The sequence below is a fragment of the Hyperolius riggenbachi genome, chromosome 3 (assembly GCF_040937935.1).
Source record: "Hyperolius riggenbachi isolate aHypRig1 chromosome 3, aHypRig1.pri, whole genome shotgun sequence".
In the NCBI taxonomy this organism is placed as follows: Eukaryota; Metazoa; Chordata; class Amphibia; order Anura; family Hyperoliidae; genus Hyperolius; species Hyperolius riggenbachi.
In genome coordinates, this window is record NC_090648.1 from 2,882,706 (window position 1) to 3,168,221 (window position 285,516).

A 285,516-nucleotide genomic window follows, 5' to 3' on the forward strand; every position below is an offset into this window, starting at 1 on the left:
ACTGCTCCCTGGTAACTGTTCCCTGGTAACTGCTCCCTGGTAACTGCTCGCTGGTAACTGCTCGCTGGTAACTGCTCGCTGCCGCCTGGTAACTGTTCGCTGCTCCCTGGTAACTGCTCGCTGCTGCCTGGTAACTGCTCGCTGCTGCCTGGTAACTGCACACTGCCGCCTGGTAACTGCTCCCTGGTAACTGCTCCTTGGTAACAGGTCGCTGCTGCCTGGTAACTGCTCGCTGCTCCCTGGTAACTGCTCGCTGCCGCCTGGTAACTGCACACTGCCGCCTGGTAACTGCTCCCTGGTAACTGCTCGCTGCTGCCTGGTAACTGCTCGCTACTCCCTGGTAACTGCTCGCTGCCGCCTGGTAACTGCTCGCTGCCGCCTGGTATCTGCTCGCTGCCGCCTGGTAACTGCTCGCTGCTCCCTGGTAACTGCTCGCTGCTGCCTGGTAACTGCTCGCTGCCGCCTGGTAACTGCTCCCTGGTAACAGCTCGCTGCTCCCTGGTAACTGCTCCTTGGTAACAGCTCGCTGCTGCCTGGTAACTGCTCGCTGCTGCCTGGTAACTGCTCACTGCCGCCTGGTAACTGCTCACTGCTCCTTTGTAACTGCTCGCTGCCGCCTGGTAACAGCTCGCTGCTCCCTGGTAACTGCTCGCTGCCCCCTGGTAACTGCTCGCTGCTCCCTGGTAACTGCTCCTTGGTAACAGCTCGCTGCTGCCTGGTAACAGCTCGCTGCTCCCTGGTAACAGCTCGCTGCTCCCTGGAAACTGCTCGCTGCTCCCTGGAAACTGCTCGCTGCTCCCTGGAAACTGCTCGCTGCTGCCTGGTAACTGCTCGCTGCTCCCTGGTAACTGCTCCCTGGTAACTGCTCGCTGCTGCCTGGTAACTGCTCCCTGGTAACTGCTCGCTGCTGCCTGGTAACTGCTTGCTGCTGCCTGGTAACTGCTCGCTGCTCCCTGGTAACTGCTCGCTGCCGCCTGGTAACTGCTCCCTGGTAACTGCTCGCTTCCGCCTGGTAACTGCTCGCTGCTCCCTGGTAACTGCTCCTTGGTAACAGCTCGCTGCTCCCTGGTAACTGCTCGCTGCTGCCTGGTAACTGCTCGCTGCTGCCTGGTAACTGCTCGCTGCTGCCTGGTAACTGCTCGCTGCTCCCTGGTAACTGCTCGCTGCTGCCTGGTAACTGCTCGCTGCTGCCTGGTAACCGCTCGCTGCCGCCTGGTAACCGCTCGCTGCCGCCTGGTAACTGCTCGCTGCTGCCTGGTAACTGCTCGCTGCTGCCTGATCGCTGCTCACTGGTAACTGCTCGCTGCTGCCTGATCGCTGCTCACTGGTAACTGCTCGCTGCTCCCTGGTAACTGCTCGCTGCTGCCTGGTAACTGCTCGCTGCTGCCTGATAACTGCTCGCTAATGCCTGATCGCTGCTGCCTGATAACTGCTCGCTGCTGCCTGGTAACTGCTCCCTGCTGCCTGGTAACTGATCGCTGCTGCCTGATAACTGCTCGCTGCTCTCTGGTAACTGCTCGCTGCTGCCTGGTAACTGCTGCCTGGTAACTGCTCGCTGCTGCCTGGTAACTGCTCGCTGCTCCCTGGTAACTGCTCGCTGCTGCCTGGTAACTGCTCGCTGCTCCCTGGTAACTGCTCGCTGCTCCCTGGTAACTGCTCGCTGCCCCCTGGTAACTGCTCGCTGCCCCCTGGTAACTGCTCGCTGCTCCCTGGTAACTGCTCGCTGCTGCCTGGTAACTGCACACTGCCGCCTGGTAACTGCTCCTTGGTAACTGCTCGCTGCCGCCTGGTAACTGCTCCCTGGTAACAGCTCCTTGGTAACACCTCGCTGCTGCCTGGTAACAGCTCGCTGATCCCTGGTAACAGCTCGCTGCTGCCTGGTAACTGCTCGCTGCTGCCTGCTAACTGCTCGCTGCTGCCTGCTAACTGCTCGCTGCTGCCTGCTAACTGCTCGCTGCTGCCTGCTAACTGCTCGCTGCTGCCTGCTAACTGCTCGCTGCTCCCTGGTAACTGCTCACTGCTCCCTGGTAACTGCTCACTGCTCCCTGGTAACTGCTCCTTGGTAACAGCTCGCTGCTCCATGGTAACAGCTCGCTGCTGCCTGGTAACTGTTTGCTGCTGCCTGGTAACTGCTACCTGTTAACTGCTCGCTGCTGCCTGGTAACTGCTCGCTGCTGCCTGGTAACTGCTCGCTGCTGCCTGGTAACTGCTCCCTGGTAACAGCTCGCTGCCGCCTGGTAACTGCTCCCTGGTAACAGCTCGCTGCTCCCTGGTAACTGTTTGCTGCTGCCTGGTAACTGCTCCCTGTTAACTGCTTGCTGCTGCCTGGTAACTGCTCGCTGCTGCCTGGTAACTGCTCCCTGGTAACAGCTCGCTGCTGCCTGGTAACTGCTCCCTGGTAACAGCTCGCTGCCGCCTGGTAACTGCTCCCTGGTAACAGCTCGCTGCTGCCTGGAAACTGCTCGCTGGAGCCTGGTAACTGCTCTCTGGTAACTGCTCGCTACTCCCTGGTAACTGCTCGCTGGAGCCTGGTAACTGTTCGCTGCTCCCTGGTAACTGCTCACTGCTCCCTGGTAACTGTTCGCTGCTCCCTGGCAACTGCTCCCTGCCGCCTGGTAACTGCTCCCTGGTAACTGCTCCCTGCTGCCTGGTAACTGCTCGCTGCTGCCTGGTAACTGCTCGCTGCTGCCTGGTAACTGCTCGCTGCTGCCTGGTAACTGCTCCCTGGTAACTGTTCGCTGCTCCCTGGCAACTGCTCCCTGCCGCCTGGTAACTGCTCCCTGCCGCCTGGTAAATGCTCCCTGCCGCCTGGTAACTGCTCGCTGCTCCCTGGTAAATGCTCGCTGCTGCCTGGTAAATGCTCGCTGCTGCCTGGTAACTGCTCGCTGCTGCCTGATAACTGCTCGCTGATGCCTGATCGCTGCCGCCTGATAACTGCTCGCTGCCGCCTGATAACTGCTCGCTGCCGCCTGATAACTGCTCGCTGCCGCCTGATAACTGATCGCTGCTGCCTGGTAACTGCTCGCTGCTGCCTGATAACTGCTCGCTGATGCCTGATCGCTGCCGCCTGATAACTGCTCGCTGCCGCCTGATAACTGCTCGCTGCCGCCTGATAACTGCTCGCTGCCGCCTGATAACTGATCGCTGCTGCCTGGTAACTGCTCGCTGCTGCCTGGTAACTGCTCGCTGCTGCCTGGTAACTGCTCGCTGCTGCCTGATCGCTGCTCACTGGTAACTGCTCGCTGCCGCCTGGTAACTGCTCGCTGCCGCCTGGTAACTGCTCGCTGCTCCCTGGTAACTGCTCGCTGCTCCCTGGTAACTGCTCGCTGATCCCTGGTAACTGCTCGCTGCTCCCTGGTAACTGCTCGCTGCTCCCTGGTAACTGCTCGCTGCTCTCTGGCAACTGCTCGCTGCTGCCTGGTAACTGCTCGCTGCTGCCTGGTAACTGCTCGCTGCTGCCTGGTAACTGCTCGCTGCTGCCTGGTAACTGCTCGCTGCTCCCTGGTAACTGCTCGCTGCTCCCTGGTAACTGCTCGCTGCTCCCTGGTAACTACTCGCTGCTCCCTGGTAACTGCTCGCTGCTCCCTGGTAACTGCTCGCTGCTCCCTGGTAACTGCTCGCTGCTCCCTGGTAACTGCTCGCTGCGTAACTGCTCGCTGCTGCCCGGTAACTGCTCGCTGCTGCCCGGTAACTGCTCGCTGCTGCCCGGTAACTGCTCGCTGCTGCCCGGTAACTGCTCCCTGGTAACTGCTCCTTGGTAACATCTCGCTGCTGCCTGGTAACTGCTCGTTGCTCCCTGGTAACTGCTCCATGCCGCCTGGTAACTGCTCGCTGCCCCCTGGTAACTGCTCGCTGCCCCCTGGTAACTGCTCGCTGCCCCCTGGTAACTGCTCGCTGCTCCCTGGTAACTGCTCGCTGCCTCCTGGTAACTGCTCGCTGCCCCCTGGTAACTGTTCGCTGCTCCTTGGTAACAGCTTGCTGCTGCCTGGTAACAGCTCGCTGCTCCCTGGTAACAGCTCGCTGCTCCCTGGTAACAGCTCGCTGCTCCCTGGTAACAGCTCCCTGGTAACAGCTCCCTGCTCCCTGGTAACAGCTCGCTGCTCCCTGGTAACTGCTCGCTGCTGCCTGGTAACTGCTCGCTGCTCCCTGGTAACTGCTCCCTGTTAACTGCTCGCTGCCGCCTGGTAACTGCTCGCTGCTGCCTGGCAACTGCTCCCTGGTAACAGCTCGCTGCTGCCTGGAAACTGCTCGCTGCTGCCTGGTAACTGCTCCCTGGTAACTGCTCGCTACTCCCTGGTAACTGCTCGCTGGAGCCTGGTAACTGCTCCCTGCTAACTGCTCCCTGCTAACTGCTCCCTGGTAACTGCTCCCTGCTCCCTGGTAACTGCTGCCTGGTAACTGCTCGCTGCTGCCTGGTAACTGCTCCCTGCTAACTGCTCCCTGGTAACTGCTCCCTGGTAACTGCTGCCTGGTAACTGCTCGCTGCTGCCTGGTAACTGCTGCCTGGTAACTGCTCGCTGCTGCCTGGTAACTGCTCCCTGGTAACTGCTCCCTGCAGCCTGGTAACTGCTCCCTGCCGCCTGGTAACTGCTCGCTGCTGCCTGGTAACTGCTGCCTGGTAACTGCTGCCTGGTAACTGCTCGCTGCTGCCAGATAACTGCTCCCTGCTGCCAGATAACTGCTCCCTGCTGCCTGGTAACTGCTCCCTGCTGCCTGGTAACTGCTCCCTGCTGCCTGGTAACTGCTCCCTGCTGCCTGGTAACTGCTCCCTGCTGCCTGGTAACTGCTTGCTGCTGCCTGGTAACTGCTCGCTGCTGCCTGGTAACTGCTCCCTGCTGCCTGGTAACTGCTCCCTGCTGCCTGGTAACTGCTCGCTGCTGCCTGGTAACTGCTCGCTGCTCCCTGGTAACTGCTCCCTGCTGCCTGGTAACTGCTCGCTGCCGCCTGGTAACTGCTCGCTGCTGCCTGGTAACTGCTCGCTGCTGCCTGGTAACTGATCGCTGCTCCCTAGTAACTGCTCGCTGCCGCCTGGTAACTGCTCGCTGCCGCCTGAAAACTGCTCGCTGCCGCCTGAAAACTGCTCGCTGCCGCCTGAAAACTGCTCGCTGCCGCCTGAAAACTGCTCGCTGCTCCCTGGTAACTGCTCGCTGCTCCCTGGTAACTGCTCGCTGCTAACTGCTCGCTGCTCCCTGGTAACTGCTCGCTGCTCCCTGGTAACTGCTCGCTGCTCCCTGGTAACTGCTCGCTGCTCCCTGGTAACTGCTCGCTGCTCCCTGGTAACTGCTCGCTGCTCCCTGGTAACTGCTCGCTGCTCCCTGGTAACTGCTCGCTGCTCCCTGGTAACTGCTCGCTGCTCCCTGGTAACTGCTTGCTGCTCCCTGGTAACTGCTTGCTGCTCCCTGGTAACTGCTCCCTGGTAACTGCTCGCTGCTCCCTGGTAACTGCTCGCTGCTGCCTGGTAACTGCTCGCTGCTGCCTGATCGCTGCTGCCTGGTAACTGCTCGCTGCCGCCTGGTAACTGCTCGCTGCCGCCTGGTAACTGCTCGCTGCCGCCTGGTAACTGCTCGCTGCCGCCTGGTAACTGCTCGCTGCCGCCTGGTAACTGCTCGCTGTCGCCTGGTAACTGCTCGCTGTCGCCTGGTAACTGCTCGCTGCTGCCCGGTAACTGCTCGCTGCTGCCCGGTAACTGCTCGCTGCTGCCCGGTAACTGCTGCCTGGTAACTGATCGCTGCTGCCTGATAACTGCTCGCTGCTGCCTGGTAACTGCTCGCTGCTGCCTGATAACTGCTCACTGCCGCCTGATAACTGCTCGCTGCTGCCCGGTAACTGCTCGCTGCTGCCTGGTAACTGCTCGCTGCTGCCCGGTAACTGCTGCCTGGTAACTGCTCGCTGCTGCCTGGTAACTGATCGCTGCTGCCCGATAAATGCTCGCTGCTGCCCGGTAACTGCTCGCTGCTGCCCGGTAACTGCTCGCTGCTGCCCGGTAACTGCTCGCTGCTGCCTGGTAACTGCTCGCTGCTGCCTGGTAACTGCTCGCTGCTGCCTGGTAACTGCTCGCTGCTCCCTGGTAACTGCTCGCTGCTCCCTGGTAACTGCTCGCTGCCCCCTGGTAACTGCTCGCTGCCCCCTGGTAACTGCTCGCTGCCCCCTGGTAACTGCTCCCTGGTAACTGCTCCCTGGTAACTGCTCGCTGCCCCCTGGTAACTGCTCGCTGCCCCCTGGTAACTGCTCGCTGCTGCCTGGTAACTGCTCGCTGCTGCCTGGTAACTGCTCGCTGCTGCCTGGTAACTGCTCGCTGCTCCCTGGTAACTGCTCCCTGCTGCCTGGTAACTGCTCGCTGCTCCCTGGTAACTGCTCGCTGCTCCCTGGTAACTGCTCCCTGGTAACTGCTCGCTGCTGCCTGGTAACTGCTCGCTGCTGCCTGGTAACTGCTCGCTGCTGCCTGGTAACTGCTCGCTGCTCCCTGGTAACTGCTCGCCGCTGCCTGGTAACTGCTTGCTGCTGCCTGGTAACTGCTTGCTGCTGCCTGGTAACTGCTTACTGCTGCCTGGTAACTGCTTGCTGCTGCCTGGTAACTGCTTGCTGCCCCCTGGTAACTGCTCCCTGGTAACTGCTCGCTGCCCCCTGGTAAATGCTCGCCGCTGCCCGGTAACTGCTCGCCGCTCCCTGGTAACTGCTCGCCGCTGCCTGGTAACTGCTCGCCGCTGCCTGGTAACTGCTCGCCGCTGCCTGGTAACTGCTCGCCGCTGCCTGGTAACTGCTCGCTGCAGCCTGGTAACTGCTCGCTGCTGCCTGGTAACTGCTCGCTGCTGCCTGGTAACTGCTCGCTGCTGCCTGGTAACTGCTCGCTGCTGCCTGGTAACTGCTCGCTGCTGCCTGGTAACTGCTTGCTGCTGCCTGCTAACAGCTCGCTGCTGCCTGGTAACTGCTCGCTGCTGCCTGGTAACTGCTCGCTGCTGCCTGGTAACTGCTCGCTGCTCCCTGGTAACTGCTCGCTGCTCCCTGGTAACTGCTCGCTGCTGCCTGGTAACTGCTCGCTGCTGCCTGGTAACTGCTCCCTGGTAACTGCTCCCTGCTCCCTGGTAACTGCTCGCTGCCCCCTGGTAACTGCTCGCTGCCCCCTGGTAACTGCTCGCTGCCCCCTGGTAACTGCTCGCTGCCGCCTGGTAACTGCTCGCTGCCGCCTAGTAACTGCTCGCCGCTGCCCGGTAACTGCTCGCCGCTCCCTGGTAACTGCTCGCTGCTGCCTGGTAACTGCTCGCTGCTGCCTGGTAACTGCTCGCTGCCGCCTGGTAACTGCTCCCTGCCGCCTGGTAACTGCTCGCTGCCCCCTGGTAACTGCTCTCTGCTGCCTGGTAACTGCTCTCTGCTGCCTGGTAACTGCTCGCTGCTGCCCGGTAACTGCTCGCTGCTGCCCGGTAACTGCTCGCTGCTCCCTGGTAACTGCTCTCTGCTGCCCGGTAACTGCTCGCTGCTGCCCGGTAACTGCTTGCTGCTGCCTGGTAACAGCTCGCTGCTGCTTGGTAACTGCTCGCTGCTGCCCGGTAACTGCTCGCTGCTGCCTGGTAACTGCTCGCTGCTCCCTGGTAACTGCTCTCTGCTGCCCGGCAACTGCTCGCTGCTGCCCGGTAACTGCTCGCTGCTGCCTGGTAACTGCTCGCTGCTGCCCGGTAACTGCTCGCTGCTGCCTGGTAACTGCTTGCTGCTGCCTGGTAACAGCTTGCTGCTGCTTGTTAACTGCTCGCTGCTGCCCGGTAACTGCTTGCTGCTGCCTGGTAACTGCTCGCTGCTGCCTGGTAACTGCTCGCTGACTCCTGGTATCTGCTCCCTGGTAACTGCTCGCTGCTGCCTGGTAACTGCTCGCTGCTGCCTGGTAACTGCTTGCTGCTGCCTGGTAACAGCTCGCTGCTGCTTGGTAACAGCTCGCTGCTGCCTGGTAACTGCTCGCTGCTGCCTGGTAACCGCTCGCTGCTGCCTGGTAACCGCTCGCTGCTGCCTGGTAACTGCTCCCTGGTAACTGCTCGCTGCTGCCTGGTAACTGCTCGCTGCTGCCTGGTAACTGCTCGCTGCTGCCTGGTAACTGCTCGCTGCTGCCTGGTAACTGCTCGCTGCTGCCTGGTAACTGCTTGCTGCTGCCTGGTAACAGCTTGCTGCTGCTTGGTAACTGCTTGCTGCTGCCTGGTAACTGCTCGCTGCTGCCTGGTAACTGCTCGCTGGTAATTGCTTGCTGTTACCTGGTAACTGCTCGCTGCTGCCTGGTAACTGCTCGCTGCTGCCTGGTAACTGCTCGCTGCTGCCTGGTAACTGCTCGCTGGTAATTGCTCGCTGCTCCCTGGTAACTGCTCGCTGCTGCCTGGTAACTGCTCGCTGCTGCCTGGTAACTGCTCGCTGCTGCCTGGTAACTGCTCGCTGGTAATTGCTTGCTGCTGCCTGGTAACGGCTTGCTGCTGCCTGGTAACTGCTCGCTGCTGCCTGGTAACTGCTCGCTGCTGCCTGGTAACTGCTCGCTGCTGCCTGGTAACTGCTCGCTGCTGCCTGGTAACTGCTCGCTGCTGCCTGGTAACTGCTTGCTGCTGCCTGGTAACTGCTTGCTGCTGCCTGGTAACTGCTCGCTGCTGCCTGGTAACTGCTCGCTGCTGCCTGGTAACTGCTCCCTGGTAACTGCTCGCTGCTGCCTGGTAACTGCTCGCTGCTGCCTGGTAACTGCTCGCTGCTGCCTGGTAACTGCTCGCTGCTGCCTGGTAACTGCTCGCTGGTAATTGCTTGCTGCTCCCTGGTAACTGCTTGCTGCTCCCTGGTATCTGCTCGCTGCTGCCTGGTAACTGCTCGCTGCTGCCTGGTAACTGCTCCCTGCTGCCTGGTAACTGCTCGCTGGTAATTGCTTGCTGCTGCCTGGTAACGGCTTGCTGCTGCCTGGTAACTGCTCGCTGCTGCCTGGTAACTGCTCGCTGACTCCTGGTATCTGCTCCCTGGTAACTGCTCGCTGCTGCCTGGTAACTGCTCGCTGACTCCTGGTATCTGCTCCCTGGTAACTGCTCGCTGCTGCCTGGTAACTGCTCGCTGGTAATTGCTTGCTGCTGCCTGGTAACGGCTTGCTGCTGCCTGGTAACTGCTCGCTGCTGCCTGGTAACTGCTCGCTGACTCCTGGTATCTGCTCCCTGGTAACTGCTCGCTACTGCCTGGTAACTGCTCGCTGACTCCTGGTATCTGCTGCCTGGTAACTGCTCGCTGGTAATTGCTTGCTGCTGCCTGGTAACTGCTCGCTGACTCCTGGTATCTGCTCCCTGGTAACTGCTCGCTGCTGCCTGGTAACTGCTCGCTGACTCCTGGTATCTGCTGCCTGGTAACTGCTCGCTGGTAATTGCTTGCTGCTGCCTGGTAACGGCTCGCTGCTGCCTGGTAACTGCTCGCTGCTGCCTGGTAACTGCTCGCTGACTCCTGGTATCTGCTGCCTGGTAACTGCTCGCTGGTAATTGCTTGCTGCTGCCTGGTAACGGCTCGCTGCTCCCTGGTAACTGCTCGCTGCTGCCTGGTAACTGCTCGCTGCTGCCTGGTAACTGCTCGCTGCTGCCTGGTAACTGCTCGCTGCTGCCTGGTAACTGCTCGCTGACTCCTGGTATCTGCTGCCTGGTAACTGCTCGCTGGTAATTGCTTGCTGCTCCCTGGTAACGGCTCGCTGCTCCCTGGTAACTGCTCGCTGCTGCCTGGTAACTGCTCGCTGACTCCTGGTATCTGCTGCCTGGTAACTGCTCGCTGGTAATTGCTTGCTGCTCCCTGGTAACTGCTCGCTGCTGCCTGGTAACTGCTCGCTGCTGCCTGGTAACTGCTCGCTGCTGCCTGGTAACTGCTCGCTGGTAATTGCTTGCTGCTCCCTGGTAACTGCTTGCTGCTCCCTGGTATCTGCTCGCTGCTGCCTGGTAACTGCTCGCTGCTGCCTGGTAACTGCTCCCTGCTGCCTGGTAACTGCTCGCTGGTAATTGCTTGCTGCTGCCTGGTAACGGCTTGCTGCTGCCTGGTAACTGCTCGCTGCTGCCTGGTAACTGCTCGCTGACTCCTGGTATCTGCTCCCTGGTAACTGCTCGCTGCTGCCTGGTAACTGCTCGCTGACTCCTGGTATCTGCTCCCTGGTAACTGCTCGCTGCTGCCTGGTAACTGCTCGCTGGTAATTGCTTGCTGCTGCCTGGTAACGGCTTGCTGCTGCCTGGTAACTGCTCGCTGCTGCCTGGTAACTGCTCGCTGACTCCTGGTATCTGCTCCCTGGTAACTGCTCGCTGCTGCCTGGTAACTGCTCGCAGACTCCTGGTATCTGCTGCCTGGTAACGGCTCGCTGCTGCCTGGTAACTGCTCGCTGACTCCTGGTATCTGCTCCCTGGTAACTGCTCGCTGCTGCCTGGTAACTGCTCGCTGACTCCTGGTATCTGCTGCCTGGTAACTGCTCGCTGGTAATTGCTTGCTGCTGCCTGGTAACGGCTCGCTGCTGCCTGGTAACTGCTCGCTGACTCCTGGTATCTGCTCCCTGGTAACTGCTCGCTGCTGCCTGGTAACTGCTCGCTGACTCCTGGTATCTGCTGCCTGGTAACTGCTCGCTGGTAATTGCTTGCTGCTGCCTGGTAACGGCTCGCTGCTCCCTGGTAACTGCTCGCTGCTGCCTGGTAACTGCTCGCTGCTGCCTGGTAACTGCTCGCTGACTCCTGGTATCTGCTGCCTGGTAACTGCTCGCTGGTAATTGCTTGCTGCTCCCTGGTAACGGCTCGCTGCTGCCTGGTAACTGCTCGCTGCTGCCTGGTAACTGCTCGCTGACTCCTGGTATCTGCTGCCTGGTAACTGCTCGCTGGTAATTGCTTGCTGCTGCCTGGTAACGGCTCGCTGCTCCCTGGTAACTGCTCGCTGCTGCCTGGTAACTGCTCGCTGCTGCCTGGTAACTGCTCGCTGACTCCTGGTATCTGCTCCCTGGTAACTGCTCGCTGCTGCTTGGTAACTGCTTGCTGCTCCCTGGTAACTGCTCGCTGCTGCCTGGTAACTGCTCGCTGCTGCTTGGTAACTGCTCGCTGCTGCCTGGTAACTGCTCGCTGCTGCCTGCTAACTGCTTGCTGACTCCTGGTAACTGCTCGCTGCTGCCTGGTAACTGCTCGCTGCTGCCTGGTAACTGCTCGCTGCTGCCCGGTAACTGCTCGCTGCTGCCTGGTAACTGCTCGCTGCTGCCTGGTAACTGCTCGCTGCTGCCCGGTAACTGCTTGCTGCTGCCCGGTAACTGCTCGCTGCTGCCTGGTAACTGCTCGCTGCTGCCTGGTAACAGCTTGCTGCTGCCTGGTAACTGCTCCCTGCTGCCTGGTAACTGCTCGCTGCTGCCTGGTAACTGCTTGCTGCTGCCTGGTAACTGCTCGCTGCTGCCCGGTAACTGCTTGCTGCTGCCCGGTAACTGCTCGCTGCTGCCTGGTATCTGCTCACTGCTGCCTGGTAACTGCTTGCTGCTGCCTGGTAACTGCTCGCTGCTGCCCGGTAACTGCTTGCTGCTGCCCGGTAACTGCTCGCTGCTGCCTGGTAACAGCTTGCTGCTGCCTGGTAACTGCTCCCTGCTGCCTGGTAACTGCTCGCTGCTGCCTGGTAACTGCTTGCTGCTGCCTGGTAACAGCTCGCTGCTGCCCGGTAACTGCTCGCTGCTGCCTGGTAACTGCTTGCTGCTGCCTGGTAACTGCTTGCTGCTGCCCGGTAACTGCTCGCTGCTGCCTGGTAACTGCTCGCTGCTGCCTGGTAACTGCTCGCTGCTGCCTGGTAACTGCTCGCTGGTAATTGCTTGCTGCTCCCTGGTAACTGCTTGCTGCTCCCTGGTATCTGCTCGCTGCTGCCTGGTAACTGCTCGCTGCTGCCTGGTAACTGCTCCCTGCTGCCTGGTAACTGCTCGCTGGTAATTGCTTGCTGCTGCCTGGTAACGGCTTGCTGCTGCCTGGTAACTGCTCGCTGCTGCCTGGTAACTGCTCGCTGACTCCTGGTATCTGCTCCCTGGTAACTGCTCGCTGCTGCCTGGTAACTGCTCGCTGACTCCTGGTATCTGCTCCCTGGTAACTGCTCGCTGCTGCCTGGTAACTGCTCGCTGGTAATTGCTTGCTGCTGCCTGGTAACGGCTTGCTGCTGCCTGGTAACTGCTCGCTGCTGCCTGGTAACTGCTCGCTGACTCCTGGTATCTGCTCCCTGGTAACTGCTCGCTGCTGCCTGGTAACTGCTCGCAGACTCCTGGTATCTGCTGCCTGGTAACGGCTCGCTGCTGCCTGGTAACTGCTCGCTGACTCCTGGTATCTGCTCCCTGGTAACTGCTCGCTGCTGCCTGGTAACTGCTCGCTGACTCCTGGTATCTGCTGCCTGGTAACTGCTCGCTGGTAATTGCTTGCTGCTGCCTGGTAACGGCTCGCTGCTGCCTGGTAACTGCTCGCTGACTCCTGGTATCTGCTCCCTGGTAACTGCTCGCTGCTGCCTGGTAACTGCTCGCTGACTCCTGGTATCTGCTGCCTGGTAACTGCTCGCTGGTAATTGCTTGCTGCTGCCTGGTAACGGCTCGCTGCTCCCTGGTAACTGCTCGCTGCTGCCTGGTAACTGCTCGCTGACTCCTGGTATCTGCTGCCTGGTAACTGCTCGCTGGTAATTGCTTGCTGCTCCCTGGTAACGGCTCGCTGCTGCCTGGTAACTGCTCGCTGCTGCCTGGTAACTGCTCGCTGACTCCTGGTATCTGCTGCCTGGTAACTGCTCGCTGGTAATTGCTTGCTGCTGCCTGGTAACGGCTCGCTGCTCCCTGGTAACTGCTCGCTGCTGCCTGGTAACTGCTCGCTGCTGCCTGGTAACTGCTCGCTGGTAACTGCTCGCTGCTGCTTGGTAACTGCTTGCTGCTCCCTGGTAACTGCTCGCTGCTGCCTGGTAACTGCTCGCTGCTGCTTGGTAACTGCTCGCTGCTGCCTGGTAACTGCTCGCTGCTGCCTGCTAACTGCTTGCTGACTCCTGGTAACTGCTCGCTGCTGCCTGGTAACTGCTCGCTGCTGCCTGGTAACTGCTTGCTGCTGCCCGGTAACTGCTCGCTGCTGCCTGGTAACTGCTCGCTGCTGCCTGGTAACTGCTCGCTGCTGCCCGGTAACTGCTCGCTGCTGCCTGGTAACTGCTCGCTGCTGCCTGGTAACAGCTTGCTGCTGCCTGGTAACTGCTCCCTGCTGCCTGGTAACTGCTCGCTGCTGCCTGGTAACTGCTTGCTGCTGCCTGGTAACTGCTCGCTGCTGCCCGGTAACTGCTTGCTGCTGCCCGGTAACTGCTCGCTGCTGCCTGGTAACAGCTTGCTGCTGCCTGGTATCTGCTCACTGCTGCCTGGTAACTGCTTGCTGCTGCCTGGTAACTGCTCGCTGCTGCCCGGTAACTGCTTGCTGCTGCCCGGTAACTGCTCGCTGCTGCCTGGTAACAGCTTGCTGCTGCCTGGTATCTGCTCGCTGCTGCCTGGTAACTGCTTGCTGCTGCCTGGTAACTGCTCGCTGCTGCCCGGTAACTGCTTGCTGCTGCCCGGTAACTGCTCGCTGCTGCCTGGTAACTGCTCGCTGCTGCCTGGTAACAGCTTGCTGCTGCCTGGTAACTGCTCCCTGCTGCCTGGTAACTGCTCGCTGCTGCCTGGTAACTGCTTGCTGCTGCCTGGTAACAGCTTGCTGCTGCTTGGTAACTGCTCGCTGCTGCCCGGTAACTGCTCGCTGCTGCCTGGTAACTGCTTGCTGCTGCCTGGTAACTGCTCGCTGCTGCCCGGTAACTGCTTGCTGCTGCCCGGTAACTGCTCGCTGCTGCCTGGTAACTGCTCGCTGCTGCCTGGTAACAGCTTGCTGCTGCCTGGTAACTGCTCCCTGCTGCCTGGTAACTGCTCGCTGCTGCCCGGTAACTGCTCGCTGCTGCCCGGTAACTGCTCGCTGCTGCCTGGTAACTGCTCGCTGCTGCCTGGTAACTGCTCGCTGCTGCCCGGTAACTGCTCGCTGCTGCCTGGTAACTGCTTGCTGCTGCCTGGTAACTGCTCGCTGCTGCCCGGTAACTGCTTGCTGCTGCCCGGTAACTGCTCGCTGCTGCCTGGTAACTGCTCGCTGCTGCCTGGTAACAGCTTGCTGCTGCCTGGTAACTGCTCCCTGCTGCCTGGTAACTGCTCGCTGCTGCCTGGTAACTGCTTGCTGCTGCCTGGTAACAGCTTGCTGCTGCTTGGTAACTGCTCGCTGCTGCCCGGTAACTGCTCGCTGCTGCCTGGTAACTGCTTGCTGCTGCCTGGTAACTGCTCGCTGCTGCCCGGTAACTGCTTGCTGCTGCCCGGTAACTGCTCGCTGCTGCCTGGTAACTGCTCGCTGCTGCCTGGTAACAGCTTGCTGCTGCCTGGTAACTGCTCCCTGCTGCCTGGTAACTGCTCGCTGCTGCCTGGTAACTGCTCGCTGCTGCCTGGTAACTGCTTGCTGCTGCCTGGTAACTGCTCGCTGCTGCCCGGTAACTGCTTGCTGCTGCCCGGTAACTGCTCGCTGCTGCCTGGTAACTGCTCGCTGCTGCCCGGTAACTGCTCGCTGCTGCCCGGTAACTGCTCGCTGCTGCCTGGTAACTGCTCGCTGCTGCCTGGTAACTGCTCGCTGCTGCCCGGTAACTGCTCGCTGCTGCCTGGTAACTGCTTGCTGAGCACACGCTTGTCACACTGCCGGATATTCAGGGTACAGAGGGGACCCCGAGAGGCAGATTACAGCATCCTATCAGCTGTGGGGAAGCCGCTGGCCCCGCATGCGCAGGAGGAGGCTGTGCGGCCACATATCTCCTGAACCAGCCGGGCTCCGGGGACGATATTCACTATGTTACTACCAGCTGCATCATTATCTTCACACTGCGCATGCGCACTACTCAGTGCGGGAGGGAGCTTCCGGGCAGCACGATCAGACATAACACCTGCCAGCCACCAGCTGTTGGGCGGGGTGTAGATAACGCGGGACCCGCCCTTCAGGGATAACAGACGCTGATGGGCGGGGTTTGGATGACGTGCCTGCTGCCACTCAGGGGCGCAGCGAAGCGCTCCTTCAAGCACAGCGCCGCGCATGCGCAGTGCCCCCTGAGCGACGCTCTCCTGCTGCCTCTGTACCCCGGGGTCTCCTCCGCCCACTCTGCCGCCCCCAGGGCGGGGCACAGCACTCATCGCACACCCTCATCGCTTCATCACGGTCGCTATGCGGGAGCTGTTACCAGGGGAGGAGCTATAAGCTGCGCTCATCACCACGGTGATCCCGTCTCTATCACTATCGAGACTACAGTTTCACAAGACGCCACCAATCACAGCGCAGCATGTAGCTCCGCCCACCACCTCCACCCAATCGTCACCTATCGCTAAACCCCGCCCCTCTCCTACATACACATACAGCCCCCCCCCCCCCCTGCTGCGCACGCTCTGACGTCTCGCTTACGCGCCCGGCTGCATTGTGGGAGATGTAGTGCAGCTGCTGACTCGCACATAAGCGCCGCTCGTCCCCCTATGAAAATGGCGGGTGAAGTAAAATGGCGGCCAGCTGACGTGGGGAAAGGTGGGCGGGGCTTACAGGCGGAATGCTGCACGAGCTGAGGAGAACCGGGAGCCCCGGAGTGCTGCTGGTGACAGGTGAGACTCCTCCCCCTCCGGAGCTCCTCCCCCTCTTACAGAATACCAGGGGTACCTGTACTGAGTCTGTGTGATGTCCCCTTCACCCTGTGTCTTCACTACTACTGCCTAAGCCCCTCCCCTCCTCCTAAGCTCCTCCCCTCTTACAAAATACCAGGGGTACCTGTACTGAGTCTGTGTGATGTCCCCTTCACCCTGTGTCATCACTACTACTGCCTAAGCCCCTCCCCTCCCCCTCTTACAGAATACCAGGGGTACCTGTTCTGAGTCTGTGTGATGTCCCCTTCACCCTGTCATCACTACTACTGCCTAAGCCCCTCCTCCTCAGCTCCTCCCCCTCTTACAGAATACCAGGGGTACCTGTACTGAGTCTGTGTGATGTCCCCTTCACCCTGTGTCATCACTACTACTGCCTAAGCCCCTCCCCTCCTCCTCAGCTCCTTCCCCTCTTACAGAATACCAGGGGTACCTGTACTGAGTCTGTGTGATGTCCCCTTCACCCTGTCATCTCTACTACTGCCTAAGCCCCTCCCCTCCTCCTCAGCTCCTCCCCCTCTTACAGAATACCAGGGGTACCTGTACTGAGTCTGTGTGATGTCCCCTTCACCCTGTCATCTCTACTACTGCCTAAGCCCCTCCCCTCCTCCTCAGCTCCTCCCCCTCTTACAGAATACCAGGGGTACCTGTACTGAGTCTGTGTGATGTCCCCTTCACCCTGTCATCTCTACTACTGCCTAAGCCCCTCCCCTCCTCCTCAGCTCCTCCCCCTCTTACAGAATACCAGGGGTACCTGTACTGAGTCTGTGTGATGTCCCCTTCACCCTGTCATCTCTACTACTGCCTAAGCCCCTCCCCTCCTCCTCAGCTCCTCCCCCTCTTACAGAATACCAGGGGTACCTGTACTGAGTCTGTGTGATGTCCCCTTCACCCTGTGTCATCACTACAATACAATACAATAATACAATAACATTTGTAAAGCGCTTTTCTCCCCTAGGACTCAAAGCGCATAGCTGTGTCTCAGATTAATACAGGGTTTCAGGCTGGGTTGTGTTACAGAGGAGATAGTCAGATGTTTATGAATGCCAGACTACAGAGGTAGGTTTTCAGTTTAGACTTAAATGCTTCCAGGGATGGGGCTGTCCTGATTGGGTGTGGCAGGGAGTTCCAAAGTGTAGGGGCAGCATGACAAAAGGCTCTGTCTCCAAAGGTTTTGAGGTGGACTCTGAGGGTGACCAAGGTGTTACGTCCTTTTGATCTAAGATTGTGGGGGGTGTGATGTAGTTGCAACAAGTCCTTCAGGTATCCAGGGCCCAGATTGTGCAAGGATTTGAATGTCAGTAAGCCAATCTTAAACAGAATTCTCCATTTTATCGGTAGCCAGTGGAGTGAGCTCAGGGTTGGTGTTATGTGGCAATGGCGGGGTTGGCTCGTTAACAGCCTTGCGGCGGCATTCTGTACTAATTGCAGGCGGCGTAAGTCTTTCTTATGCAGGCCTGTGTAGAGGACGTTGCAGCAGTCTAACCTTGATGTGACGAAGGCATGAACTAGGGTTGGAAGATCCTCTGAAGGAATTAGGTGTTTAATCTTTGCAATATTCCTTAGGTGAAAGAAGGAATGTTTCACAACAGCTGAGATTTGATTCCTGAAGCTTAATTTCTCATCAATCAGTACTCCCAGGCTGCGCACACAGTCTGAGTTGTTCAGGTCTGAGCTCCCTATCCTTAGCGGTGTTGGTTGAGACTGGAGCTGCTTTGCTGTTGAGCCCTGGCCCTCGATAACAAGAACCTCAGTTTTGTCAGCATTAAAGAGTAACTGTCAGGCTGCAGAAGCTAATTTAAACCTCTATTCTCCTGTGTTAAACAGTTTAGAAGGAAGCCCAAAAGCCATTAGTGAAGATAAAAATCTCAGTTACCTTTGATGTGTGCTTATCTTAAAGGCTGTTATAGACCCATAAGGACGCAAGCCGCATACTAAACTGCAAAGCATTCTGGGGCCCTCCCCTCGGCTGCTAATGAGACGTTACAGCAGCTTATGTAATCAGTCCAGCGCGTAGCACTGATAAATCTCGGGCAGAGTACACTGCAGGAGTCAGCAGCCACATGGCTCATTAATATTCACTGCACACTGTTATTTAGTACCAGCTTTTCTGTGATCAGGAAGCAGGCAGGACATGACGACACAATTGGCTTCATAGGAGACAGACAAACATGGAACCTGCCATGAGCTGTCAGGAGCATCATTCTCTGCATATACTATATACAAATTCTGTGAAATCCAAACGTGGACAGTGAAATGCAGATGTAATGTAAGTACAGCCAATATTTAGCTACTGATATGTGTTTATTTTCTCTGAGACCTTATACCTAACAGTTCCTCTTTAAGTTTTAGCCAATTATTATTCATCCACTCCTGAAGCTCAGCTAAGCATGCGTTTATTTGTGGAGTAGGGTCTGTGACGTCAGGTTTGAATGACAAATATAGCTGGGTGTCATCAGCATAGCAATGATATGTCAGGCCATGTTTTTGTATGATTTCTCCAAGTGGCAGCATGTATATGGTGAACAGTAAAGGGGATAATATTGCGCCCTGAGGTACACCGTATTTTAGTGGTACAGGGTTGGAGAGAAAGGGCCCTAAGGCTACCCTTTGTGTTCTGCCAGCCAGGAAGGAGTTGAACCACCGGAGAACAATGCCATCTATGCCACAGTACTCTTGTAGCCTGTTGAGTAAGATTTCATGATCGACTGTGTCAAAAGCCGCTGAGAGGTCGAGCAAAATCAGGATGGAACATTGACCCTTGTCTCTTGCAATGAGCAGATCATTGCAAATCTGGGTGAGGGCTGTTTCACAGCTGTGATATTTCCTGAAGCCAGATTGAAGAGGGTCAAGGATGTTGTTTCTGGAGAGCCTGGCTTCAAGTTGGAGGTAGACAGCCTTTTCAATAACTTTTCCCAGAAAGGGGAGGTTTGAGACAGGTCTGTAGCTGTTTAGAGCATCTGGGTCTAAGGATGGTTTCTTGAGTAGAGGCCTGACGATTGCTTCTTTCAGAGTAGAGGGAAACCACCCTTCCTGTAAGGAGCCGTTGACTATTTTGTGGAATGCCGGTGTAAATAGTTCAGGGCATTTCAACATGAACTTAGTGGGGCCAGGGTCCAGATCGCAGGTAGTCTGGCGAAGGTTTGAGAGGATATCCAGGATGTCTTTTTCAGTGATGACCTTAAAGAGACTCTGTAACGACAAAAAGATCCCCTGGGGGGTACTCACCTCGGGTGGGGGAAGCCTCAGGATCCTAATGAGGCTTCCCACGCCGTCCTCTGTCCCACGGAGGTCTCGCTGCAGCCCTCCGAACAGCCGGCGACCGTGCCGACTGTTCAATTCAATATTTACCTTTGCAGGCTCCAGCGGGGGCGCTGTGGCTGCTTTCGCTCCGAAGGAGGCGGAAATACCCGATCTCAGTCGGGTCCGCTCTACTGCGCAGGCGCCGGAGACTTGCGCCTGCGCAGTAGAGCGGACCCGACTGAGATCGAGTATTTCCGCCTCCTTCGGAGCAAAAGCAGCCAGAGCGCCTGCGCAGGAGCCTGCAAAGGTAAATATTACGTCACCGCTGTACGGAGGGCTACAGCGAGACCCCCGAGGGACGGCAGACGGCGTGGGAAGCCTCATTAGGATCCTGAGGCTTCCCCCATCCGAGGTGAGTACCCCCCAGGGGACGTTTTAACGTTACAGATTCTCTTTAAAATCAGACCATGGTGGTAGGCTATTTTTGCACCTGTTATATGGCTCTGCATGGGTTTCTTGGGCTGTGAATTGAATGGCAGATCGTATGGAGGAGACTTTGTCTGAGAAGAAGTGGGCAAATTTCTCGCACAGTTCCTGTGAAGGTCTGATGCTGGATTTCCTGCAAGATGGATTGCAGAGACTGTCAACCGTGCGGAAGAGTTGGGCAGGTCTGTTGGCTGCATTTGCAATTTCATGAGACAGGAATAAGGACTTCTTTTTGTTAATCATCGTTTGATATTTTTCCAGGTGAGCAATTAGGGAAAGTTTGTCATCAGGAGACTGATGTTTGCGCCACCTTCGTTCCAGTCTGCGTCCCTGTTTCTTTAGTTCCTTTATAGAGTTGTCAAACCAGCGAGCGTGATGTAATGGTGCGGAACGTTTAATCTTTAAGGGAGCTATGGCGTCAAAAGCGGCTGAGACATCGTGGTTATATTTAAGGACCATGGATTCAAGGCCTAAGTTGTGATCTGTCAGTCCACCTAGATTGAGGCTGTTCTGAAGGTGTTGGGGTGTCAAACCTTTCAAGGAACGATATTTTATTAGTTCTTTCACTTGGTGTTTTGTAGCCGGTGCTGTAAAGGAGAAGTGGACAGTGTGGTGGTCTGACCAAACTACTGGATCACTACTACTGCCTAAGCCCCTCCCCTGCTCCTCAGCTCCTCCCCCTCTTACAGAATACCAGGGGTACCTGTACTGAATCTGTGTGATGTCCCCTTCACCCTGTGTCATCACTACTACTGCCTAAGCCCCTCCCTTGCTCCTCAGCTCCTCCCCCTCTTACAGAATACCAGGGGTACCTGTACTGAGTCTGTGTGATGTGTACCTCAGCCCGTTTAAAAACGGGCTTTAGGTAGTTAAATTGCGCCCGCCTGCCGCCCTGCTCCCTAGCCCGACCTCCCGTCCCAACGGCTTTCTGTACTGCGGTTTTCAAGCCCATATGGTCGCCGGGCTGTGGTAGCTCAATGATAGAACAACAGTGACTGTCCAGCTGATGGAATTTGGTCTGACCACAATGAAGCAACGACCTTATTATCTTTAGTGTGCCACCCCCACCCGAGACACTCAAATAGCCGGCGGTCATTGCTTCATTGTGATACGCAAGCCCCTTCACCGCGGCAAGGTAATGATCACAAAGGGGGATGGGCACATGTACATGCCTTTTGTTTTGTTGCAGCCGCCCGCAGTGCAGCCAGAAAAATTAGGCAGGCATGTGCACGCCCCAGAAAAATTATTGTAGCGGCCGCTGCTAGCAGCAGCCTTAAAAATTCAGGAATCCGCCTAGAGTCCTGGACCCTGTTGGTGGTGGCGGAGAAGGCAAGCGGCCTGCAGGCAGAGATGCTGTGTGTGTGGGGACTGACTTAGTCTTCTTCGGTCGGTCAGTAGCCCTCTACGGGATCCATGCCTCATTCATTTTGATAAAGGTGAGGTACTGAACACTTCTGTGACTTAGGCCTGGTTCACATTAGAGTTCCCTGTCCGGATCCGCCTGATCGGATCCGGACCTTATACTGTACAAACGGAACGTACGTTCCGCATAGCAATGCAAAGTCTATGCGGACGTTCACATGAGTACGTTCCGTACAGAACGGAGCCGGATCGGATCCGGACTCCGGAGGCTTTTCCAACATGCGCTATTTTTTGGGTCCGGCTCATCCGGCCCACGCACCCGGACCGGATCCTGACTGCACCATGCGGATGTGGAAACCTATGGGGAACGGAAAGCACAGAACACACTGGAGACCTGACATTCTACCCCACTTCCTATGCGGATTCTAGTGGCCATTTCGGATGGGGACACATGGGCAGCAGTGGAGCAGCAGTGACTTACGTGCTGGAGCTGTTGGCAGTATGTCGGACGTGGAGGTGAGGCCTACAGCGGAGGACCTGATTCTACAGGTGCACCTTCTGCAGACCCCAACAAGTTTAGGTACTTTTTTTTTTTTTTTTCCCCCCCGGATCCGCATGGCAGCCGCGTTCACACCGCAAGAAATACACATGCAAACGGACCGGATCCGCATCGCATGCGGATAGGTGCCGTACGGCTCCCATGCGTATCAGGTCCGGCTCCGATGCGGGTCCGGTCCGTTTGCGTGACAGAACGCAAGTGTGAATGGGGCCTTAGGCGACTTCTCAGTAACTATGCCTCCAGCTGCACTGAAGGTCCTTTCTGACAGGACGCTTGCGGCAGGGCAAGAGAGAAGTTGTATGGCAAATTGGGACAGCTCTGGCCACAGGTCAAGCCTGCGCAACCAGTAGTCCAGGGGTTCATCGTCGCTGCTCGCAGTGTCTACATCCACACTCAAGGCCAGGTAGTCGGCTACCTGCCGGTCGAGGCGTTGTTGGAGGGTGGATCCGGAAGGACTATGGCGAGGAGTTGGACTAAAGAACGTCCGCATGTCCGACATCACCCTGAGATCGCTGGAGCGTCCTGTCCTTGCCTGCGTGGACTTGGGAAGAGGAGGGTTACTGCCAGTGGTACCTTTATTGCGTTGTACAGCCACATCACCCTTAAACGCATTGTAAAGCATCATCGACAGCTTGTTCTGCATGTGCTGCATCCTTTCCGCCTTATGTTGAGTTGGTAACAGGTCTGCCACTTTGTGCCTGTACCGAGGGTCTAGTAGTGTGGCCACCCAGTACAGGTCATTCGCCTTGAGGGACCCCCGTATCAAAAAAACTCAACAGGCTGGACAGCATGAAGGACGCCATCTGCACAAAATTGGATCCAGACGTACGATCTATCTCCTCTTGCTCTTCCACAGTGATGTCAGGTAAGTCCTCCTCCTCTCTTCCCCCCCCCCCCCCCCCCCCCCCCCCAGCCACAAACAATACCACGGGAAAGGTGAGCAGCACAAGCCCCCTACGACACCTGCTGCGGTTGTTCTTCCGCCTACTCTTCAAAAAAAAAAAAAACCTTCCTCATTTGACTCCTCTTCCCCAGACGACGACTCCTCCCCCCCCTCCTCTGATGCCGCAGGTGATGTTTCCAAGAACTCTTCCTCCTCCTGTTCCTGGTCACGCTCCTCTACAGCTTGATCCACCGCTCTACGCACGGCACGCTCCAGGAAGAAAGCATAGGGGATCAAGTCGCTAATGGAGCCTTCACTGCGACTCACCAGGGTTGTCACCTCCTCAAACGGCCGCATGAGCCTGCAGGCATTACGCATGAGTGTCCAGTACTTCGGCCATAACATCCCCAGCTCCCCAGAGCATGTCCTTTCACTTTAGTTGTACAGATACTATTTGACGGTTTTCTCCTGTTGTAGCAGGCGTTCAAACATGAGGAGCGTTGAATTCCAGCGAGTCGGGCTATCAAGCGCCTCACCGGCAAGTTGTTTCTCCGCTGAAAATCGGCCAAGGGCGCCATGGCCGTGTAGGACCGTCTAAAATGCCCACACACCTTCCTGGACTGCTTCAGGACGCCCTGTAAGCCTGGGTACTTGCACACAAATCTTTGGATTATGAGACTGAGCACATGTGCTATGCAGGGTACATGTGTCAACTTTCCCAAACTCAAAGCCGACAAGAGATTGCTGCCGTTGTCACACACCACGTTGCCGATCTCCAGCTGGTGCGGCGTCAGCCACTGATCCACCTGTTTGTTAAGAGCAGCCAGGAGAGCTTCTCCAGTGTGACTCTCCGCTTTGAGGCAAGACATGTCCAAGATGGCGTGACACCATCGTACCTGGCATGCAGCATAGGCCCTGGGGAGCTAGGGGTGTGCAGTTTGAGAGAACGCAGCAGTAGATTAGCACTCAGCCGAGGAGGAGGAGGAGGACAGCGAAGAGGATGTAGCTGGAGAAGTTGGAGGAGAAGTAGAGGAGGTGGTAGCAGGCCTGCCTGCAAACCGTGGAGGTGTCACAACGAAGTCCGCTGCACAGCCACGTACTCACTGCCAGCGGTCACCAGGTTGACCCAATGTGCCGTATACGTAATGTACCTGCCCTGACCGTGCTTGGCAGACCAGGCATCCGTGGTCAGATGGACCCTTGACCCAACTCAGTGTGCCAGAGATGACACCACTTGCCTTTCTACATCACGGTACAGTTTGGGTATGGCCTTTTGAGAAAAGTAATTGCGGCCTGTTATCTTCCACTGCGGTGTCCCAATCGTCACAATTTTTCGGAAATCTTCAGAGTCCACCAGCCAGTATGGTAACAGCTGGTGAGATAACAGTTCCACCAAGCCAGCTGTCAGACGCCGGGCAAGGGGGTGACTGGCAGACATTGGCTTCTTCCGCTCAAAGATTTCCTTAACGGACACCTGGATGCTGCTGTGGGCAGAGGAGCAGGAAGCGCTCAAGCTGAGAGGCGAAGTGGAAGAGGGTGGCTGTGAAGGTGCAAGGGAGAAAGTGGCTGAAGATATGCTGCACCTGAAGGAGGAAGAGGAGAAGGAGGGTGGCTTTGCGTTTGTTTGCTGCTTTTGCTCAGGTTGTCTTCCCATTGCAGTTTGTTCTCTTTCACCATTTGCCTTCGTAAGGCAGTTGTCTCTACGCGGGTCTGCACTGACTTGACTAATACGATGTGCGGTTACACAGGTGCAGTGAAAAGGTTACTGCTGGTACAACAATGTGCAGTGAAAGGTATACAGTGACTGATATTACAAATGTGCAGCTGTCACACACACACAGGTACAGTGAAAAGGTATGCAGTGACTGGTATATAAGCCTGTGTGCTGTTACACAGGTGCAGTGAAAGGTATGCAGTGACTGATATTACAAATGTGCAGCTTTCACTCACAGGTACAGTGAAAGGTAGGCAGTGAATGTACTGGGCCTGGCACAGTATAGCAATTAGCAAGGGCCAGCTGCAACAGACAGGGCTGTATATGCAGTGTCAGTGGGCCACAAAAAAAAAAATCACAAGAACATTAGCTCTCAAAAGAGCTGTTGTGGGGTGCTTTTTAGCAATACGTATCAGCAAGGAGAAAGCTAACAAGCCTAACAACTGCCTAACTAAGCTTCCCCTAATCTCTGCAGCAACCTCTCTCCCTTCTCTCACTAACTATGCAGCACACTGAGTGAGAACATGGCCGACGCTGCTGCCAGTGGGAGGGGGGGAGAGCTCCAGGAGGGAGTGCAGCCTGATTGGCTGCCCTCTGTCTGCTGACTGTGATGTAGAGGGTCAAAGTTTTGCCCAATGATGTAGTATAGGGGCGGGTTGAACTCACCATAAAGATTGCCATTCAACGCGAACCAACAATGTGCGCGCAAATAAGTTCGCGGCCGAACCATTCGGGACAACTCTATTACAGAATACTAGGGGTACCTGTACTGAGTCTGTGTGATGTCCCCTTCATCCAGTGTGATCACTACTACTGTCTAAGCTCTTCCCGTCCTCCTCAGGTCCTCCCCCTCTTACAGAATACTAGGGGTACCTATACTGAGTCTGTGTGATGTTCCCTTCACCCTGTGTCATCACTACTACTGCCTAAGCCCCTCCCCACCTCCTCAGCTCCTCCTCCTCTTACAGAATACCAGGGGTACCTGTACTGAGTCTGTGTGATGTCCCCTTCATCCTGTGTCATCACTACTACTGTCTAAGCTCCTCCCGTCCTCTTGAGCCCCTCCCTTTGCATGGTGCAGGGGGAGGGGTGCTAGCCTGACAACATGACCCCCTCAGGAGATCAGATCTCCCATAAGCCCCAGCACTGAGGGAAGTATCTCCTCATCATTACATCATGCAGGGGGAGGGGTGCTAGCCTGACAACATGACCCCTCAGGAGATCAGATCCCCCATAAGCCCCAGCACTGAGGGAAGTATCTCCTCATCATTACATCATGCATGGGGAGGGGTGCTAGCCTGACAACATGACCCCCTCAGGAGATCAGATCCCCCATAAGTCCCAGCACTGAGGATAGTATCTCCTCATCATTACATCATGCAGGGGGAGGGGTGCTAGCCTGACAACATGACACCTCAGGAGATCAGATCCCCCATAAGTCCCAGCACTGAGGGAAGTATCTCCTCATCATTACATCATGCATGGGGAGGGGTGCTAGCCTGACAACATGACCCCCTCAGGAGATCAGATCCCCCATAAGCCCCAGCACTGAGGGAAGTATCTCCTCATCATTACATCATGCAGGGGGAGGGGTGCTAGCCTGACAACATGACCCCCTCAGGAGATCAGATCCCCCATAAGCCCCGGCACTGAGGGAAGTATCTCCATCATTATATCATGCAGGGGGAGGGGTGCTAGCCTGACAACATGACCCCTCAGGAGATCAGATCTCCCATAAGCCCCAGCACTGAGGGAAGTATCTCCTCATCATTACATCATGCAGGGGGAGGGGTGCTAGCCTGACAACATGACCCCCTCAGGAGATCAGATCCCCCATAAGCCCCAGCACTGAGGGAAGTATCTCCTCATCATTACATCATGCAGGGGGAGGGGTGCTAGCCTGACAACATGACCCCCTCAGGAGATCAGATCCCCCATAAGCCCCAGCACTGAGGGAAGTATCTCCTCATCATTACATCATGCATGGGGAGGGGTGCTAGCCTGACAACATGACCCCTCAGGAGATCAGATCCCCCATAAGCCCCAGCACTGAGGGAAGTATCTCCTCATCATTACATCATGCAGGGGGAGGGGTGCTAGCCTGACAACATGACCCCCTCAGGAGATCAGATCCCCCATAAGCCCCAGCACTGAGGGAAGTATCTCCATCATTACATCATGCATGGGGAGGGGTGCTAGCCTGACAACATGACCCCCTCAGGAGATCAGATCCCCCATAAGCCCCGGCACTGAGGGAAGTATCTCCATCATTATATCATGCAGGGGGAGGGGTGCTAGCCTGACAACATGACCCCTCAGGAGATCAGATCTCCCATAAGCCCCAGCACTGAGGGAAGTATCTCCTCATCATTACATCATGCAGGGGGAGGGGTGCTAGCCTGACAACATGACCCCCTCAGGAGATCAGATCCCCCATAAGCCCCAGCACTGAGGGAAGTATCTCCTCATCATTACATCATGCAGGGGGAGGGGTGCTAGCCTGACAACATGACCCCCTCAGGAGATCAGATCCCCCATAAGCCCCAGCACTGAGGGAAGTATCTCCATCATTACATCATGCAGGGGGAGGGGTGCTAGCCTGACAACATGACCCCTCAGGAGATCAGATCTCCCATAAGCCCCAGCACTGAGGGAAGTATCTCCATCATTACATCATGCAGGGGGAGGGGTGCTAGCCTGACAACATGACCCCCTCAGGAGATCAGATCCCCCATAAGCCCCAGCACTGAGGGAAGTATCTCCTCATCATTACATCATGCATGGGGAGGGGTGCTAGCCTGACAACATGACCCCTCAGGAGATCAGATCCCCCATAAGCCCCAGAACTGAGGGAAGTATCTCCATCATTACATCATGCATGGGGAGGGGTGCTAGCCTGACAACATGACCCCTCAGGAGATCAGATCTCCCATAAGCCCCAGCACTGAGGGAAGTATCTCCATCATTACATCATGCAGGGGGAGGGGTGCTAGCCTGACAACATGACCCCCTCAGGAGATCAGATCCCCCATAAGTCCCAGAACTGGGGGAAGTATCTCCATCATTACATCATGCAGAGGGAGGGGTGCTAGCCTGACAACATGACCCCCTCAGGAGATCAGATCTCCCATAAGCCCCAGCACTGAGGGAAGTATCTCCATCATTATATCATGCAGGGGGAGGGGTGCTAGCCTGACATGACCCCTCAGGAGATCAGATCCCCCATAAGCCCCAGCACTGAGGGAAGTATCTCCTCATCATTACATCATGCAGGGGGAGGGGTGCTAGCCTGACAACATGACCCCTCAGGAGATCAGATCCCCCATAAGTCCCAGCACTGAGGGAAGTATCTCCATCATTACATCATGCAGGGGGAGGGGTGCTAGCCTGACAACATGACCCCCTCAGGAGATCAGATCCCCCATAAGCCCCAGCACTGAGGGAAGTATCTCCTCATCATTACATCATGCAGGGGGAGGGGTGCTAGCCTGACAACATGACCCCCTCAGGAGATCAGATCTCCCATAAGTCCCAGCACTGAGGGAAGTATCTCCATCATTACATCATGCAGGGGGAGGGGTGCTAGCCTGACAACATGACCCCCTCAGGAGATCAGATCCCCCCATAAGCCCCAGCACTGAGGGAAGTATCTCCTCATCATTACATCATGCAGAGGGAGGGGTGCTAGCCTGACAACATGACCCCCTCAGGAGATCAGATCCCCCATAAGCCCCAGCACTGAGGGAAGTATCTCCATCATTACATCATGCAGGGGGAGGGGTGCTAGCCTGACAACATGACCCCCTCAGGAGATCAGATCCCCCATAAGCCCCAGCACTGAGGGAAGTATCTCCATCATTACATCATGCAGGGGGAGGGGTGCTAGCCTGACAACATGACCCCCTCAGGAGAGCAGATCCCCCATAAGCCCCAGCACTGAGGGAAGTATCTCCTCATCATTACATCATGCAGGGGGAGGGGTGCTAGCCTGACAACATGACCCCCTCAGGAGATCAGATCCCCCATAAGCCCCAGCACTGAGGGAAGTATCTCCATCATTACATCATGCAGGGGGAGGGGTGCTAGCCTGACAACATGACCCCTCAGGAGATCAGATCTCCCATAAGCCCCAGCACTGAGGGAAGTATCTCCATCATTACATCATGCAGGGGGAGGGGTGCTAGCCTGACAACATGACCCCTCAGGAGATCAGATCCCCCATAAGCCCCAGCACTGAGGGAAGTATCTCCATCATTACATCATGCAGGGGGAGGGGTGCTAGCCTGACAACATGGCCCCTCAGGAGATCAGATCCCCCATAAGCCCCAGCACTGAGGGAAGTATCTCCATCATTACATCATGCAGGGGGAGGGGTGCTAGCCTGACAACATGACCCCCTCAGGAGATCAGATCCCCCATAAGTCCCGGCACTGAGGGAAGTATCTCCATCATTACATCATGCAGGGGGAGGGGTGCTAGCCTGACAACATGACCCCTCAGGAGATCAGATCCCCCATAAGCCCCAACACTGAGGGAAGTATCTCCATCATTACATCATGCATGGGGAGGGGTGCTAGCCTGACAACATGACCCCTCAGGAGATCAGATCCCCCATAAGCCCCAGCACTGAGGGAAGTATCTCCATCATTACATCATGCATGGGGAGGGGTGCTAGCCTGACAACATGACCCCTCAGGAGATCAGATCCCCCATAAGCCCCAGAACTGAGGGAAGTATCTCCATCATTACATCATGCAGGGGGAGGGGTGCTAGCCTGACAACATGACCCCCTCAGGAGATCAGATCCCCCATAAGCCCCAGAACTGGGGGAAGTGTCTCCATCATTACATCATGCAGGGGGAGGGGTGCTAGCCTGACAACATGAGCCCTCAGGAGATCAGATCCCCCATAAGTCCCAGCACTGAGGGAAGTATCTCCATCATTACATCATGCAGGGGGAGGGGTGCTAGCCTGACAACATGACCCCTCAGGAGATCAGATCCCCCATAAGTCCCAGCACTGAGGGAAGTATCTCCATCATTACATCATGCAGGGGGAGGGGTGCTAGCCTGACAACATGACCCCCTCAGGAGATCAGATCCCCCATAAGTCCCAGCACTGAGGGAAGTATCTCCATCATTACATCATGCAGGGGGAGGGGTGCTAGCCTGACAACATGACCCCTCAGGAGAGCAGATCCCCCATAAGTCCCAGAACTGAGGGAAGTATCTCCTCATCATTACATCATGCATGGGGAGGGGTGCTAGCCTGACAACATGACCCCCTCAGGAGATCAGATCCCCCATAAGCCCCAGCACTGAGGGAAGTATCTCCATCATTACATCATGCATGGGGAGGGGTGCTAGCCTGACAACATGACCCCTCAGGAGAGCAGATCCCCCATAAGCCCCAGAACTGAGGGAAGTATCTCCTCATCATTACATCATGCATGGGGAGGGGTGCTAGCCTGACAACATGACCCCTCAGGAGATCAGATCCCCCATAAGCCCCAGCACTGAGGGACGTATCTCCTCATCATTACATCATGCATGGGGAGGGGTGCTAGCCTGACAACATGACCCCTCAGGAGATCAGATCCCCCATAAGCCCCAGCACTGAGGGAAGTATCTCCATCATTACATCATGCAGGGGGAGGGGTGCTAGCCTGACAACATGACCCCCTCAGGAGATCAGATCCCCCATAAGCCCCAGCACTGAGGGAAGTATCTCCATCATTACATCATGCATGGGGAGGGGTGCTAGCCTGACAACATGACCCCCTCAGGAGATCAGATCCCCCATAAGTCCCAGCACTGAGGGAAGTATCTCCATCATTACATCATGCAGGGGGAGGGGTGCTAGCCTGACAACATGACCCCCTCAGGAGATCAGATCCCCCATAAGTCCCGGCACTGAGGGAAGTATCTCCATCATTACATCATGCAGGGGGAGGGGTGCTAGCCTGACATGACCCCCTCAGGAGATCAGATCCCCCATAAGCCCCAGCACTGAGGGAAGTATCTCCATCATCATTACATCATGCATGGGGAGGGGTGCTAGCCTGACAACATGACCCCTCAGGAGATCAGATCCCCCATAAGCCCCAGCACTGAGGGAAGTATCTCCATCATTACATCATGCATGGGGAGGGGTGCTAGCCTGACAACATGACCCCTCAGGAGATCAGATCCCCCATAAGCCCCAGAACTGAGGGAAGTATCTCCATCATTACATCATGCAGGGGGAGGGGTGCTAGCCTGACAACATGACCCCCTCAGGAGATCAGATCCCCCATAAGCCCCAGAACTGGGGGAAGTGTCTCCATCATTACATCATGCAGGGGGAGGGGTGCTAGCCTGACAACATGAGCCCTCAGGAGATCAGATCCCCCATAAGTCCCAGCACTGAGGGAAGTATCTCCATCATTACATCATGCAGGGGGAGGGGTGCTAGCCTGACAACATGACCCCTCAGGAGATCAGATCCCCCATAAGTCCCAGCACTGAGGGAAGTATCTCCATCATTACATCATGCAGGGGGAGGGGTGCTAGCCTGACAACATGACCCCCTCAGGAGATCAGATCCCCCATAAGTCCCAGCACTGAGGGAAGTATCTCCATCATTACATCATGCAGGGGGAGGGGTGCTAGCCTGACAACATGACCCCTCAGGAGAGCAGATCCCCCATAAGTCCCAGAACTGAGGGAAGTATCTCCTCATCATTACATCATGCAGGGGGAGGGGTGCTAGCCTGACAACATGACCCCCTCAGGAGATCAGATCCCCCATAAGCCCCAGAACTGGGGGAAGTATCTCCATCATTACATCATGCAGGGGGAGGGGTGCTAGCCTGACAACATGACCCCTCAGGAGATCAGATTCCCCATAAGCCCCAGAACTGAGGGAAGTATCTCCATCATTACATCATGCAGGAGGAGGGGTGCTAGCCTGACAACATGACCCCCTCAGGAGATCAGATCTCCCATAAGCCCCAGAACTGAGGGAAGTATCTCCATCATTACATCATGCATGGGGAGGGGTGCTAGCCTGACAACATGACCCCCTCAGGAGATCAGATCTCCCATAAGCCCCAGAACTGAGGGAAGTATCTCCATCATTATATCATGCAGGGGGAGGGGTGCTAGCCTGACAACATGACCCCCTCAGGAGATCAGATCCCCCATAAGCCCCAGCACTGAGGGAAGTATCTCCTCATCAATACATCATGCAGGAGGAGGGGTGCTAGCCTGACAACATGACCCCTCAGGAGATCAGATCCCCCATAAGCCCCACCACTGAGGGAAGTATCTCCATCATTACATCATGCATGGGGAGGGGTGCTAGCCTGACAACATGACCCCCTCAGGAGATCAGATCCCCCATAAGCCCCAGAACTGGGGGAAGTGTCTCCATCATTACATCATGCAGGGGGAGGGGTGCTAGCCTGACAACATGAGCCCTCAGGAGATCAGATCCCCCATAAGTCCCAGCACTGAGGGAAGTATCTCCATCATTACATCATGCAGGGGGAGGGGTGCTAGCCTGACAACATGACCCCTCAGGAGAGCAGATCCCCCATAAGCCCCACCACTGAGGGAAGTATCTCCATCATTACATCATGCAGGGGGAGGGGTGCTAGCCTGACAACATGACCCCTCAGGAGATCAGATCCCCCATAAGCCCCAGAACTGAGGGAAGTATCTCCTCATCATTACATCATGCATGGGGAGGGGTGCTAGCCTGACAACATGACCCCCTCAGGAGATCAGATCCCCCATAAGCCCCAGCACTGAGGGAAGTATCTCCATCATTACATCATGCATGGGGAGGGGTGCTAGCCTGACAACATGACCCCTCAGGAGAGCAGATCCCCCATAAGCCCCAGAACTGAGGGAAGTATCTCCTCATCATTACATCATGCATGGGGAGGGGTGCTAGCCTGACAACATGACCCCTCAGGAGATCAGATCCCCCATAAGCCCCAGCACTGAGGGACGTATCTCCTCATCATTACATCATGCATGGGGAGGGGTGCTAGCCTGACAACATGACCCCTCAGGAGATCAGATCTCCCATAAGCCCCAGCACTGAGGGAAGTATCTCCTCATCATTACATCATGCATGGGGAGGGGTGCTAGCCTGACAACATGACCCCCTCAGGAGATCAGATCCCCCATAAGCCCCAGCACTGAGGGAAGTATCTCCATCATTACATCATGCATGGGGAGGGGTGCTAGCCTGACAACATGACCCCTCAGGAGAGCAGATCCCCCATAAGCCCCAGCACTGAGGATAGTATCTCCTCATCATTACATCATGCAGGGGGAGGGGTGCTAGCCTGACAACATGACCCCTCAGGAGAGCAGATCTCCCATAAGTCCCAGCACTGAGGGAAGTATCTCCATCATTACATCATGCAGGGGGAGGGGTGCTAGCCTGACAACATGACCCCCTCAGGAGATCAGATCCCCCATAAGCCCCAGCACTGAGGGAAGTATCTCCATCATTACATCATGCATGGGGAGGGGTGCTAGCCTGACAACATGACCCCTCAGGAGATCAGATCCCCCATAAGCCCCAGCACTGAGGGAAGTATCTCCATCATTACATCATGCAGGGGGAGGGGTGCTAGCCTGACAACATGACCCCCTCAGGAGATCAGATCTCCCATAAGTCCCAGCACTGAGGGAAGTATCTCCTCATCATTACATCATGCATGGGGAGGGGTGCTAGCCTGACAACATGACCCCTCAGGAGATCAGATCCCCCATAAGCCCCAGCACTGAGGGAAGTATCTCCATCATTACATCATGCAGGGGGAGGGGTGCTAGCCTGACAACATGACCCCCTCAGGAGATCAGATCTCCCATAAGTCCCAGCACTGAGGGAAGTATCTCCTCATCATTACATCATGCAGGGGGAGGGGTGCTAGCCTGACAACATGACCCCCTCAGGAGATCAGATCCCCCATAAGCCCCAGCACTGAGGGAAGTATCTCCATCATTACATCATGCAGGGGGAGGGGTGCTAGCCTGACAACATGACCCCTCAGGAGATCAGATCCCCCATAAGCCCCAGCACTGAGGGAAGTATCTCCATCATTACATCATGCATGGGGAAGGGTGCTAGCCTGACAACATGACCCCCTCAGGAGATCAGATCTCCCATAAGCCCCAGCACTGAGGGAAGTATCTCCATCATTACATCATGCAGAGGGAGGGGTGCTAGCCTGACAACATGATCCCTCAGGAGATCAGATCTCCCATAAGCCCCAGCACTGAGGGAAGTATCTCCTCATCATTACATCATGCAGGGGGAGGGGTGCTAGCCTGACAACATGACCCCCTCAGGAGAGCAGATCTCCCATAAGCCCCAGCACTGAGGGAAGTATCTCCATCATTACATCATGCATGGGGAAGGGTGCTAGCCTGACAACATGACTCAGCGATGACTGTGGGAATTCCCGGTGTGCAGCATTCCTCAGCTATTTCCTTGGGGTGAAACTTGTCATTATCACATCAGTTGTCAGAAGAGTCACACATTTATCATTCACAGGCGTGTGTAATGTGTCTTCCTTGTCTGACCATGTAATGGGAGCAGGCCGTGATTTCTGTCAGTCTCTGTAGGAGATATCCCATTGCTTTGGGCTCAGTGTGAGAAACACTAGCCGATTCCATCATACCAGCTGCCATACAGGTCTCATCCACTAGAGACTTGTGGAGGCAAATCCACTGTGAGGACAGTACATGCTTAAGGTTGGATGGTGTGCCCATACATGAAACAATCTCAATTGTATGTACAATCGATAAAATAAAGTTATCGATTTTCACGATGGAAATCTAGCTAATATGTTCCCTCCGCTCTCCAGATCGACGAGGTAGAGAGATAGCTAACTATTCCTAAAAGGAAGAAAACGGTTCATTGCAACCAACTAGCAAAATAAACCATTCAAAAGTAAGACGATGCTAACTCTTGAGGACATAGATGAGAATAATCCGACAACAAGGGCAAAACTCAACAATGTTTCTCTCAAGAAAACAAGGGGAAAACTGGAACCATTCAGCTGTTAATTTTATTATAAAACATTACACAAAAAGTTTACATTGGAGCTGGCAAATAACTATATCTGGCAGCCGAACAGATTGGTTGGATAAAAGAAGTAAATAATCCAAAGTGATGACCTGTTGCCGGTGTCCTGCTGGCCTGCCCATTGATGGCATTCCACCACAGATGATAGACAAAGGACAGTGGACCCCGAGATCTGTTGTGTCAGCTCTCTTGAGATGCTCATTGTGATGGTTGGGTTGGTGACGCACAGAGTCTGGCCTTCTTGCAGGAGGAGAGATTCTGTCAGGATTCCTGCTTAGCCAGCCTCTGTGTCCACATTAAGAAATGGATTGCATACTTACGTTCAGTAGAGCAATACGAATCCATACATAACAAATATGGATATGAAAAAACTGTGCTGCTAGCAAAGTCGGATCATATCCTAAAATGCTTAAGACTGTGAAATTATGGGGAGATATGGATTCGAAGCTGACTGTAAGGTAATCTTCCTCTTGTAAAGGCCAACTGTGTGATAAGGGTCCGTCCCTCTCATTTGATCCACAGTCTAGATTTTGATGGCTTGATAATTTCATGCAGATGCTTTGGGCTGGATACGGCTGATGTTGGGGTGTTGCTAGGCGAGGCATATGCTTTGGGCTGGATATGGCTGATGTTGGGGTGTTGCTAGACGAGGCATATGCTTTGGGCCGGATACGTCTGATGTTGGGGTGTTGCTAGACGAGGCATATGCTTTGGGCTGGATACGTCTGATGTTGGGGTGTTGCTAGACGAGGCATATGCTTTGGGCTGGATACGTCTGATGTTGGGGTGTTGCTAGACGAGGCATATGCTTTGGGCTGGATATGGCTGATGTTGGGGTGTTGCGAGGCATATGATTTGGGCTGGATACGGCTGATGTTGGGGTGTTGCTAGACGAGGCATATGCTTTGGGCTGGATACACCTGATGTTGGGGTGTTGCTAGACGAGACATATGCTTTGGGCTGGATACGGCTGATGTTGGGGTGTTGCTAGACGAGGCATATGCTTTGGGCTGGATATGGCTGATGTTGGGGTGTTGCTAGACGAGGCATATGCTTTGGGCTGGATACGTCTGATGTTGGGGTGTTGCTAGACGAGGCATATGCTTTGGGCTGGATACGTCTGATGTTGGGGTGTTGCTAGACGAGACATATGCTTTGGGCTGGATACGGCTGATGTTGGGGTGTTGCTAGACGAGGCATATGCTTTGGGCTGGATATGGCTGATGTTGGGGTGTTGCTAGACGAGGCATATGCTTTGGGCTGGATACGGCTGATGTTGGGGTGTTGCTAGATGAGGCATATGCTTTGGGCTGGATACGGCTGATGTTGGGGTGTTGCTAGACGAGGCATATGCTTTGGGCTGGATACGTCTGATGTTGGGGTGTTGCTAGACGAGACATATGCTTTGGGCTGGATACGGCTGATGTTGGGGTGTTGCTAGACGAGGCATATGCTTTGGGCTGGATATGGCTGATGTTGGGGTGTTGCTAGACGAGGCATATGCTTTGGGCTGGATACGGCTGATGTTGGGGTGTTGCTAGGCGAGGCAGATACTTTGGGCTGGATACGGCTGATGTTGGGGTGTTGCTAGACGAGGCATATGCTTTGGGCTGGATACGGCTGATGTTGGGGTGTTGCTAGGCGAGGCATATGCTTTGGGCTGGATATGGTTGATGTTGGGGTGTTGCTAGACGAGGCATATGCTTTGGGCTGGATACGGCTGCTGTTGGGGTGTTGCTAGACGAGACATATGCTTTGGGCTGGATACGTCTGATGTTGGGGTGTTGCGAGGCATATGCTTTGGGCCGGATACGTCTGATGTTGGGGTGTTGCTAGATGAGGCATATGCTTTTGGCTGGATACAGCTGATGTTGGGGTGTTGCTAGACGAGGCATATGCTTTGGGCTGGATACGGCTAATGTTGGGGTGTTGCTAGATGAGGCATATGCTTTGGGCTGGATACGGCTGATGTTGGGGTGTTGCTAGGCGAGGCATATGCTTTGGGCTGGATACACCTGATGTTGGGGTGTTGCTAGATGAGGCATATGCTTTGGGCTGGATACGGCTGATGTTGGGGTGTTGCTAGGCGAGGCATATGCTTTGGGCTGGATACGGCCGATATTGGGGTGTTGCTAGATGAGACATATGCTTTGGGCTGGATACGGCTGATGTTGGGGTGTTGCGAGGCATATGCTTTGGGCTGGGTACGGCTGATGTTGGGGTGTTGCTAGACGAGGCATATGCTTTGGGCTGGATACGGCTGATGTTGGGGTGTTGCTAGACGAGGCATATGCTTTGGGCTGGATACGGCTGATGTTGGGGTGTTGCTAGGCGAGGCATATGCTTTGGGCTGGATACGTCTGATGTTGGGGTGTTGCGAGGCATATGCTTTGGGCTGGATACGGCTGATGTTGGGGTGTTGCTAGACGAGGCATATGCTTTGGGCTGGATACGGCTGATGTTGGGGTGTTGCGAGGCATATGCTTTGGGCTGGATACGGCTGATGTTGGGGTGTTGCTAGACGAGGCATATGCTTTGGGCTGGATACACCTGATGTTGGGGTGTTGCTAGACGAGGCATATGCTTTGGGCTTGATACGGCTGATGTTGGGGTGTTGCTAGACGAGGCATATGCTTTGGGCTGGATATGGCTGATGTTGGGGTGTTGCTAGACGAGACATATGCTTTGGGCTGGATACGTCTGATGTTGGGGTGTTGCGAGGCATATGCTTTGGGCTGGATACGGCTGATGTTGGGGTGTTGCGAGGCGAGGCATATGCTTTGGGCTGGATACGGCTGATGTTGGGGTGTTGCTAGGCGAGGCATATGCTTTGGGCTTGATACGGCTGATGTTGGGGTGTTGCTAGACGAGGCATATGCTTTGGGCTGGATATGGCTGATGTTGGGGTGTTGCTAGACGAGGCATATGCTTTGGGCTGGATACGTCTGATGTTGGGGTGTTGCGAGGCATATGCTTTGGGCTGGATATGGCTGATGTTGGGGTGTTGCTAGGCGAGGCATATACTTTGGGCTGGATACGTCTGATGTTGGGGTGTTGCGAGGCATATGCTTTGGGCTAGATATGGCTGATGTTGGGGTGTTGCTAGGCGAGGCATATGCTTTGGGCTGGATACGGCTGATGTTGGGGTGTTGCTAGACGAGGCATATGCTTTGGGCTGGATACGGCTGATGTTGGGGTGTTGCGAGGCATATGCTTTGGGCTGGATATGGCTGATGTTGGGGTGTTGCTAGGCGAGGCATATGCTTTGGGCTGGATACGGCTGATGTTGGGGTGTTGCTAGACGAGGCATATGCTTTGGGCTGGATACAGCTGATGTTGGGGTGTTGCTAGGCGAGGCATATGCTTTGGGCTGGATACAGCTGATGTTGGGGTGTTGCTAGACGAGGCATATGCTTTGGGCTGGATACGTCTGATGTTGGGGTGTTGCTAGGCGAGGCATATGCTTTGGGCTGGATACGGCTGATGTTGGGGTGTTGCTAGATGAGGCATATGCTTTTGGCTGGATACAGCTGATGTTGGGGTGTTGCTAGACGAGGCATATGCTTTGGGCTGGATACGGCTGATGTTGGGGTGTTGCTAGGCGAGGCATATGCTTTGGGCTGGATACACCTGATGTTGGGGTGTTGCTAGACGAGACATATGCTTTGGGCTGGGTACGTCTGATGTTGGGGTGTTGCTAGACGAGGCATATGCTTTGGGCTGGGTACGTCTGATGTTGGGGTGTTGCTAGACGAGGCATATGCTTTGGGCTGGATACGGCTGCTGTTGGGGTGTTGCTAGACGAGACATATGCTTTGGGCTGGATACGTCTGATGTTGGGGTGTTGCGAGGCATATGCTTTGGGCCGGATACGTCTGATGTTGGGGTGTTGCTAGATGAGGCATATGCTTTTGGCTGGATACAGCTGATGTTGGGGTGTTGCTAGACGAGGCATATGCTTTGGGCTGGATACGGCTGATGTTGGGGTGTTGCTAGATGAGGCATATGCTTTGGGCTGGATACGGCTGATGTTGGGGTGTTGCTAGGCGAGGCATATGCTTTGGGCTGGATACACCTGATGTTGGGGTGTTGCTAGATGAGGCATATGCTTTGGGCTGGATACGGCTGATGTTGGGGTGTTGCTAGGCGAGGCATATGCTTTGGGCTGGATATGGCTGATGTTGGGGTGTTGCTAGATGAGGCATATGCTTTGGGCTGGATACGGCTGATGTTGGGGTGTTGCTAGATGAGACATATGCTTTGGGCTGGATACGGCTGATGTTGGGGTGTTGCGAGGCATATGCTTTGGGCTGGGTACGGCTGATGTTGGGGTGTTGCTAGATGAGGCATATGCTTTTGGCTGGATACAGCTGATGTTGGGGTGTTGCTAGACGAGGCATATGCTTTGGGCTGGATACGGCTGATGTTGGGGTGTTGCTAGACGAGGCATATGCTTTGGGCTGGATACACCTGATGTTGGGGTGTTGCTAGGCGAGGCATATGCTTTGGGCTTGATACGGCTGATGTTGGGGTGTTGCTAGACGAGGCATATGCTTTGGGCTGGATATGGCTGATGTTGGGGTGTTGCTAGACGAGACATATGCTTTGGGCTGGATACGTCTGATGTTGGGGTGTTGCGAGGCATATGCTTTGGGCTGGATACGGCTGATGTTGGGGTGTTGCTAGACGAGGCATATGCTTTGGGCTGGATACGGCTGATGTTGGGGTGTTGCGAGGCGAGGCATATGCTTTGGGCTGGATACGGCTGATGTTGGGGTGTTGCTAGACGAGGCATATGCTTTGGGCTGGATATGGCTGATGTTGGGGTGTTGCTAGACGAGACATATGCTTTGGGCTGGATACGTCTGATGTTGGGGTGTTGCTAGACGAGGCATATGCTTTGGGCTGGATATGGCTGATGTTGGGGTGTTGCTAGACGAGGCATATACTTTGGGCTGGATACGTCTGATGTTGGGGTGTTGCTAGACGAGGCATATGCTTTGGGCTGGATATGGCTGATGTTGGGGTGTTGCTAGACGAGGCATATGCTTTTGGCTGGATACAGCTGATGTTGGGGTGTTGCTAGACGAGGCATATGCTTTGGGCTGGATACGTCTGCTGTTGGGGTGTTGCTAGATGAGGCATATGCTTTGGGCTGGATACGTCTGATGTTGGGGTGTTGCTAGGCGAGGCAGATACTTTGGGCTGGATACGTCTGATGTTGGGGTGTTGCTAGGCGAGGCATATGCTTTGGGCTGGATATGGCTGATGTTGGGGTGTTGCTAGACGAGGCATATGCTTTGGGCTGGATACATCTGATGTTGGGGTGTTGCTAGACGAGGCATATGCTTTGGGCTGGATACGTCTGATGTTGGGGTGTTGCTAGGCGAGGCATATGCTTTGGGCCGGATACGTCTGATGTTGGGGTGTTGCTAGACGAGGCATATGCTTTGGGCTGGATACGGCTGATGTTGGGGTGTTGCTAGACGAGGCATATGCTTTGGGCTGGATACGGCTGATGTTGGGGTGTTGCGAGGCGTATGCTTTGGGCTGGATACGGCTGATGTTGGGGTGTTGCTAGACGAGGCATATGCTTTGGGCTGGATACACCTGATGTTGGGGTGTTGCTAGGCGAGGCATATGCTTTGGGCTGGATACGTCTGATGTTGGGGTGTTGCTAGACGAGGCATATGCTTTGGGCTGGATACGGCTGATGTTGGGGTGTTGCTAGATGAGGCATATGCTTTGGGCTGGATACGGCTGATGTTGGGGTGTTGCGAGGCGTATGCTTTGGGCTGGATACGGCTGATGTTGGGGTGTTGCTAGACGAGGCATATGCTTTGGGCTGGATACACCTGATGTTGGGGTGTTGCTAGGCGAGGCATATGCTTTGGGCTGGATACGTCTGATGTTGGGGTGTTGCTAGACGAGGCATATGCTTTGGGCTGGATACGGCTGATGTTGGGGTGTTGCTAGGCGAGGCATATGCTTTGGGCTGGATACGGCTGATGTTGGGGTGTTGCGAGGCGTATGCTTTGGGCTGGATACGGCTGATGTTGGGGTGTTGCTAGACGAGGCATATGCTTTGGGCTGGATATGGCTGATGTTGGGGTGTTGCTGGGCGAGGCGTATGCTTTGGGCTGGATACGTCTGATGTTGGGGTGTTGCTAGGCGAGGCATATGCTTTGGGCTGGATATGTCTGATGTTGGGGTGTTGCTAGACGAGGCATATGCTTTGGGCTGGATATGGCTGATGTTGGGGTGTTGCTAGACGAGGCATATGCTTTGGGCTGGATACACCTGATGTTGGGGTGTTGCTAGACGAGGCATATGCTTTGGGCTGGATACGGCTGATGTTGGGGTGTTTTGCTAGATGAGGCATATGCTTTGGGCTGGATACACCTGATGTTGGGGTGTTGCTAGATGAGGCATATGCTTTGGGCTGGATACTGTAAGGAAACGCGGAAAAGCCGCCATCTCTCGAGGTGAGGCGGCTGTTTCCGCGTCCAGCATGGCGTCACAACGCGGAAAAAACGCCGCATGCCGCATAGGCAGTGCGGCGGAATCCGCATCAGAGGCGGCTCCCGCACTAGATACATTGCATGACAGTACTGGTGTGGCTGGGACTGATAGTCCACCAAGATTCAGACTTACACGCGCGCGAGCAGAGAGGCAGAGTTTAAATAGCAGTTAGAAGGGTGTCGGCTGACCAGCTGGGTCAGCTGACAAATTCCACTGCTCTCATTGGACCAGCAATTAGGGAGGTCCTGGAAAGGTCCTAGAGTATATATACTGCTGGTTGTTCACTTGCTCTTTGTCTGGCGTGCGATCACATATGTGGGAGCACCCAGATCCGTAGTCAGATCCTGAAGTGTGCCGGGACCAGCTGGAGCTGTAATCCTACACTTAGCTAGATATTTGATAGCTAAAGTACTAGTTTGATTGTGATTATATGTTATGACTTTTGCCTGCCTCGACTATCCTCCTGAACTCTGACCTTGTACCTCGATATTTCTGATTCTCTGTTGCCGAACCTCGGCTCGTTCCTAGACTCTGTTTCTGCCTCCTGATTTTGTACCCCGATATATCTGATACCCCGTTGCCGAACCCTGCCTGTACTTTGACTCCGCCTTTGCCTACTGTATTTGTACTTTATCTGTCCGTGTGTGTACGACCTGGCTTGTCTGACCTCGAGAACCGACCTCACGATTGGAGGCGGTTCCCAGTCCTGTTAGTGACACTTCTTCCTGAGTGTCACTCTCGGACTTTCCTTCCTACTGTCAGTCTGACTCCTCCCGTCTTGGAGAGCTCAGGTCTGCGGAAGGAATCCGTGCAGTTCTCCTTGCTGCACTGAGGCCTAGGCCTCCTAGTGTTACTGTTACACCAAAACACTACACTCTACTCAGGCGAACAGAGGTTAGTTTGTATATCGGATTATCGGTGAGACTGCAGATCACTTATAATCTGGTATATATCTGTATTTCCGGCGATACTGCAGATCACCGGTAATCAGATACACTCTGCGCCCACCGATCGTTACAGATACGTCTGATGTTGGGGTGTTGCTAGACGAGGCATATGCTTTGGGCTGGATACGGCTGATGTTGGGGTGTTGCTAGACGAGGCATATGCTTTGGGCTGGATATGGCTGATGTTGGGGTGTTGCTGGGCGAGGCGTATGCTTTGGGCTGGATACGTCTGATGTTGGGGTGTTGCTAGGCGAGGCATATGCTTTGGGCTGGATATGTCTGATGTTGGGGTGTTGCTAGACGAGGCATATGCTTTGGGCTGGATATGGCTGATGTTGGGGTGTTGCTAGACGAGGCATATGCTTTGGGCTGGATACACCTGATGTTGGGGTGTTGCTAGACGAGGCATATGCTTTGGGCTGGATACGGCTGATGTTGGGGTGTTTTGCTAGATGAGGCATATGCTTTGGGCTGGATACACCTGATGTTGGGGTGTTGCTAGATGAGGCATATGCTTTGGGCTGGATACTGTAAGGAAACGCGGAAAAGCCGCCATCTCTCGAGGTGAGGCGGCTGTTTCCGCGTCCAGCATGGCGTCACAACGCGGAAAAAACGCCGCATGCCGCATAGGCAGTGCGGCGGAATCCGCATCAGAGGCGGCTCCCGCACTAGATACATTGCATGACAGTACTGGTGTGGCTGGGACTGATAGTCCACCAAGATTCAGACTTACACGCGCGCGAGCAGAGAGGCAGAGTTTAAATAGCAGTTAGAAGGGTGTCGGCTGACCAGCTGGGTCAGCTGACAAATTCCACTGCTCTCATTGGACCAGCAATTAGGGAGGTCCTGGAAAGGTCCTAGAGTATATATACTGCTGGTTGTTCACTTGCTCTTTGTCTGGCGTGCGATCACATATGTGGGAGCACCCAGATCCGTAGTCAGATCCTGAAGTGTGCCGGGACCAGCTGGAGCTGTAATCCTACACTTAGCTAGATATTTGATAGCTAAAGTACTAGTTTGATTGTGATTATATGTTATGACTTTTGCCTGCCTCGACTATCCTCCTGAACTCTGACCTTGTACCTCGATATTTCTGATTCTCTGTTGCCGAACCTCGGCTCGTTCCTAGACTCTGTTTCTGCCTCCTGATTTTGTACCCCGATATATCTGATACCCCGTTGCCGAACCCTGCCTGTACTTTGACTCCGCCTTTGCCTACTGTATTTGTACTTTATCTGTCCGTGTGTGTACGACATGGCTTGTCTGACCTCGAGAACCGACCTCACGATTGGAGGCGGTTCCCAGTCCTGTTAGTGACACTTCTTCCTGAGTGTCACTCTCGGACTTTCCTTCCTACTGTCAGTCTGACTCCTCCCGTCTTGGAGAGCTCAGGTCTGCGGAAGGAATCCGTGCAGTTCTCCTTGCTGCACTGAGGCCTAGGCCTCCTAGTGTTACTGTTACACCAAAACACTACACTCTACTCAGGCGAACAGAGGTTAGTTTGTATATCGGATTATCGGTGAGACTGCAGATCACTTATAATCTGGTATATATCTGTATTTCCGGCGATACTGCAGATCACCGGTAATCAGATACACTCTGCGCCCACCGATCGTTACAGATACGTCTGATGTTGGGGTGTTGCTAGACGAGGCATATGCTTTGGGCCGGATACGGCTGATGTTGGGGTGTTGCTAGACGAGGCATATGCTTTGGGCTGGATACACCTGATGTTGGGGTGTTGCTAGGCGAGGCATATGCTTTACCATTGCTGCTGTGGACATTTGGACTGGTCTGTTGTTCAGCAGCTGTATAGTCATTGCTGAGTAGCTCTGATTCTTTGTACTCTCACATATAACCGTGTCACTTTCTGTCTTCTCAGACTCGGCGTTCCTCAGCGGTCACAGATTACTACAGAGCCTCATCCTCGCTGCTGTACACCGGTCAGTCATATGGGGGGGGGGGGGGGGGGGGCACTGTGGAAGAACACTTTGCAAGGAGGTATTATGGAGGAGTGGGAGGGGTCAGTGAGAAATGAAGGTGGAGTATAAGGGGTTGGTAGGAGGTGTAGGTGAAATGGGAGGTGTAAGGGGAGTGTGAGTGGTGGGTGGGAGGTGTAGGTGGAGTGGGAGGGGTAGGTGGAGTAGGAGGTGTAGGTGGAGTGTGAGTGGTGGGTGGGAGATGTAGGGGGAGTGGGAGGGGTCAGTGGCAGTTGTAGGCGGAGTGAGAGGGGTGGGTGGGAGGTGGAGTGTGAGTGATGGGTGGAAGATGTAGTGGGTGGGAGATGTAGGGGTTGTGGGAGGTGTAGGCGGAGTGTGAGGGGTCCTGGGAGGTTTAGGGTGGTTGGGCAATACTTGTAGTGGGGGTGGGATAATATATACCGCTCTAGTATATCATGGTTGTAAGTCTTCTCTTTTCTTCTAGAGGTGAGAATGTCCACATCTTCCACTTTGAGTCTTCTCAGGAGGAATTCTTGGCTGGCTTTCCACAAGAAGTCTTATCCAGGTAAGTGGTGCCCATACTTGGTGGAGAAGCCCTTGTTGGCAATCAGAGGTCAGGTGTTTCATGTAGTTGGCCACCAGGTTTGTACACATCTCAGGAGCTGTTTTGTCCCCTCTGCAGATCCTCTCCAAGTCAGTGAGATTTTCGAAGTTCCAGGACCTCCATGCGTTTCTTCAGCCACTCCTTTGTTAGCTTGGTTGTGGGGTTTTGGGTTTTTCCTCCTGTTGGAAGACCCATCTTTCACACGCCCCCTAGTGGCCGGACCGCACAATACCTTCCAATCGGTTTCAGCACGCAGATCACCCAATCTCGTGGACGCAATCGATGAGCTGAAACCGCTGAATCTTTAGCAGCAGACAGGCTAGAGGGGAGCTTGTGAGTTACAGTAACATAAATTACACACTATTTCAGGGTATAAAACTGCCACCACCTCTGCAGAAGGGAGGAGGGCCTACTTTAACTGATTTGAAGACCTGTGGATAAAACGGTTAAAACACACTGGGCTTGATTAAGAAAAGGGTGCTAAGTGTTAGCACGCCAGTGAAAAGCCACTTTGCATGTGCTAACATGCTTTGCACGTGCTAAGTAGTTAGCACATGCAAACTACTTAGCACTGTAGTTAGCACATGTAAACTACTTAGCACCCTAGGTTTTTTTTTTTTTACAAATCAGTGTTTATTCAACAAAGAAAAGGAACATATAACAGAATATGCAGCGTAGCAGTGTGCCTCCTAACTTTTCCAACAGTAGCTTCAGCATCAATTATCACTGTGGAAGATGAGAGGTATTGTTAACAATAATATAATGATCGTCACATAATATATAGAGCTCAGATTGAATTTAAATTTCCAAATATTCTATCGTTTACAAGATCATAATTATCAAGACCAGGGGTATCTAACCATGGGGCTTAGCACCCTAGTTAGCACGGTGCTAAGTAGTAGTTTGCATGTCCTAACTACGGTGCTAAGTAGTTTGTATGTGCTAACTACTTAGCACCTTAGCACGCCCAAAGCCTTTAGGCGTGCTAACTGGGTTAGCACCGTTTACTGAATCGAGCCCACTCTATGTTATCTAGCTATCAACAGTAGTAGCGACCGTTCGGAACGCTAGGATTCTTTCTGTGTGGCTGAATAGTAGACGTAGCCAAAAAATAAGTGACTTTTAGAAGTCTTTATTATAAATGCAATATAAATAATATATATACAGAAAATCATTAAAATCAACAATTATAGAGACAATAGTAGCACAGTATAAAAATAAAAGTAAGGGAAGAAATAAACGAATACTTCAATTCATATGAAAATGTCATCTTTGGAAGTCTTCGCACATGGAAATGTCCTTTGTTTCAGGTCCAGAACATGGTCCCCTGGCTGGCTTGATCAGGTGGTTACACAAGGGAGGATTGCCCCTCTCTGTATGCACCCTGGTTTTATGAAAGCTAGTTTTGGGGTGGGACAAAGCCTGCCCCCTCCGGGTTACAAACCAATCGCAGTTCACTCCCTTGGAGAGAGATTTTAGATTTACCTTTAAAAAGCTGTAATTCAAAAACCGGAAATGCCATATTTGTGCGGATGACAGATTCATATTCTTCAGAATATGACAATTCCTATGACATCAGACTTGTTCCTGAGAGGTTTAATACTTTATCATGGCTTATCCCTGCCCCCCCAAGACTGGTATGAAAATGTCCATCAAGACACCACAAATCAAATGATAGAACTCACATAACTCCTAGGTATAGCATTCCGTAAATAAGCAAAAATCCTATACCACATTTATGTTCAATGCTGATGGGATGGCTCCCTTCTGCTGGACTCACCAACTGGTATCCTTTCAAAGGGCATGTTCACACTTAAGGTGCGTACCCAGGCGCTACTATAAGGAACAACGGGTCCGGCAGACCGCTCAGTGGATCGTTCAGAAACAGTGTTATCAGTCCGCCAACAGACTGTACACACGCTGTACTATCGCTGGAATGCCCGCCCAGAGGGAGGGTCTGACAGACTGTACACACGCACTACTATAAAGAAGGATGGGTCCATCGGACCCTCCCGCTGGGCCGGCGTTCCAGCGATAGTAGAACGTGTGTACAGTTTGCAGACTGATAAGGCTGTTTCTGAGCGATCCGCTTAGTGGTTCGTTCAGAAACCGTGTTATCAGTCTGCAGACAGACTGTACACACGCTGTACTGTCGCTGGAATGCCCGCCCAGCGGGAGGGTCCTAGGGACCCATTGTTCCTTATAGTAGTGCCTGTGTACGCACCTTTAACTGTGATCTGCCTGTGAAAAGAAACCCTTTGTTCTTTGCTAATTAAAGGGGACTTCATGAAAAGAGCTCCATCAGCTACCAAGAAAAACAGAGACCTGCAGGCTTGGCTGTGAGGACCTAAACATCCAATTTCGATCTGGCTTGTTAACAACAATCGTTGCTGAAAACCGATTGCGTTTTCTTTTCTCACGGCTCTTCCGTGACACCATCCACAACCCTGGATCTGTCAGATGTATATTGACAAGCTGCAGAGGGACCTGTACAGGTGCTGCAGGGGGACCTTGTGGACTCTGCAAGATTTGAGTCCTTCACAGCATAGTGTGCTACCAGATGTTCTCTTGGTGACTGTGGTCCCAGCTGCCCTGAGATTATAGACAAGTCGTTTGGGTTTTGCTAGACGAGGCATATGCTCTAGAAATTTGCCAGCACACAATGTGAAAACCTCTAATGCTGGGCATACACGGTTAGATCCGGCGGCTCGATTAGCCGCCTGATCGACTCCCACCGTGTCCCCGCACTCTAATCCTTTCATAGTCTAATGTCCTACCATATTATTATTATGTATTTATATAGCACTGACTTCTTCTGCAGCACATTACAGAGTACATAGTCATGTCACTGACTGTCCTCAGAGGAGCTCACACTCTAATCCTACCATAGTCATAGTGTAATGTCCTACCATATTATTATTATTATGTATTTATATAGCACTGACATCTTCTGCAGCACATTACAGAGCACATAGTCATGTCACTGACTGTCCTCAGAGGAGCTCACACTCTAATCCCACCATAGTCATAGTGTAATGTCCTACCATATTATTATTATGTATTTCTATAGCACTGACATCTTCTACAGCACATTACAGAGTACATAGTCATGTCACTGACTGTCCTCAGAGGAGCTCACACTCTAATCCCACCATAGTCATAGTCTAATGTCCTCCCATATTATTATTATGTATTTATATAGCACTGACATCTCCTGCAGCACTGTACAGAGTACATAGTCATGTCACTGACTGTCCTCAGAGGAGCTCACACTCTAATCCCACCATAGTCATAGTCTAATGTCCTACCATATTATTATTATGTATTTATATAGCACTGACATCTCCTGCAGCACATTACAGAGTACATAGTCATGTCACTGACTGTCCTCAGAGGAGCTCACACTCTAATCCTACCATAGTCATATCTCTAAGTGTATCGTGTAGTGTATGTATTGTAGTCTAGGGACAATTTTAGGGGAAGCCAATTATCTTATCTGCATGTTTTTGGAACGTGGGAGGAAACCGGAGTGCCCGGAGGAAACCCACATAGGCACGGGGAGAACAAACAAACTCCTTGCGGATAGTGCCCTGGCTGTGATTCGAACCAGGGACCCAGCGCTGCAAGGCTAACCACTATGCCACTGTGCTGCCCTGCTACAAGCAGACATGAAATGCTGCATCCTGCCCTGTTCTGTAGGGATCCGGTAATGGCCATACGGACCCCGGCAGCACATGTGTCCATCTAGTGGTGGTTGGTGGTATGTGTGTCTCCTGTGTACACATAACAGGAAGCATGCACACCTGTGTCCATCTAGTGGTGGTTGGTGGTATGTGTGTCTCCTGTGTACACATAACAGGAGGCATGCGCACCTGTGTCCATCTAGTGGTGGTATGTGTGTCTCCTGTGTACACATAACAGGAAGCATGCGCACCTGTGTCCATCTAGTGGTGGTATGTGTGTCTCCTGTGTACACATAACAGGAAGCATGCGCACCTGTGTCCATCTAGTGGTGGTTGGTGGTATGTGTGTCTCCTGTGTACACATAACAGGAAGCATGCACACCTGTGTACATCTAGTGGTGGTTGGTGGTATGTATGTCTCCTGTGTACACATAACAGGAAGCATGCGCACCTGTGTCCATCTAGTGGTGGTATGTGTGTCTCCTGTGTACACATAACAGGAAGCATGCGCACCTGTGTCCATCTAGTGGTGGTTGGTGGTATGTGTGTCTCCTGTGTACACATAACAGGAAGCATGCACACCTGTGTCCATCTAGTGGTGGTTGGTGGTATGTGTGTCTCCTGTGGGTGTGTACACATAACAGGAAGCATGCGCACCTGTGTCCATCTAGTGGTGGTTGGTGGTATGTGTGTCTCCTGTGTACACATAACAGGAAGCATGCGCACCTGTGTCCATCTAGTGGTGGTTGGTGGTATGTGTGTCTCCTGTGTGTGTGTACACATAACAGGAAGCATGCGCACCTGTGTCCATCTAGTGGTGGTTGGTGGTATGTGTGTCTCCTGTGTGTACACATAACAGGAAGCATGCGCACCTGTGTCCATCTAGTGGTGGTTGGTGGTATGTGTGTCTCCTGTGTGTGTACACATAACAGGAAGCATGCACACCTGTGTCCATCTAGTGGTGGTTGGTGGTATGTGTGTCTCCTGTGTACACATAACAGGAAGCATGCACACCTGTGTCCATCTAGTGGTGGTTGGTGGTATGTGTGTGTGTACACATAACAGGAAGCCTTCGCACCTGTGTCCATCTAGTGGTGGTTGGTGGTATGTGTGTGTGTACACATAACAGGAAGCATGCACATCTAGTGGTGGTTGGTGGTATTGCAGGCTGTAATTTCTGCATCATCCCTGGTCCCTCAGTCCAGCCAGCAGATCCCCAGGGAGCAGATCCTTCAGTGCTGCAGATCATGTGTCCCCTTCTCTCTTCCAGCCTCACCTTGCATGACGGCTTCTCGGACCCCCTGCGCTGGAGGAGTGGTGTGACATCACTGGGGTCACATGACTTCACTGTGAAGGCGATCAGAGAGCGAGTGAGGCGTTCCTCCACCCCGGTCACCATTGTCCTTGACTCTCTCAGCTGGATGGTGGCCCGATGTCCCCTCTCATCTGTCTGTCACACGCTGCGAGATCTCTCCAGACCCCAGATGGAGGAAGGTGAGAGAACACCAGCTGCATGCTGAGATCAGGCGTGTGATGGGCGGGGCCTCTGAGGGTCTCTGCCTCCTACCATTGCCTATACTTTCTGTATGTCATTATTGGTCATTTGTCCAATTAAAGGACCGGTATCGCAATAATCGTAAAACTGTAAATAAATGACTTTTCTCCTATGTTGCTGTCACTTACAATAGGTAGTAGAAATCTCACAGAACCGACAGGTTTTGGGCTAGCTCATCTCCTCATGGGGGACTCTCAGCGTTTTTGTTTATTTTCAAAAACACTTAATGAATGGCAGTTACTCCATCCAACTGCCAAAAAAGTGTATGTTGAGCAGGGAGGCTGGCCAGCATCTTTTTATGAATGCCTTTCAGAGAATGTCTTTATAAAGAATAAAGGTTATGCTGAGAATCCCTCATAAAGAGATGGACTAGCCCAAAACCTGTCAGTACTGTCATATTTTTACTACCTACTGTAAGTGACAGCAACACAGGAGAGAAGTAATTTATGGTTAATTTTACTCTGGAAGAAACGTACTTCTTATTTGTACATGCGGACACGTATTTTACATTTTACAATTTTTCCCGATAGTGCTCCTTTCAGTAAAAATAAATAAATAATAAATTCAACATTATCTATTGACCATATTTTCTCCCAACTGCCATCTTCTCACTCTGTTGGGAGTTATAGTTCCTCCAGGACAACAGATGTAGCTGACAAAGTAATTGGAGTTCCAAAAAGACATATTCAACCAGAAAACAAGGCACAACACCAGCCTGCTCCCTCACATATCCCTGCTGATCCAGAGGAAGGTACAACACCAGCCTGCTTCCTCACATATCCCTGCTGATCCAGAGGAAGGCACAACAACAGCCTGCACCCTCACATATCCCTGCTGATCCAGAGGAAGTCACAACACCAGCCTGCTCCCTCACATATACCTGCTGATCCAGAGGAAGGCACAACACCAGCCTGCACCCTCACATATCCCTGCTGATCCAGAGGAAGGCACAACACCAGCCTGCACCCTCACATATCCCTGCTGATCCAGAGGAAGGTACAACACCAGCCTGCACCCTCACATATCCCTGCTGATCCAGAGGAAGGTACAACACCAGCCTGCACCCTCACATATCCCTGCTGATCCAGAGGAAGGCACAACACCAGCCTGCACCCTCACATATCCCTGCTGATCCAGAGGAAGGCACAACACCAGCCTGCTCCCTCACATATCCCTGCTGATCCAGAGGAAGGTACAACACCAGCCTGCTTCCTCACATATCCCTGCTGATCCAGAGGAAGGCACAACACCAACCTGCACCCTCACATATCCCTGCTGATCCAGAGGAAGGCACAACACCAGCCTGCTCCCTCACATATCCCTGCTGATCCAGAGGAAGGCACAACACCAGCCTGCACCCTCACATATCCCTGCTGATCCAGAGGAAGGTACAACACCAGCCTGCTTCCTCACATATCCCTGCTGATCCACAGGAAGGCCCAACACCAGCCTGCTCCCTCACATATCCCTGCTGATCCAGAGGAAGTCACAACACCAGCCTGCTCCCTCACATATCCCTGCTGATCCAGAGGAAGGTACAACACCAGCCTGCACCCTCACATATCCCGGCTGATCCAGAGGAAGGCACAACACCAGCCTGCTCCCTCACATATCCCTGCTGATCCAGAGGAAGGTACAACACCAGCCTGCACCCTCACATATCCCGGCTGATCCAGAGGAAGGTACAACACCAGCCTGCACCCTCACATATCCCTGCTGATCCAGAGGAAGGTACAACACCAGCCTGCACCCTCACATATCCCTGCTGATCCAGAGGAAGGTACAACACCAGCCTGCACCCTCACATATCCCTGCTGATCTAGAGGAAGGCACAACACCAGCCTGATCCCTCACATATCCCGGCTGATCCAGAGGAAGGTACAACACCAGCCTGCTCCCTCACATATCCCTGCTGATCCAGAGGAAGGTACAACACCAGCCTGCACCCTCACATATCCCCGCTGATCCAGAGGAAGGCACAACACCAGCCTGCTCCCTCACATATCCCCGCTGATCCAGAGGAAGGCACAACACCAGCCTGCTCCCTCACATATCCCCGCTGATCCAGAGGAAGGCACAACACCAGCCTGCTCCCTCACATATCCCTGCTGATCCAGAGGAAGGTACAACACCAGCCTGCTCCCTCACATATCCCTGCTGATCCAGAGGAAGGCACAACACCAGCCTGCTCCCTCACATATCCCCGCTGATCCAGAGGAAGGCACAACACCAGCCTGCTCCCTCACATATCCCTGCTGATCCAGAGGAAGGTACAACACCAGCCTGCTCCCTCACATATCCCTGCTGATCCAGAGGAAGGCACAACACCAGCCTGCACCCTCACATATCCCTGCTGATCCAGAGGAAGGCACAACACCAGCCTGCACCCTCACATATCCCTGCTGATCCAGAGGAAGGCACAACACCAGCCTGCTTCCTCACATATCCGTGCTGATCCAGAGGAAGGCACAACACCAGCCTGCACCCTCACATATCCCTGCTGATCCAGAGGAAGGCACAACACCAGCCTGCTTCCTCACATATTCCTGCTGATCCAGAGGAAGGTACAACACCAGCCTGCACCCTCACATATCCCTGCTGATCCAGAGGAAGGTACAACACCAGCCTGCTCCCTCACATATCCCTGCTGACCCAGAGGAAGGCACAGCACCAGCCTGCACCCTCACATATCTCTGCTGATCCAGAGGAAGGCACAACACCAGCCTGCTCCCTCACATATCCCTGCTGATCCAGAGGAAGGTACAACACCAGCCTGCACCCTCACATATCCCTGCTGATCCAGAGGAAGGTACAACACCAGCCTGCACCCTCACATATCCCTGCTGATCCAGAGGAACGCACAACACCAGCCTGCTCCCTCACATATCCCTGCTGACCCAGAGGAAGGCACAGCACCAGCCTGCACCCTCACATATCCCTGCTGATCCAGAGGAAGGTACACCACCAGCCTGCACCCTCACATATCCCTGCTGATCCGGAGGAAGGCACAACACCAGCCTGCACCCTCACATATCCCTGCTGATCCAGAGGAAGGCACAACACCAGCCTGCACCCTCACATATCCCTGCTGATCCAGAGGAAGGCACAACACCAGCCTGCAGCCTCACATATCCCTGCTGATCCAGAGGAACGCACAACACCAGCCTGCTCCCTCACATATCCCTGCTGATCCAGAGGAAGGCACAACACCAGCCTGCTCCCTCACATATCCCTGCTGATCCAGAGGAAGGTACAACACCAGCCTGCTCCCTCACATATCCCTGCTGATCCAGAGGAAGGCACAACACCAGCCTGCTTCCTCACATATCCGTGCTGATCCAGAGGAAGGCACAACACCAGCCTGCACCCTCACATATCCCTGCTGATCCAGAGGAAGGCACAACACCAGCCTGCTTCCTCACATATTCCTGCTGATCCAGAGGAAGGTACAACACCAGCCTGCACCCTCACATATCCCTGCTGATCCAGAGGAAGGTACAACACCAGCCTGCTCCCTCACATATCCCTGCTGACCCAGAGGAAGGCACAGCACCAGCCTGCACCCTCACATATCTCTGCTGATCCAGAGGAAGGCACAACACCAGCCTGCTCCCTCACATATCCCTGCTGATCCAGAGGAAGGTACAACACCAGCCTGCACCCTCACATATCCCTGCTGATCCAGAGGAAGGTACAACACCAGCCTGCACCCTCACATATCCCTGCTGATCCAGAGGAACGCACAACACCAGCCTGCTCCCTCACATATCCCTGCTGACCCAGAGGAAGGCACAGCACCAGCCTGCACCCTCACATATCCCTGCTGATCCAGAGGAAGGTACACCACCAGCCTGCACCCTCACATATCCCTGCTGATCCGGAGGAAGGCACAACACCAGCCTGCACCCTCACATATCCCTGCTGATCCAGAGGAAGGCACAACACCAGCCTGCACCCTCACATATCCCTGCTGATCCAGAGGAAGGCACAACACCAGCCTGCAGCCTCACATATCCCTGCTGATCCAGAGGAACGCACAACACCAGCCTGCTCCCTCACATATCCCTGCTGATCCAGAGGAAGGCACAACACCAGCCTGCTCCCTCACATATCCCTGCTGATCCAGAGGAAGGTACAACACCAGCCTGCTCCCTCACATATCCCTGCTGATCCAGAGGAAGGCACAACACCAGCCTGCACCCTCACATATCCCTGCTGATCCAGAGGAAGGCACAACACCAGCCTGCACCCTCACATATCCCTGCTGATCCAGAGGAAGGCACAACACCAGCCTGCTTCCTCACATATCCGTGCTGATCCAGAGGAAGGCACAACACCAGCCTGCACCCTCACATATCCCTGCTGATCCAGAGGAAGGCACAACACCAGCCTGCTTCCTCACATATTCCTGCTGATCCAGAGGAAGGTACAACACCAGCCTGCACCCTCACATATCCCTGCTGATCCAGAGGAAGGTACAACACCAGCCTGCTCCCTCACATATCCCTGCTGACCCAGAGGAAGGCACAGCACCAGCCTGCACCCTCACATATCTCTGCTGATCCAGAGGAAGGCACAACACCAGCCTGCTCCCTCACATATCCCTGCTGATCCAGAGGAAGGTACAACACCAGCCTGCACCCTCACATATCCCTGCTGATCCAGAGGAAGGTACAACACCAGCCTGCACCCTCACATATCCCTGCTGATCCAGAGGAACGCACAACACCAGCCTGCTCCCTCACATATCCCTGCTGACCCAGAGGAAGGCACAGCACCAGCCTGCACCCTCACATATCCCTGCTGATCCAGAGGAAGGTACACCACCAGCCTGCACCCTCACATATCCCTGCTGATCCGGAGGAAGGCACAACACCAGCCTGCACCCTCACATATCCCTGCTGATCCAGAGGAAGGCACAACACCAGCCTGCACCCTCACATATCCCTGCTGATCCAGAGGAAGGCACAACACCAGCCTGCAGCCTCACATATCCCTGCTGATCCAGAGGAACGCACAACACCAGCCTGCTCCCTCACATATCCCTGCTGATCCAGAGGAAGGCACAACACCAGCCTGCTCCCTCACATATCCCTGCTGATCCAGAGGAAGGCACAACACCAGCCTGCTCCCTCACATATCCCTGCTGACCCAGAGGAAGGCACAACACCAGCCTGCACCCTCACATATCCCTGCTGATCCAGAGGAAGGCACAACACCAGCCTGCTCCCTCACATATCCCTGCTGATCCAGAGGAAGGTACAACACCAGCCTGCTCCCTCACATATCCCTGCTGACCCAGAGGAAGGCACAACACCAGCCTGCACCCTCACATATCCCTGCTGATCCAGAGGAAGGCACAACACCAGCCTGCTCCCTCACATATCCCTGCTGATCCAGAGGAAGGCACAACACCAGCCTACACCCTCACATATCCCTGCTGATCCAGAGGAAGGCACAACACCAGCCTGTTCCCTCACATATCCCTGCTGATCCAGAGGAAGGTACAACACCAGCCTGCTCCCTCACATATCCCTGCTGATCCAGAGGAAGGCACAACACCAGCCTGCTCCCTCACATATCCCTGCTGATCCAGAGGAAGGCACAACACCAGCCTGCTCCCTCACATATCCCTGCTGATCCAGAGGAAGGTACAACACCAGCCTGCTCCCTCACATATCCCTGCTGACCCAGAGGAAGGCACAACACCAGCCTGCACCCTCACATATCCCTGCTGATCCAGAGGAAGGCACAACACCAGCCTGCTCCCTCACATATCCCTGCTGATCCAGAGGAAGGCACAACACCAGCCTACACCCTCACATATCCCTGCTGATCCAGAGGAAGGCACAACACCAGCCTGTTCCCTCACATATCCCTGCTGATCCAGAGGAAGGTACAACACCAGCCTGCTCCCTCACATATCCCTGCTGATCCAGAGGAAGGCACAACACCAGCCTGCTCCCTCACATATCCCTGCTGATCCAGAGGAAGGCACAACACCAGCCTGCTCCCTCACATATCCCTGCTGATCCAGAGGAAGGTACAACACCAGCCTGCTCCCTCACATATCCCTGCTGACCCAGAGGAAGGCACAACACCAGCCTGCACCCTCACATATCCCTGCTGATCCAGAGGAAGGCACAACACCAGCCTGCTCCCTCACATATCCCTGCTGATTCAGAGGAAGGCACAACACCAGCCTGCTCCCTCACATATCCCTGCTGACCCAGAGGAAGGCACAACACCAGCCTGCTCCCTCACATATCTCTGCTGATCCAGAGGAAGGTACTACACCAGCCTGCACCCTCACATATCCCTGCTGATCCAGAGGAAGGTACAACACCAGCCTGCACCCTCACATATCCCTGCTGATCCAGAGGAAGGCACAACACCAGCCTGCTCCCTCACATATTCCTGCTGATCCAGAGGAAGGTACAACACCAGCCTGCACCCTCACATATCCCTGCTGATCCAGAGGAAGACACAACACCAGCCTGCACCCTCACATATCCCTGCTGATCCAGAGGAATATACAACACCAGCCTGCTCCCTCACATATCCCTGCTGATCCAGAGGAAGGCACAACACCAGCCTGCTCCCTCACATATCTCTGCTGATCCAGAGGAAGGTACTACACCAGCCTGCACCCTCACATATCCCTGCTGATCCAGAGGAAGGCACAACACCAGCCTGCTCCCTCACATATCCCTGCTGACCCAGAGGAAGGCACAACACCAGCCTGCTCCCTCACATATCTCTGCTGATCCAGAGGAAGGTACTACACCAGCCTGCACCCTCACATATCCCTGCTGATCCAGAGGAAGGCACAACACCAGCCTGCTCCCTCACATATCCCTGCTGACCCAGAGGAAGGCACAACACCAGCCTGCTCCCTCACATATTCCTGCTGATCCAGAGGAAGGCACAACACCAGTCTCCTCCCTCACATATCCCTGCTGATCCAGAGGAAGGCACAACACCAGCCTGCACCCTCACATATCCCTGCTGATCCAGAGGAAAGTACAACACTATCCAGCACCCTCACATATCCCTGCTGATCCAGAGGAAGGCACAACACCAGCCTGCACCCTCACATATCCCTGCTGATCCAGAGGAAGGCACAACACCAGCCTGCACCCTCACATATCCCTGCTGATCCAGAGGAAGGTACAACACCAGTCTCCTCCCTCACATATCCCTGCTGATCCAGAGGAAGGCACAACACCAGCCTGCACCCTCACATATCCCTGCTGATCCAGAGGAAGGCACAACACCAGCCTGCACCCTCACATATCCCTGCTGATCCAAAGGAAGGCACAACACCAGCCTTCTTCCTCACATATCCCTGCTGATCCAGAGGAAGGTACAACACCAGCCTGCACCCTCACATATCCCTGCTGATCCAGAGGAAGGCACAACACCAGCCTGCACCCTCACATATCCCTGCTGATCCAGAGGAAGGCACAACACCAGCCTGCTCCCTCACATATCCCTGCTGATCCAGAGGAAGGCACAACACCAGCCTGCTCCCTCACATATCCCTGCTGATCTAGAGGAAGGTATAACACCAGCCTGCCCCCTCACATATCCCTGCTGATCCAGAGGAAGGTACAACACCAGCCTGCACCCTCACATATCCCTGCTGATCCAGAGGAAGGTACAACACCAGCCTGCACCCTCACATATCCCTGCTGATCCAGAGGAAGGCACAACACCAGCCTGCACCCTCACATATCCCTGCTGATCCAGAGGAAGGCACAACACCAGCCTGCTCCTCACATATCCCTGCTGATCCAGAGGAAGGCACAACACCAGCCTGCACCCTCACATATCCCTGCTGATCCAGAGGAAGGCACACCACCAGCCTGCTCCCTCACATATCCCTGCTGATCCAGAGGAAGGCACAACACCAGCCTGCACCCTCACATATCCCTGCTGATCCAGAGGAAGGTACAACACCAGCCTACACCCTCACATATCCCTGCTGATCCAGAGGAAGGTACAACACCAGCCTGCACCCTCACATATCCCTGCTGATCCAGAGGAAGGCACAACACCAGCCTGCCCCCTCACATATCCCTGCTGATCCAGAGGAAGGCACAACACCAGCCTGCTCCCTCACATATCCCTGCTGATCCAGAGGAAGGTACAACACCAGCCTGCACCCTCACATATCCCTGCTGATCCAGAGGAAGGCACAACACCAGCCTGCACCCTCACATATCCCTGCTGATCCAGAGGAAGGTACAACACCAGCCTGCACCCTCACATATCCCTGCTGATCCAGAGGAAGGCACAACACCAGCCTGCTCCCTCACATATCCCTGCTGATCCAGAGGAAGGTACAACACCAGCCTCCTCCCTCACATATCCCTGCTGATCCAGAGGAAGGCACAACACCAGCCTGCTCCCTCACATATCCCTGCTGATCCAGAGGAAGGCACAACACCAGCCTACACCCTCACATATCCCTGCTGATCCAGAGGAAAGTACAACACCAGCCTGCTCCCTCACATATCCCTGCTGATCCAGAGGAAGGTACAACACCAGCCTGCTCCCTCACATATCCCTGCTGATCCAGAGGAAGGTACAACACCAGCCTGCTCCCTCACATATCCCTGCTGATCCAGAGGAAGGCACAACTCCAGCCCGTCCCCCACATATCCCTGCTGATCCAGAGGAAGGCACAACACTAGCCTGCTCCCTCACATATCCCTGCTGATCCAGAGGAAGGTACAACACCAGCCTGCTTCCTCACATATCCCTGCTGATCCAGAGGAAGGCACAACACCAGCCTACTCCCTCACATATCCCTGCTGATCCAGAGGAAAGCACAACACCAGCCTGCTCCCTCACATATCCCTGCTGATCCAGAGGAAGGCACAACACCAGCCTGCTCCCTCACATATCCCTGCTGATCCAGAGGAAGGTACAACACCAGCCTGCTCCCTCACATATCCCTGCTGATCCAGAGGAAGGCACAACACCAGCCTGCACCCTCACATATCCCTGCTGATCCAGAGGAAAGCACAACACCAGCCTGCTCCCTCACATATCCCTGCTGATCCAGAGGAAGGCACAACACCAGCCTGCACCCTCACATATCCCTGCTGATCCAGAGGAAGGCACAACACCAGCCTGCACCCTCACATATCCCTGCTGATCCAGAGGAAGGCACAACACCAGCCTGCTCCCTCACATATCCCTGCTGATCCAGAGGAAGGCACAACACCAGCCTGCTCCCTCACATATCCCTGCTGATCCAGAGGAAGGCACAACACCAGTCTGCCCCCTCACATATCCCTACTGATCCAGAGGAAGGCACAACACCAGCCTGCACCCTCACATATCCCTGCTGATCCAGAGGAAGGCACAACACCAGCCTGCACCCTCACATATCCCTGCTGATCCAGAGGAAGGCACAACACCAGCCTGCCCCCTCACATATCCCTACTGATCCAGAGGAAGGCACAACACCAGCCTGCTCCCTTACATATCCCTGCTGATCCAGAGGAAGGCACAACACCAGCCTGCACCCTCACATATCCCTGCTGATCCAGAGGAAGGCACAGCACCAGCCTGCTCCCTCACATATCCCTGCTGATCCAGAGGAAGGCACAACACCAGCCTGCACCCTCACATATCCCTGCTGATCCAGAGGAAGGCACAACACCAGCCTGCTCCCTCACATATCCCTGCTGATCCAGAGGAAGGTACAACACCAGCCTGCACCCTCACATATCCCTGCTGATCCAGAGGAAGGCACAACACCAGCCTGCACCCTCACATATCCCTGCTGATCCAGAGGAAGGTACAACACCAGCCTGCACCCTCACATATCCCTGCTGATCCAGAGGAAGGCACAACACCAGCCTGCTCCCTCACATATCCCTGCTGATCCAGAGGAAGGTACAACACCAGCCTGCTCCCTCACATATCCTGCTGATCCAGAGGAAGGCACAACACCAGCCTGCTCCCTCACATATCCCTGCTGATCCAGAGGAAGGTACAACACTAGCCAGCACCCTCACATATCCCTGCTGATCCAGAGGAAGGCACAACACCAGCCTGCACCCTCACATATTCCTGCTGATCCAGAGGAAGGTACAACACCAGCCTGCTCCCTCACAAATCCCTGCTGATCCAGAGGAAGGCACAACACCAGCCTGCTCCCTCACATATCCCTGCTGATCCAGAGGAAGGCACAACACCAGCCTGCACCCTCCCATATCCCTGCTGATCCAGAGGAAGGCACAACACCAGCCTGCCCCCTCACATATCCCTACTGATCCAGAGGAAGGCACAACACCAGCCTGCACCCTCACATATCCCTGCTGATCCAGAGGAAGGCACAACACCAGCCTGCACCCTCACATATCCCTGCTGATCCAGAGGAAGGCACAACACCAGCCTGCCCCCTCACATATCCCTACTGATCCAGAGGAAGGCACAACACCAGCCTGCTCCCTTACATATCCCTGCTGATCCAGAGGAAGGCACAACACCAGCCTGCCCCCTCACATATCCCTACTGATCCAGAGGAAGGCACAACACCAGCCTGCCCCCTCACATATCCCTACTGATCCAGAGGAAGGCACAACACCAGCCTGCTCCCTCACATATCCCTGCTGATCCAGAGGAAGGCACAACACCAGCCTGCTCCCTCACATATCCCTGCTGATCCAGAGGAAGGCACAACACCAGCCAGCTCCCTCACATATCCCTGCTGATCCAGAGGAAGGCACAACACCAGCCTGCTCCCTCACATATCCCTGCTGATCCAGAGGAAGGTACAACACCAGCCAGCTCCCTCACATATCCCTGCTGATCCAGAGGAAGGCACAACACCACCCTGCTCCCTCACATATCCCTGCTGATCCAGAGGAAGGTACAACACCAGCCTGCTCCCTCACATATCCCTGCTGATCCAGAGGAAGGTACAACACCAGCCTGCACCCTCACATATCCCTGCTGATGCAGAGGAAGACACAACACCAGCCTGCACCCTCACATATTCCTGCTGATCCAGAGGAAGGTACAACACCAGCCTGCTCCATCACATATCCCTGCTGATCCAGAGGAAGGCACAACACCAGCCTGCACCCTCACATATCCCTGCTGATCCAGAGGAAGGCACAACACCAGCCTGCTCCCTCACATATCCCTGCTGATCCAGAGGAAGGCACAACACCAGCCTGCTCCCTCACATATACCTGCTGATCCAGAGGAAGGCACAACACCAGCCTGCTCCCTCACATATCCCTGCTGATCCAGAGGAAGGTATAACACCAGCCTGCTCCCTCACATATCCCTGCTGATCCAGAGGAAGGTATAACACCAGCCTGCTCCCTCACATATCCCTGCTGATCCAGAGGAAGGCACAACACCAGCCTGCACCCTCACATATCCCTGCTGATCCAGAGGAAGGCACAACACCAGCCTGCTCCCTCACATATCCCTGCTGATCCAGAGGAAGGCACAACACCAGCCTGCACCCTCACATATCCCTGCTGATCCAGAGGAAGGTATAACACCAGCCTGCTCCCTCACATATCCCTGCTGATCCAGAGGAAGGCACAACACCAGCCTGCTCCCTCACATATCCCTGCTGATCCAGAGGAAGGCACAACACCAGCCTGCTCCCTCACATATCCCTGCTGATCCAGAGGAAGGCACAACACCAGCCTGCACCCTCACATATCCCTGCTGATCCAGAGGAAGGCACAACACCAGCCTGCTCCCTCACATATCCCTGCTGATCCAGAGGAAGGCACAACAGCAGCCTGCACCCTCACATATCCCTGCTGATCCAGAGGAAGGCACAACAGCAGCCTGCACCCTCACATATCCCTGCTGATCCAGAGGAAGGCACAACACCAGCCTGCACCCTCACATATCCCTGCTGGTCTAGAGGAATGCACAACACCAGCCTGCTCCCTCACATATTCCTGCTGATCCAGAGGAAGGCACAACACCAGCCTGCACCCTCTCATATCCCTGCTGATCCAGAGGAAGGTACAGCACCAGCCTGCACCCTCACATATCCCTGCTGATCCAGAGGAAGGTACAACACCAGCCTGCTCCCTCACATATCCCTGCTGATCCAGAGGAAGGCACAACACCAGCCTGCTCCCTCACATATCCCTGCTGATCCAGAGGAAGGCACAACACCAGCCTGCTCCCTCACATATCCCTGCTGATCCAGAGGAAGGTATAACACCAGCCTGCTCCCTCACATATCCCTGCTGATCCAGAGGAAGGCACAACACCAGCCTGCTCCCTCACATATCCCTGCTGATCCAGAGGAAGGCACAACACCAGCCTGCTCCCTCACATATCCCTGCTGATCCAGAGGAAGGCACAACACCAGCCTGCACCCTCACATATCCCTGCTGATCCAGAGGAAGGTACAACACCAGCCTGCTCCCTCACATATGCCTGCTGATCCAGAGGAAGGCACAACACCAGCCTGCACCCTCACATATCCCTGCTGATCCAGAGGAAGGCACAACACCAGCCTGCCCCCTCACATATCCCTACTGATCCAGAGGAAGGCACAACACCAGCCTGCCCCCTCACATATCCCTACTGATCCAGAGGAAGGCACAACACCAGCCTGCTCCCTCACATATCCCTGCTGATCCAGAGGAAGGCACAACACCAGCCTGCTCCCTCACATATCCCTGCTGATCCAGAGGAAGGCACAACACCAGCCAGCTCCCTCACATATCCCTGCTGATCCAGAGGAAGGCACAACACCAGCCTACTCCCTCACATATCCCTGCTGATCCAGAGGAAGGCACAACACCAGCCTGCTCCCTCACATATCCCTGCTGATCCAGAGGAAGGTACAACACCAGCCAGCTCCCTCACATATCCCTGCTGATCCAGAGGAAGGCACAACACCAGCCTGCTCCCTCACATATCCCTGCTGATCCAGAGGAAGGCACAACACCAGCCTGCTCCCTCACATATCCCTGCTGATCCAGAGGAAGGTACAACACCAGCCAGCTCCCTCACATATCCCTGCTGATCCAGAGGAAGGCACAACGCCAGCCTGCTCCCTCACATATCCCTGCTGATCCAGAGGAAGGTACAACACCAGCCTGCTCCCTCACATATCCCTGCTGATCCAGAGGAAGGTACAACACCAGCCTGCACCCTCACATATCCCTGCTGATGCAGAGGAAGACACAACACCAGCCTGCACCCTCACATATTCCTGCTGATCCAGAGGAAGGTACAACACCAGCCTGCTCCATCACATATCCCTGCTGATCCAGAGGAAGGCACAACACCAGCCTGCACCCTCACATATCCCTGCTGATCCAGAGGAAGGCACAACACCAGCCTGCTCCCTCACATATCCCTGCTGATCCAGAGGAAGGCACAACACCAGCCTGCTCCCTCACATATACCTGCTGATCCAGAGGAAGGCACAACACCAGCCTGCTCCCTCACATATCCCTGCTGATCCAGAGGAAGGTATAACACCAGCCTGCTCCCTCACATATCCCTGCTGATCCAGAGGAAGGTATAACACCAGCCTGCTCCCTCACATATCCCTGCTGATCCAGAGGAAGGCACAACACCAGCCTGCACCCTCACATATCCCTGCTGATCCAGAGGAAGGCACAACACCAGCCTGCTCCCTCACATATCCCTGCTGATCCAGAGGAAGGCACAACACCAGCCTGCACCCTCACATATCCCTGCTGATCCAGAGGAAGGTATAACACCAGCCTGCTCCCTCACATATCCCTGCTGATCCAGAGGAAGGCACAACACCAGCCTGCTCCCTCACATATCCCTGCTGATCCAGAGGAAGGCACAACACCAGCCTGCACCCTCACATATCCCTGCTGGTCCAGAGGAATGCACAACACCAGCCTGCTCCCTCACATATTCCTGCTGATCCAGAGGAAGGCACAACACCAGCCTGCACCCTCTCATATCCCTGCTGATCCAGAGGAAGGTACAGCACCAGCCTGCACCCTCACATATCCCTGCTGATCCAGAGGAAGGTACAACACCAGCCTGCTCCCTCACATATCCCTGCTGATCCAGAGGAAGGCACAACACCAGCCTGCTCCCTCACATATCCCTGCTGATCCAGAGGAAGGCACAACACCAGCCTGCTCCCTCACATATCCCTGCTGATCCAGAGGAAGGTATAACACCAGCCTGCTCCCTCACATATCCCTGCTGATCCAGAGGAAGGCACAACACCAGCCTGCTCCCTCACATATCCCTGCTGATCCAGAGGAAGGCACAACACCAGCCTGCTCCCTCACATATCCCTGCTGATCCAGAGGAAGGCACAACACCAGCCTGCACCCTCACATATCCCTGCTGATCCAGAGGAAGGTATAACACCAGCCTGCACCCTCACATATCCCTGCTGATCCAGAGGAAGGCACAACACCAGCCTGCACCCTCACATATCCCTGCTGATCCAGAGGAAGTCACAACACCAGCCTGCTCCTCCCATATCCCTGCTGATCCAGGGGAAGGCACAACACCAGCCTGCTCCCTCACATATCCCTGCTGATCCAGCGGATGGTACAACACCACCCTGCTCCCTCACATATCCCTGCTGATCCAGAGGAAGGCACAACACCAGCCTGCTCCCTCACATATCCCTGCTGATCCAGAGGAAGGCACAACAGCAGCCTGCACCCTCACATATCCCTGCTGATCCAGAGGAAGGCACAACACCAGCCTGCACCCTCACATATCCCTGCTGGTCCAGAGGAAGGTACAACACCAGCCTGCACCCTCACATATCCCTGCTGATCCAGAGGAAGGTACAACACCAGCCTGCTCCCTCACATATCCCTGCTGATCCAGAGGAAGGTACAACACCAGCCTGCTCCCTCACATATCCCTGCTGATCCAGAGGAAGGCACAACACCAGCCTGCACCCTCACATATCCCTGCTGATCCAGAGGAAGGCACAACACCAGCCTGCAACCTCACATATCGCCGCTGAACCAGAGGAAGGCACAACACCTGCCTGTTCCCTCACATATCCCTGCTGATCCAGAGGAAGGCACAACATCAGCCTGCACCCTCACATATCCCTGCTGATCCAGAGGAAGGTACAACACCAGCCTGCTCCCTCACATATCCCTGCTGATCCAGAGGAAGGTACAACACCAGCCTGCTCCCTCACATATCCCCGCTGATCCAGAGGAAGGCACAACACCAGCCTGCTCCCTCACATATCCCTGCTGATCCAGAGGAAGGCACAACACCAGCCTGCACCCTCACATATCCCTGCTGATCCAGAGGAAGGCACAACACCAGCCTGCACCCTCACATATCCCTGCTGATCCAGAGGAAGGCACAACACCAGCCTGCTCCCTCACATATCCCTGCTGATCCAGAGGAAGGTACAACACCAGCCTGCTCCCTCACATATCCCCGCTGATCCAGAGGAAGGCACAACACCAGCCTGCTCCCTCACATATCCCTGCTGATCCAGAGGAAGGCACAACACCAGCCTGCACCCTCACATATCCCTGCTGATCCAGAGGAAGGCACAACACCAGCCTGCTCCCTCACATATTCCTGCTGATCCAGAGGAAGGCACAACACCAGCCTGCACCCTCTCATATCCCTGCTGATCCAGAGGAAGGTACAGCACCAGCCTGCACCCTCACATATCCCTGCTGATCCAGAGGAAGGTACAACACCAGCCTGCTCCCTCACATATCCCTGCTGATCCAGAGGAAGGCACAACACCAGCCTGCTCCCTCACATATCCCTGCTGATCCAGAGGAAGGCACAACACCAGCCTGCTCCCTCACATATCCCTGCTGATCCAGAGGAAGGTATAACACCAGCCTGCTCCCTCACATATCCCTGCTGATCCAGAGGAAGGCACAACACCAGCCTGCTCCCTCACATATCCCTGCTGATCCAGAGGAAGGCACAACACCAGCCTGCTCCCTCACATATCCCTGCTGATCCAGAGGAAGGCACAACACCAGCCTGCACCCTCACATATCCCTGCTGATCCAGAGGAAGGTATAACACCAGCCTGCACCCTCACATATCCCTGCTGATCCAGAGGAAGGCACAACACCAGCCTGCACCCTCACATATCCCTGCTGATCCAGAGGAAGTCACAACACCAGCCTGCTCCTCCCATATCCCTGCTGATCCAGGGGAAGGCACAACACCAGCCTGCTCCCTCACATATCCCTGCTGATCCAGCGGATGGTACAACACCACCCTGCTCCCTCACATATCCCTGCTGATCCAGAGGAAGGCACAACACCAGCCTGCTCCCTCACATATCCCTGCTGATCCAGAGGAAGGCACAACAGCAGCCTGCACCCTCACATATCCCTGCTGATCCAGAGGAAGGCACAACACCAGCCTGCACCCTCACATATCCCTGCTGGTCCAGAGGAAGGTACAACACCAGCCTGCACCCTCACATATCCCTGCTGATCCAGAGGAAGGTACAACACCAGCCTGCTCCCTCACATATCCCTGCTGATCCAGAGGAAGGTACAACACCAGCCTGCTCCCTCACATATCCCTGCTGATCCAGAGGAAGGCACAACACCAGCCTGCACCCTCACATATCCCTGCTGATCCAGAGGAAGGCACAACACCAGCCTGCAACCTCACATATCGCCGCTGAACCAGAGGAAGGCACAACACCTGCCTGTTCCCTCACATATCCCTGCTGATCCAGAGGAAGGCACAACATCAGCCTGCACCCTCACATATCCCTGCTGATCCAGAGGAAGGTACAACACCAGCCTGCTCCCTCACATATCCCTGCTGATCCAGAGGAAGGTACAACACCAGCCTGCTCCCTCACATATCCCCGCTGATCCAGAGGAAGGCACAACACCAGCCTGCTCCCTCACATATCCCTGCTGATCCAGAGGAAGGCACAACACCAGCCTGCACCCTCACATATCCCTGCTGATCCAGAGGAAGGCACAACACCAGCCTGCACCCTCACATATCCCTGCTGATCCAGAGGAAGGCACAACACCAGCCTGCTCCCTCACATATCCCTGCTGATCCAGAGGAAGGTACAACACCAGCCTGCTCCCTCACATATCCCCGCTGATCCAGAGGAAGGCACAACACCAGCCTGCTCCCTCACATATCCCTGCTGATCCAGAGGAAGGCACAACACCAGCCTGCTCCCTCACATATCCCTGCTGATCCAGAGGAAGGTACAACACCAGCCTGCTCCCTCACATATCCCTGCTGATCCAGAGGAAGGCACAACACCAGCCTACTCCCTCACATATCCCTGCTGATCCAGAGGAAGGTACAACACCAGCCTGCTCCCTCACATATCCCTGCTGATCCAGAGGAAGGTACAACACCAGCCTGCTTCCTCACATATCCCTGCTGATCCAGAGGAAGGCACAACACCAGCCTGCACCCTCACATATCCCTGCTGATCCAGAGGAAGGCACAACACCAGCCTGCTCCCTCACATATCCCTGCTGATCCAGAGGAAGGTACAACACCAGCCTGCTTCCTCACATATCCCTGCTGATCCAGAGGAAGGTACAACACCAGCCTGCACCCTCACATATCCCTGCTGATCCAGAGGAAGGCACAACACCAGCCTGCACCCTCACATATCCCTGCTGATCCAGAGGAAGGTACAACACCAGCCTGCACCCTCACATATCCCTGCTGATCCAGAGGAAGGCACAACACCAGCCTGCACCCTCACATATCCCTGCTGATCCAGAGGAAGGCACAACACCAGCCTGCTCCCTCACATATCCCTGCTGATCCAGAGGAAGGCACAACACCAGCCTGCACCCTCACATATCCCCGCTGATCCAGAGGAAGGCACAACACCAGCCTGCACCCTCACATATCCCCGCTGATCCAGAGGAAGGCACAACACCAGCCTGCTCCCTCACATATCCCTGCTGATCCAGAGGAAGGCACATCACCAGCCTGCTCCCTCACATATCCCTGCTGATCCAGAGGTAGGCACAATACCAGCCTGCACCCTCACATATCCCTGCTGATCCAGAGGTAGGCACAACACCAGCCTGCACCCTCACATATCCCTGCTGATCCAGAGGAAGGCACAACACCAGCCTGCACCCTCACATATCCCCGCTGATCCAGAGGAAGGTACAACACCAGCCTGCACCCTCACATACCCTTGCTGATCCAGAGAAAGGTACAACACCAGCCTGCTCCCTCACATATCCCTGCTGATCCAGAGGAAGGCACAACACCAGCCTGCACCCTCACATATCCCTGTTGATCCAGAGGAAGGCACAACACCAGCCTGCACCCTCACATATCCCTGCTGATCCAGAGGAATGCACAACACCAGCCTGCTCCCTCACATATCCCCGCTGATTTAGAGGAAGGCACAACACCAGCCTGCTCCCTCACATATTCCTGCTGATCCACAGGAAGGCACAACACCAGCCTGCTCCCTCACATATCCCTGCTGATCCAGAGGTAGGCACAATACCAGCCTGCACCCTCACATATCCCTGCTGATCAAGAGGAAGGCACAACACCAGCCTGCTCCCTCACATATCCCTGCTGATCCAGAGGTAGGCACAATACCAGCCTGCACCCTCACATATCCCTGCTGATCCAGAGGAAGGCACAACACCAGCCTGCTCCCTCCCATATCCCCGCTGATTTAGAGGAAGGCACAACACCAGCCTACTCCCTCACATATTCCTGCTGATCCAGAGGAAGGCACAACAGCAGCCTGCACCCTCTTATATCCCTGCTGATCCAGAGGAAGGCACAACACCAGCCTGCGCCCTCACCTATCCCTGCTGATCCAGAGGAAGGCACAACACCAGCCTGCTCCCTCCCATATCCCCGCTGATTTAGAGGAAGGCACAACACCAGCCTGCACCCTCACATATCCCTGCTGATCCAGAGGAAGGCACAACACCAGCCTGCTCCCTCACATATCCCTGCTGATCCAGAGGAAGGCACAACACCAGCCTGCACCCTTACATATCCCTGCTGATCCAGAGGAAGGCACAACACCAGCCTGCTCCCTAACATATCCCTGCTGATCCAGAGGAAGGCACAACACCAGCCTGTACCCTCACATATCCCTGCTGATCCAGAGGAAGGCACAACACCAGCCTGCACCCTCACATATCCCTGCTGATCCAGAGGAAGGCACAACACCAGCCTGTTCCCTCACATATCCCTGCTGATCCAGAGGAAGGCACAACACCAGCCTGCTCCCTCACATCCCTGCTGATCCAGAGGAAGGCACAACACCAGCCTGCACCCTCACATATCCCTGCTGATCCAGAGGAAGGCACAACACCAGCCTGCACCCTCACATATCCCTGCTGATCCAGAGTAAGGCACAACACCAGCCTGCTCCTTCACATATACCTGCTGATCCAGAGGAAGGTACAACACCAGCCTGCACCCTCACATATTCCTGCTGATCCAGAGGAAGGCACAACACCAGCCTGCTCCCTCACATATCCCTGCTGATCCAGAGGAAGGCACAACACCAGCCTGCACCCTCACATATCCCTGCTGATCCAGAGGAAGGCACAACACCAGCCTGCACCCTCACTTATCCCTGCTGATCCAGAGGAAGGCACAACACCAGCCTGCTCCCTCACATATCCCTGCTGATCCAGAGGAAGGTACAACACCAGCCTGCACCCTCACATATCCCTGCTGATCCAGAGGAAGGCACAACACCAGCCTGCACCCTCACATATCCCTACTGATCCAGAGGAAGGCACAACACCAGCCTCTCTCACATATCCCTGCTGATCCAGAGGAAGGCACAGCACCATCCTGCACCCTCTCATATTCCTACTGATCCAGAGGAAGGCACAACAGCAGCCTGCTCCCTCACATATCCCTGCTGATCCAGAGGAAGGCACAACACCAGCCTGCACCCTCACATATCCCTGCTGATCCAGAGGAAGGCACAACACCAGCCTGCACCCTCACATATCCCTGCTGATCCAGAGGAAGGCACAACACCAGCCTGCACCCTCTCATATCCCTACTGATCCAGAGGAAGGCACAACACCAGCCTGCACCCTCACATATCCCTGCTGATCCAGAGGAAGGCACAACAGCAGCCTGCTCCCTCACATATCCCTGCTGATCCAGAGGAAGGCATAACATCAGCCTGCTCCCTCACATATCCCTGCTGTTCTAGAGGAAGGCACAACACCATCCTGCTCCCTCACATATCCCTGCTGATCCAGAGGAAGGTACAACAGCAGCCTGCACCCTCACATACCCCTGCTGATCCAGAGGAAGGTACAACACCAGCCTGCACCCTCACATATCCCTGCTGATCCAGAGGAAGGCACAACACCAGCCTGCACCCTCACATACCCCTGCTGATCCAGAGGAAGGTACAACACCAGCCTGCACCCTCACATATCCCTGCTGATCCAGAGGAAGGCACAACACCAGCCTGCTCCCTCACATATCCCTGCTGATCCAGAGGAAGGCACAACACTTGCCTGCTCCCTCACATATCCCTGCTGATCCAGAGGAAGGCACAACACCAGCCTGCTCCCTCACATATCCCTGCTGATCCAGAGGAAGGCACAACACCAGCCTGCACCCTCACATACCCCTGCTGATCCAGAGAAAGGTACAACACCAGCCTGCTCCCTCACATATCCCTGCTGATCCAGAGGAAGGCACAACACCAGCCTGCACCCTCACATATCCCTGCTGATCCAGAGGAAGGTACAACAGCAGCCTGCTCCCTCACATATCCCTGCTGATCCAGAGGAAGGCACAACACCAGCCTGCACCCTCACATATCCCTGCTGATCCAGAGGAAGGCACAACACCAGCCTGCACCCTCACATATCCCTGCTGATCCAGAGGAAGGCACAACACCAGCCTGCACCCTCTCATATCCCTACTGATCCAGAGGAAGGCACAACACCAGCCTGCACCCTCACATATCACTGCTGATCCAGAGGAAGGCACAACACCAGCCTTCACCCTCACATATCCCTGCTGATCCAGAGGAAGGCACAACACCAGCCTGCTCCCTCACATATCCCTGCTGATCCAGAGGAAGGCACAACACCAGCCTGATCCCTCACATATCCCTGCTGATCCAGAGGAAGGCACAACAGCAGCCTGCACCCTCACATATCCCTGCTGATCCAGAGGAAGGCACAACACCAGCCTGCTCCCTCACATATCCCTGCTGATCCAGAGGAAGGCACAACACCAGCCTGCACCCTCTCATATCCCTACTGATCCAGAGGAAGGCACAACACCAGCCTGCACCCTCACATATCCCTGCTGATCCAGAGGAAGGCACAACAGCAGCCTGCTCCCTCACATATCCCTGCTGATCCAGAGGAAGGCATAACATCAGCCTGCTCCCTCACATATCCCTGCTGTTCTAGAGGAAGGCACAACACCATCCTGCTCCCTCACATATCCCTGCTGATCCAGAGGAAGGTACAACAGCAGCCTGCACCCTCACATACCCCTGCTGATCCAGAGGAAGGTACAACACCAGCCTGCACCCTCACATATCCCTGCTGATCCAGAGGAAGGCACAACACCAGCCTGCACCCTCACATACCCCTGCTGATCCAGAGGAAGGTACAACACCAGCCTGCACCCTCACATATCCCTGCTGATCCAGAGGAAGGCACAACACCAGCCTGCTCCCTCACATATCCCTGCTGATCCAGAGGAAGGCACAACACCAGCCTGCTCCCTCACATATCCCTGCTGATCCAGAGGAAGGCACAACACCAGCCTGCTCCCTCACATATCCCTGCTGATCCAGAGGAAGGCACAACACCAGCCTGCACCCTCACATACCCCTGCTGATCCAGAGAAAGGTACAACACCAGCCTGCTCCCTCACATATCCCTGCTGATCCAGAGGAAGGCACAACACCAGCCTGCACCCTCACATATCCCTGCTGATCCAGAGGAAGGTACAACAGCAGCCTGCTCCCTCACATATCCCTGCTGATCCAGAGGAAGGCACAACACCAGCCTGCACCCTCACATATCCCTGCTGATCCAGAGGAAGGCACAACACCAGCCTGCACCCTCACATATCCCTGCTGATCCAGAGGAAGGCACAACACCAGCCTGCACCCTCTCATATCCCTACTGATCCAGAGGAAGGCACAACACCAGCCTGCACCCTCACATATCACTGCTGATCCAGAGGAAGGCACAACACCAGCCTTCACCCTCACATATCCCTGCTGATCCAGAGGAAGGCACAACACCAGCCTGCTCCCTCACATATCCCTGCTGATCCAGAGGAAGGCACAACACCAGCCTGATCCCTCACATATCCCTGCTGATCCAGAGGAAGGCACAACAGCAGCCTGCACCCTCACATATCCCTGCTGATCCAGAGGAAGGCACAACACCAGCCTGCTCCCTCACATATCCCTGCTGATCCAGAGGAAGGCACAACACCAGCCTACACCCTCACATATCCCTGCTGATCCAGAGGAAGGTACAACACCAGCCTGCACCCTCGCATATCCCTGCTGATCCAGAGGAAGGTACAACACCAGCCTGCTCCCTCACATATCCCTGCTGATCCAGAGGAAGGTACAACACCAGCCTGCACCCTCACATATCCCTGCTGATCCAGAGGAAGGTACAACAGCAGCCTGCTCCCTCACATATCCCTGCTGATCCAGAGGAAGGTACAACACCAGCCTGCACCCTCACATATCCCTGCTGATCCAGAGGAAGGCACAACAGCAGCCTGCTCCCTCACATATCCCTGCTGATCCAGAGGAAGGCATAACATCAGCCTGCTCCCTCACATATCCCTGCTGATCTAGAGGAAGGCACAACACCATCCTGCTCCCTCACATATCCCTGCTGATCCAGAGGAAGGTACAACAGCAGCCTGCACCCTCACATACCCCTGCTGATCCAGAGGAAGGTACAACACCAGCCTGCACCCTCACATATCCCTGCTGATCCAGAGGAAGGCACGACACCAGCCTGCACCCTCACATACCCCTGCTGATCCAGAGGAAGGCACAACACCAGCCTGCTCCCTCACATATCCCTGCTGATCCAGAGGAAGGCACAACACCAGCCTGCTCCCTCACATATCCCTGCTGATCCAGAGGAAGGCACAACACCAGCCTGCTCCCTCACATATCCCTGCTGATCCAGAGGAAGGCACAACACCAGCCTGCTCCCTCACATATCCCTGCTGATCCAGAGGAAGGCACAACACCAGCCTGCACCCTCACATACCCCTGCTGATCCAGAGAAAGGTACAACACCAGCCTGCTCCCTCACATATCCCTGCTGATCCAGAGGAAGGCACAACACCAGCCTGCACCCTCACATATCCCTGCTGATCCAGAGGAAGGTACAACAGCAGCCTGCTCCCTCACATATCCCTGCTGATCCAGAGGAAGGCACAACACCAGCCTGCACCCTCACATATCTCTGCTGATCCAGAGGAAGGCACAACACCAGCCTGCACCCTCACATATCCCTGCTGATCCAGAGGAAGGCACAACACCAGCCTGCACCCTCTCATATCCCTACTGATCCAGAGGAAGGCACAACACCAGCCTGCACCCTCACATATCACTGCTGATCCAGAGGAAGGCACAACACCAGCCTTCACCCTCACATATCCCTGCTGATCCAGAGGAAGGCACAACACCAGCCTGCTCCCTCACATATCCCTGCTGATCCAGAGGAAGGCACAACACCAGCCTGATCCCTCACATATCCCTGCTGATCCAGAGGAAGGCACAACAGCAGCCTGCACCCTCACATATCCCTGCTGATCCAGAGGAAGGCACAACACCAGCCTGCTCCCTCACATATCCCTGCTGATCCAGAGGAAGGCACAACACCAGCCTACACCCTCACATATCCCTGCTGATCCAGAGGAAGGTACAACACCAGCCTGCACCCTCGCATATCCCTGCTGATCCAGAGGAAGGTACAACACCAGCCTGCTCCCTCACATATCCCTGCTGATCCAGAGGAAGGTACAACACCAGCCTGCACCCTCACATATCCCTGCTGATCCAGAGGAAGGTACAACAGCAGCCTGCTCCCTCACATATCCCTGCTGATCCAGAGGAAGGCACAACACCAGCCTGCACCCTCACATATCCCTGCTGATCCAGAGGAAGGTATAACACCAGCCTGCACCCTCACATATCCCTGCTGATCCAGAGGAAGGCACAACACCAGCCTGCACCCTCACATATCCCTGCTGATCCAGAGGAAGTCACAACACCAGCCTGCTCCTCCCATATCCCTGCTGATCCAGGGGAAGGCACAACACCAGCCTGCTCCCTCACATATCCCTGCTGATCCAGCGGATGGTACAACACCACCCTGCTCCCTCACATATCCCTGCTGATCCAGAGGAAGGCACAACACCAGCCTGCTCCCTCACATATCCCTGCTGATCCAGAGGAAGGCACAACAGCAGCCTGCACCCTCACATATCCCTGCTGATCCAGAGGAAGGCACAACACCAGCCTGCACCCTCACATATCCCTGCTGGTCCAGAGGAAGGTACAACACCAGCCTGCACCCTCACATATCCCTGCTGATCCAGAGGAAGGTACAACACCAGCCTGCTCCCTCACATATCCCTGCTGATCCAGAGGAAGGTACAACACCAGCCTGCTCCCTCACATATCCCTGCTGATCCAGAGGAAGGCACAACACCAGCCTGCACCCTCACATATCCCTGCTGATCCAGAGGAAGGCACAACACCAGCCTGCAACCTCACATATCGCCGCTGAACCAGAGGAAGGCACAACACCTGCCTGTTCCCTCACATATCCCTGCTGATCCAGAGGAAGGCACAACATCAGCCTGCACCCTCACATATCCCTGCTGATCCAGAGGAAGGTACAACACCAGCCTGCTCCCTCACATATCCCTGCTGATCCAGAGGAAGGTACAACACCAGCCTGCTCCCTCACATATCCCCGCTGATCCAGAGGAAGGCACAACACCAGCCTGCTCCCTCACATATCCCTGCTGATCCAGAGGAAGGCACAACACCAGCCTGCACCCTCACATATCCCTGCTGATCCAGAGGAAGGCACAACACCAGCCTGCACCCTCACATATCCCTGCTGATCCAGAGGAAGGCACAACACCAGCCTGCTCCCTCACATATCCCTGCTGATCCAGAGGAAGGTACAACACCAGCCTGCTCCCTCACATATCCCCGCTGATCCAGAGGAAGGCACAACACCAGCCTGCTCCCTCACATATCCCTGCTGATCCAGAGGAAGGCACAACACCAGCCTGCTCCCTCACATATCCCTGCTGATCCAGAGGAAGGTACAACACCAGCCTGCTCCCTCACATATCCCTGCTGATCCAGAGGAAGGCACAACACCAGCCTACTCCCTCACATATCCCTGCTGATCCAGAGGAAGGTACAACACCAGCCTGCTCCCTCACATATCCCTGCTGATCCAGAGGAAGGTACAACACCAGCCTGCTTCCTCACATATCCCTGCTGATCCAGAGGAAGGCACAACACCAGCCTGCACCCTCACATATCCCTGCTGATCCAGAGGAAGGCACAACACCAGCCTGCTCCCTCACATATCCCTGCTGATCCAGAGGAAGGTACAACACCAGCCTGCTTCCTCACATATCCCTGCTGATCCAGAGGAAGGTACAACACCAGCCTGCACCCTCACATATCCCTGCTGATCCAGAGGAAGGCACAACACCAGCCTGCACCCTCACATATCCCTGCTGATCCAGAGGAAGGTACAACACCAGCCTGCACCCTCACATATCCCTGCTGATCCAGAGGAAGGCACAACACCAGCCTGCACCCTCACATATCCCTGCTGATCCAGAGGAAGGTACAACAGCAGCCTGCTCCCTCACATATCCCTGCTGATCCAGAGGAAGGCACAACACCAGCCTGCACCCTCACATATCCCTGCTGATCCAGAGGAAGGTATAACACCAGCCTGCACCCTCACATATCCCTGCTGATCCAGAGGAAGGCACAACACCAGCCTGCACCCTCACATATCCCTGCTGATCCAGAGGAAGTCACAACACCAGCCTGCTCCTCCCATATCCCTGCTGATCCAGGGGAAGGCACAACACCAGCCTGCTCCCTCACATATCCCTGCTGATCCAGCGGATGGTACAACACCACCCTGCTCCCTCACATATCCCTGCTGATCCAGAGGAAGGCACAACACCAGCCTGCTCCCTCACATATCCCTGCTGATCCAGAGGAAGGCACAACAGCAGCCTGCACCCTCACATATCCCTGCTGATCCAGAGGAAGGCACAACACCAGCCTGCACCCTCACATATCCCTGCTGGTCCAGAGGAAGGTACAACACCAGCCTGCACCCTCACATATCCCTGCTGATCCAGAGGAAGGTACAACACCAGCCTGCTCCCTCACATATCCCTGCTGATCCAGAGGAAGGTACAACACCAGCCTGCTCCCTCACATATCCCTGCTGATCCAGAGGAAGGCACAACACCAGCCTGCACCCTCACATATCCCTGCTGATCCAGAGGAAGGCACAACACCAGCCTGCAACCTCACATATCGCCGCTGAACCAGAGGAAGGCACAACACCTGCCTGTTCCCTCACATATCCCTGCTGATCCAGAGGAAGGCACAACATCAGCCTGCACCCTCACATATCCCTGCTGATCCAGAGGAAGGTACAACACCAGCCTGCTCCCTCACATATCCCTGCTGATCCAGAGGAAGGTACAACACCAGCCTGCTCCCTCACATATCCCCGCTGATCCAGAGGAAGGCACAACACCAGCCTGCTCCCTCACATATCCCTGCTGATCCAGAGGAAGGCACAACACCAGCCTGCACCCTCACATATCCCTGCTGATCCAGAGGAAGGCACAACACCAGCCTGCACCCTCACATATCCCTGCTGATCCAGAGGAAGGCACAACACCAGCCTGCTCCCTCACATATCCCTGCTGATCCAGAGGAAGGTACAACACCAGCCTGCTCCCTCACATATCCCCGCTGATCCAGAGGAAGGCACAACACCAGCCTGCTCCCTCACATATCCCTGCTGATCCAGAGGAAGGCACAACACCAGCCTGCTCCCTCACATATCCCTGCTGATCCAGAGGAAGGTACAACACCAGCCTGCTCCCTCACATATCCCTGCTGATCCAGAGGAAGGCACAACACCAGCCTACTCCCTCACATATCCCTGCTGATCCAGAGGAAGGTACAACACCAGCCTGCTCCCTCACATATCCCTGCTGATCCAGAGGAAGGTACAACACCAGCCTGCTTCCTCACATATCCCTGCTGATCCAGAGGAAGGCACAACACCAGCCTGCACCCTCACATATCCCTGCTGATCCAGAGGAAGGCACAACACCAGCCTGCTCCCTCACATATCCCTGCTGATCCAGAGGAAGGTACAACACCAGCCTGCTTCCTCACATATCCCTGCTGATCCAGAGGAAGGTACAACACCAGCCTGCACCCTCACATATCCCTGCTGATCCAGAGGAAGGCACAACACCAGCCTGCACCCTCACATATCCCTGCTGATCCAGAGGAAGGTACAACACCAGCCTGCACCCTCACATATCCCTGCTGATCCAGAGGAAGGCACAACACCAGCCTGCACCCTCACATATCCCTGCTGATCCAGAGGAAGGCACAACACCAGCCTGCTCCCTCACATATCCCTGCTGATCCAGAGGAAGGCACAACACCAGCCTGCACCCTCACATATCCCCGCTGATCCAGAGGAAGGCACAACACCAGCCTGCACCCTCACATATCCCCGCTGATCCAGAGGAAGGCACAACACCAGCCTGCTCCCTCACATATCCCTGCTGATCCAGAGGAAGGCACATCACCAGCCTGCTCCCTCACATATCCCTGCTGATCCAGAGGTAGGCACAATACCAGCCTGCACCCTCACATATCCCTGCTGATCCAGAGGTAGGCACAACACCAGCCTGCACCCTCACATATCCCTGCTGATCCAGAGGAAGGCACAACACCAGCCTGCACCCTCACATATCCCCGCTGATCCAGAGGAAGGTACAACACCAGCCTGCACCCTCACATACCCTTGCTGATCCAGAGAAAGGTACAACACCAGCCTGCTCCCTCACATATCCCTGCTGATCCAGAGGAAGGCACAACACCAGCCTGCACCCTCACATATCCCTGTTGATCCAGAGGAAGGCACAACACCAGCCTGCACCCTCACATATCCCTGCTGATCCAGAGGAATGCACAACACCAGCCTGCTCCCTCACATATCCCCGCTGATTTAGAGGAAGGCACAACACCAGCCTGCTCCCTCACATATTCCTGCTGATCCACAGGAAGGCACAACACCAGCCTGCTCCCTCACATATCCCTGCTGATCCAGAGGTAGGCACAATACCAGCCTGCACCCTCACATATCCCTGCTGATCAAGAGGAAGGCACAACACCAGCCTGCTCCCTCACATATCCCTGCTGATCCAGAGGTAGGCACAATACCAGCCTGCACCCTCACATATCCCTGCTGATCCAGAGGAAGGCACAACACCAGCCTGCTCCCTCCCATATCCCCGCTGATTTAGAGGAAGGCACAACACCAGCCTACTCCCTCACATATTCCTGCTGATCCAGAGGAAGGCACAACAGCAGCCTGCACCCTCTTATATCCCTGCTGATCCAGAGGAAGGCACAACACCAGCCTGCGCCCTCACCTATCCCTGCTGATCCAGAGGAAGGCACAACACCAGCCTGCTCCCTCCCATATCCCCGCTGATTTAGAGGAAGGCACAACACCAGCCTGCACCCTCACATATCCCTGCTGATCCAGAGGAAGGCACAACACCAGCCTGCTCCCTCACATATCCCTGCTGATCCAGAGGAAGGCACAACACCAGCCTGCACCCTTACATATCCCTGCTGATCCAGAGGAAGGCACAACACCAGCCTGCTCCCTAACATATCCCTGCTGATCCAGAGGAAGGCACAACACCAGCCTGTACCCTCACATATCCCTGCTGATCCAGAGGAAGGCACAACACCAGCCTGCACCCTCACATATCCCTGCTGATCCAGAGGAAGGCACAACACCAGCCTGTTCCCTCACATATCCCTGCTGATCCAGAGGAAGGCACAACACCAGCCTGCTCCCTCACATCCCTGCTGATCCAGAGGAAGGCACAACACCAGCCTGCACCCTCACATATCCCTGCTGATCCAGAGGAAGGCACAACACCAGCCTGCACCCTCACATATCCCTGCTGATCCAGAGTAAGGCACAACACCAGCCTGCTCCTTCACATATACCTGCTGATCCAGAGGAAGGTACAACACCAGCCTGCACCCTCACATATTCCTGCTGATCCAGAGGAAGGCACAACACCAGCCTGCTCCCTCACATATCCCTGCTGATCCAGAGGAAGGCACAACACCAGCCTGCACCCTCACATATCCCTGCTGATCCAGAGGAAGGCACAACACCAGCCTGCACCCTCACTTATCCCTGCTGATCCAGAGGAAGGCACAACACCAGCCTGCTCCCTCACATATCCCTGCTGATCCAGAGGAAGGTACAACACCAGCCTGCACCCTCACATATCCCTGCTGATCCAGAGGAAGGCACAACACCAGCCTGCACCCTCACATATCCCTACTGATCCAGAGGAAGGCACAACACCAGCCTCTCTCACATATCCCTGCTGATCCAGAGGAAGGCACAGCACCATCCTGCACCCTCTCATATTCCTACTGATCCAGAGGAAGGCACAACAGCAGCCTGCTCCCTCACATATCCCTGCTGATCCAGAGGAAGGCACAACACCAGCCTGCACCCTCACATATCCCTGCTGATCCAGAGGAAGGCACAACACCAGCCTGCACCCTCACATATCCCTGCTGATCCAGAGGAAGGCACAACACCAGCCTGCACCCTCTCATATCCCTACTGATCCAGAGGAAGGCACAACACCAGCCTGCACCCTCACATATCCCTGCTGATCCAGAGGAAGGCACAACAGCAGCCTGCTCCCTCACATATCCCTGCTGATCCAGAGGAAGGCATAACATCAGCCTGCTCCCTCACATATCCCTGCTGTTCTAGAGGAAGGCACAACACCATCCTGCTCCCTCACATATCCCTGCTGATCCAGAGGAAGGTACAACAGCAGCCTGCACCCTCACATACCCCTGCTGATCCAGAGGAAGGTACAACACCAGCCTGCACCCTCACATATCCCTGCTGATCCAGAGGAAGGCACAACACCAGCCTGCACCCTCACATACCCCTGCTGATCCAGAGGAAGGTACAACACCAGCCTGCACCCTCACATATCCCTGCTGATCCAGAGGAAGGCACAACACCAGCCTGCTCCCTCACATATCCCTGCTGATCCAGAGGAAGGCACAACACTTGCCTGCTCCCTCACATATCCCTGCTGATCCAGAGGAAGGCACAACACCAGCCTGCTCCCTCACATATCCCTGCTGATCCAGAGGAAGGCACAACACCAGCCTGCACCCTCACATACCCCTGCTGATCCAGAGAAAGGTACAACACCAGCCTGCTCCCTCACATATCCCTGCTGATCCAGAGGAAGGCACAACACCAGCCTGCACCCTCACATATCCCTGCTGATCCAGAGGAAGGTACAACAGCAGCCTGCTCCCTCACATATCCCTGCTGATCCAGAGGAAGGCACAACACCAGCCTGCACCCTCACATATCCCTGCTGATCCAGAGGAAGGCACAACACCAGCCTGCACCCTCACATATCCCTGCTGATCCAGAGGAAGGCACAACACCAGCCTGCACCCTCTCATATCCCTACTGATCCAGAGGAAGGCACAACACCAGCCTGCACCCTCACATATCACTGCTGATCCAGAGGAAGGCACAACACCAGCCTTCACCCTCACATATCCCTGCTGATCCAGAGGAAGGCACAACACCAGCCTGCTCCCTCACATATCCCTGCTGATCCAGAGGAAGGCACAACACCAGCCTGATCCCTCACATATCCCTGCTGATCCAGAGGAAGGCACAACAGCAGCCTGCACCCTCACATATCCCTGCTGATCCAGAGGAAGGCACAACACCAGCCTGCTCCCTCACATATCCCTGCTGATCCAGAGGAAGGCACAACACCAGCCTGCACCCTCTCATATCCCTACTGATCCAGAGGAAGGCACAACACCAGCCTGCACCCTCACATATCCCTGCTGATCCAGAGGAAGGCACAACAGCAGCCTGCTCCCTCACATATCCCTGCTGATCCAGAGGAAGGCATAACATCAGCCTGCTCCCTCACATATCCCTGCTGTTCTAGAGGAAGGCACAACACCATCCTGCTCCCTCACATATCCCTGCTGATCCAGAGGAAGGTACAACAGCAGCCTGCACCCTCACATACCCCTGCTGATCCAGAGGAAGGTACAACACCAGCCTGCACCCTCACATATCCCTGCTGATCCAGAGGAAGGCACAACACCAGCCTGCACCCTCACATACCCCTGCTGATCCAGAGGAAGGTACAACACCAGCCTGCACCCTCACATATCCCTGCTGATCCAGAGGAAGGCACAACACCAGCCTGCTCCCTCACATATCCCTGCTGATCCAGAGGAAGGCACAACACCAGCCTGCTCCCTCACATATCCCTGCTGATCCAGAGGAAGGCACAACACCAGCCTGCTCCCTCACATATCCCTGCTGATCCAGAGGAAGGCACAACACCAGCCTGCACCCTCACATACCCCTGCTGATCCAGAGAAAGGTACAACACCAGCCTGCTCCCTCACATATCCCTGCTGATCCAGAGGAAGGCACAACACCAGCCTGCACCCTCACATATCCCTGCTGATCCAGAGGAAGGTACAACAGCAGCCTGCTCCCTCACATATCCCTGCTGATCCAGAGGAAGGCACAACACCAGCCTGCACCCTCACATATCCCTGCTGATCCAGAGGAAGGCACAACACCAGCCTGCACCCTCACATATCCCTGCTGATCCAGAGGAAGGCACAACACCAGCCTGCACCCTCTCATATCCCTACTGATCCAGAGGAAGGCACAACACCAGCCTGCACCCTCACATATCACTGCTGATCCAGAGGAAGGCACAACACCAGCCTTCACCCTCACATATCCCTGCTGATCCAGAGGAAGGCACAACACCAGCCTGCTCCCTCACATATCCCTGCTGATCCAGAGGAAGGCACAACACCAGCCTGATCCCTCACATATCCCTGCTGATCCAGAGGAAGGCACAACAGCAGCCTGCACCCTCACATATCCCTGCTGATCCAGAGGAAGGCACAACACCAGCCTGCTCCCTCACATATCCCTGCTGATCCAGAGGAAGGCACAACACCAGCCTACACCCTCACATATCCCTGCTGATCCAGAGGAAGGTACAACACCAGCCTGCACCCTCGCATATCCCTGCTGATCCAGAGGAAGGTACAACACCAGCCTGCTCCCTCACATATCCCTGCTGATCCAGAGGAAGGTACAACACCAGCCTGCACCCTCACATATCCCTGCTGATCCAGAGGAAGGTACAACAGCAGCCTGCTCCCTCACATATCCCTGCTGATCCAGAGGAAGGTACAACACCAGCCTGCACCCTCACATATCCCTGCTGATCCAGAGGAAGGCACAACAGCAGCCTGCTCCCTCACATATCCCTGCTGATCCAGAGGAAGGCATAACATCAGCCTGCTCCCTCACATATCCCTGCTGATCTAGAGGAAGGCACAACACCATCCTGCTCCCTCACATATCCCTGCTGATCCAGAGGAAGGTACAACAGCAGCCTGCACCCTCACATACCCCTGCTGATCCAGAGGAAGGTACAACACCAGCCTGCACCCTCACATATCCCTGCTGATCCAGAGGAAGGCACGACACCAGCCTGCACCCTCACATACCCCTGCTGATCCAGAGGAAGGCACAACACCAGCCTGCTCCCTCACATATCCCTGCTGATCCAGAGGAAGGCACAACACCAGCCTGCTCCCTCACATATCCCTGCTGATCCAGAGGAAGGCACAACACCAGCCTGCTCCCTCACATATCCCTGCTGATCCAGAGGAAGGCACAACACCAGCCTGCTCCCTCACATATCCCTGCTGATCCAGAGGAAGGCACAACACCAGCCTGCACCCTCACATACCCCTGCTGATCCAGAGAAAGGTACAACACCAGCCTGCTCCCTCACATATCCCTGCTGATCCAGAGGAAGGCACAACACCAGCCTGCACCCTCACATATCCCTGCTGATCCAGAGGAAGGTACAACAGCAGCCTGCTCCCTCACATATCCCTGCTGATCCAGAGGAAGGCACAACACCAGCCTGCACCCTCACATATCCCTGCTGATCCAGAGGAAGGCACAACACCAGCCTGCACCCTCACATATCCCTGCTGATCCAGAGGAAGGCACAACACCAGCCTGCACCCTCTCATATCCCTACTGATCCAGAGGAAGGCACAACACCAGCCTGCACCCTCACATATCACTGCTGATCCAGAGGAAGGCACAACACCAGCCTGCTCCCTCACATATCCCTGCTGATCCAGAGGAAGGCACAACACCAGCCTGCACCCTCTCATATCCCTACTGATCCAGAGGAAGGCACAACACCAGCCTGCACCCTCACATATCCCTGCTGATCCAGAGGAAGGCACAACAGCAGCCTGCTCCCTCACATATCCCTGCTGATCCAGAGGAAGGCATAACATCAGCCTGCTCCCTCACATATCCCTGCTGTTCTAGAGGAAGGCACAACACCATCCTGCTCCCTCACATATCCCTGCTGATCCAGAGGAAGGTACAACAGCAGCCTGCACCCTCACATACCCCTGCTGATCCAGAGGAAGGTACAACACCAGCCTGCACCCTCACATATCCCTGCTGATCCAGAGGAAGGCACAACACCAGCCTGCACCCTCACATACCCCTGCTGATCCAGAGGAAGGTACAACACCAGCCTGCACCCTCACATATCCCTGCTGATCCAGAGGAAGGCACAACACCAGCCTGCTCCCTCACATATCCCTGCTGATCCAGAGGAAGGCACAACACCAGCCTGCTCCCTCACATATCCCTGCTGATCCAGAGGAAGGCACAACACCAGCCTGCTCCCTCACATATCCCTGCTGATCCAGAGGAAGGCACAACACCAGCCTGCACCCTCACATACCCCTGCTGATCCAGAGAAAGGTACAACACCAGCCTGCTCCCTCACATATCCCTGCTGATCCAGAGGAAGGCACAACACCAGCCTGCACCCTCACATATCCCTGCTGATCCAGAGGAAGGTACAACAGCAGCCTGCTCCCTCACATATCCCTGCTGATCCAGAGGAAGGCACAACACCAGCCTGCACCCTCACATATCCCTGCTGATCCAGAGGAAGGCACAACACCAGCCTGCACCCTCACATATCCCTGCTGATCCAGAGGAAGGCACAACACCAGCCTGCACCCTCTCATATCCCTACTGATCCAGAGGAAGGCACAACACCAGCCTGCACCCTCACATATCACTGCTGATCCAGAGGAAGGCACAACACCAGCCTTCACCCTCACATATCCCTGCTGATCCAGAGGAAGGCACAACACCAGCCTGCTCCCTCACATATCCCTGCTGATCCAGAGGAAGGCACAACACCAGCCTGATCCCTCACATATCCCTGCTGATCCAGAGGAAGGCACAACAGCAGCCTGCACCCTCACATATCCCTGCTGATCCAGAGGAAGGCACAACACCAGCCTGCTCCCTCACATATCCCTGCTGATCCAGAGGAAGGCACAACACCAGCCTACACCCTCACATATCCCTGCTGATCCAGAGGAAGGTACAACACCAGCCTGCACCCTCGCATATCCCTGCTGATCCAGAGGAAGGTACAACACCAGCCTGCTCCCTCACATATCCCTGCTGATCCAGAGGAAGGTACAACACCAGCCTGCACCCTCACATATCCCTGCTGATCCAGAGGAAGGTACAACAGCAGCCTGCTCCCTCACATATCCCTGCTGATCCAGAGGAAGGTACAACACCAGCCTGCACCCTCACATATCCCTGCTGATCCAGAGGAAGGCACAACAGCAGCCTGCTCCCTCACATATCCCTGCTGATCCAGAGGAAGGCATAACATCAGCCTGCTCCCTCACATATCCCTGCTGATCTAGAGGAAGGCACAACACCATCCTGCTCCCTCACATATCCCTGCTGATCCAGAGGAAGGTACAACAGCAGCCTGCACCCTCACATACCCCTGCTGATCCAGAGGAAGGTACAACACCAGCCTGCACCCTCACATATCCCTGCTGATCCAGAGGAAGGCACGACACCAGCCTGCACCCTCACATACCCCTGCTGATCCAGAGGAAGGCACAACACCAGCCTGCTCCCTCACATATCCCTGCTGATCCAGAGGAAGGCACAACACCAGCCTGCTCCCTCACATATCCCTGCTGATCCAGAGGAAGGCACAACACCAGCCTGCTCCCTCACATATCCCTGCTGATCCAGAGGAAGGCACAACACCAGCCTGCTCCCTCACATATCCCTGCTGATCCAGAGGAAGGCACAACACCAGCCTGCACCCTCACATACCCCTGCTGATCCAGAGAAAGGTACAACACCAGCCTGCTCCCTCACATATCCCTGCTGATCCAGAGGAAGGCACAACACCAGCCTGCACCCTCACATATCCCTGCTGATCCAGAGGAAGGTACAACAGCAGCCTGCTCCCTCACATATCCCTGCTGATCCAGAGGAAGGCACAACACCAGCCTGCACCCTCACATATCCCTGCTGATCCAGAGGAAGGCACAACACCAGCCTGCACCCTCACATATCCCTGCTGATCCAGAGGAAGGCACAACACCAGCCTGCACCCTCTCATATCCCTACTGATCCAGAGGAAGGCACAACACCAGCCTGCACCCTCACATATCACTGCTGATCCAGAGGAAGGCACAACACCAGCCTTCACCCTCACATATCCCTGCTGATCCAGAGGAAGGCACAACACCAGCCTGCTCCCTCACATATCCCTGCTGATCCAGAGGAAGGCACAACACCAGCCTGATCCCTCACATATCCCTGCTGATCCAGAGGAAGGCACAACAGCAGCCTGCACCCTCACATATCCCTGCTGATCCAGAGGAAGGCACAACACCAGCCTGCTCCCTCACATATCCCTGCTGATCCAGAGGAAGGCACAACACCAGCCTACACCCTCACATATCCCTGCTGATCCAGAGGAAGGTACAACACCAGCCTGCACCCTCGCATATCCCTGCTGATCCAGAGGAAGGTACAACACCAGCCTGCTCCCTCACATATCCCTGCTGATCCAGAGGAAGGTACAACACCAGCCTGCACCCTCACATATCCCTGCTGATCCAGAGGAAGGTACAACAGCAGCCTGCTCCCTCACATATCCCTGCTGATCCAGAGGAAGGTACAACACCAGCCTGCACCCTCACATATCCCTGCTGATCCAGAGGAAGGCACAACACCAGCCTGCACCCTCACATATCCCTGCTGATCCAGGGGAAGGCACAACACCAGCCTGCACCCCTCACATATCCCTGCTGATCCAGAGGAAGGTACACCACCAGCCTGCACCCCTCACATATCCCTGCTGATTCAGAGGAAGGTACAACACCAGCCTGCACCCTCACATATCCCTGCTGATCCAGAGGAAGGCACAACACCAGCCTGCACCCTCACATATCCCTGCTGATCCAGAGGAAGGCACAACACCAGCCTGCACCCTAACATATCCCTGCTGATCCAGAGGAATGCACAACACCTGCCTGCTCCCTCACATATCCCTGCTGATCCAGAGGAAGGCACAACACCAGCCTGCACCCTCGCATATCTCTGCTGATCCAGAGGAAGGCACAACACCAGCCTGCACCCTCACATATCCCTGCTGATCCAGAGGAAGGCACAACACCAGCCTGCACCCTCACATATCCCTGCTGATCCAGAGGAAGGCACAACAGCAGCCTGCTCCCTCACATATCCCTGCTGATCCAGAGGAAGGCACAACACCAGCCTGCTCCCTCATATATCCCTTCTGATCCAGAGGAAGGTACAACACCAGCCTGCTCCCTCACATATCCCTGCTGATCCAGAGGAAGGCACAACACCAGCCTGCACCCTCTCATATCCCTGCTGATCCAGAGGAAGGCACAACACCAGCCTGCACCCTCACGTATCCCTGTTGATCCAGAGGAAGGCTTAACACCAGCCTGATCCCTCACATATCCCTGCTGATCCAGAGGAAGGCACAACAGCAGCCTGCTCCCTCACATATCCCTGCTGATCCAGAGGAAGGTACAACACCAGCCTGCACCCTCACATATCCCTGCTGATCCAGAGGAAGGTACAACACCAGCCTGCACCCTCACATATCCCTGCTGATCCAGAGGAAGGTACAACACCAGCCTGCACCCTCACATATCCCTGCTGATCCAGAGGAAGGCACAACACCAGCCTGCACCCTCACATATCCCTACTGATCCAGAGGAAGGCACAACACCAGCCTGCTCCCTCACATATCCCTGCTGATCCAGAGGAAGGCACAACACCAGCCTGCTCCCTCACATATCCCTGCTGATCCAGAGGAAGGTACAACACCAGCCTGCTCCCTCACATATCCCTGCTAATCCAGAGGAAGGCACAACACCAGCCTGCACCCTCACATATCCCTGCTGATCCAGAGGAAGGCACAACACCAGCCTGCTCCCTCACATATACCTGCTGATCCAGAGGAAGGCACAACACCAGCCTGCTCCCTCACATATCCCTGCTGATCCAGAGGAAGGCACAACACCAGCCTGCTCCCTCACATATCCCTGCTGACCCAGAGGAAGGCACAACACCATCCTGCACCCTCACATATCCCTGCTGATCCAGAGGAAGGCACAATACCAGCCTGCTCCCTCACATATCCCTGCTGATCCAGAGGAAGGCACAACACCAGCCTGCTCCCTCACATATCCCTGCTGATCCAGAGGAAGGCACAACACCAGCCTGATCCCTCACATATCCCTGCTGATCCAGAGGAAGGTACAACACCAGCCTTCACCCTCACATATAGAATTTGCCATAACTACTTACTGTGGTAATGCATTCCATATTTTAATCACTCTTACTGTTAAAGTGAACCTTAAGCCAGAAAAAAGAGTTTTACTCACCTTGGGCTTCTACCAGCCCCCTGCAGCAGTCCTGTGCCCTCGCAGCCACTCACTGATCCTCTGGTCCCCTGCTGCCAGCTAGTTTCGTTTTTTGCCGACAGGCCCGTCAGGACTGGCCACGCGTAGCTTTTTCCGCATTCCAGACTGTAATTAGCGCTATTGATTGACCAGATCGAGAGGGGAGCAGCCTTATTTAAGCTACAACAAGGCTGTCGCCCCTCAAAGCACTTCTCACTGCCACCACTAGCTGCTGCTGCTAGACACTTTAACGATCCCCACTCTGCTGTCGAGTGATCTGCACGCAGTCCGATTTCTTGTATTTGGGTCAGCTTTGCACTTAGGCCAAACATGGGAATGCCACACACAATGCAATCGTACAGTAGCAAGGCACAATCAGGCACTGGGCTCGTAACGTAAATTACACTGCAGTCTGTTCTAGGCTATGAGCGTTAGCTTAGTACAGCAGAAGTCAAACTTATTAAATAACGATTTAATATTCCAGAACAAAGTGGAACAATGCAGAAAATATGTACACAAGATTTACAAAAAACAAAGTAAAATTACAAAATAAAAGTTACAAAGATACACAACAAGACAGGTTGCAGAAATAAAAGGGAAATAATGTTTACCAGCGTGTAGGTTAGAACATTGTTTGCGGGAGAAAGCAATCTGACCAGGTCAGGGCAGCTCTAGCGTCTTTGCTATCTCCGAGGCACTACAACTCTGAGGCAGGGAACACACTTGTCTTTCAGTTTTCTGCGTGCTTTTTCCTGCATACTTTTTCTGCACACCAAGTGTGTTTCTATGCAGAAAAACGCGCACGTTTTTTTCACAGCAGCTGATGTAATTGATAGAGAAAACTGACAAAATGTGCAGAATCAGGATGCAGAATGTCCGTTTTTTTTTTCTGCGCGCGAGAAACATATTAAGGGTGGACTAGCCCATTGAAAACAGTCAAGTGACACAACAGTTGACGAAAACAGTCAAGTGTGTTCCCTGCCTAAGTTTTCCTAGCTGAGGTTTTATAGCCATATTTGTGGCCCGGGGCCACGCAAATGTCCAGATCCAGGAAAAATCCAATTTCCTCAGGTGTGACTGGCTTGCTGGCTATTCAACTTCAAAGCTTTCCTGTCCCACCTTGATCTTTTGCAGAGATTTCCCATCTCCCCATAGATCTAATTTCCACAGGTAAATTTGTATGTACACACACATCAAAAGGACTTCCCTGCTCCAGGTGACAATTGTCCAAGCACAAATACACATCTGAGACAGTCTTTCATAGCAGATCACAGGTAAGGACATGGCTGCCTAGTAGCCTAATCAGCCATCTCCTTGCCAGAGGCTAGGAAATCAATTTAGCATTTCCTGCTCCTATTCAGACCAAAGGCTAGCCGATCACCTGTATAGGCTTCAAAGCAAGTGTTTCCTAATTAGAAGCAGACAATGGTAGCTTCCCTGCTCTACTGTTCACAAGCGTTCACCTTCAGATGCAAATGTACTATTTCCAGGCGACACCACAATATTTCATAGCCCCACACATGTGAAGTAGGCACACAAGATGGAGGCTACCTTAGATACTAATAATAATAAATAAACGGTACCCATGTTCTGCATATTACCGTACATATCATCACCGCCACATATATCCTCACACCTCCTCTCTAAGGCGTCTTTTCTCTAGACTAAATAAGCCCAGTTTATCTAACCTTTCTTGATAAGTGAGACCTTCCATCCCACGCATCAGTTTTGTTGCTCATCTCTGCACCTGCTCTAACACTGCAATATCTTTCCTGTAACGTGGTGCCCAGAACTGCAGCGGCTTGGTATTGAATACCATTAGAGCAGAAGTTGTAGGTCCTCTGGGATGATTCTGTGTGGTGTCTCCTCAGGATCACATGACCTGTGTCTCCTGGCTGTGCTAGCAGTTGTAGGTCCTCTGGGATGATTCTGTGCGGTGTCTCCTCAGGATCACATGACCTGCGTCTCCTGGCTGTGCTGGGAGTTGTAGTTCCTCTGGGATGATTCTGTACGGTGTCTCCTCAGGATCACATGACGTGTCTCCTGGCTGTGCTGGGAGTTGTAGTTCCTCTGGGATGATTCTGTGCGGTGTCTCCTCAGGATCACATGACCTGCGTCTCCTGGCTGTGCTGGGAGTTGTAGGTCCTCTGGGATGATTCTGTGTGGTGTCTCCTCAGGATCACATGACCTGCGTCTCCTGGCTGTGCTGGGAGTTGTAGTTCCTCTGGGATGATTCTGTGTGGTGTCTCCTCAGGATCACATGACCTGCGTCTCCTGGCTGTGCTGGGAGTTGTAGGTCCTCTGGGATGATTCTGTGTGGTGTCTCCTCAGGATCACATGACCTGCGTCTCCTGGCTGTGCTGGGAGTTGTAGTTCCTCTGGGATGATTCTGTGCGGTGTCTCCTCAGGATCACATGACCTGCGTCTCCTGGCTGTGCTGGGAGTTGTAGTTCCTCTGGGATGATTCTGTACGGTGTCTCCTCAGGGTCACATGACCTGTGTCTCCTGGCTGTGCTGGGAGTTGTAGTTCCTCTAGGATGATTCTGTGCTGTGTCTCCTCAGGATCACATGACCTGTGTCTCCTGGCTGTGCTGGGAGTTGTAGTTCCTCTGGGATGATTCTGTGCGGTGTCTCCTCAGGGTCACATGACATGTGTCTCCTGGCTGTGCTGGAAGTTGTAGTTCCTCTGGGATGATTCTGTGCAGTGTCTCCTCAGGGTCACATGACCTGTGTCTCCTGGCTGTGCTGGGAGTTGTAGTTCCTCTGGGATGATTCTGTGTGGTGTCTCCTCAGGATCACATGACCTGTGTCTCCTGGCTGTGCTGGGAGTTGTAGGTCCTCTGGGATGATTCTGTATGGTGTCTCCTCAGGGTCACATGACCTGTCTCCTGGCTGTGCTGGGAGTTGTAGTTCCTCTGGGATGATTCTGTGCGGTGTCTCCTCAGGGTCACATGACCTGTGTCTCCTGGCTGTGCTGGGAGTTGTAGTTCCTCTAGGATGATTCTGTGCGGTGTCTCCTCAGGATCACATGACCTGTGTCTCCTGGCTGTGCTGGGAGTTGTAGTTCCTCTAGGATGATTCTGTACGGTGTCTCCTCAGGATCACATGACCTGTGTCTCCTGGCTGTGCTGGGAGTTGTAGTTCCTCTGGGATGATTCTGTGCAGTGTCTCCTCAGGATCACATGACCTGCGTCTCCTGGCTGTGCTGGGAGTTGTAGTTCCTCTAGGATGATTCTGTGTGGTGTCTCCTCAGGATCACATGACCTGCGTCTTCTGGCTGTGCTGGGAGTTGTAGTTCCTCTAGGATGATTCTGTACGGTGTCTCCTCAGGATCACATGACCTGCGTATCCTGGCTGTGCTGGGAGTTGTAGTTCCTCTGGGATGATTCTGTACGGTGTCTCCTCAGGGTCACATGACCTGTGTCTCCTGGCTGTGCTGGGAGTTGTAGTTCCTCTAGGATGATTCTGTGTGGTGTCTCCTCAGGGTCACATGACCTGCGTCTTCTGGCTGTGCTGGGAGTTGTAGTTCCTCTAGGATGATTCTGTACGGTGTCTCCTCAGGATCACATGACCTGCGTATCCTGGCTGTGCTGGGAGTTGTAGTTCCTCTGGGATGATTCTGTACGGTGTCTCCTCAGGGTCACATGACCTGTGTCTCCTGGCTGTGCTGGGAGTTGTAGTTCCTCTAGGATGATTCTGTGTGGTGTCTCCTCAGGATCACATGACCTGTGTCTCCTGGCTGTGCTGGGAGTTGTAGTTCCTCTGGAATGATTCTGTGTGGTGTCTCCTCAGGATCACATGACCTGTGTCTCCTGGCTGTGCTGGGAGTTGTAGTTCCTCTAGGATGATTCTGTGTGGTGTCTCCTCAGGATCACATGACCTGTGTCTCCTGGCTGTGCTGGGAGTTGTAGTTCCTCTAGGATGATTCTGTGTGGTGTCTCCTCAGGATCACATGACCTGCGTCTTCTGGCTGTGCTGGGAGTTGTAGTTCCTCTAGGATGATTCTGTACGGTGTCTCCTCAGGATCACATGACCTGCGTATCCTGGCTGTGCTGGGAGTTGTAGTTCCTCTGGGATGATTCTGTACGGTGTCTCCTCAGGATCACATGACCTGTGTCTCCTGGCTGTGCTGGGAGTTGTAGTTCCTCTGGGATTATTCTGTGCAGTGTCTCCTCAGGGTCACATGACCTGTCTCCTGGCTGTGCTGGGAGTTGTAGTTCCTCTGGGATGATTCTGTGCTGTGTCTCCTCAGGATCACATGACCTGTGTCTCCTGGCTCTGCTGGGAGTTGTAGTTCCTCTGGGATGATTCTGTGCGGTGTCTCCTCAGGGTCACATGACCTGTGTCTCCTGGCTGTGCTGGGAGTTGTAGTTCCTCTGGGATGATTCTGTACGGTGTCTCCTCAGGATCACATGACCTGTGTCTCCTGGCTGTGCTGGGAGTTGTAGTTCCTCTGGGATGATTCTGTGCAGTGTCTCCTCAGGATCACATGACCTGTGTCTCCTGGCTGTGCTGGGAGTTGTAGTTCCTCTAGGATGATTCTGTACGGTGTCTCCTCAGGGTCACATGACCTGTGTCTCCTGGCTGTGCTGGGAGTTGTAGTTCCTCTAGGATGATTCTGTACGGTGTCTCCTCAGGGTCACATGACCTGTGTCTCCTGGCTGTGCTGGGAGTTGTAGTTCCTCTAGGATGATTCTGTACGGTGTCTCTTCAGGATCACATGACCTGTGTCTCCTGGCTCTGATGGGAGTTGTAGTTCCTCTGGGATGATTCTGTGCTGTGTCTCCTCAGGATCACATGACCTGCGTCTCCTGGCTGTGCTGGGAGTTGTAGTTCCTCTGGGATGATTCTGTACGGTGTCTCCTCAGGGTCACATGACCTGCGTCTCCTGGCTGTGCTGGGAGTTGTAGTTCCTCTGGGATGATTCTGTACGGTGTCTCCTCAGGGTCACATGACCTGTGTCTCCTGGCTGTGCTGGGAGTTGTAGTTCCTCTAGGATGATTCTGTGCGGTGTCTCCTCAGGATCACATGACCTGTGTCTCCTGGCTGTGCTGGGAGTTGTAGTTCCTCTAGGATGATTCTGTACGGTGTCTCCTCAGGATCACATGACCTGTGTCTCCTGGCTGTGCTGGGAGTTGTAGTTCCTCTGGGATGATTCTGTGCAGTGTCTCCTCAGGATCACATGACCTGCGTCTCCTGGCTGTGCTGGGAGTTGTAGTTCCTCTAGGATGATTCTGTGTGGTGTCTCCTCAGGATCACATGACCTGCGTCTTCTGGCTGTGCTGGGAGTTGTAGTTCCTCTAGGATGATTCTGTACGGTGTCTCCTCAGGATCACATGACCTGCGTATCCTGGCTGTGCTGGGAGTTGTAGTTCCTCTGGGATGATTCTGTACGGTGTCTCCTCAGGGTCACATGACCTGTGTCTCCTGGCTGTGCTGGGAGTTGTAGTTCCTCTAGGATGATTCTGTGTGGTGTCTCCTCAGGGTCACATGACCTGCGTCTTCTGGCTGTGCTGGGAGTTGTAGTTCCTCTAGGATGATTCTGTACGGTGTCTCCTCAGGATCACATGACCTGCGTATCCTGGCTGTGCTGGGAGTTGTAGTTCCTCTGGGATGATTCTGTACGGTGTCTCCTCAGGGTCACATGACCTGTGTCTCCTGGCTGTGCTGGGAGTTGTAGTTCCTCTAGGATGATTCTGTGTGGTGTCTCCTCAGGATCACATGACCTGTGTCTCCTGGCTGTGCTGGGAGTTGTAGTTCCTCTGGAATGATTCTGTGTGGTGTCTCCTCAGGATCACATGACCTGTGTCTCCTGGCTGTGCTGGGAGTTGTAGTTCCTCTAGGATGATTCTGTGTGGTGTCTCCTCAGGATCACATGACCTGTGTCTCCTGGCTGTGCTGGGAGTTGTAGTTCCTCTAGGATGATTCTGTGTGGTGTCTCCTCAGGATCACATGACCTGCGTCTTCTGGCTGTGCTGGGAGTTGTAGTTCCTCTAGGATGATTCTGTACGGTGTCTCCTCAGGATCACATGACCTGTGTCTCCTGGCTGTGCTGGGAGTTGTAGTTCCTCTGGGATGATTCTGTACGGTGTCTCCTCAGGATCACATGACCTGTGTCTCCTGGCTGTGCTGGGAGTTGTAGTTCCTCTGGGATGATTCTGTGCTGTGTCTCCTCAGGATCACATGACCTGTGTCTCCTGGCTCTGCTGGGAGTTGTAGTTCCTCTGGGATGATTCTGTGCGGTGTCTCCTCAGGATCACATGACCTGTGTCTCCTGGCTGTGCTGGGAGTTGTAGTTCCTCTGGGATGATTCTGTGCTGTGTCTCCTCAGGATCACATGACCTGTGTCTCCTGGCTCTGCTGGGAGTTGTAGTTCCTCTGGGATGATTCTGTGCGGTGTCTCCTCAGGGTCACATGACCTGTGTCTCCTGGCTGTGCTGGGAGTTGTAGTTCCTCTGGGATGATTCTGTACGGTGTCTCCTCAGGGTCACATGACCTGTGTCTCCTGGCTGTGCTGGGAGTTGTAGTTCCTCTGGGATGATTCTGTACGGTGTCTCCTCAGGATCACATGACCTGTGTCTCCTGGCTGTGCTGGGAGTTGTAGTTCCTCTGGGATGATTCTGTGCAGTGTCTCCTCAGGATCACATGACCTGTGTCTCCTGGCTGTGCTGGGAGTTGTAGTTCCTCTAGGATGATTCTGTACGGTGTCTCCTCAGGGTCACATGACCTGTGTCTCCTGGCTGTGCTGGGAGTTGTAGTTCCTCTAGGATGATTCTGTACGGTGTCTCCTCAGGGTCACATGACCTGTGTCTCCTGGCTGTGCTGGGAGTTGTAGTTCCTCTAGGATGATTCTGTACGGTGTCTCTTCAGGATCACATGACCTGTGTCTCCTGGCTCTGATGGGAGTTGTAGTTCCTCTGGGATGATTCTGTGCTGTGTCTCCTCAGGATCACATGACCTGTGTCTCCTGGCTCTGCTGGGAGTTGTAGTTCCTCTGGGATGATTCTATGCAGTGTCTCCTCAGGATCACATGACCTGTGTCTCCTGGCTGTGCTGGGAGTTATAGTTCCTCTGGGATGATTCTGTGCGGTGTCTCCTCAGGATCACATGACCTGCGTCTCCTGGCTGTGCTGGGAGTTGTAGTTCCTCTGGGATGATTCTGTGCAGTGTCTCCTCAGGATCACATGACCTGCGCCTCCTGGCTGTGCTGGGAGTTGTAGTTCCTCTGGGATGATTCTGTGCAGTGTCTCCTCAGGATCACATGACCTGCGCCTCCTGGCTGTGCTGGGAGTTGTAGATCCTCTGGGATGATTCTGTGTGGTGTCTCCTCAGGATCACATGACCTGCGTCTCCTGGCTGTGCTAGCAGTTGTAGTTCCTCTGGGATGATTCTGTGCGGTGTCTCCTCAGGATCACATGACCTGTGTCTCCTGGCTGTTCTGCGAGTTGTAGGTCCTCTGGGATGATTCTGTATGGTGTCTCCTCAGGGTCACATGACCTGTCTCCTGGCTGTGCTGGGAGTTGTAGTTCCTCTGGGATGATTCTGTACGGTGTCTCCTCAGGGTCACATGACCTGTCTCCTGGCTGTGCTGGGAGTTGTAGTTCCTCTGGGATGATTCTGTGCGGTGTCTCCTCAGGGTCACATGACCTGTGTCTCCTGGCTGTGCTGGAAGTTGTAGTTCCTCTGGGATGATTCTGTGCGGTGTCTCCTCAGGATCACATGACCTGTGTCTCCTGGCTGTGCTGGAAGTTGTAGTTCCTCTGGGATGATTCTGTGCTGTGTCTCCTCAGGATCACATGACCTGTGTCTCCTGGCTGTGCTGGGAGTTGTAGTTCCTCTGGGATGATTCTGTGTGGTGTCTCCTCAGGATCACATGACCTGTGTCTCCTGGCTGTGCTGGGAGTTGTAGTTCCTCTGGGATGATTCTGTACGGTGTCTCCTCAGGATCACATGACCTGCGTATCCTGGCTGTGCTGGGAGTTGTAGTTCCTCTAGGATGATTCTGTGTGGTGTCTCCTCAGGATCACATGACCTGCGTCTTCTGGCTGTGCTGGGAGTTGTAGTTCCTCTGGGATGATTCTGTACGGTGTCTCCTCAGGATCACATGACCTGCGTATCCTGGCTGTGCTGGGAGTTGTAGTTCCTCTAGGATGATTCTGTACGGTGTCTCCTCAGGGTCACATGACCTGCGTCTCCTGGCTCTGCTGGGAGTTGTAGTTCCTCTGGGATGATTTTGTACGGTGTCTCCTCAGGATCACATGACCTGTGTCTCCTGGCTGTGCTGGGAGTTATAGTTCCTCTGGGATGATTCTGTGCTGTGTCTCCTCAGGGTCACATGACCTGCGTCTCCTGGCTCTGCTGGGAGTTGTAGTTCCTCTGGGATGATTTTGTACGGTGTCTCCTCAGGGTCACATGACCTGCGTCTCCTGGCTCTGCTGGGAGTTGTAGTTCCTCTAGGATGATTCTGTGCGGTGTCTCCTCAGGATCACATGACCTGTGTCTCCTGGCTGTGCTGGGAGTTATAGTTCCTCTGGGATGATTCTGTGCTGTGTCTCCTCAGGGTCACATGACCTGCGTCTCCTGGCTGTGCTGGGAGTTGTAGTTCCTCTGGGATGATTCTGTGCAGTGTCTCCTCAGGATCACATGACCTGCGTCTCCTGGCTGTGCTGGGAGTTGTAGTTCCTCTAGGATGATTCTGTACAGTGTCTCCTCAGGATCACATGACCTGTGTCTCCTGGCTGTGCTGGGAGTTGTAGTTCCTCTGGGATGATTCTGTGTGGTGTCTCCTCAGGATCACATGACCTGTGTCTCCTGGCTGTGCTGGGAGTTGTAGTTCCTCTGGGATGATTCTGTGTGGTGTCTCCTCAGGATCACATGACCTGTGTCTCCTGGCTCTGCTGGGAGTTGTAGTTCCTCTGGGATGATTCTGTACGGTGTCTCCTCAGGATCACATGACCTGTGTCTCCTGGCTGTGCTGGGAGTTGTAGTTCCTCTGGGATGATTCTGTGCAGTGTCTCCTCAGGATCACATGACCTGCGTCTCCTGGCTGTGCTGGGAGTTGTAGTTCCTCTGGGATGATTCTGTACAGTGTCTCCTCAGGATCACATGACCTGCGTCTTCTGGCTGTGCTGGGAGTTGTAGTTCCTCTGGGATGATTCTGTACGGTGTCTCCTCAGGATCACATGACCTGTGTCTCCTGGCTGTGCTGGGAGTTGTAGTTCCTCTGGGATGATTCTGTGTGGTGTCTCCTCAGGATCACATGACCTGTGTCTCCTGGCTGTGCTGGGAGTTGTAGTTCCTCTAGGATGATTCTGTGCGGTGTCTCCTCAGGATCACATGACCTGTGTCTCCTGGCTGTGCTGGGAGTTGTAGTTCCTCTAGGATGATTCTGTGCAGTGTCTCCTCAGGGTCACATGACCTGTGTCTCCTGGCTCTGCTGGGAGTTGTAGTTCCTCTAGGATGATTCTGTGCGGTGTCTCCTCAGGGTCACATGACCTGTGTCTCCTGGCTGTGCTGGGAGTTGTAGTTCCTCTGGGATGATTCTGTGTGGTGTCTCCTCAGGATCACATGACCTGCGTCTCCTGGCTGTGCTGGGAGTTGTAGTTCCTCTAGGATGATTCTGTGCGGTGTCTCCTCAGGGTCACATGACCTGTGTCTCCTGGCTGTGCTGGGAGTTGTAGTTCCTCTAGGATGATTCTGTGCGGTGTCTCCTCAGGGTCACATGACCTGTGTCTCCTGGCTGTGCTGGGAGTTGTAGTTCCTCTGGGATGATTCTGTGTGGTGTCTCCTCAGGATCACATGACCTGCGTCTCCTGGCTGTGCTGGGAGTTGTAGTTCCTCTGGGATGATTCTGTGTGGTGTCTCCTCAGGGTCACATGACCTGTGTCTCCTGGCTGTGCTGGGAGTTGTAGTTCCTCTGGGATGATTCTGTACAGTGTCTCCTCAGGATCACATGACCTGCGTCTTCTGGCTGTGCTGGGAGTTGTAGTTCCTCTGGGATGATTCTGTACGGTGTCTCCTCAGGATCACATGACCTGTGTCTCCTGGCTGTGCTGGGAGTTGTAGTTCCTCTGGGATGATTCTGTACGGTGTCTCCTCAGGGTCACATGACCTGTGTCTCCTGGCTGTGCTGGGAGTTGTAGTTCCTCTAGGATGATTCTGTGCGGTGTCTCCTCAGGATCACATGACCTGCGTCTCCTGGCTGTGCTGGGAGTTGTAGTTCCTCTGGGATGATTCTGTGCGGTGTCTCCTCAGGATCACATGACCTGCGTCTCCTGGCTCTGCTGGGAGTTGTAGTTCCTCTGGAATGATTCTGTGCTGTGTCTCCTCAGGATCACATGACATGTGTCTCCTGGCTGTGCTGGGAGTTGTAGTTCCTCTGGGATGATTCTGTGCGGTGTCTCCTCAGGATCACATGACCTGTGTCTCCTGGCTGTGCTGGGAGTTGTAGTTCCTCTGGGATGATTCTGTGTGGTGTCTCCTCAGGGTCACATGACCTGTGTCTCCTGGCTGTGCTGGGAGTTGTAGTTCCTCTGGGATGATTCTGTGCGGTGTCTCCTCAGGATCACATGACCTGTGTCTCCTGGCTGTGCTGGGAGTTGTAGTTCCTCTAGGATGATTCTGTGCTGTGTCTCCTCAGGATCACATGACCTGTGTCTCCTGGCTGTGCTGGGAGTTGTAGTTCCTCTGGGATGATTCTGTGCGGTGTCTCCTCAGGGTCACATGACATGTGTCTCCTGGCTGTGCTGGGAGTTGTAGTTCCTCTGGGATGATTCTGTGTGGTGTCTCCTCAGGGTCACATGACCTGTGTCTCCTGGCTGTGCTGGGAGTTGTAGTTCCTCTGGGATGATTCTGTGCGGTGTCTCCTCAGGATCACATGACCTGTGTCTCCTGGCTGTGCTGGGAGTTGTAGTTCCTCTAGGATGATTCTGTGCTGTGTCTCCTCAGGATCACATGACCTGTGTCTCCTGGCTGTGCTGGGAGTTGTAGTTCCTCTGGGATGATTCTGTGCGGTGTCTCCTCAGGATCACATGACCTGCGTCTCCTGGCTCTGCTGGGAGTTGTAGTTCCTCTGGGATGATTCTGTGCTGTGTCTCCTCAGGGTCACATGACCTGTGTCTCCTGGCTGTGCTGGGAGTTGTAGTTCCTCTGGGATGATTCTGTGCAGTGTCTCCTCAGGGTCACATGACCTGTGTCTCCTGGCTGTGCTGGGAGTTGTAGTTCCTCTGGGATGATTCTGTGTGGTGTCTCCTCAGGATCACATGACCTGTGTCTCCTGGCTGTGCTGGGAGTTGTAGTTCCTCTGGGATGATTCTGTGCGGTGTCTCCTCAGGATCACATGACCTGTGTCTCCTGGCTGTGCTGGGAGTTGTAGTTCCTCTGGGATGATTCTGTACGGTGTCTCCTCAGGATCACATGACCTGTGTCTCCTGGCTGTGCTGGGAGTTGTAGTTCCTCTAGGATGATTCTGTGCTGTGTCCCCTCAGGATCACATGACCTGTGTCTCCTGGCTGTGCTGGGAGTTGTAGTTCCTCTGGGATGATTCTGTGTGGTGTCTCCTCAGGATCACATGACCTGTGTCTCCTGGCTGTGCTGGGAGTTGTAGTTCCTCTGGGATGATTCTGTGCGGTGTCTCCTCAGGATCACATGACCTGCGTCTCCTGGCTGTGCTGGGAGTTGTAGTTCCTCTGGGATGATTCTGTACGGTGTCTCCTCAGGATCACATGACCTGTGTCTCCTGGCTGTGCTGGGAGTTGTAGTTCCTCTGGGATGATTCTGTGCGTTGTCTCCTCAGGATCACATGACCTGTGTCTCCTGGCTGTGCTGGGAGTTGTAGTTCCTCTGGGATGATTCTGTACGGTGTCTCCTCAGGATCACATGACCTGTGTCTCCTGGCTCTGATGGGAGTTGTAGTTCCTCTGGGATGATTCTGTACGGCGTCTCCTCAGGATCACATGACCTGTGTCTCCTGGCTGTGCTGGGAGTTGTAGGTCCTCTGGGATGATTCTGTACGGTGTCTCCTCAGGATCACATGACCTGCGTCTCCTGGCTGTGCTGGGAGTTGTAGTTCCTCTGGGATTATTCTGTGCAGTGTCTCCTCAGGATCACATGACCTGTGTCTCCTGGCTGTGCTGGGAGTTGTAGTTCCTCTAGGATGATTCTGTACGGTGTCTCCTCAGGATCACATGACCTGTGTCTCCTGGCTGTGCTGGGAGTTGTAGTTCCTCTGGGATGATTCTGTACGGTGTCTCCTCAGGATCACATGACCTGTGTCTCCTGGCTGTGCTGGGAGTTGTAGTTCCTCTGGGATGATTCTGTATGGTGTCTCCTCAGGGTCACATGACCTGTCTCCTGGCTGTGCTGGGAGTTGTAGTTCCTCTGGGATGATTCTGTGCGGTGTCTCCTCAGGATCACATGACCTGTGTCTCCTGGCTGTGCTGGGAGTTGTAGTTCCTCTGGGATGATTTTGTACAATGTCTCCTCAGGATCACATGACCTGTGTCTCCTGGCTGTGCTGGGAGTTGTAGTTCCTCTGGGATGATTCTGTGCGGTGTCTCCTCAGGATCACATGACCTGCGTCTCCTGGCTCTGCTGGGAGTTGTAGTTCCTCTGGGATGATTCTGTGCGGTGTCTCCTCAGGATCACATGACCTGTGTCTCCTGGCTGTGCTGGGAGTTGTAGTTCCTCTGGGATGATTCTGTGCGGTGTCTCCTCAGGATCACATGACCTGTGTCTCCTGGCTGTGCTGGGAGTTGTAGTTCCTCTGGGATGATTCTGTACGGTGTCTCCTCAGGATCACATGACCTGTGTCTCCTGGCTGTGCTGGGAGTTATAGTTCCTCTGGGATGATTCTGTACGGTGTCTCCTCAGGATCACATGACCTGTGTCTCCTGGCTGTGCTGGGAGTTGTAGTTCCTCTGGGATGATTCTGTGCGGTGTCTCCTCAGGATCACATGACCTGTGTTTCCTGGCTCTGCTGGGAGTTGTAGTTCCTCTGGGATGATTCTGTACGGTGTCTCCTCAGGATCACATGACCTGCGTCTCCTGGCTGTGCTGGGAGTTGTAGTTCCTCTGGGATGATTCTGTGCGGTGTCTCCTCAGGATCACATGACCTGTGTCTCCTGGCTGTGCTGGGAGTTATAGGTCCTCTGGGATGATTCTGTACGGTGTCTCCTCAGGATCACATGACCTGTGTCTCCTGGCTGTGCTGGGAGTTGTAGTTCCTCTGGGATGATTCTGTACGGTGTCTCCTCAGGGTCACATGACCTGTGTCTCCTGGCTGTGCTGGGAGTTGTAGTTCCTCTGGGATGATTCTGTGTGGTGTCTCCTCAGGATCACATGACCTGTGTCTCCTGGCTGTGCTGGGAGTTGTAGGTCCTCTGGGATGATTCTGTGTGGTGTCTCCTCAGGATCACATGACCTGTGTCTCCTGGCTCTGCTGGGAGTTGTAGTTCCTCTGGGATGATTCTGTGCGGTGTCTCCTCAGGATCACATGACCTGCGTCTCCTGGCTGTGCTGGGAGTTGTAGTTCCTCTGGGATGATTCTGTGCGGTGTCTCCTCAGGATCACAGGACCTGCGTCTCCTGGCTGTGCTGGGAGTTGTAGTTCCTCTGGGATGATTCTGTGTGGTGTCTCCTCAGGATCACATGACCTGTGTCTCCTGGCTGTGCTGGGAGTTGTAGTTCCTCTGGGATGATTCTGTACGGTGTCTCCTCAGGATCACATGACCTGTGTCTCCTGGCTGTGCTGGGAGTTGTAGTTCCTCTGGGATTATTCTGTACGGTGTCTCCTCAGGGTCACATGACCTGCGTCTCCTGGCTCTGCTGGGAGTTGTAGTTCCTCTGGGATGATTCTGTGCAGTGTCTCCTCAGGGTCACATGACCTGTGTCTCCTGGCTGTGCTGGGAGTTGTAGTTCCTCTGGGATGATTCTGTGTGGTGTCTCCTCAGGATCACATGACCTGTGTCTCCTGGCTGTGCTGGGAGTTGTAGGTCCTCTGGGATGATTCTGTATGGTGTCTCCTCAGGGTCACATGACCTGTCTCCTGGCTGTGCTGGGAGTTGTAGTTCCTCTGGGATGATTCTGTGCGGTGTCTCCTCAGGGTCACATGACCTGTGTCTCCTGGCTGTGCTGGGAGTTGTAGTTCCTCTAGGATGATTCTGTACGGTGTCTCCTCAGGATCACATTACCTGTGTCTCCTGGCTGTGCTGGGAGTTGTAGTTCCTCTGGGATGATTCTGTACGGTGTCTCCTCAGGATCACATGACCTGTGTCTCCTGGCTGTGCTGGGAGTTGTAGGTCCTCTGGGATGATTCTGTGCGGTGTCTCCTCAGGGTCACATGACCTGTGTCTCCTGGCTGTGCTGGGAGTTGTAGGTCCTCTGGGATGATTCTGTGTGGTGTCTCCTCAGGATCACATGACCTGTGTCTCCTGGCTCTGCTGGGAGTTGTAGTTCCTCTGGGATGATTCTGTGTGGTGTCTCCTCAGGGTCACATGACCTGTGTCTCCTGGCTGTGCTGGGAGTTGTAGGTCCTCTGGGATGATTCTGTACGGTGTCTCCTCAGGATCACATGACCTGTGTCTCCTGGCTGTGCTGGAAGTTGTAGTTCCTCTAGGATGATTCTGTGCTGTGTCTCCTCAGGATCACATGACCTGTGTCTCCTGGCTGTGCTGGGAGTTGTAGTTCCTCTGGGATGATTCTGTGCGGTGTCTCCTCAGGATCACATGACCTGCGTCTCCTGGCTCTGCTGGGAGTTGTAGTTCCTCTGGGATGATTCTGTGGTGTCTCCTCAGGATCACATGACCTGCGTCTCCTGGCTGTGCTGGGAGTTGTAGTTCCTCTGGGATGATTCTGTGCAGTGTCTCCTCAGGATCACATGACCTGTGTCTCCTGGCTGTGCTGGGAGTTGTAGTTCCTCTGGGATGATTCTGTGCTGTGTCTCCTCAGGGTCACATGACCTGTGTCTCCTGGCTGTGCTGGGAGTTGTAGTTCCTCTGGGATGTTTCTGTGCAGTGTCTCCTCAGGATCACATGACCTGTGTCTCCTGGCTGTGCTGGGAGTTGTAGTTCCTCTGGGATGATTCTGTGCAGTGTCTCCTCAGGATCACATGACCTGTGTCTCCTGGCTGTGCCTGGAGTTGTAGTTCCTCTGGGATGATTCTGTACGGTGTCTCCTCAGGATCACATGACCTGTGTCTCCTGGCTCTGCTGGGAGTTGTAGTTCCTCTGGGATGATTCTGTACGGTGTCTCCTCAGGATCACATGACCTGTGTCTCCTGGCTGTGCTGGGAGTTGTAGTTCCTCTGGGATGATTCTGTGTGGTGTCTCCTCAGGATCACATGACCTGTGTCTCCTGGCTGTGCTGGGAGTTGTAGGTCCTCTGGGATGATTCTGTGTGGTGTCTCCTCAGGATCACATGACCTGTGTCTCCTGGCTGTGCTGGGAGTTGTAGTTCCTCTGGGATGATTCTGTGCAGTGTCTCCTCAGGATCACATGACCTGTGTCTCCTGGCTGTGCTGGGAGTTGTAGTTCCTCTGGGATGATTCTGTACGGTGTCTCCTCAGGATCACATTACCTGCGTCTCCTGGCTCTGATGGGAGTTGTAGTTCCTCTGGGATGATTCTGTACGGTGTCTCCTCAGGGTCACATTACCTGCGTCTCCTGGCTCTGATGGGAGTTGTAGTTCCTCTGGGATGATTCTGTACGGCGTCTCCTCAGGATCACATGACCTATGTCTCCTGGCTGTGCTGGGAGTTGTAGTTCCTCTAGGATGATTCTGTGTGGTGTCTCCTCAGGATCACATGACCTGTGTCTCCTGGCTGTGCTGGGAGTTGTAGTTCCTCTGGGATGATTCTGTGCGGTGTCTCCTCAGGATCACATGACCTGTGTCTCCTGGCTGTGCTGGGAGTTGTAGTTCCTCTGGGATGATTCTGTGCGGTGTCTCCTCAGGATCACATGACCTGTGTCTCCTGGCTGTGCTGGGAGTTGTAGTTCCTCTAGGATGATTCTGTAGGGTGTCTCCTCAGGATCACATGACCTGTGTCTCCTGGCTGTGCTGGGAGTTGTAGTTCCTCTGGGATGATTCTGTACGGTGTCTCCTCAGGATCACATGACCTGTGTCTCCTGGCTGTGCTGGGAGTTGTAGTTCCTCTGGGATGATTCTGTACGGTGTCTCCTCAGGGTCACATGACCTGTGTCTCCTGGCTGTGCTGGGAGTTGTAGTTCCTCTGGGATGATTCTGTACGGTGTCTTCTCAGGGTCACATGACCTGTGTCTCCTGGCTGTGCTGGGAGTTATAGTTCCTCTGGGATGATTCTGTACGGTGTCTCCTGAGGGTCACATGACATGTGTCTCCTGGCTGTGCTGGGAGTTATAGTTCCTCTGGGATGATTCTGTACGGTGTCTCCTCAGGATCACATGACCTGTGTCTCCTGGCTGTGCTGGGAGTTGTAGTTCCTCTGGGATGATTCTGTACGGTGTCTCCTCAGGGTCACATGACCTGTGTCTCCTGGCTGTGCTGGGAGTTATAGTTCCTCTGGGATGATTCTGTACGGTGTCTCCTCAGGGTCACATGACCTGTGTCTCCTGGCTGTGCTGGGAGTTATAGTTCCTCTGGGATGATTCTGTGTGGTGTCTCCTCAGGATCACATGACCTGTGTCTCCTGGCTGTGCTGGGAGTTGTAGTTCCTCTGGGATGATTCTGTGCGGTGTCTCCTCAGGATCACATGACCTGTGTCTCCTGGCTGTGCTGGGAGTTGTAGTTCCTCTGGGATGATTCTGTGCGGTGTCTCCTCAGGATCACATGACCTGTGTCTCCTGGCTGTGCTGGAAGTTGTAGTTCCTCTGGGATGATTCTGTGTGGTGTCTCCTCAGGATCACATGACCTGTGTCTCCTGGCTGTGCTGGGAGTTGTAGTTCCTCTGGGATGATTCTGTACGGTGTCTCCTCAGGATCACATGACCTGCGTCTCCTGGCTCTGCTGGGAGTTGTAGTTCCTCTGGGATGATTCTGTGCTGTGTCTCCTCAGGGTCACATGACCTGTGTCTCCTGGCTGTGCTGGGAGTTGTAGTTCCTCTGGGATGATTCTGTGCGGTGTCTCCTCAGGGTCACATGACCTGCGTCTCCTGGCTGTGCTGGGAGTTGTAGTTCCTCTGGGATGATTCTGTACGGTGTCTCCTCAGGGTCACATGACCTGTGTCTCCTGGCTGTGCTGGGAGTTGTAGTTCCTCTAGGATGATTCTGTACGGTGTCTCCTCAGGATCACATGACCTGTGTCTCCTGGCTGTGCTGGGAGTTGTAGTTCCTCTGGGATGATTCTGTACGGTGTCTCCTCAGGGTCACATGACCTGTGTCTCCTGGCTGTGCTGGGAGTTGTAGTTCCTCTAGGATGATTCTGTACGGTGTCTCCTCAGGATCACATGACCTGTGTCTCCTGGCTGTGCTGGGAGTTGTAGTTCCTCTAGGATGATTCTGTACGGTGTCTCCTCAGGATCACATGACCTGTGTCTCCTGGCTGTGCTGGGAGTTGTAGTTCCTCTGGGATGATTCTGTACGGTGTCTCCTCAGGATCACATGACCTGCGTCTCCTGGCTCTGCTGGGAGTTGTAGTTCCTCTGGGATGATTCTGTGCTGTGTCTCCTCAGGGTCACATGACCTGTGTCTCCTGGCTGTGCTGGGAGTTGTAGTTCCTCTGGGATGATTCTGTGTGGTGTCTCCTCAGGATCACATGACCTGTGTCTCCTGGCTGTGCTGGGAGTTGTAGGTCCTCTGGGATGATTCTGTGCGGTGTCTCCTCAGGATCACATGACCTGCGTCTCCTGGCTGTGCTGGGAGTTGTAGTTCCTCTGGGATGATTCTGTACGGTGTCTCCTCAGGGTCACATGACCTGTGTCTCCTGGCTGTGCTGGGAGTTGTAGTTCCTCTAGGATGATTCTGTACGGTGTCTCCTCAGGATCACATGACCTGTGTCTCCTGGCTGTGCTGGGAGTTGTAGTTCCTCTGGGATGATTCTGTACGGTGTCTCCTCAGGATCACATGACCTGTGTCTCCTGGCTGTGCTGGGAGTTGTAGTTCCTCTGGGATGATTCTGTATGGTGTCTCCTCAGGGTCACATGACCTGTCTCCTGGCTGTGCTGGGAGTTGTAGTTCCTCTGGGATGATTCTGTGCGGTGTCTCCTCAGGATCACATGACCTGTGTCTCCTGGCTGTGCTGGGAGTTGTAGTTCCTCTGGGATGATTTTGTACAATGTCTCCTCAGGATCACATGACCTGTGTCTCCTGGCTGTGCTGGGAGTTGTAGTTCCTCTGGGATGATTCTGTGCAGTGTCTCCTCAGGATCACATGACCTGCGCCTCCTGGCTGTGCTGGGAGTTGTAGTTCCTCTGGGATGATTCTGTGTGGTGTCTCCTCAGGATCACATGACCTGTGTCTCCTGGCTGTGCTGGGAGTTGTAGTTCCTCTGGGATGATTCTGTACGGTGTCTCCTGAGGGTCACATGACATGTGTCTCCTGGCTGTGCTGGAAGTTGTAGTTCCTCTGGGATGATTCTGTGTGGTGTCTCCTCAGGATCACATGACCTGTGTCTCCTGGCTGTGCTGGGAGTTGTAGTTCCTCTGGGATGATTCTGTACGGTGTCTCCTCAGGATCACATGACCTGTGTCTCCTGGCTGTGCTGGGAGTTGTAGGTCCTCTGGGATGATTCTGTGCGGTGTCTCCTCAGGATCACATGACCTGCGTCTTCTGGCTGTGCTGGGAGTTGTAGTTCCTCTGGGATGATTCTGTACGATGTCTCCTCAGGATCACATTACCTGCGTCTCCTGGCTCTGCTGGGAGTTGTAGTTCCTCTGGGATGATTCTGTGCAGTGTCTCCTCAGGGTCACATGACCTGTGTCTCCTGGCTCTGCTGGGAGTTGTAGTTCCTCTGGGATGATTTTGTACGGTGTCTCCTCAGGATCACATTACCTGCGTCTCCTGGCTCTGCTGGGAGTTGTAGTTCCTCTGGGATGATTCTGTGCAGTGTCTCCTCAGGGTCACATGACCTGTGTCTCCTGGCTCTGCTGGGAGTTGTAGTTCCTCTGGGATGATTTTGTACGGTGTCTCCTCAGGGTCACATGACCTGCGTCTCCTGGCTGTGCTGGGAGTTGTAGGTCCTCTGGGATGATTTTGTACGGTGTCTCCTCAGGATCACATGACCTGCGCCTCCTGGCTCTGCTGGGAGTTGTAGTTCCTCTGGAATGATTCTGTACGGTGTCTCCTCAGGATCACATGACCTGCGCCTCCTGGCTGTGCTGCACTCGGATGTACACGACGCTGGCGTTCTGCGATCGCTGATCTCTCTGGCGGATTGTCTCATCGATGTGACGGCTGGAGGGGGACTCAGAGCCACCATCACTCAGCGCAAGAAGTCCGGCAAAGTCATCACTGCTGTGAGTAGAATATCCCCGAGAAGCGACAGTCAGTCGCCCTCCAGGCGTCTCTTATCTCTGATGGAGGGGCTAAGGCTCCGTACACACATCCAATTTTAATCTGCAGATGACTGGACAATTTTACCAATACCATGAACAGACTTTGTAGGTGTGCTCTCATACTACATAGAAGTGGTAAAATTGGCCATTCATCTGCAGACAAAAATTGAATGTAAGGACAGACCTTTAGTAATAGAGTCAGTATAGAGGATGTGACAGAGGACATACTGTGCAGCTTGGAAACTTCACTGGGGAGAGTCCTTCTCACTTCCTGTGATGTCACATTGAGACAGGAAGTGAGAGGCTGTCATGGGGGGGGGGAGATAACTGAGGAGGGATTGAGCTGTGAGATTATTGGGGGGGGGGGGAGATTACTGGGGAAGGATTGAGCTGTGAGAGGTTGTGGGATTATTGGGGGGGGGGGGGGGGTGAGATTACTGAGGAGGGATTGAGGTGTGAGAGGTTGAGACATTGATGGGGGAAGGAGGGTTGAGTAATTAAGGATGGGGGAAAACCTTTTAAAGCCATTCTGGAGTCCATGAGAAAAACTATAATGTGATCAGTGTAATTTATAGAATGTTTGTGTTTCAGACAGAGCTGTTCAAAGTGTGTGACGACCTCTCCCTTGAGGCGGAAGCAGGTGCTGAATCTGGGACACAGATAAACAGACTGGAGGTAAGATGAGATCTGGAGACCAGTAGTGTTTGGGGAGAAGGGATGAGGTCTGGGGACCAGTGGTGTTTGGGGAGAAGGGATGAGGTCTGGAGACCAGTAGTGTTTGGGATTGGGGTGAAGGGATGAGATCTGGAGACCAGTAGTGTTTGAGGAAGAAGGGATGAGGTCTGGAGACCAGTAGTGTTTGGGGAGAAGGGATGAGGTCTGGAGACCAGTAGTGTTTGGGATTGGGGAGAAGGGATGAGATCTGGAGACCAGAAGTGTTTGGGGAGAAGGGATGAGATCTGGAGACCAGAAGTGTTTGGGGAGAAGGGATGAGATCTGGAGACCAGTAGTGTTTGGGATTGGGGAGAAGGGATGAGATCTGGAGACTAGTAGTGTTTGGGGAGAAGGGATGAGATCTGGAGACCAGTAGTGTTTGGGGAGAAGGGATGAGATCTGGAGACCAGTAGTGTTTGGGATTGGGGAGAAGGGATGAGATCTGGAGATCAGTGGTGTTTGGGATTGGGGAGAAGGGATGAGATCTGGAGATCAGTAGTGTTTGGGATTGGGGAGAAGGGATGAGATCTGGAGGTCAGTAATGTTTGGGATTGGGGAGAAGGGATGAGATCTGGAGACCAGTAGTGTTTGGGATTGGGGAGAAAGGATGAGATCTGGAGACTAGTAGTGTTTGGGGAGAAGGGATGAGATCTGGAGAACAGTAGTGTTTGGGGAGAAGGGATGAGATCTGGAGACCAGTAGTGTTTGGGATTGAGGAGAAGGGATGAGATCTGGAGACCAGTAGTGTTTGGGATTGTGGAGAAGGGATGAGATCTGGAGACTAGTAGTGTTTGGGGAGAAGGGATGAGATCTGGAGACTAGTAGTGTTTGGGGAGAAGGGATGAGATCTGGAGACCAGTAGTGTTTGGGGAGAAGGGATGAGATCTGGAGGCCAGTAGTGTTTGGGGAGAAGGGATGAGATCTGGATAACAGTAGTGTTTGGGGAGAAGGGATGAGATCTGGAGACCAGTAGTGTTTGGGATTGTGGAGAAGGGATGAGATCTGGAGACCAGTAGTGTTTGGGATTGGGGAGAAGGGATGAGATTTGGAGACCAGTAGTGTTTGGGGAGAAGGGATGAGATCTGGAGACCAGTAGTGTTTGGGATTGTGGAGAAGGGATGAGATCTGGAGACCAGTAGTGTTTGGGATTGTGGAGAAGGGATGAGATCTGGAGACCAGTAGTGTTTGGGGAGAAGGGATGCGATCTGGAGGCCAGTAGTGTTTGGGGAGAAGGGATGAGATCTGGAGAACAGTAGTGTTTGGGGAGAAGGGATGAGATCTGGAGACCAGTAGTGTTTGGGATTGTGGAGAAGGGATGAGATCTGGAGAACAGTGGTGTTTGGGATTGGGGAGAAGGGATGAGATCTGGAGACCAGTAGTGTTTGGGATTGTGGAGAAGGGATGAGATCTGGAGACCAGTAGTGTTTGTGGAGAAGGGATGAGATCTGGAGACCAGTAGTGTTTGGGGAGAAGGGATGCGATCTGGAGTCCAGTAGTGTTTGGGGAGAAGGGATGATATCTGGAGACCAGTAGTGTTTGGGATTGTGGAGAAGGGATGCGATCTGGAGTCCAGTAGTGTTTGGGGAGAAGGGATGAGATCTGGAGACCAGTAGTGTTTGGGATTGAGGAGAAGGGATGAGATCTGGAGACCAGTGGTGTTTGGGATTGGGGAGAAGGGATGAGATCTGGAGACCAGTAGTGTTTGGGGAGAAGGGATTAGATCTGGTGACCAGTAGTGTTCGGGATTGGGGAGAAGAGATGAGATCTGGAGACCAGTGGTGTTTGTGATTGGGGAGAAGGGATGAGATCTGGAGATCTGTAGTGTTTGGGATTGGGGAGAAGGGATGAGATCTGGAGACCAGTAGTGTCTGGGATTGGGGAGAAGGGATGCGATCTGGAGTCCCGTAGTGTTTGGGATTGGGGGGAAGGGATGAGATCTGGAGACCAGTAGTGTTTGGGGAGAAGGGATGAGATCTGGAGACCAGTAGTGTTTGGGATTGTGGAGAAGGGATGAGATCTGGAGACCAGTAGTGTTTGGGATTGTGGAGAAGGGATGAGATCTGGAGACCAGTAGTGTTTGGGGAGAAGGGATGAGATCTGGAGACCAGTAGTGTTTGGGATTGGGGAGAAGGGATGAGATCTGGAGACCAGTAGTGTTTGGGGAGAAGGGATGAGATCTGGAGACCAGTAGTGTTTGGGATTGGGGAGATGGAGACCAGTAGTGTTTGGGATTGAGGAGAAGGGATGAGATCTGGAGACCAGTGGTGTTTGTGATTGGGGAGAAGGGATGAGATCTGGAGATCTGTAGTGTTTGGGATTGGGGAGAAGGGATGAGATCTGGAGACCAGTAGTGTTTGGGATTGGGGAGAAGGGATGCGATCTGGAGTCCCGTAGTGTTTGGGATTGGGGGGAAGGGATGAGATCTGGAGACCAGTAGTGTTTGGGGAGAAGGGATGAGATCTGGAGACCAGTAGTGTTTGGGATTGTGGAGAAGGGATGAGATCTGGAGACCAGTAGTGTTTGGGATTGTGGAGAAGGGATGAGATCTGGAGACCAGTAGTGTTTGGGGAGAAGGGATGAGATCTGGAGACCAGTAGTGTTTGGGATTGGGGAGAAGGGATGAGATCTGGAGACCAGTAGTGTTTGGGATTGGGGAGAAGGGATGAGATCTGGAGACCAGTAGTGTTTGGGGAGAAGGGATGAGATCTGGAGACCAGTAGTGTTTGGGATTGGGGAGAAGGGATGAGATCTGGAGACCAGTAGTGTTTGGGATTGGGGAGATGGGATGAGATCTGGAGACCAGTAGTGTTTGGGATTGGGGAGATGGAGACCAGTAGTGTTTGGGATTGAGGAGAAGGGATGAGATCTGGAGACCAGTGGTGTTTGGGATTGAGGAGAAGGGATGAGATCTGGAGACCAGTAGTGTTTGGGATTGGGGCGATGGGATGAGATCTGGAGACCAGTAGTGTTTGGGGAGAAGGGATGAGATCTGGAGACCAGTAGTGTTTGGGATTGGGGAGATGGGATGAGATCTGGAGACCAGTAGTGTTTGGGGAGAAGGGATGAGATCTGGAGACCAGTAGTGTTTGGGGAGAAGGGATGAGATCTGGAGACCAGTAGTGTTGGGATTGTGGAGAAGGGATGAGATCTGGAGACCAGTAGTGTTTGGGATTGGGGAGAAGGGATGCGATCTGGAGTCCAGTAGTGTTTGGGATTGGGGAGAAGAGATGAGATCTGGAGACCAGTGGTGTTTGTGATTGGGGAGAAGGGATGAGATCTGGAGATCTGTAGTGTTTGGGATTGGGGAGAAGGGATGAGATCTGGAGATCAGTAGTGTTTGGGATTGGGGAGAAGGGATGCGATCTGGAGACCAGTAGTGTTTGGGATTGTGGAGAAGGGATGAGATCTGGAGACCAGTAGTGTTTGGGATTGGGGAGAAGGGATGCGATCTGGAGACCAGTAGTGTTTGGGGAGAAGGGATGAGATCTGGAGACCAGTAGTGTTTGGGATTGTGGAGAAGGGATGAGATCTGGAGACCAGTAGTGTTTGGGATTGTGGAGAAGGGATGAGATCTGGAGACCAGTAGTGTTTGGGGAGAAGGGATGAGATCTGGAGACTAGTAGTGTTTGGGATTGGGGAGAAGGGATGAGATCTGGAGACCAGTAGTGTTTGGGGAGAAGGGATGAGATCTGGAGACCAGTAGTGTTTGGGATTGGGGAGAAGGGATGAGATCTGGAGACCAGTAGTGTTTGGGATTGGGGAGAAGGGATGAGATCTGGAGACCAGTAGTGTTTGGGATTGAGGAGATGGGATGAGATCTAGAGACCAGTAGTGTTTGGGGAGAAGGGATGAGATCTGGAGACCAGTAGTGTTGGGATTGGGGAGATGGGATGAGATCTGGAGACCAGTAGTGTTTGGGATTGGGGAGAAGGGATGAGATCTGGAGACCAGTAGTGTTTGGGGAGAAGGGATGAGATCTGGAGACCAGTAGTGTTTGGGATTGAGGAGAAGGGATGAGATCTGGAGACCAGTGGTGTTTGGGATTGAGGAGAAGGGATGAGATCTGGAGACCAGTAGTGTTTGGGAAGAAGGGATGAGATCTGGAGTCCAGTAGTGTTTGGGGAGAAGGGATGAGATCTGGAGACCAGTAGTGTTTGGGGAGAAGGGATGAGATCTGGAGACCAGTAGTGTTTGGGGAGAAGGGATGAGATCTGGAGTCCAGTAGTGTTTGGGATTGGGGAGAAGGGATGATATCTGGTGACCAGTAGTGTTTGGGGAGAAGGGATGAGATCTGGAGACCAGTGGTGTTTTTGGATTGTGTAGAAGGGGTGAGATCTGGAGACCAGTAGTGTTTGGGGAGAAGGGGTGAGATCTGGAGACCAGTAGTGTTTGGGATTGGGGAGAAGGGATGAGATCTGGAGACCAGTAGTGTTTGGGGAGAAGGGATGAGATCTGGAGACCAGTGGTGTTTTTGGATTGTGGAGAAGGGGTGAGATCTGGAGACCAGTAGTGTTTGGGATTGAGGAGAAGGGATGAGATCTGGAGATCAGTAGTGTTTGGGGAGAAGGGATGAGATCTGGAGACCAGTAGTGTTTGGGATTGGGGAGAAGGGATGAGATCTGGAGAGCAGTAGTGTTTGGGATTGGGGAGAAGAGATGAGATCTGGAGACCAGTAGTGTTTGGGATTGGGGAGAAGAGATGAGATCTGGAGACCAGTAGTGTTTGGGATTGGGGAGAAGGGATGAGATCTGGAGACCAGTGGTGTTTGGAATTGGGGAGAAGGGATGAGATCTGGAGACCAGTAGTGTTTGGGATTGGAGAGTAGGGATGAGATCTGGAGGCCAGTAGTGTTTGGGATTGAGGAGAAGGGATGAGATCTGGAGACCAGTAGTGTTTGGGGAGAAGGGATTAGATCTGGAGACCAGTAGTGTTTGGGGAGAAGGGATGAGATCTGGAGACCAGTAGTGTTTGGCATTGGGGAGAAGGGATGAGATCTGGAGATCAGTAGTGTTTGGGGAGAAGGGATGAGATCTGGAGACCAGTAGTGTTTGGGATTGGAGAGAAGGGATGAGATCTGGAGACCAGTAGTGTTTGGGATTGGAGAGAAGGGATGAGATCCTGAGACCAGTAGTGTTTGGGATTGGGGAGAAGGGATGAGATCTGGAGTCCCGTAGTGTTTGGGATTGGGGGGAAGGGATGAGATCTGGAGACCAGTAGTGTTTGGGGAGAAGGGATGAGATCTGGAGACCAGTAGTGTTTGGGATTGTGGAGAAGGGATGAGATCTGGAGACCAGTAGTGTTTGGGATTGTGGAGAAGGGATGAGATCTGGAGACCAGTAGTGTTTGGGGAGAAGGGATGAGATCTGGAGACCAGTAGTGTTTGGGATTGGGGAGAAGGGATGAGATCTGGAGACCAGTAGTGTTTGGGATTGGGGAGAAGGGATGAGATCTGGAGACCAGTAGTGTTTGGGGAGAAGGGATGAGATCTGGAGACCAGTAGTGTTTGGGATTGGGGAGAAGGGATGAGATCTGGAGACCAGTAGTGTTTGGGATTGGGGAGATGGGATGAGATCTGGAGACCAGTAGTGTTTGGGATTGGGGAGATGGAGACCAGTAGTGTTTGGGATTGAGGAGAAGGGATGAGATCTGGAGACCAGTGGTGTTTGGGATTGAGGAGAAGGGATGAGATCTGGAGACCAGTAGTGTTTGGGATTGGGGCGATGGGATGAGATCTGGAGACCAGTAGTGTTTGGGGAGAAGGGATGAGATCTGGAGACCAGTAGTGTTTGGGATTGGGGAGATGGGATGAGATCTGGAGACCAGTAGTGTTTGGGGAGAAGGGATGAGATCTGGAGACCAGTAGTGTTTGGGGAGAAGGGATGAGATCTGGAGACCAGTAGTGTTGGGATTGTGGAGAAGGGATGAGATCTGGAGACCAGTAGTGTTTGGGATTGGGGAGAAGGGATGCGATCTGGAGTCCAGTAGTGTTTGGGATTGGGGAGAAGAGATGAGATCTGGAGACCAGTGGTGTTTGTGATTGGGGAGAAGGGATGAGATCTGGAGATCTGTAGTGTTTGGGATTGGGGAGAAGGGATGAGATCTGGAGATCAGTAGTGTTTGGGATTGGGGAGAAGGGATGCGATCTGGAGACCAGTAGTGTTTGGGATTGTGGAGAAGGGATGAGATCTGGAGACCAGTAGTGTTTGGGATTGGGGAGAAGGGATGCGATCTGGAGACCAGTAGTGTTTGGGGAGAAGGGATGAGATCTGGAGACCAGTAGTGTTTGGGATTGTGGAGAAGGGATGAGATCTGGAGACCAGTAGTGTTTGGGATTGTGGAGAAGGGATGAGATCTGGAGACCAGTAGTGTTTGGGGAGAAGGGATGAGATCTGGAGACTAGTAGTGTTTGGGATTGGGGAGAAGGGATGAGATCTGGAGACCAGTAGTGTTTGGGGAGAAGGGATGAGATCTGGAGACCAGTAGTGTTTGGGATTGGGGAGAAGGGATGAGATCTGGAGACCAGTAGTGTTTGGGATTGGGGAGAAGGGATGAGATCTGGAGACCAATAGTGTTTGGGATTGAGGAGATGGGATGAGATCTAGAGACCAGTAGTGTTTGGGGAGAAGGGATGAGATCTGGAGACCAGTAGTGTTGGGATTGGGGAGATGGGATGAGATCTGGAGACCAGTAGTGTTTGGGATTGGGGAGAAGGGATGAGATCTGGAGACCAGTAGTGTTTGGGGAGAAGGGATGAGATCTGGAGACCAGTAGTGTTTGGGATTGAGGAGAAGGGATGAGATCTGGAGACCAGTGGTGTTTGGGATTGAGGAGAAGGGATGAGATCTGGAGACCAGTAGTGTTTGGGAAGAAGGGATGAGATCTGGAGTCCAGTAGTGTTTGGGGAGAAGGGATGAGATCTGGAGACCAGTAGTGTTTGGGGAGAAGGGATGAGATCTGGAGACCAGTAGTGTTTGGGGAGAAGGGATGAGATCTGGAGTCCAGTAGTGTTTGGGATTGGGGAGAAGGGATGATATCTGGTGACCAGTAGTGTTTGGGGAGAAGGGATGAGATCTGGAGACCAGTGGTGTTTTTGGATTGTGTAGAAGGGGTGAGATCTGGAGACCAGTAGTGTTTGGGGAGAAGGGGTGAGATCTGGAGACCAGTAGTGTTTGGGATTGGGGAGAAGGGATGAGATCTGGAGACCAGTAGTGTTTGGGGAGAAGGGATGAGATCTGGAGACCAGTGGTGTTTTTGGATTGTGGAGAAGGGGTGAGATCTGGAGACCAGTAGTGTTTGGGATTGAGGAGAAGGGATGAGATCTGGAGATCAGTAGTGTTTGGGGAGAAGGGATGAGATCTGGAGACCAGTAGTGTTTGGGATTGGGGAGAAGGGATGAGATCTGGAGAGCAGTAGTGTTTGGGATTGGGGAGAAGAGATGAGATCTGGAGACCAGTAGTGTTTGGGATTGGGGAGAAGAGATGAGATCTGGAGACCAGTAGTGTTTGGGATTGGGGAGAAGGGATGAGATCTGGAGACCAGTGGTGTTTGGAATTGGGGAGAAGGGATGAGATCTGGAGACCAGTAGTGTTTGGGATTGGAGAGTAGGGATGAGATCTGGAGGCCAGTAGTGTTTGGGATTGAGGAGAAGGGATGAGATCTGGAGACCAGTAGTGTTTGGGGAGAAGGGATTAGATCTGGAGACCAGTAGTGTTTGGGGAGAAGGGATGAGATCTGGAGACCAGTAGTGTTTGGCATTGGGGAGAAGGGATGAGATCTGGAGATCAGTAGTGTTTGGGGAGAAGGGATGAGATCTGGAGACCAGTAGTGTTTGGGATTGGAGAGAAGGGATGAGATCTGGAGACCAGTAGTGTTTGGGATTGGAGAGAAGGGATGAGATCCTGAGACCAGTAGTGTTTGGGATTGGGGAGAAGGGATGAGATCTGGAGATCAGTAGTGTTTGGGATTGGGGAGAAGGGATGAGATCTGGAGGCCAGTAGTGTTTGGGGAGAAGGGATGAGATCTGGAGACCAGTAGTGTTTGGGATTGGGGAGAAGGGATGAGATCTGGAGACCAGTGGTGTTTGGGGTTGTGGAGAAGAGATGAGATCTGGAGACCAGTAGTGTTTGGGATTGGGGAGAAGGGATGAGATCTGGAGACCAGTAGTGTTTGGGGTGAAGGGATGAGATCTGGAGATCAGTAGTGTTTGGGATTGGGGAGAAGGGATGAGATCTGGAGACCAGTAGTGTTTGGTATTGGGGAGAAGGGATGAGATCTGGAGACCAGTAGTGTTTGGGGAGAAGGGATGAGATCTGGAGACCAGTAGTGTTTGGGATTGGGGAGAAGGGATGAGGTCTGGAGACCAGTGGTGTTTGGGATTGAAGAGAAGGGATGAGATCTGGAGATCAGTAGTGTTTGGGATTGGGGAGAAGGGATGAGATCTGGAGGCCAGTAGTGTTTGGGATTGGGGAGAAGGGATGACATCTGGAGATCAGTAGTGTTTGGGATTGGGGAGAAGGGATGAGATCTGGAGATCAGTAGTGTTTGGTATTGGGGAGAAGGGATGAGATCTGGAGACCAGTAGTGTTTGGGGAGAAGGGATGAGATCTGGAGGCAAGTAGTGTTTGGGGAGAAGGGATGAGGTCTGGAGGCCAGTAGTGTTTGGGATTGTGGAGAAGGGATGAGATCTGGAGACCAGTAGTGTTTGGGGAGAAGGGATGAGATCTGGAGACCAGTGGTGTTTGGGATTGGGGAGAAGGGATGAGGTCTGGAGACCAGTGGTGTTTGGGATTGGAGAGAAGGTATGCGATCTGGAGACCAGTAGTGGTTGGGATTGAGAAGAAGGGATGAGATCTGGAGACCAGTAGTGTTTGGGATTGAGAAGGGATGATATCTGGAGACCAGTTGTGTTTGGAGAGAAGGGATGAGATCTGGAGACCAGTGGTGTTTGGGATTGGAGAGAAGAGATGAGATCTGGAGACCAATAGTGGATGGGATTGAGAACGGATGAGATCTGGTGACCAGTAGTGTTTGGGATTGAGGAGAAGGGATGAGATCTGGAGACCAGTAGTGTTTGGAATTGGGGAGAAGAGATGAGATCTGGAGACGAGTAGTGTTTGGGGAGAAGGGATGAGATCTGGAGACCAGAAGTGTTTTGGATTGGGGAGAAGGGATGAGATCTGGAGAGCAGTAGTGTTTGGGATTGAGGAGAAGTGAGGAGGTCTGGAGATCAGTGGTGTTTGGGATCGTGGAGCCAGTAGAGGTGGAGCCAATAGAGGGTGGAGCTTTGGTTTGTGTGGTCAATGTCGTGTTGCAATGCAGTCAGTGTAAGGTGGAGGTTCGGTCTGTGTGGTCAGTGATCTGCAGCATGGTAGTCAATGGTCAGCAGAGGGTGGTGTTTCGGTCAGTGGGTTGTAGCAGGGCAGTCAGTGTTCATTAGAAGGTGGAGCTCCGGTCTATATGGTCAGTGTCCTGTAGCAGTGCAGTCAGTGGTCAGTAGAGGGTGGAGTTTTGGTCAGTAGGTTGTAGCAGGGCAGTCAGTGTTCAGTAGAAGGTTGAACTCCGGTCTTTTTGGTCAGTGTCCTGTAGCAGTGCAGTCAGTGGTCAGTAGAGGGTGGAGTTTTGGTCAGTAGGTTGTAGCAGGGCAGTCAGTGTTCAGTAGAAGGTGGAACTCCGGTCTATGTGGTCAGTGTCCTTTGGCAGTGCAGTCAGTAGTCTGTAGAGTGGAGTTCCGGTCAGTGGGTTGTAGCATGGCAGTCAGTGGCCAGTAGAGGGTGGAGCTCTGGACAGATAGGTCCAATGTGTATTTCCTCCATATTTTGTAGTGTTTTTCTTTCTAGGCTGATCCTGCTGCGAATCTGACATTTAATCTGCGTCTTTCTGAGACTGATAGAGAGCAGAAGGAATCCACGACTCTTCCGTATACCTTCAGCGAAAGCAAGTGAGTACTTCAGTCTATTGGCAGTCAGTCCATGCGTGATATGGATGTCACACCTGATGTGCCTCTCCCCTAGCCCCGCCCATCATCTGCTCTGAGTATTCTTACAGGTGCCACAGGAGTGAGATGGTGGGACAGGGGATGGAGTGAGATGGTGGGGCAGGTGATGGAATGAGATGGTGGGACAGGTGATGGAGGAGTGAGATGGTGGGGCAGGTGATGGAGGAGTGAGATGGTGGGGCAGGTGATGGAGGAGTGAGATGGTGGGGCAGGTGATGGAGGAGTGAGATGGTGGGGCAGGTGATGGAGGAGTGAGATGATGGGATAGGTGATGGAGGAGTTAGATGGTGGGGCAGGTGATGGAGGAGTGAGATGGTGGGGCAGGTGATGGAGGAGTGAGATGGTGGGGCTGGTGATGGAGCAGTGAGATGGTGGGGCAGGTGATGGAGGAGTAAGATGGTGGGGCAGGTGATGGAGGAATGAAATGGTGGGACAGGTGATGGAGGAGTGAGATGGTGGGACAGGTGATGGAGGAGTAAGATGGTGGGGCAGGTGATGGAGGAATGAAATGGTGGGACAGGTGATGGAGGAGTGAGATGGTGGGACAGGTGATGGAGGAGTGAGATGATGGGACAGGTGATGGAGGAGTGAGATGGTGGGGCAGGTGATGGAGGAGTGAGATGGTGGGACAGGTGATGGTGGAGTGAGATGGTGGGACAGGTGATGGTGGAGTGAGATGGTGGGGCAGGTGATGGAGGAGTGAGATGGTGGGGCAGGTGATGGAGGAGTGAGATGGTGGGGCAGGTGATGGAGGAGTGAGATGGTGGGGCAGGTGATGGAGGAGTGAGATGGTGGGGCAGGTGATGGAGGAGTGAGATGGTGGGGCAGGTGATGGAGGAGTGAGATGGTGGGGCAGGTGATGAAGGAGTGAGATGGTGGGGCAGGTGATGGAGGAGTGAGATGGTGGGGCAGGTGATGGAGGAGTGAGATGGTGGGGCAGGTGATGAAGGAGTGAGATGGTGGGGCAGGTGATGGAGGAGTGAGATGGTGGGGCTGGTGATGGAGGAGTGAGATGGTGGGGCTGGTGATGGAGGAGTGAGATGGTGGGGCTGGTGATGGAGGAGTGAGATGGTGGGGCTGGTGATGGAGGAGTGAGATGGTGGGGCTGGTGATGGAGGAGTGAGATGGTGGGGCTGGTGATGGAGGAGTGAGAGGGCAGGTGATGGAGGAGTGGGATGGTGGGACAGGTGATTGAGCAGTGAGATGGTGGGGCAGGTGATGGAGGAGTGAGATGGTGGGGCAGGTGATGGAGGAGTGAGATGGTGGGGCAGGTGATGGAGGAGTGAGATGGTGGGGCAGGTGATGGAGGAGTGAGATGGTGGGGCAGGTGATGGAGAAGTGAGATGGTGGGGCAGGTGATGGAGGAGTAAGATGGTGGGTCAGGTGATGGAGGAATGAAATGGTGGGACAGGTGATGGAGGAGTGAGATGGTGGGACAGGTGATGGAGGAGTGAGATGGTGGGGCTGGTGATGGAGGAGTGAGATGGTGGGGCTGGTGATGGAGGAGTGAGATGGTGGGGCTGGTGATGGTGGAGTGAGATGGTGGGGCAGGTGATGGTGGAGTGAGATGGTGGGGCAGGTGATGGAGGAGTGAGATGGTGGGACAGGTGATGGAGGAGTGAGATGGTTGGGCAGGTGATGGAGGAGTGAGATGGTGGGGCAGGTGATGGAGGAGTGAGATGGTGGGGCTGGTGATGGAGGAGTGAGATGGTGGGGCTGGTGATGGAGGAGTGAGATGGTGGGGCTGGTGATGGAGGAGTGAGATGGTGGGGCTGGTGATGGAGGAGTGAGATGGTGGGGCTGGTGATGGAGGAGTGAGATGGTGGGGCTGGTGATGGAGGAGTGAGATGGTGGGGCTGGTGATGGAGGAGTGAGATGGTGGGGCTGGTGATGGAGGAGTGAGAGGGCAGGTGATGGAGGAGTGGGATGGTGGGACAGGTGATTGAGCAGTGAGATGGTGGGGCAGGTGATGGAGGAGTGAGATGGTGGGATAGGTGATGGAGGAGTGAGATGGTGGGGCTGGTGATGGAGGAGTGAGATGGTGGGGCTGGTGATGGTGGAGTGAGATGGTGGGGCAGGTGATGGAGGAGTGAGATGGTGGGGCAGGTGATGGAGGAGTGAGATGGTGGGGCAGGTGATGGAGGAGTGAGATGGTGGGGCAGGTGATGGAGGAGTGAGATGATGGGATAGGTGATGGAGGAGTTAGATGGTGGGGCAGGTGATGGAGGAGTGAGATGGTGGGGCAGGTGATGGAGGAGTGAGATGGTGGGGCTGGTGATGGAGCAGTGAGATGGTGGGGCAGGTGATGGAGGAGTAAGATGGTGGGGCAGGTGATGGAGGAATGAAATGGTGGGACAGGTGATGGAGGAGTGAGATGGTGGGACAGGTGATGGAGGAGTAAGATGGTGGGGCAGGTGATGGAGGAATGAAATGGTGGGACAGGTGATGGAGGAGTGAGATGGTGGGACAGGTGATGGAGGAGTGAGATGATGGGACAGGTGATGGAGGAGTGAGATGGTGGGGCAGGTGATGGAGGAGTGAGATGGTGGGACAGGTGATGGTGGAGTGAGATGGTGGGACAGGTGATGGTGGAGTGAGATGGTGGGGCAGGTGATGGAGGAGTGAGATGGTGGGGCAGGTGATGGAGGAGTGAGATGGTGGGGCAGGTGATGGAGGAGTGAGATGGTGGGGCAGGTGATGGAGGAGTGAGATGGTGGGGCAGGTGATGGAGGAGTGAGATGGTGGGGCAGGTGATGGAGGAGTGAGATGGTGGGGCAGGTGATGAAGGAGTGAGATGGTGGGGCAGGTGATGGAGGAGTGAGATGGTGGGGCAGGTGATGGAGGAGTGAGATGGTGGGGCAGGTGATGAAGGAGTGAGATGGTGGGGCAGGTGATGGAGGAGTGAGATGGTGGGGCTGGTGATGGAGGAGTGAGATGGTGGGGCTGGTGATGGAGGAGTGAGATGGTGGGGCTGGTGATGGAGGAGTGAGATGGTGGGGCTGGTGATGGAGGAGTGAGATGGTGGGGCTGGTGATGGAGGAGTGAGATGGTGGGGCTGGTGATGGAGGAGTGAGAGGGCAGGTGATGGAGGAGTGGGATGGTGGGACAGGTGATTGAGCAGTGAGATGGTGGGGCAGGTGATGGAGGAGTGAGATGGTGGGGCAGGTGATGGAGGAGTGAGATGGTGGGGCAGGTGATGGAGGAGTGAGATGGTGGGGCAGGTGATGGAGGAGTGAGATGGTGGGGCAGGTGATGGAGAAGTAAGATGGTGGGGCAGGTGATGGAGGAGTAAGATGGTGGGTCAGGTGATGGAGGAATGAAATGGTGGGACAGGTGATGGAGGAGTGAGATGGTGGGACAGGTGATGGAGGAGTGAGATGGTGGGGCTGGTGATGGAGGAGTGAGATGGTGGGGCTGGTGATGGAGGAGTGAGATGGTGGGGCTGGTGATGGAGGAGTGAGATGGTGGGGCTGGTGATGGTGGAGTGAGATGGTGGGGCAGGTGATGGAGGAGTGAGATGGTGGGACAGGTGATGGAGGAGTGAGATGGTTGGGCAGGTGATGGAGGAGTGAGATGGTGGGGCAGGTGATGGAGGAGTGAGATGGTGGGGCTGGTGATGGAGGAGTGAGATGGTGGGGCTGGTGATGGAGGAGTGAGATGGTGGGGCTGGTGATGGAGGAGTGAGATGGTGGGGCTGGTGATGGAGGAGTGAGATGGTGGGGCTGGTGATGGAGGAGTGAGATGGTGGGGCTGGTGATGGAGGAGTGAGATGGTGGGGCTGGTGATGGAGGAGTGAGAGGGCAGGTGATGGAGGAGTGGGATGGTGGGACAGGTGATTGAGCAGTGAGATGGTGGGGCAGGTGATGGAGGAGTGAGATGGTGGGATAGGTGATGGAGGAGTGAGATGGTGGGGCTGGTGATGGAGGAGTGAGATGGTGGGGCTGGTGATGGTGGAGTGAGATGGTGGGGCAGGTGATGGAGGAGTGAGATGGTGGGACAGGTGATGGTGGAGTGAGATGGTGGGGCAGGTGATGGAGGAGTGAGATGGTGGGGCAGGTGATGGAGGAATGAGATGGTGGGGCTGGTGATGGAGGAGTGAGATGGTCGGGCTGGTGATGGAGGAGTGAGATGGTGGGGCTGGTGATGGAGGAGTGAGATGGTGGGGCTGGTGATGGAGGAGTGAGATGGTGGGGCTGGTGATGGAGGAGTTAGATGGTGGGGCAGGTGATCTCAGGAGTGAGAGGGCAGGTGATGGAGGAGTGAGATGGTGGGGCAGGTGATGGTGGAGTAAGATGGTGGGGCAGGTGATGGTGGAGTAAGATGGTGGGGCAGGTGATGGAGGAGTGAGATGGTGGGACAGGTGATGGTGGAGTGAGATGATGAGGCAGGTGATGGTGGAGTGATACAAAATTCAAGAAAAAATATATAGTAATACAAACCAGTACAGGAACTTTCCTGTTTGCAACACAATAACATGCATCAATAGGAACTTTCGTTAGGTGCAGACACTGGCAAAAACAGAACTACAGAACTACTTTTTTGTGATGGTGGAGTGAGATGGTGGGGCAGGTGATGGAGGAGTGAGAGGACAGGTGATGGAGGAGTGAGAGGACAGGTGATGGAGGAGTGAGAGGACAGGTGATGGAGGAGTGAGAGGACAGGTGATGGAGGAGTGAGAGGACAGGTGATGGAGGAGTGAGAGGACAGGTGATGGAGGAGTGAGATGGTGGGGCAGGTGATGGAGGAGTGAGATGGTGGGGCAGGTGATGGAGGAGTGAGATGGTGGGGCAGGTGCTGGAGGAGTGAGATGGTGGGGCAGGTGATGGAGGAGTGAGATGGTGGGGCAGGTGATGGAGGAGTGAGATGGTGGGGCTGGTGATGGAGGAGTGAGATGGTGGGGCTGGTGATGGAGGAGTGAGATGGTGGGGCTGGTGATGGAGGAGTGAGATGGTGGGGCTGGTGATGGAGGAGTGAGATGGTGGGGCTGGTGATGGAGGAGTGAGATGGTGGGGCTGGTGATGGAGGAGTGAGATGGTGGGGCTGGTGATGGAGGAGTGAGATGGTGGGGCTGGTGATGGAGGAGTGAGATGGTGGGGCTGGTGATGGAGGAGTGAGATGGTGGGGCTGGTGATGGAGGAGTGAGATGGTGGGGCAGGTGATGGAGGAGTGAGATGGTGGGGCAGGTGATGGAGGAGTGAGATGGTGGGGCAGGTGATGGAGGAGTGAGATGGTGGGGCAGGTGATGGAGTGAGATGGTGGGACAGGTGATGGAGGAGTGAGATGGTGGGGCAGTTGTTGGAGGAGTGAGATGGTGGGGCAGGTGATGGAGGAGTGAGACGGTGGGACTGGTGGAGGAGTGAGGTGGTGGGTCAGGTGATGGAGGAATGAGATGGTGGGGCAGGTGATGGAGGAGTGAGATGGCGTGGCAGGTGATGGAGGAGAAAGAGGACAGGTGATGGAGGAGTGAGATGGTGGGGCTGGTGATGGAGGAGTGAGAGGACAGGTGGTGGAGGAGTGAGAGGACAGGTGATGGAGGAGTGAGAGGACAGGTGATGGAGGAGTGAGAGGACAGGTGATGGAGGAGTGAGAGGACAGGTGATGGAGGAGTGAGAGGACAGGTGATGGAGGAGTGAGAGGACAGGTGATGGAGGAGTGAGATGGTGGGGCAGGTGATGGAGGAGTGAGATGGTGGGGCAGGTGATGGAGGAGTGAGATGGTGGGGCAGGTGATGGAGGAGTGAGATGGTGGGGCAGGTGATGGAGGAGTGAGATGGTGGGGCAGTCGATGGAGGAGTGAGATGGTGGGGCAGGTGATGGAGGAGTGAGATGGTGGGGCAGGTGATGGAGGAGTGAGATGGTGGGGCAGGTGCTGGAGGAGTGAGATGGTGGGGCAGGTGCTGGAGGAGTGAGATGGTGGGGCAGGTGATGGAGGAGTGAGATGGTGGGGCAGGTGATGGAGGAGTGAGATGGTGGGGCTGGTGATGGAGGAGTGAGATGGTGGGGCTGGTGATGGAGGAGTGAGATGGTGGGGCTGGTGATGGAGGAGTGAGATGGTGGGGCTGGTGATGGAGGAGTGAGATGGTGGGGCTGGTGATGGAGGAGTGAGATGGCGGGTCTGGTGATGGAGGAGTGAGATGGTGGGGCTGGTGATGGAGGAGTGAGAGGGCAGGTGATGGAGGAGTGGGATGGTGGGACAGGTGATGGAGGAGTGAGATGGTGGGGCAGGTGATGGAGGAGTGAGATGGTGGGGCAGGTGATGGAGGAGTGAGATGGTGGGGCAGGTGATGGAGGAGTGAGATGGTGGGGCAGGTGATGGAGGAGTGAGATGGTGGGGCAGGTGATGGAGTGAGATGGTGGGACAGGTGATGGAGGAGTGAGATGGTGGGGCAGTTGTTGGAGGAGTGAGATGGTGGGGCAGGTGATGGAGGAGTGAGATGGTGGGGCAGGTGATGGAGGAGTGAGATGGTGGGGCAGGTGATGGAGTGAGATGGTGGGGCAGGTGATGGAGGAGTGAGATGGTGGGGCAGGTGATGGAGCAGTGAAATGGTGGGACAGGTGATGGAGCAGTGAGATGGTGGGGCAGGTGATGGAGGAGTGAGATGATGGGATAGGTGATGGAGGAGTGAGATGATGGGATAGGTGATGGAGGAGTTAGATGGTGGGGCAGGTGATGGAGGAGTGAGATGGTGGGGCAGGTGATGGAGGAGTGAGATGGTGGGGCTGGTGATGGAGCAGTGAGATGGTGGGGCAGGTGATGGAGGAGTAAGATGGTGGGGCAGGTGATGGAGGAATGAAATGGTGGGACAGGTGATGGAGGAGTGAGATGGTGGGACAGGTGATGGAGGAGTGAGATGATGGGATAGGTGATGGAGGAGTGAGATGGTGGGGCAGGTGATGGAGGAGTGAGATGGTGGGACAGGTGATGGTGGAGTGAGATGGTGGGACAGGTGATGGTGGAGTGAGATGGTGGGGCAGGTGATGGAGGAGTGAGATGGTGGGGCAGGTGATGGAGTGAGATGGTGGGACAGGTGATGGAGGAGTGAGATGGTGGGGCAGTTGTTGGAGGAGTGAGATGGTGGGGCAGGTGATGGAGGAGTGAGACGGTGGGACTGGTGGAGGAGTGAGGTGGTGGGTCAGGTGATGGAGGAATGAGATGGTGGGGCAGGTGATGGAGGAGTGAGATGGCGTGGCAGGTGATGGAGGAGAAAGAGGACAGGTGATGGAGGAGTGAGATGGTGGGGCAGGTGATGGAGGAGTGAGATGGTGGGGCAGGTGATGGAGGAGTGAGATGGTGGGGCAGGTGATGGAGGAGTGAGATGGTGGGGCAGGTGATGGAGGAGTGAGATGGTGGGGCAGGTGATGGAGGAGTGAGATGGTGGGGCAGGTGATGGAGAAGTAAGATGGTGGGGCAGGTGATGGAGGAGTAAGATGGTGGGTCAGGTGATGGAGGAATGAAATGGTGGGACAGGTGATGGAGGAGTGAGATGGTGGGACAGGTGATGGAGGAGTGAGATGGTGGGACAGGTGATGGAGGAGTGAGATGGTGGGGCTGGTGATGGAGGAGTGAGATGGTGGGGCTGGTGATGGAGGAGTGAGATGGTGGGGCTGGTGATGGTGGAGTGAGATGGTGGGGCAGGTGATGGAGGAGTGAGATGGTGGGACAGGTGATGGTGGAGTGAGATGGTTGGGCAGGTGATGGAGGAGTGAGATGGTTGGGCAGGTGATGGAGGAGTGAGATGGTGGGGCAGGTGATGGAGGAATGAGATGGTGGGGCTGGTGATGGAGGAGTGAGATGGTGGGGCTGGTGATGGAGGAGTGAGATGGTGGGGCTGGTGATGGAGGAGTGAGATGGTGGGGCTGGTGATGGAGGAGTGAGATGGTGGGGCTGGTGATGGAGGAGTGAGATGGTGGGGCTGGTGATGGAGGAGTGAGAGGGCAGGTGATGGAGGAGTGGGATGGTGGGACAGGTGATTGAGCAGTGAGATGGTGGGGCAGGTGATGGAGGAGTGAGATGGTGGGATAGGTGATGGAGGAGTGAGATGGTGGGGCTGGTGATGGAGGAGTGAGATGGTGGGGCTGGTGATGGTGGAGTGAGATGGTGGGGCAGGTGATGGAGGAGTGAGATGGTGGGACAGGTGATGGTGGAGTGAGATGGTGGGGCAGGTGATGGAGGAGTGAGATGGTGGGGCAGGTGATGGAGGAATGAGATGGTGGGGCTGGTGATGGAGGAGTGAGATGGTGGGGCTGGTGATGGAGGAGTGAGATGGTGGGGCTGGTGATGGAGGAGTGAGATGGTGGGGCTGGTGATGGAGGAGTGAGATGGTGGGGCTGGTGATGGAGGAGTGAGATGGTGGGGCTGGTGATGGAGGAGTGAGATGGTGGGGCAGGTGATGGAGGAGTTAGATGGTGGGGCAGGTGATCTCAGGAGTGAGAGGGCAGGTGATGGAGGAGTGAGATGGTGGGGCAGGTGATGGTGGAGTAAGATGGTGGGGCAGGTGATGGTGGAGTAAGATGGTGGGGCAGGTGATGGAGGAGTGAGATGGTGGGACAGGTGATGGTGGAGTGAGATGATGAGGCAGGTGATGGTGGAGTGATACAAAATTCAAGAAAAAATATATAGTAATACAAACCAGTACAGGAACTTTCCTGTTTGCAACACAATAACATGCATCAATAGGAACTTTCGTTAGGTGCAGACACTGGCAAAAACAGAACTACAGAACTACTTTTTTGTGATGGTGGAGTGAGATGGTGGGGCAGGTGATGGAGGAGTGAGAGGACAGGTGATGGAGGAGTGAGAGGACAGGTGATGGAGGAGTGAGAGGACAGGTGATGGAGGAGTGAGAGGACAGGTGATGGAGGAGTGAGAGGACAGGTGATGGAGGAGTGAGAGGACAGGTGATGGAGGAGTGAGATGGTGGGGCAGGTGATGGAGGAGTGAGATGGTGGGGCAGGTGATGGAGGAGTGAGATGGTGGGGCAGGTGCTGGAGGAGTGAGATGGTGGGGCAGGTGATGGAGGAGTGAGATGGTGGGGCAGGTGATGGAGGAGTGAGATGGTGGGGCTGGTGATGGAGGAGTGAGATGGTGGGGCTGGTGATGGAGGAGTGAGATGGTGGGGCTGGTGATGGAGGAGTGAGATGGTGGGGCTGGTGATGGAGGAGTGAGATGGTGGGGCTGGTGATGGAGGAGTGAGATGGTGGGGCTGGTGATGGAGGAGTGAGATGGTGGGGCTGGTGATGGAGGAGTGAGATGGTGGGGCTGGTGATGGAGGAGTGAGATGGTGGGGCTGGTGATGGAGGAGTTAGATGGTGGGGCAGGTGATGGAGGAGTGAGATGGTGGGGCAGGTGATGGAGGAGTGAGATGGTGGGGCAGGTGATGGAGGAGTGAGATGGTGGGGCAGGTGATGGAGTGAGATGGTGGGACAGGTGATGGAGGAGTGAGATGGTGGGGCAGTTGTTGGAGGAGTGAGATGGTGGGGCAGGTGATGGAGGAGTGAGACGGTGGGACTGGTGGAGGAGTGAGGTGGTGGGTCAGGTGATGGAGGAATGAGATGGTGGGGCAGGTGATGGAGGAGTGAGATGGCGTGGCAGGTGATGGAGGAGAAAGAGGACAGGTGATGGAGGAGTGAGATGGTGGGGCTGGTGATGGAGGAGTGAGAGGACAGGTGATGGAGGAGTGAGAGGACAGGTGATGGAGGAGTGAGAGGACAGGTGATGGAGGAGTGAGAGGACAGGTGATGGAGGAGTGAGATGGTGGGGCAGGTGATGGAGGAGTGAGATGGTGGGGCAGGTGATGGAGGAGTGAGATGGTGGGGCAGGTGATGGAGGAGTGAGATGGTGGGGCAGGTGATGGAGGAGTGAGATGGTGGGGCAGTCGATGGAGGAGTGAGATGGTGGGGCAGGTGATGGAGGAGTGAGATGGTGGGGCAGGTGATGGAGGAGTGAGATGGTGGGGCAGGTGCTGGAGGAGTGAGATGGTGGGGCAGGTGCTGGAGGAGTGAGATGGTGGGGCAGGTGATGGAGGAGTGAGATGGTGGGGCAGGTGATGGAGGAGTGAGATGGTGGGGCTGGTGATGGAGGAGTGAGATGGTGGGGCTGGTGATGGAGGAGTGAGATGGTGGGGCTGGTGATGGAGGAGTGAGATGGTGGGGCTGGTGATGGAGGAGTGAGATGGTGGGGCTGGTGATGGAGGAGTGAGATGGCGGGTCTGGTGATGGAGGAGTGAGATGGTGGGGCTGGTGATGGAGGAGTGAGAGGGCAGGTGATGGAGGAGTGGGATGGTGGGACAGGTGATGGAGGAGTGAGATGGTGGGGCAGGTGATGGAGGAGTGAGATGGTGGGGCAGGTGATGGAGGAGTGAGATGGTGGGGCAGGTGCTGGAGGAGTGAGATGGTGGGGCAGGTGCTGGAGGAGTGAGATGGTGGGGCAGGTGATGGAGGAGTGAGATGGTGGGGCTGGTGATGGAGGAGTTAGATGGTGGGGCAGGTGATGGAGGAGTGAGATGGTGGGGCAGGTGATGGAGGAGTGAGATGGTGGGGCAGGTGATGGAGGAGTGAGATGGTGGGGCAGGTGATGGAGTGAGATGGTGGGACAGGTGATGGAGGAGTGAGATGGTGGGGCAGTTGTTGGAGGAGTGAGATGGTGGGGCAGGTGATGGAGGAGTGAGACGGTGGGACTGGTGGAGGAGTGAGGTGGTGGGTCAGGTGATGGAGGAATGAGATGGTGGGGCAGGTGATGGAGGAGTGAGATGGCGTGGCAGGTGATGGAGGAGAAAGAGGACAGGTGATGGAGGAGTGAGATGGTGGGGCTGGTGATGGAGGAGTGAGAGGACAGGTGATGGAGGAGTGAGAGGACAGGTGATGGAGGAGTGAGAGGACAGGTGATGGAGGAGTGAGAGGACAGGTGATGGAGGAGTGAGATGGTGGGGCAGGTGATGGAGGAGTGAGATGGTGGGGCAGGTGATGGAGGAGTGAGATGGTGGGGCAGGTGATGGAGGAGTGAGATGGTGGGGCAGGTGATGGAGGAGTGAGATGGTGGGGCAGTCGATGGAGGAGTGAGATGGTGGGGCAGGTGATGGAGGAGTGAGATGGTGGGGCAGGTGATGGAGGAGTGAGATGGTGGGGCAGGTGCTGGAGGAGTGAGATGGTGGGGCAGGTGCTGGAGGAGTGAGATGGTGGGGCAGGTGATGGAGGAGTGAGATGGTGGGGCAGGTGATGGAGGAGTGAGATGGTGGGGCTGGTGATGGAGGAGTGAGATGGTGGGGCTGGTGATGGAGGAGTGAGATGGTGGGGCTGGTGATGGAGGAGTGAGATGGTGGGGCTGGTGATGGAGGAGTGAGATGGTGGGGCTGGTGATGGAGGAGTGAGATGGCGGGTCTGGTGATGGAGGAGTGAGATGGTGGGGCTGGTGATGGAGGAGTGAGAGGGCAGGTGATGGAGGAGTGGGATGGTGGGACAGGTGATGGAGGAGTGAGATGGTGGGGCAGGTGATGGAGGAGTGAGATGGTGGGGCAGGTGATGGAGGAGTGAGATGGTGGGGCAGGTGATGGAGGAGTGAGATGGTGGGGCAGGTGATGGAGTGAGATGGTGGGACAGGTGATGGAGGAGTGAGATGGTGGGGCAGTTGTTGGAGGAGTGAGATGGTGGGGCAGGTGATGGAGGAGTGAGACGGTGGGACTGGTGGAGGAGTGAGGTGGTGGGTCAGGTGATGGAGGAATGAGATGGTGGGGCAGGTGATGGAGGAGTGAGATGGCGTGGCAGGTGATGGAGGAGTAAGAGGACAGGTGATGGAGGAGTGAGATGGTGGGGCTGGTGATGGAGGAGTGAGATGGTGGGGCTGGTGATGGAGGAGTGAGATGGTGGGGCTGGTGATGGAGGAGTGAGATGGTGGGGCAGGTGATGGAGGAGTGAGATTGTGGGGCAGGTGATGGAGGAGTGAGATGGCGGGGCAGGTGATGGAGCAGTGAGATGGCGGGGCAGGTGATGGAGGAGTGAGATGGCGGGGCAGGTGATGGAGGAGTGCGATGGTGGGACAGGTGATGGAGGAGTGCGATGGTGGGACAGGTGATGGAGGAGTGCGATGGTGGGACAGGTGATGGAGGAGTGCGATGGTGGGACAGGTGATGGAGGAGTGCGATGGTGGGACAGGTGATGGAGGAGTGCGATGGTGGGACAGGTGATGGAGGAGTGCGATGGTGGGACAGGTGATGGAGGAGTGCGATGGTGGGACAGGTGATGGAGGAGTGCGATGGTGGGACAGGTGATGGAGGAGTGCGATGGTGGGACAGGTGATGGAGGAGTGCGATGGTGGGACAGGTGATGGAGGAGTGCGATGGTGGGACAGGTGATGGAGGAGTGCGATGGTGGGACAGGTGATGGAGGAGTGCGATGGTGGGACAGGTGATGGAGGAGTGCGATGGTGGGACAGGTGATGGAGGAGTGAGAGGACAGGTGATGGAGGAGTGAGATGGTGGGACAGGTGATGGAGGAGTGAGATGGTGGGACAGGTGATGGAGGAGTGAGATTGTGGGACAGGTGATGGAGCAGTGAGATGGCGGGGCAGGTGATGGAGCAGTGAGATGGCGGGGCAGGTGATGGAGGAGTGAGATGGCGGGGCAGGTGATGGAGGAGCGAGATGGTGGGACAGGTGATGGAGGAGTGAGATGGTGGGGCAGGTGATGGAGGAGTGAGATGGTGGGGCAGGTGATGGAGGATTGAGATGGTGGGGCAGGTGAAGGAGCAGTGAGATGGTGGGACAGGTGTTTAAAGAACAAGACTGCCTCCTTGTCTGTACATCGAAGCCTTGTGCAGTCCGACTCAAACTTTTCTTCAGTGCTTTTAGAAATGCTCCTTAAAGGTATACTCTGCAAATCAAGTCTTTTAACTAACCTCAGTTAAAGTAACTAAGGCCTACGAATTCAAACATATAATACTTAAATTCTAACAGGCAGGTGGTGATCTTTTTCTTCTGCTGTCTCTTAGGAAGTCGTCTCTTCTGCAAAGTACTCACAGCTCTGGGAGAATTTTCTATGACCCAGACCCAAGTGATGACATGGATGAGGAAGATCCAGACGATGATCTTGATGTGTAGAAAGTTCTGCAGGTTCAGGAACAACCTGGAGGAGGATTTGTATAATTTTCACAATGTATACATAAGATCTGCTTTCTCCAGATGTATGTGTTCTGCATGAGGAGGACCTGAGAGCATACAGGCGGCCCCAGCTTTTGTATTTCATGAGGACCTCAATGTCTTCTCTATACCTCCTGCTTTGTATTTCATGAGGACCTCAATGTCTTCTCTATACTTCCACCTTCTGGATTTCATGAGGACCTCAATGTCCTGAGGAAGGACACATGGCCAGAACCGAGGGACTGAGTTTACTACGGCTAAAGTTTTACTACATCAAAATCATACTGTATTTCATGTGGACCTCTTGTATATAACTCTAGCCTGTGTATGTCATGTCTATATATGTAAATAAAGTGGATATGACTTCTCATAGATCATGTTCAGCTGTTTATGGTGGGATAGGCAGAGAGGGGCAGCATCAGAGGAGCAGGAGGAGAGGTGGGTGAGATGGGCAGCAGAAGTCAGTAGGGATTGGCAGGGAGGGGCAGCATCAGAGGAGTGGAGGAGAGCTGGATGAGATGGGCAGCAGAGGTCAGTAGGGATTGGCAGAGAAGGGCAGCATCAGAGAAGTGTGCAGAGAGCTGGATGAGAGGGGTAGCAGAGGTCAGTAGGGATTGGCAGAGAGAGGCAGCATCAGGAGAGCACGAGGAGAGGTGGATGAGATTGGCAGCAGAGGTCAGTAGGGATTGGCAGAAAAGGGCAGCATCAGAGGAGCAGGAGGAGAGGTGGATGAGACAGACAGCAGAGGTCAGTAGGGATTAGCAGAGAGTGGCAGCATCAGAGGAGCGGGAGGAGAGGTGGATGAGATGGGCAGCAGAGGTCAGAAGGGACTGGCAGGGAGGGGCAGCATCAGAGGAGAGCTGGATGAGATGGGCAGCAGAGGTCAGTAGGGATTGGCTGAGAAGGGCAGCATCAGAGAAGTGTGCAGAGAGCTGGATGAGAGGGGTAGCAGAGGTCAGTAGGGATTGGCAGAGAGAGGCAGCATCAGGAGAGCACGAGGAGAGGTGGATGAGATTGGCAGCAGAGGTCAGTAGGGATTGGCAGAGAAGGGCAGCATCAGAGGAGCAGGAGGAGAGGTGGATGAGACAGACAGCAGAGGTCAGTAGGGATTAGCAGAGAGTGGCAGCATCAGAGAGCGGGAGGAGAGGTGGATGAGATGGGCAGCAGAGGTCAGAAGGGACTGGCAGGGAGGGGCAGCATCAGAGGAGAGCTGGATGAGATGGGCAGCAGAGGTCAGTAGGGATTGGCAGAGAAGGGCAGCATCAGAGAAGTGTGCAGAGAGGTGGAGGAGAGGGGTAGCAGAGGTCAGTAGGGATTGGCAGAGAGGAGCAGGAGGAGAGGTGGATGAGATGGGCAGCAGAGATCAGTAGGGCAGAGAAGAGGAGCGGGAGGAGAGGTGGATTAGGTGGGCAGCAGAGGTCAGTAGGGCAGAGAAGAACAGCATCAGAGGATCGGGAGGAGAGGTGGATGAGATGGGCTGCAGAGGTCAGTAGGGCAGAGAGGAGCAGCATCAGAGGAGAGGTGGATGAGATGGGCAGCAGAAGTCAGTAGGGCAGAAAAGGGCAGCATCAGAAGAGAGGTGGATGAGACAGGCAGCAGAGGTCCGTAGGGATTAGCAGAGAGGGGCAGCATCAGAGGAGCGGGAGGAGAGGTGGATGAGATGGGCAGCAGAGGTCAGTAGGGCAGAGAGGGGCAGCATCAGAGGAGAGGTGGATGAGAGGGGCAGCAGAGGTCAGTAGGGCAGAGAGGGGCAGCATCAGAGGAGAGGTGGATGAGATGGGCAGCAGAGGTCAGTAGGGATTGGCAGAGAGGGGCAGCATCAGAGGAGCGGGAGGAGAGGTGGATGAGATGGGCAACAGAGGTCAGTAGGGCAGAGAGGAGCAGCATCAGAGGAGAGGTGGATGAGATGGGCAGCAGAGGTCAGTAGGGCAGAGAGGGGCAGCATCAGAGGAGAGGTGGATGAGATGGGCAGCGGAGGTCAGTAGGGCAGAGAGGAGCAGCATCAGAGGAGAGGTGGGTGAGATGGGCAGCAGAGGTCAGTAGGGCAGAGAGGGGCAGCATCAGAGGAGAGATGGATGAGATGGGCAGCAGAGGTCAGTAGGGATTAGCAGAGAGGGGCAGCATCGGAGGAGAGGTCAGTAGGGAATGGCAGAGAGGGGCAGCATCAAAGGAGCAGGAGGAGAGGTGGATGAGGCAAGCAGCAGAGGTCAGTAGGGATTGGCAGGGAGTGGCAGCATCAGAGGAGCGGGAGGAGAGGTGGATGAGGCAAGCAGCAGAGGTCAGTAGGGAGTGGCAGCATCAGAGGAGCGGGAGGAGAGGTGGATGAGATGGGCAGCAGAGGTCAGTAGGGATTAGCAGAGAGAGGCAGCATCAGAGGAGCGGGAGGAGAGGTGGATGAGGCAGGCAGCAGAGGTCAGTAGGGATTGGCAGAGAGGGGCAGCATCAGAGGAGTGGGAGGAGAGGTGGATGAGATGGGCAGCAGACGTCAGTAGGGATTGGCAGAGAAGAGCAGCATCAGAGGAGCGGTAGGAGAGGTGGATGAGGCAGGCAGCAGAGGTCAGTAGGGATTGGCAGAGAGGGGCAGCATCAGAGGAGCGGGAGGAGAGGTGGATGAGATGGGCAGCAGAGGTCAATAGGGCAGAGAGGAGCAGCATCAGAGGAGAGGTGGATGAGATGGGCAGCAGAGGTCAGTCGGGCAGAGAAGGGCAGCATCAGAGGAGCGGGAGGAGGGGTAGAGGAGTCAAGCAGCAGAGGTCCGTAGGGATTAGCAGAGAGGGGCAGCATCAGAGGAGCGGGAGGAGAGGTGGATGAGATGGGCAGCAGAGGTCAGTAGGGATTGGCAGAGAGGGGCAGCATCAGAGGAGCAGGAGGAGAGGTGGATGAGAGGGGCAGCAGAGGTCAGTAGAGAGGGGCAGCATCAGAGGAGCAGGAGGAGAGGTGGATGAGAGGTGCAGCAGAGGTCAGTAGGGATTAGCAGAGAGGTGGATGAGAGGGGTAGCAGAGGTCAGTAGGGATTGGCAGAGAGGGGCAGCATCAGAGGAGCGGGAGGAGAGGTGGATGAGATGGGCAGCAGAGGTCAGTAGGGCAGAGAGGGGCAGCATCAGAGCAGAGGTGGATGAGATGGGCAGCAGAGGTCAATAGGGCAGAGAGGAGCAGCATCAGAGGAGCAGGAGGAGAGGTTAATGAGAGGGGTAGGAGAGGTCAGTAGGGATTAGCAGAGAGCAGCAGCATCAGAAGAGTGGGAGAAGAGGTGGATGAGATGGGCAGCAGAGGTCAGTAGGGATTGGAGAGAGGGGCAGCATCAGAGGAGAGGTGGGCAGCAGAGGTCAGTAGGGATTGGCAGAGGAGCAGGAGGAGAGGTGGGTGAGATGGGCAGCAGAGGTCAGTAGGGATTGGCAGAGAGGGGCTGCATCAGAGGAGCAGGAGGAGAGGTGGGTGAGACAGGCAGCAGAGGTCAGTAGGGATTGGCAGAGAGGGGCAGCATCAGAGGAGCAGGAGGAGAGGTTAATGAGAGGGGTAGGAGAGGTCAGTAGGGATTAGCAGAGAGCAGCAGCATCAGAAGAGTGGGAGAAGAGGTGGATGAGATGGGCAGCAGAGGTCAGTAGGGATTGGAGAGAGGGGCAGCATCAGAGGAGAGGTGGGCAGCAGAGGTCAGTAGGGATTGGCAGAGAGGGGCAGCATTAGAGTAGCTGGAGGAGAGGTGGATGAGATGGGCGGCAGAGGTCAGTAATCCACAACAGAAAAGAAGTCCAGTAGCTCTACTGCAGGAACTGTGAAATAAGTACCAGGGAGTCAACCAGTCAGCACCTGGATCCAGGAAGGTGCACAGGAAACTCAGCAAATTGAAAAGGAAGACCGGCTCTCTACCTGGATTTGTGCAATTATAGCAAAATATTTATTGTAACATAGCAGCTAGAAACACAACGTTCGGCCGGAGGCCTTTATCAAGTGCTACCAAATACATATAGTGCTCACATATATATAAGACTCACATAGTAAAAAACACGCCCCAAAATAGGGCAGGCACAAGCTTAATGCAAAAAAGTTACAAGAGCGCGGCCAATTTAAAGAGACAGTCCATTCAATACTGCAAATACAGTTACTACAAAAAACATCTTAAGTTAAAGTCCTCATTAAGTCCATTCGGAGTTAGTGTACTTAGCTTATCTATCCATCTGCTCTCGCGTCTCAATAGAGCTGTTTGTTCGTTCACACCTGTATTGGTCAACACTTTCTCCAATACGCACCATCGCAAGTCACTTACTCTGTGGCTGCACGCAAAGAAGTGCTTACCTACAGGGGAATCCATTTTTTTTATTAGGATCGTTATGATATTTTCCATACAGCCTAATGTCACTGCGGTGCTCATTAATTCTGACACCTACAGGTCTTGTGGTCTGTCCTACGTAACCCATGCCACATGGACATTTTAATATATAAATGACATTAGGCGTCACACATGAAAAGTTGCCGTTCACTTTAATCTTAGTTCCTTTCATCGGATGTCTGATGTGGTCACCTTTTATGATACTGGAACAGTTCTGACAGCTGAGACACGGAAATGCTCCCAATATTTTAGGTAAGAAAGTGTCTCTCTGACCTGAATTTAAATTTTTCTTCCTTACGTCGGCTTTAACCAGCATATCCCTTATACTCTCTCCCTTTCTATATACAAAAGATGGAGGAATAGGGAACACTTTCGATAATACGGGATCCGCCTCAATAAGGGTCCAATTGTCAAGAATACTTTTTCTGACTAATCTTGCATGATTATCAAACGTAGAAATAAACTGGACTCCCCTGTTCTGCTGGTCTCTACATTTCCTTTGTCTCAGTTCTTTTCTGTCCAATAGAGCCACTCGGTGTGCTGTGTTTTGTACCTCTTCCTTCTTATAACCTCTTTTTATAAAATTGTGCGTCAGTCTATCCGCCTGTCTGGAATAGGCCTCGTCACTGGACGTGATACGTCTGGCCCGTATGAATTGGCTTTTTGGTAGGCCTCTCACCAAGGAAGGGGGATGACAACTGCTTGCTAACAGAGCATTATTTCTATCTGTTTTTTTCCTGTATAAATCGGTATTGGAAAACAGTTCCATCAAAGTGCACATCAACATCGAGAAAATGCAAATTACTAGCGTGAAATTCCAAAGTGAACTTGATCGTATTGTGAACGGTATTCAACTCTTCCACAAAACTCCTTAGGCATTACTCCTTAAAAATGTCGCTACCTAAGATAGGCGTAGTTTCGAATTCTCCCATGAAGATGTTATCCAAGGTTGGTGCATAAGGGGCCCCCATTGGGATGCCACGTAGTTGCAAAAAGAAATCCTTCTGCACCCTGAAATAATTTGAGCGTAAACATAGGCATAACAAGTTCATCACAAAAGGGACATTGATGCGGGAATCAATATTGCACTGTAATGACCTATCCATTGATTGCAAGGCCTCAATATGAGGAATATTAGTGTACAAACTCACTACGTCCAAACTGACAAGGTATTTAATATCAGTTGTATCTATCTCATCCAAAAAAATTAGAAAGTTAGTAGTGTCCTGTAAACAACAAGGATTAGCTTTAACCACCGGCTGCAGTATAATATGAATGTAAATACCCAATGGTCCCAGCAGGGAGTCAGAGGCTGACACTATCGGGCGACCTGGCGGATGGATGGGATCTTTATGCACCTTGGGTAAGGTATAAAGAACAGGTACCCCATAGTGTTCCTTGAGCAATGCAGATTTCAACTTATGAGATATCACTCCATCATAAGCCCCAGTGACCAAATCACTAAGTTCAGTCTTAATTGCTGATGACAGATCACACAATAAGGCTGTATAGGTTCCACTGTCCCCAACCTGTGTCATCAGCTCAGAAATATAGTCATTCGTTTCCTGAACAACCAGGGCACCGCCCTTATCGGCTTTTTTCAAAACGACAGTTTCATCCATCTGTAACTTTTTTAATGCATTCCTTTCCTTAGCAGTGATGTTATGGGCAGATTTGTATGTATTATGTTCCCAGGACAGTTCTAAGGAGTGTAATACTGTTTTTTCAAAAATCTCCAGAGTGGCATTTTGAATAGGTGCTTCCAATTTACTTCCTTCTCTCAATCTCACAGGGATTTCATTATCAGAGCTGGTAACGGCTCTATTTAGACTATTCACAGGTTCTTTCTGATGATGCCACAAACGCCATTTCAATTTGCGTGTAAATTTATATAAGTCTACCTTAATGTCAAAAATCTCTTGGTAAAAGCTGGGGACAAAACTAAGTCCTCGGTTGAGGGCAGTCAGTTCTGCATCATCAAATTCTCTCTTAGAAATGTTAATCACAAGTCCCTGATCCCCTGATGTACAAACCCCACTGTGGCTATCAATGTATGGGCGCTCCCTTAAAGAATCAACATGATCCATCTCTGTGGAGGCATTGGGGATCAGCGCTGTCGGCGAGTCTGGCTCCGTGTGACCCGCATTGTTCCCACTGACGGCGGCGGACGCTGAGCTGTATAGTGCGCCCTGTTGTGAAAAGGTTTCCCCCTGGTCGAGTCCTTGGAGCGCAGCGCTGGCATGCGTGCGTCGTCTGTGTCTCCTCCTCCTGCATCTACGGAGGCTCCTACGGGAAAAAAACGTCTAGCGCCCCCTGGCTGTTCCACATCGGATTCAGACTCAGCTTGATTCCTGTAATGTCCTGGCACTGCTCCTCCAAATCCACGTCTTACTTTTCGCTGTGCTCTTCTAATCAGACTCCAGGTGTAAACTTGATTAGTAGCATAATCCTGTGCATCTCTTTGAAACTTCTGTAGCTTTGTTTTTGAAGTAGTTTCTTTGGTTTCTCTAATCAAATCATCTAATTTGACTTTGAAATGAGCATATTCATCAACAGCAGCTTTTAATAAAAGTTCATTTTTTAATCGATCAATCTCCAGTCTGATGGTATCAATTTTAGGATATACATGTTGGATAGTTAGATACATCAACTCCATGGAGCATTTCCGTGTCTCAGCTGTCAGAACTGTTCCAGTATTATAAAAGGTGACCACATCAGACATCCGATGAAAGGAACTAAAATTAAAGTGGTCACCTTTTATAATACTGGAACAGTTCTGACAGGCTTACAGCAGCCGGATATACTCGGGAGCAGAGGGGGCGGGGTCAGAAGTCTCCACAGGCACAGAGGGGGCGGGGTATATTGTCTCCTCAGGCTTACAGCAGCCGGATATACTCGGGAGCAGAGGGGGCGGGGTCAGGAGTCTCCTCAGGCACAGAGGGGGCGGGGTATATTGTCTCAGGCTTACAGCAGCCGGATATACTCGGGAGCAGAGGGGGCGGGGTCAGAAGTCTCCACAGGCACAGAGGGGGCGGGGTATATTGTCTCCTCAGGCTTACAGCAGCCGGATATACTCGGGAGCAGAGAGGGCGGGGTCAGAAGTCTCCACAGGCACAGAGGGGGCGGGGTATATTGTCTCCTCAGGCTTACAGCAGCCGGATATACTCGGGAGCAGAGGGGGCGGGGTCAGGAGTCTCCTCAGGCACAGAGGGGGCGGGGTATATTGTCTCAGGCTTACAGCAGCCGGATATACTCGGGAGCAGAGGGGGCGGGGTCAGGAGTCTCCTCAGGCACAGAGGGGGCGGGGTATATTATCTCCTCAGGCTTACAGCGGCCGGATATACTCGGGAGCAGAGGGGGCGGAGTCAGCAGTCTCCTCAGGCACAGAGGGGGCGGGGTATATTGTCTCAGGCTTACAGCAGCCGGATATACTCGGGAGCAGAGGGGGCGGAGTCAGCAGTCTCCTCAGGCGCAGAGGGGGCGGGGTATATTGTCTCAGGCTTACAGCAGCCGGATATACTCGGGAGCAGAGGGGGCGGGGTCAGTAGTCTCCTCAGGCACAGAGGGGGCGGGGTATATTGTCTCCTCCGGCTTACAGCGGCCGGATATACTCGGGAGCAGAGGGGGCGGAATCAGGAGTTTTCTCAGGTACAGAGGGGGCGGGGTATATTGTCTCAGGCTTACAGCAGCCGGATATACTCGGGAGCAGAGGGGGCGGAGTCAGCAGTCTCCTCAGGCACAGAGGGGGCGGGGTATATTGTCTCAGGCTTACAGCGGCCGGATATACTCGGGAGCAGAGGGGGCGGGGTCAGGAGTCTCCTCAGGCACAGAGGGGGCGGGGTATATTGTCTCAGGCTTACAGCAGCCGGATATACTCGGGAGCAGAGGGGGCGGGGTCAGTAGTCTCCTCAGGCACAGAGGGGGCGGGGTATTTTGTCTCCTCAGGCTTACAGCGGCCGGATATACTCGGGAGCAGAGGGGGCGGGGTCAGGAGTCTCCTCAGGCACAGAGGGGGCGGGGTATATTGTCTCAGGCTTACAGCGGCCGAATATACTCGGGAGCAGAGGGGGCGGGGTCAGGAGTCTCCTCAGGCACAGAGGGGGCGGGGTATATTCTCTCCTCAGGCTTACAGCAGCCGGATATACTCGGGAGCAGAGGGGGCGGGGTCAGGAGTCTCCTCAGGCACAGAGGGAGCGTGGTATATTGTCTCAGGCTTACAGCAGCCGGATATACTTGGGAGCAGAGGGGGCGGGGTCAGGAGTCTCCTCAGGCACAGAGGGGGCGGGGTATATTGTCTCAGGCTTACAGCAGCCGGATATACTTGGGAGCAGAGGGGGCGGGGTCAGGAGTCTCCTCAGGCACAGAGGGGGCGGGGTATATTGTCTCCTCAGGCTTACAGCCGCGGATATACTCGGGAGCAGAGGGGCGGAGTCAGGAGTCTCCTCAGGCACAGAGGGGGCGGGGTATATTCTCTCCTCAGGCTTACAGCGGCCGGATATACTCGGGAGCAGAGGGGGCGGGGTCAGGAGTCTCCTCAGGCACAGAGGGGGCAGGGTATATTGTCTCAGGCTTACAGCGGCCGGATATACTCGGGAGCAGAGGGGGCGGGGTCAGGAGTCTCCTCAGGCACAGAGGGGGCGGGGTATATTGTCTCAGGCTTACAGCAGCCGGATATACTCGGGAGCAGAGGGGGCGGGGTCAGGAGTCTCCTCAGGCACAGAGGGGGCGGGGTATATTGTCTCAAGCTTACAGCAGCCGGATATACTCGGGAGCAGAGCGGGCGGGGTCAGGAGTCTCCTCAGGCACAGAGGGGGCGGGGTATATTGTCTCAGGCTTACAGCGGCCGGATATACTTGGGAGCAGAGGGGGCGGGGTCAGGAGTCTCCTCAGGCACAGAGGGGGCGGGGTATATTGTCTCAGGCTTACAGCGGCCGGATATACTCGGGAGCAGAGGGGGCGGGGTCAGGAGTCTCCTCAGGCGCAGAGGGGGCGGGGTATATTGTCTCAGGTTTACAGCAGCCGGATATACTCGGGAGCAGAGGGGGCGGGGTCAGCAGTCTCCTCAGGCACAGAGGGGACGGGGTATATTCTCTCCTCAGGCTTACAGCGGCCGGATATACTCGGGAGCAGAGGGGGCGGGGTCAGGAGTCTCCTCAGGCACAGAGGGGGCGGGGTATATTGTCTCAGGCTTACAGCAGCCGGATATACTCGGGAGCAGAGGGGGCGGAGTCAGCAGTCTCCTCAGGCGCAGAGGGGGTGGGGTATATTCTCTCCTCAGGCTTACAGCGGCCGGATATACTCGGGAGCAGAGGGGGCGCGGTCAGTAGTCTCCATAGGCACAGAGGGGGCGGGGTATATTATCTCAGGCTTACAGTGGCCGGATATACTCGGGAGCGGAGGGGGCGGAGTCAGCAGTCTCCTCAGGCACAGAGGGGGCGGGGTATATTATCTCAGGCTTACAGTGGCCGGATATACTCGGGAGCAGAGGGGGCGCGGTCAGTAGTCTCCATAGGCACAGAGGGGGCAGGGTATATTATCTCAGGCTTACAGTGGCCGGATATACTCGGGAGCAGAGGGGGCGCGGTCAGTAGTCTCCATAGGCACAGAGGGGGGCGGGGTATATTATCTCAGGCTTACAGTGGCCGGATATACTCGGGAGCAGAGGGGGCGGGGTCAGGAGTCTCCTCAGGCACAGAGGGGGCGGGGTATATTATCTCAGGCTTACAGTGGCCGGATATACTCGGGAGCAGAGGGGGCAGGGTCAGCAGTCTCCTCAGGCACAGAGGGGGCGGGGTATATTATCTCAGGCTTACAGTGGCCGGATATACTCGGGAGCAGAGTGGGCGGGGTCAGCAGTCTCCTCAGGCACAGAGGGGGCGGGGTATATTCTCTCCTCAGGCTTACAGCGGCCGGATATACTCGGGAGCAGAGTGGGCGGGGTCAGCAGTCTCCTCAGACACAGAGGGGGCGGGGTATATTCTCTCTTCAGGCTTACAGCGGCCGGATATACTCGGGAGCTGAGGGGGCGGAGTCAGGAGTCTCCTCAGGCGCAGAGGGGGCGGGGTATATTGGCTCCTCGGGCTTTCAGCGGCCAGATGTACGCGGGAGCAGAGGGGGCGGGGTCAGCAGTCTCCTCAGGTAGACAAGACAAGACAAATAACATTTATATTGCACTTTTCTCCTTGCGGACTCAAAGCGCCAGAGCAGAGCAGCAGCCACTAGGGGGCGCTCTATTGGCAGTAGCAGTGTAAGGGAGACTTGCCAAAGGTCTCCTACTGAATTAGTGCTGGCTTACTGAACAGGCAGAGCCGAGATTCGAACCCTGGTCTCCTGTGTCAGAGGCAGAGCCCTTAACCACCATCAGCCAACAAGGTACAGAGGGGGCGGGGTATATTGTCTCCTCAGGCTTACAGTGGCCGGATATACTCGGGAGCAGAGGGGGCGCGGTCAGGAGTCTCCTCAGGCACAGAGGGGGCGGGGTATATTATCTCAGGCTTACAGTGGCCGGATATACTCGGGAGCAGAGGGGGCAGGGTCAGCAGTCTCCTCAGGCACAGAGGGGGCGGGGTATATTATCTCAGGCTTACAGTGGCCGGATATACTCGGGAGCAGAGGGGGCAGGGTCAGGAGTCTCCTCAGGCACAGAGGGGGCGGGGTATATTATCTCAGGCTTACAGTGGCCGGATATACTCGGGAGCTGAGGGGGCGGGGTCAGGAGTCTCCTGAGGCGCAGAGGGGGCGGGGTATATTATCTCAGGCTTACAGTGGCCGGATATACTCGGGAGCAGAGTGGGCGGGGTCAGCAGTCTCCTCAGGCACAGAGGGGGCGGGGTATAATCTCTCTTCAGGCTTACAGCGGCCAGATATACTCGGGAGCTGAGGGGGCGGAGTCAGGAGTCTCCTCAGGCGCAGAGGGGGCGGGGTATATTGGCTCCTCGGGCTTTCAGCGGCCAGATGTACGCGGGAGCAGAGGGGGCGGGGTCAGCAGTCTCCTCAGGTAGACAAGACAAATAACATTTATATTGCGCTTTTCTCCTTGCGGACTCAAAGCGCCAGAGCAGCAGCCACTAGGGGGCGCTCTATTGGCAGTAGCAGTGTAAGGGAGACTTGCCAAAGGTCTCCTACTGAATTAGTGCTGGCTTACTGAACAGGCAGAGCCGAGATTCGAACCCTGGTCTCCTGTGTCAGAGGCAGAGCCCTTAACCACCATCAGCCAACAAGGTACAGAGGGGGCGGGGTATATTGTCTCCTCAGGCTTACAGCGGCCGGATATACTCGGGAGCAGAGGGGGCGCGGTCAGGAGTCTCCTCAGGCACAGAGGGGGCGGGGTATATTGTCTCAGGCTTACAGTGGCCGGATATACTCGGGAGCAGAGGGGGCAGGGTCAGCAGTCTCCTCAGGCACAGAGGGGGCGGGGTATATTATCTCAGGCTTACAGTGGCCGGATATACTCGGGAGCAGAGAGGGAGGGGTCAGCAGTCTCCTCAGGTAGCGGGGGCGGGGTATATTGTCTCAGGCTTACAGTGGCCGGATATACTCGGGAGCAGAGAGGGAGGGGTCAGGAATTTTCTCAGGCAGAGAGTAGGCGGGGTATGGGGGAAGTCTTCTCAGGCGGAGAGGAGTTGGATGCATTCGGTAGGAGGGGGCGGGGTTAGAGGCTGGCAGGAGACGCGTGGCCTCGGACCGGTGGGCGTGGTCGGCCTGGAGCGTCCGTCTGAAGTGGCGGGAAGAGGCGACGCACGCGCAGTAGGCGCAGTGTAGGGCGCGCGGCTCGGACATGCGCAGTGGGTGCAGCGCTCGGCATATAGTGCGCAGGCGCGGCGTACGAGTGAAGTGGCGCGTGCGCAGTAGGTGTGTCCCGGTATGAGAGGAAGTGACGCGGGCTCCCAGCCATGGCGGCTGTCAGACGTCTCCTCAGCGGCTGTGTGCCCGGTATGCGATAAGCGGAACCCCGTCCGACGCCCGTCCGCCGTGCTGACCCCGCCCACCCCCGGGATGATGCGGACGCCGGGGCTGCTCGGCCTGCGAGGGTTCGTGGCGTTCGCGGCCAAACTCTGGAGCTTCATCCTCTACATGCTGAGGAGACAGGTCCGCACTGTGAGTATACTGTGGCTCCTCCCACATCTCCTATAGCTCCTCCCACCCCAATACTGCAGCCCCTCCCCCGTCCTGTACATGCTGAGGAGACAGGTCCGCACTGTATCTCTATACTGTATACTGTAGCTCCTCCCACCTCTCCTATAGCCCCTCCCCCATCATGTACATGCTGAGGAGACAGGTCTGCACTGTGAGTATACTGTGGCTCCTCCCACCTCTCCTACAGCCCCTCCCCCATCCTGTACATGCTGAGGAGACAGGTCTGCACTGTATCTCTATACTATGGCTCCTCCCACCTCTCCTATAGCCCCTCCCCCATCCTGTACATGCTGAGACAGGTCTGCACTGTATCTCTACTGTAGCTCCTCCCACCTCTCCTATAGCCCCTCCCCCATCCTGTACATGCTGAGGAGACAGGTCTGCACTGTATCTCTATACTATGGCTCCTCCCACCTCTCCTATAGCCCCTCCCCATCCTGTACATGCTGAGGAGACAGGTCTGCACTGTATCTCTATACTGTAGCTCCTCCTACCTCTCCTACAGCCCCTCCCCCATCCTCTACATGCTGAGGAGACAGGTCCGCACTGTGAGTATACTGTTGCTCCTCCCACCTCTCCTATAGCTCCTCCCACCCCAATACTGCAGCCCCTCCCCTGTCCTGTACATGCTGAGGAGACAGGTCCGCACTGTATCTCTATACTGTATACTGTAGCTCCTCCCACCTCTCCTATAGCCCCTCCCCCATCATGTACATGCTGAGGAGACAGGCCTGCACTGTGAGTATACTATGGCTCCTCCCACCTCTCCTATAGCCCCTCCCCATCCTGTACATGCTGAGGAGACAGGTCTGCACTGTATCTCTATACTGTAGCTCCTCCCACCTCTCCTATAGCCCCTCCCCATCCTGTACATGCTGAGGAGACAGGTCTGCACTGTATCTCTACTGTAGCTCCTCCCACCTCTCCTATAGCCCCTCCCCATCCTGTACATGCTGAGGAGACAGGTCTGCACTGTATCTCTATACTATGGCTCCTCCCACCTCTCCTATAGCCCCTCCCCATCCTGTACATGCTGAGGAGACAGGTCTGCACTGTATCTCTATACTGTAGCTCCTCCCACCTCTCCTACAGCCCCTCCCCCATCCTCTACATGCTGAGGAGACAGGTCCGCACTGTGAGTATACTATGGCTCCTCCCACCTCTCCTATAGCTCCTCCCCCTCATACTGCAGCCCCTCCCCCGTCCTGTACATGTTGAGGAGACAAGTCTGCACTGTATCTCTATACTGTATACTGTAGCTCCTCCCACCTCTCCTATAGCTCCTCCCCCATCCTGTACATGCTGAGGAGACAGGTCTGCACTGTATCTCTATACTGCAGTGGTTCCCAACCTTTTTGGAGTCGTGACACATCAAACCAAACGTTCAGATCTCCGTGACACGTAGACTAAATGCATGTAATGAGAGACAGCGTTTCCCCACTAAATGCACATAAGAGACAGCGTTTCCCCACTAAATGCACATAAGAGACAGCGTTTCCCCACTAAATGCACATAAGAGACAGCGTTTCACCAGTAAATGCACATAAGAGACAGCTTTTCACCAGTAAATTCACATAATAAGAGACAGCTTTTCACCAGTAAATGCACATAATGACAAACAGCCAGTTGTGCCCAGTATATGTAGCCAGGGATATATGTGCCCAGTATATGTAGCCAGGGGTATATGTGCCCAGTATATGTAGCCAGGGGTATATGTGCCCAGGATATGTAGCCAGGGGTATATGTGCCCAGGATATGTAGCCAGGGGTATATGTGCCCAGGATATGTAGCCAGGGGTATATGTGCCCAGGATATGTAGGCAGGGGTATATGTCCCCAGTATATGTAGGCAGAGGTATATGTCCCCAGTATATGTAGGCAGGGGTATATGTCCCCAGTATATGTAGGCAGGGGTATTTGTCCCCAGTATATGTAGGCAGGGGGATATGTCCCCAGTATATGTAGGCAGGGGGATATGTCCCCAGTATATGTAGGCAGGGGTATATGTCCCCAGTATATGTAGTCAGGGGTATATGTCCCCAGTATATGTAGTCAGGGGTATATGTCCCCAGTATATGTAGTCAGGGGTATATGTCCCCAGTATATGTAGGCAGGCGTATATGTCCCCAGTATATGTAGGCAGGGGTATATGTCCCCAGTATATGTAGGCAGGGGTATATGTCCCCAGTATATGTAGACAGGGGTATATGTAGGCAGGTGTATATGTCCCCAGTATATGTAGCCAGAGGTATATGTCCCCAGTATATGTAGCCAGAGGTATATGTCCCCAGTATATGTAGCCAGAGGTATATGTCCCCAGTATATGTAGCCAGAGGTATATGTCCCCAGTATATGTAGGCAGGTGTATATGTCCCCAGTATATGTAGGCAGGTGTATATGTCCCCAGTATATGTAGGCAGGTGTATATGTCCCCAGTATATGTAGGCAGGTGTATATGTCCCCAGTATATGTAGGCAGGTGTATATGTCCACAGTATATGTAGGCAGGTGTATATGTCCACAGTATATGTAGGCAGGTGTATATGTCCACAGTATATGTAGGCAGGTGTATATGTCCACAGTATATGTAGGCAGGGGTATATGTCCCCAGTATATGTAGGCAGGTGTATATGTCCCCAGTATATGTAGGCAGGGGTATATGTCCCCAGTATATGTAGGCAGGGGTATATGTCCCCAGTATATGTAGGCAGGTGTATATGTCCCCAGTATATGTAGGCAGGTGTATATGTCCCCAGTATATGTAGGCAGGTGTATATGTCCCCAGTATATGTAGGCAGGTGTATATGTCCCCAGTATATGTAGGCAGGGGTATATGTCCCCAGTATATGTAGGCAGGTGTATATGTCCCCAGTATATGTAGGCAGGGGTATATGTAGGCAGGGGTATATGTGCCCAGTATATGTAGGCAGAGGTATATGTCCCCAGTATATGTAGCCAGGGGTATATGTCCCCAGTATATGTGCCCAGTATATGTAGCCAGGTGCCCCCCCCCCCCAGGAGGAGAGAGCGAGGGAAGGAGAGCGGCACCTCAGGATGCTCTCGCTCTCTCCTCCGGAACAAGTGCGGTGGCTGGCAGAGGGGCGGAACTTACCTTCCGTGTCTCTGTCCCGTCTGGTCTCGTCGCCGGCGCGGGATGATTTGCCACTACTCTGGCCTGATCCAGACCAGAGCAGCGGCTGCAGAGCCAGAACTTCCGGCCGGCGCATGGAGCGTCACGGAAGGTAAGTCCCGCCCACTGCCAAGCGCCGCCAGCCCGCCACAGTTAGTATCGGAGGGGAGAGTGAGGGAGGCAGAGCACCCTAAGGTGAGAGAAGGGGGGGAGATGGCCCCCTTCTCCGCCGCTGCCCACAGTTCTCCCTCCACTGCGCTTCCTCTCCGAGAGCCGCGACACATACCCAAAGCTGCCGCGACACATGTATGTGTCGCGGCACATGGGTTGGGAACCACTGCTATACTGTATACTGTAGCTCCTCCCACCTCTCTTATAGCTCCTCCCTATCCTGTACATGCTGAGGAGACAGGTCTGCACTATCTCTATACTGTAGCTCCTCCCACCTATCCTATAGCTCCTCCCACCCTGTACTGTAGCCCCTCCCCCATCCTGTACATGCTGAGGAGACAGGTCTGCACTGTGAGTATACTATGGCTCCTCCCACCTCTCCTGCAGCTCCTCCCACCCTCATACTGCAGCCCCTCCCCCGTCCTGTACATGCTGAGGAGACAGGTCTGCACTGTATCTCTATACTGTATACTGTAGCTCCTCCCACCTCTCCTATAGCCCCTCCCCATCCTCTACATGCTGAGGAGACAGGCCTGCACTGTGAGTATACTATGGCTCCTCGCACCTCTCCTACAGCTCTTCCCACCCTCATACTGCAGCCCCTCCCCCATCCTGTACATGCTGAGGAGACAGGTCTGCACTGTATCTCTATACTGTAGCTCCTCCCACCTCTCCTATAGCTCCTCCCACCCTATACTGCAGCTCCTCCCCCATCCTGTACATGCTGAGGAGACAGCTCTGCACTGTATCTCTATACTGTATACTCTAGCTCCTCCCACCTCTCCTATAGCCCCTCCCCCATCCTGTACATGCTGAGACAGGTCTGCACTCTATCTCTATACTGTTTACTGTAGCTCCTCCCACCTCTCCTATAGCCCCTCCCCATCCTGTACATGCTGAGGAGACAGGTCTGCACTGTGTCTCTATACTGTATCTCCTCCCACCTCTCCTATAGCCCCTCCCCCATCCTGTACATGCTGAGGAGACAGGTCTGCACTGTATCTGTATACTGTAGCTCCTCCCACCTCTCCTATAGCCCCTCCCCCATCCTGTACATGCTGAGACAGGTCTGCACTGTATCTCAGCACGGCGGCATAGTGGTTAGCGCTTTCACCTTGCAGCGCTGGGTCTCCAGTTCGAATCTCAGCCTGGCCAACACCTGCAAGGATTTTGTATGGTTTCCCCGTGTCTGTGTGGGTTTTCTCCAGGCACTCTGGTTTCCTCCTACATTCCAAATACATACAGATAAGTTAATTAGCTCCCCCTAAATTGGCCCTAGACTGATACATGCACTACATGATACATAAAATACAATACATACATAGACACACAACTATGGTAGGGATTAGATTGTGGGTCCCTCTGATGGACAGTCAGTGACATGACTATGTACTCTGTAATGTGCTGCAGAATATGTCAGTGCTATATACCTACATAATAATATGGTAGGACATTGGACTAGGACTATGGTAGGATTAGAGTGTGAGCTCCTCTGAGGACAGTCAGTGACATGACTATGTACTCTGTAATGTGCTGCAGAAGATGTCAGTGCTATATAAATACATAATAATAATATGGTAGGACATTGGACTAGGACTATGGTAGGATTAGAGTGTGAGCTCCTCTGAGGACAGTCAGTGACATGACTATGTACTCTGTAATGTGCTGCAGAAGATGTCAGTGCTATATAAATACATAATAATAATAATATGGTAGGACATTAGACTATGACTATGGTAGGATTAGAGTGTGAGCTCCTCTGAGGACAGTCAGTGACATGACTATGTAATCTGTACAGTGCTGCAGAAGATGTCAGTGCTATATACAGTGGTGTGAAAAACTATTTGCCCCCTTCCTGATTTCTTATTCTTTTGCATGTTTGTCACACTAAAATGTTTCTGCTCATCAAAAACCGTTAACCATTAGTTACTATGTAACTATGTAACTTAAAGATAACCTAATTGAACACAAAATGCAGTTTTAAATGATGGTTTTTATTATTTAGTGAGCAAAAAAACTAAAAACCTCCATGGCCCTGTGTGAAAAAGAAATTGCCCCCTGAACCTAATAACTGGTTGGGCCACCCTTAGCAGCAATAACTGCAATCAAGCGTTTGCGATAACTTGCAACAAGTCTTTTACAGCGCTCTGGAGGAATTTTGGCCCACTCATCTTTGCAGAATTGTTGTAATTCAGCTTTATTTGAGGGTTTTCTAGCATGAAATGCCTTTTTAAGGTCATTCTACAACATCTCAATAGGATTCAGGTCAGGACTTTGACTAGGCCACTCCAAAGTCTTAATTTTGTTTTTCTTCAGCCATTCAGAGGTGGATTTGCTGGTGTGTTTTTGGGTCATTGTCCTGCTGCAGCACCCAAGATCGCTTCAGCTTGAGTTGACGAACAGATGGCCGGACATTCTCCTTCAGGATTTTTTGGTAGACAGTAGAATTCATGGTTCCATCTATCACAGCAAGCCTTCCAGGTCCTGAAGCAGCAAAACAACCCCAGACCATCACACTACCACCACCATATTTTACTGTTGGTATGATGTTCTTCTGCTGAAATGCTGTGTTACTTCTACGACAGATGTAACAGGACACGCACCTTCCAAAAAGTTAAACTTTTGTCTCGGCGGTCCACAAGGTATTTTCCCACAAGTCTTGGCAATCGGTGAGATTTTTTTTAGCAAAATTGAGACGAGCCTTCATGTTCTTTTTGCTTAAAAGTGGTTTGCGCCTTGGATATCTTCCATGCAAGCCGTTTTCGCCCAGTCTCTTTCTTATGGTGGAGTTGTGAACACTGATCTTAATTGAGGCAAGTGAGGCCTGCAGTTCTTTAGATGTTGTCCTGGGGTCTTTTGTGGCCTCTCGGATGAGTTTTCTCTGCGCTCTTGGGGTAATTTTGGTCGGCCGGCCACTCCTGGGAAGGTTCATCACTGTTCCATGTTTTTGCCATTTGTGGATAATGGCTCTCACTGTGGTTTGCTGGAGTCCCAAAACTTTAGAAATGGCTTTATAACCTTTACCATACTGATAGATCTCAATTACAGTACTCTTGTTCTCATTTGTTTCTGAATTTCTTTGGATCTTGGCATGATGTCTAGCTTTTGAGGTGCTTTTGGTCTACTCTGTGTCAGATAGCTCCTATTTAAGTGATTTCTTGAATGAAACAGGTGTGGCAGTAATCAGGCCTGGGGGTGACTACAGAAATTAAACTCAGATGTGATAAACCACAGTTAAGTTATTTTTGAACAAGGGGGGCAATCACTTTTTCACACAGGGCCATGTAGGTTTTGCGGGGTTTTTTTTTTTTTTTTTTTTTTTTTCCCCTCACTAAATAATAAAAAAAAATCATTTAAAACTGCATTTTGTGTTCAATTATATTATCTTTGACTAATATTTAATGGTTTTTGATGAGCAGAAACATTTAAGTGTGACAAACATGCAAAAGAATAAGAAATCAGGAAGGGGGCAAATAGTTTTTCACACCACTGTAAATACATAATAATAATAATACGGTAGGCCATTAGACTATGACTATGGTAGGATTAGAGTGTGAGCTCCTCTGAGGACAGTCAGTGACATGAGTATGTACTCTGTAATGTGCTGCAGAAGATGTCAGTGCTATATAAATGCATAATAATAATAATATGGTAGGACATTAGACTATGACTATGATAGGATTAGAGTGTGAGCTCCTCTGAGGACAGTCAGTGACATGACTATGTACTCTGTAAAGTGTTACAGGAGATGTCAGTGCTATATAAATACATAATAATAATATGGTAGGGCATTAGACTATGACTATGGTAGGATTAGAGTGTGAGCTCCTCTGAGGACAGTCAGTGACATGACTATGTACTCTGTAATGTGCTGCAGAAGATGTCAGTGCTATATAAATACATAATAATAATATGGTAGGGCATTAGACTATGACTATGGTAGGATTAGAGTGTGAGCTCCTCTGAGGACAGTCAGTGACATGACTATGTACTCTGTAATGTGCTGCAGGAGATGTCAGTGCTATATAAATACATAATAATAATATGGTAGGACATTAGACTATGACTATGGTAGGATTAGAGTGTGAGCTCCTCTGAGGACAGTCAGTAACATGACTATGTACTCTGTACAGCACTGTGTAATATGTCAGCGCTATATAAATACTTAACTAAAAAAAAAAAAAAATATGCCAGCTAATATGACCAAAAGATAAGACCACTTGTTTGCTTGAACATCACATTCCACAAACTTATGCAACAGGTCTGATCTGAATTAGTTTTTCTGAACGATTTTCTCATAGAAGTGAATGGAAATCGATCAGAAAATCTGCTAAAAAAAACCCGCAAACCACCTCATTGGTCGCTATTCACAAACCATAAGGGCTGGAACCCACAGGAGCGCTTTTGGCAGCACTGCGATACGCTAGCAGTTTGCCAAAACGCTGGGCTAATGTTAATGGATGGGGCAACTTCCACAGGAGCGTTTGCGTTTCTCAAACGCAGGACGTGCAGCATTTTGGGAGCGTTAGCGCTTCAATGTAAAGTATTGAAACGCTAGCGGAAACGCTCAGCAAAACCTAAACTGAGCGGTTTTGCGGTTCAGCACACTGTAACAAAATGAAAAATAATTCACAGGACCAATCAGGATCAAAACGCTACGCACCCGCTGGGCAAAAAAATACAATGTTGCGAAACACGACCAAAAACGCGCATGAATCCGCTTGCAAACCGCTCAGACAAAACGCTAGCGGTTGCGTTTTGCGTTTGCTGATTTCAGTGGGTTCCAGGCCTTAGAGCATTCAGTAATGCTGAAAACAGCTGATTTTACCCGTCACCTTCCCAAGTTACAATTCACTTACCCTGTTACTGCACAGAAAGTCACTGTTCCCGACTATTATTATTATTATTATTTAGTATTTATATAGCGCCGACATATTACGCAGCGCTGTACAGTGTATATATATATATATATCTTGTCACTAACTGTCCCTCAAAGGAGCTCACAATCTAATCCCTACCATTGCCATATGTCTATATTATGTAGTGTAAGTACTGTAGTCTAGGGCCAATTTTTTTTTTTTTTTTTAGGGGGAGCCAATTAACTTATCCGTATGTTTTTGGAGTGTGGGAGGAAACCGGAGTGCCCGGTGGAAACCCACGCAGACACGGAGAGAACATACAAACTCTTTGCAGATAGTGCCCTGGCTGGGATTCGAACCAGGGACCCAGCGCTGCAAGGCGAGAGCACTAACCACTATGCCACCGTGCTGCCCAATGAGGTAAATTACCAACTTGTGCGGTAATTACCTCAGGAAATGTCAAGAAATGTAAAATCACAAAGGTTTCCGCGTTTCAATTACCAGCCAATAGTGTTGGGTATTTTTCTCCAGCCCACAGCAGCTGATAACCTGCTCTCCACATGCTGTGTCTGTGCGGTAACCTGACAGACAGGCTCTGGGGAGAGTCAGGCAGCCAGTGGGGAGAGCCAGGCAGCCAGAGGGGAGAGCCAGGCAGCCAGTGGGGAGAGCCAGGCAGCCAGTGGGGAGAGCCAGGCAGCCAGTGGGGAGAGCCAGGCAGCCAGTGGGGAGAGTCAGGCAGCCAGTGGGGAGAGTCAGGCAGCCAGTGGGGAGAGTCAGGCAGCCAGTGGGGAGAGTCAGGCAGCCAGTGGGGAGAGTCAGGCAGCCAGTGGGGAGAGCCAGGCAGCCAGTGGGGAGAGCCAGGCAGCCAGTGGGGAGAGCCAGGCAGCCAGTGGGGAGAGTCAGGCAGCCAGTGGGGAGAGTCAGGCAGCCAGTGGGGAGAGTCAGGCAGCCAGTGGGGAGAGTCAGGCAGCCAGTGGGGAGAGTCAGGCAGCCAGTGGGGAGAGTCAGGCAGCCAGTGGGGAGAGTCAGGCAGCCAGTGGGGAGAGTCAGGCAGCCAGTGGGGAGAGTCAGGCAGCCAGTGGGGAGAGTCAGGCAGCCAGTGGGGAGAGTCAGGCAGCCAGTGGGGAGAGTCAGGCAGCCAGTGGGGAGAGTCAGGCAGCCAGTGGGGAGAGTCAGGCAGCCAGTGGGGAGAGTCAGGCAGCCAGTGGGGAGAGTCAGGCAGCCAGTGGGGAGAGTCAGGCAGCCAGTGGGGAGAGTCAGGCAGCCAGTGGGGAGAGTCAGGCAGCCAGTGGGGAGAGTCAGGCAGCCAGTGGGGAGAGTCAGGCAGCCAGTGGGGAGAGTCAGGCAGCCAGTGGGGAGAGCCAGGCAGCCAGTGGGGAGAGTCAGGCAGCCAGTGGGGAGAGCCAGGCAGCCTCTGGGGAGAGCCACACAGCCTGCTCCTCACTGTGATTGGATGTGACAGGGATGCTGGTGGGTGTTTATCAATGCAGAAGAAGCTGACAATTCTGCGGGTATCCCTGCATCCCTTTAGATAATTCTAGCATACAGAAGAGCTCCCCCTGGTGGCTGCAGCACATCTAAAGGGATGACTGTATGCATAGCGCTGACAACATCCAAGTCACACACAGCTCTCTGCCTGCCTGCTGATAGAAGGCTGGTAAGGCGCACTTTCCCACCACAGCTTAGTGAATTAAGGCAGTTTGTTCTGTAAATTACCGAATTTCTGCCTCATGGGGGAAAACTTTTGTGAATTTTGGAAAAAAAAAAGTGTAAAATACCGCAGGAGATACTTTACCATCCAAAATGATTGATTATACTGACCTGCTTATTGTGACAAGAGCCCAATGTATATTCCCAGTATTCGTGTGAGGAGGAGACATCGTAACTCAAACACCACTTGGTCAGGCTACACACAATGTGCAATTTAAAGCCCTTCTTACCATCACCAGAACTACAAAGTTTGGGACATGAAATAAAAAAAAATCTGCGCAGGAAATGATGATCCTTATGCAAACCTTCATCTACAGTTTTTAGCCAATGTGTGAGCTTTGTCTCTCTATAGTTGCGCAATTTGGAGCCACCCATAATACAGTGACGAGAAGATCACGCAAACTGTGGCCACGTGAGCAGAAGTGTGTGGGCACTGGGAGATCAGCATTTTCACTTTTGCCTTTCCTGTTAATGGTAAACCTGTGCTGTTTCATAAGCTCACCGAAAATCTCTGCTTTCTCTCACATAGATTCCTTTGGGGCATTTAGCGCACACAATCTTATATTCCACATTAGAAGAAGCACAGAAAAGGTGCTGTCACACGCCCCCTAGTGACCAGACCACTCAATGCTTTCCAATCTATCTTAGCACACAGACTGTCCAACCTCGTACTTGCAATCTGTGCTGAAACTGCCAGAATTGGGCAGCAGACAGGCTAGGAGGGAGCGTACGGGCTGCAGAAACATTTTACATACAGTATTTCAGGTACAGGGCTTCCACTATTCTCATTTACAGGCTGAGAGAAACCTTTCTGACTAATCTAGACCTGCAGATAAAAATCGTTCACACCCTGGCATGCTGATACAATACTCCAGGATAGCGACTCTTCAGGAAGGCTAGGATCCTCTCTGCTGGATGAAAGCAGGGCTGCAGCTGAGACCAAATCACTTTCTCTTTTTATTATTAAAGCAATATAAACAATATATACAGAAAATTATTAAAAGTAACCATTATAGAGAAGAATAGCCCAGTGTAAAATAAAGAAACGGATACTTAATGATTGGGAGAAAACTATCCTTTGTGGAGACTCTAAGCACAGGGAACAGTCCTCTGTTTCAGATTGAAGGCAACAGGGAACCCGGCATGAAAGGTCTTCCAGCTGGTTCTGGTCAGATGGAAAATGGGATAACTCCCCCCCCCCCCCCCCTGCCTGTACCTTGGTTTTATTGAAGCTAGTTTTGGGGTGGGACGAAGCCTGCCCCCTCCGGTTTACAAACCAATCAGAGTTGCATATCTATATCTTTATCTATATCTATCTCTCACACACACAGTAGTTCCATCGAGACTAAAGAGCAATAGTCTAACCCAATTAGTTACATCAAAATTTAATCTCTGCTTTGGAAAGAGTTATGAACGGCCACGATATCTGAAAACGTGCACAATTTAATCTGCGCTTGAATGTGGTATAACTGTAGAGATAGTCAGTGGCATTCTGCTATCTTTCCAAACAATGAGTATAGTTCCATCATGTGCTGCTCACACTAGAAGTCGTGTTGGGCTGTTGCCAGAATGTCTATAGGTGGCCATACACTTATAGATTTGCAACAGATTGACCATCAGATTTCTGTCAGATGCCTGTCAGGTGGAATCTGACAGGAATCTATCTGATGTGTGCCACACACTAGCAACACATTTTCAATAGATTTCAGAATGAAATCTATTGGAATTCGATCTAAATGCATTATTGGACCATTAGATCCAATGCAACTTTTTGGGCCATCGATCTGCTGCCAGCAACAGATCAACCTATATTTTCTATCCTGTCAGATCAAATTGATTGAAAACGACTGCAAATCGATCGATCCTGATAGAATCGATGGCTGAAATGGACCAGTGTATGGGCCCTTTAAGGGATCCTAGTTTTTGAATGGGCCCCCTGCTGTGGATTTCCTGACTTATCCCTTTGTAGGTAACTGTAACAAGGCTAAATAACCCTGTCAGAGTTTTTCGCATGAACCTGTGACAACTCAATCTGTGAAAACCTGGCTATTCAAGTTGTCTAACAAAGACACAAGGTCATCCAAACACAAGCAACCCCAAGTGCTTTGCATTCTGCTATAGCCACACATACAATTGTAATTGTACCGTAAATCACAATCGGTGCAGAAAACAGAGCAGTTGCGTTTTTTTCATGGCTCGTCCGTGACAGGTGTCTTGTACTCTGTAATCCAGTTGTGTACCTGGTATTGGTATCCTGTCGGTGGAATGGATGTGTTTGCAGGTCTTACATCTTTTCTCAGCAGGGCGATGTTCCATTTTGGTCTGGCCTATTCAAGGCTCTCCTGAGAATCATCTGTTTAAGATTGGGTGGTTGTCGATCTGGCAGGAGGGGAGGCTCAGGGAATATCTTTCTCAGCCTCTGATCCTTGTGTGACATTGGGTGACCACCAGTGGGACCCAGCTCTCTTCCTGGGCTGGCTTGTATTCCAGGAGTTGAGATTGAGGGATGATGATGGGTGTTATGGTTTCCTATTGCTGCATAGCCTACAGAATCCTATCTGTGTTACACTGGCAGTACTATGGCTCTCATCCAGCTCTGTATAATGCCTGAACAAGAAACGCCATGGTTGGAAAGCCTTGCAATAACCCATGTACAGCTAGTCCTTAGAGGTATCGCCAGAATCCATGTCCGTTGGTTTCATGTCTGTATATCTGCAACACGACTAATATTGGACCACACTGCACTTGGTTTATAAAAGCAGGAAGTGATTGTAATATGGCCTAACAAAATCTCCCCCCCCCCCCCCCCCCCCTAGCTGTAACTGAATACACGTCTGTACATTGTGTCCTCTGTGTGTATAGTGACCAGGTATGCTGTCACCATGTGTCCTCCTCCATATATAGCCAGTGTTCCCTCTGCTGGGAGCTGTGGTCAGACCACGTGTCTGTACATTGTGTCCCCTGTGTGTGTATAGTGACCAGGTATGATGTCACCATGTGTCCTCCTCCATATATAGCCAGTGTTCCCTCTGCTGGGGAGCTGTGGTCAGACCACGTGTCTGTACATTGTGTCCCCTCCCTGTGTGTATAGTGACCAGGTATGCTGTCACCATGTGTCCTCCTCCATATATAGCCAGTGTTCCCTCTGCTGGGGAGCTGTGGTCAGACCACGTGTCTGTACATTGTGTCCCCTGTGTGTATAGTGACCAGGTATGATGTCACCATGTGTCCTCCTCCATATATAGCCAGTGTTCCCTCTGCTGGGAGCTGTGGTCAGACCACGTGTCTGTACATTGTGTCCCCTCCCTGTGTGTATAGTGACCAGGTATGCTGTCACCATGTGTCCTCCTCCATATATAGCCAGTGTTCCCTCTGCTGGGAGCTGTGGTCAGACCACGTGTCTGTACATTGTGTCCCCTCTGTGTGTATAGTGACCAGGTATGCTGTCACCATGTGTCCTCCTCCATATATAGCCAGTGTTCCCTCTGCTGGGAGCTGTGGTCAGACCACGTGTCTGTACACTGTGTCCCCTGTGTGTATAGTGACCAGGTATGATGTCACCATGTGTCCTCCTCCATATATAGCCAGTGTTCCCTCTGCTGGGAGCTGTGGTCAGGCCACGTGTCTGTACATTGTGTCCCCTGTGTGTGTATAGTGACCAGGTATGATGTCACCATGTGTCCTCCTCCATATATAGGCAGTGTTCCCTCTGCTGGGAGCTGTGGTCAGACCACGTGTCTGTACATTGTGTCCCCTCTGTGTGTATAGTGACCAGGTGTGATGTCACCATGTGTCCTCCTCCATATATAGCCAGTGTTCCCTCTGCTGGGAGCTGTGGTCAGACCACGTGTCTGTACATTGTGTCCCCTGTGTGTGTATAGTGACCAGGTGTGATGTCACCATGTGTCCTCCTCCATATATAGCCAGTGTTCCCTCTGCTGGGGAGCTGTGGTCAGACCACGTGTCTGTACATTGTGTCCCCTCCCTGTGTGTATAGTGACCAGGTATGCTGTCACCATGTGTCCTCCTCAATATATAGCCAGTGTTCCCTCTGCTGGGAGCTGTGGTCAGGCCACGTGTCTGTACATTGTGTCCCCTCTGTGTGTATAGTGACCAGGTGTGATGTCACCATGTGTCCTCCTCCATATATAGCCAGTGTTCCCTCTGCTGGGAGCTGTGGTCAGGCCACGTGTCTGTACATTGTGTCCCCTCCCTGTGTGTGTATAGTGACCAGGTATGATGTCACCATGTGTCCTCCTCCATATATAGGCAGTGTTCCCTCTGCTGGGAGCTGTGGTCAGGCCACGTGTCTGTACATTGTGTCCCCTCCCTGTGTGTATAGTGACCAGGTGTGATGTCACCATGTGTCCTCCTCCATATATAGCCAGTGTTCCCTCTGCTGGGAGCTGTGGTCAGACCACGTGTCTGTACATTGTGTCCCCTCTGTGTATAGTGACCAGGTATGATGTCACCATGTGTCCTCCTCCATATATAGGCAGTGTTCCCTCTGCTGGGAGCTGTGGTCAGACCACGTGTCTGTACATTGTGTCCCCTCTGTGTGTATAGTGACCAGGTGTGATGTCACCATGTGTCCTCCTCCATATATAGCCAGTGTTCCCTCTGCTGGGAGCTGTGGTCAGACCACGTGTCTGTACATTGTGTCCCCTGTGTGTATAGTGACCAGGTATGATGTCACCATGTGTCCTCCATATATAGCCAGTGTTCCCTCTGCTGGGGAGCTGTGGTCAGACCACGTGTCTGTACATTGTGTCCCCTCTGTGTGTATAGTGACCAGGTATGATGTCACCATGTGTCCTCCATATATAGCCAGTGTTCCCTCTGCTGGGAGCTGTGGTCAGACCACGTGTCTGTACATTGTGTCCCCTCCCTGTGTGTATAGTGACCAGGTATGAGGTCACCATGTGTCCTCCATATATAGCCAGTGTTCCCTCTGCTGGGAGCTGTGGTCAGACCACGTGTCTGTACATTGTGTCCCCTGTGTGTATAGTGACCAGGTATGATGTCACCATGTGTCCTCCTCCATATATAGCCAGTGTTCCCTCTGCTGGGAGCTGTGGTCAGACCACGTGTCTGTACATTGTGTCCCCTGTGTGTATAGTGACCAGGTATGATGTCACCATGTGTCCTCCTCCATATATAGCCAGTGTTCCCTCTGCTGGGGAGCTGTGGTCAGGCCACGTGTCTGTACATTGTGTCCCCTCTGTGTGTATAGTGACCAGGTATGATGTCACCATGTGTCCTCCATATATAGCCAGTGTTCCCTCTGCTGGGGAGCTGTGGTCAGGCCACGTGTCTGTACATTGTGTCCCCTCTGTGTGTATAGTGACCAGGTATGCTGTCACCATGTGTCCTCCATATATAGCCAGTGTTCCCTCTGCTGGGAGCTGTGGTCAGACCACGTGTCTGTACATTGTGTCCCCTGTGTGTATAGTGACCAGGTATGATGTCACCATGTGTCCTCCTCCATATATAGCCAGTGTTCCCTCTGCTGGGGAGCTGTGGTCAGGCCACGTGTCTGTACATTGTGTCCCCTGTGTGTGTATAGTGACCAGGTGTGATGTCACCATGTGTCCTCCTCCATATATAGCCAGTGTTCCCTCTGCTGGGAGCTGTGGTCAGGCCACGTGTCTGTACATTGTGTCCCCTGTGTGTATAGTGACCAGGTATGATGTCACCATGTGTCCTCCATATATAGCCAGTGTTCCCTCTGCTGGGAGCTGTGGTCAGACCACGTGTCTGTACATTGTGTCCCCTGTGTGTATAGTGACCAGGTATGATGTCACCATGTGTCCTCCATATATAGCCAGTGTTCCCTCTGCTGGGAGCTGTGGTCAGACCACGTGTCTGTACATTGTGTCCCCTGTGTGTATAGTGACCAGGTATGATGTCACCATGTGTCCTCCTCCATATATAGCCAGTGTTCCCTCTGCTGGGGAGCTGTGGTCAGACCACGTGTCTGTACATTGTGTCCCCTGTGTGTATAGTGACCAGGTATGATGTCACCATGTGTCCTCCTCCATATATAGCCAGTGTTCCCTCTGCTGGGAGCTGTGGTCAGACCACGTGTCTGTACATTGTGTCCCCTCCCTGTGTGTATAGTGACCAGGTATGCTGTCACCATGTGTCCTCCATATATAGCCAGTGTTCCCTCTGCTGGGAGCTGTGGTCAGACCACGTGTCTGTACATTGCGTCCCCTGTGTGTGTATAGTGACCAGGTATGCTGTCACCATGTGTCCTCCATATATAGCCAGTGTTCCCTCTGCTGGGAGCTGTGGTCAGACCACGTGTCTGTACATTGTGTCCCCTCTGTGTGTATAGTGACCAGGTATGCTGTCACCATGTGTCCTCCATATATAGCCAGTGTTCCCTCTGCTGGGAGCTGTGGTCAGACCACGTGTCTGTACATTGTGTCCCCTGTGTGTGTATAGTGACCAGGTATGATGTCACCATGTGTCCTCCATATATAGCCAGTGTTCCCTCTGCTGGGAGCTGTGGTCAGGCCACGTGTCTGTACATTGTGTCCCCTCTGTGTATAGTGACCAGGTGTGATGTCACCATGTGTCCTCCTCCATATATAGCCAGTGTTCCCTCTGCTGGGAGCTGTGGTCAGACCACGTGTCTGTACATTGTGTCCCCTGTGTGTATAGTGACCAGGTATGATGTCACCATGTGTCCTCCTCCATATATAGCCAGTGTTCCCTCTGCTGGGGAGCTGTGGTCAGGCCACGTGTCTGTACATTGTGTCCCCTGTGTGTATAGTGACCAGGTATGAGGTCACCATGTGTCCTCCATATATAGCCAGTGTTCCCTCTGCTGGGGAGCTGTGGTCAGGCCACGTGTCTGTACATTGCGTCCCCTGTGTGTATAGTGACCAGGTGTGATGTCACCATGTGTCCTCCTCCATATATAGCCAGTGTTCCCTCTGCTGGGGAGCTGTGGTCAGGCCACGTGTCTGTACATTGTGTCCCCTGTGTGTATAGTGACCAGGTATGATGTCACCATGTGTCCTCCTCCATATATAGCCAGTGTTCCCTCTGCTGGGGAGCTGTGGTCAGGCCACGTGTCTGTACATTGTGTCCCCTGTGTGTATAGTGACCAGGTATGAGGTCACCATGTGTCCTCCATATATAGCCAGTGTTCCCTCTGCTGGGGAGCTGTGGTCAGGCCACGTGTCTGTACATTGCGTCCCCTGTGTGTATAGTGACCAGGTGTGATGTCACCATGTGTCCTCCTCCATATATAGCCAGTGTTCCCTCTGCTGGGGAGCTGTGGTCAGGCCACGTGTCTGTACATTGCGTCCCCTGTGTGTATAGTGACCAGGTATGATGTCACCATGTGTCCTCCATATATAGCCAGTGTTCCCTCTGCTGGGAGCTGTGGTCAGACCACGTGTCTGTACATTGTGTCCCCTGTGTGTATAGTGACCAGGTATGATGTCACCATGTGTCCTCCTCCATATATAGCCAGTGTTCCCTCTGCTGGGAGCTGTGGTCAGACCACGTGTCTGTACATTGTGTCCCCTGTGTGTATAGTGACCAGGTATGCTGTCACCATGTGTCCTCCATATATAGCCAGTGTTCCCTCTGCTGGGAGCTGTGGTCAGGCCACGTGTCTGTACATTGTGTCCCCTCTGTGTGTATAGTGACCAGGTATGATGTCACCATGTGTCCTCCTCCATATATAGCCAGTGTTCCCTCTGCTGGGAGCTGTGGTCAGGCCACGTGTCTGTACATTGTGTCCCCTCTGTGTGTATAGTGACCAGGTATGATGTCACCATGTGTCCTCCTCCATATATAGCCAGTGTTCCCTCTGCTGGGAGCTGTGGTCAGGCCACGTGTCTGTACATTGTGTCCCCTGTGTGTGTATAGTGACCAGGTATGATGTCACCATGTGTCCTCCTCCATATATAGCCAGTGTTCCCTCTGCTGGGAGCTGTGGTCAGACCACGTGTCTGTACATTGTGTCCCCTGTGTGTATAGTGACCAGGTATGATGTCACCATGTGTCCTCCTCCATATATAGCCAGTGTTCCCTCTGCTGGGAGCTGTGGTCAGGCCACGTGTCTGTACATTGTGTCCCCTGTGTGTGTATAGTGACCAGGTATGCTGTCACCATGTGTCCTCCATATATAGCCAGTGTTCCCTCTGCTGGGGAGCTGTGGTCAGGCCACGTGTCTGTACATTGTGTCCCCTGTGTGTATAGTGACCAGGTGTGATGTCACCATGTGTCCTCCATATATAGCCAGTGTTCCCTCTGCTGGGAGCTGTGGTCAGACCACGTGTCTGTACATTGTGTCCCCTCTGTGTGTATAGTGACCAGGTGTGATGTCACCATGTGTCCTCCTTCATATATAGCCAGTGTTCCCTCTGCTGGGAGCTGTGGTCAGACCACGTGTCTGTACATTGTGTCCCCTCTGTGTGTATAGTGACCAGGTATGATGTCACCATGTGTCCTCCATATATAGCCAGTGTTCCCTCTGCTGGGGAGCTGTGGTCAGACCACGTGTCTGTACATTGTGTCCCCTGTGTGTGTATAGTGACCAGGTGTGATGTCACCATGTGTCCTCCATATATAGCCAGTGTTCCCTCTGCTGGGAGCTGTGGTCAGGCCACGTGTCTGTACATTGTGTCCTCTGTGTGTATAGTGACCAGGTATGCTGTCACCATGTGTCCTCCTCCATATATAGCCAGTGTTCCCTCTGCTGGGGAGCTGTGGTCAGGCCACGTGTCTGTACATTGTGTCCCCTCTGTGTGTATAGTGACCAGGTATGATGTCACCATGTGTCCTCCATATATAGCCAGTGTTCCCTCTGCTGGGGAGCTGTGGTCAGGCCACGTGTCTGTACATTGTGTCCCCTGTGTGTATCGTGACCAGGTATGATGTCACCATGTGTCCTCCATATATAGCCAGTGTTCCCTCTGCTGGGGAGCTGTGGTCAGGCCACGTGTCTGTACATTGTGTCCCCTGTGTGTATAGTGACCAGGTATGAGGTCACCATGTGTCCTCCATATATAGCCAGTGTTCCCTCTGCTGGGGAGCTGTGGTCAGGCCACGTGTCTGTACATTGTGTCCCCTGTGTGTGTATAGTGACCAGGTGTGATGTCACCATGTGTCCTCCTCCATATATAGCCAGTGTTCCCTCTGCTGGGGAGCTGTGGTCAGGCCACGTGTCTGTACATTGTGTCCCCTGTGTGTATAGTGACCAGGTATGATGTCACCATGTGTCCTCCATATATAGCCAGTGTTCCCTCTGCTGGGAGCTGTGGTCAGACCACGTGTCTGTACATTGTGTCCCCTCTGTGTGTATAGTGACCAGGTATGATGTCACCATGTGTCCTCCATATATAGCCAGTGTTCCCTCTGCTGGGAGCTGTGGTCAGACCACGTGTCTGTACATTGTGTCCCCTGTGTGTGTATAGTGACCAGGTATGATGTCACCATGTGTCCTCCATATATAGCCAGTGTTCCCTCTGCTGGGAGCTGTGGTCAGACCACGTGTCTGTACATTGTGTCCCCTGTGTGTGTATAGTGACCAGGTATGATGTCACCATGTGTCCTCCTCCATATATAGCCAGTGTTCCCTCTGCTGGGAGCTGTGGTCAGGCCACGTGTCTGTACATTGTGTCCCCTGTGTGTGTATAGTGACCAGGTATGATGTCACCATGTGTCCTCCTCCATATATAGGCAGTGTTCCCTCTGCTGGGAGCTGTGGTCAGGCCACGTGTCTGTACATTGTGTCCCCTGTGTGTGTATAGTGACCAGGTATGATGTCACCATGTGTCCTCCTCCATATATAGCCAGTGTTCCCTCTGCTGGGAGCTGTGGTCAGGCCACGTGTCTGTACATTGTGTCCCCTGTGTGTGTATAGTGACCAGGTATGATGTCACCATGTGTCCTCCTCCATATATAGCCAGTGTTCCCTCTGCTGGGGAGCTGTGGTCAGGCCACGTGTCTGTACATTGTGTCCCCTGTGTGTATAGTGACCAGGTATGATGTCACCATGTGTCCTCCTCCATATATAGCCAGTGTTCCCTCTGCTGGGGAGCTGTGGTCAGGCCACGTGTCTGTACATTGTGTCCCCTGTGTGTGTATAGTGACCAGGTATGATGTCACCATGTGTCCTCCTCCATATATAGCCAGTGTTCCCTCTGCTGGGGAGCTGTGGTCAGACCACGTGTCTGTACATTGTGTCCCCTGTGTGTATAGTGACCAGGTATGATGTCACCATGTGTCCTCCTCCATATATAGCCAGTGTTCCCTCTGCTGGGGAGCTGTGGTCAGGCCACGTGTCTGTACATTGTGTCCCCTGTGTGTATAGTGACCAGGTATGATGTCACCATGTGTCCTCCTCCATATATAGGCAGTGTTCTCTCTGCTGGGAGCTGTGGTCAGGCCACGTGTCTGTACATTGTGTCCCCTGTGTGTATAGTGACCAGGTATGATGTCACCATGTGTCCTCCATATATAGCCAGTGTTCCCTCTGCTGGGAGCTGTGGTCAGGCCACGTGTCTGTACATTGTGTCCCCTCCCTGTGTGTATAGTGACCAGGTATGCTGTCACCATGTGTCCTCCTCCATATATAGCCAGTGTTCCCTCTGCTGGGAGCTGTGGTCAGGCCACGTGTCTGTACATTGTGTCCCCTCTGTGTGTATAGTGACCAGGTATGATGTCACCATGTGTCCTCCTCCATATATAGCCAGTGTTCCCTCTGCTGGGGAGCTGTGGTCAGACCACGTGTCTGTACATTGTGTCCCCTCTGTGTGTATAGTGACCAGGTGTGATGTCACCATGTGTCCTCCTCCATATATAGCCAGTGTTCCCTCTGCTGGGGAGCTGTGGTCAGACCACGTGTCTGTACATTGTGTCCCCTGTGTGTATAGTGACCAGGTATGATGTCACCATGTGTCCTCCATATATAGCCAGTGTTCCCTCTGCTGGGAGCTGTGGTCAGGCCACGTGTCTGTACATTGTGTCCCCTGTGTGTATAGTGACCAGGTATGATGTCACCATGTGTCCTCCATATATAGCCAGTGTTCCCTCTGCTGGGAGCTGTGGTCAGACCACGTGTCTGTACATTGTGCCCCCTCTGTGTGTATAGTGACCAGGTATGATGTCACCATGTGTCCTCCTCCATATATAGCCAGTGTTCCCTCTGCTGGGGAGCTGTGGTCAGACCACGTGTCTGTACATTGTGTCCCCTGTGTGTATAGTGACCAGGTATGATGTCACCATGTGTCCTCCTCCATATATAGCCAGTGTTCCCTCTGCTGGGAGCTGTGGTCAGGCCACGTGTCTGTACATTGTGTCCCCTCTGTGTATAGTGACCAGGTATGATGTCACCATGTGTCCTCCATATATAGCCAGTGTTCCCTCTGCTGGGGAGCTGTGGTCAGACCACGTGTCTGTACATTGTGTCCCCTCTGTGTGTATAGTGACCAGGTGTGATGTCACCATGTGTCCTCCTCCATATATAGCCAGTGTTCCCTCTGCTGGGGAGCTGTGGTCAGACCACGTGTCTGTACATTGTGTCCCCTCTGTGTGTATAGTGACCAGGTATGATGTCACCATGTGTCCTCCATATATAGCCAGTGTTCCCTCTGCTGGGAGCTGTGGTCAGACCACGTGTCTGTACATTGTGTCCCCTCTGTGTGTATAGTGACCAGGTATGATGTCACCATGTGTCCTCCTCCATATATAGCCAGTGTTCCCTCTGCTGGGAGCTGTGGTCAGACCACGTGTCTGTACATTGTGTCCCCTGTGTGTATAGTGACCAGGTATGATGTCACCATGTGTCCTCCTCCATATATAGCCAGTGTTCCCTCTGCTGGGGAGCTGTGGTCAGGCCACGTGTCTGTACATTGTGTCCCCTGTGTGTATAGTGACCAGGTATGATGTCACCATGTGTCCTCCATATATAGCCAGTGTTCCCTCTGCTGGGAGCTGTGGTCAGACCACGTGTCTGTACATTGCGTCCCCTGTGTGTATAGTGACCAGGTGTGATGTCACCATGTGTCCTCCTCCATATATAGCCAGTGTTCCCTCTGCTGGGAGCTGTGGTCAGACCACGTGTCTGTACATTGTGTCCCCTCCCTGTGTGTATAGTGACCAGGTATGCTGTCACCATGTGTCCTCCTCCATATATAGCCAGTGTTCCCTCTGCTGGGAGCTGTGGTCAGACCACGTGTCTGTACATTGTGTCCCCTCTGTGTGTATAGTGACCAGGTGTGATGTCACCATGTGTCCTTTTCCATATATAGCCAGTGTTCCCTCTGCTGGGAGCTGTGGTCAGGCCACGTGTCTGTACATTGTGTCCCCTGTGTGTATAGTGACCAGGTATGATGTCACCATGTGTCCTCCATATATAGCCAGTGTTCCCTCTGCTGAGAGCTGTGGTCAGGCCACGTGTCTGTACATTGTGTCCCCTGTGTGTATAGTGACCAGGTGTGATGTCACCATGTGTCCTCCATATATAGCCAGTGTTCCCTCTGCTGGGAGCTGTGGTCAGACCACGTGTCTGTACATTGTGTCCCCTCCCTGTGTGTATAGTGACCAGGTATGCTGTCACCATGTGTCCTCCGTAGCCAGTGTTCCCTCTGCTGGGAGCTGTGGTCAGACCACGTGTCTGTACATTGTGTCCCCTCTGTGTGTATAGTGACCAGGTATGATGTCACCATGTTTCCTCCATATATAGCCAGTGTTCCCTCTGCTGGGAGCTGTGGTCAGACCACGTGTCTGTACATTGTGTCCCCTGTGTGTGTATAGTGACCAGGTATGATGTCACCATGTGTCCTCCATATATAGCCAGTGTTCCCTCTGCTGGGGAGCTGTGGTCAGGCCACGTGTCTGTACATTGTGTCCCCTGTGTGTATAGTGACCAGGTATGAGGTCACCATGTGTCCTCCATATATAGCCAGTGTTCCCTCTGCTGGGGAGCTGTGGTCAGGCCACGTGTCTGTACATTGTGTCCCCTGTGTGTATAGTGACCAGGTATGATGTCACCATGTGTCCTCCTCCATATATAGCCAGTGTTCCCTCTGCTGGGAGCTGTGGTCAGACCACGTGTCTGTACATTGTGTCCTCTGTGTGTATAGTGACCAGGTATGCTGTCACCATGTGTCCTCCTCCATATATAGCCAGTGTTCCCTCTGCTGGGAGCTGTGGTCAGACCACGTGTCTGTACATTGTGTCCCCTGTGTGTATAGTGACCAGGTATGATGTCACCATGTGTCCTCCATATATAGCCAGTGTTCCCTCTGCTGGGGAGCTGTGGTCAGACCACGTGTCTGTACATTGTGTCCCCTGTGTGTATAGTGACCAGGTATGATGTCACCATGTGTCCTCCATATATAGCCAGTGTTCCCTCTGCTGGGAGCTGTGGTCAGGCCACATGTCTGTACATTGCGTCCCTCTGTGTGTATAGTGACCAGGTATGATGTCACCATGTGTCCTCCATATATAGCCAGTGTTCCCTCTGCTGGGGAGCTGTGGTCAGGCCACATGTCTGTACATTGCGTCCCTCTGTGTGTATAGTGACCAGGTGTGATGTCACCATGTGTCCTCCTCCATATATAGCCAGTGTTCCCTCTGCTGGGGAGCTGTGGTCAGGCCACGTGTCTGTACATTGTGTCCCCTGTGTGTATAGTGACCAGGTATGATGTCACCATGTGTCCTCCTCCATATATAGGCAGTGTTCTCTCTGCTGGGAGCTGTGGTCAGGCCACGTGTCTGTACATTGTGTCCCCTGTGTGTATAGTGACCAGGTATGATGTCACCATGTGTCCTCCATATATAGCCAGTGTTCCCTCTGCTGGGAGCTGTGGTCAGACCACGTGTCTGTACATTGTGTCCCCTGTGTGTATAGTGACCAGGTATGATGTCACCATGTGTCCTCCTCCATATATAGCCAGTGTTCCCTCTGCTGGAGAGCTGTGGTCAGACCACGTGTCTGTACATTGTGTCCCCTCTGTGTATAGTGACCAGGTATGATGTCACCATGTGTCCTCCATATATAGCCAGTGTTCCCTCTGCTGGGGAGCTGTGGTCAGGCCACGTGTCTGTACATTGTGTCCCCTGTGTGTATAGTGACCAGGTATGCTGTCACCATGTGTCCTCCATATATAGCCAGTGTTCCCTCTGCTGACAGCTGTGGTCAGACCACGTGTCTGTACATTGTGTCCCCTCTGTGTGTATAGTGACCAGGTATGATGTCACCATGTGTCCTCCATATATAGCCAGTGTTCCCTCTGCTGGGAGCTGTGGTCAGACCACGTGTCTGTACATTGTGTCCCCTGTGTGTATAGTGACCAGGTATGATGTCACCATGTGTCCTCCATATATAGCCAGTGTTCCCTCTGCTGGGGAGCTGTGGTCAGGCCACGTGTCTGTACATTGTGTCCCCTGTGTGTGTATAGTGACCAGGTATGATGTCACCATGTGTCCTCCATATATAGCCAGTGTTCCCTCTGCTGGGAGCTGTGGTCAGACCACGTGTCTGTACATTGTGTCCCCTCTGTGTGTATAGTGACCAGGTATGCTGTCACCATGTGTCCTCCTCCATATATAGCCAGTGTTCCCTCTGCTGGGGAGCTGTGGTCAGACCACGTGTCTGTACATTGTGTCCCCTCTGTGTGTGTATAGTGACCAGGTATGCTGTCACCATGTGTCCTCCTCCATATATAGCCAGTGTTCCCTCTGCTGGGAGCTGTGGTCAGGCCACGTGTCTGTACATTGTGTCCCCTGTGTGTATAGTGACCAGGTATGCTGTCACCATGTGTCCTCCTCCATATATAGCCAGTGTTCCCTCTGCTGGGAGCTGTGGTCAGACCACGTGTCTGTACATTGTGTCCCCTCTGTGTGTATAGTGACCAGGTGTGATGTCACCATGTGTCCTCCTCCATATATAGCCAGTGTTCCCTCTGCTGGGAGCTGTGGTCAGGCCACGTGTCTGTACATTGTGTCCCCTGTGTGTATAGTGACCAGGTATGCTGTCACCATGTGTCCTCCTCCATATATAGCCAGTGTTCCCTCTGCTGGGAGCTGTGGTCAGACCACGTGTCTGTACATTGTGTCCCCTCTGTGTGTATAGTGACCAGGTGTGATGTCACCATGTGTCCTCCTCCATATATAGCCAGTGTTCCCTCTGCTGGGGAGCTGTGGTCAGGCCACGTGTCTGTACATTGTGTCCCCTCTGTGTGTATAGTGACCAGGTGTGATGTCACCATGTGTCCTCCTCCATATATAGCCAGTGTTCCCTCTGCTGGGAGCTGTGGTCAGACCACGTGTCTGTACATTGTGTCCCCTCCCTGTGTGTATAGTGACCAGGTATGCTGTCACCATGTGTCCTCCATATATAGCCAGTGTTCCCTCTGCTGGGGAGCTGTGGTCAGACCACGTGTCTGTACATTGTGTCCCCTCTGTGTGTATAGTGACCAGGTATGCTGTCACCATGTGTCCTCCATATATAGCCAGTGTTCCCTCTGCTGGGGAGCTGTGGTCAGACCACGTGTCTGTACATTGTGTCCCCTGTCTGTATAGTGACCAGGTATGCTGTCACCATGTGTCCTCCATATATAGCCAGTGTTCCCTCTGCTGGGAGCTGTGGTCAGACCACGTGTCTGTACATTGTGTCCCCTGTGTGTATAGTGACCAGGTATGATGTCACCATGTGTCCTCCTCCATATATAGCCAGTGTTCCCTCTGCTGGGAGCTGTGGTCAGGCCACGTGTCTGTACATTGTGTCCCCTGTGTGTATAGTGACCAGGTATGATGTCACCATGTGTCCTCCTCCATATATAGCCAGTGTTCCCTCTGCTGGGGAGCTGTGGTCAGACCACGTGTCTGTACATTGTGTCCCCTGTGTGTGTATAGTGACCAGGTATGCTGTCACCATGTGTCCTCCATATATAGCCAGTGTTCCCTCTGCTGGGGAGCTGTGGTCAGACCACGTGTCTGTACATTGTGTCCCCTGTGTGTGTATAGTGACCAGGTATGATGTCACCATGTGTCCTCCTCCATATATAGCCAGTGTTCCCTCTGCTGGGAGCTGTGGTCAGGCCACGTGTCTGTACATTGTGTCCCCTCTGTGTGTGTATAGTGACCAGGTATGATGTCACCATGTGTCCTCCTCCATATATAGCCAGTGTTCCCTCTGCTGGGAGCTGTGGTCAGGCCACGTGTCTGTACATTGTGTCCCCTGTGTGTATAGTGACCAGGTATGATGTCACCATGTGTCCTCCTCCATATATAGCCAGTGTTCCCTCTGCTGGGAGCTGTGGTCAGACCACGTGTCTGTACATTGTGTCCCCTGTGTGTGTATAGTGACCAGGTATGATGTCACCATGTGTCCTCCATATATAGCCAGTGTTCCCTCTGCTGGGAGCTGTGGTCAGACCACGTGTCTGTACATTGTGTCCCCTCTGTGTGTATAGTGACCAGGTATGATGTCACCATGTGTCCTCCATATATAGCCAGTGTTCCCTCTGCTGGGGAGCTGTGGTCAGACCACGTGTCTGTACATTGTGTCCCCTCTGTGTGTATAGTGACCAGGTATGATGTCACCATGTGTCCTCCATATATAGCCAGTGTTCCCTCTGCTGGAGAGCTGTGGTCAGACCACGTGTCTGTACATTGTGTCCTCTGTGTGTGTATAGTGACCAGGTATGATGTCACCATGTGTCCTCCATATATAGCCAGTGTTCCCTCTGCTGGAGAGCTGTGGTCAGACCACGTGTCTGTACATTGTGTCCTCTGTGTGTGTATAGTGACCAGGTATGAGGTCACCATGTGTCCTCCATATATAGCCAGTGTTCCCTCTGCTGGGAGCTGTGGTCAGGCCACGTGTCTGTACATTGTGTCCCCTCTGTGTGTATAGTGACCAGGTATGCTGTCACCATGTGTCCTCCATATATAGCCAGTGTTCCCTCTGCTGGGGAGCTGTGGTCAGACCACGTGTCTGTACATTGTGTCCCCTCTGTGTGTATAGTGACCAGGTATGCTGTCACCATGTGTCCTCCATATATAGCCAGTGTTCCCTCTGCTGGGGAGCTGTGGTCAGGCCACGTGTCTGTACATTGTGTCCCCTGTGTGTATAGTGACCAGGTATGATGTCACCATGTGTCCTCCATATATAGCCAGTGTTCCCTCTGCTGGGAGCTGTGGTCAGACCACGTGTCTGTACATTGTGTCCCCTGTCTGTATAGTGACCAGGTGTGATGTCACCATGTGTCCTCCTCCATATATAGGCAGTGTTCCCTCTGCTGGGAGCTGTGGTCAGACCACGTGTCTGTACATTGTGTCCCCTGTGTGTATAGTGACCAGGTATGCTGTCACCATGTGTCCTCCATATATAGCCAGTGTTCCCTCTGCTGGGGAGCTGTGGTCAGACCACGTGTCTGTACATTGTGTCCCCTCTGTGTGTATAGTGACCAGGTATGCTGTCACCATGTGTCCTCCATATATAGCCAGTGTTCCCTCTGCTGGAGAGCTGTGGTCAGACCACGTGTCTGTACATTGTGTCCCCTGTGTGTATAGTGACCAGGTATGCTGTCACCATGTGTCCTCCATATATAGCCAGTGTTCCCTCTGCTGGAGAGCTGTGGTCAGACCACGTGTCTGTACATTGTGTCCCCTCTGTGTGTATAGTGACCAGGTATGATGTCACCATGTGTCCTCCTCCATATATAGCCAGTGTTCCCTCTGCTGGGAGCTGTGGTCAGACCACGTGTCTGTACATTGTGTCCCCTCTGTGTGTATAGTGACCAGGTATGATGTCACCATGTGTCCTCCTCCATATATAGCCAGTGTTCCCTCTGCTGGGAGCTGTGGTCAGACCACGTGTCTGTACATTGTGTCCCCTGTGTGTGTATAGTGACCAGGTATGATGTCACCATGTGTCCTCCTCCATATATAGCCAGTGTTCCCTCTGCTGGGAGCTGTGGTCAGACCACGTGTCTGTACATTGTGTCCCCTCTGTGTGTATAGTGACCAGGTGTGATGTCACCATGTGTCCTCCTCCATATATAGCCAGTGTTCCCTCTGCTGGGAGCTGTGGTCAGGCCACGTGTCTGTACATTGTGTCCCCTGTGTGTATAGTGACCAGGTATGATGTCACCATGTGTCCTCCATATATAGCCAGTGTTCCCTCTGCTGAGAGCTGTGGTCAGGCCACGTGTCTGTACATTGTGTCCCCTGTGTGTATAGTGACCAGGTGTGATGTCACCATGTGTCCTCCTCCATATATAGCCAGTGTTCCCTCTGCTGGGAGCTGTGGTCAGACCACGTGTCTGTACATTGTGTCCCCTGTGTGTATAGTGACCAGGTATGATGTCACCATGTGTCCTCCATATATAGCCAGTGTTCCCTCTGCTGGGGAGCTGTGGTCAGGCCACGTGTCTGTACATTGCGTCCCCTGTGTGTATAGTGACCAGGTATGATGTCACCATGTGTCCTCCTCCATATATAGCCAGTGTTCCCTCTGCTGGGAGCTGTGGTCAGGCCACGTGTCTGTACATTGTGTCCCCTCCCTGTGTGTATAGTGACCAGGTATGTCACCATGTGTCCTCCGTAGCCAGTGTTCCCTCTGCTGGAGAGCTGTGGTCAGACCACGTGTCTGTACATTGTTCCTTTGTTGTATGTGTGGAAGATCGTATGACAGGGGAGTCATACAATCTTCCACACCTATAACAAAGGTCATCCTGGAGGTAAAAAAGGGTTTTCTAGCGTATGAACAAGCCCTGCTGTTGTCGGATGGCACCGGGGACAACACACAGCTCTCCCTGAGTGGTATCTTAAAGGGATACTTAAGTCAAAAATAAAAAATGTTTACTCACCTGGGGCATACCTCAGCCCCCTGAAGCTGTATGGTGCAGCCTGGCTCCGATCCTCCTGTCCCCGCCGGCGGCTACTTCCGGGTTCGGCGACAGCCGCCGACAGGCTGGGAACGCGAGTGATTCTCCGCATTCCCAGCCGCTATATCACCCTCTATGCTGCTATAGCGTATAACATATACGCTATAGCAGCATAGAGGGTGATATAGCGGCTGGGAACGCGGAAAATCCCTCGCATTCCCAGCCTGTCAGCGGCTGTCGCCGAACCCGGAAGTAGCCGCTGGCGGGGACAGGAGGATTGGAGCGATGCTGCGAGGGCACCATCCAGCTTCAGGGGGCTGAGGGATGCCCCAGGTGAGTAAATATCATTTTTTGATTTTGACTTAAGTATTCCTTTAAGTTATGCCCTACGCTCAGCGGCAAGCAATTTCCGTCTTCTATCAAACTTACATTTCTGGTCTGTAAATTTCTCCAGATTTGCTTTTGGACTTTCAACCTCCTGCACTCGTTATTCTCCCCCCCCCCCCCCCCTTTCACTGTCGCTTCAAAACAAGGTACCGCACCTCCTCTCCAGCTTTCTAGGATCAATGCCTTGGCAACAATTGTCCCCACTTCTTTTAGCGATCTACCTTCGCTACTGTCTCAGCGCTCTGAAGTACCAAATATCTCTCTTTCTCTGCAGTCCATTTTAAGCTGTTGTCACCGTTTCTCCCCTCTCCCCTCCCATATATATATTTTAGCATAGCTCATTTCCAGCATACATGTATATGGTGTATAATGTTTCCTCATCTCCTCCTCCAGGTAATCCAGTATCAGACGGTGAGGTACGACATTCTCCCCCTCTCTCCAGCCTCTAGGAACCGACTCAGTAAGTACCCAGCCGCCTGCACCTTCCCTGTACATGTCATCTGTGCTCTGCACTACCGCCCTTCACTCCATATCCTCTCATATCTATCTCTCTCTTCTGTGTCATCTCTGTATTATGCCAGGGGCAGGCTGCTGCCTCTGGGTGGCCCCTCCTCCTGTGGCAGCGGCAGGGTGGCCCCTCCTCCTGTGGCAGCGGCACGGTGGCAGCTCCTCCTGTTGCAGGCTACTGTCTCTGTGTGGCATCTCCTCCTGTGGCAGGGGGCAGGCTGCTGCCTCTGGATGTTCCTGGCACGCTGACCCTCCTCCTGGGGCAGGCTGCGCCCTCTGAATGGCCCCTCCTTCTGTGGCAGCAGCACAGTGGCCCCTCCTCCTGTGGCAGGCTACTGTCTCTGTGTGGTACCTCCTCCTGTGGCAGGGGGCAGGCTGCTGCCTCTGGGTGGCCCCTCCTCCTGTGGCAGCAGCACAGTGGGGTCGCCTCCTTTGACAGGCTACTGCCTCTAGGCGGCCCGTCCTCCTGTGGCAGGGATAGGCTGCCTCCTCTGAGGGCTGCTCCTCCTGTGGCATAGTTAGGATGCTGCCTCTGGCCCCTCCTCCTCTGACTAGCCCCTCCCTGTGTGATGTTCTGTACTGTTGTTCCCCTGGCAATCCTCCTCACGTGGGCTTTGTGTCTGCAGATCAGGTGAAGAGGAAAGTTCTTGTACTGGATTTAGATGAGACTCTGATCCACTCTCATCACGATGGTGTATTGAGGCCGACAGTCCGTCCGGGTACGCCCCCTGATTTTATATTAAAGGTGGGTGGAGTGTGGTGCTTCAGTGTGGCCCCTCCCTCTCCCAGAACCTCTCACTAACTGCTGTCTACCTTCTCTCTGCAGGTTGTTATAGACAAGCACCCGGTGCGATTCTTTGTACATAAGCGACCACATGTGGACTTCTTCCTGGAAGTAGTGAGTGTTCCGCCTGCTGTCTAATGCTGTGTTCTAATGAAACCAGCAGCTGGGATGACTGGGAGGGGCTTTCCATTGTGGCGCTTCCTGGGTGGGATTGCAGTGGTGTTTGGACCATCCCCCGGGAGGAGAGGGCTGTGTTTGTTAGGATTTCCTGGGGGTGTGGAGGGGGGGGGGGGGGGCGCCTGTGTTGTCCACAGTAGGCAGATTGTCTATGTGCAGTCATTGTCCACGCGTGCCTGTACGGTGAGCAATAGTCCACATATAGCCATTGTCCAAGCATACCTGTACAGTGAGCAGGAGTTCACGTGCAGCCGTTGTCCAAGCATGCCTGTACAGTGAGCAGGAGTTCATGTGCAGCCATTGTCCACGCGTGCCTGTACAGTGAGCGGGAGTCCACGTGCAGCCATTGTCCACGCGTGCCTGTACAGTGAGCGGGAGTCCACGTGCAGCCATTGTCCACGCGTGCCTGTACAGTGAGCGGGAGTCCACGTGCAGCCATTGTCCACGCGTGCCTGTACAGTGAGCGGGAGTCCACGTGCAGCCATTGTCCACGCGTGCCTGTACAGTGAGCGGGAGTCCACGTGCAGCCATTGTCCACGCGTGCCTGTACAGTGAGCGGGAGTCCACGTGCAGCCATTGTCCACGCGTGCCTGTACAGTGAGCAGGAGTGCACGCGTGCCTGTACAGTGAGCGGGAGTCCACGTGCAGCCATTGTCCACGCGTGCCTGTACAGTGAGCGGGAGTCCACGTGCAGCCATTGTCCACGCGTGCCTGTACAGTGAGCGGGAGTCCACGTGCAGCCATTGTTCACGCGTGCCTGTACAGTGAGCGGGAGTCCACGTGCAGCCATTGTCCACGCGTGCCTGTACAGTGAGCGGGAGTCCACGTGCAGCCATTGTCCACGCGTGCCTGTACAGTGAGCGGGAGTCCACGTGCAGCCATTGTCCACGCGTGCCTGTACAGTGAGCGGGAGTCCACGTGCAGCCATTGTCCACGCGTGCCTGTACAGTGAGCGGGAGTCCACGTGCAGCCATTGTCCACGCGTGCCTGTACAGTGAGCGGGAGTCCACGTGCAGCCATTGTCCAAGCATACCTGTGCAGTGAGCAGGGGTCCGCATGCAGCCATTGTCCAAGCATGCCTGTACAGTGAGCAGGAATCTGCGTGGCGGTCTGTACGTTGTGCGGGGATCTGCGTGGCGGTGTGTGGGGATCTGCGTGGCGGTCTGTACGGTGTGTGGGGATCTGTGTGGGGATCTGCGTGGCGGTCTGTACGGTGAACAGGGGGTCTGCGTGGCGGTCTGTACGGTGAGCAGGGGTCTGCGTGGCGGTCTGTACGGTGAGCAGGGGTCTGCGTGGAGGGGTGAGCAGGGGTCTGCGTGGCGGTCTGTATGGTGAGCAGGAGTCTGCGTGGATGTCTGTATGGTGAGCAGGGGTCTGCGTGGCGGTCTGTACGGTGACCAGGGGTCTGCGTGGCGGTCTGTACGGTGAGCAGGGGTCTGCGTGGCGGTCTGTATGGTGAGCAGGAGTCTGCGTGGATGTCTGTATGGTGAGCAGGGGTCTGCGTGGCGGTCTGTACGGTGACCAGGGGTCTGCGTGGCGGTCTGTACGGTGACCAGGGGTCTGCGTGGCGGTCTGTACGGTGACCAGGGGTCTGCGTGGCGGTCTGTACGGTGAGCAGGGGTCTGCGTGGCGGTCTGTACGGTGTGCAGTGGTCTGCGTGGCGGTCTGTACGGTGTGCAGTGGTCTGCGTGGCGGTCTGTACGGTGTGCAGTGGTCTGCGTGGCGGTCTGTACGGTGTGCAGTGGTCTGCGTGGCGGTCTGTACGGTGAGCAGGGGTCTGCGTGGCGGTCTGTACGGTGAGCAGGGGTCTGCGTGGCGGTCTGTACGGCATGCCTGTGCAGTGAGCAGGAGTCAACATGCAGCCATTGTCCAAGCATGCCTGTACAGTGAGCAGGAGTCCACATGCAGCCATTACCTCTGCATGGAGGTCTGTACAGTGAGCAGGAGTCTGCGTGGATGTCTGTACGGTGAGCAGGGGTCTGCGTGGCGGTCTGTACGGTGAGAAGGGGTCTGCGTGGCCGGGTGAGCATTGGTCTGCGTGGCGGGGTGAGCATTGGTCTGCGTGGCGGGGTGAGCATTGGTCTGCGTGGTGGGGTGAGCATTGGTCTGCGTGGCGGGGTGAGCAGGGGTCTGCGTGGCGGGGTGAGCAGGGGGTCTGCGTGGCGGGGGTCTGCGTGGCGGTCTGTACGGTGAGCAGGGGGTCTGCGTGGCGGTGTGAGCAGGGGGTCTGCGTGGCGGTGTGAGCGGGGGGTCTGCGTGGCGGGGTGAGCAGGGGGTCTGCATGGCGGGGTGAGCAGGGGGTCTGCGTGGCGGGGTGAGCAGGGGGTCTGCGTGGCGGGGTGAGCAGGGGGTCTGCGTGGCGGGGTGAGCAGGGGGTCTGCGTGGCGGGGTGAGCAGGGGGTCTGCGTGGCGGTCTGTACGGTGACCAGGGGTCTGCGTGACTGTCTGTACGGTGACCGGGGGTCTGCGTGACTGTCTGTACGGTGAGCGGTGGTCTGCGTGGCGGTCTGTACGGTGAGCAGGGGTCTGCGTGGCGGTCTGTACGGTGAGCAGGGGTCTGCGTGGCGGTCTGTACGGTGAGCAGGGGTCTGCGTGGAGGGGTGAGCGGGGGTCTGCGTGACTGTCTGTACGGTGAGCAGGGGTCTGCGTGACTGTCTGTACGGTGGGCGGGGGTCTGCGTGACTGTCTGTACGGTGGGCGGGGATCTGCGTGGTGGTCTGTACGGTGACCAGGGGTCTGCGTGACTGTCTGTACGGTGAGCGGGGGTCTGCGTGGCGGTCTGTACGGTGAGCAGGGGTCTGCGTGGCGGTCTGTACGGTGAGCAGGGGTCTGCGTGGAGGGGTGAGCGGGGGTCTGCGTGACTGTCTGTACGGTGAGCAGGGGTCTGCGTGACTGTCTGTACGGTGAGCGGGGGTCTGCGTGACTGTCTGTATGGTGAGCGGCGGTCTGCGTGCTGGTCTGTACGGTGAGCGGGGGTCTGCGTGGCGGTCTGTACGGTGGGCGGGGATCTGCGTGACTGTCTGTACGGTGGGCGGGGATCTGCGTGACTGTCTGTACGGTGAGCGGGGGTCTGCGTGGCGGTCTGTACGGTGAGCGGGGGTCTGTGTGCTGGTCTGTACGGTGAGCAGGAGTCTGCGTGGAGGTCTGTACGGTGAGCAGGGGTCTGCGTGGCGGTCTGTACGGTGAGCGGGGGTCTGCGTGACTGTCTGTACGGTGAGCGGGGGTCTGCGTGGCGGTCTGTACGGTGAGCGGGGGTCTGCGTGGCGGTCTGTATGGTGAGCGGGGGTCTGCGTGCTGGTCTGTACGGTGAGCGGGGGTCTGCGTGGCGGTCTGTACGGTGAGCGGGGGTCCGCGTGGCGGTCTGTACGGTGAGCGGGGGTCTGCGTGGCGGTCTGTACGGTGAGCGGGGGTCTGCGTGGCGGTCTGTACGGTGAGCGGGGGTCTGCGTGCCAGCCGCTGCAGGGACAGACGTGGCGCGGTTACCACCTCCGCAGTGGAAGTTGGCAGTTGTTGAATGGTGGAAGGTTCAGTTACTACATATACAGTCCTGTGCGTGGGGATGCATTTGCCATGTAAAGAGATTGTTACTGAGCAGGAAGTGATAATGGCTTGTCCTGTGTCCCCCCCCACACATAGGTCAGTCAGTGGTACGAGCTGGTGGTCTTCACAGCCAGCATGGAGATCTATGGATCTGCCGTGGCAGACAAGCTAGACAACAACAGAGGCATCCTGGGAAGGCGCTTCTACAGACAGGTGAGGGGTGCACTCTGTACACGAATGCAAGTAAGGTGTCAGGCGGCCATTTTGTCATGGTCTTGCTACAAGTGAGAGGTGTGTCCTGTTCCATGCTGTTACTCCTCCCCTCCTGATCATGTGCCTCCCTCTGTGTGTGGCTCTCTGTGTAGGAGCTCCGCCCTCTACGCGGGGTGGGGGTGGTATTTGACTCTGCCGGTGATTAGAGCGTCGTCCTGCCCACCCTGCGCCCAGCTCACCAGTGACGTTGTAATACGCACGCTTCATCCAGCCCCCGTAGCCTTGCAGGTATCCAGCTCTCCTCCTGCTGCGCTCTATGAAAAGCTGCAAACCATTAACATAACATTTACATGACAGCCTGGGTCATTTGCATCTTATTCAATATCTTTTTGGGAGGAGTTTTATACAACACTGTCATCTGTGCCCCGCCCCTAGCAAGCTACTCTACATGATGAAGCCATAGAAACCCCTCCCACTTGCCCAACAAGTTGTAGGTCACATGATCAGTTGTGTATTGTGCAGGGCTCTGATGCTGGTATGAGGCAGATAAAGAAGTTGGATTATCTAGTAGTGCACAATACTGGCCTCTGCTGGACACTCTTATTATTGCATGTATGATGATATACCTTCATGTCTTTTCCCTCGCAGCACTGCACATTGGAGTTGGGCAGTTACATTAAGGACCTCTCAGTGGTTCACAGTGACTTATCCAGTGTGGTTATCCTGGACAACTCCCCGGGAGCGTACAGGAGTCACCCAGGTAAGCTGTGCCAGTTCCTGAGCCATGTTGTGCCGTTATCTGTAGGTGTGTGGTGGTCTGATCTGTGTGTGTGTGTGGGGGGGTGACCTGTCTGTGAGGACTGTGTGTGTGTGTGGGGGGGGGGGGGAGACCTGTCTGTGAGGTGACTGTGTGTGTGGGGGGTGACCTGTCTGTGAGGACTGTGTGTGTGGGGGGGGTGACCTGTCTGTGAGGACTGTGTGTGTGTGGGGAGACCTGTCTGTGAGGACTGTGTGTGTGTGGGGGGGTGACCTGTCTGTGAGGACTGTGTGTGTGGGGGGTGACCTGTCTGTGAGGACTGTGTGTGTGGGGGGTGACCTGTCTGTGAGGACTGTGTGTGTGGGGGGGGTGACCTGTCTGTGAGGACTGTGTGTGTGTGGGGAGACCTGTCTGTGAGGACTGTGTGTGTGTGGGGGGGGGGTGACCTGTCTGTGAGGACTGTGTGTGTGGGGGGTGACCTGTCTGTGAGGACTGTGTGTGTGGGGGGAGACCTGTCTGTGAGGACTGTGTGTGTGTGGGGGGGGGGGGGGTGACCTGTCTGTGAGGACTGTGTGTGTGTGTGGGGGGGGGGTGACCTGTCTGTGAGGTGACTGTGTGTGGGGGGGGGGGTGACCTGTCTGTGAGGTGACTGTGTGTGTGTGGGGGGTGACCTGTCTGTGAGGTGACTGTGTGTGTGTGGGGGGTGACCTGTCTGTGAGGTGACTGTGTGTGTGGGGGGTGACCTGTCTGTGAGGACTGTGTGTGTGGGGGGTGACCTGTCTGTGAGGACTGTGTGTGTGGGGGGGGTGACCTGTCTGTGAGGACTGTGTGTGGGGGGTGACCTGTCTGTGATGATTGTGTGTGTGTGTGTGGTATGACCTGTCTGTGAGGAGTGTGTGTGTGTGTGTGGGGGGGGGGTGACCTGTCTGTGAGGACTGTGTGTGTGGGGGGTGACCTGTCTGTGAGGACTGTGTGTGTGGGGGGTGACCTGTCTGTGAGGACTGTGTGTGTGGGGGGGGTGACCTGTCTGTGAGGACTGTGTGTGTGTGGGGAGACCTGTCTGTGAGGACTGTGTGTGTGTGGGGGGGGGGGGTGACCTGTCTGTGAGGACTGTGTGTGTGGGGGGTGACCTGTCTGTGAGGACTGTGTGTGTGGGGGGAGACCTGTCTGTGAGGACTGTGTGTGTGTGGGGAGACCTGTCTGTGAGGACTGTGTGTGTGGGGGGGGGGGGGTGACCTGTCTGTGAGGACTGTGTGTGTGTGTGGGGGGGGGGTGACCTGTCTGTGAGGTGACTGTGTGTGGGGGGGGGGGGTGACCTGTCTGTGAGGTGACTGTGTGTGTGTGGGGGGTGACCTGTCTGTGAGGTGACTGTGTGTGTGGGGGGTGACCTGTCTGTGAGGACTGTGTGTGTGGGGGGTGACCTGTCTGTGAGGACTGTGTGTGTGGGGGGGGTGACCTGTCTGTGAGGACTGTGTGTGGGGGGTGACCTGTCTGTGAGGAGTGTGTGTGTGTGTGTGTGTAGACCTGTCTGTGAGACTGTGTGTGTGTGTGTGGGGGGGGGGGGGGGTGACCTGTCTGTGAGACTGTGTGTGTGTGTGGGGGGGGGTGACCTGTCTGTGAGGACTGTGTGTGTGTGGGGGGGGTGACCTGTCTGTGAGACTGTGTGTGTGTGTGGGGGGGGTGACCTGTCTGTAGGACTGTGTGTGTGTGTGTGGGGGGGGGGGGGGGGGTGACCTGTCTGTGAGACTGTGTGTGTGTGGGGGGGGGGGGGGTGACCTGTCTGTGAGGACTGTGTGTGTGTGTGGTGACCTGTCTGTGAGGACTGTGTGTGTGTGTGGTGACCTGTCTGTGAGGACTGGGTGTGTGGGGGGTGACCTGTCTGTGAGGACTGTGTGTGAGGACTGTGTGGGAGGTGACCTGTCTGTGAGGACTGTGTGTGTGGGAGGTGACCTGTCTGTGAGGACTGTGTGTGTGTGTGGTGACCTGTCTGTGAGGACTGTGTGGGAGGTGACCTGTCTGTGAGGACTGTGTGTGTGTGTGGTGACCTGTCTGTGAGGAGATTGTGATTATGTGGTGGGGGTGTTGTGTGTTTTGTTGTTGTTTGAGAATTGCACAAATACTGGTTTTCACAGTTTGTCAGTAGTTGGATTTTGATTGGCTGTTGTAGGCTCCACCCACTTTTCTGAATATTAATCCCAGTCACCCAATGACCAACTGTGCAAAGTTTGAAAATCCTGCCATTAACAGTGTAAGAATGGCTGCAGTTTAAATTTTCCCATGTAAAAAGTTAGTTGTTTTTGGCTCCTCCCACTGTTTCTAACCTTGACATACAGTCACTCAATTACCAAGTTTATGAGCTTTCCCATTGAAATTAAACAAATCTGATTGGTTGTTTAAGGCTCCACCCATCTCCTTGAATATTAACTTCTTGACGACCAGAGTGGTAAACACCCTCCCCCCAGCGATTGGATTCGCCTTCTTCCTTTTTTTTTTTTTTTTTGTCCCGGAGGGGTCCGATCGCTGCAGGCTTTGTTTATTCTTTTTCTTTTTCAGTTGCATCAGCGAGGCGCTCTCTCTCCCCGTCCCCCTCCCTCCCCTTCCCCCCTCCCCTCTGTCATCTAATTTGGAACAGGACGGTGATCCTTCCTCTTCCGCCTCTCATAGGCATCAGCCTATGAGAGGAGGGCGCTCCCCGGCCTCTGATTCGCCGATCTCATCCAGCGCTGCACGCTTGTAAACATAGGGGATTTCTATCCCCTTATGTGTACAAGCAGCCTGCTATCCGCGATCGGCGGCTAGCAGGCTATTCACTGAACTCTGTTTCGTGAAGCGGCAGGGAATGATCGCGCATGCGGGCGACCGTTCCCTGGGAAACTGCAGCTCCAGGACTTGACGCCAATTGGCGTTAGGCGGTCCTGGGGCTGCCGCCGTGGTCACACCCATTGGCGTGATGCAGTCCTTAAGTAGTTAATCCCAGTCACCCAGTAGTGACCAAGTGTGCCAAGTTTGAGGACCCTGCAATTAACCGTGTAAGAATGGCTACTGTTTACATTTTCCCATTTAAAATGAATGGCTGAAATTTGATTGGCTGTTTTATGCTCTGCCCACTTTTCCTGGATTTGTAACCTCGGTCACCAAGTGACCACCTGTGCCAAGTGTGGGGACTCTGGCTTGATTACTGTGAGAATGGCAGCCTTTTACATTTTTACATTGACATGCATGGGTGGAATCTGATTGGCTGTTTGTAGCTCCGCCCATATGTGCAGTGGGGGATGCGAGATCCCCAGAAAATATCATCATCCCAGGTAGTAAGGGACCTGTATATCAAAACATACACTCACACTCTTTCTTCAGCAATGTTTGAAATTTGTAGGGCGTGTTTGGCCACCCGCCTATTGACAAGTTCTCAATTGGATTAAGGTCTGGGAAGTCTCCTGGCCGTGGACCTAAAATGTCAATGTTTTGTTCCCCGAGCCATTTATCACTCAGGCATAATGGCACAGTGCTCCATCATGCTCCATCAAAAGGGATTGTTCTTCACCAAACTGTTCTTGGATGGTTGGAAGAAGTTCCTGTTGGAGGATGTTTTGGTACCATTATTTATTCATGGCTGTTCTCTTAGGCGAAATTGTGAGTGAGCCCGCTCCCTTGTGTAAGAAGCAGCCCCACACATGTATTGTGAGTGAGCCCGCTCCCTGGGATGACAAGCAGCTCCACACATGAATTGTGAGTGAGCCCGCTCCCTTGTGTGTGAAGCAGCCCCACACATGAATTGTGAGTGAGCCCGCTCCCTTGTGTAAGAAGCAGCCCCACACATGAATTGTGAGTGAGCCCGCTCCCTTGGATGAGAAGCAGCCCCACACATGTATTGTGAGTGAGCCCGCTCCCTTGGATGAGAAGCAGCCCTACACATGAATTGTGAGTGAGCCCGCTCCCTTGTGTAAGGAGCAGCCCCACACATGAATTGTGAGTGAGCCCGCTCCCTTGGATGACAAGCAGCTCCACACATAAATTGTGAGTGAGCCCGCTCCCTTGGATGAGAAGCAGCTCCACACATGTATTGTGAGTGAGCCCCACTCCCTTGAATGAGAAGAAGCCCCACACGAATTGTGAGCCGCTCCCTTGGATGAGAAGCAGCCCCACATATAAATTGTGAGTGAGCCCGCTCCCTTGGATGAGAAGCAGCCCCACACATGTATTGTGAGTGAGCCCGCTCCCTTGGATGAGACGCAGACCCACATATGAATTGTGAGTGAGCCTGCTCCCTTGGATGAGAAGCAGCCCCACACATGAATTGTGAGTGAGCCCGCTCCCTTGGGTGAGAAGCAGCTCCACACATGAATTGTGAGTGAGCCCGCTCCCTTGTATGAGAAGCATCTCCACACATGAATTGTAAGTGAGCCCGCTCCCTGGGATGAGAAGCAGCCCCACACATGAATTGTGAGCGAGCCCGCTCCCTGGGATGAGAAGCAGCCCCACACATGAATTGTGAGTGAGCCCGCTCCCTTGGATGAGAAGCAGCCCCACACATGAATTGTGAGTGAGCCCGCTCCCTTGGATGAGAAGCAGCCCCACACATGAATTGTGAGTGAGCCCACTCCCTGGGATGAGATGCAGCCCCATACATGAATTGTGAGTGAGCCCGCTCCCTGGGAGGAGAAGCAGCCCCACACATGAATTGTGAGTGAGCCTGCTCCCTGGGAGGAGAAGCAGCCCCACACATGAATTGTGAGTGAGCCCGCTCCCTTGGGTGAGAAGCAGCCCCACACATGAATTGTGAGTGAGCCCGCTCCCTTGGGTGAGTAGCAGCCCCACACATGAATTGTGAGTGAGCCCGCTCCCTTAGATGAGATGCAGCCCCACACATGAATTGTGAGTGAGCCCGCTCCCTTGGATGAGAAGCAGCCCCACACATGTATTGTGAGTGAGCCCGCTCCCTTGGATGAGAAGCAGCTTCACACATGAATTGTGAGTGAGCCCGCTCCCTTGGATGAGAAGCAGCCCCACACATGAATTGTGAGTGAGCCTGCTCCCTTGGATGAGAAGCAGCCCCACACATGAATTGTGAGTGAGCCTGCTCCCTTGGATGAGAAGCAGCCCCACACATGAATTGTGAGTGAGCCCGCTCCCTTGGGTGAGAAGCAGCCCCACACATGAATTGGGAGTGAGCCTGCTCCCTTGGATGAGAAGCAGCCCCACACATGAATTGGGAGTGAGCCCGCTCCCTTGTGTGAGAAGCAGCCCCACACATGAATTGTGAGTGAGCCTGCTCCCTTGGATGAGAAGCAGCCCCACACATGAATTGTGAGTGAGCCTGCTCCCTTGGATGAGAAGCAGCCCCACACATGAATTGTGAGTGAGCCCGCTCCCTGGGATGAGAAGCAGCCCCACACATGAATTGTGAGTGAGCCCGCTCCCTTGTGTAAGAAGCAGCCCCACACATGAATTGTGAGTGAGCCCGCTCCCTTGTGTGAGAAGCAGCCCCACACTTGAATTGTGAGTGAGCCCGCTCCCTTGGATGAGAAGCAGCCCCACACATGTATTGTAAGAGAGCCCGCTCCCTTGGATGAGAAGCAGCCCCACACATGAATTGTGAGTGAGCCCGCTCCCTTGTGTAAGGAGCAGCCCCACACATGAATTGTGAGTGAGCCCGCTCCCTTGGATGACAAGCAGCTCCACACATGAATTGTGAGTGAGCCCGCTCCCTTGGATGAGAAGCAGCTCCACACATGTATTGTGAGTGAGCCCGCTCCCTTGGATGAGAAGCAGCCCCACACATGTATTGTGAGTGAGCCCCACTCCCTTGAATGAGAAGAAGCCCCACACGAATTGTGAGCCGCTCCCTTGGATGAGAAGCAGCCCCACATATAAATTGTGAGTGAGCCCGCTCCCTTGGATGAGAAGCAGCCCCACACAGGAATGGTGAGTGAGCCCGCTCCCTTGGATGAGAAGCAGCCCCACACATGAATTGTGAGCGAGCCGGCTCCCTGGGATGAGAAGCAGCCCCACACATGAATTGTGAGTGAGCCCACTCCCTTGGATGAGAAGCAGCCCCACACATGAATTGTGAGTGAGCCCGCTCCCTTGGATGAGAAGCAGCCCCACACATGAATTGTGAGTGAGCCCACTCCCTGGGATGAGATGCAGCCCCATACATGAATTGTGAGTGAGCCCGCTCCCTGGGAGGAGAAGCAGCCCCACACATGAATTGTGAGTGAGCCTGCTCCCTGGGAGGAGAAGCAGCCCCACACATGAATTGTGAGTGAGCCCGCTCCCTTGGGTGAGAAGCAGCCCCACACATGAATTGTGAGTGAGCCCGCTCCCTTGGATGAGAAGCAGCCCCACACATGTATTGTGAGTGAGCCCGCTCCCTTGGATGAGAAGCAGCCCCACACATGAATTGTGAGTGAGCCTGCTCCCTTGGATGAGAAGCAGCCCCACACATGAATTGTGAGTGAGCCTGCTCCCTTGGATGAGAAGCAGCCCCACACATGAATTGTGAGTGAGCCCGCTCCCTTGGATGAGAAGCAGCCCCACACATGTATTGTGAGTGAGCCCGCTCCCTTGGATGAGAAGCAGCCCCACACATGTATTGTGAGTGAGCCCGCTCCCTTGGATGAGAAGCAGCCCCACACATGTATTGTGAGTGAGCCCGCTCCCTGGGAGGAGAAGCAGCCACACACATGAATTGTGAGTGAGCCCGCTCCCTGGGAGGAGAAGCAGCCCCACACATGAATTGTGAGTGAGCACACTCCCTTGGATGTGAAGGTGCCCCACACATGAATTGTGAGTGAGCCCGCTCCCTGGGAGGAGAAGCAGCCCCACACATGAATTGTGAGTGAGCCTGCTCCCTTGGATGAGAAGCAGCCCCACACATGAATTGTGAGTGAGCCTGCTCCCTTGGATGAGAAGCAGCCCCACACATGAATTGTGAGTGAGCCCGCTGTGACCATCCAGCCCGCGATCCCGTCGAGATCTGCTCCTGTTAGCGTACGCAGGAAGTACGGGCGCAGACGGACAACGAGACCGGTTGCTGGATCGTCAGAGGGAAGAAAGAAAAGGGCGACAGAGCGTGCCAATCCCGTCTAATCTGCTCCCGTTAGCATACGCAGGAAGTACGGTGAACAGACTGACAATAAAGATTGGTCGCGCAGCTGCCGACAATATGTAATGGGACAAACATCCACCAATCCCGTATTACTAGGTCACTGTTGCCATGCAGGTCTCATGCACTAGAGACTGCTGGAGGCAAATTCACTGTGTGCGTAGTAAACGGTTAAGATTGGTTGGACGTGCCCATACATGTACAATTCTGATTGTATATACAATCGGTAAACTAAAAATATCGATTTTGCGCTGGAAATCGGGTAAATAAACTGCTACCACTCTCTCAAGTTCTGTAGGGAGGAAAGAGACTCCCGCTATCATAATACGGTAGCCAGCCCAATCGCGTTCAACACGCTCCAGTCACCGTTCGGGGAATAGTTACTTCCGACGGCTTAAAGACTGTGAGCAATGTGACGTTAAAGAAAGGTTACTGGGTCCCTATATGATGCAATCTCGATTTTGTATTTACAATCGAGGAACGAAAGTTATCGATTTCGCACAGGAAATCTGGTACTAGCTAATCCTAGAAGGAAGAAACGGTTATTTACAACCTAGCTAGCAAATCAACAATCATAAGCAAATCATAAAACAATGCGGTAGTATGACTGACTCTTCAGAGGGCAGATTTGTTATAGCAGCAATCAGATGACCAGAAAAGGCACACAACTAAACGATAAAAATCGTTAGTTTATTTCTAAACTACATACACACAGCTTATTTTAGAACCGATTGATTGACAGAGAGAAGAGAGGAAAAGGAACAGAATGTCAGAATATACACAGTTCAAATACCGTTATTGGTAGTCCATGCGGCAATCGCAAGTCTTTGGCGTAATGTCCAAAATGGCGGTTGCCATGCGGCCAACAGGCCTTTGTTAGAAAGTTCCAAGATGGAGGTTTTGGCCCGTGTCCTTGCGGGCTGCCAGGATGTTACTAGGCGTCAGATTGAAGGTAAAGGACCTGGACTTTTGGGTCATGTCAGTTTTGTTCCTCACTGTAGGTGGGAGGAGTTATGACACATACAAGTCCAGCCTTGCAATTTGAATAAGGCAGTGCCCCCTTAGGCAGGGAAAGGTTTTGGGCCAATTCATATTTTGCCCGCTCTCAGCATGCCCGTAGGTAATATCAAGAACCCGAATGAATATTCACAATCAGCGTAAGTGTGTGAATCTGCTAATACCAAACACGAGGAGTCTGGATCGCTAATAGCACCGTCCCCCCCCCCCCCCCCCCCCCCCCCTTTCACCTTACTGGCACTGGTTCTGAAAGATCCAGAGGGCTGAAAATCTCTCAGGACCAGTGTCATGTGGAATCTAATAAACTCCGTGAATTTGAGGGAACTGCGATCTTGGGAACACCAGAAATATTACCAAACTGTGCCTATTTATTAAATATAGTTTCTACAGTTTGTTGAATCTTTGGGTGCCGCCAGATGGCGTGATAAGGATCATTCCTGTCTCCTTTCAACTCAGGCCACAAGGCAGCTAAGTGTCGGACTCCTGCTCGGTCGGTTCCTACCAGTCTGGAGAAGGACAGTGTAGGGGTGAGATTTCTCCCTTTCTGCCTGGTTGGGGGTCCCTGAAAGCCCAGGAAATACTTTGTCACATGGAGGTGCGAAAGCTGTAATTAGAAGCTACCACATAGCCAGGGTTTGTTAGCAGCCAGGGTGTAAGAGAAAAAATAAGGGGATTTTAAACCAACAACTGTCAGTTTGGTTGGTTTGCGAAGAACTGGCGTTCGTAACTCCATGACGCATTCGATATGTCATATCGACAGCGTCACACCCGCTCCCTTGAATGAGAAGCAGCCCCACACATGAATTGTGAGTGAGCCGCTCCCTTGGATGAGAAGCAGCCCCACACATGAATTGTGAGTGAGCCGCTCCCTTGTGTGAGAAGCAGCCCCACACATGAATTGTGAGTGAGCCCGCTCCCTTGTGTGAGAAGCAGCCCCACACATGAATTGTGAGTGAGCCGCTCCCTTGTGTGAGAAGCAGCTCCACACATGAATAGTGAGTGAGCCCGCTCCCTTGTGTGGGAAGCAGCCCCACACATGAATTGTGAGTGAGCCCGCTCCCTTGGGTGAGAAGCAGCCCCACACATGAATTGTGAGTGAGCCCGCTCCCTGGGATGAGAAGCAGCCCCACACATGAAATGTGAGTGAGCCCGCTCCCTTGTGTGAGAAGCAGCTCCACACATGAATTGTGAGTGAGCCCGCTCCCTTGGATGAGAAGCAGCCCCACACATGAATTGTGAGTGAGCCCGCTCCCTGGGATGAGAAGCAGCCCCACACATGAATTGTGAGTGAGCCCGCTCCCTTGGGTGAGAAGCAGCCCCACACATAAATTGTGAGTGAGCCCGCTCCCTTGGGTGAGAAGCAGCCCCACACATGAATTGTGAGTGAGCCCGCTCCCTGGGATGAGAAGCAGCCCCACACATGAATTGTGAGTGAGCCCGCTCCCTTGGATGAGAAGCAGCCCCACACATGAATTGTGAGTGAGCCCGCTCCCTGGGATGAGAAGCAGCCCCACACATGAATTGTGAGTGAGCCCGCTCCCTTGGGTGAGAAGCAGCCCCACACATGAATTGTGAGTGAGCCCGCTCCCTGGGATGAGAAGCAGCCACACACATGAATTGTGAGTGAGCCGCTCACTTGGGTGAGAAGCAGCCCCACACATGAATTGTGAGTGAGCCCGCTCCCTGGGATGAGAAGCAGCCCCACACATGTATTGTGAGTGAGCCCGCTCCCTTGTATGAGAAGCAGCCCCACACATGAAATGTGAGTGAGCCCACTCCCTGGGATGAGAAGCAGCCCCACACATGAATTGTGAGTGAGCCCGCTCCCTTGGATGAGATGCAGCCCCACACATCTATTGTGAGTGAGCCCGCTCCCTTGGATGAGAACCAGCCCCACACATGAATTGTGAGTGAGCCCGCTCCCTGGGATGAGAAGCAGCCCCACACATGAATTGTGAGTGAGCCCGCTCCCTTGGATGAGATGCAGCCCCACACATCTATTGTGAGTGAGCCCGCTCCCTTGGATGAGAAGCAGCCCCACACATGAAATGTGAGTGAGCCCACTCCCTCGGATGAGAAGCAGCCCCACACATGAATTGAGTGAGCCCGCTCCCTTGGATGAGATGCAGCCCCACACATGAATTGTGAGTGAGCCTGCTCCCTGGGAGGAGAAGCAGCCCCACACATGAATTGTGAGTGAGCCTGCTCCCTGGGAGGAGAAGCAGCCCCACACATGAATTGTGAGTGAGCCTGCTCCCTGGGAGGAGAAGCAGCCCCACACATGAATTGTGAGTGAGCCTGCTCCCTGGGAGGAGAAGCAGCCCCACACATGAATTGTGAGTGAGCCCGCTCCCTTGGATGAGATGCAGCTCCACACATGAATTGTGAGTGAGCCCGCTCCCTTGGATGAGAAGAGTCACTGGTTGGGTATGGCTGGAGGTGAGGTGGGGGGGTGGATGTGCTGACTGGTAATGTAGTGATATATTTCTCTGCAGATAATGTGGTATGTGAGGACATTGTGGACACGTTGCTGGTTGCGGATGGCTGGAGGTGAGGTGGGGGGGGGTGGATGTGCTGACTGGTAATGTAGTGATATATTTATCTGCAGATAATGTGGTATGTGAGGACATTGTGGACACGTTGCTGGTTGCGGATGGCTGGAGGTGAGGTGGGGGGGTGGATGTGCTGACTGGTAATGTAGTGATATATTTCTCTGCAGATAATGTGGTATGTGAGGACATTGTGGACACGTTGCTGGTTGCGGATGGCTGGAGGTGGGGGGGGAGGAGGTGGATGCACTGACTGGTAATGTAGTGATATATTTCTCTGCAGATAATGTGGTATGTGAGGACATTGTGGACACGTTGCTGGTTGCGGATGGCTGGAGGTGAGGTGGGGGGGTGGATGCGCTGACTGGTAATGTAGTGATATATTTCTCTGCAGATAATGTGGTATGTGAGGACATTGTGGACACGTTGCTGGTTGCGGATGGCTGGAGGTGAGGTGGGGGGGTGGATGCGCTGACTGGTAATGTAGTGATATATTTCTCTGCAGATAATGTGGTATGTGAGGACATTGTGGACACGTTGCTGGTTGCGGATGGCTGGAGGTGAGGTGGGGGGGTGGATGTGCTGACTGGTAATGTAGTGATATATGTCTCTGCAGATAATGTGGTATGTGAGGACAGTGTGGACACGTTGCTGGTTGCGGATGGCTGGAGGTGAGGTGGGGAGGTGGATGTGCTGACTGGTAATGTAGTGATATATTTCTCTGCAGATAATGTGGTATGTGAGGACATTGTGGACACGTTGCTGGTTGCGGATGGCTGGAGGTGAGGTGGGGTGGTGGATGCGCTGACTGGTAATGTAGTGATATATGTCTCTGCAGATAATGTGGTATGTGAGGACAGTGTGGACACGTTGCTGGTTGTGGATGGCTGGAGGTGGGGGGGGAGGTGGATGCGCTGACTGGTAATGTAGTGATATATTTCTCTGCAGATAATGTGGTATGTGAGGACATTGTGGACACGTTGCTGGTGGCGGATGGCTGGAGGTGGGTGGGGGGGTGGATGTGCTGACTGGTAATGTAGTGATATATTTCTCTGCAGATAATGTGGTATGTGAGGACAGTGTGGACACGTTGCTGGTTGTGGATGGCTGGAGGTGGGGGGGGGAGGTGGATGCGCTGACTGGTAATGTAGTGATATATTTCTCTGCAGATAATGTGGTATGTGAGGACATTGTGGACACGTTGCTGGTTGCGGATGGCTGGAGGTGAGGTGGGGAGGTGGATGTGCTGACTGGTAATGTAGTGATATATTTCTCTGCAGATAATGTGGTATGTGAGGACATTGTGGACACGTTGCTGGTTGCGGATGGCTGGAGGTGAGGTGGGCGGGTGGATGTGCTGACTGGTAATGTAGTGATATATTTCTCTGCAGATAATGTGGTATGTGAGGACATTGTGGACACGTTTCTGGTTGCGGATGGCTGGAGGTGAGGTGGGGGTGGATGTGCTGACTGGTAATGTAGTGACATATTTCTCTGCAGATAATGTGGTATGTGAGGACATTGTGGACATGTTGCTGGTTGCGGATGGCTGGAGGTGAGGTGGGGGGGGGGGGTGGATGTGCTGACTGGTAATGTAGTGATATATTTCTCTGCAGATAATGTGGTATGTGAGGACAGTGTGGACACGTTGCTGGTTGCGGATGGCTGGAGGTGAGGTGGGGGGGTGGATGCGCTGACTGGTAATGTAGTGATATATTTCTCTGCAGATAATGTGGTATGTGAGGACATTGTGGGCACGTTGCTGGTTGCGGATGGCTGGAGGTGGGGGGGGGGGGGGGTGGATGCGCTGACTGGTTATGTAGTGATATATCTCTCTGCAGATAATGTGGTATGTGAGGACAGTGTGGACACGTTGCTGGTTGCGGATGGCTGGAGGTGAGGTGGGGGGGTGGATGTGCTGACTGGTAATGTAGTGATATATGTCTCTGCAGATAATGTGGTATGTGAGGACATTGTGGACACGTTGCTGGTTGCGGATGGCTGGAGGTGGGGGGGGGGGGGGTGGATGCACTGACTGGTAATGTAGTGACATATGTCTCTGCAGATAATGTGGTATGTGAGGAAATTGTGGACACGTTGCTGGTTGCGGATGGCTGGAGGTGAGGTGGGGGGGTGGGTGGATGCGCTGACTGGTAATGTAGTGATATTTCTCTGCAGATAATGTGGTATGTGAGGACATTGTGGACACGTTGCTGGTTGCGGATGGCTGGAGGTGGGGGGGGGGGGGGGGATGTGCTGACTGGTAATGTAGTGATATATTTCTCTGCAGATAATGTGGTATGTGAGGACATTGTGGACACGTTGCTGGTTGCGGATGGCTGGAGGGGGGGGGGGGGGGGGGTTGTGCTGACTGGTAATGTAGTGATATATTTCTCTGCAGATAATGTGGTATGTGAGGACATTGTGGGCACGTTGCTGGTTGCGGATGGCTGGAGGTGAGGTGGGGGGTGGATGCACTGACTGGTAATGTAGTGATATATTTCTCTGCAGATAATGTGGTATGTCAGGACATTGTGGGCACGTTGCTGGTTGCGGATGGCTGGAGGTGAGGTGGGGGGGTGGATGCGCTGACTGGTAATGTAGTGATATATTTCTCTGCAGATAATGTGGTATGTGAGGACATTGTGGACACGTTGCTGGTTGCGGATGGCTGGAGGTGAGGTGGGGGGGTGGATGCGCTGACTGGTAATGTAGTGATATATGTCTCTGCAGATAATGTGGTATGTGAGGACAGTGTGGACACGTTGCTGGTTGCGGATGGCTGGAGGTGAGGTGGGGAGGTGGATGTGCTGACTGGTAATGTAGTGATATATTTCTCTGCAGATAATGTGGTATGTGAGGACATTGTGGACACGTTGCTGGTTGCGGATGGCTGGAGGTGAGGTGGGGGGGTGGATGCGCTGACTGGTAATGTAGTGATATATGTCTCTGCAGATAATGTGGTATGTGAGGACAGTGTGGACACGTTGCTGGTTGCGGATGGCTGGAGGTGAGGTGGGGGGGGGATGTGCTGACTGGTAATGTAGTGATATATTTCTCTGCAGATAATGTGGTATGTGAGGACATTGTGGACAAGTTGCTGGTTGCGGATGGCTGGAGGTGAGGTGGGGGGGTGGATGCGCTGACTGGTAATGTAGTGATATATTTCTCTGCAGATAATGTGGTATGTGAGGACATTGTGGACACGTTGCTGGTTGCGGATGGCTGGAGGTGGGGGGGGGGGGGGGGGTGGATGTGCTGACTGGTAATGTAGTGATATTTCTCTGCAGATAATGTGGTATGTGAGGACATTGTGGACACGTTGCTGGTTGCGGATGGCTGGGGGGGGGGGGGGGGGGGGGGGGGGATGTGCTGACTGGTAATGTAGTGATATATTTCTCTGCAGATAATGTGGTATGTGAGGACATTGTGGACACGTTGCTGGTTGCGGATGGCTGGAGGGGTTGTGCTGACTGGTAATGTAGTGATATATTTCTCTGCAGATAATGTGGTATGTGAGGACATTGTGGGCACGTTGCTGGTTGCGGATGGCTGGAGGTGAGGTGGGGGGTGGATGCACTGACTGGTAATGTAGTGATATATTTCTCTGCAGATAATGTGGTATGTCAGGACATTGTGGGCACGTTGCTGGTTGCGGATGGCTGGAGGTGAGGTGGGGGGGTGGATGCGCTGACTGGTAATGTAGTGATATATTTCTCTGCAGATAATGTGGTATGTGAGGACATTGTGGACACGTTGCTGGTTGCGGATGGCTGGAGGTGAGGTGGGGGGGTGGATGCGCTGACTGGTAATGTAGTGATATATGTCTCTGCAGATAATGTGGTATGTGAGGACAGTGTGGACACGTTGCTGGTTGCGGATGGCTGGAGGTGAGGTGGGGAGGTGGATGTGCTGACTGGTAATGTAGTGATATATTTCTCTGCAGATAATGTGGTATGTGAGGACAGTGTGGACATGTTGCTGGTTGCGGATGGCTGGAGGTGAGGTGGGGGGGGTGGATGCGCTGACTGGTAATGTAGTGATATATTTCTCTGCAGATAATGTGGTATGTGAGGACATTGTGGACACGTTGCTGGTTGCGGATGGCTGGAGGTGGGGGGGGGGGGGGGGTGGATGCGCTGACTGGTAATGTAGTGACATATTTCTCTGCAGATAATGTAGTATGTGAGGACAGTATGGACACGTTGCTGGTTGCGGATGGCTGGAGGTGGGGGTGGGGGGGTGGATGCGCTGACTGGTAATGTAGTGACATATTTCTCTGCAGATAATGTGGTATGTGAGGACATTGTGGACACGTTGCTGGTTGCGGATGGCTGGAGGTGAGGTGGGGGGGTGGATGTGCTGACTGGTAATGTAGTGATATATTTCTCTGCAGATAATGTGGTATGTGAGGACATTGTGGACAAGTTGCTGGTTGCGGATGGCTAAAGGTGAGGTGGGGTGGTGGATGCGCTGACTGGTAATGTAGTGATATATTTCTCTGCAGATAATGTGGTATGTGAGGACATTGTGGACACGTTGCTGGTTGCGGATGGCTGGAGGTGAGGTGGGGGGGTGGATGTGCTGACTGGTAATGTAGTGATATATTCCTCTGCAGATAATGTGGTATGTGAGGACATTGTGGACACGTTGCTGGTTGCGGATGGCTGGAGGTGAGGTGGGGGTGGATGTGCTGACTGGTAATGTAGTGACATATTTCTCTGCAGATAATGTGGTATGTGAGGACATTGTGGGCACGTTGCTGGTTGTGGATGGCTGGAGGTGAGGTGGGGGGGGGGGGGGTGGATGCGCTGACTGGTAATGTAGTGATATTTCTCTGCAGATAATGTGGTATGTGAGGACATTGTGGACATGTTGCTGGTTGCGGATGGCTGGAGGTGAGGTGGGGGGGGGGGGGGTGGATGCGCTGACTGGTAATGTAGTGATATATTTCTCTGCAGATAATGTGGTATGTGAGGACATTGTGGACACGTTGCTGGTTGCGGATGGCTGGAGGTGGGGGGGGGGGGGGGGGGGGGTGGTTGTGCTGACTGGTAATGTAGTGACATATTTCTCTGCAGATAATGTGGTATGTGAGGACATTGTGGACACGTTGCTGGTTGCGGATGGCTGGAGGTGAGGTGGGGTGGTGGATGCGCTGACTGGTAATGTAGTGATATATTGCTCTGCAGATAATGTGGTATGTGAGGACAGTGTGGACACGTTGCTGGTTGCGGATGGCTGGAGGTGAGGTGGGGGGGGGGGGGGGGTGGGTGGATGTGCTGACTGGTAATGTAGTGATATATTTCTCTGCAGATAATGTGGTATGTGAGGACATTGTGGACACGTTGCTGGTTGCGGATGGCTGGAGGTGGGGGGGGGGGGGGCAGGATGCGCTGACTGGTAATGTAGTGATATATTTCTCTGCAGATAATGTGGTATGTGAGGACATTGTGGACACGTTGCTGGTTGCGGATGGCTGGAGGTGAGGTGGGGGGGTGGATGCGCTGACTGGTAATGTAGTGACATATTTCTCTGCAGATAATGTGGTATGTGAGGACATTGTGGACACGTTGCTGGTTGCGGATGGCTGGAGGTGAGGTGGGGGGGGGGGGGTGTATGCGCTGACTGGTAATGTAGTGATATATTTCTCTGCAGATAATGTGGTATGTGAGGACATTGTGGACACGTTGCTGGTTGCGGATGGCTGGAGGTGAGGTGGGGGGGGTGGATGTGCTGACTGGTAATGTAGTGATATATTTCTCTGCAGATAATGTGGTATGTGAGGACATTGTGGACACGTTGCTGGTTGCGGATGGCTGGAGGTGGGGGGGGGGGGGTGGATGCGCTGACTGGTAATGTAGTGATATATTTCTCTGCAGATAATGTGGTATGTGAGGACATTGTGGACAAGTTGCTGGTTGCGGATGGCTGGAGGTGAGGTGGGGGGGGGGGGGTGGATGTGCTGACTGGTAATGTAGTGATATATTTCTCTGCAGATAATGTGGTATGTGAGGACATTGTGGACACGTTGCTGGTTGCGGATGGCTGGAGGTGAGGTGGGGTGGTGGATGCGCTGACTGGTAATGTAGTGATATATTTCTCTGCAGATAATGTGGTATGTGAGGACAGTGTGGACACGTTGCTTGTTGCGGATGGCTGGAGGTGGGGGGGGGGTGGATGTGCTGACTGGTAATGTAGTGATATATTTCTCTGCAGATAATGTGGTATGTGAGGACATTGTGGACACGTTGCTGGTTGCGGATGGCTGGAGGTGAGGTGGGGGGGTGGATGTGCTGACTGGTAATGTAGTGATATTTCTCTGCAGATAATGTGGTATGTGAGGACAGTGTGGACACGTTGCTGGTTGCGGATGGCTGGAGGTGAGGTGGGGGGGGGGGGGGTGGATGCGCTGACTGGTAATGTAGTGACATATTTCTCTGCAGATAATGTGGTATGTGAGGACATTGTGGACACGTTGCTGGTTGCGGATGGCTGGAGGTGGGGGGGGGGGGGGGGGGTGGATGCGCTGACTGGTAATGTAGTGACATATTTCTCTGCAGATAATGTGGTATGTGAGGACATTGTGGACACGTTGCTGGTTGCGGATGGCTGGAGGTGAGGTGGGGGGGTGGATGCACTGACTGGTAATGTAGTGATATATTTCTCTGCAGATAATGTGGTATGTGAGGACATTGTGGACACGTTGCTGGTTGCGGATGGCTGGAGGTGAGATGGGGGGGGTGGATGTGCTGACTGGTAATGTAGTGATATATTTCTCTGCAGATAATGTGGTATGTGAGGACAGTGTGGACACGTTGCTGGTTGCGGATGGCTGGAGGTGAGGTGGGGGGGTGGATGCGCTGACTGGTAATGTAGTGATATATTTCTCTGCAGATAATGTGGTATGTGAGGACATTGTGGACACGTGGCTGGTTGCGGATGGCTGGAGGTGAGGTGGGGGGGTGGATGCGCTGACTGGTAATGTAGTGATATATCTCTCTGCAGATAATGTGGTATGTGAGGACATTGTGGACACGTTGCTGGTTGCGGATGGCTGGAGGTGAGGGGGGGGGGGGATGCGCTGACTGGTAATGTAGTGATATATTTCTCTGCAGATAATGTGGTATGTGAGGACATTGTGGACACGTTGCTGGTTGCGGATGGCTGGAGGTGAGGTGGGGAGGTGGATGTGCTGACTGGTAATGTAGTGATATATTTCTCTGCAGATAATGTGGTATGTGAGGACATTGTGGGCACGTTGCTGGTTGGATGGCTGGAGGTGGGGGGGGGGTGGATGCGCTGACTGGTAATGTAGTGATATATTTCTCTGCAGATAATGTGGTATGTGAGGACATTGTGGACACGTTGCTGGTTGCGGATGGCTGGAGGTGAGGTGGGGGGGGGTGGATGCGCTGACTGGTAATGTAGTGATATATTTCTCTGCAGATAATGTGGTATGTGAGGACATTGTGGACACGTTGCTGGTTGCGGATGGCTGGAGGTGAGGTGGGGGGGTGGATGTGCTGACTGGTAATGTAGTGACATATTTCTCTGCAGATAATGTGGTATGTGAGGACATTGTGGACACGTTGCTGGTTGCGGATGGCTGGAGGTGAGGTGGGGGGGTGGATGCACTGACTGGTAATGTAGTGATATATTTCTCTGCAGATAATGTGGTATGTGAGGACATTGTGGACACGTTGCTGGTTGCGGATGGCTGGAGGTGAGGTGGGGGGGGGGTGGATGCGCTGACTGGTAATGTAGTGATATATTTCTCTGCAGATAATGTGGTATGTGAGGACAGTGTGGACACGTTGCTGGTTGCGGATGGCTGGAGGTGAGGTGGGGGGGGTGGATGTGCTGACTGGTAATGTAGTGACATATTTCTCTGCAGATAATGTGGTATGTGAGGACATTGTGGACACGTTGCTGGTTGTGGATGGCTGGAGGTGAGGTGGGGGGGGGGGGGGGGGGTGGATGTGCTGACTGGTAATGTAGTGATATATTTCTCTGCAGATAATGTGGTATGTGAGGACATTGTGGACACGTTGCTGGTTGCGGATGGCTGGGGGGGGGGGGTGGATGCGCTGACTGGTAATGTAGTGATATATTTCTCTGCAGATAATGTGGTATGTGAGGACATTGTGGACACGTTGCTGGTTGCGGATGGCTGGAGGTGAGGTGGGGGGGTGGATGTGCTGACTGGTAATGTAGTGATATATTTCTCTGCAGATAATGTGGTATGTGAGGACATTGTGGACACGTTGCTGGTTGCGGATGGCTGGAGGTGAGGTGGGGGGGGGGGGTGGATGTGCTGACTGGTAATGTAGTGATATATGTCTCTGCAGATAATGTGGTATGTGAGGACAGTGTGGACACGTTGCTGGTTGCGGATGGCTGGAGGTGAGGTGGGGGGGGTGGATGCGCTGACTGGTAATGTAGTGATATATTTCTCTGCAGATAATGTGGTATGTGAGGACAGTGTGGACACGTTGCTGGTTGCGGATGGCTGGAGGTGAGGTGGGGGGGGTGGATGCGCTGACTGGTAATGTAGTGATATATTTCTCTGCAGATAATGTGGTATGTGAGGACATTGTGGACACGTTGCTGGTTGCGGATGGCTGGAGGTGAGGTGGGGGGGGGTGTATGTGCTGACTGGTAATGTAGTGATATATTTCTCTGCAGATAATGTGGTATGTGAGGACATTGTGGACAAGTTGCTGGTTGCGGATGGCTGGAGGTGAGGTGGGGGGGGGGGGGTGGATGCGCTGACTGGTAATGTAGTGACATATTTCTCTGCAGATAATGTGGTATGTGAGGACATTGTGGACACGTTTCTGGTTGCGGATGGCTGGAGGTGAGGTGGGGGTGGATGTGCTGACTGGTAATGTAGTGACATATTTCTCTGCAGATAATGTGGTATGTGAGGACATTGTGGACACGTTGCTGGTTGCGGATGGCTGGATGTGGGGTGGTGGATGCGCTGACTGGTAATGTAGTGATATATTTCTCTGCAGATAATGTGGTATGTGAGGACATTGTGGACACGTTGCTGGTTGCGGATGGCTGGATGTGGGGTGGTGGATGCGCTGACTGGTAATGTAGTGATATATTTCTCTGCAGATAATGTGGTATGTGAGGACAGTGTGGACACGTTGCTTGTTGCGGATGGCTGGAGGTGGGGGGGGGGGTGGATGTGCTGACTGGTAATGTAGTGATATATTTCTCTGCAGATAATGTGGTATGTGAGGACATTGTGGACACGTTGCTGGTTGCGGATGGCTGGAGGTGAGGTGGGGGGGTGGATGTGCTGACTGGTAATGTAGTGATATTTCTCTGCAGATAATGTGGTATGTGAGGACAGTGTGGACACGTTGCTGGTTGCGGATGGCTGGAGGTGAGGTGGGGGGGGGGGGTGGATGCGCTGACTGGTAATGTAGTGACATATTTCTCTGCAGATAATGTGGTATGTGAGGACATTGTGGACACGTTGCTGGTTGCGGATGGCTGGAGGTGAGGTGGGGGGGGGGGGGGGGGGGGTGGATGCGCTGACTGGTAATGTAGTGACATATTTCTCTGCAGATAATGTGGTATGTGAGGACATTGTGGACACGTTGCTGGTTGCGGATGGCTGGAGGTGAGGTGGGGGGGTGGATGCACTGACTGGTAATGTAGTGATATATTTCTCTGCAGATAATGTGGTATGTGAGGACATTGTGGACACGTTGCTGGTTGCGGATGGCTGGAGGTGAGGTGGGGGGGTGGATGTGCTGACTGGTAATGTAGTGATATATTTCTCTGCAGATAATGTGGTATGTGAGGACATTGTGGACACGTTGCTGGTTGCGGATGGCTGGAGGTGGGGGGGGGGGGAGGGGGTGGATGCACTGACTGGTAATGTAGTGATATATGTCTCTGCAGATAATGTGGTATGTGAGGACATTGTGGACACGTTGCTGGTTGCGGATGGCTGGAGGTGAGGTGGGGGGGTGGATGTGCTGACTGGTAATGTAGTGATATATGTCTCTGCAGATAATGTGGTATGTGAGGACATTGTGGACACGTTGCTGGTTGCGGATGGCTGGAGGTGAGATGGGGGGGGTGGATGTGCTGACTGGTAATGTAGTGATATATTTCTCTGCAGATAATGTGGTATGTGAGGACAGTGTGGACACGTTGCTGGTTGCGGATGGCTGGAGGTGAGGTGGGGGGGTGGATGCGCTGACTGGTAATGTAGTGATATATTTCTCTGCAGATAATGTGGTATGTGAGGACATTGTGGACACGTGGCTGGTTGCGGATGGCTGGAGGTGAGGTGGGGGGGTGGATGCGCTGACTGGTAATGTAGTGATATATCTCTCTGCAGATAATGTGGTATGTGAGGACATTGTGGACACGTTGCTGGTTGCGGATGGCTGGAGGTGAGGGGGGGGGGGGGGGATGCGCTGACTGGTAATGTAGTGATATATTTCTCTGCAGATAATGTGGTATGTGAGGACATTGTGGACACTTTGCTGGTTGCGGATGGCTGGAGGTGAGGTGGGGAGGTGGATGTGCTGACTGGTAATGTAGTGATATATTTCTCTGCAGATAATGTGGTATGTGAGGACATTGTGGGCACGTTGCTGGTTGGATGGCTGGAGGTGGGGGGGGGGTGGATGCGCTGACTGGTAATGTAGTGATATATTTCTCTGCAGATAATGTGGTATGTGAGGACATTGTGGACACGTTGCTGGTTGCGGATGGCTGGAGGTGAGGTGGGGGGGGGGGGTGGATGCGCTGACTGGTAATGTAGTGATATATGTCTCTGCAGATAATGTGGTATGTGAGGACATTGTGGACACGTTGCTGGTTGCGGATGGCTGGAGGTGGGGGGGTGGATGCACTGACTGGTAATGTAGTGATATATTTCTCTGCAGATAATGTGGTATGTGAGGACAGTGTGGACACGTTGCTGGTTGCGGATGGCTGGAGGTGAGGTGGGGGGGTGGATGTGCTGACTGGTAATGTAGTGACATATTTCTCTGCAGATAATGTGGTATGTGAGGACATTGTGGACACGTTGCTGGTTGTGGATGGCTGGAGGTGAGGGGGGGGGGGGGGGATGCGCTGACTGGTAATGTAGTGATATATTTCTCTGCAGATAATGTGGTATGTGAGGACATTGTGGACACGTGGCTGGTTGCGGATGGCTGGAGGTGAGGTGGGGGGGTGGATGCGCTGACTGGTAATGTAGTGATATATTTCTCTGCAGATAATGTGGTATGTGAGGACATTGTGGACACGTTGCTGGTTGCGGATGGCTGGAGGTGAGGTGGGGGGGTGGATGCACTGACTGGTAATGTAGTGATATATTTCTCTGCAGATAATGTGGTATGTGAGGATATTGTGGACACGTTGCTGGTTGCGGATGGCTGGAGGTGAGGTGGGGGGGGGGGGGTGGATGTGCTGACTGGTAATGTAGTGATATATTTCTCTGCAGATAATGTGGTATGTGAGGACATTGTGGACACGTTGCTGGTTGCGGATGGCTGGGGGGGGGGGGGGGGGGTGGATGCGCTGACTGGTAATGTAGTGATATATTTCTCTGCAGATAATGTGGTATGTGAGGACATTGTGGACACGTTGCTGGTTGCGGATGGCTGGAGGTGAGGTGGGGGGGTGGATGTGCTGACTGGTAATGTAGTGATATATTTCTCTGCAGATAATGTGGTATGTGAGGACAGTGTGGACACGTTGCTGGTTGCGGATGGCTGGAGGTGAGGTGGGGGGGGTGGATGTGCTGACTGGTAATGTAGTGATATATTTCTCTGCAGATAATGTGGTATGTGAGGACAGTGTGGACACGTTGCTGGTTGCGGATGGCTGGAGGTGAGGTGGGGGGGGTGGATGTGCTGACTGGTAATGTAGTGACATATTTCTCTGCAGATAATGTGGTATGTGAGGACATTGTGGACACATTGCTGGTTGTGGATGGCTGGAGGTGAGGTGGGGGGGTGGATGTGCTGACTGGTAATGTAGTGATATATTTCTCTGCAGATAATGTGGTATGTGAGGACATTGTGGACACGTTGCTGGTTGTGGGTGGCTGGAGGTGGGGGGGGGGGGTGGATGTGCTGACTGGTAATGTAGTGATATATTTCTCTGCAGATAATGTGGTATGTGAGGACATTGTGGACACGTTGCTGGTTGCGGATGGCTGGAGGTGAGGTGGGGGGGGTGGATGTGCTGACTGGTAATGTAGTGATATATTTCTCTGCAGATAATGTGGTATGTGAGGACATTGTGGACACGTTGCTGGTTGCGGATGGCTGGAGGTGAGGTGGGGGGGGGGGTGGATGCGCTGACTGGTAATGTAGTGATATATTTCTCTGCAGATAATGTGGTATGTGAGGACATTGTGGACACGTTGCTGGTTGCGGATGGCTGGAGGTGAGGTGGGGGGGGTGGATGTGCTGACTGGTAATGTAGTGATATATTTCTCTGCAGATAATGTGGTATGTGAGGACAGTGTGGACACGTTGCTGGTTGCGGATGGCTGGAGGTGAGGTGGGGGGGGGGGGTGGATGTGCTGACTGGTAATGTAGTGACATATTTCTCTGCAGATAATGTGGTATGTGAGGACATTGTGGACACGTTGCTGGTTGCGGATGGCTGGAGGTGAGGTGGGGGTGGGGGGGTGGATGTGCTGACTGGTAATGTAGTCTGATTGATTTCTTTGCAGATAATGCGATTCCTATCAAGTCGTGGTTCAGCGACCCCAGCGACACCGCTCTGCTCAACCTCCTGCCAATGCTGGATGCCCTCAGGTACCTCCTCTGCTTGCCATGGGTTTCTTCAGTCACAGAGATGGTTTAGTATCTGATGAAGTCATGTGCAGGCAGGTGTCACACCGCTGGCACACAGAGCACACAATCTATATAGCAGCTGGTGGACAGATCAGTGGAGTGGTGGTGAAGTGCCAGCACCCAGCACAATCCGGCCGGAGAGCTCTCCTGTTCTTATTGTGAAGGGGCGGGGGGGGTGGATGTTACTTGCCCAGTGTGGCCCACATCATGTTCAGTCTCTCCAATGCTTCCTCCAATCCCGGAGGAGTATTGGAGTCATGTGGAATGTGATGTGGAGCCCCCTGGATGTACGCAGTGACTAGGGCAAGTAACTGGCTCCTCCCAGAAAGTTGTTTTTTGTTTTTATTCAGCATGTGAATAGGAGATCATACATATTTAGAGTATTGGGTCCTGCTGATCTCCCAGTGCCCACACACTTCTGCTCATGTGATCAGTTTGTGATCTTATCGGCACTGTGTTTATGGGTGGCTTCAAATCGCACACCGAAAGACTAGTAAGAGACACAAAGTTAATTTGATTTCTTGTGCCAGAAGTCTTTTTAATGCTTGTGATAAGAAGGGCTTTAAGGGCTTGCATCTTTTATAGTTCCTTTCCAACAAGTGCATTTGTATAGCATATATGAGATACTGAGAATGCCCCTATGAGGAGATGGACTAGTCTAGCAATGTATAGCTAACGTTACCCTGGAAAGACCATACTTCTTATTTCTATGTGTTTACATGTATTTTAATGTTTACACATTTTCACGACAGTTGTCCTGTAACCACTTCAGAACTGCAGGCTCACGCCCCCTACTGACCAGGCTAGCAGGCTCACGCCCCCTACTGACCAGGCTAGCAGGCTCGCGCCCCCTACTGACCAGGCTAGCAGGCTCGCGCCCCCTACTGACCAGGCTAGCAGGCTCGCGCCCCCTACTGACCAGGCTAGCAGGCTCGCGCCCCCTGCTGACCAGGCTAGCAGGCTCGCGCCCCCTGCTGACCAGGCTAGCAGGCTCGCGCCCCCTGCTGACCAGGCTAGCAGGCTCGCGCCCCCTGCTGACCAGGCTAGCAGGCTCGCGCCCCCTGCTGACCAGGCTAGCAGGCTCGCGCCCCCTGCTGACCAGGCTAGCAGGCTCGCGCCCCCTGCTGACCAGGCTAGCAGGCTCGCGCCCCCTGCTGACCAGGCTAGCAGGCTCGCGCCCCCTGCTGACCAGGCTAGCAGGCTCGCGCCCCCTGCTGACCAGGCTAGCAGGCTCGCGCCCCCTGCTGACCAGGCTAGCAGGCTCGCGCCCCCTGCTGACCAGGCTAGCAGGCTCGCGCCCCCTGCTGACCAGGCTAGCAGGCTCGCGCCCCCTGCTGACCAGGCTAGCAGGCTCGCGCCCCCTGCTGACCAGGCTAGCAGGCTCGCGCCCCCTGCTGACCAGGCTAGCAGGCTCGCGCCCCCTGCTGACCAGGCTAGCAGGCTCGCGCCCCCTGCTGACCAGGCTTCCTATTCAGTAAGGCCGGGAGTCTTCCCCCGGTGATGGGTGATCAGTAAGGCCGGGAGTCTTCCCCCGGTGATGGGTGATCAGTAAGGCCGGGAGTCTTCCCCCGGTGATGGGTGATCAGTAAGGCCGGGAGTCTTCCCCCGGTGATGGGTGATCAGTAAGGCCGGGAGTCTTCCCCCGGTGATGGGTGATCAGTAAGGCCGGGAGTCTTCCCCCGGTGATGGGTGATCAGTAAGGCCGGGAGTCTTCCCCCGGTGATGGGTGATCAGTAAGGCCGGGAGTCTTCCCCCGGTGATGGGTGATCAGTAAGGCGGGGAGTCTTCCCCCGGTGATGGGTGATCAGTAAGGCGGGGAGTCTTCCCCCGGTGATGGGTGATCAGTAAGGCGGGGAGTCTTCCCCCGGTGATGGGTGATCAGTAAGGCGGGGAGTCTTCCCCCGGTGATGGGTGATCAGTAAGGCGGGGAGTCTTCCCCCGGTGATGGGTTGATCATTAATCCTCTTTCTCTCTCTCTCTCTCTCTCTCTCTCTCGTTCAGGTTCACAGCTGATGTCCGCTCGGTCCTAAGCCGTAATCTTCACCAGCATCGACTGTGGTGACAATGAGCCCCCCAGAATTGCCCATCAGCTCCCATCCTCTGCCTTATCTCCAGTGGCCCACCTACAGACAGAGACTGTACACCCCTTCAGAGGAAGGACTATGGATCTCCCTTTCTCTACCTCGAAGGACACTTCTCATGGGGGGGGAGAGTGATGACCATGAACTCTGAAATTTCCCCCCCGCCCCTTTTTTTCAGGGGTGGAGCGTGTGCGGGACTGCCGGAGTATGGTTTTTAATTGTAGACTTTTTCTTGTATAAAGAGAATTATTTCATCCTCTGTGTATATTGGTGGGTGTGTCTGTCGGTGTTTCCTGTGTGTGCTGGCCAATCACATGACAGAAGCGTTCTTTCAGGGGTGGGATTGGAAACTCCTCCCACTTCATTGTTTATCATCTCCTTCCTGTGGGTTGTGACACCCGTACACAAGTCGCTGAATACGTGGTCACCGTGGTCTTGGATTACACAGGTGGGTATTGAGAAGACTGCCCAGAGAGAGCCTTCTATAGACACCGGACTGCGTGAGGTCTGCTCTGTCCTCCTGGGCAGCTCTCCACCAAAGTAAACCATCACCGTGGGCCCAGTGCAAGTCCACCAAGCTTGTCTGCTACAGCATTGTGCCCAGTGACAGCATGTGGAAGGAGGGACCTTACATGGATGGGGTGGGGCATCGGGGGGGTGGTGTCAGATGCTTAGCAGAGCAGGATCATCCTCCAGGTAACATAGGCAGGTGCCTGGGGCCTAGTGTATGTGAAGGGGCCCACCTACCTCTCTTCAGCTTACCTAAAGGACCACAGGGGCCCCAAATCTGCTACCTTGCCTGGGGCCCATTACATGTTCATCCATCTTTGAGGTCAGCGATCCAGCTCTGCTGTGTATGGGGGTGACCAATGCGATGCAGAGATTTCAGAGTCAGGTGGGAAAGGTCGCGGTTTGTCGTGTGGTTTATTTTTTCTGTGCGTTTGCAGTTTTCTAGCGGTTTGCGTGTATTTACGCGTCAGTATATAGAAAACTCCTATACGGTTTTAATGCGTTTTTATATTTGGATAAATGCAAATCTCTAGGAAGACCACAGGAAGCGGAAATACATCACAAAAATCTTTATTGCCTTCTCCTTGACTTCCATTATGTGCGTTTCTGAATCTTGTGCAACAAAACCAGCTTTTTTAAAAAGGCACGCATCCAAACGCATATTTTCATGCAGCCCAGAGACTTCCATTAGCGGCAGAATTGCAGCATTTTCCACAACGCTTGCGTTTCTGGTGAGCGCCCAGCCTCAATACAGATTTATGTAAATTTATGCAAATATATGCAGCTTAAAGTGGATCTGAGATGAACTTTTACTCATTACATAATTGTGTTACTTTCCTATTGTTTATAGGGTATTCCTCAAGCCAAGTACTTTTTTTTTTTTTTTTAAACACTCTAATTCCCTATAAACTAAACCAGCCACGCCCACAGTTTTCCAGAGAGCTTTGGCATTTTCAGACAGTAGCAAGGGCTCATGGGAGTTCAGTCTGGGCAGAAGGAGTAGGAGGTATTACTAGCCAGAGAGTTCAGGGGGGGTAGGTTTTTTTTTTTTTCACAGGCTGGGGGCTGAAGATGCAGATCAGCCTGCCTCTGTGTAATGTATTGTTTTCAAACATGGCTGCTGTCATTGTGTCACAGGAAGAAATAATCATAGTCTATTGAAGATGTTTGCAGCTAGATTTGCTGTGTAAACTTAAAGAGGAACTCCAGTGAAAAAAATGTAGTAAAAAAGTGCTTAATTTTTACCATAATTATGTATAACTGATTTAGTCAGTGTTTGTTCATTGTAAAATCTTTCCTCTCCCCGATTTACATTCTGACATTTATTACATGATGACATTGTTACTGTGGGCAGGTTATGTAGCTGCTCCTAGCTGTTTGGCTGTTAGAGACAACTGTAAACAGCTAAGGCCCGGTTCACACTTGCGGTTCTCTGCCAAACGGACCGGATGACCTGACCGGATCGGAACTGTACGGTTCTGATCCGGATCCGGTCAGGTTGCATCAGGTGTTCATCAGGATGCGATCCGGATCCGTTTGGCAAAAGTTAGTACAAACCAAATAAAAATGTTGGGGTCTGGGAGGTCAGCAGAAGGGGGACCTGTGGAATCAGGCCCTCCGCTGTTTAGCACTCACCTCCACCTCCGACATACTGCCAACATCTCCAGCTCGTTTAAAGTCACTGCTGCTCCACTCCAAAATGCTTGCCCATGTGTCCCCATCCAAAATCGCCGCAACAATCCGCATAGGAAGTGGGGTAGAACATCCGGATTTTTAGCCAGTGTGTTGTGCGGCCTCCGGTTCTCATAGCTTTGTATTGGCCGGATGGTGCAGTCCGGCTCCGCCCCGGATACGGCTGCCGGAGGAGCCGGACCAAAAAATAGCGCATGTTGGAACGGACGCCGGAGTCCGGATCCGGTCCGGCTCCGGTCCGGCAGAACGGACGCATGTGAACAGACGCATAGGCTTTCATTGCTATGCCGTGCGTCCGTTCTGCAAGCGGTCCGGCTCCGACACGGCGATTCCGGACGGCCACCGCTAATGTGAACCGGGCCTAATTCCTGTCTGTGAACCTTGTTACATTGTGGCAGTTTGCCCAGAGTACCGCGGTACTCAGAGCTTCTTGTGGGAGGGGTTTCAGCACAAAATCAGTCATACAGCGCCCCCTGATGGTCTGTTTGTGAAAAGCAATATATTTCTCATGTAAAAGGGGGTATCAGCTACTGATTGGGATAAAGTTCAATTCTAGGTTGAAGTTTCTCTTCAAGATAAGTTTTATTTATATATATATATATATATATATATATATATTTATATTTATATATATATATATATATATATATATATATATATATATATATATATATATATATATATATATATATATATATATATATATATATATATATATATATATATATATATATATATATATATATATATATATATATATATATATATATATATATATATATATATATATATATATATATACAAGTTACTTGTTATAGTTAGTTTTTCATCTCGGATCAGCTCTAAAAATCGACCAATCAATTTAATAACTGGGTGGTGACTGGTTTGTCCATTTTTTCGGTGGCATACATTTGCATAAAAATTTACATAAATCTAAATGAAGGCAGAAATCTTTGCATCTCATTAATCTGTACCGTGTAGTTGAAACATGACATACCCTGTGCCATACCCATACTCTTACCGTCTTTATTTCCTTATAAACAATACCAGTTACCTGGCAGTCATGCTGATTTCTCTGGCTGCAGTAGTGTCTGAATCAAACACTAGAAACAAGCATGCAGCTAATCCAGCCACCTTTTTTAGTCAGAGCACCTGATCTGCTGCATGCTTGTTCAGGGGCTGTAGCGCAGTGTTAGAGGCAGAGGGTTAGTAGGGCAGCCAGGTAATTTGCATTGTGTAACAGGAAATATCAGCCTCTCTCTGTGGTCCCATACACCGGGGACTGTATAGTGTATCTGGCATCAGGCCGGCCCCTGCTGGTCCCACACACCGGGGACTGTATAGTGTATCTGGCATCAGGCCGGTCCCACACACCGGGGACTGTATAGTGTATCTGGCATCAGGCCGGTCCCTGCTGGTCCCACACACCGGGGGACTGTATAGTGTATCTGGCGTCAGGACGGCCCCTGCTGGTCCCACACACCGGGTACTGTATAGTGTATCTGGTAACAGGCCGGCCCCTGCTGGTCCCACACACCGGGGACTGTATAGTATATCTGGCGTCAGGCCGGTCCCTGCTGGTCCCACACACCGGGGACTGTATAGTGTATCTGGCATCAGGCCGGTCCCACACACCGGGGACTGTATAGTGTATCTGGCATCAGGCCGGTCCCTGCTGGTCCCACACACCGGGGACTGTATAGTGTATCTGGCGTCAGGACGGCCCCTGCTGGTCCCACACACCGGGGACTGTATAGTGTATCTGGTAACAGGCCGGCCCCTGCTGGTCCCACACACCGGGGACTGTATAGTGTATCTGGCGTCAGGCCGGTCCCTGCTGGTCCCACACACCGGGGACTGTATAGTGTATCTGGCATCAGGCCGGTCCCACACACCGGGGACTGTATAGTGTATCTGGCATCAGGCCGGTCCCTGCTGATCCCACACACCGGGGACTGTATAGTGTATCTGGCATCAGGTCGGCCTCTTCTTGTCCCACACACCGGGGACTGTATAGTGTATCTGGCATCAGGCCGGTCCCTGCTCTTCCCACACACCGGGGACTGTATAGTGTATCTGGCGTCAGGCCGGCCCCTGCTGGTCCCACACACCGGGGACTCTATAGTGTATCTGGCGTCAGGCCGGTCCCTGCTGGTCCCACACACTGGGGACTGTATAGTGTATCTGGCATCAGGCCGGTTCCTGCTGGTCCCACACACTGGGGACTGTATAGTGTATCTGGCATCAGGCCGTTCCCTGCTGGTCCCACACACCGGGGACTGTATAGTGTATCTGGCATCAGGCTGTTCCCTGCTGGTCCCACACACCGGGGACTGTATAGTGTATCTGGTATCAGGCCCCCCCCCTGCTGGTCCCACACACCGGGGACTGTAAAGTGTATCTGGCATTAGGCCGGCCCCTGCTGGTCCCACACACCGGGGACTGTAAGGTGTATCTGGCATTAAGCCGGCCCCTGCTGGTCCCACACACCGGGGACTGTATAGTGTATCTGGCATCAGGCCGGCCCCTGCTGGTTCCACACACCGGGGACTGTATAGTGTATCTGGCATCAGGCCGGCCCCTGCTGGTCCCACACACCAGGGACTTTATAGTGTATCTGGCATCAGGCCGGTCCCTGCTGGTCCCATACACCGGGGACTGTATAGTGTATCTGGCATCAGGCCGGCCCCTGCTGGTTCCACACACCGAGGACTGTATAGTGTATCTGGCATCAGGCCGGCCCCTGCTGGTCCCACACACCGGGGACTGTATAGTGTATCTGGCATCAGGCCGGCCCCTGCTGGTCCCACACACCAGGGACTGTATAGTGTATCTGGCATCAGGCCGGTCCCTGCTGGTCCCATACACCGGGGACTGTATAGTGTATCTGGCATCAGGCCGGTCCCTGCTGGTCCCACACACCAGGGACTGTATAGTGTATCTGGTATCAGGCCGGCCCCTGCTGGTCCCACACACCGGGGACTGTATAGTGTATCTGGCATCAGGCCGGTCCCACACACCGGGGACTGTATAGTGTATCTGGCGTCAGGCCGGTCCCTGCTGGTCCCATACACCGGGGACTGTATAGTGTATCTGGTATCAGGCCGGTCCCTGCTGGTCCCACACACCGGGGACTGTATAGTGTATCTGGCATCAGGCCGGTCCCTGCTGGTCCCACACACCGGGGACTGTATAGTGTATCTGGCATCAGGCCGGCCCCTGCTGGTCCCACACACCGGGGACTGTATAGTGTATCTGGCGTCAGGCCGGCCCCTGCTGGTCCCACACACCGGGGACTGTATAGTGTATCTGGCGTCAGGCCGGCCCCTGCTGGTCCCACACACCGGGGACTGTATAGTGTATCTGGTGTCAGGCCGGCCCCTGCTGGTCCCACACACCGGGGACTGTATAGTGCATCTGGCGTCAGGCCGGTCCCTGCTGGTCCCACACACCAGGGACTGTATAGTGTATCTGGCATCAGGCCGGCCCCTGCTGATCCCACACACCGGGGACTGTATAGTGTATCTGGCGTCAGGCCGGTCCCTGCTGGTCCCACACACCGGGGACTGTATAGTGTATCTGGCGTCAGGCTGGTCCCTGCTGGTCCCACACACCGGGGACTGTATAGTGTATCTGGTATTAGGCCGGCCCCTGCTGGTCCCACACACCGGGGACTGTATAGTGTATCTGGCATCAGGCCGGTCCCTGCTGGTCCCACACACCGGGGACTGTATAGTGTATCTGGCATCAGGCCGGCCCCTGCTGGTCCCACACACCGGGGACTGTATAGTGTATCTGGTATCAGGCCGGCCCCTGCTGGTCCCACACACCGGGGACTGTATAGTGTATCTGGCGTCAGGCCGGTCCCTGCTGGTCCCACACACCGGGGACTGTATAGTGTATCTGGCATCAGGCCGGCCCCTGCTGGTCCCACACACCGGGGACTGTATAGTGTATCTGGCGTCAGGCCGGTCCCTACTGGTCCCATACACCGGGGACTGTATAGTGTATCTGGCATCAGGCCGGTCCCTGCTGGTCCCATACACCGGGGACTGTATAGTGTATCTGGCATCAGGCCGGTCCCTGCTGGTCCCACACACCGGGGACTGTATAGTGTATCTGGTATCAGGCCGGTCCCTGCTGGTCCCACACACCGGGGACTGTATAGTGTATCTGGCATCAGGCCGGCCCCTGCTGATCCCACACACCGGGGACTGTATAGTGTATCTGGTATCAGGCCGGTCCCTGCTGGTCCCACACACCGGGGACTGTATAGTGTATCTGGCATCAGGCCGGCCCCTGCTGGTCCCATACACCGGGGACTGTATAGTGTATCTGGCATCAGGCCGGCCCCTGCTGGTCCCATACACCGGGGACTGTATAGTGTATCTGGTATCAGGCCGGTCCCTGCTGGTCCCATACACCGGGGACTGTATAGTGTATCTGGTATCAGGCCGGTCCCTGCTGGTCCCATACACCGGGGACTGTATAGTGTATCTGGTATCAGGCCGGCCCCTGCTGGTCCCACACACCGGGGACTGTATAGTGTATCTGGTATCAGGCCAGTCCCTGCTGGTCCCACACACCGGGGACTGTATAGTGTATCTGGCATCAGGCCGGCCCCTGCTGATCCCACACACCGGGGACTGTATAGTGTATCTGGTATCAGGCCGGTCCCTGCTGGTCCCACACACCGGGGACTGTATAGTGTATCTGGTATCAGGCCGGTCCCTGCTGGTCCCATACACCGGGGACTGTATAGTGTATCTGGTATCAGGCCGGCCCCTGCTGGTCCCACACACCGGGGACTGTATAGTGTATCTGGCATCAGGCCGGTCCCTGCTGGTCCCACACACCGGGGACTGTATAGTGTATCTGGTATCAGGCCCCCCCCCTGCTGGTCCCACACACCGGGGACTGTATAGTGTATCTGGCATCAGGCCGGCCCCTGCTGGTCGCACACACCGGGGACTGTATAGTGTATCTGGCATCAGGCCGGCCCCTGCTGGTCCCACACACCGGGGACTGTATAGTGTATCTGGTATCAGGCCCCCCCTGCTGGTCCCACACACCAGGGACTGTATAGTGTATCTGGTATCAGGCCGGCCCCTGCTGGTCCCACACACCGGGGACTGTATAGTGTATCTGGCATCAGGCCGGTCCCTGCTGGTCCCACACACCGGGGACTGTATAGTGTATCTGGTATCAGGCCCCCCCCCTGCTGGTCCCACACACCGGGGACTGTATAGTGTATCTGGCATCAGGCCGGCCCCTGCTGGTCGCACACACCGGGGACTGTATAGTGTATCTGGCATCAGGCCGGCCCCTGCTGTTCCCACACACCGGGGACTGTATAGTGTATCTGGCGTCAGGCCGGTCCCTGCTGGTCCCACACACTGGGGACTGTATAGTGTATCTGGCGTCAGGCCGGTCCCTGCTGGTCCCACACACCGGGGACTGTATAGTGTATCTGGCATCAGGCCGGTCCCTGCTGGTCCCACACACCGGGGACTGTATAGTGTATCTGGCATCAGGCCGGCCCCTGCTGGTCCCACACACCGGGGACTGTATTGTGTATCTGGCATTAGGCCGGCCCCTGCTGTTCCCACACACCGGGGACTGTATAGTGTATCTGGCGTCAGGCCGGTTCCTGCTGGTCCCACACACCGGGGACTGTATCTGGCATCAGGCCGGCCCCTGCTGGTCCCACACACCGGGGACTGTATAGTGTATCTGGTATCAGGCCGGCCCCTGCTGGTCCCACACACCGGGGACTGTATAGTGTATCTGGCATCAGGCCGGCCCCTGCTGGTCCCACACACCGGGGACTGTATAGTGTATCTGGCATCAGGCCGGCCCCTGCTGATCCCACACACCGGGGACTGTATAGTGTATCTGGTATCAGGCCGGTCCCTGCTGGTCCCACACACCGGGGACTGTATAGTGTATCTGGCATCAGGCCGGTCCCTGCTGGTCCCACACACCGGGGACTGTATAGTGTATCTGGCATCAGGCCGGCCCCTGCTGGTCCTATACACCGGGGACTGTATAGTGTATCTGGTATCAGGCCGGTCCCTGCTGGTCCCATACACCGGGGACTGTATAGTGTATCTGGCGTCAGGCCGGTCCCTGCTGGTCCCACACACTGGGGACTGTATAGTGTATCTGGTATCAGGCCGGCCCCTGCTGGTCCCACACACCAGGGACTGTATAGTGTATCTGGCGTCAGCCTCCCCCCTGCTGGTCCCACACACCGGGGACTGTATAGTGTATCTGGCGTCAGGCCGGTCCCTGCTGGTCCCACACACTGGGGACTGTATAGTGTATCTGGTATCAGGCTGGTCCCTGCCTGTTCCCATACACCGGGGACTGTATAGTGTATATGGTATCAGGCCGGCCCCTGCTGGTCCCACACACCGGGGACTGTATAGTGTATCTGGCGTCAGGCCGGCCCCTGCTGGTCCCACACACCGGGGACTGTATAGTGTATCTGGCGTCAGCCTCCCACCTGCTGGTCCCACACACCGGGGACTGTATAGTGTATCTGGCATCAGGCCGGTCCCTGCTGGTCCCACACACCAGGGACTGTATAGTGTATCTGGCGTCAGGCCGGCCCCTGCTGGTCCCACACACCGGGGACTGTATAGTGTATCTGGCGTCAGGCTGGTCCCACACACCGGGGACTGTATAGTGTATCTGGTATCAGGCCGGTCCCTGCTGGTCCCATACACCGGGGACTGTATAGTGTATCTGGCATCAGGCCGGCCCCTGCTGGTCCCACACACCGGGGACTGTATAGTGTATCTGGCATCAGGCCGGCCCCTGCTGGTCCCACACACCGGGGACTGTATAGTGTATCTGGTATCAGGCCGGCCCCTGCTGGTCCCACACACCGGGGACTGTATAGTGTATCTGGCATCAGGCCGGTCCCACACACCGGGGACTGTATAGTGTATCTGGCGTCAGGCCGGTCCCTGCTGGTCCCATACACCGGGGACTGTATAGTGTATCTGGTATCAGGCTGGTCCCACACACCGGGGACTGTATAGTGTATCTGGCATCAGGCCGGTCCCTGCTGGTCCCACACACCGGGGACTGTATAGTGTATCTGGCATCAGGCCGGTCCCTGCTGGTCCCACACACCGGGGACTGTATAGTGTATCTGGCGTCAGGCCGGTCCCTGCTGGTCCCATCACCGGGGACTGTGCTTTATAGGAGCTCTGGCCTATGGCTGACCAATTAGGATGCTAATTTTGTCTCTCATGCAAATAAATTAATTGTATGCGACTTGGAGGTGTGCCAGTCACCGTTGCCGGGAAGGGCATTTGTTGGGCACATTTCCAATCAGCATTAAAGGACAACTGTAATCAGAGGGACATGTAAGCTGCTATATGTATTTCCTGTTAAATAATGCCAGTTGCCTGGCTGTCCTGCTGATCTATTTGGCTGCAGTAGTGTCTGAATCACACCAGAAACAAGCATGATGCTAAACTTGTCAGATCTGACAATAATGTCAAACGCATGATCTGCTGCATGCTTGTTCTGGGGCTATGGCTAATAGTATTAGAGGCTACTGGTATTAGAGGATAAGTAAGATAGCCAGGCAAATAGTATTGTTTAAAAAGAAACTAATATGGCAGTTTCCGTCTGCCTCTCAGTTAAAGTTGTCCTTAAATCTGCAGAGATGCTGGAATTGGCATGTCATGGACGACCTCTGCAGATATGAGCTGTGTGTGTTCCCACCAGCTCCAGCAGAGGGCAGACTCTCACCGCTCAGAGTACCATCCTGGCTGTTAGTGTAACAATAACATCTCTATAGTGCTTTTCTCCCATAGGACTCAAAGCGCTTCGGCTCTCTCAGATTCAGTAGTTGGCAGTAGGATGAAGTATTCACACAACAATAATATTTCTGCGAATGCCAAACTGAACAGGTGGGTTTTCAGTCTGGATTTTTTAAGGGATCCTAAACTGAGAAGGGATATGGATGTTTCCTTTAATCCATACCAGTTGCGGGGCAGTCTTGCTGAGCGCTTGGCTGCAGTAGTGGCTGAATCACACACCTGAAACAAGCATGCAGCTAATCCAGGCTGACTTCAGTCAGAGCACCTGATCTGCATGCTTGTACAGGGGCTATGAATATTAGAGACACAGGATCAGCAGGAGAGTCAGGCAACTGTTATTATTTTAAATGGGAAAAATCCATATGCTTCTCAGTGTAAATTCCCTTTAAACACGTCCAGGGATGGAGCTGTCCTGATCTGCTGAGGTAAGGAGTTCCATAACGTAGGGGCAGCATGACAGAAGGCTCTGGGACCAAAAGTTTCCAAGTGGACTCTGGGTATGACTAGATTATTAGAACCTGTGGATCTGAGAATGCGGGGATTGCTACGCAGCTGCAACATATCTTTCATGTATTCAGGACCTAGATTATTCAGGGATTTAAATGTCAGTAGGCCGATCTTGAATAGGACCCTCCATTCTATAGGTAGCCAGTGAAGGGAATGCAGGACTGGCGTTATGTGGCAGTGACGGGGTTGGTTGGTTAGCAGTCTGGCAGCAGTATTCTGTATCAGCTGTAGCCGGTACAAGACCTTTTTTGGAAGGCCAGTGTAGAGAGCATTGCAGTAGTCCAGTCGGGATGTGATGAAGGCATGGACTAAGGTTGGCAGATCTTCTGGGGGATGAGGTGCTTGATTTTTGCAATGTTCTTCAGGTGAAAATAGGATGATTTCACCACAGCAGAGATTTGAGTTCTGAAGTTTAGATCCTCATCAATTAGTATTATAACCATTGCCCTTCCTGTGAAGAGACATCACCTCTTCTCTTGTCTTCCTGGACCATTCTATTGACTTCACCATGGTTGTAAACACACCAGTAAGGCCTCCTTTCTACGGACTGGTGAGCTGTGTGCTCAGCAAGCAGTTACCAGGCAGAAGTAAGCAGTTATTATGCAGCAACAAGCAGTTACCAGGCAGCAGTGAGCAGTTGAGAGAGTTTCACTGCCTATCAACAGTTCGTGTAAAGGAGGCCTAAATGTCTAGAAGGAGCTGAGTATCACAGTCAGGGCCGGGACGAGGCAGAGGTGAGAGAGGCTCCAGCCTCGGGGCGCAGTGTAGGAGGGGCTGCACAACTCACTCAGCTATCATTCCCCTATTCTGTTTGAAGCAGGGAGAAATAAGAAAAGGGGATACATGGCAGTGACTGAAGCCAGATAACTAGAGATTAGGGTGTTGGGGGACCTGGGGCGCCTCTTAGTGTAATAGCAATCAGTGTGTGACGGCTGGGGTGGGAGGGATGGGGAGGAGCCTCTTAGTGTAATAGCAATCAGTGTGTGACGGCTGGGGTGGAGCCTCTTAGTGTAATAGCAATCAGTGTGTGACGGCTGGGGTGAGAGGGATGAGGGAGGAGCCTCTTAGTGTAATAGCAATCAGTGTGTGACGGCTGGGGTGGGAGGGATGGGGAGGAGCCTCTTAGTGTAATAGCAATCAGTGTGTGACGGCTGGGGTGGGAGGGATGGGGAGGAGCCTCTTAGTGTAATGGCAGTCAGTGTGTGACGGCTGGGGTGGGAGGGATGGGGAGGGACCTCTTAGTGTAATAGCAATCAGTGTGTGACGGCTGGGGTGGGAGGGATGGGGAGGAGCCTCTTAGTGTAATAGTAATCAGTGTGTGACGGCTGGGGTGGGAGGGATGGGGAGGAGCCTCTTAGTGTAATAGCAATCAGTGTGTGACAGCTGGGGTGGGAGGGATGGGGGAGGGGCCTCTTAGTGTAATAGCAATCAGTGTGTGATGGCTGGGGTGGGCGGGATGGAGGAGGGGCCTCTTAGTGTAATAGCAATCAGTGTGTGATGGCTGGGGTGGGAGGGATGGGGGAGGGGCCTCTTAGTGTAATAGCAATCAGTGTGTGACGGCTGGGGTGGGAGGGATGGAGGGGCCTCTTAGTGTAATAGCAATCAGTGTGTGACGGCTGGGGTGGGAGGGATGGAGGGGCCTCTTAGTGTAATAGCAATCAGTGTGTGACGGCTGGGGTGGGAGGGATGGGGAGGAGCCTCTTAGTGTAATAGCAATCAGTGTGTGACAGCTGGGGTGGGAGGGATGAGGGAGGGGCCTCTTAGTGTAATAGCAATCAGTGTGTGACGGCTGGGGTGGGAGGGATGGGAGGGGCCTCTTAGTGTAATAGCAATCAGTGTGTGACGGCTGGGGTAGGAGGGATGAGGGAGGGGCCTCTTAGTGTAATAGCAATCAGTGTGTGACGGCTGGGGTGGGAGGGATGGAGGAGGGGCCTCTTAGTGTAATAGCAATCAGTGTGTGACGGCTGGGGTGGGAGGGATGGAGGAGGGGCCTCTTAGTGTAATAGCAATCAGTGTGTGAAGGCTGGGGTGGGAGGGATGGGGGAGGGGCCTCTTAGTGTAATAGCAATCAGTGTGTGAAGGCTGGGGTGGGAGGGATGGGGAGGGGCCTCTTAGTGTAATAGCAATCAGTGTGTGACGGCTGGGGTGGGAGGGATGGGGGAGGGGCCTCTTAGTGTAATAGCAATCAGTGTTTGACGGCTGGGGTGGGAGGGATGGGGAGGGGCCTCTTAGTGTAATAGCAATCAGTGTGTGACGGCTGGGGTGGGAGGGATGGGGAGGGGCCTCTTAGTGTAATAGCAATCAGTGTGTGACGGCTGGGGTGGGAGGGATGGAGGAGGGGCCTCTTAGTGTAATAGCAATCAGTGTGTGACGGCTGGGGTGGGAGGGATGGAGGAGGGGCCTCTTAGTGTAATAGCAATCAGTGTGTGACAGCTGGGGTGGGAGGGATGGGGGAGGGGCCTCTTAGTGTAATAGCAATCAGTGTGTGACGGCTGGGGTGGGAGGGATGGAGGGGCCTCTTAGTGTAATAGCAATCAGTGTGTGACGGCTGGGGTGGGAGGGATGGAGTGGCCTCTTAGTGTAATAGCAATCAGTGTGTGACGGCTGGGGTGGGAGGGATGGGGAGGAGCCTCTTAGTGTAATAGCAATCAGTGTGTGACGGCTGGGGTGGGAGGGATGGGGAGGAGCCTCTTAGTGTAATAGCAATCAGTGTGTGACGGCTGGGGTGGGAGGGATGGAGGGGCCTCTTAGTGTAATAGCAATCAGTGTGTGACGGCTGGGGTGGGAGGGATGGAGTGGCCTCTTAGTGTAATAGCAATCAGTGTGTGACGGCTGGGGTGGGAGGGATGGGGAGGAGCCTCTTAGTGTAATAGCAATCAGTGTGTGACAGCTGGGGTGGGAGGGATGGAGGGGCGCACTTTGGTGTCTCAGGCTTGGTGCTGGAGGACCTTGTCCCGGCTCTGGTCACAGTCACTTTAAATATGCCTAATTGGTGCTTATTATGCTTGATTGCTGCTCGTTAACATCCACAGGTGTTTTCAATACCTGATTGAAAACACTTGAATGAACCTCTGTTCCTAAGAGTGGTAGTCTTTAAGGGGTTGAATAATTGTGTCAATGAAGAAATCACACAAAAAAAAAACATTTACCGGTAATACTGTATTACAAAAACAATTTATGCCATTTTAGTTGCATTTGCTTCTTTAACAAGTCCTTGTAATATTTCATTCTGAACACAATTACAAACGTACACTAAATTCCCTATAACACTTTACAGCATTGGGGGTTGAATAATTTAATCATTGCACATGATGGTGTGGAGTAAGAAGTTTGGTGTACAGAGGGGCAATATATACAATGCAAGAGAACAGAGGCGCCAGCAGGATAAAAGGTAATACAAGTTGTAAAATTTGCTGGGAGGCAGTGGTGGACTTACCTCCGGAAAGCAGACTCACAATACTGTCTGAATTAAACAAATACATTTATTATTGGTGCCCCAAAAGATGCAATGCGTTTCGTAGACACAGCCCGCGAGCTGCACTTGGCTCATCGGACCACTGCATCATTCACCTGATACCCACCTACAGGAGACGCCTGGAAACTGCAAAACCAGTCCTAAGATCCAGCAAAGTCTGGTCGGAGGAGGCTAAACAACAACTTCAAGCCTGCTTCGACTGCACGAACTGGAAGGCTCTGGAAACACCGAACTTGGATGAGTGGGCAGACGTTGTATCCTCGTACATCAGCTTTTGCGAGGAGCAGTGTGTACCAACAAAAATCCACAAACACTACCCGAATGACAAACCCTGGTTCTCCAATAAACTTAGGCATCTGCGCAGAAGCAAGGAACTGGCGTTCAAGTCTGGCAACCAGGAGGAGTATAGGAGGGCAAAAAACACCCTAAACAAGGAACTGAGGGCCGCCAAAAAGAACTACGCGGTAAAACTGGAACAGAACCTCTCCTCAAGAGACACACGAACTGTCTGGAAGGGGCTCAAGGCTGCCACGAACTACAAGCCCCCTCCGCAGCATGTAACTCCCAGCACCGAGCTCGCTGAGAACCTCAGCGAGTTCTATTGCAGATTTGAGAATCCAGCAAGGTCCCCAGAGCCTCCGGCCACCTCCTCTGACTTAGAACCCCCACATCCAAGCCCACCCCCCCTTGAGGTGTATGAGGATGACGTCAGGAAACACCTGTCAAGGATTAATGCAAGGAAAGCCTCAGGCCCAGATGGAGTGTCACCAGCCTGTCTGAAAACCTGCGCACAGCAGCTTGCTCCCATTCTCTCATCCATCTTCACCAAGTCCATCCAGGAAGGCAGGGTCCCTGCTTGCTTCAAGAGGTCCACAATCATCCCGGTCCCCAAAAAACAGGGCGTCTCAGACCTCAACAATTTCAGGCCGGTGGCTCTCATCTCGGTCATCATGAAAGCCTTTGAAAGCTTGGTTTTGCCTTTCCTCAAGAAATCGACCGAATCCCTGCTGGACCCGTTTCAGTTTGCATATAGAGCAAACAGGTCTACTGACGACGCCATAAATATCTGCCTGGAGCTTGTAAATGAACACCTGGACAGACCTGACTCATACGCCAGGATCCTTCTACTCGACTTTAGCTCGGCGTTTAACACCATCAGCCCCCTAATACTTCAAGAAAATCTTGCTGCCCTCGGAGTCCACCCCACCCTCTGCCTCTGGATCACGGACTTCCTAAGTAATAGATCCCAAGCCGTCAAGCTGGACACTATCATCTCCCAACCAAGGACCACCAATACAGGGGCCCCCCAAGGTTGCGTACTGTCGCCGTTCCTATTCTCCCTATACACTAACAATTGCAGGTCCACCGCAGACTCCGTCAAAGTCCTCAAGTTCGCTGACGACACCACCATCGTTGGCCTCATCTCTGGAAATGATGAGCAGGAGTATCGCCACCAGATTGACAGAATTTGCCATTGGTGTAGGGAGAACGGGCTGGTCCTGAACACTACAAAAACGGTTGAGATGATTGTCGATTTTAGGAAACGCGCCACCACCCCACCCCCGATCAGCATTGACGGCACGGCAGTTGAGAACGTCCCCTGTGCACGCCTCCTTGGCACGACAATCTCTAAGGACCTGACGTGGAAAACCAACACTACCTCAACCCAGAAAAAGGCCCAGCAGAGGCTATTTTTCCTACGCCAACTAAAGAAGTTCGGTATGGCCCACGAGCTTCTGTCGAGCTTCTACACTGCCACAATTGAATCTGTCCTTTGCTCCTCCATCCTGGTCTGGTATGCTGGATCCTCCGCCAGCGACAGACACAAACTGCAGAGGGTCATCAGATCAGCGGAGAGAATCATCGGGAAACCACTCCCCTCTCCCGCCCAGATCTTCAACTCTAGACTGCGCTCCAGAGCTCAAAAAATCGCTAATGACCCGTCCCACCCAGGTTTCCGCTTCTTTAGTAAGCTCCCCCTAGGCCGGAGATTCCGATCCATCTACACCAGGACCACAAGGCACAAGAACAGTTTCTTCCCCTCAGCCGTAAATTATCTGAACTCTTAGATCCCTCCTCATCCTACCACGACAAGTGGTGTCTAGTAGCACCCAGCCTGACCGTATGGCTGCACACTTCATATATATATGTGTTCAAATGTGTTCAAATGCTGTAACTGTACCCTTTATATTGTCTGTCTGCTTACATATATGTATCGTTATGTCCTGCTTGTTCTCACCTAGCCCTGTACTTGCCAAACCCAATTCCGGGCACGGCCCAGTCGTGCTTGGCGAAATAAAAGATTCTGATTCTGATTCTGATCAGGCAATAAGATAGGGGAGAAACAGTAACTTGTCAGTAGCACGAATAGCGTCTCTGTCTGTCCCCCTCCTCCAGCTTTGATTTCCTGCTGCCCCTCGTCCCGCCTTGCTTCTCGCTTTCCTCTGCTCCTAGTCCAGCCTTGCACCCCTCTGGCCTTCTTCTGCCTCTCTCTCCCTCCTCCGGCTTTGCTTTCCCCTGCTCCCCGCTGCTCCTCGTCTGGCCTCGCTCCCCTCTTGCCTCCATCCAGCTTTGCTCTCTTTTGCCCCCCATCTTCCTTCTGCCCCTCCTCTAGCTTCTCTCTCCTCTGCTTCTCCTTGCTCCCCTTTGCTCCTCACCTGGCTTTGCTTCCCTCTTCTGCCCCTATCATCTGGCCTCTCTCCCCTCTGCCCCTGGTCTTGCCTCTCTGGCCTCTGCCCCTCGTTTTGCCTCTCTGGCCTCTCTCCCCTCTGCCCCTGGTCTTGCCTCTCTGGCCTCTCTCCCCTCTGCCCCTCGTCTTGCCTCTCTGGCCTCTCTCCCCTCTGCCCCTCGTCTTGCCTCTCTAACCTCTCTCCCTCTGCCCCTCGTCTTGCCACTCTGGCCTCTCTCCCTCTGCCCCTCGTCTTGCCTCTCTGGCCTCTCTCCCCTCTGCCCCTCGTCTGGCCTCTCTCCCCTCTGCCCCTCGTCTTGCTTCTCTGGCCTCTCTCCCCTCTGCCCCTGTGTAACGATCGGTGAAGCACAGAGAGGACCTGATTACCGGTGATCTGCAGCATCACTGGGAATACAGATGTATACCAGATTATAAGTGATCTGCAGTATCACCGATAATCCGATATACTAGCTAACCTCTGTTCACCTGAGTAGAGTGTGGTGCTTGGTGTAACAGTAACACTTAGAGGACTAGGCCTCAGTGCAGCAAGGAGAACTGCACAGATTCCTTCCGCAGACCTGAGCTCTCCAAGACGGGAGGAGTCAGACTGACAGTAGGAAGGATAGTCTGAGAGTGACACTCAGGAGGAGATGTCACTGACAGGATGAGGAACCGCCTCCAAGCGTAAGGTCGGTTCTCGAGGTCGGACAAGCCAGGTCGTACACACACGGACAGACAAAGTACAAGATCATAAGGCAGAGGCGGAATCTAGGTACAGGCAGAGTTCGGCAACAGGGTATCAGAAATATCGAGGTACAAGATCAGAGTTCAGGAGGATAGTCAGGCAAGCAGGAAGTCATAACAGATAATCACAATCAAACTAGTACTTTAGCTATCAACAGAATCTAGCTAAGTGTAGGATTACAGCTCCAGCTGGTCCCGGCACACTTGCGGATCTGACTACGGATCTGGGTGCTCCCACATATGTGATCGCACGCCAGACAAAGAGCAAGTGAACAGCCAGTGGTATATATACACAAGGACCTTTCCAGGACCTCCCTTATTGCTGGACCAATGAGAGTGGTGGAAAATGTCAGCTGACCCGCCTGGTCAGCTGACTCCCTTCTGGCTGTTGTTTAAGCTCAGCCTCTGTGCGCGTGCGTGTCACTCTGAATCTAGGTGGACTATCAGTCCCAGCCACACCAGTACTGTCTTGCAATGTATCTAGTGAACTGAGTGCGGAAGCCGCCTCCAATGCGGATTCCGCCGCTCCCAATGCGGATTCCGCCGCTCTGCCTATGCGGCATGCGGCGTTTTTTCCGCGTTGTGACTCAATGTTGGACGCGGAAACAGCCGCCTCACTTTGAGAGACAGCGGCTTTTCCGCGTTTCATCACACCCTGGTCTTGCTTCTCTGGCCTCTCTGCCCCTGGTCTTGCCTCTCTGGCCTCTCTCCCCTCTGCCCCTCGTCTTGCCTCTCTGCCCCTGGTCTTGCCTCTCTGGCCTCTCTCCCCTCTGCCCCTCGTCTTGCCTCTCTGGCCTCTCTCCCCTCTGCCCCTCGTCTTGCCTCTCTCCCCTCTGCCCCTGGTCTTGCCTCTCTGGCCTCTCTCCTCTCTGCCCCTCGTCTTGCCTCTCTCCCCTCTGCCCCTCATCTTGCCTCTCTGGCCTCTCTCCCCTCTGCCCCTCATCTTGCCTCTCTGGCCTCTCTCCCCTCTGCCCCTGGTCTTGCCTCTCTCCCCTCTGCCCCTGGTCTTGCCTCTCTGGCCTCTCTCCCCTCTGCCCCTGGTCTTGCCTCTCTGGCCTCTCTCCCCTCTGCCTCTGGTCTTGCCTCTCTGGCCTCTCTCCCCTCTGCCTCTGGTCTTGCCTCTCTGGCCTCTCTCCCCTCTGCCCCTGGTCTTGCCTCTCTGGCCTCTCTCCCCTCTGCCCCTGGTCTTGCCTCTCTGGCCTCTCTCCCCTCTGCCCCTCGTCTTGCCTCTCTGGCCTCTCTCCCCTCTGCCCCTCGTCTGGCCTCTCTCCCCTCTGCCCCTGGTCTTGCCTCTCTGACCTCTCTCCCCTCTGCCTCTGGTCTTGCCTCTCTGGCCTCTCTCCCCTCTGCCCCTGGTCTTGCCTCTCTGGCCTCTCTCCCCTCTGCCCCTGGTCTTGCCTCTCTGGCCTCTCTCCCCTCTGCCCCTCGTCTTGCCTCTCTGGCCTCTCTCCCCTCTGCCCCTCGTCTGGCCTCTCTCCCCTCTGCCCCTGGTCTTGCCTCTCTGACCTCTCTCCCCTCTGCCCCTGGTCTTGCCTCTCTGACCTCTCTCCCCTCTGCCCCTGGTCTGGCCTCTCTTCCCTCTGCCCCTCGTCTTACCTCTCTGGCCTCTCTCCCCTCTGCCCCTGGTCTGGCCTCTCTCCCCTCTGCCCCTGGTCTTGCCTCTCTGGCCTCTCTCCCCTCTGCCCCTCGTCTTGCCTCTCTGGCCTCTCTCCAATCTGCCACTGGTCTTGCCTCTCTGACCTCTCTCCCCTCTGCCCCTGGTCTTGCCTCTCTGGCCTCTCTCCCCTCTGCCCCTGGTCTTGCATCTCTGGCCTTTCTCCCCTCTGCCCCTCTCTGGCTTCTCTCCCCTCTGCCCCTCGTCTGGCCTCTCTCCCCTCTGCCCCTCATCTTGCCTCTCTGGCCTCTCTCCCCTCTGCCCCTCGTCTTGCCTCTCTGGCCTCTCTCCCCTCTGCCCCTCGTCTTGCCTCTCTGGCCTCTCTCCCCTCTGCCCCTCGTCTTGCCTCTCTGGCCTCTCTCCCCTCTGCCCCTCGTCTTGCCTCTCTGGCCTCTCTCCCCTCTGCCCCTCATCTTGCCTGTCTGGCCTCTCTCCCCTCTGCCCCTGGTCTTGCCTCTCTGGCCTCTCTCCCCTCTGCCCCTCGTCTTGCCTCTCTGGCCTCTCTCCCCTCTGCCCCTCGTCTTGCCTCTCTGGCCTCTCTCCCCTCTGCCCCTCGTCTTGCCTCTCTGGCCTCTGCCCCTGGTCTTGCCTGTCTGGCCTCTCTCCCCTCTGCCCCTGGTCTTGCCTCTCTGGCCTCTCTCCCCTCTGCCCCTCGTCTTGCCTCTCTGGCCTCTCTCCCCTCTGCCCCTCGTCTTGCCTCTCTGGCCTCTCTCCCCTCTGCCCCTCGTCTTGCCTCTCTGGCCTCTGCCCCTCGTCTTGCCTCTCTCCCCTCTGCCCCTCGTCTTGCCTCTCTGGCCTCTCTCCCCTCTGCCCCTCGTCTTGCCTCTCTGGCCTCTCTCCCCTCGCCTCTCTGGCCTCTCTCCCCTCTGCCCCTGGTCTTGCCTCTCTGGCCTCTCTCCCCTCTGCCCCTGGTCTTGCCTCTCTCCCCTCTGCCCCTGGTCTTGCCTCTCTGGCCTCTCTCCCCTCTGCCCCTCGTCTTGCCTCTCTGGCCTCTCTCCCCTTGCCTCTCTGGCCTCTCCAAATCCAAATCCAAATCCAAAAAGCTTTATTGGCAGGACCAAATACATTTAGCATTGCCAAAGCAAAACAAGACAAAACATTAACATGGGGGGGGGGGGGGGGTTTGTGGGAATAGGGAAGGATATAGGGAGTTGGGGTATATAGTCCATAGGTGTGTGGATGATGTAGGGGGCAGCATGGGGGACTGGGATATACAGTCCATAGGGGGGTATTGGGGGGAATACAGTCCATGTGGTATCATGTTCCTCTCAGTTGGTGGCAGGCTGTGACATATCGGGCAGCTATTTGCACGGTTGTTTCCTCCTCCCCCAGTAGGATGTAGAGTTTCCGCTCCTCATCTGTGGAGGTAAAATCCTGGATGTGGGCGGAGAGTCTCTGGAAGTGGGCGGTCCTCACAGGTGCATATTTGCTGCAGTGTAGCAGGAAGTGGGCCTCATCCTCCAAGACCTCCTGGTTGCATTGTCTGCACAGTCTCTCCTCCCGGGGCTTCCATGTCTGTCTGTGCCGCCCTGTCTCTATCTCCAGGCTGTGGGCACTCAGACGGTACAAACTCAAGGCCTGTCTGTCTCTGGGGTGGTGCAGCCTCCCCAGATATGGAGCCATTGTGTACTCCCTCTGTAGTGATTGATAGACAGCGAGTTTCTTGGAATTCTTTATGTCACTTCTCCATTCCTCTATGTATCGTTCCTTGCAGCTTTCTATAGTCTGTTTTATTTGGGCTTTTGTCAGCCTGTGTTGGTGGCCTTGGCTGGGCTGGCTGCTGATGCTTTGCTTGAGAGCGCGTGGTATGGCCTCGCCCCCCTGGCTCAGTGAGGCTTTATGGTGGTAAGTGCTGGGGTTGCTGCTCTGTATATGCGCCCAGTATGAGAGTGCCCTCTGCTGGATAGTAAGCCATAGTGGGAACCTGCCTAGCTCTGCCCGGCAAGCTGAGTTTGAAGTGCTTCGATGGACTTGGAGGAGATACTTGCAGAACTCTAGATGGAAGATTTCTGTTGGGCTGGAGTCCCATTTTGATTGGTCAGGGTAGGTGACCGGGCCCCATACCTCACTGCTATAGAGCAGGATTGGGGTGATGATGCTGTCGAATATCTTTGCCCACACTCTCACCGGTGGTTTTAGGTGGTAAAGCTGTCTTCTGATGGCATAAAATGTTCTGCAGGCTTTGTCTTTCAGGGCCTGTACTGCTGGTTTAAAGCTTCCTGATTGGTTGATCTCCAGCCCCAGGTAGGTGTAGCTGTTAGTGGACACCAGTGGGGAGCCATTTAATATAAATGAGGAGGTAGGGGTTTTATTTCCATTCTTCCTCTGGAACACCATCACTTTTGTCTTCTTTGGGTTGATGGGCAGTGCCCATGTGGTACAGAAAGTCTCCAATACTGACAGGCTGTCCTGTAGTCCTTTCTCTGTTGGGGAGAGCAGCACAAGGTCATCTGCATACAGCAGGAACTTCACCTCACGGTCATGCAGGAGGAGGCCTGGAGCTGGGAAGGATTCCAGGGCTACAGCCAGTTGGTTAATGTATATGTTAAAGAGTGTTGGGCTCAGACTGCAGCCCTGCCTGACTCCTCGACCCTGCTTGAAGAACGCACTTCTCTTCCCATCTACTTTCACACTGCATTGGTTCCCAGTATATGAACTCTTGATGACATCATAGGTTTTTCCTCCTATTCCACTCTCTAGGAGTTTTAGGAAAAGGCCTGGGTGCCACACTGAGTCAAACGCCTTCTTAAAATCAACAAAGCAAGCGTGTATTTTGCCACGTGAGTTGTGGACATGGGTCTTGATGAGGCTGTGCAGTGTGTAGATGTGCTCGGTTGTGCGGTGGTTTGGCATGAACCCCGGCTTGGCTTTTGCTGAGTACGTCCTGCTGTGTGAGGAAGGAGAGGATCCTCTTATTGAATATGCTGTTAAACAGTTTCCCCAGTGTGCTGCTGACACAGATTCCTCTGTAGTTTGCTGGATCATATCTGTCTCCATTCTTGTAGATGGGTGTTATGAGGCCTTCACTCCAGGCCTGAGGAAAGGAGCCCGCCCTCAGGATAAGGTTGAATAGTCTTGCGAGTGCCTCATGTATGTCCGGGGGGCTGTATTTGATCATCTCTGGCAGGATGCCATCGGTACCGCTAGCCTTCTTACATTTTATCAGCTTTGTTCTTTCTCTTATTTCCTGCACCGTGATTGGTGTATCCAGAGGGTTTTGAAAGTCCTTGATTGTCTCCTCCATGTCCTTCAGTTTTGCGGCTATTTGTTTCTGTTCCGGGGTTTGGGCATTTTCTGGGATGTCTTTGTAGAGGTTCCTGAAGTAGTGGAGCCAGATGTGGCCATTTTGGATATGAAGAGGGCTTTTTTTAGGCTTTGCACCGATATGGTTCCAGGTCTCCCAGAATGAGTTGTCTTGGAGGGAGTCCTCCAGCTGTTGGAGTTTGTGGGAGATGTGGCTCTGTTTTTTCTGCCTGAGGGTGCCTTTGTATTGTCTCTGTAGGTGGTCATGGGTTTCCCTTAGGTCTCGGTTGTTGGGGTCTCTGTGTTTTTGGTTAGAGGCTGCCCTTAGCGAATTACGTAGAGCCTTGCATTCACTGTCAAACCATTTTTGGGACTGTTTATTTGTGGATCTCTTGAAGTTGGTCTGCTTGAGGCCTGCTTGTACTGCCATGGTATGTAGGATGTTACTGAAGTCCTTCACTGCATGGCTGACACCTTGTTGGTTTGGTTCATATGGGTTGTTATAAAAGTTTGTCAGCAGTTCTTGGATTTTGGCAGTTTTGGTCATGTTGGTGTATTCGGTGGCAGGACTGTTTGGGCCATTTGAGGGGTGGTGGCAGCTTGTAGAGACCGGTCTGATGAGGCTGCTGTGTGGTTGGTTTGTCGGTGGATTTCAGGTACAGCAGGATTTGGCTGTGGTCTGACAGGTGTGTTTCAGGGGTGACTATGAGGGCATTGATGTTTATGGGATCTGTGTCTGTGACAGCATAATCTACCACACTGCTGCCTACGTGTGAGTTCATAGTGAATCTCCCAAGAGAGTCACCCCTGGTTCGCCCATTCATTATGTATAGGCCAAGGCTCCGACACAGGTTCAACAGGGCTTTCCCGCTTTTGTTTACTGTCTTGTCATAGCTGTTTCTTGCTGTCTGCATTGGTTCCTGGTAGTAGCTCTCTCCTCCAAGTATGTATGCGTTTCCCTCAGAGGTCAGATAGTCCTTCTCTGTGCCTGTTCTCGCATTGAGGTCTCCATAGATGAGTACTCTGCCCTGAGACTGGAAGTGGCTGGCTTCTCTTTGTAGGACCTCATAAATATCAGGTTTGTAGTAAGGGGACTCTGTTGGGGGGATATATGCTGCACACAGGTACATGTCAGACTGAGAGGTGAGGATGGAGCTGTTTATTTTGATCCAGATGTGGCTGTCTCCTCGTTTGATAGCTTTAATGTGCTCTGTAAGCTCCTCCTTGTACCAGATTAGTATGCCTCCTGAACGACGACCCTGTTTAACGTTCTTGTTTTTCTGTGAAGATACAGAGAATTCCCTGTATCCCATGGGTGCAAGAGATTCATCCTCTGCCCGGGTCCATGTCTCCAGGAGGATTTGAATATCAATGTTTTCAAGTCTCTTTTTAAAGTCTGGATCATTTGTTTTGCATCCAAAAGCTGAGGCATTCAGCCCTTGAATGTTCCAGCTACTGATAATGAGTGATGTCATTTTAGGTCTGTATACCTCTCTCCCCTCTGCCCCTGGTCTTGCCTCTCTGGCCTCTCTCCCCTCTGCCCCTGGTCTTGCCTCTCTCCCCCTCTGCCCCTGGTCTTGCCTCTCTGGCCTCTCTCCCCTCTGCCCCTGGTCTTGCCTCTCTGGCCTCTCTCCCCTCTGCCTCTCGTCTGGCCTCTCTCCCCTCTGCCCCTGGTCTTGCCTCTCTGGCCTCTCTCCCCTCTGCCCCTGGTCTGGCCTCTCTCCCCTCTGCCCCTGGTCTGGCCTCTCTCCCCTCTGCCCCTGGTCTTGCCTCTCTCCCCTCTTCCCCTGGTCTTGCCTCTCTGGCCTCTCTCCCCTCTTCCCCTGGTCTGGCCTCTCTCCCCTCTGCCCCTGGTCTTGCCTCTCTGGCCTCTCTCCCCTCTGCCCCTGGTCTTGCCTCTCTGGCCTCTCTCCCCTCTGCCCCTGGTCTTGCCTCTCTGGCCTCTCTCCCCTCTGCCCCTGGTCTTGCCTCTCTGGCCTCTCTCCCCTCTGCCCCTGGTCTTGCCTCTCTGGCCTCTCTCCCCTCTGCCTCTCGTCTTGCCTCTCTGGCCTCTCTCCCCTCTGCCCCTCGTCTTGCCTCTCTGGCCTCTCTCCCCTCTGCCCCTGGTCTTGCCTCTCTGGCCTCTCTCCCCTCTGCCCCTGGTCTTGCCTCTCTGGCCTCTCTCCCCTCTGCCCCTGGTCTTGCCTCTCTGGCCTCTCTCCCCTCTGCCCCTGGTCTTGCCTCTCTGGCCTCACTTCCCCCCTGCCCCTTCGTCCGGCTTTGCTCTTTTGTTTTGCTTCTTGTCTCTCCTCTGCCTCTCATGGGGCTTCACTCTTTCCTCCTCCAGCTGACTGGTGACAGAGGGATTCAGCTGTGGAGAGTTACCTTCAGAGCTGGCTTCAGATGTAGGTAGAGGAACTGTTAGTTCTGTCGTCTGTTGGAGGCCAGCGCATGTACACAAACCTTGGTATCACATGACAAGTTACCCTATGTGTGATTGTCCTCTGCCTGAAGATCCGATTTGCCAGAGGAGGTCCCTTCTGCCGGTTCTGAGCTCACGCGGCTGGCCATACATGGCATGTGTACGGCCAGAACAGGTGCAGCACAATCTACATCACATGCGTTTTCATCAGTAATGGCCGCTGCAGAAATAGTTAAATAATTGGTTGTATTTTTCTAAATCTGATCCTTCTCGTGTAGCTGCATTATGTACGGTAGGAATAGCAAGCGCCCCCGTCTCCCTGTTTCCATAAAGGAGGTTTGTACAGTACCTGGTTTTGGTCAGGGAGTCTTGCTTGGCTCTCCTGCATGTCTGCAAGATACTCGTAACGGTTCACAAGTGGTTCCCAACCAGTGTGCCGCGACACATACCCAATTCAGCAGCATCGCGTATGTGTCGCCACTCTCCGCCCATCTCTCCCTGCTCGATCTCTGATTAGAGCAGTGCTGCAAGAGAAATGGCCACTGAGGTCCACAAATGCAGTCATCGGCGGCCATTTTCTTGTAGCTATGTAATGACAGGGAGAGGAGGTTGGGAGAAGCAGAGAATATGCCTGTGATGCAGGAGAGGAGGAGGTGGCGGTGGGAACGGGTATAGTGGTAGTGGCCGCCAGCTCAGGATACACGAGTGGCAGCTGCAGGAACGGAGGGGGGAGCTGGCTGGCTACCTAAGCTATGCTGGAGGCAACTATTCTACTCATACTGGAGCTACTACCTACAGTGGGGCAGCTATGCTACCAATACATATGTGATGTCACGACTTCAAACAGGTTGGGAACCAATGCGGTACACAAGGGTGGCCAGATCAGTGGCAAGCACTGTTTCACCAGGAATATCATCCAAGACCCCAACAATGTTACATCATCCTAGGGGGCGCTGTTACCAACGTGATGGATGCCTAGGAGGAAGAAGGAGCCAGCGGTGGATCGCGGAAGGTGAGTTATCACTACCTACATGTGCTAGCACTCCCCCTGCTGCTGGGATTAGAGGGGGTGGGAAAACTTTTTTTGGCTGCCTAGATGGGAAGGGAGGAGAGGGGGTGGCCTGGCTGCCTAGATGAGAGGGAGGAGGCGCCCTGGCTGCCTATATGAGGGAGGAGGGGTACTCTGGCTGCCTAGATGAGAGGGGGGAGGGGGGCACCCTGGCTGCCTAGATGGGAGGAGGGGGGCACCCTGGCTGCTTAGATGAGAGGGAGGAGGGGGGTGCCCTGGCTGCCTATATGAGGGAGGAGGGGTACTCTGGCTGCCTAGATGAGAGGGAGGAGGGGGGTGCCCTGGCTGGCTAGATGAGAGGGAGGAGGGGGGTGCCCTGGCTGCCTAGATAAGAGGGAGGAGGGGGGCGCCCTGGCTGCCTAGATGAGAGGCAGGAGGGGGGCGCCCTGGCTGCCTATATGAGGGAGGAGGGGTACTCTGGCTGCCTAGATGAGAGGGAGGAGGGGGGCGCCCTGGCTGCCTAGATGAGAGGGAGGAGGGGGGCGCCCTGGCTGCCTATATGAGGGAGGAGGGGTACTCTGGCTGCCTAGATGAGAGGGAGGAGGGGGGTGCCCTGGCTGCCTAGATAAGAGGGAGGAGGGGGGCGCCCTGGCTGCCTAGATGAGAGGGAGGAGGGGGGCGCCCTGGCTGCCTATGTGAGGGAGGAGGGGTACTCTGGCTGCCTAGATGAGAGGGAGGAGGGGGCGCCCTGGCTGGCTAGATGAGAGGGAGGAGGGGGGTGCCCTGGCTGCCTAGATAAGAGGGAGGAGGGGGGTGCCCTGGCTGCCTAGATGAGAGGGAGGAGGGGGGCACCCTGGCTTCGTAGATGAGAGGGAGGAGGGGGGCGACCTGGCTGCCTAGATGAGAGGGGTGCCCTGGCTACCTATATAATAGGGAGGAGGGGGTAATCTGGCTGCCTAGATGAGTGCACTCGGACTACCTATATACTGCGGAAGGGGAGGGGGCCCTCTGGCTACCTACATAGGTGTGGAGAGGGCTCCTCTGGATACCTATACCTGGGGGTGGAGGCTGCAAACTAATACTGGGGGATTCTTTGGCTGTCACATCATAACCGTGTGCTCGTGCCTCGGGTTGCTATTTTTACACCATCGCCCTGGAAGCTTAGTAGCCTAGAAACTGCCCTGGTTAGAGTGTATCCTTGAAAAGTGAGTTTTGAGGAAATGCTTACAAATCTCAAACGTTGGAGAGTAACAGTATTTTGGAAGGTGATTGCAGAGTAGGGCTGAAACACGTGAGAAATCCTGTATATGTGAATGTGAGGAGGTGATTCTAGAGGAGAACAGAAAGTGGTTGTGTGCAGATCTGAGGTTGCTGTTAGGCTGTGTTATGATAGCGGGGGAAGGCTTAGTCACAAGCGCTAGGTTTGGGGGAGCCTAAGTGGGGTCTATTTCAAAAGGGCTCCTGTAAAAAAAGGGTGCCTGATGTAGCCCAAATATGCCTAATTCGGCTACAAAGGGCACCTGGTGTCGACGAAAAAGCTAGTTTTAGTTTATTAAGCAAAATTTGTTGGGTTATAAAAGGGCTCTAGATATAGCTAAGAAAAGTGATTATTATGACCTAACTGCTCCCTACTCTCACACAGAACCCTCCCCCGATGGTGCCTAACCCTAATCCCCTAGGAGGCAGGGTCGGACTGGGACACTAAGGGCCCACCAAGGAAGTTTCAGCCTGGGCCCCCCCCCCCCCCCCCATTTTGGGCTCACATACACATGTACTCTAGAAATTTTGCATGAGTTTATGGTAGGGAAAAGATTGTGAGCACTTCTGAGGACAGTCTCCAATAGGGATATGTCCACATGCGGCGCAGCGAAAGTAAATGGGTGTCACCACGCACTGGAACATCGGCGTGGTCACGATGAGTCATGGGCAGACTTAAAAAAAAAAAAAAAAACACAACATAAGTAGCGGTGTTATTCACAGAGATTAGGTCCGACCAGATACATTTTAGATAAAATATTCAAGTAGTTACATGCCTCATGATAATTCATCAAGTAGTCAAATCGCAGCAGATTTTCCGACAAAATGCAATCAGGTTGGCGGCTGATACCCCCACAAAATGCAATCAGATTGGCGGCAGATACCCCCCAAAATGCAATCAGGTTGGTGCCAGATACCCCCCCCAAAAGTGGGCAGCAGTGACCAGAAAATCGTAATGTGGGCAGCAGACACCTGAAAATCGCAATGTGGGCAGCAGTGACCAGAAAATCGTACTGTGGGCAGCAGACACCAGAAAATCGTAATGTGGGCAGCAGACACCTGAAAATCGCAATGTGGGCAGCAGTCACCAGAAAAGCGTAATGTGGGCAGCAGACACCTGAAAATCGTAATGTGGGCAGCAGACACCAGAAAATCGCAATGTAGGCAGCAGTGACCAGAAAATCGTAATGTGGGGAGCAGACACCTGAAAATCGTAATGTGGGCAGCAGTCACCAGAAAATCGCAATGTGGACAGCAGTCACCTGAAAATCGTAATGTGGGCAGCAGACACCTGAAAATCGCAATGTGGGCAGCAGACACCTGAAAATCGTAATGTGGGCAGCAGACACCTGAAAATCGTAATGTGGGCAGCAGACACCTGAAAATCACAATGTGGGCAGCAGACACCTGAAAATCGTAATGTGGGCAGCAGACACCTGAAAATCATAATGTGGGCAGCAGACACCTGAAAATCGTAATGTGGGCAGCAGGCACCTGAAAATCGCAATGTGGGCAGCAGACACCTGAAAATCGCAATGTGGGCAGCAGACACCTGAAAATCGTAATGTGGGCAGCAGACACCAGAAAATCCTAATGTGGGCAGCAGTGACCAGAAAATCGTAATGTGGGCAGCAGTGACCAGAAAATCGTAATGTGGGCAGCAGTGACCAGAAACCCCCCTCCCTCACCTAGGGGCCCCCCCTCCAGAATTGCAGCCAGCGGCAAAAAATCACTTACCAGCATGACGGAGATGAGATCCGTAGCTCTGCGTGCCGCTGGCTGGTCTGCTCTCTGCTTCTTGAACTGACTGTCCAATCACGCTCTCGCAGTACTTCCTGCGAGAGCGTGATTGGACAGTCAGTTCAGGAACCAGAGCAGACCAGCCAGCGGCACGCAGAGCTACGGATCTCATCTCCGTAACTCATGCCGTTAAGTGATTCTTCCCCGCTGGCTGCAATTCTGGAGAGGGGGGGGAGCGCGGAAGGGGGGCCCCTAGGTGAGGGGGGGGGAGGCTTCCGCCCCTCCCCGCCGATCTGTGCACAATGTCCCCCCTTCCTGCGCTTAGCCCCCCTCCTTTTTAGCACTGGGGCCCCCAGGAGGCGGGACGGCCGGGGCCCACCGATGGGACCATCGGTGGTTCGGTGGGCCTGTCCGAGGCTGCTAGGAGGTGCCTAACCCTAAGACAGTCCCCCCGCCCCCTTGTGATGCCTAATCCTAACCTCCCCTGCACTCTCGAATCAAAAATATCGCCTATAAAAGGGTGCCCTTTTGTAGCAGAATCAAAAACCTTGTAGCCTAAAACCTTGTAGCTGAATAAAACATATGGGCTACAAAGGGGTGCCCTACTGTAGCCAAAAACTTTGTAGCCTAAAAAAAAAAATATGGGCTACAAAAGGGCGTCCGCTTGTAGCCTATATCAAAACTCCGGAGCCCTTTTCACCACCTTGTAGCCCATATTTGCAGAAATAACATTGATGTCTATGGAGGAGCCCTTTTCATACAGGCAGCTCAGGAGCCCTTTTCAACGGATCCCGCCTAAGTGACCACCAGAGCACCCCGCAAGGGAAGATGGGCTGCTACCCCTAGTGGGCAAGTCACGACCCCTGGGATTGCCCCACCGGTGACCGGAGAGAACAGGTGATGCCGTGATGGGGAAGTCGTTCAGGTGCTGGAGGCAGAGGATAATTGTAGTTGAGGAACAGAGCCAAGGTTGGGGCAGGCGGAGTTCAGGACAGGCAGCAATCAGCGTGGTCAGAGGAAACGGGAGCTGGAGGTCAAGGCAGGCGGGAAGTAGTGTTGTCGGGGCAGGCAGAGGTCAGGACAGGCAGCAATCAGCGTGGTCAGAGGAAACGGGAGTCGGAGGTCAAGGCAGGCGGGAAGTAGTGTTGTCGGGGCAGGCAGAGGTCAGTACGGGCAGCAATCAGCGTGGTCAGAGGAAACGGGAGCCGGAGGTCAAGGCAGGCGGGAAGTAGTGTTGTCGGGGCAGGCAGAGGTCAGGACGGGCAGCAATCAGCGTGGTCAGAGGAAACGAGAGCCGGAGGTCAAGGCAGGCGGGAAGTAGTGTTGTCGGGGCAGGCAGAGGTCAGGACGGGCAGCAATCAGCGTGGTCAGAGGAAACGGGAGCCGGAGGTCAAGGCAGGCGGGAAGTAGTGTTGTCGGGGCAGGCAGAGGTCAGGACAGGCAGCAATCAGCGTGGTCAGAGGAAACAGGAGCTGGAGGTCAAGGCAGGGGAGAAATAGTGTTGTCGAGGAACAGAGCCGAAGTTGGGGCAGGCAGAGGTCAGTACGGGCAGCAATCAGCGTGGTCAGAGGAAACGGGAGCCGAAGGTCAAGGCAGGCGGGAAGTAGTGTTGTCGGGGCAGGCAGAGGTCAGGACGGGCAGCAATCAGAGTGGTCAGAGGAAACGGGAGCCGTAGGTCAAGGCAGGCGGGAAGTTGTGTTGTCGGGGCAGGCAGAGGTCAGGAAGGGCAGCAATCAGCATGGTCAGAGGAAACGGGAGCCGGAGGTCAAGGCAGGCGGGAAGTAGTGTTGTCGGGGCAGGCAGAGGTCAGGACGGGCAGCAATCAGCGTGGTCAGAGGAAACAGGAGCCGGAGGTCAAGGCAGGCGGGAAGTAGTGTTGTCGGGGCAGGCAGAGGTCAGGAAGGGCAGCAATCAGCGTGGTCAGAGGAAACGGGAGCCGGAGGTCAAGGCAGGCGGGAAGTAGTGTTGTCGGGGCAGGCAGAGGTCAGGAAGGGCAGCAATCAGCGTGGTCAGAGGAAACGGGAGCCGGAGGTCAAGGCAGGCGGGAAGTAGTGTTGTCGGGGCAGGCAGAGGTCAGGAAGGGCAGCAATCAGCGTGGTCAGAGGAAACGGGAGCCGGAGGTCAAGGCAGGCGGGAAGTAGTGTTGTCGGGGCAGGCAGAGGTCAGGAAGGGCAGCAATCAGCGTGGTCAGAGGAAACGGGAGCCGGAGGTCAAGGCAGGCGGGAAGTAGTGTTGTCGGGGTCACAAACCAAATATCAATACCAGTAATGCAAATGCATAACAGCAACAGCCATGGAATACGCCTCACTGGCTTAGGCCAAGCCGTCACAAGAAACCGCACTGCCAGAAAGGCGAAGTGGCCATTTATACTCCTGGTGTCTGAATCTGGTACTGAAAATGGGCCGCGCATGCGCAGTTTCACACTACGATCCACACCTGAACATATCTGCGTACCACTGCTTGTGCGCATATATATATATATATATATACCAGGTACACAACAGGAATACAAAGTACAAGTGTAACGATAGATGTCAGCAACCAGAGAGAGAATCTGATTCTTGGCGATCTGCAGTATCCCCAAGAATACAGATATACCTGATTATTGGGGATCTGCAGAATCGCCAATAATCAAATATGTCTAACCTCTAGACACCTGAGTGTGTAAGTGTTTTGGTGTAACAGTAACCTTTGGACCACCGGGGTAACAGGTGGTCCAATAAGTAGAGAAGACTCTACTGCAGTCAAGGACACCTGGAGAGGGAGTCCCTGACTGATAAGGAGCAGTGTCCCCTCTGTAGAGCAGGGGACCCCTGCGGAAAGGCTGGACACCCTGCGGGGGGTGACAGCCAGAAGGTCAGACAGGCCGGGTCGGCAACAGAGAATCAGATATGCAAAGTACCAAATCAGAGATCAGAAGAATAGTCAGGAAAGATACAGGTCATAACAGATATCAGAACAAGGCCTAGTCTGGGGTGTGAGGGCCGTGATCTCGGCACCCTGGAACTATGCTAGAGATACACACAGATGATATACAGTATCCCTAGTCTGGGGTGTGAGGGCCGTGATCTCAACACCCTGGAACTATGCTAGAGAATAACACAGATGATATACAGTATTCCTAGTCTGGGGTGTGAGGGCCGTGATCTCAACACCCTGGAACTATGCTAGAGAATAACACAGATGATATACAGTATTCCTAGTCTGGAGTGTGAGGGCCGTGATCTCAACACCCTGGAGCTATTATAGAGAATAGCACAGATGATATACAGTATTCCTAGTCTGGGGTGTGAGGGATGTGATCTCAACACCCTGGAACTATGCTAGAGAATAACACAGATTATATACAGTATTCCTAGTCTGGGGTGTGAGGGCCATGATCTCAACACCCTGGAACTATGCTAGAGAATAACACAGATGATATACAGTATTCCTAGTCTGGGGTGTGAGGGCCGTGGTCTCAACACCCTGGAACTATGCTAGAGAATAACACAGATGATATACAGTATTCCTAGTCTGGGGTGTGAGGGCCGTGATCTCAACACCCTGGAACTATGCTAGAGAATAACACAGAGGATATACAGTCACTGGCTAAGTGTGGATTCCCAGGGCCACCTGGTTCCACCACACTGAAGATCTGACTAAGGTCTGAGTGCTAACACATAGGCATTCGCAACACCAGACAACCAGCAACTGAACAGCAGGAGATATATATAGTAAAGCGCTCCACAGCGCCGCCCAGCTCCCATCAACCAATCACTGACTGAGCAGGGATCAGCTGACCCCCCTGATCAGCTGATCTTCCTCCTATTGGTATAAAGAGCCTGTCTTTCAGCGCGCGCGCGTAGCACTCCATCTGTGTGCACTACTAGGTCCAGACAGCCCAGACACATGTTGCTGCGGGGAAACCGCCGCTCTGGACGCGGAATCCGCCGCCTTACCGTCAGAACACGTGGCGGCCCCCACGCCATTCCTCCCATGTGCACCACCAGTTCCAGACAACCCAGACGCATGCTGACACGGACAAACCGCCGCATCAGACGTGGAATTAGCCGCCTTACTGTCAGAACAAATGAAACAAAGACCGCACTCACGTCAGTGGGTAGGCTGGTGCCGGGCCCCAAGGCTTCTATCAAACACTGTCGTCATGGAGGAGTCCGCACACAGACTTATCGGAGCAATCACCGCAATTTTATTGTCCCATCACATGTACAGAAATACATAGTCATAAATACATACATAGAAATACATGGCCTATGCAGGTCTGACTATGTATTTCTGTACATGTGATGGGACAATAAAATTGCGGTGATTGCTCCGATAAGTCTGTGTGCGGACTCCTCCATGACGACAGTGTTACTGTCAGAACATGCGGCGGCTTTTCCGCTATTCATCACAGTAAATCCCCCCCCCCCCCCCCCCCCCCCGAAGGAGTGGACTCTTGACAATTTCCAGCAGGCTTTCCAGGATGTAAATCATGGAACTCTTTCTTCAAATCCTCCGCATGCATGCGGCAATCTGGCACCCAAGATCTCTCCTCTATGCCATATCCTTTCCAGTGGACCAGATACTGCATTCTGCACTAGGCGAGAATCCAGAATCTTTTCAATCTCATACTCTGGTTGGTCATCCACCAACACAGGGGGGGGGGGAGAGGAGTCCACCTGTACAGCTGGTTTCAACAGGGACACATGGAACAATCTCACACCTTTCATGCTGGTTGGGAGATCAACGGCATACGTGACATTATTAATCTTCTTAGCCACTGGAAATGGTCCTATAAATTTAGGACCTAGCTTGGGTGACAATTGTTTCAAGGCCAAATGACGAGTAGAAACCCACACCAGATCTCCAGGGGAGAATCTCCACTCTACAGACCGATGTTTATCTGTCTGCTTCTTCTGGGTTTGGAAAGCTTTCCCTAAGTTCCTCTTAACCATTCCCCAAATCTCTTTCAAGGCCCTCTGCCAGTCCTCCAGAGCTGGAAAAGGAGTTGATGCGACTGGCAAAGGAGCAAACTTAGGTGATCTCCCTGACACCACTTGGAATGGGGAGAACCCAGAAGAAGAGCTCCTCAGATTGTTGTGCGCAAACTCTGCAAACGGCAAAAACTTTACCCAATCCGTTTGCGCATCAGCAACATAGCACCTGAGAAATTGTTCCAGGGATTGGTTAACTCTCTCGGTCTGGCCGTTGGTCTGAGGGTGGTAGCCTGATGAGAATGTGAGTTCCATGTCTAATTGATGGCAAAAGGCCCTCCAAAATTTCGAAACAAATTGGACTCCCCGATCTGATACTACATTTTCCGGAATGCCATGCAGCCGGAAGATGTGCTGGATGAAGAGATCAGACAGTTCCTGGGCCGAGGGGAGTCCTTTCAGAGGGACAAAGTGCGCCATCTTACTGAAACGATCTACTACCACCCAAATGAACGACTTGCCTTCAGACTGAGGGAGTTCACCCACAAAATCCATGGAAATATGAGTCCAAGGTTCATTGGGGACTGGCAAAGACTGTAACGTGCCCACGGGGGCCTGACGAGAGGGCTTACTCCTCGCACAGATCGTGCACTCCCTTACAAATTCCTTACAATCAGACGCCAAACTAGGCCACCAGGCACATCTAGCCAGTAGGTCCTGAGTTCTGGTGGCTCCAGGATGACCGGCATTCTTGTAAGAGTGAAAAAACTGTCGAATTTGTAACCGAAAGGGCAGTGGCACAAACATGACCCCCTCTGGAACATCCTGTTGGTAGGGACTCAAAGTGGTTGACCAATCTCTCCTAGTCTCAGTGGCTGCTAGGACTACCTTTGGAGGCAGGATAGTCTCCGGATCAGTAGCCTGCACTGACTCGGGTTCAAAACACCTAGAGAGTGCATCGGCCTTGATATTCTTACTTCCGGGAGTATACGTGATTATAAATCTAAATCTAGCAAAAAACAGGGACCACCGGGCCTGACGGGGGCTAAGTCTCTTAGCCCCCTCGATATACTCCAAATTCTTATGGTCTGTGTAAACCGTGATAACATGTTCTGCACCCTCCAACCAGTGTCGCCATTCCTCAAAAGCTAATTTAATGGCTAGGAGCTCCCGGTTGCCGATGTCATAATTTTTCTCGGCAGGTGAAAATCTGCAAGAAAAGTAAGCGCATGGATGTAGCTTGCCCTGCAATCCTGACCTCTGTGACTACACCTCTCCTACCCCCACCTCTGAGGCATCAACCTCCACGATGAAAGGAAAGGTGACATCAACATGTCTAAGTATTGGGGCAGAACAAAACAGTTTCTTTAAAGTCGAGAAGGCCGTATGAGTCTCAGGTGACCAATGATGAGTATCAGCCCCCTTCTTGGTGAGACTGGTGAGAGGAGAGATGATGGTAGAGTACCCCTTAATAAACCTTCTGTAGTAATTGGCAAACCCCAGGAACCTCTGGAGTGCCTTCAGCCCCACGGGCTGAGGCCAGTCCAGGACAGCAGAAACCTTCCCTGGGTCCATCGAGAGACCAGAAGTGGAGATGATGTAACCTAGGAAGGCTACCGACTCTACCTCAAAGAGGCATTTCTCTAGTTTGGCATACAGCTGATTCTGTCGTAACCTCTCTAATACCCATCTGACATGCTTGCGATGTTCAGCGAGGTTGGACGAAAAGATTAGTATATCGTCCAAATAAACCAGAACAAACTTCCCCAACACTTCCCTGAAAACTTCATTGATTAACTCCTGGAAGACGGCTGGCGCATTGCACAACCCGAAGGGCATCACCAGGTATTCGTACTGCCCATCGGGTGTGTTAAAGGCCGTCTTCCATTCGTCCCCATCTCTGATGCGAACCAGATTGTATGCACCCCTGAGATCTAGCTTAGAAAAAATCTTGGCGTTGGTCACCTGCATGAACAAATTGTCAATCAATGGTAAAGGGTAGCGATTTTTCACAGTGATCTTATTCAGTCCTCTGTAATCAATACAGGGGCGGAGACCTTCGTCTTTTTTCTTCACGAAAAAAAACCCTGCCCCTGCTGGTGACCGAGAGGGACGTATGAACCCCTTCGCCAAGTTTTCCCTGATGTATTCCTGCATAGCTAGTTTCTCTGGCCCAGATAGATTATAAAGATGACCCCTGGGTGGCATACAACCAGATCGATAGGACAATCAAAGGCACGATGGGGGGGAAATTTGTCTGCAGACTTTAGGCAAAAGACATCTGCAAATTCTGCGTATTGTCTTGGTACACCTTCAACCTGAACGTTGGTATTACCCAGGGTTACTTTCGCTAAACAATGATGATCACAGTGGGACGACCAGCTCGTTAGCTGACCCGTAACCCAGTCTATCTGAGGTGAGTGGATATGTAACCAGGGCATGTCAAGAATGACGGTAGAGGTTGCCATATGCAAGACCAGAAATTGCAGACTCTCCCCATGTAATACCCCAACCTTGATATGCACATTAAGAGTGCGGGACAAGGGACGGTTACTCTGCAGAGGAGAGTCATCTACCGCAGTGACCAAGATTGGTTGATTCAAGGGAAGCATGGGTATCCCCAATCTTTTTGCAAACTCGTAATCGATAAAATTAGCTGCTGAATCAGAATAAATAATGGCTTCCGTAGAAGCAGTCTGACCCTCCCATGTGACCGAACAAGGGAGTAACAGACGATCATTATGTAGAGGTAGAGACTGCGCGCCCAGGGTATTACCTCTGACTACACCTAGGCGGCAGCGTTTCCCAACTTCTTGGGACAATTCCGCACTATATGACCCTCCTCTGCACAGTATAGACAAAGCTGATCCGTCTTCCTACGATTCTTCTCCGAACGAGTTAATTTGGAGTGACCAATTTGCATTGGCTCAGGTGGCGGTGAGGCAGGTGGAGAAGTGGCATAAGAGACATGGTTTTGGTATCGTAACCGCCGATCAACACGCACTGCCAGAGAGATTGCTTCCTCAAGTGTTTTAGGTTCAGGGTATCCCAACATCAACCCAGAAACTGCGTCTGATAACCCCGATAAAAAACAATCTAGTAGTGCAAAAGCCCCCCACCTAGCCGACACTGACCACTTCCTGAACTCAGCCGCATAGACCTCCACTGGATCCTTGCCTCGACGCAAGGTCTTTAGCTTCCGCTCAGAGGTAGACGCAATGTCTGGGTCATCATAAATTATGGCCATGGACTTGAAGAATTCTTTAACTGACCTAATGGCCCATACTCACGGGCTACAATTGTCGCTTGAGTATGCGGCGTTGCACGGGCACGCACCCCGAACTGTCGCTCGTCGCTGATGTCGCCGGGCGATTGAACTGCTCAATCGCCTGGCGACAGTCACCGCCGCAACTCCGCCGCAACTGTCGCTAGTCCGCGTGAGTATGCGGACTAGCGACAGCAACAAGATAAGTAATACATTGGGCTTCCGGAGGGGGGAGGAGCAACAGCGACAGCTTCCGCCGCATCAGTTGCCAGGTCCCTCCGCCGTGTGTATGCGGAGGGACCTGGCGACGAGCTGTCGCCGGCCTGTCGCGCACACGCTCACGTGTGCTGGCGACAGGCCAAAAAGTTGCCTGTGAGTATGGGCCATAAGTGCTTCATGTTGGTAAATTATACGCCCAGGTTTGAGCATCCCCTGAGAGTAAGGTTTTGATAAAGGTAATTCTCTGTGCCTCTGTCCCTGACAGGTTAGGCCTCAATTCAAAATATGACATCACACGATTCTTAAAATTCTGAAAGTCAGATCTATGGCCAGAAAACTTTTCCGGTACAGACATTCTCAAGTCTGTGACTGGAGGGGATCGCACTGAATTGACAGTCGTCTGTAGGACTTGTAGTGACCCAGATAAAGCAGAGATCTGGGCCTGCTGACCGTCCATCACTCTGATGAGATTTTCCACCGAGGTGGTGAGTGTGTCCAGACGAGTGCCAAGTGCGTCCATATTGTTTTGGTCTGGCGTTCTGTAATGATGGGTGTCAGCAACCAGAGAGAGAATCTGATTCTTGGCGATCTGCAGTATCCCCAAGAATACAGATATACCTGATTATTGGGGATCTGCAGAATCGCCAATAATCAAATATGTCTAACCTCTAGACACCTGAGAATGTAAGTGTTTTGGAGTAACAATAACCTTTGGACCACCGGGGTAGCAGGTGGTCCAATAAGTAGAGAAGACTCTACTGCAGTCAAGGACACCTGAAGAGGGAGTCCCTGACTGATAAGGAGCAGTGTCCCCTCTGTAGAGCAGGGGACCCCTGCGGGAGGGCTGGACACCCTGAGGGGGGGTGACAGCCAGAAGTTCAGACAGGCCGGGTCAGCAACAGTGTATCAGATATGCAAGGTACAAAATCAGAGATCAGAAGAATAGTCAGGAAAGCTACAGGTCATAACAGAAATCAAAACAAAGTCTAGTCTGAGGTGTGAGGTCCGTGATCTCAACACTCTGGAACTATGCTAGAGAATAACACAGATGATGTACAGTATTCCTAGTCTGGGGTGTGAGGGCCGTGATCTCAACACCCTGGAACTATGCTAGAGAATAACACAGATGATATACAGTATTCCTAGTCTGGGGTGTGAGGGCCGTGATCTCAACACCCTGGAACTATGCTAGAGAATAACACAGATGATATACAGTATTCCTAGTCTGGGGTGTGAGGGCCGTGATCTCAACACCCTGGAACTATACTAGAGAATAACACAGATGATATACAGTATTCCTAGTCTGGGGTGTGAGGGCCGTGATCTCAACACCCTGGAACTATGCTAGAGAATAACACAGATGATATACAGTATTCCTAGTCTGGGGTGTGAGGGCCGTGATCTCAACACCCTGGAACTATGCTAGAGAATAACACAGATGATATACAGTATTCCTAGTCTGGGGTGTGAGGTCCGTGATCTCAACACCCAGGAACTATGCTAGAGAATAACACAGATGATATACAGTATTCCTAGTCTGGGGTGTGAGGGCCGTGATCTCAATACCCTGGAACTATGCTAGAGAATAACACAGATGATATACAGTATTCCTAGTCTGGGGTGTGAGGGCTGTGATCTCAACACCCTGGAACTATGCTAGAGAATAACACAGATGATATACAGTATTCCTAGTCTGGGGTGGGAGGACCGTGATCTCAACACCTTGGAACTATGCTAGAGAATAACACAGATGATATACAGTATTCCTAGTCTGGGGTGTGAGGGCCGTGATCTCAACACCCTGGAACTATGCTAGAGAATAACACAGATGATATACAGTATTCCTAGTATGGGGTGTGAGGGCCGTGATCTCAACACCCAGGAACTATGCTAGAGAATAACACAGATGATATACAGTATTCCTAGTCTGGGGTGTGAGGGCCGTGATCTCAACACCCTGGAACTATGCTAGAGAATAACACAGATGATATACAGTATTCCTAGTCTGGGGTGTGAGGGCCGTGATCTCAACACCCTGGAACTATGCTAGAGAATAACACAGATGATATACAGTATTCCTAGTCTGGGGTGTGAGGGCCGTGATCTCAACACCCTGGAACTATGCTAGAGAATACACAGATGATATACAGTATCCCTAGTATGGGGTGTGAGGGCCGTGATCTCAACACCCAGGAACTATGCTAGAGAATAACACAGATGATATACAGTATTCCTAGTCTGGGGTGTGAGGGCCGTGATCTCAACACCCTGGAACTATGCTAGAGAATAACACAGATGATATACAGTATTCCTAGTCTGGGGTGTGAGGGCCGTGATCTCAACACCCTGGAACTATGCTAGAGAATAACACAGATGATGTACAGTATTCCTAGTCTGGGGTGTGAGGGCCGTGATCTCAACACCCTGGAACTATGCTAGAGAATAACACAGATGATATACAGTATTCCTAGTCTGGGGTGTGAGGGCCGTGATCTCAACACCCTGGAACTATACTTGAGAATAACACAGATGATATACAGTAACTGGCTAAGTGTGGATTTCCAGGTCCTCCTGGTTCCACCACACTAAAGGATCTGACTAAGGTCTGAGTGCTAACACATAGGCATTCGCAACGCCAGACAACCAGCAACTGAACAGCAGGAGATATATATAGTAAAGCGCTCCACAGCACCGTCCAGCTCCCATCAACCAATCACTGACTGAGCAGGGATCAGCTGACCGCCCTGGTCAGCTGACCTTCCTCCTATTGGTATAAAGAGCTTGTCTTGCAGCGCGCGCGCGTAGCTCTCCATCTGTGTGCACTACTAGGTCCAGACAGCCCAGAAACATGTTGCTGCGGGGAAACCGCCGCACTGGACGCAAAATCCGCCGCCTTACCGTCAGAACACGCGGCGGCCCCCACGCCATTCCTCCCATGTGCACCACCAGTTCCAGACAACCCAGACGCCTGCTGACGCAGACAAACCGCCGCATCAGACGCGAAATCAGCCGCCTTACTGTCAGAACACGCGGCGGCTTTTCCGCTATTCATCACAACAAGGCACCTTTTCCTGCGACTCATCTAATGTGGTATACCTGATCATGTGTGCAAAATGCCCCAAAGGAATTTATGTGGGAGAAACAAGTCAACCACTGCGTGATCGCATGACACACCACAGATCCACTATTAACAGCAGGAAAAAGGGTATTACAAAATATACTGATCTCCCAATACCAACACACTTTTGTTTACCTGGACACAGTTTAAGCGATTTTCGCGTCACTGTATTAATGGGTGGCTTCAAATCGGGAAACATGAGACTAACACAAGAAACTAAGTTTATACATTGGTTCAAAACTGTACAAGATGGTTTAAACGAGGACTCCAACTTCTTGTGCTGGTACGATGGGTTTTAAATGCCACAGTTCTTTTAATTTTCATTTTTCTATCTTTTCATTCATTTTTGTGCCATATGCTGTGTAAGATAGAATTCACTGTCACTATTCATTTTATTTGCTTTCAGGTGCTGGCTTTAAATGCCACAATTCTCTTAAGCTTAGAATTAATGGTGCATGTAACCAGGCCAGTTACCATTTGAACTCGGAATTTACGATGTCTCTTCATCACCAGAGTCTGCTTTATGTCATGTTGAGGATTCTATTGATCTTATCAATTTAGATGGGATGCCTGGGAAAGCCTCCTCGGTAATGGCCCATACACACGGGCTACAACTGTTGCTGGAAACACATGGCGCACGCATGTTGCGGCGACAGGTCCCCCGTGTGTATGAGGTGCGCGCAAGCAACTGTTGCTAATCAGAGCTGTCCCCAGGCGATTGACTTGTTCAATCACCGGCAACAGCTGTTGCAGGAACCGTTGCTAGTCTCAAGTCGGTGCGGTCGTGTGTATGCTAGTCTCTAGCAACTCTTGTGAGTCCGACAGTTCATTGAACCTGCGACAGAAGTTGTTGAGCAACAGTTTCTGCTATGTTGCAGACAGGTTGTTGCCGCGTGTATACAATCGTCGCTTGTATACAACTGTCGTTGCTGGAGACTTCCAACTGTTGCTTGTCTCCATGCAACTGCAGACATCCGTGCCTCGTGTGTATGTAGCTTTACAGTTAAGGCATCTAATTACATTTATGTTTGCTAAAGAATGTTTCTCCTCTGTATGTCAGTGTATATAAGCTGTGTTTTTCAGTTTTGGTCAGGAACCAGTCCGACGAAGGCATTTTATAAGTCGAAAGCTCACTGTTTATCCATCTCTAAGTTAGCCAATAAATGGTATCATCCTGATTCAAAACGTCTTGCTTTTACTCATGGCTAACACGGTACAACACTCTACTGCTCCTCCAGGTGTCAGTGTGGTGCTATTACTCTCTCCTCCTCCAGGTGTCAGTGTGGTGTTATTCCTCTCTCCTCCTCCAGGTGTCAGTGTGGTGCTATTCCTCTCTCCTCCTCCAGGTGTCAGTGTGGTGCTATTCCTCTCTCCTCCTCCAGGTGTCAGTGTGGTGCTATTCCTCTCTCCTCCTCCAGGTGTCAGTGTGGTGCTATTCCTCTCTCCTCCTCGAGGTGGCAGTGTGGTGCTATTCCTCTCTCCTCCTCCAGGTGGCAGTGTGGTGCTATTCCTCTCTCCTCCTCCAGGTGTCAGTGTGGTGCTATTCCTCTCTCCTCCTCCAGATGTCAGTGTGCTGCTATTCCTCTCTCCTCCTCCAGGTGTCAGTGTGGTGTTATTCCTTTCTCCTCCTCCAGGTGTCAGTGTGGTGCTATTCCTCTCTCCTCCTCCAGGTGTCAGTGTGGTGCTATTCCTCTCTCCTCCTCCGGGTGTCAGTGTGGTGCTATTCCTCTCTCCTCCAGGTGTCAGTGTGGTGCTATTCCTCTCTCCTCCTCCAGGTGGCAGTGTGGTGCTATTCCTCTCTCCTCCTCCAGGTGGTAGTGTGGTGCAATTCCTCCTCCAGGTGGCAGTGTGGTGCTATTCCTCTCTCTTCCTCCAGGTGTCAGTGTGGTGCTATTCCTCTCTCCTCCTCCAGGTGTCAGTGTGGTGCTATTCCTCTCTCCTCCTCCAGGTGTCAGTGTGGTGCTATTCCTCTCTCCTCCTCTAGGTGTCAGTGTGGTGCTATTCCTCTCTCCTCCTCCAGGTGGCAGTGTGGTGATATTCCTCTCTCCTCCTCCAGGTGTCAGTGTGGTGCTATTCCTCTCTCCTCCTCCAGGTGTCAGTGTGGTGCTATTCCTCTCTCCTCCTCTAGGTGTCAGTGTGGTGCTATTCCTCGCTCCTCCTCCAGGTGTCAGTGTGCTGCTATTCCTCTCTCCTCCCCCAGGTGTCAGTGTGGTGCTATTCCTCTCTCCTCCCCCAGGTGTCAGTGTGGTGCTATTCCTCTCTCCTCCTCCAGGTGTCAGTGTGATGCTATTCCTCGCTCCTCCTCCAGGTGTCAGTGTAGTGCTATTCCTCTCTCCTCCTCCAGGTGTCAGTGTGGTGCTATTCCTCTCTCCTCCTCCAGGTGCCAGTGTGGTGTTATTCCTCTCTCCTCCTCCAGGTGGCAGTGTGGTGCTATTCCTCTCTCCTCCTCCAGGTGGCAGTGTGGTGCTATTCCTCTCTCCTCCTCGAGGTGGCAGTGTGGTGCTATTCCTCTCTCCTCCTCCAGGTGGCAGTGTGGTGCTATTCCTCTCTCCTCCTCCAGGTGGCAGTGTGGTGCTATTCCTCTCTCCTCCTCCAGATGTCAGTGTGCTGCTATTCCTCTCTCCTCCTCCAGGTGTCAGTGTGGTGTTATTCCTCTCTCCTCCTCCAGGTGTCAGTGTGGTGTTATTCCTCTCTCCTCCTCCATGTGGCAGTGTGGTGCTATTCCTGTCTCCTCCTCCAGGTGTCAGTGTGGTGCTATTCCTCTCTCCTCCTCCAGGTGTCAGTGTGTTGCTATTCCTCTCTCCTCCCCCAGGTGGCAGTGTGGTGCAATTCCTCCTCCAGGTGTCAGTGTGTTGCTATTCCTCTCTCTTCCCCCAGGTGTCAGTGTGGTGCAATTCCTCCTCCAGGTGTCAGTGTGGTGCTATTCCTCTCTCCTCCTCCAGGTGTCAGTGTGGTGTTATTCCTCTCTCCTCCTCCAGGTGTCAGTGTGGTGTTATTCCTCTCTCCTCCTCCAGGTGTCAGTGTGGTGCTATTCCTCTCTCCTCCACCAGGTGTCAGTGTGGTGCTATTCCTCTCTCCTCCTCCGGGTGGCAGTGTGGTGTTATTCCTCTCTCCTCCTCCAGGTGTCAGTGTGGTGCTATTCCTCTCTCCTTCCCCAGGTGGCAGTGTGGTGCTATTCCTCTCTCCTGCTCTAGGTGTCAGTGTGGTGCTATTCCTCTCTTCTCCTCCAGGTGGCAGTGTGGTGCTTTTCCTCTCTCCTCCAGGTGTCAGTGTGGTGCTATTCCTCTCTCCTCCCCCAGGTGTCAGTGTGGTGCTATTCCTCTCTCCGCCAGGTGTCAGTGTGGTGCTATTCCTCTCTCCTCCTCCAGGTGTCAGTGTGGTGCTATTCCTCTCTCCTCCTCCAGGTGTCAGTGTGGTGCTATTCCTCTCTCCTCCCCCAGGTGTCAGTGTGGTGCTATTCCTCTCTCCTCCTCCAGGTGCCAGTGTGGTGTTATTCCTCTCTCCTCCTCCAGGTGGCAGTGTGGTGCTATTCCTCGCTCCTCCTCCAGGTGTCAGTGTGGTGCTATTCTTCTCTCCTCCTCCAGGTGTCAGTGTGGTGCTATTCCTCTCTCCTCCTCCAGGTGTCAGTGTGGTGCTATTCCTCTCTCCTCCTCCAGGTGTCAGTGTGGTGCTATTCCTCTCTCCTCCTCCAGGTGTCAGTGTGGTGCTATTCCTCTCTCCTCCTCCAGGTGGCAGTGTAGTGCTATTCCTCTCTCCTCCTCCAGGTGTCAGTGTGGTGCTATTCCTCTCTCCTCCTCCAGGTGGCAGTGTGGTGCTATTCCTCTCTCCTCCTCCAGGTGGCAGTGTGGTGTTATTCCTCTCTCCTCCTCCAGGTGTCAGTGTGGTGCTATTCCTCTCTCCTCCTCCCGGTGGCAGTGTGGTGCTATTCCTCTCTCCTGCTCCAGGTGTCAGTGTTGTGCTATTCCTCTCTCCTCCTCCAGGTGTCAGTTTGGTGCTATTCCTCTCTCCTCCACCAGATGTCAGTGTGGTGCTATTCCTCCCTCCTCCTCCAGGTGTCAGTGTGGTGCTATTCCTCTCTCCTCCTCCAGATGTCAGTGTGGTGCTATTCCTCCCTCCTCCTCCAGGTGGCAGTGTGGTGCTATTCCTCCCTCCTCCTCCAGGTGTCAGTGTGGTGCTATTCCTCTCTCCTCCTCCAGGTGTGAGTGTGGTGTTATTCCTCTCTCCTCCTCCAGGTGTCAGTGTGGTGCTATTCCTCTCTCCTCCTCCAGGTGGCAGTGTGGTGCTATTCCTCTCTCCTCCTCCATGTGGCAGTGTGGTGCTATTCCTCTCTCCTCCTCCAGGTGTCAGTGTGGTGCTATTCCTCTCTCCTCCTCCAGGTGTCAGTGTGGTGCTATTCCTCGCTCCTCCTCCAGGTGTCAGTGTGGTGCTATTCCTCTCTCCTCCTCCAGGTGTCAGTGTGGTGCTATTCCTCTCTCCTCCTCCAGGTGCCAGTGTGGTGTTATTCCTCTCTCCTCCTCCAGGTGGCAGTGTGGTGCTATTCCTCTCTCCTCCTCCAGGTGGCAGTGTGGTGCTATTCCTCTCTCCTCCTCGAGGTGGCAGTGTGGTGCTATTCCTCTCTCCTCCTCCAGGTGGCAGTGTGGTGCTATTCCTCTCTCCTCCTCCAGGTGGCAGTGTGGTGCTATTCCTCTGTCCTCCTCCAGGTGGCAGTGTGGTGCTATTCCTCTCTCCTCCTCCAGATGTCAGTGTGCTGCTATTCCTCTCTCCTCCTCCAGGTGTCAGTGTGGTGTTATTCCTCTCTCCTCCTCCAGGTGTCAGTGTGGTGTTATTCCTCTCTCCTCCTCCATGTGGCAGTGTGGTGCTATTCCTGTCTCCTCCTCCAGGTGTCAGTGTGGTGCTATTCCTCTCTCCTCCTCCAGGTGTCAGTGTGTTGCTATTTCTCTCTCCTCCCCCAGGTGGCAGTGTGGTGCAATTCCTCCTCCAGGTGTCAGTGTGTTGCTATTCCTCTCTCTTCCCCCAGGTGTCAGTGTGGTGCAATTCCTCCTCCAGGTGTCAGTGTGGTGCTATTCCTCTCTCCTCCTCCAGGTGTCAGTGTGGTGTTATTCCTCTCTCCTCCTCCAGGTGTCAGTGTGGTGTTATTCCTCTCTCCTCCTCCAGGTGTCAGTGTGGTGCTATTCCTCTCTCCTCCACCAGGTGTCAGTGTGGTGCTATTCCTCTCTCCTCCTCCGGGTGGCAGTGTGGTGTTATTCCTCTCTCCTCCTCCAGGTGTCAGTGTGGTGCTATTCCTCTCTCCTTCCCCAGGTGGCAGTGTGGTGCTATTCCTCTCTCCTGCTCTAGGTGTCAGTGTGGTGCTATTCCTCTCTTCTCCTCCAGGTGGCAGTGTGGTGCTTTTCCTCTCTCCTCCAGGTGTCAGTGTGGTGCTATTCCTCTCTCCTCCCCCAGGTGTCAGTGTGGTGCTATTCCTCTCTCCTCCCCCAGGTGTCAGTGTGGTGCTATTCCTCTCTCCGCCAGGTGTCAGTGTGGTGCTATTCCTCTCTCCTCCCCCAGGTGTCAGTGTGGTGCTATTCCTCTCTCCTCCTCCAGGTGCCAGTGTGGTGTTATTCCTCTCTCCTCCTCCAGGTGGCAGTGTGGTGCTATTCCTCGCTCCTCCTCCAGGTGTCAGTGTGGTGCTATTCTTCTCTCCTCCTCCAGGTGTCAGTGTGGTGCTATTCCTCTCTCCTCCTCCAGGTGTCAGTGTGGTGCTATTCCTCTCTCCTCCTCCAGGTGTCAGTGTGGTGCTATTCCTCTCTCCTCCTCCAGGTGTCAGTGTGGTGCTATTCCTCTCTCCTCCTCCAGGTGGCAGTGTAGTGCTATTCCTCTCTCCTCCTCCAGGTGTCAGTGTGGTGCTATTCCTCTCTCCTCCTCCAGGTGTCAGTGTGGTGTTATTCCTCTCTCCTCCTCCAGGTGTCAGTGTGGTGCTATTCCTCTCTCCTCCTCCCGGTGGCAGTGTGGTGTTATTCCTCTCTCCTCCTCCAGGTGTCAGTGTGGTGCTATTCCTCTCTCCTCCTCCCGGTGGCAGTGTGGTGCTATTCCTCTCTCCTGCTCCAGGTGTCAGTGTTGTGCTATTCCTCTCTCCTCCTCCAGGTGTCAGTTTGGTGCTATTCCTCTCTCCTCCACCAGATGTCAGTGTGGTGCTATTCCTCTCTCCTCCTCCCGGTGGCAGTGTGGTGCTATTCCTCTCTCCTGCTCCAGGTGTCAGTGTTTGCTATTCCTCTCTCCTCCTCCAGGTGTCAGTTTGGTGCTATTCCTCTCTCCTCCACCAGATGTCAGTGTGGTGCTATTCCTCCCTCCTCCTCCAGGTGTCAGTGTGGTGCTATTCCTCTCTCCTCCTCCAGATGTCAGTGTGGTGCTATTCCTCCCTCCTCCTCCAGGTGGCAGTGTGGTGCTATTCCTCCCTCCTCCTCCAGGTGTCAGTGTGGTGCTATTCCTCTCTCCTCCTCCAGGTGTCAGTGTGGTGTTATTCCTCTCTCCTCCTCCAGGTGTCAGTGTGGTGCTATTCCTCTCTCCTCCTCCAGGTGGCAGTGTGGTGCTATTCCTCTCTCCTCCTCCATGTGGCAGTGTGGTGCTATTCCTCTCTCCTCCTCCAGGTGTCAGTGTGGTGCTATTCCTCTCTCCTCCTCCAGGTGTCAGTGTGGTGCTATTCCTCTCTCCTCCTCCAGGTGGCAGTGTGGTGCTATTCCTCTCTCCTCCCCCAGGTGTCAGTGTGGTGCTATTCCTCTCACCTCCTCCAGGTGTCAGTGTGGTGTATTCCTCTCTCCTCCTCCAGGTGTCAGTGTGGTGTTATTCCTCTCTACTCCTCCAGGTGGCAGTGTGTTGCTATTCCTCTCTCCTCCTCCAGGTGTCAGTGTCGTGCTATGCCTCTCTCCTCCTCCAGGTGTCAGTGTGGTGCTATTCCTCCCTCCTCCTCCAGGTGTCAGTGTGGTGCTATTCCTCTCTCCTCCTCCAGGTGTCAGTGTGCTGCTATTCCTCTCTCCTCCTCCAGGTGTCAGTGTAATGCTATTCCTCTCTCCTCCCCCAGGTGTCAGTGTGGTGCTATTCCTCTCTACTCCTCCAGGTGGCAGTGTGTTGCTATTCCTCTCTCCTCCTCCAGGTGTCAGTGTGGTGCTATTCCTCTCTCCTCCTCCAGGTGTCAGTGTGGTGCTATTCCTCTCTCCTCCTCCAGGTGTCAGTGTGGTGCTATTCCTCTCTCCTCCCCCAGGTGTCAGTGTGGTGCTATTCCTCGCTCCTCCTCCAGGTGTCAGTGTGGTGCTATTCCTCCCTCCTCCTCCAGATGTCAGTGTGGTGCTATTCCTCGCTCCTCCTCCAGGTGTCAGTGTGGTGCTATTCCTCTCTCCTCCCCCAGGTGTCAGTGTGGTGCTATTCCTCGCTCCTCCTCCAGGTGTCAGTGTGGTGCTATTCCTCCCTCCTCCTCCAGATGTCAGTGTGGTGCTATTCCTCGCTCCTCCTCCAGGTGTCAGTGTGGTGCTATTCTTCTCTCCTCCTCCAGGTGTCAGTGTGGTGCTATTCCTCTCTCCTCCTCCAGGTGTCAGTGTGGTGCTATTCCTCTCTCCTCCTCCAGGTGTCAGTGTGGTGCTATTCCTCTCTCCTCCTCCAGGTGTCAGTGTGGTGCTATTCCTCTCTCCTCCTCCAGGTGTCAGTGTGGTGCTATTCCTCTCTCCTCCTCCAGGTGTCAGTGTGGTGCTATTCCTCTCTCCTCCTCCAGGTGTCAGTGTGGTGCTATTCCTCTCTCCTCCTCCAGGTGCCAGTGTGGTGTTATTCCTCTCTCCTCCTCCAGGTGGCAGTGTGGTGCTATTCCTCTCTCCTCCTCCAGGTGGCAGTGTGGTGCTATTCCTCTCTCCTCCTCGAGGTGGCAGTGTGGTGCTATTCCTCTCTCCTCCTCCAGGTGGCAGTGTGGTGCTATTCCTCTCTCCTCCTCCAGGTGGCAGTGTGGTGCTATTCCTCTCTCCTCCTCCAGGTGGCAGTGTGGTGCTATTCCTCTCTCCTCCTCCAGATGTCAGTGTGCTGCTATTCCTCTCTCCTCCTCCAGGTGTCAGTGTGGTGTTATTCCTCTCTCCTCTTCCAGGTGTCAGTGTGGTGTTATTCCTCTCTCCTCCTCCATGTGGCAGTGTGGTGCTATTCCTGTCTCCTCCTCCAGGTGTCAGTGTGGTGCTATTCCTCTCTCCTCCTCCAGGTGTCAGTGTGTTGCTATTCCTCTCTCCTCCCCCAGGTGGCAGTGTGGTGCAATTCCTCCTCCAGGTGTCAGTGTGTTGCTATTCCTCTCTCTTCCCCCAGGTGTCAGTGTGGTGCAATTCCTCCTCCAGGTGTCAGTGTGGTGCTATTCCTCTCTCCTCCTCCAGGTGTCAGTGTGGTGTTATTCCTCTCTCCTCCTCCAGGTGTCAGTGTGGTGTTATTCCTCTCTCCTCCTCCAGGTGTCAGTGTGGTGCTATTCCTCTCTCCTCCACCAGGTGTCAGTGTGGTGCTATTCCTCTCTCCTCCTCCAGGTGTCAGTGTGGTGTTATTCCTCTCTCCTCCTCCAGGTGTCAGTGTGGTGCTATTCCTCTCTCCTTCCCCAGGTGGCAGTGTGGTGCTATTCCTCTCTCCTGCTCTAGGTGTCAGTGTGGTGCTATTCCTCTCTTCTCCTCCAGGTGGCAGTGTGGTGCTTTTCCTCTCTCCTCCAGGTGTCAGTGTGGTGCTATTCCTCGCTCCTCCTCCAGGTGTCAGTGTAGTGCTATTCCTCTCTCCTCCTCCAGGTGTCAGTGTGGTGCTATTCCTCTCTCCTCCTCCAGGTGCCAGTGTGGTGTTATTCCTCTCTCCTCCTCCAGGTGGCAGTGTGGTGCTATTCCTCTCTCCTCCTCCAGGTGGCAGTGTGGTGCTATTCCTCTCTCCTCCTCGAGGTGGCAGTGTGGTGCTATTCCTCTCTCCTCCTCCAGGTGGCAGTGTGGTGCTATTCCTCTCTCCTCCTCCAGGTGGCAGTGTGGTGCTATTCCTCTCTCCTCCTCCAGATGTCAGTGTGCTGCTATTCCTCTCTCCTCCTCCAGGTGTCAGTGTGGTGTTATTCCTCTCTCCTCCTCCAGGTGTCAGTGTGGTGTTATTCCTCTCTCCTCCTCCATGTGGCAGTGTGGTGCTATTCCTGTCTCCTCCTCCAGGTGTCAGTGTGGTGCTATTCCTCTCTCCTCCTCCAGGTGTCAGTGTGTTGCTATTCCTCTCTCCTCCCCCAGGTGGCAGTGTGGTGCAATTCCTCCTCCAGGTGTCAGTGTGTTGCTATTCCTCTCTCTTCCCCCAGGTGTCAGTGTGGTGCAATTCCTCCTCCAGGTGTCAGTGTGGTGCTATTCCTCTCTCCTCCTCCAGGTGTCAGTGTGGTGCTATTCCTCTCTCCTCCACCAGATGTCAGTGTGGTGCTATTCCTCCCTCCTCCTCCAGGTGTCAGTGTGGTGCTATTCCTCTCTCCTCCTCCAGATGTCAGTGTGGTGCTATTCCTCCCTCCTCCTCCAGGTGGCAGTGTGGTGCTATTCCTCCCTCCTCCTCCAGGTGTCAGTGTGGTGCTATTCCTCTCTCCTCCTCCAGGTGTCAGTGTGGTGTTATTCCTCTCTCCTCCTCCAGGTGTCAGTGTGGTGCTATTCCTCTCTCCTCCTCCAGGTGGCAGTGTGGTGCTATTCCTCTCTCCTCCTCCATGTGGCAGTGTGGTGCTATTCCTCTCTCCTCCTCCAGGTGTCAGTTTGGTGCTATTCCTCTCTCCTCCACCAGATGTCAGTGTGGTGCTATTCCTCCCTCCTCCTCCAGGTGTCAGTGTGGTGCTATTCCTCTCTCCTCCTCCAGATGTCAGTGTGGTGCTATTCCTCCCTCCTCCTCCAGGTGGCAGTGTGGTGCTATTCCTCCCTCCTCCTCCAGGTGTCAGTGTGGTGCTATTCCTCTCTCCTCCTCCAGGTGTCAGTGTGGTGTTATTCCTCTCTCCTCCTCCAGGTGTCAGTGTGGTGCTATTCCTCTCTCCTCCTCCAGGTGGCAGTGTGGTGCTATTCCTCTCTCCTCCTCCATGTGGCAGTGTGGTGCTATTCCTCTCTCCTCCTCCAGGTGTCAGTGTGGTGCTATTCCTCTCTCCTCCTCCAGGTGTCAGTGTGGTGCTATTCCTCTCTCCTCCTCCAGGTGGCAGTGTGGTGCTATTCCTCTCTCCTCCCCCAGGTGTCAGTGTGGTGCTATTCCTCTCACCTCCTCCAGGTGTCAGTGTGGTGTATTCCTCTCTCCTCCTCCAGGTGTCAGTGTGGTGTTATTCCTCTCTACTCCTCCAGGTGGCAGTGTGTTGCTATTCCTCTCTCCTCCTCCAGGTGTCAGTGTCGTGCTATTCCTCTCTCCTCCTCCAGGTGTCAGTGTGGTGCTATTCCTCCCTCCTCCTCCAGGTGTCAGTGTGGTGCTATTCCTCTCTCCTCCTCCAGGTGTCAGTGTGCTGCTATTCCTCTCTCCTCCTCCAGGTGTCAGTGTAATGCTATTCCTCTCTCCTCCCCCAGGTGTCAGTGTGGTGCTATTCCTCTCTACTCCTCCAGGTGGCAGTGTGTTGCTATTCCTCTCTCCTCCTCCAGGTGTCAGTGTGGTGCTATTCCTCTCTCCTCCTCCAGGTGTCAGTGTGGTGCTATTCCTCTCTCCTCCTCCAGGTGTCAGTGTGGTGCTATTCCTCTCTCCTCCTCCAGGTGTCAGTGTGGTGCTATTCCTCGCTCCTCCTCCAGGTGTCAGTGTGGTGCTATTCCTCCCTCCTCCTCCAGATGTCAGTGTGGTGCTATTCCTCGCTCCTCCCCCAGGTGTCAGTGTGGTGCTATTCCTCTCTCCTCCCCCAGGTGTCAGTGTGGTGCTATTCCTCGCTCCTCCTCCAGGTGTCAGTGTGGTGCTATTCCTCCCTCCTCCTCCAGATGTCAGTGTGGTGCTATTCCTCGCTCCTCCTCCAGGTGTCAGTGTGGTGCTATTCTTCTCTCCTCCTCCAGGTGTCAGTGTGGTGCTATTCCTCTCTCCTCCTCCAGGTGTCAGTGTGGTGCTATTCCTCTCTCCTCCTCCAGGTGTCAGTGTGGTGCTATTCCTCTCTCCTCCTCCAGGTGTCAGTGTGGTGCTATTCCTCTCTCCTCCTCCAGGTGTCAGTGTGGTGCTATTCCTCTCTCCTCCTCCAGGTGTCAGTGTGGTGCTATTCCTCTCTCCTCCTCCAGGTGTCAGTGTGGTGCTATTCCTCTCTCCTCCTCCAGGTGCCAGTGTGGTGTTATTCCTCTCTCCTCCTCCAGGTGGCAGTGTGGTGCTATTCCTCTCTCCTCCTCCAGGTGGCAGTGTGGTGCTATTCCTCTCTCCTCCTCGAGGTGGCAGTGTGGTGCTATTCCTCTCTCCTCCTCCAGGTGGCAGTGTGGTGCTATTCCTCTCTCCTCCTCCAGGTGGCAGTGTGGTGCTATTCCTCTCTCCTCCTCCAGGTGGCAGTGTGGTGCTATTCCTCTCTCCTCCTCCAGATGTCAGTGTGCTGCTATTCCTCTCTCCTCCTCCAGGTGTCAGTGTGGTGTTATTCCTCTCTCCTCCTCCAGGTGTCAGTGTGGTGTTATTCCTCTCTCCTCCTCCATGTGGCAGTGTGGTGCTATTCCTGTCTCCTCCTCCAGGTGTCAGTGTGGTGCTATTCCTCTCTCCTCCTCCAGGTGTCAGTGTGGTGCTATTCCTCTCTCCTCCCCCAGGTGGCAGTGTGGTGCAATTCCTCCTCCAGGTGTCAGTGTGTTGCTATTCCTCTCTCTTCCCCCAGGTGTCAGTGTGGTGCAATTCCTCCTCCAGGTGTCAGTGTGGTGCTATTCCTCTCTCCTCCTCCAGGTGTCAGTGTGGTGTTATTCCTCTCTCCTCCTCCAGGTGTCAGTGTGGTGTTATTCCTCTCTCCTCCTCCTGATGTCAGTGTGGTGCTATTCCTCTCTCCTCCACCAGGTGTCAGTGTGGTGCTATTCCTCTCTCCTCCTCCGGGTGGCAGTGTGGTGTTATTCCTCTCTCCTCCTCCAGGTGTCAGTGTGGTGCTATTCCTCTCTCCTTCCCCAGGTGGCAGTGTGGTGCTATTCCTCTCTCCTGCTCTAGGTGTCAGTGTGGTGCTATTCCTCTCTTCTCCTCCAGGTGGCAGTGTGGTGCTTTTCCTCTCTCCTCCAGGTGTCAGTGTGGTGCTATTCCTCGCTCCTCCTCCAGGTGTCAGTGTAGTGCTATTCCTCTCTCCTCCTCCAGGTGTCAGTGTGGTGCTATTCCTCTCTCCTCCTCCAGGTGCCAGTGTGGTGTTATTCCTCTCTCCTCCTCCAGGTGGCAGTGTGGTGCTATTCCTCTCTCCTCCTCCAGGTGGCAGTGTGGTGCTATTCCTCTCTCCTCCTCGAGGTGGCAGTGTGGTGCTATTCCTCTCTCCTCCTCCAGGTGGCAGTGTGGTGCTATTCCTCTCTCCTCCTCCAGGTGGCAGTGTGGTGCTATTCCTCTCTCCTCCTCCAGATGTCAGTGTGCTGCTATTCCTCTCTCCTCCTCCAGGTGTCAGTGTGGTGTTATTCCTCTCTCCTCCTCCAGGTGTCAGTGTGGTGTTATTCCTCTCTCCTCCTCCATGTGGCAGTGTGGTGCTATTCCTGTCTCCTCCTCCAGGTGTCAGTGTGGTGCTATTCCTCTCTCCTCCTCCAGGTGTCAGTGTGTTGCTATTCCTCTCTCCTCCCCCAGGTGGCAGTGTGGTGCAATTCCTCCTCCAGGTGTCAGTGTGTTGCTATTCCTCTCTCTTCCCCCAGGTGTCAGTGTGGTGCAATTCCTCCTCCAGGTGTCAGTGTGGTGCTATTCCTCTCTCCTCCTCCAGGTGTCAGTGTGGTGTTATTCCTCTCTCCTCCTCCAGGTGTCAGTGTGGTGTTATTCCTCTCTCCTCCTCCAGGTGTCAGTGTGCTGCTATTCCTCTCTCCTCCTCCAGGTGTCAGTGTGGTGTTATTCCTCTCTCCTCCTCCAGGTGTCAGTGTGGTGTTATTCCTCTCTCCTCCTCCATGTGGCAGTGTGGTGCTATTCCTGTCTCCTCCTCCAGGTGTCAGTGTGGTGCTATTCCTCTCTCCTCCTCCAGGTGTCAGTGTGTTGCTATTCCTCTCTCCTCCCCCAGGTGGCAGTGTGGTGCAATTCCTCCTCCAGGTGTCAGTGTGTTGCTATTCCTCTCTCTTCCCCCAGGTGTCAGTGTGGTGCAATTCCTCCTCCAGGTGTCAGTGTGGTGCTATTCCTCTCTCCTCCTCCAGGTGTCAGTGTGGTGCTATTCCTCTCTCCTCCCCCAGGTGTCAGTGTGGTGCTATTCCTCTCTCCTCCCCCAGGTGTCAGTGTGGTGCTATTCCTCTCTCCGCCAGGTGTCAGTGTGGTGCTATTCCTCTCTCCTCCTCCAGGTGTCAGTGTGGTGCTATTCCTCTCTCCTCCTCCAGGTGTCAGTGTGGTGCTATTCCTCTCTCCTCCCCCAGGTGTCAGTGTGGTGCTATTCCTCTCTCCTCCTCCAGGTGCCAGTGTGGTGTTATTCCTCTCTCCTCCTCCAGGTGGCAGTGTGGTGCTATTCCTCGCTCCTCCTCCAGGTGTCAGTGTGGTGCTATTCTTCTCTCCTCCTCCAGGTGTCAGTGTGGTGCTATTCCTCTCTCCTCCTCCAGGTGTCAGTGTGGTGCTATTCCTCTCTCCTCCTCCAGTTGTCAGTGTGGTGCTATTCCTCTCTCCTCCTCCAGGTGTCAGTGTGGTGCTATTCCTCTCTCCTCCTCCAGGTGGCAGTGTAGTGCTATTCCTCTCTCCTCCTCCAGGTGTCAGTGTGGTGCTATTCCTCTCTCCTCCTCCAGGTGGCAGTGTGGTGCTATTCCTCTCTCCTCCTCCAGGTGGCAGTGTGGTGTTATTCCTCTCTCCTCCTCCAGGTGTCAGTGTGGTGCTATTCCTCTCTCCTCCTCCCGGTGGCAGTGTGGTGCTATTCCTCTCTCCTGCTCCAGGTGTCAGTGTTGTGCTATTCCTCTCTCCTCCTCCAGGTGTCAGTTTGGTGCTATTCCTCTCTCCTCCACCAGATGTCAGTGTGGTGCTATTCCTCCCTCCTCCTCCAGGTTTCAGTGTGGTGCTATTCCTCTCTCCTCCTCCAGATGTCAGTGTGGTGCTATTCCTCCCTCCTCCTCCAGGTGGCAGTGTGGTGCTATTCCTCCCTCCTCCTCCAGGTGTCAGTGTGGTGCTATTCCTCTCTCCCCCTCCAGGTGTCAGTGTGGTGTTATTCCTCTCTCCTCCTCCAGGTGTCAGTGTGGTGCTATTCCTCTCTCCTCCTCCAGGTGGCAGTGTGGTGCTATTCCTCTCTCCTCCTCCATGTGGCAGTGTGGTGCTATTCCTCTCTCCTCCTCCAGGTGTCAGTGTGGTGCTATTCCTCTCTCCTCCTCCAGGTGTCAGTGTGGTGCTATTCCTCGCTCCTCCTCCAGGTGTCAGTGTGGTGCTATTCCTCTCTCCTCCTCCAGGTGTCAGTGTGGTGCTATTCCTCTCTCCTCCTCCAGGTGCCAGTGTGGTGTTATTCCTCTCTCCTCCTCCAGGTGGCAGTGTGGTGCTATTCCTCTCTCCTCCTCCAGGTGGCAGTGTGGTGCTATTCCTCTCTCCTCCTCGAGGTGGCAGTGTGGTGCTATTCCTCTCTCCTCCTCCAGGTGGCAGTGTGGTGCTATTCCTCTCTCCTCCTCCAGGTGGCAGTGTGGTGCTATTCCTCTCTCCTCCTCCAGGTGGCAGTGTGGTGCTATTCCTCTCTCCTCCTCCAGATGTCAGTGTGCTGCTATTCCTCTCTCCTCCTCCAGGTGTCAGTGTGGTGTTATTCCTCTCTCCTCCTCCAGGTGTCAGTGTGGTGTTATTCCTCTCTCCTCCTCCATGTGGCAGTGTGGTGCTATTCCTGTCTCCTCCTCCAGGTGTCAGTGTGGTGCTATTCCTCTCTCCTCCTCCAGGTGTCAGTGTGTTGCTATTCCTCTCTCCTCCCCCAGGTGGCAGTGTGGTGCAATTCCTCCTCCAGGTGTCAGTGTGTTGCTATTCCTCTCTCTTCCCCCAGGTGTCAGTGTGGTGCAATTCCTCCTCCAGGTGTCAGTGTGGTGCTATTCCTCTCTCCTCCTCCAGGTGTCAGTGTGGTGTTATTCCTCTCTCCTCCTCCAGGTGTCAGTGTGGTGTTATTCCTCTCTCCTCCTCCAGGTGTCAGTGTGGTGCTATTCCTCTCTCCTCCACCAGGTGTCAGTGTGGTGCTATTCCTCTCTCCTCCTCCGGGTGGCAGTGTGGTGTTATTCCTCTCTCCTCCTCCAGGTGTCAGTGTGGTGCTATTCCTCTCTCCTTCCCCAGGTGGCAGTGTGGTGCTATTCCTCTCTCCTGCTCTAGGTGTCAGTGTGGTGCTATTCCTCTCTTCTCCTCCAGGTGGCAGTGTGGTGCTTTTCCTCTCTCCTCCAGGTGTCAGTGTGGTGCTATTCCTCTCTCCTCCCCCAGGTGTCAGTGTGGTGCTATTCCTCTCTCCTCCCCCAGGTGTCAGTGTGGTGCTATTCCTCTCTCCGCCAGGTGTCAGTGTGGTGCTATTCCTCTCTCCTCCCCCAGGTGTCAGTGTGGTGCTATTCCTCTCTCCTCCTCCAGGTGCCAGTGTGGTGTTATTCCTCTCTCCTCCTTCAGGTGGCAGTGTGGTGCTATTCCTCGCTCCTCCTCCAGGTGTCAGTGTGGTGCTATTCTTCTCTCCTCCTCCAGGTGTCAGTGTGGTGCTATTCCTCTCTCCTCCTCCAGGTGTCAGTGTGGTGCTATTCCTCTCTCCTCCTCCAGGTGTCAGTGTGGTGCTATTCCTCTCTCCTCCTCCAGGTGTCAGTGTGGTGCTATTCCTCTCTCCTCCTCCAGGTGGCAGTGTAGTGCTATTCCTCTCTCCTCCTCCAGGTTTCAGTGTGGTGCTATTCCTCTCTCCTCCTCCAGGTGGCAGTGTGGTGCTATTCCTCTCTCCTCCTCCAGGTGGCAGTGTGGTGTTATTCCTCTCTCCTCCTCCAGGTGTCAGTGTGGTGCTATTCCTCTCTCCTCCTCCCGGTGGCAGTGTGGTGCTATTCCTCTCTCCTGCTCCAGGTGTCAGTGTTGTGCTATTCCTCTCTCCTCCTCAGGGTGTCAGTTTGGTGCTATTCCTCTCTCCTCCACCAGATGTCAGTGTGGTGCTATTCCTCTCTCCTCCTCCCGGTGGCAGTGTGGTGCTATTCCTCTCTCCTGCTCCAGGTGTCAGTGTTGTGCTATTCCTCTCTCCTCCTCCAGGTGTCAGTTTGGTGCTATTCCTCTCTCCTCCACCAGATGTCAGTGTGGTGCTATTCCTCCCTCCTCCTCCAGGTGTCAGTGTGGTGCTATTCCTCTCTCCTCCTCCAGATGTCAGTGTGGTGCTATTCCTCCCTCCTCCTCCAGGTGGCAGTGTGGTGCTATTCCTCCCTCCTCCTCCAGGTGTCAGTGTGGTGCTATTCCTCTCTCCTCCTCCAGGTGTCAGTGTGGTGTTATTCCTCTCTCCTCCTCCAGGTGTCAGTGTGGTGCTATTCCTCTCTCCTCCTCCAGGTGGCAGTGTGGTGCTATTCCTCTCTCCTCCTCCATGTGGCAGTGTGGTGCTATTTTTCTCTCCTCCTCCAGGTGTCAGTGTGGTGCTATTCCTCTCTCCTCCTCCAGGTGTCAGTGTGGTGCTATTCCTCTCTCCTCCTCCAGGTGGCAGTGTGGTGCTATTCCTCTCTCCTCCCCCAGGTGTCAGTGTGGTGCTATTCCTCTCACCTCCTCCAGGTGTCAGTGTGGTGTATTCCTCTCTCCTCCTCCAGGTGTCAGTGTGGTGTTATTCCTCTCTACTCCTCCAGGTGGCAGTGTGTTGCTATTCCTCTCTCCTCCTCCAGGTGTCAGTGTCGTGCTATTCCTCTCTCCTCCTCCAGGTGTCAGTGTGGTGCTATTCCTCCCTCCTCCTCCAGGTGTCAGTGTGGTGCTATTCCTCTCTCCTCCTCCAGGTGTCAGTGTGCTGCTATTCCTCTCTCCTCCTCCAGGTGTCAGTGTAATGCTATTCCTCTCTCCTCCCCCAGGTGTCAGTGTGGTGCTATTCCTCTCTACTCCTCCAGGTGGCAGTGTGTTGCTATTCCTCTCTCCTCCTCCAGGTGTCAGTGTGGTGCTATTCCTCTCTCCTCCTCCAGGTGTCAGTGTGGTGCTATTCCTCTCTCCTCCTCCAGGTGTCAGTGTGGTGCTATTCCTCTCTCCTCCCCCAGGTGTCAGTGTGGTGCTATTCCTCGCTCCTCCTCCAGGTGTCAGTGTGGTGCTATTCCTCCCTCCTCCTCCAGATGTCAGTGTGGTGCTATTCCTCGCTCCTCCTCCAGGTGTCAGTGTGGTGCTATTCCTCTCTCCTCCCCCAGGTGTCAGTGTGGTGCTATTCCTCGCTCCTCCTCCAGGTGTCAGTGTGGTGCTATTCCTCCCTCCTCCTCCAGATGTCAGTGTGGTGCTATTCCTCGCTCCTCCTCCAGGTGTCAGTGTGGTGCTATTCTTCTCTCCTCCTCCAGGTGTCAGTGTGGTGCTATTCCTCTCTCCTCCTCCAGGTGTCAGTGTGGTGCTATTCCTCTCTCCTCCTCCAGGTGTCAGTGTGGTGCTATTCCTCTCTCCTCCTCCAGGTGTCAGTGTGGTGCTATTCCTCTCTCCTCCTCCAGGTGTCAGTGTGGTGCTATTCCTCTCTCCTCCTCCAGGTGTCAGTGTGGTGCTATTCCTCTCTCCTCCTCCAGGTGCCAGTGTGGTGTTATTCCTCTCTCCTCCTCCAGGTGGCAGTGTGGTGCTATTCCTCTCTCCTCCTCCAGGTGGCAGTGTGGTGCTATTCCTCTCTCCTCCTCGAGGTGGCAGTGTGGTGCTATTCCTCTCTCCTCCTCCAGGTGGCAGTGTGGTGCTATTCCTCTCTCCTCCTCCAGGTGGCAGTGTGGTGCTATTCCTCTCTCCTCCTCCAGGTGGCAGTGTGGTGCTATTCCTCTCTCCTCCTCCAGATGTCAGTGTGCTGCTATTCCTCTCTCCTCCTCCAGGTGTCAGTGTGGTGTTATTCCTCTCTCCTCCTCCAGGTGTCAGTGTGGTGTTATTCCTCTCTCCTCCTCCATGTGGCAGTGTGGTGCTATTCCTGTCTCCTCCTCCAGGTGTCAGTGTGGTGCTATTCCTCTCTCCTCCTCCAGGTGGCAGTGTGGTGCTATTCCTCTCTCCTCCCCCAGGTGGCAGTGTGGTGCAATTCCTCCTCCAGGTGTCAGTGTGTTGCTATTCCTCTCTCTTCCCCCAGGTGTCAGTGTGGTGCAATTCCTCCTCCAGGTGTCAGTGTGGTGCTATTCCTCTCTCCTCCTCCAGGTGTCAGTGTGGTGTTATTCCTCTCTCCTCCTCCAGGTGTCAGTGTGGTGTTATTCCTCTCTCCTCCTCCAGGTGTCAGTGTGGTGCTATTCCTCTCTCCTCCACCAGGTGTCAGTGTGGTGCTATTCCTCTCTCCTCCTCCAGATGTCAGTGTGGTGCTATTCCTCGCTCCTCCTCCAGGTGTCAGTGTGGTGCTATTCCTCTCTCCTCCCCCAGGTGTCAGTGTGGTGCTATTCCTCGCTCCTCCTCCAGGTGTCAGTGTGGTGCTATTCCTCCCTCCTCCTCCAGATGTCAGTGTGGTGCTATTCCTCGCTCCTCCTCCAGGTGTCAGTGTGGTGCTATTCTTCTCTCCTCCTCCAGGTGTCAGTGTGGTGCTATTCCTCTCTCCTCCTCCAGGTGTCAGTGTGGTGCTATTCCTCTCTCCTCCTCCAGGTGTCAGTGTGGTGCTATTCCTCTCTCCTCCTCCAGGTGTCAGTGTGGTGCTATTCCTCTCTCCTCCTCCAGGTGTCAGTGTGGTGCTATTCCTCTCTCCTCCTCCAGGTGTCAGTGTGGTGCTATTCCTCTCTCCTCCTCCAGGTGTCAGTGTGGTGCTATTCCTCTCTCCTCCTCCAGGTGCCAGTGTGGTGTTATTCCTCTCTCCTCCTCCAGGTGGCAGTGTGGTGCTATTCCTCTCTCCTCCTCCAGGTGGCAGTGTGGTGCTATTCCTCTCTCCTCCTCGAGGTGGCAGTGTGGTGCTATTCCTCTCTCCTCCTCCAGGTGGCAGTGTGGTGCTATTCCTCTCTCCTCCTCCAGGTGGCAGTGTGGTGCTATTCCTCTCTCCTCCTCCAGGTGGCAGTGTGGTGCTATTCCTCTCTCCTCCTCCAGATGTCAGTGTGCTGCTATTCCTCTCTCCTCCTCCAGGTGTCAGTGTGGTGTTATTCCTCTCTCCTCCTCCAGGTGTCAGTGTGGTGTTATTCCTCTCTCCTCCTCCATGTGGCAGTGTGGTGCTATTCCTCTCTCCTCCTCCAGGTGTCAGTGTGGTGCTATTCCTCTCTCCTCCCCCAGGTGGCAGTGTGGTGCAATTCCTCCTCCAGGTGTCAGTGTGTTGCTATTCCTCTCTCTTCCCCCAGGTGTCAGTGTGGTGCAATTCCTCCTCCAGGTGTCAGTGTGGTGCTATTCCTCTCTCCTCCTCCAGGTGTCAGTGTGGTGTTATTCCTCTCTCCTCCTCCAGGTGTCAGTGTGGTGTTATTCCTCTCTCCTCCTCCAGGTGTCAGTGTGGTGCTATTCCTCTCTTTTCCACCAGGTGTCAGTGTGGTGCTATTCCTCTCTCCTCCTCCGGGTGGCAGTGTGGTGTTATTCCTCTCTCCTCCTCCAGGTGTCAGTGTGGTGCTATTCCTCTCTCCTTCCCCAGGTGGCAGTGTGGTGCTATTCCTCTCTCCTGCTCTAGGTGTCAGTGTGGTGCTATTCCTCTCTTCTCCTCCAGGTGGCAGTGTGGTGCTTTTCCTCTCTCCTCCAGGTGTCAGTGTGGTGCTATTCCTCGCTCCTCCTCCAGGTGTCAGTGTAGTGCTATTCCTCTCTCCTCCTCCAGGTGTCAGTGTGCTGCTATTCCTCTCTCCTCCTCCAGGTGCCAGTGTGGTGTTATTCCTCTCTCCTCCTCCAGGTGGCAGTGTGGTGCTATTCCTCTCTCCTCCTCCAGGTGGCAGTGTGGTGCTATTCCTCTCTCCTCCTCGAGGTGGCAGTGTGGTGCTATTCCTCTCTCCTCCTCCAGGTGGCAGTGTGGTGCTATTCCTCTCTCCTCCTCCAGGTGGCAGTGTGGTGCTATTCCTCTCTCCTCCTCCAGATGTCAGTGTGCTGCTATTCCTCTCTCCTCCTCCAGGTGTCAGTGTGGTGTTATTCCTCTCTCCTCCTCCAGGTGTCAGTGTGGTGTTATTCCTCTCTCCTCCTCCATGTGGCAGTGTGGTGCTATTCCTGTCTCCTCCTCCAGGTGTCAGTGTGGTGCTATTCCTCTCTCCTCCTCCAGGTGTCAGTGTGTTGCTATTCCTCTCTCCTCCCCCAGGTGGCAGTGTGGTGCAATTCCTCCTCCAGGTGTCAGTGTGTTGCTATTCCTCTCTCTTCCCCCAGGTGTCAGTGTGGTGCAATTCCTCCTCCAGGTGTCAGTGTGGTGCTATTCCTCTCTCCTCCTCCAGGTGTCAGTGTGGTGTTATTCCTCTCTCCTCCTCCAGGTGTCAGTGTGGTGTTATTCCTCTCTCCTCCTCCAGGTGTCAGTGTGGTGCTATTCCTCTCTCCTCCACCAGGTGTCAGTGTGGTGCTATTCCTCTCTCCTCCTCCGGGTGGCAGTGTGGTGTTATTCCTCTCTCCTCCTCCAGGTGTCAGTGTGGTGCTATTCCTCTCTCCTTCCCCAGGTGGCAGTGTGGTGCTATTCCTCTCTCCTGCTCTAGGTGTCAGTGTGGTGCTATTCCTCTCTTCTCCTCCAGGTGGCAGTGTGGTGCTTTTCCTCTCTCCTCCAGGTGTCAGTGTGGTGCTATTCCTCTCTCCTCCCCCAGGTGTCAGTGTGGTGCTATTCCTCTCTCCTCCCCCAGGTGTCAGTGTGGTGCTATTCCTCTCTCCGCCAGGTGTCAGTGTGGTGCTATTCCTCTCTCCTCCTCCAGGTGTCAGTGTGGTGCTATTCCTCTCTCCTCCTCCAGGTGTCAGTGTGGTGCTATTCCTCTCTCCTCCCCCAGGTGTCAGTGTGGTGCTATTCCTCTCTCCTCCTCCAGGTGCCAGTGTGGTGTTATTCCTCTCTCCTCCTCCAGGTGGCAGTGTGGTGCTATTCCTCGCTCCTCCTCCAGGTGTCAGTGTGGTGCTATTCTTCTCTCCTCCTCCAGGTGTCAGTGTGGTGCTATTCCTCTCTCCTCCTCCAGGTGTCAGTGTGGTGCTATTCCTCTCTCCTCCTCCAGGTGTCAGTGTGGTGCTATTCCTCTCTCCTCCTCCAGGTGTCAGTGTGGTGCTATTCCTCTCTCCTCCTCCAGGTGGCAGTGTAGTGCTATTCCTCTCTCCTCCTCCAGGTGTCAGTGTGGTGCTATTCCTCTCTCCTCCTCCAGGTGGCAGTGTGGTGCTATTCCTCTCTCCTCCTCCAGGTGGCAGTGTGGTGTTATTCCTCTCTCCTCCTCCAGGTGTCAGTGTGGTGCTATTCCTCTCTCCTCCTCCCGGTGGCAGTGTGGTGCTATTCCTCTCTCCTGCTCCAGGTGTCAGTGTTGTGCTATTCCTCTCTCCTCCTCCAGGTGTCAGTTTGGTGCTATTCCTCTCTCCTTCACCAGATGTCAGTGTGGTGCTATTCCTCCCTCCTCCTCCAGGTGTCAGTGTGGTGCTATTCCTCTCTCCTCCTCCAGATGTCAGTGTGGTGCTATTCCTCCCTCCTCCTCCAGGTGGCAGTGTGGTGCTATTCCTCCCTCCTCCTCCAGGTGTCAGTGTGGTGCTATTCCTCTCTCCTCCTCCAGGTGTCAGTGTGGTGTTATTCCTCTCTCCTCCTCCAGGTGTCAGTGTGGTGCTATTCCTCTCTCCTCCTCCAGGTGGCAGTGTGGTGCTATTCCTCTCTCCTCCTCCATGTGGCAGTGTGGTGCTATTCCTCTCTCCTCCTCCAGGTGTCAGTGTGGTGCTATTCCTCTCTCCTCCTCCAGGTGTCAGTGTGGTGCTATTCCTCGCTCCTCCTCCAGGTGTCAGTGTGGTGCTATTCCTCTCTCCTCCTCCAGGTGTCAGTGTGGTGCTATTCCTCTCTCCTCCTCCAGGTGCCAGTGTGGTGTTATTCCTCTCTCCTCCTCCAGGTGGCAGTGTGGTGCTATTCCTCTCTCCTCCTCCAGGTGGCAGTGTGGTGCTATTCCTCTCTCCTCCTCGAGGTGGCAGTGTGGTGCTATTCCTCTCTCCTCCTCCAGGTGGCAGTGTGGTGCTATTCCTCTCTCCTCCTCCAGGTGGCAGTGTGGTGCTATTCCTCTCTCCTTCTCCAGGTGGCAGTGTGGTGCTATTCCTCTCTCCTCCTCCAGATGTCAGTGTGCTGCTATTCCTCTCTCCTCCTCCAGGTGTCAGTGTGGTGTTATTCCTCTCTCCTCCTCCAGGTGTCAGTGTGGTGTTATTCCTCTCTCCTCCTCCATGTGGCAGTGTGGTTCTATTCCTGTCTCCTCCTCCAGGTGTCAGTGTGGTGCTATTCCTCTCTCCTCCTCCAGGTGTCAGTGTGTTGCTATTCCTCTCTCCTCCCCCAGGTGGCAGTGTGGTGCAATTCCTCCTCCAGGTGTCAGTGTGTTGCTATTCCTCTCTCTTCCCCCAGGTGTCAGTGTGGTGCAATTCCTCCTCCAGGTGTCAGTGTGGTGCTATTCCTCTCTCCTCCTCCAGGTGTCAGTGTGGTGCTATTCCTCTCTCCTCCTCCAGGTGTCAGTGTCGTGTTATTCCTCTCTCCTCCTCCAGGTGTCAGTGTGGTGCTATTCCTCTCTCCTCCACCTGGTGTCAGTGTGGTGCTATTCCTCTCTCCTCCTCCGGATGGCAGTGTGGTGTTATTCCTCTCTCCTCCTCCAGGTGTCAGTGTGGTGCTATTCCTCTCTCCTTCCCCAGGTGGCAGTGTGGTGCTATTCCTCTCTCCTGCTCTAGGTGTCAGTGTGGTGCTATTCCTCTCTTCTCCTCCAGGTGGCAGTGTGGTGCTTTTCCTCTCTCCTCCAGGTGTCAGTGTGGTGCTATTCCTCTCTCCTCCCCCAGGTGTCAGTGTGGTGCTATTCCTCTCTCCTCCCCCAGGTGTCAGTGTGGTGCTATTCCTCTCTCCGCCAGGTGTCAGTGTGGTGCTATTCCTCTCTCCTCCCCCAGGTGTCAGTGTGGTGCTATTCCTCTCTCCTCCTCCAGGTGCCAGTGTGGTGTTATTCCTCTCTCCTCCTCCAGGTGGCAGTGTGGTGCTATTCCTCGCTCCTCCTCCAGGTGTCAGTGTGGTGCTATTCTTCTCTCCTCCTCCAGGTGTCAGTGTGGTGCTATTCCTCTCTCCTCCTCCAGGTGTCAGTGTGGTGCTATTCCTCTCTCCTCCTCCAGGTGTCAGTGTGGTGCTATTCCTCTCTCCTCCTCCAGGTGGCAGTGTAGTGCTATTCCTCTCTCCTCCTCCAGGTGTCAGTGTGGTGCTATTCTTCTCTCCTCCTCCAGGTGGCAGTGTGGTGCTATTCCTCTCTCCTCCTCCAGGTGGCAGTGTGGTGTTATTCCTCTCTCCTTCTCCAGGTGGCAGTGTGGTGCTATTCCTCTCTCCTCCTCCCGGTGGCAGTGTGGTGCTATTCCTCTCTCCTGCTCCAGGTGTCAGTGTTGTGCTATTCCTCTCTCCTCCTCCAGGTGTCAGTTTGGTGCTATTCCTCTCTCCTCCACCAGATGTCAGTGTGGTGCTATTCCTCTCTCCTCCTCCCGGTGGCAGTGTGGTGCTATTCCTCTCTCCTGCTCCAGGTGTCAGTGTTGTGCTATTCCTCTCTCCTCCTCCAGGTGTCAGTTTGGTGCTATTCCTCTCTCCTCCACCAGATGTCAGTGTGGTGCTATTCCTCCCTCCTCCTCCAGGTGTCAGTGTGGTGCTATTCCTCTCTCCTCCTCCAGATGTCAGTGTGGTGCTATTCCTCCCTCCTCCTCCAGGTGGCAGTGTGGTGCTATTCCTCCCTCCTCCTCCAGGTGTCAGTGTGGTGCTATTCCTCTCTCCTCCTCCAGGTGTCAGTGTGGTGTTATTCCTCTCTCCTCCTCCAGGTGTCAGTGTGGTGCTTTTCCTCTCTCCTCCTCCAGGTGGCAGTGTGGTGCTATTCCTCTCTCCTCCTCCATGTGGCAGTGTGGTGCTATTCCTCTCTCCTCCTCCAGGTGTCAGTGTGATGCTATTCCTCTCTCCTCCTCCAGGTGTCAGTGTGGTGCTATTCCTCTCTCCTCCTCCAGGTGGCAGTGTGGTGCTATTCCTCTCTCCTCCCCCAGGTGTCAGTGTGGTGCTATTCCTCTCACCTCCTCCAGGTGTCAGTGTGGTGTATTCCTCTCTCCTCCTCCAGGTGTCAGTGTGGTGTTATTCCTCTCTACTCCTCCAGGTGGCAGTGTGTTGCTATTCCTCTCTCCTCCTCCAGGTGTCAGTGTCGTGCTATTCCTCTCTCCTCCTCCAGGTGTCAGTGTGGTGCTATTCCTCCCTCCTCCTCCAGGTGTCAGTGTGGTGCTATTCCTCTCTCCTCCTCCAGGTGTCAGTGTGCTGCTATTCCTCTCTCCTCCTCCAGGTGTCAGTGTAATGCTATTCCTCTCTCCTCCCCCAGGTGTCAGTGTGGTGCTATTCCTCTCTACTCCTCCAGGTGGCAGTGTGTTGCTATTCCTCTCTCCTCCTCCAGGTGTCAGTGTGGTGCTATTCCTCTCTCCTCCTCCAGGTGTCAGTGTGGTGCTATTCCTCTCTCCTCCTCCAGGTGTCAGTGTGGTGCTATTCCTCTCTCCTCCCCCAGGTGTCAGTGTGGTGCTATTCCTCGCTCCTCCTCCAGGTGTCAGTGTGGTGCTATTCCTCCCTCCTCCTCCAGATGTCAGTGTGGTGCTATTCCTCGCTCCTCCTCCAGGTGTCAGTGTGGTGCTATTCCTCTCTCCTCCCCCAGGTGTCAGTGTGGTGCTATTCCTCGCTCCTCCTCCAGGTGTCAGTGTGGTGCTATTCCTCCCTCCTCCTCCAGATGTCAGTGTGGTGCTATTCCTCGCTCCTCCTCCAGGTGTCAGTGTGGTGCTATTCTTCTCTCCTCCTCCAGGTGTCAGTGTGGTGCTATTCCTCGCTCCTCCTCCAGGTGTCAGTGTGGTGCTATTCCTCTCTCCTCCTCCAGGTGTCAGTGTGGTGCTATTCCTCTCTCCTCCTCCAGGTGTCAGTGTGGTGCTATTCCTCTCTCCTCCTCCAGGTGTCAGTGTGGTGCTATTCCTCTCTCCTCCTCCAGGTGTCAGTGTGGTGCTATTCCTCTCTCCTCCTCCAGGTGTCAGTGTGGTGCTATTCCTCTCTCCTCCTCCAGGTGCCAGTGTGGTGTTATTCCTCTCTCCTCCTCCAGGTGGCAGTGTGGTGCTATTCCTCTCTCCTCCTCCAGGTGCCAGTGTGGTGCTATTCCTCTCTCCTCCTCCAGGTGGCAGTGTGGTGCTATTCCTCTCTCCTCCTCCAGGTGGCAGTGTGGTGCTATTCCTCTCTCCTCCTCCAGGTGGCAGTGTGGTGCTATTCCTCTCTCCTCCTCCAGATGTCAGTGTGCTGCTATTCCTCTCTCCTCCTCCAGGTGTCAGTGTGGTGTTATTCCTCTCTCCTCCTCCAGGTGTCAGTGTGGTGTTATTCCTCTCTCCTCCTCCATGTGGCAGTGTGGTGCTATTCCTGTCTCCTCCTCCAGGTGTCAGTGTGGTGCTATTCCTCTCTCCTCCTCCAGGTGTCAGTGTGGTGCTATTCCTCTCTCCTCCCCCAGGTGGCAGTGTGGTGCAATTCCTCCTCCAGGTGTCAGTGTGTTGCTATTCCTCTCTCTTCCCCCAGGTGTCAGTGTGGTGCAATTCCTCCTCCAGGTGTCAGTGTGGTGCTATTCCTCTCTCCTCCTCCAGGTGTCAGTGTGGTGTTATTCCTCTCTCCTCCTCCAGGTGTCAGTGTGGTGTTATTCCTCTCTCCTCCTCCAGGTGTCAGTGTGGTGCTATTCCTCTCTCCTCCACCAGGTGTCAGTGTGGTGCTATTCCTCTCTCCTCCTCCGGGTGGCAGTGTGGTGTTATTCCTCTCTCCTCCTCCAGGTGTCAGTGTGGTGCTATTCCTCTCTCCTTCCCCAGGTGGCAGTGTGGTGCTATTCCTCTCTCCTGCTCTAGGTGTCAGTGTGGTGCTATTCCTCTCTTCTCCTCCAGGTGGCAGTGTGGTGCTTTTCCTCTCTCCTCCAGGTGTCAGTGTGGTGCTATTCCTCTCTCCTCCCCCAGATGTCAGTGTGGTGCTATTCCTCTCTCCTCCCCCAGGTGTCAGTGTGGTGCTATTCCTCTCTCCGCCAGGTGTCAGTGTGGTGCTATTCCTCTCTCCTCCCCCAGGTGTCAGTGTGGTGCTATTCCTCTCTCCTCCTCCAGGTGCCTGTGTGGTGTTATTCCTCTCTCCTCCTCCAGGTGGCAGTGTGGTGCTATTCCTCGCTCCTCCTCCAGGTGTCAGTGTGGTGCTATTCTTCTCTCCTCCTCCAGGTGTCAGTGTGGTGCTATTCCTCTCTCCTCCTCCAGGTGTCAGTGTGGTGCTATTCCTCTCTCCTCCTCCAGGTGTCAGTGTGGTGCTATTCCTCTCTCCTCCTCCAGGTGTCAGTGTGGTGCTATTCCTCTCTCCTCCTCCAGGTGGCAGTGTAGTGCTATTCCTCTCTCCTCCTCCAGGTGTCAGTGTGGTGCTATTCCTCTCTCCTCCTCCAGGTGGCAGTGTGGTGCTATTCCTCTCTCCTCCTCCAGGTGGCAGTGTGGTGTTATTCCTCTCTCCTCCTCCAGGTGTCAGTGTGGTGCTATTCCTCTCTCCTCCTCCCGGTGGCAGTGTGGTGCTATTCCTCTCTCCTGCTCCAGGTGTCAGTGTTGTGCTATTCCTCTCTCCTCCTCCAGGTGTCAGTTTGGTGCTATTCCTCTCTCCTCCACCAGATGTCAGTGTGGTGCTATTCCTCCCTCCTCCTCCAGGTGTCAGTGTGGTGCTATTCCTCTCTCCTCCTCCAGATGTCAGTGTGGTGCTATTCCTCTCTCCTCCTCCAGGTGGCAGTGTGGTGCTATTCCTCCCTCCTCCTCCAGGTGTCAGTGTGGTGCTATTCCTCTCTCCTCCTCCAGGTGCCAGTGTGGTGTTATTCCTCTCTCCTCCTCCAGGTGGCAGTGTGGTGCTATTCCTCGCTCCTCCTCCAGGTGTCAGTGTGGTGCTATTCTTCTCTCCTCCTCCAGGTGTCAGTGTGGTGCTATTCCTCTCTCCTCCTCCAGGTGGCAGTGTGGTGCTATTCCTCTCTCCTCCTCCAGGTGTCAGTGTGGTACTATTCCTCTCTCCTCCTCCAGGTGTCAGTGTGGTGCTATTCCCCTCTCCTCCTCCAGGTGGCAGTGTAGTGCTATTCCTCTCTCCTCCTCCAGGTGTCAGTGTGGTGCTATTCCTCTCTCCTCCTCCAGGTGGCAGTGTGGTGCTATTCCTCTCTCCTCCTCCAGGTGGCAGTGTGGTGTTATTCCTCTCTCCTCCTCCAGGTGTCAGTGTGGTGCTATTCCTCTCTCCTCCTCCCGGTGGCAGTGTGGTGCTATTCCTCTCTCCTGCTCCAGGTGTCAGTGTTGTGCTATTCCTCTCTCCTCCTCCAGGTGTCAGTTTGGTGCTATTCCTCTCTCCTCCACCAGATGTCAGTGTGGTGCTATTCCTCCCTCCTCCTCCAGGTGTCAGTGTGGTGCTATTCCTCTCTCCTCCTCCAGATGTCAGTGTGGTGCTATTCCTCCCTCCTCCTCCAGGTGGCAGTGTGGTGCTATTCCTCCCTCCTCCTCCAGGTGTCAGTGTGGTGCTATTCCTCTCTCCTCCTCCAGGTGTCAGTGTGGTGTTATTCCTCTCTCCTCCTCCAGGTGGCAGTGTGGTGCTATTCCTCTCTCCTCCTCCAGGTGGCAGTGTGGTGCTATTCCTCTCTCCTCCTCCATGTGGCAGTGTGGTGCTATTCCTCTCTCCTCCTCCAGGTGTCAGTGTGGTGCTATTCCTCTCTCCTCCTGCAGGTGTCAGTGTGGTGCTATTCCTCTCTCCTCCTCCAGGTGGCAGTGTGGTGCTATTCCTCTCTCCTCCCCCAGGTGTCAGTGTGGTGCTATTCCTCTCACCTCCTCCAGGTGTCAGTGTGGTGTTATTCCTCTCTCCTCCTCCAGGTGTCAGTGTGGTGTTATTCCTCTCTACTCCTCCAGGTGGCAGTGAGTTGCTATTCCTCTCTCCTCCTCCAGGTGTCAGTGTGGTGCTATTCCTCCCTCCTCCTCCAGGTGTCAGTGTGCTGCTATTCCTCTCTCCTCCTCCAGGTGTCAGTGTAATGCTATTCCTCTCTCCTACCCCAGGTGTCAGTGTGGTGCTATTCCTCTCTACTCCTCCAGGTGGCAGTGTGTTGCTATTCCTCTCTCCTCCTCCAGGTGGCAGTGTGGTGCTATTCCTCTCTCCTCCTCCAGGTGTCAGTGTGGTGCTATTCCTCTCTCCTCCTCCAGGTGTCAGTGTGGTGCTATTCCTCTCTCCTCCTCCAGGTGTCAGTTTGGTGCTATTCCTCTCTCCTCCACCAGATGTCAGTGTGGTGCTATTCCTCCCTCCTCCTCCAGGTGTCAGTGTGGTGCTATTCCTCTCTCCTCCTCCAGGTGGCAGTGTGGTGCTATTCCTCTCACCTCCTCCAGGTGGTAGTGTGGTGCAATTCCTCCTCCAGGTGTCAGTGTGGTGCTATTCTTCTCTCCTCCTCCAGGTGGCAGTGTGGTGCTATTCCTCTCTCTTCCTCCAGGTGTCAGTGTGGTGCTATTCCTCTCTCCTCCTCCATGTGGCAGTGTGGTGCTATTCCTGTCTCCTCCCCCAGGTGTCAGTGTGGTGCTATTCCTCGCTCCTCCTCCAGGTGTCAGTGTGGTGCTATTCCTCCCTCCTCCTCCAGATGTCAGTGTGGTGCTATTCCTCTCTCCTCCTCCATGTGGCAGTGTGGTGCTATTCCTGTCTCCTCCTCCAGGTGTCAGTGTGGTGCTATTCCTCTCTCCTCCTCCAGGTGTCAGTGTGGTGCTATTCCTCTCTCCTCCCCCAGGTGTCAGTGTGGTGCTATTCCTCTCTCCTCCTCCATGTGGCAGTGTGGTGCTATTCCTGTCTCCTCCCCCAGGTGTCAGTGTCGTGCTATTCCTCTCTCCTCCTCCAGGTGTCAGTGTGGTGCTATTCTTCTCTCCTCCTCCAGGTGGCAGTGTGGTGCTATTCCTCTCTCTTCCTCCAGGTGTCAGTGTGGTGCTATTCCTCTCTCCTCCTCCATGTGGCAGTGTGGTGCTATTCCTGTCTCCTCCCCCAGGTGTCAGTGTGGTGCTATTCCTCGCTCCTCCTCCATGTGGCAGTGTGGTGCTATTCCTGTCTCCTCCCCCAGGTGTCAGTGTGGTGCTATTCCTCTCTCCTCCTCCAGGTGGCAGTGTGGTGCTATTCCTCCCTCCTCCTCCAGGTGGCAGTGTGGTGCTATTCCTCTCTCCTCCTCCAGATGTCAGTGTGGTGCTATTCCTCGCTCCTCCGGTGTCAGTGTGGTGCTATTCCTCTCTCCTCCCCCAGGTGTCAGTGTGGTGCTATTCCTCCCTCCTCCTCCAGGTGTCAGTGTGGTGCTATTCCTCTCTCCTCCCCCAGGTGTCAGTGTGGTGCTATTCCTCTCTGTGCCGCCAGGTGTCGCTGTGAGGATTGTTATGACACATGGACACGTGATTGATGGGCGTGCCGCTGTCAGCCCTGGCAGGTCACGAGTGCGGTGCTGGCAGATACCTGACGTCAGGGGGCGGGGAAGGGGTGTCGCTGTTTGGCAGCGGCCATGATTTTGGTGTCCGTTCCTATCTGTGCTATGGAAGGGGCGTGGTCTCCGGTGACGTAGAGGGTGGATCGCGAGGCAGTTGCGGAACAGCTGGGCGTGGCTGCGGGTGACGTCACGCGGTTGCGGAAGTGGTGGGCGGAGCTCAGGCTGTTTATTCGGTTGGATTCGGGGGAGATTCGGGTCAGACATGAAGTTCGTCTATAAAGAGGAGCATCCGTTCGAGAAGCGGAGATCCGAGGGGGAGAAGATCCGCAAGAAGTACCCGGACCGAGTGCCGGTGCGGGGGAGGGGCCTCTGTGTGGGAAGGGGGAGCCGGGGGACCCCAGGGGGGGCAGAGGGAGGAGTCTGGGTGCCCAGTGTTGGGAAGGGGAAGCTTATGGGCCCAAATGTGGTGGAGGGTGGACTTTGGGGGCCCCAGTGTGGAGAGGGGGAGTCTGGGGGCCCCAGGGGGCAGAGGGAGGAGTCTGGGGGCCTCAGGGGGCAGAGGGAGGAGTCTGGGGGCCTCAGGGGGCAGAAAGAGGAGTCTGGGGGTCTGTGTGGGGGGCAGAGAGAGGAATCTGGGGGCCCCAGTGTGGGGGTGAGAGAGCTTATGGCCCCCAGTGTGGGGAAGGGGGAGTTTATTGACCACAGTGTGGGGGAGGGAGGGCTCTGGGGACCACATTATGGGGAAGAGGGAATCTGGGGGCCCAGTGTGGGGGAGGGGGAGTCTGGGGGCCCAATGTGGGAGAAAGGGGTTTAAGGGCCCCTGTGTGGGGGAGGGGGAGTTTATTGGCCCCTGTTTGGGGGAGAGAGGACTTTGGGGCCTCAGTGTGTGTGGGGGGGAGTTTATGGGCCCCTGTGTGGGAGAGGGAGGACGCTGGGGGCCCAGTGTGGGGTGGGGGAATCTTGGCCCCCAGACAGTGTGGGGGAGTCTGGGGGGCTCATGAGGGAAGCTTGGCAATCTCCGGGGAGGGGGAGTCTTGGGGCCCTTGTATGGAGGGAGTAGCCAGTGGTCATTGATGATCTCTAATATTGGGTTTGATTGGTGTGTGGTCCCAGTGCTGGACTTGGAAGGTGTGGAGCTTCTGCTGTCTCTGGGCCCAGCATGGGCGGGGGGGGGGGGGGGGGGGGATTGGCAGCAATGCAGGTGTCAGGAAGTTGGGGTGTGTTGGGAGGTAATGCTCATTGTCTCATTTTTGTATTGTTTTTCCTATCAGGTCATTGTGGAGAAAGCTCCGAAGGCCAGAATTGGAGATTTAGACAAAAAGAAATATCTGGTGCCATCTGATCTGACAGGTAACCACCGATCTTCTCCTTGATCTCCACATATCCCCAACTCTGCTCTCCAAGCATTCTATCACTCCCCGGGTCTTCTCCTCATCTGCTCCCTCATTCCTCAACTCTGCTCTCCAAGCATTCCATCACTCCCCGGGTCTTCCTCTCATCTGCTCCCTCATTCTTCATCTCTGCTCTCCAAGCATTCCATCACTCCCCGGGTCTTCTCCTCATCTGCTCCCTCATCTCTGCTCTCCAAGCATTCCATCACTCCCCGGTCCTTCTCCTCATCTGCTCCCCTCATTCCTCATCTCTGCTCTCCAAGCATTCCATCACTCCCCGGTCTTCTCCTCATCTGCTCCCTCATTCCTCATCTCTGCTTCTCCAAGCATTCCATCACTCCCGGGTCTTCCTCTCATCTGCTCCCCTCATTCCTCATCTCTGCTCTCCAAGCATTCCATCACTCCCGGGTCTTCTCCTCATCTGCTCCCTCATTCCCCATCTCTGCTCTCCAAGCATTCCATCACTCCATGGGTCTTCTCCTCATCTGCTCCCACATTCCTCATCTCTGCTCTCCAAGCATTCCATCACTCCACGGGTCTTCTCCTCATCTGCTCCCTCATTCCTCAACTCTGCTCTCCAAGCATTCCATTACTCCCGGGTCTTCCCCTCATCTGCTCCCTCATTCCTCAACTCTGCTCTCCAAGCATTCCATCACTCCCCGGTCTTTCTCCTCATCTGCTCCCTCATTCCTCACCTCTGCTCTCCCAAGCATTCCATCACTCCCCGGGTCTTCTCCTCAATCTGCTCCCTCATTCCTCAACTGTGCTCTCCAAGCGTTCCATCACTCCCGGCTCTTCCTCTCATCTGCTCCCCTCATTCCTCAACTCTGCACTCCAAGCCATTCCATCACTCCCCGGTCTTCTCCTCATCTGCTCCCTCATTCCTCATCTCTGCTCTCCAAGCATTCCATCACTCCCCAGGTCTTCTCCTCATCTGCTCTCCAAGCATTCCATCACTCCCCGGTCTTCTCCTCATCTGCTCCCTCATTCTCAACTCTGCTCTCCAAGCATTCCATCCACTCCCGGGTCTTCTCCTCATCTGCTCCCTCATTCCCCAACTCTGCTCTCAAGCATTCCATCACTCCCCGGTCTTCTCCTCATCTGCTTCCTCATTCCTCATCTCTGCTCTCCAAGCAATTCCATCACTCCCGGGTCTTCCTCTCATCTGCTCCCTCATTCCTCATCTCTGCTCTCCAAGCATTCCATCACTCCACGGGTCTTCTCTTCACCTGCTCCCTCATTCTCCATCTCTGCTCTCCAAGCATTCCATCACTCCCGAGTCTTCTCCTCATCTGCTCCCTCATTCCCCAACTCTGCTCTCCAAGCATTCCATCACTCCCGAGTCTTCTCCTCATCTGCTCCCTCATTCCCCAACTCTGCTCTCCAAGCATTCCATCACTCCCCGGGTCTTCTCCTCATCTGCTTCCTCATTCCCCAACTCTGCTCTCCAAGGCATTCCATTACTCCCGGGTCTTCTCCTCATCTGCTCCCTCATTCCCCATCTCTGCTCTCCAAGCATTCCATCACTCCCGGGTCTTCTCCTCATCTGCTCCCTCATTCCCTAACTCTGCTCTCCAAGCATTCCATCACTCCCGGGTCTTCTCCTCATCTGCTCCCTCATTCCCATCTCTGCTCTCCAAGAATTCCATCACTCCCCGGGTCTTCTCATCTGCTCCCTCATTCCTCAACTCTGCAGCTCACCTCTCCATCCCATTTCATCCTTATCCAAGTGACTTCTTCAACCATGTCTGGTCCTGTTTTCCATCCTTCAATTATCTCCACACATCTCTGTTCCTCAGGTGTTCCCCAACATCTCACCAACTCTGCACCTTAATCTCTTCCCTCATCCCTTAATTCTACATCCCATTCCACCCTTCTCCAAGTGCATTCTTCAGCCCTGTCTGGTCCTCTTCTGTGCTCATCAGCCTTCACCTCCTCTGTTTATTCTGTGATCTCTCATCGCTGTTCCTCCTCCTCCTCACCATCTGTCTTTAAAAAAGAGGGACTGTAGTGACATATATGTAATACTATACATTACTTTTACACTGATTAAACTGGTATAATTTTTTCTATATTGCTATGTTACCACACCCTCCCAGTGATGTCACACAGCCTTCTGCCCCAGAGCATTCTGGGAAATCGCGATGATCCTGTTTCCTGTCAATAGCTAATAAACATTCCACAGCGAGTCATCTCGGCAGCAGTAAAGATGCCGGCATCACTGATGTGAGAATGTGAATCAGGATGAGGAAAGATTTTACATTGAGCAAACTTTCAGCAAATCACTTATAAAGTATTATTATTATTATTGTGAAAGAGATTCCATTTAACTCATTAGGTTATATTGTGTAACGTTCCCCTTTAACCCTGAATCTCTTGTTCCATTATTCTTCTGCTCTCCAGCCTTCCTCATGCACTAGTTTTGCTTGTCTACTGTCCCCTCATCCATCGCCCACCCCCCTCTTCTCATCCATCATTTCCTCGCCTCTTATCCATCACCTCCTCCCCCCCCCCTCCCCCCATCCTTCATGCAGGGGGGTGGATGCGGGATCCACCTCATCCCCCCCCCCCCCCCCCCCCCCGCGCGTCTGGCCTGTGCATCCGGGTTGTCTCCCACCCCACCCCCCCACCCCACATATACTTGTGTCCCCGTCTGGCCCCCGTGTCTCCTGGTTGTCGACACCCCCCACTTGTATCCCCGTCTGGCCCCCGTGTCTCCTGGTTGTCGTTACCCCTTACTTGTGTCCCCGGGTTGCCCCCTCCCCCTCATGTCCCCGTCTTGCCGTGTCTCCGAATTGTCCACCACCCCCCTCGTGGCCCCGTGACTCCGTGTTGTCGAGTCCAAGGCTGGCCCGTGTCGTTCACCCCCCCCCCCCCCCCCCGCCTCGTGTCCTGATCTGGCCCGTGTCTCCGGGTTGTTGTTCACCCCCCCCCCCCTCCTGTCCCAATCTGGCCCGTGTCTCTGGGTTGTGCATCCCCCCTTGTGTCCCCGTCTGGCCCGTGTCTCCGGTTGTCGTCATCCCCCACCCCCCCTCTCGTGTCCCTGTCTGGCCCGAGTCTCCGGGTTGTACCCCCCCCCCCCCCCCTCTCGTGTCCTACGCCTGGCCTGTGTCTCCGGGTTGTCGTCAACCCCCCCCCCCCCCCCCTTGTGTCCCCGTCTGGCCCGTGTCTCCCTCCGGGTTGCCCCCCTTGTGTCCCCATCTGGCCCGTGTCTCCTGGTTGCCCCCCTCCCCCTCGTGTCCCACATCTGGCCCGTGTCTCTTGGTCCCCTGCGTTGCATCTATGCATGTGAACACGCTGTCTATATATATATATCTGTTGTCATAGATCATGTTATCCACATGCACTTCCTACATACCAATATCAATACAGCAACTCCATTCATCTTCCTCTCTCAATATTCCTTCATCCAGTCCCGATCTCACTGTGTGTATTCTTCTTTATCAGTTGGCCAATTTTACTTCCTAATCCGGAAAAGAATTCACCTCCGGGCTGAAGACGCACTCTTCTTCTTTGTCAACAATGTGATCCCCCCAACCAGTGCCACCATGGGCCAACTTTACCAGGTTTGTTGAAGGACTCTGGGCTCGTTCAAATTGCATTATACCCCAAAGAGGCAGTATTAGGGCCAGTGCACACCAAAAAGGGCTAGTGGGAGTGCAAACGCTCAGCGCTTAAGTGATTTTTCTAGGCGATTGTAGGCATGTGACGAGCGATTTTTCTAAACATGCCTCGCGATTCTCAGAACGTTTGGTGTTTCTATTTTTTGTTGCAGTAGAGCTGTAACTCAGCAGATTCTGTAAGAAAAAGGCTTGGAAAATCGCTCTGATCTAGCGCCTTTCAGAGCTATTTTACACTTTTCTACACTTAACAGTGAGGCTGAATTACCTGCAGGACTTGCGTTTGGGAGAAAATCACATCGCTCTGGTGTGCTCCATCCCATTCAAATACATTAGCCAAGTACTTTTCACAGCGCTGGCGGTTTTTAAAAGTGCTCAAAAGCGCTCTTAGTGTGCACCAGTCCTGAAAAGTTGGGTATAGGTCATACAGGAACTCTAGAAAGAGGGTTATGGTGGACGGGGTGGAGAGGTTTGGTGAATGGGGGGGGGGGGTGGAAATGTTTGGGGGAAGGAGGTGATGGTGGAGTTGTTTTGTGAATGGGAAGGTGGAGATGTTTGGAGGAAGGAGGTGGATGGGGTGGAGATGTTTGGGAGATGGAGATGGAGGTGATGGTGGATGGGTTGGGAGATGTTTGGGGGAAGGGGGGTGATGGGTTAGGAGATGTTTGGGAGATGGAGGTGATGGTGGATGGGTTAGGAGATGTTTGGGGGAAGGAGGGTGATGGTGGACAGGGGGCAGAGCCCTGGCTGTTATGGCTCTTATCAGGGCAGCACATACAGAGGAGACGAGGCCAGCAGAGCAGTGAATAATAAGGGGTGGGATCACACACTTTCTGGTCCAACAGCAGATATGGATAGAGTGTGAGATATATATAGTCTCCTATTCCAGCATACAGTGCTGCTGCCCCCTAGAGTTTGCTGCTTGAATTACCATCATGCAAACCTGAGTCATTGAATTCAGGCAGAACTCTAGGGGACAGCAGTGCTGTTCACTGGTACATTGGACGATCTTTCTCAAATCTTTCTCTGTGCTGCTGACACACGGACTGGAAAGGGAAGAGGCCCATGTAGGATGTGTGGGGGAGGGGGCTGAGTCGGATGTGTGGGGGAGGGGGCTGAGTCGGATGTGTGGGGGAGGGGGCTGAGTAGGATGTGTGGGAGAGGGGGCCGAGTAGGATGTGTGGGAGAGGGGGCCATGTAGCATGTGTGGGAGGGGCCTTGTAGGATGTGTATGGGAGGGGACCGTGTAGGAAGGGCATTGAAGGACGTGTGGAGGAGGGGCTGTGTAGGACATGGTGGGCAGAATCTGTGTATGAAGTGTGGGAGGGGCTGTGTAGCATGTGTGGGGGGCGGGCTCTGTGTAGGACGTGGGGGGCGGGCTCTGTGTAGGACGTGGGGGGCGGGCTCTGTGTAGGACGTGGGGGGCAGGCTCTGTGTAGGAGGTGTGGGGGAGGGGAGAGGGTACCACTTGATACGGTGACTCAGGTTGGACATTTCTCTTGCAGGAACACCATGAAGAGGACTGCTTCCTGTATATTGCATACAGTGACGAGAGTGTATATGGGATGTAAAGTGACCCCCATCGCCCCCTTCCCACCCCCTCCCCCACCCCAGTGTGATGACTTCTGGATCCTAATCTTGTCCCTCTGCTGCCACCATATCCTTGTATAATTGTATAATCTTTGATTATTGCCCCCTCTGGGGGCGAGTTGTATATCAGTGGGTGGAGATTGCCTCCTCCCTCCCCTTCCCCAATTGGGGACGTTCGTAATAAAACAGATTGGCGTGTTTGTCTGTGTGCCGTGTGGTCTCATTCTGCAGCGTCGCCACATTCACAACACTTGTGCGTGATTCTGGTCATATCAGGTCATAGGGAGAGGTGTATGAATTAGTCATTGCAGTTCTAGCATCTGTCCTTTAAAAACCAGAGCAACTTTCACATCAAGCTCCCTCCATTCATTCACCAATAACTTTGTTGTTACTTATCACACCAAAATGATCTACGGTGTATATTTTTTTTTTCCGCCACATATAAGGCTTTCTTTGGGTGGTACTATTTGCTAAGATTTATTTTATATGCATTTTAAAGGGAATAATATTTAAAAAAAAATAATCTCAATTTTCATCATACTTTCAAAATAAAATGTGCAAACAATAGATGTATGGTTATATGTCCCTGTTATTTCGTTTAAATTGTGTCCATAGAACAATGTATGGTGATAATATTTACTAAAGGTGTATTTTTTCATTTAGTTATTTTTTTTTTTTTTTTTTTACTAAATAATTACTAGCATTTATTTCCAAAAATAACAGTAATGTACCCTCATGACATACATATTAAAAAGTCCATAAGGTATGTATATATGTATTTGTTTTAAATAGTCTTTTTTTTTATTTTTTACAAGTGTTTTGTTTTTTGTAACTGTAGGGTAGGGGTGTAAGGGTATATAACAGTGTATGTGGGTGCATTTTTACTTTTTGGCCAGAAGATTGTGCTAGACTTGTAAACAGCTCAGAAGTTAGTAAGTGTATCGGTTTACTTTCCCTTCGTTAGTGAAAGCCGGTCTAATGTCTGATTGTGCTGCCCTGAAGCTCTCTGCCACACCTTAGTCACTGCTCTGCATGCTGGTTCCAGGGCTGGAGGTGAGGAGGGCCAGTGTATTGTGTGGTCCTGCTGCCCGAACGCTGCCTTCCACCTTGGGTTTTACGCATGCTCACTATAATCCAGTCACTCCCCACATTTTCAGGGTAGAGGGGGACCCCGAACTACCTCTGTGCCAAATCAGCCCCCAAACCCTGCAGGTTCCCCAGACAAGAGTACATTAAGGAAAATGTAATACTTACCTGACGGTAATTTTCCTTTCCAGATGTATCCATGGCAGCACGATCTCAATATCTCCGCAGCCACGCCTCCTACACTGCCCAATATCTCCGCAGCCATGCCTCCTACACTCCCCAATATCTCCGCAGCCACGCCTCCTACACTCCCCAATATCTCCGCAGCCACACCTCCTACACTCCCCAATATCTCCGCAGCCACACCTCCTACACTCCCCAATATCTCCGCAGCCACTTCTCCTACACTCCCCAATATCTCCGCAGCCACACCTCCTACACTTCCCAATATATCCGCAGCCACACCTCCTACACTCCCCAATATATCCGCAGCCACACCTCCTACACTCCCCAATATCTCCGCAGCCACGCCTCCTACACTCCCCAATATCTCCGCAGCCACACCTCCTACACTGCCCAATATCTCCGCAGCCACTTCTCCTACACTCCCCAATATCTCCGCAGCCACACCTCCTACACTGCCCAATATCTCCGCAGCCACTTCTCCTACACTCCCTAATATCTCCGCAGCCACACCTCCTTCACTCCCCATTATCTCCGCAGCCACGCCTCCTACACTCCCCAATATCTCCACAGCCACGCCTCCTACACTCCCCAATATCTCCACAGCCACGCCTCCTACACAACCCAATATCTCCACAGCCACGCCTCCTACACGCCCCAATATCTCCACAGCCACGCCTCCCACACTCCCCAATATATCCCCAGCCACGCCTCCTACACGCCCAATATCTCCACAGCCACGCCTCCTACACTCCCCAATATCTCCTTTATTTTTAGTCTGTGCCAAACTGCAGCCCCGAGCCCCAGTGCTTCCCCAGATAGGTTTTTCCATAGGTCTCCATGTCAGCAAGATCGGGTTAAACCCCGCCCCTTTTAACCACCATAGGACCTTAATGTTATAAATTTCTCCCAGTAACTCCACCCTCTAGTCTCGTTTCCTCGTAATCACTGAATCTAGGGAGGGAGGGAGCCTCGTGCTGCCATGGACACACATGGAAAGGAAAATTACCGGCAGGTAAGTATTCAATTTTCCTTCTTCCATATGTCTCCATGGCAACACGATCAGGAGATAACTAGTAATAAACAAGCAGGGAGGGATGAGGTGCAATGCTGGCAAACAACTTATTTACATCACAACACATTCGCTGGTAGCACATTAGTACCAAACTGTGTCTACTCTATAATGTCTCATACAAGTGTTCATAGAGGCCCAGTTGGCTGCCTGGCAGATTTTCTCTGGGGATACCTTGGTAGAGGCTTGTTGAATGAGCATTCACTTGTTCAGGAGGAGCAGAATCCTGAATCCCCTTCACTAACCAGGTCGCAATTGTTCTTGCAGAGGCTGCTTGGCCCTTCCTATATCCTGCAGGAATCACAAATAATCTTACTGTTTTTGCGTATTGGTTGTGTTTGAGCCACATATAGCTTTAGAGTTTCTCCCACGTCCAGAGGATGAGGATCATCATCATTCCTTAGTGTTGGTAATGTCCAGTCTTGATGATTAACTGTGGCTACTTTAGGCACAAAGTGTTGAATTGGACGTAGAACTACTCGATCAGTGAAAAACGTTAGTGAAGGCTCATCACATCCTAGTGCCTGAAGTTCCGACACTCTCCTCGCAGAGGCCATGGCTACTAGGAATACTGCTTTATAAGTTAGTTGTACCAACAAGCAATTGGAAGATGGCGAGTAAGGACTTCTAGATAGAGTATCTAATACTAATGGTAGGTTCCATTTTGGGAAGAAGGATTTTCTAGGTGGTCTTTGTTTCATGACTCCTTTGAGAAACTGTATAATTAGTGGATGAAACGCCCATTTCTCATCTGTCAGTGCCGACAGAGCTGTAACCTGGACTTTAAGAGTGTGGTATGCAAATCCCTTATCCAGGCCTGTTTTGGAGAAACTGTAGAATATCAGTTACTTTTGGCTGTAGTACATTTATTCCCTTCTGGCCAGCAAATTCAGTAAATCTCTCCCATATTCTGTGATAGGTAACGTTAGTAGATGTCTTCCTTGCCTTAAGGATTGTTTCTATTCCCTCCTTTGAGCATCCTAGAGATTCCAGCTTCCTCCTCTCAACTTCCAGGCAGCAAGGTTTAGCCTGGTTGGGTCTGGATGGGAGATCGGGCCTTGCGTCAGTAGATCTGGTATTGCCGGTAAAAGAGTTGGTTCCTGGAGTTTCATCCTCCATAGGAGGGGAAACCATGGTCTCCTTGGCCAATATAGTATCACAGCTATTAGTATAACTTCTTCCCTGAGTAATCTCAGTAACAGTCGGTGAATTAACGGTACCAGAGGGAACACATACCCCACTTCGAATTGCCACTCGGTCGTTAGAGCGTCTACTGCTGCTGCATGAGGTGTCCACTGTCTTGAGATAAATCTCTTGCATTTTCTATTTTTGTAGGTAGCCATCAAGTCTAACTGAGGATTGCCCGCACTTCCCTCTAGGTGTCGCATGGTGGTTTGGGGGCCCCAGTGAGTGAGAGAGACCTGGGGCCCCTGGGCTGTCATGTGGACCAGTGTTTGTGATTTTAAATTTATTTTTTGCAGCTTCTAGGATGCGGTTGACAGGTGAGTGGTTAGGGAGGGGACCGTGTGGGAGATGTGCCTACACGGGGCGTCCCTGTTAAACGACGCAATTCACGATTGCGTCCAACCGAAGCCTCCCACCTGAATGCTAATCTATGTAATTCCTGCTAGGTATGGTACAGCAGGCAAAGGGTGTATGACAGTGCACCTGATTGGCTGACTAGCGTCTGCTGGCCAGATAGAGGCAGGATATTGCTCTGACTGGAAGTTAGCAATTGTGTTTGTTGTAACTGAGGATTGCCCAGATCTTTGCATATGGAGCGGAAAACTTCTTGGTGTAACGACCACTCGTTGTTGTCTATTGTTGATCTGCTACGGTAATCTGCTTTCGTATTGTGAACACCTGGGATGTAGATTGCAGTAAGGGTGCGGAAGTTGTTCTCTGCCAGATTCAGTATTGGCGACACTTCTTGTAGCAGTTTGATAGACCTGGTTCCTCCTTGTTTGTTGATATAGGCTACAGCCGTTCGGTTGTCTATCTGCAGACAGATGTCCTTCCCCCTCAATTCTTCCACAAATGTTTTGAGGGCTAAGTAAGCCGCTCTGATCTCCAGAACATTCGATGGTGTATGCCTCTGTTGGAATTTCCAAGTTCCCTGGACAGTCTTGGACTGTAGGTGAGCTCCCCAGCCTTTCTTGCTGGCGTCTGTGGTAACAGTGGTCAGAGATAATGTTTGAATTGGCAACGTTCCTTTGAGGTTGTCTAGATCTACCCACCAATACAGACTGTTCCTCATTTGATTGGTGCTAAGGATTGTCTGGCTCGTGCGTTTGGATTTCCATTGGGACAGGAATCCATTCTGCCACTCCCTGCAGTGCCATTCTGCCCACCTTACCATTGGTATGGTTGATGTCATGGGCCCCAGTAGGCTGAGACATTGCCTTGCTGTTACTGACTTGGCACATATTATCTCTTGTATCTTCATATGAATCTTTTCTGCTTTTTCCAGAGGTAACCCGATCGAGTTGAGTTTCGTTTGGAGATGTGCTCCGAGAAACGTTATCTCTTGTGTTGGTTGAAGGTGGCTCTTTAGAAGATTTATTTTCCACCCTAACTTCTCCAGATGCTGCAAGAGGATCAGTCTGTGTTGTATTATGGACTGTCTGTTTTGACCTAGAAGTAAAAGATCGTCCAGGTAGTGGT

General features: G+C 53.8%; 3 protein-coding genes across 4 annotated transcripts; all 3 read left to right on the forward strand.

The window, feature by feature from the left end:
• The first annotated feature begins 15,015 nt into the window (after positions 1-15,015).
• Positions 15,016-131,186, forward strand: ELP5 (elongator acetyltransferase complex subunit 5). The gene is made up of 8 exons (XM_068273807.1): positions 15,016-15,625; positions 43,349-43,409; positions 43,891-43,971; positions 48,964-49,187; positions 106,773-106,939; positions 107,570-107,653; positions 117,529-117,629; positions 130,667-131,186. Exons 1-8 carry the CDS (start codon positions 15,574-15,576, stop codon positions 130,773-130,775), a joined length of 879 nt encoding a protein of 292 aa, XP_068129908.1. The 5' UTR covers positions 15,016-15,573; the 3' UTR covers positions 130,776-131,186.
• An 11,625-nt stretch (positions 131,187-142,811) lies between these two features.
• Positions 142,812-204,233, forward strand: CTDNEP1 (CTD nuclear envelope phosphatase 1). Of its 2 annotated transcripts, XM_068271950.1 has the most exons (8): positions 142,820-143,238; positions 172,792-172,858; positions 173,532-173,650; positions 173,732-173,803; positions 177,503-177,619; positions 178,268-178,379; positions 201,775-201,859; positions 203,900-204,233. In XM_068271950.1, exons 1-8 carry the CDS (start codon positions 143,005-143,007, stop codon positions 203,958-203,960), a joined length of 867 nt encoding a protein of 288 aa, XP_068128051.1. In that variant the 5' UTR covers positions 142,820-143,004; the 3' UTR covers positions 203,961-204,233. The 2 variants fall into 2 exon arrangements, with proteins under 2 accessions (XP_068128052.1, XP_068128051.1); XM_068271951.1 differs by lacking the exon at positions 203,900-204,233 and having other exon boundaries at positions 142,812-143,238; positions 201,755-201,841.
• A 69,855-nt stretch (positions 204,234-274,088) lies between these two features.
• GABARAP (GABA type A receptor-associated protein) lies at positions 274,089-280,711 on the forward strand. The gene is made up of 4 exons (XM_068271952.1): positions 274,089-274,262; positions 275,182-275,260; positions 278,749-278,867; positions 280,427-280,711. Exons 1-4 carry the CDS (start codon positions 274,173-274,175, stop codon positions 280,490-280,492), a joined length of 354 nt encoding a protein of 117 aa, XP_068128053.1. The 5' UTR covers positions 274,089-274,172; the 3' UTR covers positions 280,493-280,711.
• The last annotated feature ends 4,805 nt before the right edge of the window (positions 280,712-285,516 follow it).

What these genes read in the sequence shown, in the direction of transcription:
- ELP5 (XM_068273807.1), top strand. Translation starts at nt 15,574, where the DNA reads ATGCTGCACGAGCTGAGGAGAACCGGGAGCCCCGGAGTGCTGCTGGTG. An exon ending in CGGAGTGCTGCTGGTGACAG is followed by an intron (nt 15,626 to 43,348) that starts GTGAGACTCCTC and finishes CTGTCTTCTCAG; the next exon opens with ACTCGGCGTTCCTCAGCGGT. An exon ending in CAGACCCCAGATGGAGGAAG is followed by an intron (nt 49,188 to 106,772) that starts GTGAGAGAACAC and finishes GTGTCTCCTCAG; the next exon opens with GATCACATGACCTGCGCCTC.
- CTDNEP1 (XM_068271950.1), top strand. Translation starts at nt 143,005, where the DNA reads ATGAGAGGAAGTGACGCGGGCTCCCAGCCATGGCGGCTGTCAGACGTC. An exon ending in TGAGGAGACAGGTCCGCACT is followed by an intron (nt 143,239 to 172,791) that starts GTGAGTATACTG and finishes CTCCTCCTCCAG; the next exon opens with GTAATCCAGTATCAGACGGT. An exon ending in TGGACTTCTTCCTGGAAGTA is followed by an intron (nt 173,804 to 177,502) that starts GTGAGTGTTCCG and finishes CCCCACACATAG; the next exon opens with GTCAGTCAGTGGTACGAGCT.
- GABARAP (XM_068271952.1), top strand. Translation starts at nt 274,173, where the DNA reads ATGAAGTTCGTCTATAAAGAGGAGCATCCGTTCGAGAAGCGGAGATCC. An exon ending in GGTGCCATCTGATCTGACAG is followed by an intron (nt 275,261 to 278,748) that starts GTAACCACCGAT and finishes CTTCTTTATCAG; the next exon opens with TTGGCCAATTTTACTTCCTA. An exon ending in CCATGGGCCAACTTTACCAG is followed by an intron (nt 278,868 to 280,426) that starts GTTTGTTGAAGG and finishes TTTCTCTTGCAG; the next exon opens with GAACACCATGAAGAGGACTG.